Genomic DNA, 225,279 nt, shown 5'->3' on the forward strand with positions numbered 1-225,279 from the left:
CATCTGCTAACAATCTTTCTATGCTGTGATCCTGAGAACTACTAAACCCTTGCTTCTGACTGCAATGCGGGGCGCATGGCCCCTTTGGGGGCGTGTAGTTGCTCCCCAGGGTCCTGCCAAGAGGGACTCAGAGGGGGAGCTCAGGAGGAGCAGGGGTGCTGAATGCTCCAAGGCCAGATTCAGAAGGCGACTGCATTGGTGTGTGGAGACCCGGGACAGACTGCGAGCACTAGCGTCCTGACTGGCTTCTCCCGAGTGGTTCCAGAGCACTGTTCCTGTGGGACTCCATCACATGTGATAGCAGAGGATGGCTGGATGTACCCTGCAAAGGAGCAGTGGGACAAAGGGGAGTTAGAGGGAACAGTGGATGATTGAGTACCACTGTTGGCTTGAGACGGACATTGTAGAGCTGAGCAGAGAGAGAGGTTTGTGCACTGGAAAGCTCACCGAGGCACAGCTGATTGCACAGCTGAAGGAAAGTGACCAGTCTTGAGAGCCAGAATCTCACCCAAATGGGATTTCCAGGGCAACTGGGGGCAGCCGGAGCGACAAGCAGGCATCCTAAAAAATGCACATCCCCAGCCAGCAGGGAGTCTTCACAGCCAAGTCTACCCCTGGATGTGAGAGAGCTGGAGATGGAGCTGTGATGGAAAGACCTGGAGGATGCAATTGAACTGGTGGGTCTGGAACATCTGTATGATATCAGTCCCCCTGGCCTGAAGCTGTGGTTGGTGGACAAGAAGCCTAAGGATCTGCGGAGTGCCAGCAAGCTGGTTGATGAGTTTATGGATAGCTGGTTGGGACATGGAGTGGATCTAAACAGTGATGGGGCCAGATCAGGGAGTGGCAATGTTATTGCTGATGCTTGTCTGGAGAGGGGAGCCTGAACTTCCCCAGGAGAGATGTGACAAAGTGGAGATATTCCTAGGGTTTTCTCTGAGTGCTGTGTGTATGGCTCAGTTTCCCCCATATGATACTCATGTATTCTGGTGATGGGTCCCGGAGGGTATGGTCATTGCAGAGGCCACTAGAGGGCAGATGGGCCTTCCCTAGTCACATATAGGCAGACAAGAGCTAGGACCCTCTGCCTTGGGTCAACCAGCTGCAACAGGTTGGGCAGGCAGAGACAAGGAGGGGCAGACACCTTGCCTGGGAAGGAGACAAAGGACTGGGGAAGGGCAAGAGGAAGGCTCTGGGTGGTGGCTGGCTGGAAGGGCCAGTTCCCCATAAGAGGGTTCAGGGGAGCTGGGCCCAAGAATGTGGTCTCTGAGGCTCCTTAGCTGGTTGCTGTTGTAACTTTTGATTCATCTGGTAACAGAGTCTTTCTATGCTGTGATCCTGAGAACTAATAAACCCTTCTGATTTCTACACTGTCTGTGAATTGCTTCTGATTATATGGCCCCTTTGGGGGTGTGTAGGAGCTCCCCAGGGTCCCATCCAGGGGAATCCACAGGGGGAGTTCAGACGAAGCAGGGGTGCTGAACGCCCCGAGGCCAGATTCAGGAGGCGGCTGCACTGGTGTGTGAAGACCCGGGGGAGGGGGGCAGACTCCGAGCACTAGAGTCCTGACTGGCTTTATCCTGAGTGGTTCCAGAGCTCTGTTGCTGTGGGACTCTGTCACACCCACACAGGGGACTGAGGCAATCAAAATGTCCCTTACTCCCCTGAGTGTGTTACCTGAAATGCAGGTTATAGCTCTGCCAACAGAAACCACTGAGTTTCATCCATTTGTAATGAGCTGCCAACCAGTTGTGTAAGGGAGCTCAGGACAGATGAAGGCCAGATACAGACTGAGCAAATGGAAAGCGTGTGCACTAATTAGTGCAAAAATAACAATGGCAAGTGAAATTCTGCATTTAAAAAACAAACCAACGCTTCAGCTGTGTTTCTGCAATTATCAAAAGAAAGCCATTTTAATATGTTTTGTTCTGAAGTGGGTTGTACATTTTTTGCATGTCTGAGTCTGAACAATGGAAATGAACTAGTCAGTTCCCTTTTGTTTATAACCAATTTCACTTTTATGCTCTCACACCCTAGCTCAAGGCTACAATGTTTGGGTTGCAAAGAGGACAACAGGAGGTTTGTTTACCATAATTGAACATCCACTTCCACTGAATTATTTCCCCCGCCCCCCAAAATATTTCTGTTGGTCTCAGGGTTTCAGAAAGCTGTTAACTTGGGACCAGACCTGAGCTGGTATGGTCCTCCCTTTAAATACATATTTCATGTTATATAGGAAGTTGTGTGCTTATTTTTTGCACAGCTAGATTTAGGACTGATAATTTACATATGAATAGCTTTCACATGAATCTACTGTATAGTTGTATACGTGTGTTACATATGGGGGGAGGGACATCAGTTATCATGGCCACATATACCAAGATCAGATGGGTAAATGGTGGAGGGGAGTTTTGGAAGGTGGTTGAACAAACATACCATTGAATGTGGACCATATCTTCTTTTGTCAGTCACAAAGCACCAACTTGGATTGCCCTAGCAGGACTAACTGTTAGGTAGCACAAAAGATGTAAAGAAGCAAGAGAGAAAAAGCAAAATCAGCAATCCTCCCAGCAACTCAAGATCAGTTCCATCTTCAGCCTAACCCAGATTTTAATTAGACTCAATTAGAGAGCATGAGCAAACCATCAGTTGTGAGAATGTTTTACTCTTAGATGGTTCTTAGGTTCTTCTAGCTAATAAAACAGAAGACTCATGGAAATTCTACTGTTGGTTATACCCTGTAAATCTAAAGTAACTCCATTAAAATTGGCCTCTTGGGCTTCAGTTTAACCTATGTGCACTTGTTCCAGTAGTAATTAACGCAACAGCTGATGGACTAAATATTGTGTACAACGTATATACATAACATTAAAACCAAAGCTGAGAACATAATTCAGAAAGAATAATGTATCCAGCAAAATAAGCTTTATGTTCTTCTTCTATTTGTGAATTGACCCTTACCTTTAGCAGTTCATAATTTTCTTGAATTTGTTATTAGAATTGTTTTCTTTATAATTTCTATGAATAATTCTTCATCTGTAGTTTGATGCCTGAATATTCAATGTCCAAAATATGAGCAATGCAGGTTAGATTTGATAGGATAGGAGTCCTATGTAACTAGGGGTAGTTTGGGGTAGGGGGAGGGTGACGAGGGCAGTTGTCCTGGGTGCCAACTTCCAGGGGGTGTCATACAACGTAGCATTTTTTTTTTTTTGGCAAAATGCCTATGGCCACTTGTTAGTGATAGTGCTATAATATTCAGGCTTCTTTGTTTGACTGAGTTAGAATTTTGGATTTGTTTGCCTGCTTGAGAACTAAGGTCTTTGAGATGCAGTTGTCTGTGTATTACAGCCTTATTGACATAAGTAAACAAAGACACTGTGTGTGGCTTCTACCTACCTACAGCCAGAAGGGTTTTTTTTTTTTTATTACTATGAGAAAAGATAAGGGGTACAATTAAAGTGTTGCTAGGTATAGTGAGAGTATGATATATGGACATATAATTGAAGGACATTTCTGCCCCAACTCCTCTCCCAAGACAGATGCCAGAACAAGGTCAAGCAACCAATTGGGAGGAGCAAGGAGAATGGGGAGAGGGGTGTAAGAAAGAAACACTAAAGCCAAAGAAATGGTGACATGGCTGGAACATAACCTCACTCCCTACCTCTCCTATGGGGTACAAAAAAGGTGGTACCTAAGCCCTCAGACCCAAGACTCTTCAGAATGGAACAGAACCATAAATTGTAAGAGGCATGCACTACAGGTATAATTAAGCTTACCAAAAAGGAGGAAAGGAAGCCTTATTGAAGTGGAGAAGAGAGGGTTACTCACCTTGTGCAGTAACTGAGATTCTTCGAGATGTGTGTCCCTGTGAGTGCTCCACTTTAGGTGTCGGCATGTCCTTGTGTTGTCGAGTGGAGATTTTTGCTAGCACTGCTCGTCTGGGTCGCTCATGCACCGTCGCTGTCTCATGGCACCATTGGTGCTCTTTTCAGTGCGTGCGCAGCCCAACCTCCTCTGTTCCTTCTCTACCAGGAAGTCCAAGGATTTGACTCCAAAGTAGCGGGGAGGAGGGAAGGTAGTGGAGCATCCACAGAGACACACATCTCGAAGAACCTCAGTTACTGCATGCTTCTTCTTCGAGTAGCGTCCCTGTGGGTGCTCCACTTTTGGTGACTCTCAAGCAGTTCCCTTAGGTGGTTGGAGGGACTTCAGAGTTGATAGACTGTATGGAGGAGAGTACTGAGAGACCAACCACCGCATCTGCCCACAATGCTTGGTCAATGGCATAATGTTTGATAAAAGTGTGAGCTGAGGTCCAGATAGCTGCCTTGCAGATTTCCATAATCGGTACATTCTTCAGAAAGGCTGTGGATGTAGATACCGCTCTTGTGGAATGTGTTCTGATCTTCTGTGGTGGTGGAATGCCTGATTGTTTGTAACATGCATGGACGCAGCCTGAGATCCACTTTGAGAGCCTCTGTGTGGATATGGCTGTTCCTTTGCATCTATCTGCAGTGGATACAAACAGTTTAGGAGATGATCTAAATCTGTGTTTCTCAACCTTTTAAGTAGCAAGTACCCCCTAACTTCTGAACATTTGAATAAGTACCCCAACACTCAATTTTCCGTTCTGAGAAATACAATCTTTTCCCCCTTTACTACTGGACGACTGTATTTCTCCTAAAGCAGGAGAGTTCTGAGCTCTGCAGTGCTGTGTGGCTGTGGCAGATCACAAAACTCCCTGCTGTTTCTCCCCTCCTTCCTCCTCCCCTTCCTCCATATAGGAGCAAAGGACAATGCCAGCCAATCACTATGGCCTGATGGCAGGGTCACATGGTGTTCTCCTCACACAGGTGGGAACTTATGAGGTATGAGCAGGCACTAGTGGCCCACCTGAGTGGATAGCAGTGGCGCTCCCTATGGCCATCCCTAGGGGGTGTGGGCCTGGGGCAAATCACACTGTGTGGACCCCCCTTAACATTTTTATACTGGTAAAATCTGGGGCTGTCATAGTTGTCAATTTCACTGCTTAGCTAAAGCAGTGAAATTGATAAGTAAGTCTGCGAGTAGAACCGGCTCCAGGACTGGGCAAGCTGCTGGGCTCTCTGCCTGGCTTTCTGGGAACTGGGCTTTGAGCCAGGAAGGGGAGCTGCCACCTGGGCAAGTTACAGGCGGCTGATGCTTAGCTGCCAGACCAGGAGGTGGGCGACTGCCACCCAATCCGAGCTGGGGCAGAGGAGGCTTCCATCTTCAAGCCAGGACGCAGGAGACTGTCTCTTGGCTCAGAGCCGGGGCATGGGTGGCAGCCACCCAGCTGTGAGCCCAGCTCGCAGGGTGCAGGAGGCTGCTGCCGGGCTCCCACCTGGGAGCTGGGACTGGCTGGGACGCGGGCGGCTGCCACCTGACTTCCCAAAAAGATGGCAGCTGCCATCTGGTGTCCCAAGAAACCGGCGGCTGCCGCCCAACTTCCCAGGACTGGGGCGGCTGCCGTCTACCTTCCAGCTAGGAGGTGGGACCGGGCGGGAAGCCGATGCCTGCCTCTCGCTTCCCCCAGAAGCCAGCAGCTGCTGCCTGCCTCCCTTCAATGGGTTTTTTGCTGTGTACCCCCTACCTGTGTCTTGCATACCCCCAGAGGTACGCACACCACAGGTTGAGAAACTATGATCTAAATGATTTAGTTCTATTGAGGTAAAAAGCTAAAACACATCTCACATCCAGAGTATGGAAGAGTGCGTCCTGTGCATTAATGTGTGGTTTTGAACAAAAGGTAGGTAAATGGATAGATTGATTCAAGTGAAAGGATGATGTGACCTTGGGGATAAATTTGGGCTGAGGTCTCAAAGTCACTTTATGCTTATGAAATATTCTGTAGGGTGGATGTGCTATAAGAGCTCTGAGTTCACCCACACATCTTGCTGATATTATAGCAACCAAGAATGATACTTTCATAGACGTGTGCAAAAGAGCAAGTCACTAGTTCTTCAAATGGTGGTTTGGTGATGGTTTTTAGAATAAGGTTCACGTCCCATGATGGTGTAGGGGCATGACTCTCCGGATATAAGTTTTGTATAAACTGTCATAAAACGTTTCACAATTGGGTGTGTAAAAAGATATTGTCAGCTATGTGGTTATGGAAGGTTGCAATAGAAGCTAAGTGCACTTTTATAGAACTAATTGACAACCCTGTTTCTTTTAGGTTAAGAAGGATTCAAATATGGCTGGGATTGGTGCGGATAGTGGAGAGAGAAGCTTCTGTTGGCACCAGGAAATAAATCTGCGCCACTTTTGAAGGTAAGTCTTTCTCATGCAAGGTTTTCTGCTGTTTAATAGTACCTGTTTTACTGGTTCTGAACATTGTAGTTCCGCCTGTTGGAACCAATTAGGAACCAAGCTGGTAGGTGTAATTTGCTTGCGTCTGAGTGAATGATCCGTCCCCTGTACTGCGATAGGAGAGTGGGAGGGGAATTGGTGTTCAGGCTGACATAGAATCATAAAATATTAGAGTTGGAAGGGACCTCAGGAGGTTATCTAGTCCAACCCCCTGCTCAAAGCAGGACTAACCTCACCTAAATCTTCCAGTCATCTGCATCAGGTAAGTGAACCATAGTTGTCTGGGCCACGTTGGGGCTATCATTATCACAGTTGCTTTGTCCTGTTATATTCTGAGTAAGGCTTTGTTTATTACAGGGATTGGTGAGAATGCATAGAGGAGGTTTGAGCTCCAAGTGTGGAGAAATGCGTCCCCTTTTGAGCCCTTGCCTATACCCACTCTTGAGCAAAAGAGGGGGCATTTGTGATTGTAGGTTGTGGCAAAGAGATCTAAAGTGGGATAATTCCATTGCTGGAGAATGTTTTCCAGAAGACCAGAGTGTAGCTCCCATTTGTGGTCATTGGTGAATGTCCTGCTGAGGATGTCTGCCATTGTGTTTTGGATCCCAGGTAAGTATGCCGCTGAGATGTTGATATTGTGGCTTATACACCAGTTCCATTATTTTATGGCTTCTGTGCAAAGGGAGTTGGATTTCGCTCCCCATGGCGGTTGATGTAAAACATGCATGCAATATTGTCTGTCGTGATCTTTAAATGTTTGTTCACTATGAGAGGTCGAAAGTAAAAACAGGCGTTGCGGACTGCACATAGCCTAATACATTTATGTTCAGGGTTGTTTCATGTACTGACCATGTCCCTTGGATCATATGTTCCTGTAGGTGAGCTCCCCAACCTATAAGGGATGCACTGGTAGTCATCATGACTGAGAGTGTTTCTTGTGCAAATGGGATACCCAGCATTAGATTCTGGGGCTGTGTCCACCAATTCAATTATTGTTTGGCATTGATACTATTTTGTGTAGTGAGTGTCTGTGAGGCCTGTATACTGTCAAGAGCCATAGTTGTAGGGTCCGCATGTATAGTCATGCATGTCGCACTACAAAGGTGGTTGCTGCCATATGTCCTAGTATCTGGAGGCTGTTGGAGGCCCAGTACAATTTGAGCTGCTTGACCACTGTCCTACAGGCCTAGCATAGCTTCAGTTGCTTGCTTGGCTATTCTGACCCCTGTAGCATGACATCTACCAGTTGGCGGAGATGAATAGGACTACTCTGTAACCTTATAGATGTCTCAGTTTCTGCATACCATGGCACATAATAAGACAAAATACAGATACTGTATGTTTGCAGCTGCACATAGATAACAGAGATGGGAACAACAAGTTATCCTTGAACGTCTGGGGTACATTGTTTCATTGCCATGGGGCATACTTTTACTCCGCCCCTCCTATCACCAGATATTGTTTTGACGACCCCAATTATTATGGTGAGAATGAAATGTAGTTAAGGGTGGAAACCCAATGTAGGTAATTAGCATATATGATAATGAGAGAGAGATAATTAGGTGAAGGTTGTTTATGGAAGGGTATAAGAAGTCACCACTTAGACAAACGGGGGTCTCCATCAACACCTGACTCCGTGGGAGCTGCTGCTGGTTGGACCAGAGGCCACTGACTTCCTGGCGGGGCCCCTGAAGAAAGCGGTTCCTGTATACAGCCAGAAGAAGTGACTGCTTAGCTCTCTAGGCTTAGTGAGTATGATATATTGTACTTAACTTTAGGCTTTGTATTTAACTAGTATGTTTATAGAAAACCTTGCACATTAAACCTTATTGATCTGCAAATCGGGCGTATTGTGTCTCACTGGTATCCACACTGATCACAAAGTGTCCAGTATCAACAGAGGCATGTACGGACAGTTGTGGTTGAGCTGTTCTGTGCTGTGGATAGCAGTTTGACTATGGTCTCGAACCTGTCTCGGTAGGAATGCTTTGGCTGAGTGGGAGTCTAGGTGTGCCCCTATAAACTCTATTTCCTGAACTGGTTCTAGGTTAGATTTTTTTATGTTTATCATGAGCCCTAGGTTTCCAAATAATGTGGTTGTGAATCTCACTGCTTGACTGGCCTCTGATTGGCTGCGTGCCTTTATTAAGCAGTCATCCAGGTACAGGAATATAGTGATTTCCTTTCTGCGTAGGTGTGCCACAATGACGGCAACAACCTTGGAGAAAACCCTTGGGGTGGTGGAAAGGCTAAAGGGTAACATCGTGTACTGATAGTGACAGGTTCCCAGGGTAAATCTGAGGAACCTCTTGTGGGCAGGGTGAATGGAAACATGGAAATATGCATCCTGGAAGTCAAGGGCTGTAAACGAATTGCCCTGTTCCAGAGCTGGAATTATAGTAGGCAAAGTGACCATTCTGAATTTTTGAGCTCTTACGAATTTGTTCAGCTTTCTGAGGTCTAGGATTGGTCTCCAACCACTTGTTTTCTTCTGGTTTTCTTCTGGGGAATAAAATTCTCTGCCTTTGTGTTGAGTGGGAATGTGTTTTGTAGCCTCTATTTGTAGCAGATGTTCAACTTCTTGTAGCAAATTATATTTGTGAGATGGGTCCCTGAAGAGGGACGGGGAAGGGGTTTGGGAGGTAGGTGTGGATATGAAGGGGATGGTGTATCCCGATTTGATAATTTCTAAGACCCACTTGTCTGTTGTAATGTTCGCCCAGAAATGGTAGAAAGGGCATAGCTGATGTTTGTAGATGGTGGCGTTTGTCTGTGGCTCTGGAAGTTGGGGGAGGTCAGGCAGGCCCTCGACCAAACCCTCAAAATTGAAGCTTAGAGGAAGCTGCCTGAGATGTTGAAGACATTGAAGATTAGATTGTCTGTGGTGTTGTGGTCATTGTCTACTGTGTGGTGGGTCCTGTCTTCTGTGTTGTGGACAGTACTGATACCTGGAGTTGTAAGGCTGGTATCTGAATGGTACAAGAAGAAAATGTGGCAGGTGTATAAATGCCAAGTGTGCAGACGGAGGCACAGGAGTCCTTCATTGTGTGCATAATTTCATCGGTTTTCTCAGCAAAAAAACAAGGTTACTTAGCAGTAACTGTTGTTCTTTGAGATGTGTTGCTCATGTTCATTCCACTATAGGTGTGTGCATGCCTCTGTGCATGGTTCCCGGAACTTTTTTCCCCTTAGCAGACCCCATAGGGCCGGCTCCATCGCCTCTGGAGCCCTGCGCACATGCTGTGGTATATGAGGCACTGCCGACCCTACACCCCCCAGTCCCTTCTTTCTGCCAACTCCGGCAGCGGGGACGGGGGTGGGTTGTGGAATGGACATGAGCAATACATCTCGAAGAACAGCAGTTACTGGTAAGTAACCTTGTTTTCTTCTTCCAGTGCTTGCTCATGTCCATTCCACTATAGGTGAGTAACAAGCAATACCTTGGAGGTGGGTAGGAGTTACTGGTGAGCTGCCCTCAGCACTGCTCTGCCATATCCCGCATACTCTCTCGCCTGCTGGACGATGGCATAGTGGGACGTGAAGGTATGCACTGACAACCAAGTGGCGGCTTTGCAGATGTCCTGCACGGGCACTCTCTCCAGGAAGGCCGTAGATGAGGCTTGAGCACTGGTTGAGTGCGCTGTGATGGTTCCCGGAAGCGGCACCCTCTCCTGCTTGTAGCAGAACTTGATGCATGATGTAATCCACGAGGTGATGCGTTGGGTGGAGACAGGTGAGTCTTTCATCCGGTCAGCCACTATGACAAAGAACCGCATTGATTTCTAGAACGCTTTGCATGCTTGATGTAGAAGGCCAGGTCTCGTCTCATGTCCAGCGAGTGCCATCTCCTCTCCTCCTCCAAACCATGAGGTTTGGGAAAAAACACAGGGAGAAAAATATCCTGATTACAATGAAATTGGGAAACCACCTTGGGCAGGAAGGCCAGATGTGGCCTCAACTGAATCTTGTCCTTACAGACCTATAAGGGGGCATGTAAGGGGGTCAGGCCCTAATCTCGGAGACCCTCCTAGCTGAGGTAATGGCCACCAGGAAGGCTACCTTCCATGAAAGCAGGAGCAGAGGGCACAAAGCCATGGGTTCAAAGGGGGGCCCCGTGAGTCTCGAGAGGACCAGGTTGAGATCCCAGGGAGGCATCAGGTCACAGATCTGTGGATAAAGCCTCTCCATCCACTTGAGGAACCTGACCGACATGGGGTGGGAGAACAGGGATCTCCTCTCTAGTGGCTGATGGAAGGCCGAAATGGCCACCAGGTGAACCTTCAACGAGGCCAGTGCCAGACCCTGGAGCTTTAGTTGGAGCAGGTAGTCCAGGATCGCCTGTATAGGCGAGAGGCTAGGTGGGATACCCCGGGACTCCACCCAACAGGTAAACCTTCGCCACTTAGCCCAATACACAATCTCTGTAGAAGGTTTCCTGCTGCTAATCAGGACTTGCTGGACCTGCACCGAGCAGACTCTCTCTCCCTCCGTCAGCCACAGAGCCTCCAGGCCATGAGGTGCAGGGAGTCCAGGTCTGGGTGCAACAGGCGACCATGATCCTGGGATAGAAGGTCGTGCTGCCTCAGGAGCTCCAGTGGTGGGGCGATCGAAAGGTCCAGCAGCATGCTGAACCAATGCTATCTCGGCCAGGCTGGAACAACGACTATAACGTTCACCCTGTCCCGTTTTATTTTCAGCAGGACCTTGCGCAGGAGCGGAACACATACATGAGGTTCCATGTACAGTCCATGAGGAACGTGTCAGAAATCGACCCGATATCGCAACCCTGGGGAGAGCAGAACCATGGACGCTTCTTGTTCCAGGCCGATGCGAACAGGTCCACTTGGGGAATGCCCCACTTCCGGAAGATCATAGATGCCACATCTAGGTGTAGCGACCAGTCATGGCGGGGTAGAAACGTCCTGCTGAGGCAATCCGCCTCGTCGTTCCTCAATCCTGGGTGGTGAGAGGCAGTCAAGTGGAAATTGTGCCTCATGGCAAAGGTCCCACAGACGGGTAGCTTCCTTGCAGAGGGCTCCCCCATGCCTGTTTATGTAAAACATGGCTGCGGTGTTGTCCGTCAGCACCTGCACCACCCTGCCTGTCAGGAATCGGAGGAACACCTTGCATGCTAGGCGAATGGCTCTCAGCTCCTTCACACTGATGTGCAGGTGCCTCTCCTCCCTCGACCAGACCCCCTGAGTGCCTAGGTTGGCACTGATGTGGGCCCCCCAATCTACATCCGAAGCGTCAGAAATTAGGGTGACCGACGGGACCAGTTCCTCGAATGGAACATCCTTCAGCACTGCCCGCAGAGTCCACCACCAGTCTAGGGAGGCTAGGATGGAAGGGGGAACTGTGACCAGCCGGTGGGTGTCTGCTCGGGACATATATCGAGGCTAACCATGCCTGAAGTGGTCTGAGTCTCAGGCGAGAGAGTCTCACTACGTACGTTCAGGCCACCATGTGACCTAACAGCTGCAGGCAGTGCCTGGCTGTTGTTGTGGAGTATCGGTGCAGCTGGGAGGTGATAGAAACCCATCACCTCGAAGTGTGGCTGAGGCAGGAAGGCTCTGGCCTGGGAAGTGTCCAGGGTAGCCCCAATGAACTCTATTCGTTGTACTGGGGTTAATGTAGACTTCTGTTTGTTTATGAGTAGCCCCAGCCTGCGGCACATGGAGCAAGTGAGGGTCATGCTGTCCTGCACTTGGGACCTGGACCTGCCTCTGATCAACCAATCGTCCAGGTAAGGAAAAATTTGCACACCTTTTCGTCTCAGGTGGGTAGCCACTAACGCCATGCACTTGGTGAACACCCTCGGAGATGGTAGTGGGAGCCAGCCACCATGAAGCGAAGAAAGTGAAGAAAGCACCTGGGGATGGAGAGGATAGATATATGAAAGTATGCGTCCTTGAGGGCGAGGGCGGCACACACCAGTCTCCTGGATCCAGGGAAGGGATTATGGAAGCTAGGGAGACCATGTGAAATTTGAATCTTTTGACATATTTGTTTAGACAGCGCAGGTCTAATATGGGTCTCAGGGTCCCCCTTCGCCGTGGTGATGAGGAAGTACCTTGAAGAGAACCCTTTCCCCCTTCTGCCTTGAGGGACCGTTTCCACCACTCCCAGGTTGAGGAGGGTGTCCACCACCTGTAAGAGGAGTTGCTCATAAGAGAGGTCCCTGAAGAGGGATGGAGGGGGAGGGTTGTTGAGGGGGTAGACGTAAACTGCAGGGCACAGCCCCCGAGACTATCCCAAGGACCCAACAGTCTGAAGTGATTTTGGCCCATTCGGGGTAGAAGGGCCTTAGACTGTAGAAAGGGGCAGGATGGATCCAGGAGAGCAGTCGAGGTGCCACCCTCAGTTGCACCATAAAAATTGCCTCCTTTGGTTGCTCGACCTCCTGGGCGGCCCTTGCTGGGGAGCTGAGGACAAGCTAGGGGGATGATTTCTTCTTCTAAACCCCCTATTTCTGTCCCATTGTCTATAGGGTTGGAAAGGTCTGGGCTGAGACCTTGACTGGTGCTGCGCCTGGGGGTGTGACTGATGCCTAGAAAACTGGGGTGTGTAAAGGCCCAGGGAGCGAAGTGTGGCCCTGTAGTCCTTCAGACCGTGCAACTTTGCATCAGTCCGGTCTGAAAATAAGGCCGACCAATCAAAGGGGAGGTCCTGGATGGACTGCTGCACCTCCTGGGACAGCCCCGAGGATTGCAACCATGAGCACCTTTGCATAGAAATGGGGGAATCTATAGCCCTGCCCGCTGAGTCAGCAGCGTTTGAGGATGTCTGGAGCGCTGCTCTAGCTACCGCGGTACCCTCCTCCATGATAGTATTAAAGTCTGCGGCCTGGTCCTGGGGCAGGGCCTCAGCGAACCATCTGAGAAAATCCCACAGGTTGAAATTATACCTGCCCAGGAGAGCCTGCTGGTTGGCAGTCCTAAACTGAAGGCTTGCCGTTGAATAAATCTTTTTCCAAATAGGTCTATCTTCTTATTGTCCTTGTTCTTGGGAGTCGACCCTGATTGACCCTACCTATCCCGCTGGTTCGCAGCATCTACTACCAGGGTTCTGTCGTGGGGTGGGTGAACAAATATTCAAATCCCTTGGCTGGGACATAATATTTCTTCTTGGCCATCTTTGATGTTGGGATGACCGAGAAAGGGGTTTGCCACAGGGCCTTCACAATCTTAAGGACCCCTTCGTGGACTGGGAGGGCCACTCGAGCTGGGGCAGCCGCCGCCAGCACATTAAAGAGGCTATCTGAGGCCTCTTTTAGTTCCTCCATCTCCAGCCCCAAGTTGGAAGCAACCCTCTTGAGCAGGTCCTGGTGTGCTCTGAAATCATCCAGTGGTGCAGAGTGGTCCTGGGAGACTGCCTTGTCAGGTGAGGAGGAGGAGGATTGCAGTGGTGCAGTCTGCGGGTGTGGCCCCTCATGGCGAAAAGCTATACCCGCCGAGGTTCCCTCCTGGGGCTCTGACTCCTCATCCGAGGAGTGGTGCTGATGGGCCCTTCTCAGCACTGGAGGCATGGACTGCACCCCCAAAGATTTAATGGATTGGGGCCCAGGTCCCACCTGGAGACCCCATGGGGCCCAATAAGGCCATTGGGGTGGCCACTGTCCTTGGGGCCAGCCAGGGGCTAACTGCGCCATGGGCTCTGGCACCTTATGGGGGGCGTTGACTCGCCCAATGACTGCCCCCCTGGGAGACCACGAAGCAGCATTGTGCCTGTGGTACCATGTCTATCCTGGGTCACAGGCACCCCTCTGTGCTGGGGAATGCCCCCTTGACGCCTCCGACCTGGAGGACGATGGGGACTGCCTCCGAAACCACAAGCAGTGCCGACGAGCGGGGTTGAGCTGCAAAGAGTTCGAAGTACCGGAGTGTTGCCTCAGTACTGATGATTTCCAGCACCGCTTGCCTTGTGGCTCTGTAGCAGCCTTTGGTGACCGAGGTCGGCACTGTCCCAAACTCCTCGGTACTGAGACAGACTCCAGCGACAGGATTCTGTGCCGTATCCATGCGCGAAGTCTTCAGTGCCAGGTCTTCCTCCGATGACCAGGTTCTGCGCCACCTCGGTGTGAGCGAACTCATCAGTGCCAGGTCCTCCTCCGACAACTACCGGGTTCTGTGTCGCCTGGGTGTGGGCGAACCCTTCGGTACTGGACAGTGGGAACGGGAGCTGTCTGAGTGCCACCTGGCAGACCTCGATCGGTGGCGCCTCCTGCAGTGCACTGCCTCCAGTGCCGGGGATCGATGTTGGTGCCAAGAGAGAGACACCACGGCCCATGTCAGAGCAGGTTGGCTCGATGACACTGACCTGGAGCGACTACTAGGGGAACAGCTCTGCTCTACCCTAGGTGACTGTCCGGCAGGAGGTCTTCCTCCCCGTACCGGGGATCTCCACCACCATTCAGGGGGACCCAGCGCAGGTTTATCTTATGACATTGGCCCCTTCTCCCTCGGTGGAGGGCAGGGTGTAGGCAAGGCCAACAAGGCTCTTGCTGCCTGAAAAGCCTCAGGCCTCAATGGCATTGGCAGGGGCACTCTTCCACTCCCAAGAGTCAGGGGAGGCTCCCTAACCGGAGATGCAGGCACCGGAGAAAGGGTCTTGACGGGCCAAGTTCGATGCATCTCAGTACTCAACTCTGCCCGTATCGACGGCGCAGGGGAGTGTCCGTGCTCTGCGCGCTGCTTCCTCTTCTTCTTTGGTACTGGTGAAGTTGTGCGGTGCCGAGTCGCAGACAGTGCTGACAGCACGCTCTGTACCGATGCCACACTCGGTACCGAAGTGGAGCGGGTCGGCTTGGACGCCAGGTGAAGCATTGTCTCCATCAGCAGGGGTTTCAACTGAATTTCTTGATCCTTTTGAGTTCTTGGTTTGAAAGCCTTGCAGATTCTACACTTATTCTTCCTGTGGACTTCCCCCAAGCACTTAAGACAGCTGTCGTGGAGATTGCTAAGCGGAAAGGCCTTCCTGCAGGAGGCACATGGCTTGAAGCCCAGAGACGAGGGCATGCCCCGGCCACGCAAAGTCCCAGCTGGGACTGCCTTATCTCTAACTACACTTAACAACTACTTAACTAACTAAAACTAAACACAGATTACAAACAAGTCCAAACAAGGGGAATAGTACTTGCTGTGAGCAAGGCAAGTTCCAGCAACCATCACGGGCAGAAAGAAGGAACTGAGGGGGTGTAGGGCCGGCAGCGTCTGATATACCGTGGCATGTGTGCGGGGCTCCAGGGGGCACCAGAGCCAGCCCTACAAGATCTGCTAAGGGGAAAAAAGTTCCGGGTAACCATGAATGGAGGCGTGCACACAACTATAGTAGAATGGACATGAGAAAGCACTCAAAGAACAAGCTTCTTTTTGTCAAAGGGAAGGTCCTTGATTGTGACCTGCAGCTGTTTAGGAAGATCAGCTGAGTGTAGCCATGAAGATCTCTGCATGATCACAGCAGTTGCGATGCTTCAGGCCACGTTGTTGGCCATATCAAGGGAGGCTTGGAGTGTCGTCCTAGCAAACAACTGTCCTTCCTTTATGATTGATTGAAATTGTTCTTTTTTATTTTTTGGTATGTGTTCAATAAACTCAGATAATTTGATGTAATTATTGTGGTCATAGTTTGCTAATAGCGCAGCATAGTTCGCCACTCTTAATTGTAAGGTCACCGAAGTATATACCTTTCTGCCCAACAAATCCAGTCTTTTAATCTCCTAATCATGAGGTGTGGACCTATGATATTGTTATTTGCTCCTCTTGTTAGCTGCTTCCACAACCAGGGAATTGGGTGGTGGGTGGGTAAAAAGGTATTCTGAGTCCTTGGAAGGAACATAATATTTTTGTCAGTCCCCTTACAGGTGGGAGGGATGGTGGCGGGTGTTTGCCAGATGTTATTGGCAGGTTCTAATAAGGCATCATCCATATGGAGGGCAATTCTTGAGGAAGATGACATTTGCAGAATCTTCAAGAGTTTATGTTGTGATTCTGTTACTTCCTGCAGTGGTATCTCCAGGTTATCCGCTACTCTTTTAAAAAATTCCTGGAATTGTTTAAAATCATTCACCGTGGTAGGGGGCTGGGGAATTATCGCCTTATCTAGAGATGAAGAAGAGTTATGAGGAGATGTATCCCGTTGCACACTCTCTTCCGTGCCATCAATTGGATCAGTCTCTACAGCTGTTGGGACTGATTAGGAGATGACCTGGATGTATGATCCTGGGAAGTGGATAGTCTGCTGAACTGGGTGGAGGAGGATCACGTATCCCATCTGGGCCAATGTATGTGATAAGACGCAGGAGGGCCAAACCATGGGGGTGCAAACCATGGGTGAAGTAGGATATTAGAGTGGTGATGTCTTTTGCGCTCCTGCACTTTGGGGAAGGCTGCTGGGGAGAAAATGTGGCCTCTTCGCACTCATAGTTGTCCTCGCTTAAAAGGATATAGGTGAGATAGGACCCTCTTGAGAGAACTGTATTGGAGATGTGTCAGTGCCATATAATGGGGAGGATGTTATACATTTCCCTTCTCTTTCTTGGTGCCTGCGCTTTTCAGTACGTTTTCTTGGGGCCAGTGTTGTTGGCACCATAATCGGTGCTGGTGCCGGGATCAGGTTGGTGCTGGTGGTTGATGCTGAGGCAGTCATCGGTGCTGACGGTGCTGCTGGCGCTGGAGTTTGAAGCTCGGCTCTTGTCAGTGCCGTGGTCATGGTTGGCGTTGAGACTTGTACCAGTGCTGGTGTGATGACTGTTTTTGTCGTTTTGTGGACCGTTACTTTGACAGTACCATACTCGAATGGGAGTGTCTTGGTTTTTCCTTTTGCGCTGTGCCAAAGCTAGAAGACATTTTAGACACTGTGCCAGACAATGTACCAGAGGGACCTGTAGCCTCTTTGGTACAAATTCATTTAGTTGTTGAGGTAGGTGATCTCTTTTTTTGAGTGATATCAGGCGGAGTCAAGTGTCTTTTTCTTGTGGTCTTGTCCTCAGAGACTGGTTTTTCTTGACTTGTATCAGAGGCAGGTCTAAGAGATCTTTCCATTAACGGTAATTTAAGGCATAGGTCTCTGTCATGTCTGGCTCTGGAGCTTAAGTTTTTGCAATGACAGCATTTTGGGGCTGTGTCCCCCTCTCCAAGGTACTTAATGCACACAGAGTGGCTGTTGGACACGGGCATTGCGTCTCTGCAGAAGGCACACCTTTGGAAACCAGGCGAACCCAGCATATCTGAGGAAAATACACTAACTATTCTAAGGTAAGTTTTATTTTTTAAATAATAGGAAAGAACAAGTTAAACTATGACAGAAACTGAGGAAAAACTGACTAACTAGCTACAAAGAACAAATTGTAAGAAAATTTCGACGAGCTGTGAGGAACCACTAGAGTCTTTGTCTCGGACCACAGACGGTTGAGAAGGAACTGAGGAGGTGGGTCATGCACGTGCCAAAAAGAGCGCATGCGTGACCCGGACAAGTACTGCTAGCAAAAATCTCCGATCGATGACGTGAGGCCGTGCCAACACCTAAAGTGGAGCACCCACAGGGACACTACTTGAAGAACCATGGTTTATACTTGTTTACTAACCCCAATAAACATCGCATTGCCTGCACTTTGAACTCTGGCTTTCTGCTTTTTGTCTGTTAACCAAGAACTGAGGGAAAGAGTGGAGCCCTAACACCACTCCTCATTGTAACCCCTGTGACCAGTAGTTTATCTGTCTGTTCCATAAAGGATGTGAGTCTGTTACAGCTATACAGCCTGGTCCCTTAGCTCAAGATATAGGGATTAGCATACTTTAGCTCTGAAGGCTGCTTATGCAGTCTTTGAAGTGCTGGACAAGGGTGTGGCTGCCAAAATATGGCATAATAAATAATAACACTTAGCAAGCACTCTACCAGTTCAAAGCACTTTACAATTAATAATTATGTCTCACAACACCTGTGTGAGACAGGTATATATTATTCCTATTTTAAAGATGGGGAAAGTGAGGCAACAAGGTTAAGTTATTTATTTAAAATCACTATTGCACTTAGTGGAAGAAGCAATTTTGGAACTCAGCACTTTGATGCTTAGACACTTTCCTCTGGACCACATTTCCACTCCATGCTAGGTCTTTTCCTTGACTGGATAAACATAAATCTTCAAATCAGACTTCCAGTGTAGTCCCCTCACTTCTGAGTTATAAATTTACTTTCCATTTATTTTCCCTAACAACTGAGTGAAATTTGGTGTTTCAGCCAATGCTCTGGGCCTTAAACGCAATGGCTATGCTTGAAGGTGTGAAGGCCAAAAGGCCTTAAATAAGGTGAACCAAATTACAATTTAGGGGGTATGTGTGTTTGTTTCCCCATCTCACATATAATCTTTCAGATTTGGTCTCATTGGAACTTCAATATCTTTTGTAATTATATTGCTAACATAACTTGTTCACCCAGGGTAGCTCATTTTAAAGGCAGCAGAAGGCTTTGTCCTTCTATGGAGTTTCTGCTTTGGATTCAATTTTCCAGGTGGCTTTCACTGAGGCACAAGGACAAATGACTTGTCCAAAGATCAGAAGCCCGGTTAGGATTAGAACCTTATCTTCTTGTCCTTGATCAGTGTAAAAAGCTGCCAAATAGCATTGCTGCTGAGAGTACAGAAGTATAAATTTTAGAGCCAGTCTAGAAATGCCATCAAAGGACTCTGAGTTACCAGCTCTGAGTTTATGGCAGGTGGAATCATAATACATATTAAGGGGGAAAACAAACATAAAAAAAACAAGTTAATCTGTATCCAGAATATTTTAATAAATTAATTAAACCTGTGGGGCAGAGTTAGATTTCACCAGTGCTTGCTTTTCTATGGACACTCAATGCAAGGCTTTTTGTGAGGGCAGTAAAGATAACGTTTTCAAAGTGCTGGATAGTTGCATGACTGCTCATATTGAGTTTCATGGGAGTCATGCTAACACCCCATACATTGCTCTAAAAATGTTGCTGATCAACAGGCTGATCTCACACACTGGGCCACAAAGCATGCTTCAGCTAAAGGGCTGTATGTTAGACAGACTTAGCCCCCCAGGCTGCTCTGCTTCTACAGCCTCAGGACTGCAATACACTTTGCAGCTGCTGTGCCTGCACTACATGGGTGGAGGGCTGAATGATGCAATGGCAGCATTGGTGCAATCCCTCAGCTATGCACCACACCTACATCCAATTTATCTGTGCCCCCAAGCCTCTTCACAAGAGGTTGAGGGAGCACCTATGTGGCACAGCTTTACGGTCACAGGGGATGCAGACCCTATCTTTATGCTCTCTGTTTCCTGCTCCCAAACATCTCATAGCAATTTCACTGCAATTAAAGCCTTTTACAAACCTGACCTGGCCCCTGGAATAGTACTCAGATCCACCCCCACAATAGCAGGGAAGTGAAGTGAATTTGAACAAAGAGCTTCTTCTAACACACATCTACATACCTACATAGAAATGCACATTATTCCTGGGGAAATTCTGCACCACTGCATGAATGAGGAATTCATGTCCCCTGCAGCTTTCTTTGCTTTCCCCCAGAAAAATTACTTTCTGACAGGGAAGCTGCAAGAGTGGTCATGTGCTCTTCCCCAGCAGCACTGGCTCATCGTTTCAGGTGCCCAGAGTAGCCGGTGGAGTGGTAAAGCATTGCAGGATGGGAGGGTTGAGGATGCCCTGCCTGGTGGCTCATACTCTGCACCAGGCTCAGCTGCTAGTCCCAGCTAGGCTGAGGACAGGGGAGGATGGGACTTTCCCTCTTCCCTAGCAAGGAGTGGTCAGTCCCAGGTGAGACCCATCTTGAGAAGCCTCTCCCGGCTGTAGGAAGCTCCTCATACCTCCCCGCTTTCTGCCCCCATCACTCCTCAGCCATGGGGGAAGGAGTCACTGTACAGGGAGCTGCTTCCCCATTCACCCAATCCCTTGAATCTGGACACCCCCACACACCCAGATTCCACACCGAGACTCACCCCCGCATCTAGAGGACCCCTGCACCCACATCACTCCACTGAAACCCCATCCCACACCCTGCCACGCTCCCCCACAGAACCTCACTCCCTGCATCTAGACCCCTGCTCAGCCCCCTGCCTCCAGACTCCCCACCTCTGCACCCAGATCACCCTGTGTGACCCGTCCCGTGCCCAGGGCAGCCAACTGAAAATGCCAAGGTCAGGGCAGGCTGTAAAAGGAGAGCAGATTCTCCCAGCACTGGTGGGTGACACTGAAGTCAGACTTCCCAACCAGCCTCAGACTGCACTTCTGAATCCCCACAGAAGCCAGTATACAAATACACACAGCCCCCTTCACAAATTTCCCCATTGCTTATTGGTAACACAGGAGACTTACATTTATACTGCCTCTGGGGCTGGGTGACATTAACCTGGTTATATATATTTACCACATCAGCATTAAACACATCAACATCGCTACGAACTGGAGAGATTTTTTCCCAATTGCTGTTAAGAGAAGATGGGCTTCCAGGAGGATACAGTTTCTGCTTTTCCAGAATCTGGAGTTGGATTTTGGCTGCTTCTATCTATTTCTGATACGCCTCCTCTTCAGCAGCGTATAGCTCCATCTTTCTTTGATGAGCTTTTCCTTCAGCCTCTCTTTTCCTCTCATCTTCTAGCTTCAGCTTGGCAATTCTTGCCTCAGCTTATTGTCTCATACTTCTGAGTTCCTCCTCATAATCTCTTTCTCTCTCATGCTGCAGACCCTGTCTTTCTCCCAAGGCTTGTAGCTTGATTGCTCTATCTGATTGTGAATCACTCATCCTGAGTAACTTTAACCCTTAACACTCTCAGTATCAAATTTTAAAATTTGGAATAGCGTGAGGTTCTGATCCAAAACCCAAATGTTCTGGTTCTGTGGATCCTGCCGACTACGCCACTGTGACCTGTCCCGTGCCCAGGGTAGCCACCTGAAAATGCCAAGGTCAGGGCAGGCTGCAAACGGAGAGCAGATTCTCCCAGTACTGGTGAGTGGCACTGAAGCCAGACTTCCCAACCAGCCACAAACTGCGCTTCTGAGTCCCCACAGAAGCCAGTATACAAATACACACAGCCCCCTTTACTGCATTTCAGCTTCTGGCTCCCAAATCAGCACTAGGTCCAGTAAAGAGACTAGTTGTTTAAACTCTATGCTCTTTACTACAAAGGTTCCCTCTGACCCCAAGGGGTCAGCCACAGTACCAGATCAATATAAGTTTGGATCTTACCTAAAATACCACGCTGTCAGCCAATCCTTTAGTAACTAAAACTAAAGGTTTATTGTAAAAAGAAAGAAATAAACCATAAGAGAAATGTTAAAGGGTCAAAGCAAATCAGATACATGCAAATGATTGAATGTCCATATACATTTCTATATATTTCTATATATATTCTATATATTTCTTGTATATACATATAGAAGTTTCTAGAAGAAATGTGGAGTTGCAAGCTTGTACAGTTCCCCTGGTATACATTCAACACCTGGATGGGTCTTAGTCCTTCGGTTTAGTTGCAAGTGAATTGATCCAGAGGCAGGTATATGCCAGTAACTGAACAGGAACAAAGGCAAAATGGTTCTTGTGGTTTGATCTTATATACCCTCTGTCCCTGGCCATGTGGCCTTGTGGAATGTTACAAGAACTAAAATGGAGTCCAGAGTCACATGGGCCAGTCCTGGTAACTCTTCAGGTATGCCTTTAGTTTCTTCCTTGGCCCCTTGCATCCGTGACTGTCTTAATGGGCCATTAAGCAGGCTATTGTCCTGCCGCCATTCTATCTGGTGTGTTGCCCAGGCAGGACAATTTGAAATACAGATATCTCAAATATATCTATAACTTCCATTTCACATATCACACATGAACATCATCTGACTTAGCATATTATAACCTTTCTAACAGCACCTGACATGGCATATCTCACATGAATTATTGTGATTTTGACACACTGACCCAATATGACAAATGCTCTCCCCCCATCTACCCAGCATGACACCCCCCACTGAGCCTTCCACACTTGAACCCGCACCCCACTGAGCTCCATCCAGCTGCACCCAGACTCCCACCCTACCAAGCCCCACTTCCCTAGCATCCGGACCCTCCCACTGAGCTCCCCACACCCAGACCCCCCTGCTGAGCCTCCCCCCCCCCCCCGGCTGAGCCCCAACCACCTTCATCTGGAGCCCCTGAAAAGTCCTATTCCCCCTGCATCTGGTGCAGGGGGTTGGACTAGATGACCTCCGGAGGTCCCTTCAAATCCTAATCTTCTATGGTTCTATGATTCTAACCTCCCCACCAAGCCCCTATGCATCCAGATCTCCCCTGCACTCAGACCCCGGCCACCAAGCCTCCCACATCCAGATTGTCCCATAGAACCCTCTCACCCCACACTTGGATCCCTCACACTAAGTCCCTCCAGACTTGGATCCTGCAATGATGAGTATGCCTGCCCCGTACCTGGATATGGAGCCAGGGCTGGGCGTGCGTGTGAGACTCTATTCCTCTCACTTGCTATCTTGGTATGTCTGGCGTGGAGGGGTAAGGCCCTGGGATCTTTCTGGGTCAGGGCCGGCCCTTGCACTGTATCAGGGTAGGGTGCAGCCTCATCACAGAGCCTGTGTCTTAGGGAAGGGGGAGTGTGGTCTGCAGAGAAATCTCCCATATCCATGCAGCCAGTGGCCTGTGTTCCCCACTGCCATGCTGGAGCCTCCACATTTATTTATTAGCAAACAAAATATGCAAAATTGTAATATATTGTGAGGCGATTTTTTATATTTTTATGCAGAATTTTTTATTTTTTCGTGCAGAATTGCCTCAGGAGTAGCACATGCACACATGCAAATGCACATACACTAACACACATATATACACATACACAAATGCATATGTACACATGTGCAGTGAGGTAGTGCTTTGATTTTCTGCTAAGGTAAAGAATAGCATTTGTTGTCTAAAAAACTGGTTTTGGGCCATCAGCATAATGGCTGTTTTTTAACCCAAGGTGGGGAAATGATTTGCTAGATGCACAATAGTTTCTTCACATAGTTCCAGGCCAGAGTAAACTTGCTAAAGCAGAGAACTCCAGATTTAAAACCTCAAGTCAAGCTGTTAATCTACTGCTGAGAGAACACTGGAGTGTAGCAGCAGGAGTTCTTACCAAAAAGGCCAAGGTAGCATTTTGTCTGCTTATTTTGCAGGGAGCAGAAACAATGCAGCATCAAGGTATCACAGTGCAAACATGACACAGATGTGTTCAAGGTAAAACCCAAGCTTTTGGAAGCTGGTTTACCTCCTGAGTCATCCCATCACCATGAGTTGGTGTATTATTTCAGCTTGTCATCTGCAGCAGGAAAAGCAGTTACAATAATAACTGGCTCAGTGAAATCAGGTAACCAGCAATGTCACTGACATGTTTGTGAGATGGGTCTGGGTTTTCTTTTTTGTTCTTATGATCTTATGTTCATCTGTACCATGCAGAAGAAAGTCCCATCCCCATAGTCCTTAGGGTCTTGTGCTAACACCAGCTTTTGTATTAAGGAAATTGGAAAACTCAAATATGGCACAATTACCTTAAAATACAAAAATACTAGTTTGATGACTAGTGTGAAAATTTGAGTTATTCCAGGTTTGAAACATGAGAGACATGTAGTGAGATTAATGCGGAACACTCAATGATCATGGCATGCCCAGGCCACTCAGACAGGAGAAGTAAGTGTGATTACTCCCCTCACATCATCAAAAGGGTTTGTAGATTTAGCACACTCAAACATTTGGGGCCCCTGCAGTGTGATTTACTGGTGGGTGGGTGGTTCCATGTATGGATAGCAGAGAGTGATGCAAAATCCCCCTGTCATCTTGATTCTGGCCACATATGCCAGATGACAGCATTGTCTCTCTGCACAGTGTATAGCACGCAACATGTACACAGATGATATACAAATTATAACGTGCAATATAGCTTCATTCTAGCTACCTGCAGAAGACAAGCTCATTCACGTTAATGAAAAAGTGCAAGGATTACCTGGCATTTTCTGCTCGTCCCCAAGGTGACCATTTTTGTCTCCCTTAGCATCTCCTTCCCCCACCCATCAGCCTCCCCATCACCCATGAGGTCAACTAGACACTTGTCTCGCTGGGTCAAAATCTCCACTTTCCCTCCAAGCCTGTTCCACCAGGGTTTCCATCTTTGCAGTAAAACAATAAATACTGTACACACCATATTGCAGTAGGGCCAGCCCCAGGAACCTCAGCCAAGGCCCAGTATTATTGAAAGACATTTAGGGATTGGTTGTTTGTGGTTCTTACTCATTGAATCTATAACCCCAACAGGCCATTAAGTGCAGGTCTCACAGCCAACATCCCTTCTTCAACCTGGAGCTCCCCGGCCTCACCCGTTTTTCTCCTGTTCCTGCCTCACAATGAACAAGGGCCCCAGTGATTTTGCTGTTGAGTTCCCAACAGCCTCTGCTGTGTGCCATGGCTGCTTCTGATGAAGCTGGTTTTGCTCTTTTGATGCCACGAGCGGTCAGGACATCACCATATCCCAGCGCTGACTCATGACTGTGCTCTCACAAGGGTTGATGACGAGCTCTCTGGTGCTCTCATTTGTGTCGCCCATCATTTCAGTGTCCAGGCAGAAGCGCGAGGCCATGTGCTCAATATGAGAACCAACTTTACCCCATCGCTGTGTGGGAAGACACAGGAAGAGGGATGTGAGTGAGGTTCAAGGGATGGTGCTAGCAATATCAATAGCTGTATAACAGTGATAATGTTTAGATATTCTACTGGCTCAACTCATGCTGCAGCAAGTACCAGGAGATGGCAGAAGGTATTTAAACAAGGAAATCATAATCAATTCTGTATGCCCTGATCCTAGGAGGTGCTGAGCACCACAGCTCCCATTGAAGTCACTGAGGACTGTGGACAACCAGGTCATTAACTTCTGAGACACACTAGCTTCTGATGGATCAGCCAGTGTTAAATGAACTGCGGGTTTCAGTTGGGTTTCTAGTGGACAATGTCCTCAAGGCCAGCGGCAGTAACAGCCATGCTTACTGACACACTCAGCTGAGAAGCCAAGGATTGACTGGGCCATAGAGACTCTGCTACCACTAGCATATTTATCTCCAGGACATAGTTAGAACACAGTGATGGGATGATGCACGGGAAGCTTACACTTCCATCACTTGTGCTGTACCTGCTCTGTGGATAAACTACACCCTCCTGGGCTGTGGAAGAAAGAAACAGATCAACAAAAGGCTCACCTGTTTGCCGTCACCTTCTTTGCAGGGGGACAGCAGCACCTGAGAGCCTGGGAAAAGGGTGTGCACAGACAAGCACAGCTGCTGCTGACGGACCTGATGGTTGTATGTGTATGCCCATTCCTGGAAGGACAGAGAGGAGAAACCAGGACAAAATCCAACTCACTTTTTAGCGTCCTTTCACTGTGAAAGGTGGAAATTAAGCAATTTGGCTCAAAGCCTGATCCTTTTTAAATCAATGGCAAAAGTCTCATTGGCATTAGTAGCAGTAGTGTACTCAAGGGTAAATGTAATTTACCCACTTCTCATTTAGGGAATATGGAGTTTAGTTTCAGTTAGTTTACCCACTACTTTTTTACCACTATACCAATGATCAGTAGTGCAGGGTCAGTCCATTTGGGTTCATGGGGGCACCATAGCTGCAGATTCTTGGGAGTATGCATCATGATTTGGGAATACACGTCTGCGTAAACCACAGGGAGAATCTCAAATCCTATGGAGAGCTGCTGTGAAAAGGCCCTGTGAGGGGAGGGGCTCAAAGAGAACAAGAGAAAGAGGGACAATAGTAGTAGAAAAGATGGTCCCTTCTCTCCAGTAGAAGAAGACAGACAGAAATGATGCCCTCTCCTTTAAAAGGGATAGGATGCTTCCCCTGCTGTGTGGCTGGGGGGAGGAGGAGGATCATAAAAATATAGAATATTAGGGTTGGAAGGGACCTCAGGAGGTTGTCTAGACCAATCCCCTGCTCAAAGCAGGACCAACACCAACCAATGTGTAACTTGGTCTTTAAACCATGATTTGAGGACTTCAGTAACTCAACCAGAGCTTAGGGGTGTATTATAGGAGTGGATGAGTGAGATTCTGTGGCCTGTAATGTGCAGGAGGTCAGAATAGATGATCACGATGGTCCCATCTGACCTTTAAGTCTGAGTCTGAAATTGTCCAGCCAGAGATGCCTCCCCTCCACATGAGTGTGCGTTGATGGGGTTGACAGCAGGCTGTGCCTGGTGAGAAGTAATCCACCCTTCCGCACTATAACTGGGTGGAGTAACTCAACGGGTATGTTTTTTGCTTGTAACTTTACACTAGGCTTAATCCCCACAAAAGCATTCAGAGACAAGTTGGGTGCAGAGAGGGAAAATCAGCAGCAACGGGAAGTGGGCTGCTGAGAGGGCTGGGCAGTGCGGGAAGGGACTGGTTCCTTAGCAGCCACAGAAAGGGAAAACAGGGAGCTGGAGAACGCGAAGTGCAAGAGCACAGGACAAACAGCTCTAGTGGGAGCTGGAGGGTGCGGTAGCCATAGTAGCGGGACAGAGTCAGCAGTGGCAGGGGAGGGGCTGACAACAGAATTAGGAGGCAGCTGTAAACCGGAAGCCATGGGAGAGGCATGGAAACCTCTAAGGAGGCAGGTAACAAGACAAGAGCTGATTCTGACTTAGAAAGAAGTGGGGGAAAAGCTGCAGCTGTTTACAGGTCACCCAGAATATGTGAGCAGCTAGACTGGGGTGGCTCAGTGGAGCACTGTTATTTTGCATTATTAGAGAGCGAGAACACTTTTTACCCTCAATATTGCAACACAGGATGGTTGATTTCAAGATAGACAGCAACAGACTTTTAGCTCCTGGGCTTATACATTCTGTTTGCTCTTGGTGTTTAGCCACCTACAAGGGAAATGTACATTGTACAAAAGACCCAAACCTACAAAGACTTGACACTTTGTCTCATTCTTCTGTGCTTCTTAGGACCAGCCTCCACTATCTTCTAAGAGAAATCAAAGCTGGCGGCTTAAACAGACTGCCCGCAGGCTTGTCAGAGAGAATTGCTCAGGATTGCAACAGAAGCAATAAGCAGGCGTTTTGGAGACGTACACTGCACCCAAAGGGCCTTTTGACAGCTCTTTTTTCTTTTTCAGAGTTCGCTTGATCCTACAGCTACTGAATTCCAAACATCGCACTGTGCATGCTGTCAGCTGCTGTATAAGCTACCAGCCTGGGAAATCGTGTGTCAAATTAGTCCTGCACCTGTCAAGAATCAAGCCTAAAGGGGCCAAATCCAACACCTGTTCTTGATGTCTGTACCTCCAACAAATAGCCTCTTAACCAACCCTTCTTTTAAATAAAGGTGGGCCCAGGCCAAAACCATGGCTCTGAACATGCCTAACTTTGTGGAAGTTAACTTTGCATCCAAAGCTCCTCACTCTGGTCCCCCCTTGATTCACAGAGTACTTCCTTACTACACAAGCAACCCCATTGACTTCATCTGGACTACTCATAGAAAAATATACTATTCCAGTGAGTCTCAGCTTTTCCCACATCAGGAGCTCCTTTCTATACTGCAACCCCCTATACGTACTTCCCTTCTAACTGGGACCATCCTCCCATTTAGAAATGTGGAAAGGGTAGGGTAGGGTGACGGTACTGGCAACCCCCTGATGCCTGCTAATGTAAAAATGACCACTGCACTGAGATTCTCATCTACTACTCATTATAAGGCCATAGAAACTAAACCTTTTTAAGCAGGTTTACACGGTTAGCAGCACAATACGGAATCATCAACCGTTTCAAAAGTGTGATGGGGAAGGAGAGGGGCAATAAGAACCAGTTTCAAAGTCATAATAACCCAAGCCCCTTTCTTAAGGATTGGATTGGTAATGGGAGCATAAAACTATAAGAATGGCCATGCTGGATCAGCTCAATGATCCATCTAGCCCAGTATCTTGTCTTCTGATGGGATGTGACAGTAGACATGAGGTCATGCAGAGACTACAGTAACAGCTTTTCAAAGACAAGCCAGCCGCTTGTTACAAGGCAGTGGAACTGTGTGTGTTAGTGTGGCGGGGGGAGGGGAATGGGGCCAGATGGAGCAGAGAGAGTCACCTGTTGGTCACAATAAATGGTGATCGACCCATGTGCTAAATGTTTTCCTCTGAAATCCCAGCTATGCTAACTCCAGCTGAGGCGTGGGACTATTTTTCAAAGCTTTAGCATCATTCAAGGAGGCATCTGTCACTGCTACTCAGCATCGTTATGAATTAAAGACATTATTTTAAATCATCACCTCTGGCTTAGTTTAGGCTGGCTGACATCTAAAAGGAACTCCTCTCAGCCAATCAGAGAGTAGACAGCTGGCAGCCCTAGATAATGAAGGAAGCCTAGAGAGGTTCTAGCAATGAGACACAAGAGCACAGCTGTGCCCTAAGGCTGGAGAAGGAACCAGGTAAGGAAGGGCTAAAGTAAAACGTTCCTGGAGAAGTGAGGGATGACCTCAGTTTATTAATGAATAATAATACATAATAACTCGATGTAACATTATAATTAGTGTTCTACAGCCCCTTTCATCTAAGGCTCTCAAAGTGCCTCACTGTTACTAGTTGATCAGCTTTCCTAATGCCCCGGTGAGATAGGTATTATCATCTCCATCTTACAAAGAGGGAAGCTGAGGTACAGAGAGGTGACGTGTCTCGGCTAATATCACGTAGGGCATAAGTGCTGGAGCAGGGGTGAAAACTCCCCAGTGTTGGCTGACTTTCAGTCACCTGCTCTAAATATGACATTACACTGTCTCCGAGTGCAGTGAGCAGCTTGCATTTCTATGTTTTAAAACGCCCACGTGGCCAGATCAGGGGCAGTGCAATAGCGCACTGAACTCTTTGTGTGCTACCCTCTACCAGACACACCTACGGACACCTCTTTAAAGTACTAGCCTTTCTTTGCAATTGCCCAGGAAGGCTGATATTAAATGCCAAGAACCTCACTGGGGCCACTTTAGAAGATGTTCTGAACGTGCCAATGCAGTCAAGTGAGAGCAGCTTCTTACACTTCTATTAGTTCTCCACTCCCTATTTTGCCATATAAACCACAGCATGTATTTTGAGAAGGTGGATGTTGCCTTAACACTCCTCACCTACTGGCCCTCATTCTGGATTAGGCTACCACCTCTCTCTGTGACTGATCCACCAGAAAGTGGCCGTGAAGTTGTATTCACTGGGAACAGTTAGAGCACCTGGTGCAGAGCACTTCCCTGGGAAGTAACTCAGTAACACTGCACTGCCCCTGCCACAGTATCCAGTATAGGAGAATGACAGGGAAGCAGCAGGAGTGGGAGGGGGCACGCTGGGAAGAGAGGAGCTATCACCAGAGTGTTCTGCTCTCAGCTATTCATTCAAAATTGCAATAAGTTAGAGCACTCTTGGGGTAAACACTGAGGTCCTAAAGTCACCTTTGCTCCCCCTGCTTGCTGGCTTAGCACCCTGAGAGGCACAGCTCAGAGTTGGGGACACTGCATTTAGCAGGATTACAGTAAAACCTGGATTCAGTGGTCAGAGAAGGTCCAAAGTATGAGGGAGTCTATCCAGGAGGGGGAAAGGGGAAGATTAAAGAGTCTGATCATGGGGTTGGATTGAGCAAAGAGGCAAAGTTCATTGGGGTTTGGAGTAGGAAGATCAAGGAGCTCATTAAGGAGAGGAAGAGAGTCAGAGGTAGAGCAAGGATTTAGGAGGGAGACTCTGTGAGGGGGGATGGTTCTGATGTTTCTCAGACCCTGAGATTTTGATGGACCCACAGTTTTTGTAGTCCTAGTCCACCCCTAAGATTGCTAGCAGTGAATCGCGAATGTTGGGACAAAGCTGCCATGTCAGGACGGCATCATGCTGTAGTTCCCTTGCAGTAGGATACAATCAGGCAGCATCACAGTGTTCTGTAGGAGAGTGGCACAGTCATCTTGCTGCTGCTACAGACGTGCTCAAGTGTATCCAGGCCTAACAGGCTTCTCATTTTTTTTCTCAAGCATGTCAGGCTTCCTGGAACTGCTAATGATTAATGAGTTTATTAAATGAATCCCAGAGTCAAAAATCTATTCCAAAACAGTTCCTGCACAGCCTAATATCAACTGACTTAAGGGCTGGCATCGGTGGACTCACCAGGGAGCTATACTACACCTTCCTCACCAGAGAGGAGAATGCTACAATGCAGGCAGACCCTGTCAGTGAAGAAGGGATGGGCCCAGGAGGAGGCAACCTGGACTTTCCTGGCTCTGCCACTGACTCACTGTGGCAAATAAACACATGGTCATGGTTTTCAAAGGGGCTTAATTATCAGGTGACAATCTGCCTGTGCCTCAGTTTCTCCACCTCTAAAATAGAGATAATACTAAACTACATCAGAAGGGTGTTGTGAGAATAAAGGCCAGATCCTCAGCTGGCGTAAATCACTCCTAGATCACTGACATCAATGGAGCTTCACCAGTTTACACCTGTTGAGGATCTGGCTCTTAATTCATTAATGTTTATAAAGGGCTTTGTGATCATTGCATGGAAGTGCAAATAAGCAACCAATATACTACTATTACTAATGAAAAAGATCTTGGATAATATTTGATGCACATCAAGAAACACACCTTTGTTTTGGATAAACCCATTTCCCAGATTATCAATCTTTGATTAAACAAGATTTGACTTAAATACGATACAGTATAATTGAAAGGGCCTGCATCCAAGCAGGATTTTGGATTACTGCCCATTCTATATTGTATGCTCTGTTAATTGAAGTCCTAAATGCAATGCAGACATTTAAGGGACAGAGTAATTTCTAACATTTTTGTGGTTAATATCTAAAGTTTAAAACAGTGGTCCACAGGTGCCGAGGGAATTGGCTGACGTAATTGCAGAGCCATTGGCCATTATCTTTGAAAACTCGTGGCAACTGGGAGAGGTCCTAGATGATTGGAAAAAAGCAAATATAATGCCCATCTTCAAAAAAAGGAAGAAGGATGATCTGGGGAACTACAATCCAGTCAGCTTCCCCCAGTCCCCAGAAAAATCATGCAGCAGGTCCACAAGAAATCCATTTTGAAGCACTTGGAAGAGAGGAAGGTGATCTGGAACAGCCAACATGGATTCACCAAGGGGAAGTCATGCCTGACCAACAAGATTGCCTTCTATGATGAGATGACTGGCTCTGTGGATGTGGGGAAAGCGGTGGAGATGATATATATATCTTGACTTTAGCAAAGCTTTAAATACAATCTCCCACAGTATTCTTAACAGCAAGTTAAAAAAATATGGGCTAGATGAATGGACTGTAAGGTGGATAGAAAGCTGGCTAGATCATTGGGCTCAATGGGTAGTGATCAATGGCTCAAGGCCTAATTGGTAGCCTATAATAAGCGGACTGCCCCAGGGGTCGGTTCTGGATCTGGTTTTGCTCAACATCTTCATTAATGATCTGGAGGAGGGAGTGGATTGCACCCTCACCAAGTTTGCAGATGACACTAAGATGGGGAGAATGGTAAATACGCGGCAGGGTAACGATAGGATACAGAGTAACCTAGACAAATTAGAGGATTGGGCCAAAAGAAATCTGATGAGGTTTAACAAAGACAAGTGCACAGTCCTGCACTTAGGACAGAAGAATCTCATGCACTGCTACAGACAGGGGACCAACTGGCTAGGCAGCAGTTCTGCAGAAAAGACCTGCGTGTTAAAGTGGATAAGAAGCTGGATATGAGTCAACAGTGTGCCCTTATTGCCAAGAAGGCTAACGACATACTGGGCTGCATTAGTAGGAGCATTGCCAGAAGATCATGGGAAGTGATTATTACCATCTATTCGGCCCTGGTGAGGCCACATTTGGAATACTGTGTCCAGTTTTGGGCCCCCGCTATAGGAAGGATTTGGAAAAATTGGAGAGTCCAGAGGAGGGCAACAAAAATGATTAGGGGACTGGAGCACATGATTTATGAGGAGAGGCTGAGGGAACTATGCTTGTTTAATCTGCAGAAGAGAAGAATGAGGGGGGATTTGATAGCAGCCTTCAACTACTTGAAAGGGGGTTCCAGGAAGGATGGAGCTAGGCTGTTCTCAGTGGTAGTATATGACAGTACTAGGAGCAATGGTCTCAAGTTGCAGAGGGGGAGGTCTAGGTTGGATATTAGGAAAATCTTTTTCACTAGGAGGGTGGTGAAACACTAGAATGAGTTACCTAGGGAGGTAGTGGAATCTCCATCTTTAGAGATTTTTAAGGTGCGGCTTGACAAAGCCCTAAATGGGTAGATTTAGTTGGGAGTTTATCCCGCTTTGAGCTGGGGGTTGGACTAGATGGGGTCCCATCCCCTCCTGGGGTCCCTTCCAACCCTATTATTCTGTGATTCTATGATTCACAGACCTCTGGGGGTCCACAGACTATGTCTAAGAGGTCTGTGAAAAATTGTTATTACCATAGAACAGTGGTTTTCAATCTGTGGGCGCGGCACAGACTATGTCTAAGATGTCCAAAGGGGTCAGCACCTCCATTCGACATTTTTAGAGGTCTGCAAATGAAAAAAGGTTGAAAACCACTGCTTTAAAGGAACACTGTCAACTTAACAAATCATATCTGTCTCTACCTACTTTAGTTACAAGTAACACCTAAGATCACTTTAACTGCAAGAAATTGGAGATAATTTTTTCTATTTTTGTTTGTTTACTTTGTGTTTGTATCAGTATTTTGTGCATAGTCAGTTGCACTGTTTCTCTGCACAGTTAGTCCTAGAGCTAGAAAAAAAATGGAATTTTTGCCTCAGAGGAAATTTTGGCATTTTGAAACTAGTTTTCACCTTGAATCAGAGCATTTATAAATTTAAAAAAAAATTGTAGAACAAAAAATTCTGAATATTCTAATCAGAAATGTCACAACAAAAATGTTTCATTTTGATCAAAAATGTTAATTCGACATGTTGAAACATCAATTTTCATTCAAAAACATAATTTTTCATTCAAAATATCATGACATTTCAAATGGTGTTTCATTTTGAAATGTTGACTTGAAGCAACATTTTTCATTCTGATTTTCCCAACTGGAAAAGTTTCATAATGTCATCAAAATGCATTGAAAATTCCAAGTTTGATTAAACCACAATTTCTGAGATAATTTTTTACGCAACATGTTTCAGCCAGCTCTAGTTATGCCTCTCCCTGTTGTTTGTGTGGATCTTCTACACAGCAGCAGATCAAAGAAAAAAGATCTTTCACACCAGGAGAATGTGATTGTTATACTATAAAAACTGTCACAGAAATTTCGGGGTAACACCTGACACTACTTTCAACTTATTTTTTGAATTGACTAGAATCCAACTAGCCCTTTTCCATTTAACAATACAGAAAAGTAGGCTTTTTGCAAAAATGTAGATAAAATGCACTGTGATAAAGTCAGGCCAGAGGGCCTCAAAAGGGCATACCAGGGCCAATATGTAAGCCCAAGAATGCCAAAAGCCGTTTTTCCTGCAAGCAGAGGAGAGATGATTGCAGGGCAATTAGAGACACCTGGACCCAATGAAGGGCTAGTCCAGGTGTACTTAAACCCTGCCTTCCCTAGCAGGAGTGGGGGAAGCACAGGAGAAGGAAGCTGCCAGAAGGCTTGTGGAGGAGAAGCTTCCCCCGGGCTAGGAGATGGTGCTTCTCTGCAGCTTGAGGGAGCAGAGAGGGGGAAACTCTTGGCCCCAGCTCGCAGGAGGAGCCCCAGCAAGGTACCTCCCTGGGGAGATGGGGTGACCAGTGACTCCCTGGCCCACTACAAGGGGCAGAAGCATAGGACCCACTAGGGGGTAGCTGGCTGTTTGCCACAGCACATACAATGGCAGGCCTCATTTGCACTTTTTGTCACTTATGTGTATAATTACCCACTTTGCAAGTATAACCCACACTCACTTGAGCTATGTCTACACTACAAACTAGAGGTGTGACTCCCCTGCTCATGTACACATACTCACACTAGCTAGAATAAATAGCAGTGCAGCCATTGTAGCATGGTAGCTGTGCCTTTGCTGCTGCTACCTGTGCTACTGCAGCTACACTTCTATTTATGTTCGTGCTAGCCTGATGAAAACTAGTGCGAGTATGTGTACACAAGCAGGGAAATCATGCCATGTGGGCTGGTGCATCGATGCAACATCGCCCCCTTTGGCCAGGTGGAGCATTGCACCAGAGTTTGCTCAGTCTGGCAGGGTGGCCGGTCAGTTCCTCTTGCTGAAAACTTGCAGATATATATGGTTTTCTCTTTATTCTTGGTGGAATTAGTTGGTCCTGGTGTCCAGGGGGACTGGAAACTCCCTCAGTTCTTAAGTCTCTCAGGTGTTTGATAGGGGAACCCAGGTCTTCCTACTCCACTGGGTTGCAGCTCAGCACCCTTGAGCCAGACAAGCGGAATCAGGCCTCTACAACTCCTCCTGCTGTACCCTGAGCTCCTTCCTACTTTCCCCAGTTTCTGTAGGCCTTTCAGCCTGCTGGTCTTGTCTCAGGATGTCAACTCTGCAAGGCTTCTCAGCAGCTTGCTGGCGGGAATTCCCTTCTCTAGTCTGCTCACTCCTGTGGCAGCTGCCCTGTCCCTCGGCATCCCAGCTCTTTTATTTTCACAGCTGCAGTGAGGCTGCGTTGGCCAGCAGTACTTACCTTAATCCCTTGGTTGCTGGGCCAGCATGGGATATATACACCCCATGACATACCCCTAGCTCACAGTGTAGACATGGCCTTAGTGAGTGTTATACATATACAGTTATCACATTTGTGTGCACAAAGTAGGCATACAGTTGCAGACTATCTATTTTTACAGCTCCCATCTGAGCATCTCACAGACATGAATGAATTTATTTTCACAATACCTCTGTGAAGCAGGGAAGTGTTATTATTCCTGTTTAACAGATGGGGAAACTGAGGCTCAATGAGATTAACTGACTTGCCCAAAGTCACACAGGAAGCCTATGGCACAGACAGGATTTAAACCCAGCTCTTCTGAGTCCAGTCCAGAGTCCTCATCAGAAGACCACCCATCTTGTTCTAACATGTCTGAGAATTTGGAAGAGAGAACACATGCTGACTGATGTTGCATATTTCTTCTCTCAGTGAGATTTTAAAAATAAATGAGGTCATGCTCATTAAGCTCTTGCTAGTTTAATGGGCAATTTAATATTGAATGAATGCAGTCTATGAATTTATAAACACCACTGCAATTCAGTACATTTTGAAATAGAAAGAGGAGTAAATAGGTCAGAAAGATGAGAGGAAATTATAGTTCTCATTTTCTTCCTCTGATCTCTGCATCTGAATTGTGTGTGAAAAGCAGACAGGTCTGGGTCCTGAGTTGCCAATGATGAGTGCTCTGTTCAGTTCAGGAAAGGTGGTTCAGGCCACCTTTGCACTCACTCAATTCTGGGGCTGTCTGGTTGCTGGGCTAGGTCCCTGGTGGCTGAGGTAACTGACTGGGGCTGCCAACGGTCCCAAGTTATTTTGATTTATTTATCGGCAACTGGGGATAATCAGGGTTGAAGGGATCCCTGGTCACATCTCCACCCCCTTTTCCCAGCCACTGGGAAGGGAAGTGGTAGCAGCTCAGTGCCACTCAAAGATTGCCCTGCAGTTGGTGATCTTCCAATGGTCAACTATGCAGATAAAGCTGCCCCATGCACTGGATGCTCTGGGCCCCCAAGTGAACTCCTATGTGTGTTTCAGCTTTCTTTTCGGCCACATCACAGGGGCAGGCAGTATGGCCTAAAACAGTTACCTGTGCCACTGCTGCCACACCTTTGCTGCTGATGCAGGGATTTAAGCTCAGGACTGGGAACTCCTGGCCTTCAGACTTCTGGGACTCCAGACATCTCTGTCTCTGCCGGATCATTCCAGACTGGTACAATGATTCCTCAGGAATCCTGGGGGAATAACCCCAAGATGATGTTACAGTACCTGCTATAGACATGCGGGGCATTCAGAGAGAAGTGGGGCTGTTAACCAAGTTGAATGGATTACTTTCTGAAACAAAGGACTGCAAATCCATCACAGCAATGAATTGCTATGAGTTTTAGAGAGGATGGACATTTACATTGCAGAAAGGTATCTCACAATGGACTGAGAACCTTCCCATGTGGCATCACTACTAGAGGAAGAGATGGATTAAGAGCATTGCATAAGGCAAATGCAGCAGACAGAAATAAGATGGGAGCCTGTTAAAGGTCTGTCTTTGACTCACAAGAGTGAGGAAACCTCAAATGTAACTGCCCCTCAGTCTTTCATTCTCAGTGCAGTGCCTCTGTGTATGAAGAAAGCTCTATGCAGCAAGGGCTCATCTACACTTGATATGCTACAGCGGCACAGCTGCACCACTTTAGCACTGCAGTGTAGACACTACCTACACCGATGGGAGGGGTTCTCTCATTGGTGTAGGTAATCCACCTCCCCAAAAAGTGGTAGCTAGGTTGACAGAAGAATTCTTCCATCAACCTAGCGCTGTCTTTGCCAGGCATTAGGTTGGCTTAACTACATCACTTAGGAGTGTAGATTTTTCACATCCCTGAGCAACGAAGCTGGGTCGACCTGTTTAGTGTAGACCAGGCCTAACGCTCAGTCCTTTTCTCTCTATGACTCCACATGCAATCTCTCCCAACTGGTCCTTGGATGAATCTCCAGAATCCTTTGCACAATTTCCCAAGATGGCTAATGGCAGCCACTGAGGGAATTGCAGCAATAGCTTCCTGGGCATTTCTAGTGCCTGTGGAGGATTTAGCTGAAAGTGGCTGAGAAAATATACTTTAGCAGAAAACCTGAGATACAGAGTGAGACGGGCTCTGGCTCAGCAGCCCTCAGGCATCTGCTGTTGCCTACAGGCAGAAAACAACTTCCTGAAAAAGGTCCTCAATGATGACTTCTGAATTCTCCCCTCTCACAGAACCCGAAAGCACTGATGGAAATGGAAGTCCATGATGGGCTGGTCAAATACCAATCAGCTTGCACTAAATCTTTATGAAGAAAAACATAACAATTGGCCATTACCTAAGTTCTGGATAAACATTTTCCAGGTACCACTTGAAGGACAGGCATTTCAAGCTCTTCCTCAATTCCAGTCTGCTCTGGATGCTGTGGGAGGAAAACATTACACAGCTATAACAATTGCAGTGAACACACAGATGTTATATATGTAGGCAGATCTGAGTAATGACAATCAGATCCAAGCCACAAGGGAAGAAGAAGAGGTCTGTATATGTACCAAACCAATAACATGCAGGACTGGAAGTCAGAAGACCTGCTTTCTATTCCCTACTCTGCCACTAGTGTGGCATATGACCTTGCAAGTCATGTCACTTCTCTATACCTTGGTTTCCCTGTCTGCAAAATGGGACTAATAATACCTCTCCAACTCTGGACAGTGCTTTGAGATCGATGGAAGAACAGGCTGATATAAGAGTGAAATATTTTAAACATTATATATTAAATGTATGCTATTTAATATACTAAATAAATATTAATCTAAATAGGAATTTTACATTAAATAAAAATATACTATATGCTAGTAATAATAATAATAAATAATAATAGTAAGGCCCTAATTCATCAAAGCACTTAAATATGTGCTTAAGTCCCTTTGAAGTCAGTGGGGTTTAAACACATGGTTAAGCATCTGCTAAAGTACTTTGATAACTCAAGGCCAAATTTACCAGCTGGAGAAGCATATTGTAAAGAATGGCTGTTTCCTGGTTCCAGCTCACTATCTGGGCAGGTCATGCCCCCTTTTAACCATCAAGCTGAGCAAGTGTCAAGCTAGCACATGTGGGCTGTTAATAACTATGAAGCAGTAGGAAACATCCCACACAGTTTGCTGTTCTCTTCCCAGAACCCCCGGTCCTCTCTGCAGTCCTGTTTGCCTAATGTGACACAGCTTTTCCTTCCCTCCACGCTGGTAGTAGAGGGGAGGATATATTCGAATGTAAACAGGTTAGGCTGCACAGTATTGTAATAATCTAGATTCTCTGAAAATTGAAAAGCAGGAGAGATTATGCTCCAGCAATTTACCTCTGGACTGAGACCCTGCATGCTCATTCTCAGTTTGAAAGGAGAATCTCTGAGAAAGCAAGGAGCATGTGAAACTAGGGGATTAGAATGCAAGACTGGCTGTTATCTGAAAGCAAGAGTTTGCTGCCTATGAATCTAGATTTTTTTTTAATAAGGAGGATTTCTGACTAGCCTTGATTATAAAGTCATATCTGCCAAGATGGGGTCCAAAACATGCTGATTTTTTTCTTGCCTGCTGGTTTTACTTCTAAATTGCAATGTTAAAGCCTACCTCTAGGACTAGAACTACTTGTGTCATAATGTGAAGAGCAGGAAGCTGGCTCGAGAGAGAGGAGCGGGTGGTTCCCCAGCAAGAATTCAATCCTCTCCCTGGCATAACCTAACAGCTTCTAAACAAACTGGTTAGAGCTTGGGAGCCAGGACTTGATTACCTTACATGTAGCATCTGCCTGCTATTAGCTCTTAATTCACTGTTTCACAGAAACGACATGGAGAGCTTTTCACTGCTGCATACAACGCCCCTGTCACATCATCTTGAACTTTCACTGCATCAGGCACACTAGGCAGACCTCTTTGTATTTCCACAAGCACCAGAACTACCACTTACTCTCCATATGGCCTCCCTTGTGCTGCAGGCCGGGCAGCGTAGTAGTATTGTTTGAATTCATCCATCCACACTTCAGCTATGCGCTTGGTATTTCTAGAATGGCAACAAATGGATGAGGTGAAAACCAATGAAGCGTATAAAAAAAACTTTCAACATTCTTTCCAGGGACTCCTAATGCTGTGACTATACCTCTCCCTCCACCCCACCACCAACATATTTGGGGTGCTACTTTGGCTTTACACGGATCACTCTTGCCTTAATCCATTCCTGGTTACCACAGAGGCTCCACTTCTTCTCTGTCTCTGCAATTGCTATACACAATTTAGGTGACTGCTTAGAGGAGGAGTTCCTCATTTTGGCTTGTGTAATAAAATAATTGGATACTTGACACCTGTTCTGCTCAGAAGCACAGCTAGTTTTCCTCACAGTAACATTCCAGACAGGCCTGCCTGAGGCTTGGTCTCACAGTTGGTGAGAGTCTCTGAAGAACTGTGTACAATTTGGCTGTTTTGGTTCTCAGGGTTTCAGTCAAATATTTCCTCTATTTCAGACCATGTACATTTGCCCTCTTTGCCTCCTTGAGTTTCAGTTGAATAAACTTTAAGTGAAACTCAATAGAAATCATAAACACCCCCTGGTTTCAACGTAAGACCAGAAAATGGCTCATTGTCAGCCTGGAGGTGTGCAGAAGGCTTTCAAACTTTTGGGAATTTTGTGATGACTCTGAGTGAAGTTTAGAATTAATAACAAGCCCTCAAACCAGGTGAGTTTGATGCAGCTTCAGCTCGCAAATGTTTCTTGCTGCACTGTGTCTATTCTGTCGCTTCCCTGTGTCTCAGAAAACTCTTTGCAAGCAATGGCCTCTGTATTTAATGGTCCAGACTATCATTATAAAACCCACTGGATTGTAAATGCCTCAGAGCAGGGACTGTCTTTAGATTTATGTCCTCGTTAGCACCAAACTCACTCCTAGCAATTAGCAAGCAATAATCATCATGAGAATTGTGCATGGTTCTGGAACCTGAGCAGTCTTTCACTGAGACTGGTGCAGAAAGGAGTGGCAAAGAGGCTGCATGGAAGAAATCAATCCCTAGAAGAAACCTAGAAACATCAACTTTTTTTGTAATATCTTTGTACTGGGCTTCTTTTGGGAGCCTGGAAGGGAGACAGGAGTATTGGGTTGCCTGAGTCCACACTCCAACCAAGTTCGTATCTTGGAATACTAGAGGTTAAGGCTAGAAGGCATCACAGGTCTAATCAGGTCTCAGTCCTCAATGCCTTGCTATCGCCTACATACATGATTTCCCAGAATGTGTTTTCCAATCCCCTTTTGATTGGTTCTATTGACAATACCTCAGCTACCTCTGATAGCGGCTGTTCCATTTGCTTATTTACTCTTCTTGTTAGAAAAGGACTTAATCACAGTGTTCCACCCCAGATCTAAATTTCCCCTACGTTCAAGGGCATTCTGATTGGGGAGTTTGGTTTGGCCTGTAATAGAGATGGGGGCCAATGGCAAAGCTGGAATCTGGATTTAGAGCCAAAGCTTCCCAAAGTTCAAGAGTGTCTGTACATGAGCTATCAGGCTGGGCTCCTCTCTTATTAAATTCATTTACATTCATTAAAGTTTCTCATCTTTGTTATGGGCATTAGAGCCAGAACCTGTTTAACTTCACCCTGTTCACCCCCAACAGAGACCAGTGCAGGTTTGCTCCCTACAGCACCTTCTCAAATATTTTGTCTATTCCAGATTTAAATGACTCCAATGATGGGGCTTTCACCACTTCCTGTCCTTTAGTTTAAGGTCCATACTTCTTGCCATTATTGAAGGCAAGGCCATTCCATCCATCATCAGCCTCAAACTTGTCTCCTTCCTCATTTATATTTACTAAACACCTGTATATACCTCTCCTTCTCTGCTCTCTTCTTGAAGCTAGGTGATGTATTCATTTCTGGTCACCTATTTGTAAAGGCCCTTTGTTCTCCCACTTTGCTGCATGACTGAAAATCATATATAACATGTTATAACTGAGAATGCAAATGAAAACATAACTGACTTGTAGGTCCCGCCCTTTTCCAATGCCATTAATCCATGATAAGCCTGAGTGAGACGTATAGTGAATAGGTAAGAGGTGACCATGCTGTAGGCAACTGGGTATTCACATTTGTTAGTTATTCTTATAACACCAGGAAATATACACAAAAAGGAACCCACAAACACACAGCGTATCTGGGAAACAATCTGGTGACAAACATAACTGTTCCCATCTGTGGGCAATGCTTTCCTTATTGACATAGAATCATAGAAGATTAGAGTTGGAAGGGACGTCAGGAGGTCACCTAGTCCAACCCCCTGCTCAAAGCAGGATCAACTCCAACTAAATCATCCCAAACTGGGCTTTGTCAAGCTGCACCTTAAAAACCTCTAAGGATGGAGATTCCATCACCTCCCTAGGTAACCCATTCCAGTGCTTCACCATCTTCCTAGTGAAAAAGTTTTTCCTAATATCCAACCTAGACCTCCCCCACTGCAACTTGAGACCATTGCTCCTTGTTCTGTCATCTGCCACCACTGAGAACAGCCTAGCTCCAGCTTCCCTGGAACCTCCTTTCAGGTAGTTGAAGGCTGCTATCAAATCCCCCCTCATTCTTCTCTTCTGCAGACTAAACAAGCCTAGTTCCCTCAGCCTCTCTTCATAAATCATGTGTTCCAGCCCCCTAATCATTTTTGTTGCCCTCTGCTGCACTCTCTCCAATTTGTTCACAGCCTTTCTGTATTGGGTGGCCCAAAACTGGAAACAATACTCATATCAATGGACTTTCCTAATTGACATATCAATGAACTCAGCTTAGAAACTTGAAAGGGAAAAAGCCCTTTTTGACTCCATTGGCTGTTCAGAGAGATCCTTTGATTTTTTTTCCTCTTCTGAACTTTCTCACTCCTTGGCTAACTATTCCCAGCACCTTCCCAGATGAGTGAATGGGTGCCTTCACAAGGTTATAGTTTGGCCATTTTATCTGTGCAATGGAGTGCTTAGCTTTGCACTCGTCAATGTGTGCTTGAAAGGCTGTACGTGTTGTATTCACAAGAACTGGGGTCTATTGGCCTCTAATCAGGGATCCCAAGTCTTGATCTGTCACCCAGCCTCCTGTGTCTTCAGTAGCCAACTACAGTCGAGCCAATCACTTCCAACTGTCAGAATTCCAAGCATTCCAGGAGTCTGCTTTGGAGGCAACCTCAGTTTGAGGGGGCATCAAACTGTTTGCACCACATCTCAATCTAACACATTACTCCATCTCTGTCTCCATTATTGCTAAGTTTTTGCATGCATTTGGCCCAGATTTTCTGGTCTGGCTGAGCTGTCCTCAGCCCCAGGCCAGGAACAGTGGGGATAAAGGAGTATTAAGGCACTTTTATGTTTCCCTGCTTTCAGAGCCATTAGGTGCCAGCCTGGTGGCAGCTGGGAATCAACTAGGGGAAGGGGCATTCCTGCCATACCTCTTCTGCTAGGGGACAGGGAAGGTGGCGTAGGAGCCACTACCACTATGGTGATCGATGGCATTGAAGGAATTCCCTGCTCTGGGGAAATCCTGAGGGACCCAAATGCACTGAGTTTATGTCTGCTTTGGGCTGGGAGACTGTTGAAATGTTGACACCTCTCATCTTTCAAGCCAAACTTCCTCCCTTCACCCATTATTGATGTGGCTTATGCTCACCCAGTAACACCCAATTCCTTTTCACATAGCAACACATGAAGAAGGCAAGGGCAAAATACCTACTTTATATAGGTGTTGGCATTTCCCTCTGGAAATACATAGGGATGTTTCTTCCGAAACACGTGTCCAACCCGGCTGCAGGGGATAATTTCCAGGCTCCCACCGCACATCCACACACGGAAGGAGATTTCTGCAAGAGAATTAGCTTCAACATTTTATTTCCTGAGTCCTGAAGCAGGGTGGATCCTGGTTTTCTCTTTCACTTCACCCTTTGCCACACCAAATCTAGATACATTCATTATTGGAGGGGTTTTCTTAGGCTCAGCTTTCAGAAAAGTTCATTTCAAAGCTTCTTACTCTGTCAGAAGCCAGATGAAGCTTCAATTTCAACATCTTGAACTCTGGTGTTGTCACTGACTTTCTATGTGGACTTTCTATTTCTGGCTTCTGTCAGACCATTTGGCAAGGCTTTCCCTCTTTCTCTCCACATGAAGGTTGAGTTCCCTAAGGGAGGGACTTGTCCTTTAGGGCCTCTCACTTGGCATTGGGGTGGTTACTTTGCAATTTTTATTCTAATTTATGGAAATACATATATATATATGGTGAGTATCCCTCTAAACAGGATTATAATATTATCAGGTAATGCAAAACAGACAATCAGAATATGACTTTGAAGGTCTGATTCTCCTCTCACTTACCCTGGTTTACACACCAGAGTAGCTCCATTGACTTCAGTGAGGTTCCTACACCGGGATGAGTGAGAGGAGAATCAGGCTCTCCATGTCCAGCGCCTCATGCTTATAGCACTGATGAGACAGCAATGAGCCACATTTGCAATGCTTTGGGGTTTATCCACACACAGCTATTCCCAGTTCACTCTCTGGGAAAGCACCGGAGAGATCAACCTAGGTGCAAAGCCCTCTTGATTTCGGGGCATTTGCCACTGGGATCCAAATTTCATGACTTGAGCCCATCTCGAATGACAAGGCCCCAGCAGGAGGCACTGCCATAGGCTGGGAGAGGAAACACAGTAGGTGGAACAGATGTGAGTGCTTCCTTTCAGAGGTCCCCTCCCTGCTGTCACTCCCTCCCTTTCCTTTTGCAGCATTTATAGAGGAGAAAACATCAGTGAGAAGTGGAGCCTCACAACTCACCCAAGGGAGTGTATTAATGGACCAATAAAATGTGCCCTTGTGTCATGTCTTAGTGCTATATTGGGAGCAACCTTAATCACAATAGGAAGGAAATGAGATTAGTGAAGGATATGGAGGCTCTATGCTATTATATTCAGCTTTCTTCACACATGGGTGTTCTTTATTTGTCCATGTGTAGCGTGCTGTAGGGTTCTCGAGTATTACTGCAATTAAAAGAAGGCACTGAAGAACCCACGGTTAGCTCAAGCAGTTGGGAACTGGCTTATGGTTGCTGCACCTATCATCTCTATTACCTCCCCTTTCTTTTCAGCTCCCCTGGACTATAGATCTCTGAAGGATTTAGAGAGAGAGTGCTGTAAATTTCAACCCCCTGCTTGCTTGCGTTTTAAGGCACAATGAAGAGGAAAGACAATGTAATTTCAATGCCCTGAAAATCAGTCTGCAAGTATAGTACTCAAGCTGCAGGAGATGCTTAGTAAGTGAAACATAAAATTCCAAACATCTAGCAACCTTGCAAACACTGGTTCTAATCCCAGCAAAGGCAATTCAAAGCCTTCATTTCTTCACAGTTTACTGGGTGTGGAAATAATACTTGGCCCAATCTGTAGCACCTTTCATCCAAAGATCTCAGAATACCACTAATAAGTAATCCTCACAACATGCCTGCGGGAGGTGGTTTTATGGTCATTTAAAAGGTGGGGAAACTGAGGCACAGCAAGGTTAAAGCATGTGTCCAAGTCACACAGAGCTAGGAATAGAAGCCAGATGTTCTAGTTCCTTGACCTGTCCCTTACCCACAAGCCCACAAAACCATTTCTGCAGTTTAACGCCTGTCCTTGGTGCACTGTTATTTTTGCTTGTGTCACTACTAAAATCCATCCATGTTTTGTTAAACATGTTACAGGAAGCTGATATGTAACAGAAAGCAGCAGTCTCTAAAGTACCTCTTTGCTTCAACTCAGCCACGCAGGGCTCAGTTCTGACAGAGGAAGAGTCTTCTGCTTGTACCACAATCCTCTCCTAGTCTTCCTGTCACTCTTTGACACCAACTTGATACTGCTACAACTCTGCACACCCGAGTGACATGGCACATAGAACCAAGGCCTGACAAGGGGAACTGTAACGTCTGCAGAGAAGGAAAGGCGGCAGACAAATGGAGACAACAAAGTAGGGGGGTCTGCTTGGTGGAAGGGATTGCTAATGGGCTAGCAAGCTATTCTTTGCTAGGCTCCAGCTTGAATCCATTCAGGGCTGGTACTCAAAGACATTACCACTATCCAAAGGGTGTTCAGTGGTCGACATGAAATAAATTAGTGGGTCTCACTCTAATACTACCAGCTAAGGGTCCACATTCCCATCAGTGTCTCTGCTGATGCTCGTGGCAAAGAAAGTGAATGGCCAGGGGGACTAACCACGCCTGCCACAGCCTCGGGGTGGTCCCTACAGGTCAGGTGTGAGGTGTGCTGAAGACCTGTCAATGCTATAATGGGATGAAACACCTTCAATCTGCAGGCTGACACTCGATAGCCTGACACCAGCAGTGGTAAATTCACTAAGAAGGAGCTAAAGAATGAAGTTTCAAACCAGCTGGGGCATTGACAACATCCAAAAAGCCCTCCCTCTATTCTGAATGCAGATTCCAACTTGCTTTTGTTTTTGATGGAGTCTGGTAGTCTCTTGTGGCTGGCAATCACGTTGCCATAATGCAGTGGAGCTCAATTGTTAATGTTAAATAAAAACGCTGCAGTGCTACATTGTATTCAGAGTGCTCCATCTAATTAGGAAGAGGAGTAAATCACCAGAGGGCTGACGTTTATTTCAGTGCAAATATAATGAAAGGAACGATCGGTCATTTCAGTTCTCCAAAAGGTACCCCCAGATCCTGATTTCTCAGTCACTTACTCTGAAGCTTATGGAGTTGCTCTGGCATAAGTGAGATCAGAATCTGGCCCCACGAGTGCTTGGAACAGGGGAGATTCTGTTCTGTCATAGTTGGAAGGTGAGCAGCTTTGTGGCTAGGACACTGAGGGGCATGTTCTGAGCCCCCTCAGTGGGGCCCTGCAGAGGTGAGAGGAGGCGCTAACCTCACGTATCTGGAGGCAAAAGTCCACTGCTTTGATGTCATCAAGTTAGCCTGTTTTGTCTATTTTGTATCTCATGTGCTTTCCCTTTTACATACAAGTTGTCGTTCTGCTTCTCAGTTACCTTATATCCATGTACACCCCGCTGAATGAGCATAGTCATTTCCTGTTACAAAGGGCCAGACACACAACAGTTGCTGCAGGGAGAAGCCAACTTTCCCTCTCTGTGCCAGGGAGACTCACTGTGGTTCAGGTGGTGTTTCCACAACTGCCTATCCTCAGGAACTCTGCTGGTGGAGGATACCAAAGGGATGGTTATTGCTGATGGTTATTAGTGTCCAGAGGCCCCAACAGAGATCAGGGCCCCTCTGTGTTAGGCCCTATATATATAGGGTTACCATATTTCCCTAAGCTGAACATGGGACACCAGTAAGAGATGGTCAGTGCTCAGGGGAGTTTACTTACGGGACGCAAAAACAATAAGGCAGTTTCATATATTTTATATATATCTTAATTTATTTCATAGTTTCATAAATTTTACTTAAAATTCAGTAGTTACTGTCATTGTTCCTTGTCTTGCTGTTCTTCAGGGTGTGAAGCTGCCTGATACCAGCTGTATTCCTCTGACGATGCTATTTTTCTGAGGGTTTGCTTGTCTTTCAGCAACTTCTTTAGAATACAGTACAGTCGAAAGAAAAATTAACTCGCACACTCAAGACAGCCTTCATAGTGGAGACATTCAAACGTGATTTTTCATTCATAATTGAAAAGACATGTTCAACAGGTGCTTTAATACCAGCCAGACACAGCACGAACTCCACAGCCGTGTTGTACTGCATTACGGTCCATCTCTTGAAAAATCTTCTGCCACCTTGATTTTGCACTAGACCACTCATCAAAGAGACGATTCTCATCCAACATATTTAAGGTGGGAATTCTGGTGTGGCATGCAGAGAGGTGGTCTTACATTTGCTCCCACTGCATCATATTCCTCAGCAGAGTCCACTCAAACTTTTCAATGCTCTCAAAGGCAAGTCTCCAGTGTTCTATGTAGGACAGGCATGTTGTGTAAAAATTGTTTGACATCATAAAACTCCTTTTCTTTCATTTGCCTGCTCTCAACAAGAGTGTGCCATAGGTTCTTCACTTCTGTTGTAAGAAATCTTTCTCCAAGCCTCTCCAATAAATTAACATGCAGGGAACATATTTGCAGCGCAACTTCTGTCACCAACAAATCATTTTTCTCTATCGTCTCCATTATGTTTTGGAACATGGCAGTTTGTTTGCTGGCAAAGAGAAGCCACAATTGACTGGCAGGATCATCAAAGAGTTTCTTTAGCAGTATTGGGCATTTATCTTGAGAAAGAAAATACACTCTAAGCCTATCAAAAATCAACAAAATCCTGAGTATTGCTGGTCCCAATGAGAGGAATCACACGCTGCAATGCTCTAATAATTTGGTATACTCAATTTAGACAAATGGACAGAAGTCTTTCAGCTCTTCAACACATACTGTGTAGATATGAAAATATTTGTAAACCTTTACAACGAAGCTCTGCATGTCTAAAGGAAGACAGTTGACTGTAGTTTGAAGGCGGTTACATACATACAATATGTGCAACATGCCCAATACCAAAGATCTTTTTTCCTAAATTGGCCAGGAGCTTTCACCACAAATTGTTTTTCCCACGTCTGGCACCCCCAAAGTTAGTATTGGCATTGTCTGCACAAATCCCAACAATCTTGTAACTAAGGCCTTGTCTGCACTCACGGCTATGCTGGCAAAACTTTGTTGCTCAGAGGTGTGAAAAAACACACCCCTGAGCGATGTAAGTTTTGCCAGCATATGCGTGAGTGAGAGCTCTCCCGCTGACATAATTAAACCACCTAAACAAGTGATGGCCGCTATGTTGAGGAGAGTGTCTCCCACCAACATAGAGATGGCCACACTTGTGCTTATGCCGGCAAAATTTATATCACTCTGGGGGGGTGTTTTTTTCATGCTCCCGAGCGACAAAGTTTTGCCAGCATAACCGTGAAAGTAGACAAGGCCTAAGAGAGTGCTTCTCAATCACTTGCTGGATGAATGCATATTGCAAATCTGAAGTTTCTCCAGGTAGAGATGAAAAGTCAATAATTTTTGTGCAAACTCAACTCGGTAGGAGAAAATACCATACAAGAACAGGAAATAGTTTTTGCTCCTTTTTGTTCAACGCATCCACACTAACTGTAATAAAGGAACACTTGTCAAACGCAAGCTGTGTTTATTCAATTGATAAAGGGATTAAGATGTTGCAAATGATTGCCTCAGATTTTGTGTGAGCAGATGAAAACTTAGGTTGGTACAGTTTCCTAATTAATTGTGATGTACAGTCATTAGACCAGAAACTGTGTCTGTGCCACACTGAATGGTAAGCAAACACTCTGTCACTGGCAAAAACTTTTTCAGCTTCTGTGTCTTGCCTCAGAAAAAATCCTGAAATACTTGGTGTTGAACACTTATTTTTATCAGCATCTCTGTGTTTCTTGCTTTGAAGATGCTGGGTATTGTCATTTCAGCCACCGTGGGCCATGGAGAAATGTGCTCCAGATATCTCTCATACAGTTTTGCCGTTGTCCAATGTTGAAGAGTCTTTTTTAAAAAACTTGAACTATTTTTGGAGGTCTTCATTAAAATTACACAGACACTTACGAGACATTTTGGAAGCAAAAAATGACCACACAAAAACTACTGATTCTTCTAAGGACAGAGGTATGCGCAAGCCCCACCCCCACAGAAGGAACAAAAGCATCATCTGGAAACATTATGTGATGATTGGCAGTGGTAGCACTGCTTTCACAGCTGGCTTGCTGGGGTGCCTAGCTTTGAAAACAGTGCCCCCACCAGGCATGAGCAGCAGCGCAGAAGTAAGGGTAGCATGGTGGTATTGCCACTCTGTAACAAGGCACTGTGGCTTTCCTTGGAGCCTGGACCCAAGGAAGGGTTGCAACGCCCCTACTGGACAGAACCAGGCCCTGCAAGCCAAGCCACCCAGAAGCAGAGGGGCGGAGCCAGGGCCAGGGAGGGAAGTATAAAAGGCAGGCCCAGCAGCTCACTTAGAGGGAAGCTGCTGCTGGAGGCAGACGTGTCTTCTCAGAGGCTACGGTCTAGGCCTGACCCAGGCCCTGCAGCTGTTTGGAGCAACCACTCTGCCGACCAGAGCCTCCAAAGCCTGCCTGGATTGCCAGGCCCTAGTGACGGGAGAGAGCCGCTGAGCCTGAGTGACTGGAGAGGGCCACCGGACCCTAGGAGCTGGGAGCAGCTACCTGAGCCCGCTGGATGGGAGAAATCCCCTGAGGCCGGCCCTCTACTTTGCCTGCCCCGCCTACTGGAAGGCCGGGGGCTATAGACTGCTTCGCCTGCCCCGCCTGCTTGGGGGCCGGGGGCAACAGACTGCATATCAGACCCACCCGGCTTGAGGGCCGGGGTCTGTCAACTGTGTACCTTACCCGCCCTGTTTGCGGGCCGGGGGCTATAGACTGTGTGTGCTTGCCAGCCCCGCTTGAGAGCCAGGGGCTAAAGACTTGCCTGCCCCGCCCTGCCTGAAGTCCGGGGGCAATAAACTACTCATGGGTGCCATACGAGTCCTGCCCTACGTGAAGGCCAGGGTGCTACCGACTGCAAGAATTGCACTTGGGGCTGGGGCTGAAAGACTCATAAGCCGAGAGTTATTTTCCCTAAGACAAAAGCGCTGTTTCCTTCCTCAGAGCCTGGGCCCGAGGAAGGGTTGCGACACCCCCAGCTGGACCGTGCCACCAGCCTACACACCCTTACTTCAAACACAACCAGCCCTTGACAAATGGGAACTTGTATGAATGGACTGTGCTCCTTGCAGGGATTTGGATACATGACATAAGTCTGCCTCTGGCTGGGACCCTGCTCTGACAGCCCCTGTTTTGCTGAAACAATTCCTTACTATGGGCCAAGTTAATCTCTAAATTTACACCAGAGATTTGTATGGCCTGATAAATCTCTGCCACTGAAACTCCAGGGTAGAATTCATTTGCAAATGTCCCTTCATAAGACATTCTCTGAACACTGGATCAGCTCACATTCTCTGAACACAACATTCTGCCTCTTAGCCACCATAAAATGTGCAATTAAAAACTCCTCTTTCTTCAAACTGTCGTGTCACTCATCAGGCTCCCAAGCTAGACAAACGTTAGAGCTGTGAGGAGACTACTATGCTGCTTTTAGCCTGCAGCTGCAACTCAGCTAACCAACAAAAATCAACGTTTACAAATCAGAGCACTGCCATGATCCCCATCGGATGACCTGCGTGCAGCATCCTTCCACCCTGCTGATGCTGACAATCCATTTAGCCCTGCCCATCACTAAATAGGGTTCCTACCTTCTCATTGCTGGCCTTGCACTGAGCTGATCGGAAAATTAATGTAGTGCTTCTATATAGCCTCCTGGTCAAGTTCCTTAAAGCCTTCTAAATTGAGCCTCACAGTAATGGAGGCTCAGACTCTGAGGCACTGCAGAAGTAAGGGTGGCATACCATGCTACCCTTACTTCTCCACTCTGCCTTGAAGCTGGAGAGCCAGGGCTGCTCCTCGGGGAGGACAGCTCTGAATGCAGCGCTGCCTGCCAGCAGCAAATTTCTCCACTGCTGTGGTGGGCAGCGCTGTCTGCACAAGTCAGGGACAAATGTCCAGTTTTAATGAGAAGGTAGGGATGGCCGGGACAGAGCTGAAAAGGGGACTGTCCTGGCCAAAACAGGACTTATCACCCTATGTATATACACACAGTCAGACACATTCCCTGCGTCAAAGAGCTTACAGGAAGCCCAGAGAGATGAAATGGTTTGTCCAAGGTCATGCTGCACGTTAGTGGTAGAACTGAGAATCAAACCCAGGTCTCCTGCCAGTCCAGGGACCACAGTGCCTTCCATAAAGAGTGCATCCTCCAGCCTCCAGAATCATGATTCAGGCTTGATCAATGCCGCTCATTTTTGCTCTTCATGGGATCCCTGCAGGGTCCCAGTGAAGGGGAGTCCATGACTGCTTTGGACTATTGCAACCCACCTCCCCCAGTGGACTTTCTGCTACCCAGGGCTAAATCTGGCCCAGAACTGTTTCTTTTTGCCCAGTGATGGGGAAACCATAACTCAACCCCTCCCCCAAAAATGCAAACAGACAAAATAATTGCAACTCTTGATTAGCTTAATCTAGCAATGGGACTAGCAAACCCTTTGGCTGGTAAAATTTTGGTCCGTTGCAGTTTGAACTTTGATTAAATGCTACCTGGGACTCAATGACCATGGCTGCCCTCTGGCATTGGGAAGATGAGAACACACTGTGGTCAGGTCAGCTTCAAAGGGAATCTTGCTGATAATGAAAACCTCCAGCAATATAACATAGGTTAGAACAATGTATAAGTGGTATAAACCTTCATGTTTCAGGGCATAAGCCAACTGCTAACTGACAGGGTCGGGAAAAAGCTTCTCCTATGGGCAGGATATTCCAAAATTGTCCATTTTGGTCCCTTCTTGGAATGAGGACACAGACTGGATGGACCATGTGTCTGATCCAGCATGGCATGTTCTACGTTTATGTTTAGTTTTCTTTGCAAAGACATGTTTTAGACCATTAATCCAAGAGGGGGAAAAGGCTCAGTGGGTTTTTGTGATGAATTTCTTCAGACAGCAGTGGTAGCAAAAGCAGATGCTGCAGATCAGACTACTGGCAAGAAATCCTCTCTCTCTCACACACACACACACACACTTTACATGGTAAGAAAGAAAGAAAATACTTTAGAGAAATGGTGTATGGAAGAAAACAATAGCATTAGACAATGTATGGGATTATTCTAAAACACGAGCATCTGTTCCTATTGATCACTGATATATCTACACTGCTACATCTGTTAAGATACAGGAGTTTTTTCTTTGCCATCCACACACCCCAGAGATGTGAAGTATTAAAACCAGCTTAAGATCTGTCTCCATAAAATCAAGTGCCTCTTTCTTCTTTCACAGCTCTAAGCCTACTGGATCCAATCTGCAGCATCATTACATCTGCAAACAGAAACCAACCCAGCCTGATCTAGCTCCATCTGACGTGGTGTACAGGGACAGTATATCACCTATTTGACCTCCTCAGCAAGGTTCTTAGCCAGGAGCTCCCCAAAGGACAGGTGTAAACACAGAGGGCTGAGGTGCATTTAGATGACTAAAAGCACAGGGCCCCAAATACACTTGCCATCAAATTATATAGGGCAGGTGTTCTCAACCTTTTCCCTTCTGGAACCCCTCTTCCAACTAGCCAAGGTCTAGCTGGAAACCTCTCTCCCACTTAGCAGGAACCAGGATGGTGACAGTGACTGCAAAACGCTCAGAGATATTAGAGAGGCTATACAAATACAAAACTCAATAATAATGGGGAAATTTCAGCTATCCCTATATTGACTGGGTACATGTCACCTTAGGATGGCATGCAGAAAGAAAGTTTCTTGACATCTTAAATGACTGTTTCTTGGAGCAGCTAGTCCTGGAACCCACAAAACGAGAGGCAATTTTTTATTTCATCCTAAATGGAGCATAGGATTTGGTCCAAGAGGTGAATATAGTTGAACAGCTTGGTAATAGTGACCATAATATAATAACATTTAACATCCCTCTGGGGTGGGAACACCAAAGCAGTCCACCACAGTAGCATTTAATTTCAGAAGGGGAACTACACAAAAACGAGAGAGTTAGTTGAACAGAAATTAAAAGATACAGTGTCAAAAGTGAAATCCCTGCAAGATGCATGGAAACTTTAAAGACACCATAATAGGAGCTCAATTTAAGTGTATATCTCAAATTAAAAAACATAGTAAGAGGATCAAAAAAGTGCCACCGTGACGAAACAACAAAGTAAAATAAGCAGTTGGAGGCAAAAAGGCATCCTTTAAAAAGTGGAAGTTAAATCCTATTGAGGAAAATAAAAAGGAGAATAAACCCTGGCAAGTGAAGTGTAAAAATATAAATTAGGACTGCCAAAAAAGAATTTGAAGAACAGCTAGCCAAAGACTCAAAAAGTAACAGCAAAAAAATGTTTAAGGACATCAGAAGCAGGAAACCTGCTAAACAAACAACCAGTGGAGCCACTGAACGATCAAGATGCTAAAGGAGCACTCAAGAAAGATAAGGCTCTTGGGGAGAAACTTAATGAATTCTTTGCATTGGTCTTCACTGCTGAAGATGTGAGGAAGATTCCAAACCAGAGTCATTCTTTTTAGGTGACAAATCTGAGGAACTGTCCCAGATTGAGGTATCGTTAAAGGAGGTTAGGGAACAAAGTGATAAATTAAACAGTAATAAGCCACCAGGACCAGATGGTTTCAACCCAAGAGTTCTGAAGGAACTCAAATGTGAAACTGCAGAACTACTAACTGTAGATATGTAACCTATCATTTAAATCAGGTTCTGTACCAGATGATTGGAGGATAACTAATGTGACACCAATTTTTGAAAAAGGCTCCAGAGGCAATCAATTATAGGCTGGTAAGCCTAACCTCACTACCAGGAAAATTAGTTGAAACTATAGTAAAGAACACAGATGAATACAATTTGTTGGGGAAGAGTCAACATGGTTTTTGTAAAGGGAAATCACGCCTCACCAATATACTAGAATTCTTTGAGGGGGTCAATAAGCATGTGGACAAGGGTGATCCAGTGGATAAAGTGTACCTAGATTTTCAGAAAGCGTTTGACAAGGTCCCTCACCAAAGGCTCTTAAGCAAAGTAAGCAGTCATGGGATAAAAGGAAAGGTCCTCTCCTGGATCAGTAACTGGCTAAAAGATAGGAAACAAAGGGTAGGAATAAATGGTCAGTTTTCAGAATGGAGAGAGGGAAATGGTAGTGTCCTCCAGAGGTTATGCTGTGGCCAGTACTGTTCTACATATTTATAAATGATTTTGAAAAAAGGATCATCAGTGAGGTGGCAAAATCAGCAGATGATACAAAACTACTGAAGGTAGTTAAGTCCAAAGCAGACTGAGAGGAATTGCAAAGGGATCTCACAAAACTGGGTGACAAAATGACAGATGAAATTCAATGTTGACAAATACAAAGTAATGCATACTGGAAAAAATAATCCAAATTATACATCTAAAATGATGGGGTCTAAATTAGCTGTGTGGCGCGGGCGGCTAGTTTAGCCCTCTCATGGGTACGGTGCCCTCTTCGGCCACGACCACGGCGCACCGGGGGGAGGGGAGCAGGGGGGGGCCCGGTCCCGCCCTCTGCCCCAGGCCCCGACCCAGGGACCCTGTGAGGAGTAGTCTTCAAACGTCCGTGACTTACTCCTTCCCTGGGTCGCCTCTCCTTGGCCCCACTACTCGCCGTCTGCTTCCTGGAACTGGGTGGGGAGGGGTTCTCCCTCAGGCCTGTGTCTTGGGTCCCCGGCCGCAGCCAGACAGGTACCCCCCCGATCGTCTCTGGTACCTTTGGGGCCGTACTATGTGGCAGTGGTTGCTCCAAGTCCTGTAGCCGCTCCGCTCCGCTCCGCTCCCTCTCCTAACTCCCTTCCAGCTGCCCCTGTCTGCCTGACAGGGAGGCTTTTAACTACTGGGGGCAAGCTCCTTGATTGGCCTCAGCTGGCTTAATTGGCCTAATTGCCCCAGAGTAGCCCCAGCTGGATCACCCAGGGAATAGGGATTTGCTCATTCTGGGGCTAATATAGACCCCTTCTACTACCCTCCTGTAGCCATCAGGTCTAACCCTGTCACACATCCTCCCCCCTGCTCAATCCCACCGGGTTGGGCAACATGGGACGACATGCAGTGAACCCGGGACAAGCCATCCGCATTTCCATGGCGACTACCAGCCCTGTGTTGTATCATGAACCGGAAGGGCTGGAGGGACAGGAACCACCGGGTCACGCGGGCATTCTTCTCTCTGTTCCGCTGCATCCACTGCAGGGGTGCGTGGTCGGTCACGAGGGTAAAGTGGCACCCCAACAGGTAATAACGGAGGGCTTCCATAGCCCACTTGACGGCGAGGCATTCCCTTTCTACGACCGCATATTTCTGTTCTCTCGGGAGCAGTTTTCGGCTGAGGTACATTATCGGGTGCTCCTCATCCCCCACCATCTGTGACAAGACTGCCCCCAGGCCGACTTCGGAGGCATCTGTTTGCAAAATAAATTCCTTTGTAAAGTCTGGGGCGAGAAGGATGGGGTCAATGCAGAGGGCAGTCCGCAAATCCCTGAAGGCTTCCTCTGCCTCGGGGGTTCATCGCACCATGTCTGGGCCTCGGGCCTTTATCAGGTCAGTCAGTGGACTGGCTCAGGAGGCGAAGTGGGGGATAAACCGCCGGTAGTACCCCACCACCCCTAAGAAGGCCCGGACCTGTTTCTTTCGATTAGGCCGGGGCCAGCTCTGGATTGCTTCCAGCTTGCTTAGTTGAGGCCGTACCACACCCCGCCCTACGACGTATCCGAGATATCTAGCCTCGGCAAGTCCTATGGCACACTTGGCAGGATTTGCAGTAAGACCAGCCTGTCTCAGGGTGTTCAAGACTCCTTCCACCTTCCTTAGGTGGGTTTCCCAGTCTGGGGTGTGGATGACCACATCGTCCAGGTATGCCGCGGCGTACTCAGCATGGGGCCGTAGCAACTTGTCCATTAGGCGCTGGAAGGTGGCGGGGGCTCCATGTAGTCCGAAGGGGAGGACAGTGTATTGGAACAGCCCGTCTGGTGTGGAGAAAGCGGTTTTTGCCTTTGCCTCCTCGGCTAGAGGGATTTGCCAATACCCCTTGGTCAGATCGAGGGTGGTCAGGAACCGGGCCTTGCCCAATCGGTCCACGAGTTCATCTATGCGGGGCATGGGGTATGCATCGAACTGTGAAACCTCGTTCAGTCGGCGAAAGTCATTGCAGAACCGCGTAGTGCCATCAGGCTTAGGCACTAACATGATAGGGCTAGCCCACTGGCTATGAGATTCCTCTATGACCCCCAGCTCCAACATTTTTTCTACCTCTGCCTTAATTTCCTTCCTTTTAGCCTCTGGAACTCTGTAGGGCCTCATCGTGACCCTGACCCCGGGGGCTGTGATGATCTGGTGGAAAACCGCTGTTGTCCGACCCGGCTTAGTTGAAAAGACATCTTGGTTCCGTTCTACCATCCCTGACGCCTCGGCCTTTTGATTCGGCGTTAGGTCAGGGGATATCCTCACTTGCTCGGGTAGTTCTACTGCCTGGGGTAGGGTCATATATGCTTCTCTGGCCTTCCAGGGTTTCAATAAGTTAACATGGTAGGTTTGCTCCTCCTTGCAGCGCCCTGGTTGTCGTATCTTGTAGTTGGTTTCCCTCACGGGCTCGATCACTTCATAGGGCCCCTGCCATTGGGCCAGGAGCTTACTTTCCGCAGTGGGTACCGGTATCATCACCTGGTCTCCTGGCTGAAATCGCCGAACCACGGCGTGGCGGTTATAGTGGACCCGCTGGGCCCCCTGGGCTTTCTCCAAATGTTCCCGTACAATGGGGGTGACTTGGGCTATTCGGTCCCTCATCTGGAGCACGTGGTCAATGATATTCCGCCCCGGGGTGGTCTCCCCTTTCCAAATTTCCCTGGCGATGTCCAGGATACCCCGGGGGTGGCGTCCATACAGGAGTTCAAAGGGGGAGAACCCTGTGGAGGCCTGGGGAACCTCCCGGATGGCAAACATGAGATATGGTAGCAAGGCATCCCAGTCTTTGCCATCTCGACTCACCACCTTCCTTATCATGGCCTTGAGAGTCCTATTGAATCTTTCCACAAGGCCGTCAGTCTGTGGGTGGTAAACGGAAGTTCGCAGGGTCTGTACCTGAAGCAGAGTGCATAAGTCCTTCATCAGTCTGGACATAAATGGGGTCCCCTGGTCCGTCAATATTTCTTTGGGTAGCCCCACCCGGGCAAAAATCCTCACCAACTCTGTTGCGATCACCTTAGAGGTAGTATTCCGCAGGGGAACGGCTTCCGGATATCTGGTGGCATAGTCGAGGACAACGAGGATGTATTGGTGCCCCCGGGTCGTCTTTTCCAAGGGACCCACCAGATCCATGGCGATCCGCTCGAACGGGACTTCGATGATGGGGAGGGGCACCAAAGGGGCCCTGAAGTGGGGTTGGGGGCTATGTAGCTGGCACTCGGGGCAGCTTGCACAATAGCGCCGAACCTCTTCGTGTACCCCGGGCCAAAAGAACCGCCTCAGGATCCGAGACAGGGTTTTCTCCACGCCTAAATGTCCCCCAAAGAGGTGGCTGTGGGCCAAGTTCAGCACGGCCCGTTGGTGCTTCTGGGGCACCAGGAGCTGTGGTATCTTCTCTCCATTCACCTCGGTGACCTGATACAGCAAGTCCCCTCTCATCATGAAGTACGGCCCTGGCCCCCGTGTTTTTCCCTCTACGGGCACCCCCTCTATCTATGCCACTTCCGCTCGGGCATTGCTATATCTGGGGTCCTCGGCCTGGTCACGGCCGAAATTCCCTCGTACTGGGTTGAGGTGTCCCAGCTCTGGTAGGCCCGACTCCGCCTTTTCCTCCGGGGCGGGGAGATCTAGCCCAGGGCCTGCTTCGGGCCCTTCCTCTCTTGGGGCAGCTTCTCTAACTGCGGCCCGTGTCCACCTACCTACCAAGGCAGGTTTTATGCCCTGGGACAAGATCCTGGTACCCAGGGCCTTAGTGGCCCTCCTCTCCGCCCTGGTCTTTCGGCCCCTCCCAGGGGCCAGAAATAAATCCTGGGCGAATTTGGAGAATATCAGGGGTTTGCTATCAGGAGGAGCTAGTCCAGTAGGCCCAGGACCCTCCTGTTCTTCCGAGCCCTCCGGGGGAAGTAAAGTTCCAAACCCTGGAAAGTCTCTTCCTATGAGGATGGGATTCGGGAGCCGGGGAAACTACCCCCACCATCACCCTTGTGACCCCTTTCTGAGCCTCAATATTCACTGGGACAGTTGGGTAATAGCTAACCGCCCCATGGACGCACGTTACTGCCATGCGCTTGGCCTTCAATAGTTGACTACGCTTCACAAATTTCCCTGAAATGAGGGTGATGGCGCTCCCGGAGTCCACCAATGCCAGAGTCTCGACTCCGTTTACTTTTACAGACCTTGTATACCTATGTGGGGTTAAGGCCACCCCCACAAGGTGAATCAGGCTGCAGGAGTCTGCCCAGTGCCCCAGGTTACACTGCATGGGCTCCTCTGCATTGGGACACTGGGCTGCTATGTGCCCCCACTCCCCACAGGCATAGCACCGGTAGGGGGCTCGGGGTACCACTTTGTCCTTAGGGCTAGGGGGTTGTCCGCCATTTCCCCTGCCCAGGTGGTTCCCTTCCTTAGTAGCCCCCAGTGGGCCCTCCGTCTCCCTCGTCCTCCACCTGGTCTTCCCCAGGCTCTTGGGAGTCTGGGCTCCAGGAACTGGGATTGGTCGTTTGCCCCCGGGCAAGTCCTCTCTGGCTGCCAGAGAAAAGCCTCTGGCCGTTGCCCATCGCTCCACTAGGGCAACTAACTCATCGTAGGATGAGGGGTCATTCTGCCCTACCCAAGCACGGAGGTCTGATGGCAGCGCCCTCGTGTATCGGTCGATCACGAGAATTTCTAGGATTTTCTCTGGTTGGTGAACCTCTGGCTGCAGCCACTTCTGGGCAAGGTGGGCGAGATCAAACAGCTGCGAGCGCGGGGCCTTGCCTTCCTGATACCTCCAGCTGTGGTACCTCTGGGCCCGCACCGCTGCAGTCACTCCTGATCGAGCCAGGATCTCCATTTTCAGTTGGTGATAGTCAGCTGCCGCTGCTGCAGGTAGGTCATAGTAGGCCTTTTGGGCTTCTCCACATAGAAAGGGGGCAAGAATACCAGCCCACTGGGCCAGGGGCCAAGCCTCACGCGCAGCTATCCTTTCAAAGGTAAGGAGGTAGGCCTCAATATCATCCTCAGCTGTCATCTTCTGTAAATACCTGGTGGCCCGTAGTGTGCATGTTCCCTCAGGTACTGGGGCCTGGGGGTTCAGGGTCTTCAGGTGGGCCACCACCTCTCACAAGAGAGCCCGATCCTGGTTGGCCTGGTTGATCAACAGCTGGTTGGTCTCCTGCTGAAGCCGCGCCGATTCCTGTAGGGTGGCCATCTGGGCCCCGATGGCCTCTTGCTGGGCTGCTGGGGCCTGTACGAGGGCCTTTACGACGTCTTCCATTGTGGTAAAGAGAGGAAAAGAAATTTCCCCTCCCCCCTCGTGTCTTTTGGCTTGGGTTTTTTTTTTTTTTTTTTTTTTGGTGTGTGTCTCTCTCTCAGCCGCTGGGCACCCAAAATCCCACTTCTGACACCACTGTGGCACGGGCGGCTAGTTTAGCCCTCTCATGGGTACGGTGCCCTCTTCGGCCACGACCACGGCGCACCCAGGGTGGGGGGGAGCAGGGGGGGACCCGGTCCCGCCCTCTGCCCCAGGCCCCGACCCAGGGACCCTGTGAGGAGTAGTCTTCAAACGTCCGTGACGTACTCCTTCCCTGGGTCGCCTCTCCTTGGCCCCACTACTCGCCGTCTGCTTCCTGGAACTGGGTGGGGAGGGGTTCTCCCTCAGGCCTGTGTCTTGGGTCCCCGGCCGCAGCCAGACAGGTACCCCCCCGATCGTCTCTGGTACCTTTGGGGCCGTACTATGTGGCAGTGGTTGCTCCAAGTCCTGTAGCCGCTCCGCTCCGCTCCGCTCCGCTCCCTCTCCTAACTCCCTTCCAGCTGCCCCTGTCTGCCTGACAGGGAGGCTTTTAACTACTGGGGGCAAGCTCCTTGATTGGCCTCAGCTGGCTTAATTGGCCTAATTGCCCCAGAGTAGCCCCAGCTGGATCACCCAGGGAATAGGGATTTGCTCATTCTGGGGCTAATATAGACCCCTTCTACTACCCTCCTGTAGCCATCAGGTCTAACCCTGTCACAGCTGTTATCACTCAAGAAAGAGATCTTGGAGTCATTGTGGATAGTTCTCTGAAAACATACCCTCAATTTGCAGCAGCAGTCAAAAAATGTTGGGAATCATTAGGAAATCATTAGGATACATAATAAGACAGAAAATATCACAGTGCCACTTGATAAATCCATGGTACACCCACATCTTGAAGACTGTGTGCAGATCTGGTCACCCTCTCTCAAAAAAGATATGTTGGAATTGGAAAAAGGACAGAAAAGGGCACCAAAAATGATTAGGGGTAGAGAAAAGCTTCCATACAAGGAGAGATTACTAAGACTTGGACTTTTCAGCTTGGAAAAGATATGACTAAGCAGGATAAGATACAGGTCTATAAAATCATGACTGGTCTGAAGAAAGTAAATAAGGAAGTGTTATTTACTCCTTCTCATAACACAAAAACTAGGGGTCACCAAAGTAAATTTATAGGCAGCAGGTTTAAAATGAACAAAAGGAAGTATTTCTTCACACAATGCATAGTCAACCTGTGGAACTCCTTGCCAGAGGATGTAGTGAATCATAGAATATTAGGGTTAGAAGAGACCTCAGGAGGTCATCTAGTCCAATCCCTGGCTCAAACCAGGACGAACCCCATCTAAATCATCCCAGATAGGGCTTTGTCAAGCCACACATTAAAAACCTCTAAGGATGGAGGTTCCACCATCTGCCTAGGTAACTCATTCCAGTGCTTCACCACCACCTAGGGGAAAAAGTTTTCCTAATATCTAACCTAGATTGTACTTGAAACCCACTAAACTTGAAACCATTGCTCCTAGTTCTGTCATCTACTACCATGGAAAACAGTCTAGCTCCATCCTCCCTAGAAGCCCAATTCAGGTAATTGAAGGCTGCTATCAAATTCTCTTCATTCTTTTCTTCTGCAGATTAAACAAGCCTAGTTCCCTCAGTCTCTCTTCATAAGTCATGTGATTCAGCCCCTAATCATTTTTGTTGCCCTCCTCTGGACTCTCTCCAATTTGTTCACATCCCTTCTGCCCAAAACTGGACACAATACTCCAAAAGTGGCCTCACTAGTGCCGAAGAGAGGGGAATAATCACTTCCCTCGATCTTCTGGCAATGCTCCTACTAATGCAGTCCAATATGCCGTTAGCATTATTGGCAATAAGGGCACACTGCTGTCTCATATCCAGCTTCTTGTCCACTGTAACCCCCAGGTCCTTTTCTGCAGAACTGCTGCCTCGCCAGTCGGTCCCTAGTCTGTAGCAGTGCATGGGATTCTTCCATCCTAAGTGCAGGACTCTGCACTTGTCCTTGTTTAACCTCATCAGATTTCTTTTGGTCCAATCCTCCAATTTGTCTAGGTCACTCTGTTTGCTATCTCTACCCTCCAGGGTATCTACCACTCCCTCCAGCTTAGTATTATCTGCAAACTTGCTGAGGGTAAAGGCCAGGACTATAACAGGTTTAAAAAAAGAACTAGACAAGTTAATGGAGGATAGGTCCATCAATAGCTATTAGCCAGGATAGGTAGGGGCTGCTGTTTGCCAGAGGCTGGGAATGGCTGATGGGATGGATCACTCCCTCTTAAGCACCTGGCATTGGCCACTGTCAGAAGACAGGACACTGGCTAGATGAACCATTGGTCCGGCCCAGTATGGCTATTCTTATGTTACGTAAGATAGCCATGGAAGGGGTTGTCACACAGCCTTCTGGGGCCTGTTTTTTTAATAGATTCATAAATTTCCAGGCCAGAAGGAACCATTATTCTCATCTAGTCTGATCTCCTGTATAACATAGCCTACAGAACTTGTCCAAAATATTTCCTAGACAGCATAGCTTTTAGAAAAACATCCAATCTTGATTTCAAAACTGGCAGTGATGGCAAATCCACCATGACTTTCAGTAAATTGTTCCACTGGTTAATTATTCTCACTGTTAAAAAATTACAACTTATTTCCAGTTTGAATTTGTCTAGCTTCAGCTTCCATCCATTGGCTCATATTTTACCTTTCTCTGCTAGACTGAAGAGGCCATTATTAAATATTTATGTAGACACAGATGAACTGTAATAAAGCTACCCCTTACGTTTTCTTTTTTAAGGTAAATAGACTGAACTTCTTGAATCTATCAGTAGAAAGCATGTTTTCTAATCCATTCATTATTCTTGTGGCTCTTCTCTGAACCCTCTAAAATTTATCAACATCCTTTTTGAATTGTGGACCCCAGAACTGGATACAGTATTCCAGCAGTGGTTACACCAACGCCAAATACAGAGGTAAAATAACCTCTCTTTTCCTACTCAAGGTTCCCATTTATGCATCCCAGGATCGTTTTGGCTTTTTTGGCCACAGCATCAGTTGGAGTTTATGTTCAGCTGATTACCCACCATGACCTCCAAATCTTTTTCAGAGTCACTGCTTTCCAGGATAAAGTCCCCAATCCTGTAAATATGGCCTACATTTTTTGCTCCTAGATATATACGTTTACTTTTAGCTGTATTAAAAACACATATTGTTTGCTGCACCTAGTTTCCTAAGTGATCCAGATCACTCTGAAACCTGTCCTCTTCGATATTTACCACTATCTCAATTTTTGTGTCATCAGCAAACTTTATCAGTCATGATTTAATGTCTTCATCCAAGTTACTGATAAAAATGTTAAATAGTACAGGGTCAAAAACCAATCCCCAAGGGACCCCATTAGAATGATGATTCCCCATTTACAGTTACACTGAGATCTGTCAGTTAGCCAGTTTTTAATCCATTTAATGTGTGCCATATTAATTTTCTATTATTCTAGATTTTTAAATAAACCGTTGCGCAGTATCAAGTCAATTACATCAACAGTATTACCACCATTATCAACCAAACTTGTAATCTCATAAAAAAGATACCGATTTAGTTTGACGGGATCCATTTTCCATAAGCCCATGATGATTTGCATTAATTACATTACCCTCCTTTAATTCTTTATTAATTTAATCCTGTATCAGATGCTCTATTATCTTGCCTGGGATGGCTAACAGGCTGATAATTACCCAGGTCATCCCATTTACCCTTTTTTAAAATTGGCACAACGTTAGCTTTGTTTCAGTTTTCTGAAACTTTCACAGTGTTCCAAGATGTATTAACAATCCAGCAAGCTTCTCCATCAGCTCTTTTAAAACTCTTGGATGCAAGTTATCTGGACCTGCTGATTTACAAATCTCTAATTTTAGTAGCTGCTGTTTAACATTCTCCAGAGACATGAGTGGAATGGAAAGCGTGTGATCATCATCATATGCTGAAGCTATATCATCTGTTTTGCCTCAAATATAGATCAGAAATATTTATTGAATGCTTCTGCCTTTTCTGTATTATTTCTGATAATTCAACCATTTCCATCTATTAATGGATCAATACCATTTTCAGGATTCTTTTTGTTCCCAACATATTTTTAAAAATCATCCTTATTGTCCTTAACTCTGAAGGCCATATGTCCTTGTGTCCCTTGGCTTCCCTTACCAATTTTCTACAATTCTGAAATTCTGATTTATATTCATTACTGTCAACTTCCCCTTTTTTAAATTTGTTATATATTATTCTTTTAATTTTTACAGATGCCCCCATTTCCATTCTAAATCAAGTTGGTCTTTTAACCAGTAAAACCTTCTTCCTTGATTATGGATTTTGGGGCATATGGTAAGGTGTTCTTAAGTGGTTCCCAATTATCATTCATGTCTTTCTGATAAATTCTTCATCCCAGCCATTTTGGCTCATAATTGTTTTCAACTTTGTGAAACTGGCCTCATTGAAGCATCACATATATATATTACTGATCTGCACTTTATGCTGCTTGCACATTATAAATGTTATCAAGTGATGATCACTTGTACCTAAGCTGTTTGCAATCCCCCCAGTTGAGAACTCCTGAGTTACTATGTCAGGCACTCTGCAAATTCAGGCAAGTATCACTGCATCCATTCACATTTTCAAGGTTATGTTTGTGAACATAACAGCTAGAAACATAGTTGGATGTTTTTAAGAAAAAAGTAAGAAAGGGAGGGAATGGGAGATTGCCATTAGTTCCCAAGTAACATGTTCACAATCACCAGGTTGAGAATCTTTGGTTAGAGTATTTAGCAACATTGTATCTATTACCATGGAAGGGAGGGAGTATTATAAACAAATAATGGCATCCCCTTTCAGTGTTGGGACATCTTGAAATATTCAAAGGTTCCCATATTTTCATCAGAATCATGGGCAAGTAACTAGGGGAAACCATTCAGAACATTGGGAGTGGACCCAGTACTAGTTTGACACTACTTGAGAGGAAGAGAGGATGAAGACCCACATGTCACAACAACAGAGACTTACCAAAGTTCTCCCCACCCCAGATGTCCATGGCCGTGTCATACTTCCCCAGGTGGTTGAACCAGGCTTTGTCGATCACAAAGAGCCCCCCTGCAATGATCGGAGTCCTGCAGAGATATAAAGGGAAGAGGGAGACAAGCTCTTACTCAAACACCGGAGCAGAACCCAAGACACACAAAAAGCCACTTCCCTTCGCTTTCTATTCTGCTCTCAGAGTGATAGATCTATGAATCTTCCTATTACCCAAAACAAGGACACACATCTCAAAGTGGCAGAGCCATTTAACTGGCTGTCTTGGTATTTTTCTGTCAATCATAAACTGCCTGGCACTTAAAGGCAGCCTAATGCACTCATTACACAACTCCTACGAGCCCAGAGTTTACAGCCCTGATTGTAGTCTTCAGAACTAAGAATGCATTAAGCACTTGGGGGTTAGTTACTTGACATTACTCAAAGGGCCTTTGTGCCAGGAGATATCCTATTAAAAGCACCATTGCAACAGGGAGGGGAAGTCCATGCCTATTCAGTGGGGGATTTTTAAAAGCCATCATTGTGAGTTTGATCTTTATTTCAAAACAGGGCTACTTTCTGCCTTCTGGATTATCTGAGGAGAATATCAAAGAGAAGTCGTGTGGAGGGGTTGGATCATTTTAGGAGTACGACCCCTTTGATGGGGCAGGCCCCATTCCTATGGGCCTGTGTCACATCCTGCAAACATGTAGAATTAAAATGCATTGGATTTGTCTTAGGTCTCATGGTCTCTCTGAACTATGAGGGGGCTCCAATTGTTTTTGCATGGCAGGATGATCAGGACCAGATCCACAGCCAGTGAAGTCAACGGAAAGTCTTCCATTGATGTCAATGGGCTTTGAGTCTAGTCCTTAATGTGCAAAATTCCCTGCAAGTGAAAAGGGCAAAATCAGACAAGGCCCTGCACCATTGTCTACAGGAGCAAGCCCTCCATTCAACCCAGTTTCCCCAGAACACATCTTCCCTGCCTTGCTACTTACTTAATGGGTTCTGTAGGATCAATTCGTTTGGCTTTTTGCTCTGGGGAAAGCTGCTCCCATTTAAAATGTAGACTCCAATCAAACCCTAAAAACAACATAAAGATGTACCATAGTGAAATTGGAGATGGACACAAACTAGGAGACCACCAAACCCAACCCCTGGCCAGCACAGAATTGTTTCTTATTCTTCAGTTTCAAATGACCCAAATAATGAGGTTGCAGCCAGTTCTCTTAGGAGATGATTCCAGTATCTAACATATTTAAATATTACAAACAAAAAATGACATTAAAGGAGAGTTGCAGTTGCAATGTCCAGCACTCAAAAGTCAGGAAGTGCCAGAATAAAGGTTTCCTGTACAGCCTTAATTCACCGCCCTTGTGCATATGCATTAGGATACAGTCTTTAATTACATGAGCACATACCATTATTTTCACAGGAGCCCTGCCTCATTCAATGAACAGAATGGACAGTGCTCAATTGATGATCAGCAATTTAATATTTCATTTTACTACCATCATTCAATCTGTGGGCCCAGGCCTTATTTATTTATTATTAATTTCCTCATGGGCTTTTCTATGGTGCTCATCACTGTGATACCTGTGGGCTTCACAAGCATTAATGAATTTACCTTCACAACACCCTTTCAGGATGATGGGATGGTACTGTTCTCATTTTACAGATGGGAAACTGAGGCATGGAGGCATTAAGGTATACATTAACTCTGGGTGCCCATTTGAGACACGCAGGGCCTGATTTTTCAGAGTACTTCGCATTACGTAGCACTCAGTTATGTTCAAACACAGCTCCTGTCAACTTCAGTTGCAAGTGCTCAATAGATCTGTAAATCAGACACTAGGCCCTCAAGCCAGGCCTCAGAAATTGAGAAGCACACAAGGAGTGACCGTCTCTGAAAAGTCTAGTTTAAGTGCCTCATCAAGCATCACACAGGAACTCTGTGTCAGGCATAGAACCCAATTCTCCTAGCAACATTCAACTGCCTAAAGCCGGAGACTCTTCCTTCTCTTTCTGCAGTTCCCTGCCTCATTCACTACACACCTTTCAACTCTGCAACAAATAAACAGGGCCCCTCAAACAACAGCCTCCTTCACTGCACAATCCTGGTTCATTCTCGAAGCAAGTAAGAAATGTCATGTGTTCTGGGGCAGGGAGATGCAGAGCACAAAGGGGCACAGAGACAGGAATCTTAGAGAACCAGCAAGTTTGCAGGGAGTGGCATGCCAGGTACAAACTAGAGGCTGCCTGACCTGCTGGGCCCCCATCTTGAGAAAGAGGATCAAAGATTGTTGCAAAGAAGCACTGAGCCAAACCTGTCTGAACTTGAAGAATGACTTTGGTTCTGTTTATAGAAATGTATAAATTGCCATACCAGAATACAGTCGTGGTTCATATAGCCCTACATGATTCTGCAGAGACCATAGAGATTGGACTTCAGTATGGGCTATGTCTTCTCTGGCACAAATCTGTCATTAGTCTCATCATAACTTCCATTTGTCTCTGTGTTAAAACTACTAGATGACCAAGCATGGCTGATGGTCCCTACACGGGGCATTAGCTGGCACTTTCTAGAGAAATCCCAGGATATAAGTAAAAAACTCAAGGGGTGCAACACAAAAACAAGGAAAGGTGCCATTTTTTCTCAGAATAATCAGAGAACAGCATTCTCCAAGAAGGGAATTGGCATTTAGCAAGGGGAAGTCATATTTCAGGACCTGATTATTCACTGTGTCATGTTGGTTTTACACTGGCATACACCTGGAGTGACACAGTGGGGACTCAGGCAACCAGAAACGTGCAAAGCTCAGAAGGGGACTTCAGTTAACAAATCAAACTATAGCTGTGGAGATACTGCATGGCAATCCAATTCTAATTCCTCTGTACCCCTCCCCTTCAATGACACCTTCTTTTCACTGCTCTGAGGGGTTAGCTTAGACATGATACATCCCTACTGCACCCTAGTAATGAACTCCATTCCCTCAAATCAGTGCTATGAAGGGCTGCCTTGCACAAAATAGCTGTGTATACAGTGTTATAAATAATCCTTGAAGTAGTGAACTCCAACTCAGTGCCTCCTTTCACAGTGAGTCAGTCGCTTCCCTCTGCCAGTGTCTGCTGAGCACAGTACCTGACTGATCAGCATCATCCGAGAGGGAGTGAGCTCTACTCAGACTCACCTCCTCTCAGGTCCGAGGAAGCTGCCACGTATGCAAAAGTGTCCAAGTTGATGATGTCGATAACTGGACTCACCACACGGGTTGGATCCTGAGAACAAGAAACAAAACAACCTGTGACTATTGACCTGGTATAGCTTCTCCTTAGAAGCCACTTCAGAAGCAGGTTGGTGGGAAAACTTGTATTATGGGCAAAGATTTGAGGAAGCTAATTTGCCACTGAGGTCTGGAGTCCTTTATTGATCCACAGGACAGACAAATCAAGGGCAAAGCCAAATTCTTAGCTGTGTTCACTGGCTGGAACTCCTGGTTTCAATCCACTTTCTGGTGGACAGGTGTCCATATCATAAAAGCAATTCTTATCCTTGTTGGCGGTCTTATCAGAAAGGTTAACGGCTGAATGGAAGCATCCGCTCAGACACTCTCCTACCTAGAGGACAGGTTGAGGGTACACTGCCAGGGTGATGTGTGGGGAAGCTTATGCTTCCCCTATTATGAACAGAGGACTTAGTCTCCAAGGCTGTCAATCCAGCATCTTTCACTAGCTCTAAATTCCCTCAGAAAGAAACCCAGACTGTATCGGCTGGAGGGGTGGGGGCTTATACTGAATTTGGATCAGGAATCTTTATCTCAGTACAAAACTCCATCCTTATTTTACAAATCATCAATTTATCCCCCCCATCTCCTTTCAATTCTTTTTATTGAATTTCAAAAGTTAAGCCACAAGCAAACAGTTTAAAATATACAGACAAAACAAAGCCAGCCAGCTAGTTAAATATATATAAAAAATACTACATAATTACACAATACAACACTGCTTTTGCCAAAGGAGGAGAAGGGGGTTAAAAAGGAATGAAATGATGTTAAATATTTGGTACTGGTGATTTAATTACCATCTTGTTATGAGTGAAGAGATTATACAAACAGCTAGGGACAAAAATATCTACAGGAAGATGAGATTTTGACAGCTTTGACTGGTCTCTTATCTTCATTTTTCTTTTAAAAAATCCCAAACTCCAATTATAGCTCAAATTTCAAGCTTTTCCCCTCACCAGATCAAATTGCTTTTCACAGACATTCAGACAAATGCATCTTAGCACATATAGGCTTGATCCCTCACTCTGAGAAAAGATTTTGTTTTAGAAATCAGTCCTAACAAAGAGGAGCTATGTTCTGGTGCAGTCACAGAACAAGGGAGCTGAGCACTGAAAGCTGCGCTGTTCGGCCATATTGGGGACTCAGGTTTTATAAATCGGAATAATTCTTGGCATTTCTATGACACTGTCTATCCGAGAATCTCAAAGCACTTCAACAGATATTGATGAATGAAGCATCACAACACTCTTGTCATGTCAGTAAGTATTGTTATTCCCATATGGTAGATGGAGAAACTGAGGCACAAGAGGTTAAAGACCCAATCTTACTCCTGATGAAGTCAATGGCAAAACTCTCAATCACTCCAATGGGAGCAAGACTGATTCCTAAGTGGTTTGACCAAAGTCAGTGCCAGAGACTAGAGAACCCTGACACCCCGCCTTGGGCCTGAACCTTTGCCTCAAACACCACACCATTCTGCTTGAAGCTATTCTATCTCCTGTCTTCCCAGCATGATGAGCTTTTAAAATTGTTTAAAAACCCTTAATACAAGAGTCCAATCAATACAGAACAGAAAGCCAAATAAGTGGTCCCTGAGGTTAGTGCTCTGCACTAGAGATGGGCAGGAATTTTTTTTTCTATCCCAAGAATATTTTTTGAAGAATTCAACATTTTTCTTATCACAAATCAGGACAAAACATCAAAATCTGACAAACACAACCCAAAATATCATTTTTTCATTTGGGGTCAATGAAATCATGTTGTAATATTTCATTTAGATTTCAACCTTTTTTTCTTTTTAAATTTTTTTTTCAGTTTTCAGAGCTTAAATTTCTAAATGAAAATTTGTTTCTAACCAGAAAACTCAATGTTTTCATTTTGAAAATGTCAAAATGAACATTTTGATTATTTTAAAACTTTTTGTCTAAACATTTTTTCAAGTCAGGAGATTTGCTGAGCCTGATGATGTTTCACAAACAGTTACAGTTGAGATGAATCAGCATTTTCAAGTAAAAAAAATTAATGGAAAATGCCCTGACCAGCTCTACTCTGCAGTATGAAATCAAAGATCTCTGTCCATTTCTCAGTTCTGATCTCTGGATGACTGAATCAGCAAGAGGCTGAGGAGAGAAAAGGTACAGAAAAGGGCAGTAAACTGATTAGGGGTATGGAAAAGTTTCCATATGAGGAGAGATTAATAAGACTAGGATTTTTCATCTTGGAAAAGAGACTAAGGGGGTCTATGACAAAGGTCTATAAAATCATGACTGGTGTGGAGAAAGTTAACAAGGAAGTTTTATTTATTTCTTCTCATAACACAAGAGCTAAGGGTCACCAAGCTAAATTAATAGGAAGCAGGTTTAAAATGAACAAAAGGAAGTATGTCTTCTCACAATGCACAGTGAACCTGTGGAACTTCTTGCCATAGGATGTTGTGAAGGCCAAGACTCTAACAGGGTTAAAAAAAAGAACTAGATAAATTCATGGAGAATAGATCTATCAATGACTATTAGCCAGGATGGGCAGGGATTGCTGTTTGCCAGAAGCTGGGACTAGACGATGGGCTGGATAACTCGATGATTACCTGTTCTGTTACCTTCTGAAGCCCCTAGATGGGCTAGATGGACCATTGGTCTGACCCAGTATGGCCGTTCTTATGTTCTTAGAGGGTGTCTCAAGGTTGCTTTCTGTTTGACCCAAAGAATGGCACCGATGAACTCAAACTACAGTCACAACTACTGGCTGAAGGAAGGTCCCCACGAGACGGAGTAAAATGATTTAAACCCAGGGTTGAGAGGAAATCAGAGGATATTGTGTATGAAACTCATGTTGAAGGTGAATGACAATGTCTGGTCATTATATTAATCATTTTACCATGAGCAACTTGCTCATGAACACATTTAGAGAGCTAAAATTCATGCCCAGATTGGATTCCACTCATCCTCATTACAAAGCAAAGGTTCTTACAAGAAAATCCACATGAACATCTCTGCATTTCTCATCTGAGTGAAACACTGCAGAGATTAGCTTTCAGTGTCATACTTAGCCTCTCTGTGCCTCAGTGTCCACATCTATACAATGGGGATAGTGATACTTACCGAGGCTTCACAAAGGGCTTTGAGATTCTGAAAAGAAAGGCACTTATTATAAGCATATTTGTTATTATTTGATTTATAATCAATTTTTTCTTTAGTCAGTTTCACCTTCTGGTTCTCCTATGCTAGCACAATGTTGCCCTATTGGGGTTGCAAACATTTCAAGAGCATGTTTACATCTATACCCCTCCCCCAAAATCCTCAAACTCTTAATTAGAATAAAAACCCATGAACACATCTTGCAACACAAACTGAATTATATCCCTAAATCAACCAAGCATTGTCCCTTTAGAATGTTCTTAAAAATCAAATAATATATTTCAATAGAAAAGGAAAAGTATTCCAGCTATTCGGGGCTACAGACACCAATGTTGACCTCCCATTAGTTCTAATGGTTAGCCGGAAGGCAGTGGACATCCTTCTTCCTTTGGGTGGATTAATGCAAAGTTATAACTTAACATTCCACCTCAGATCTCTCTCCTAAGACTAGGAGAAAATGCAAAACTTTGTAAGGGGCTTCGGCTGGAAGTGGAACGTTACCATCCGCTGGTTCATTATAGTGGCATTAGCAAAAGCCAATTTTCAGGTGAGCTGAAGATTGATTCTTACTGTAAAAATGCCTTGGGCTTGATAATTACATTTTAAGAAAAGTTATTTAGTTTAAATAAATGGGTAATGGTTTTAGATATAGCTCTATAAATAAAAACGAGAGACCGTGTGCCTACGCATTTTCAGTTAAACACAAACACTCTTGGAACATGCGCATGCTCTCTCTCTCTCTCTCTCTCTCTCTCACTCACACACACACACTCACACATGCTTTTACACTCCCTTACACACACACACGCACACCTTCGGGTACACACACAAACATTCAGATATACACTCCCACTCAGACAATCTCAGGCACAGATTCACGCCTCAGACAGACAGACACAGGCACCCACTCAGACAAAATAATGAGCTATATAAGTGTTGTTCAAGCATAAGAGAGACTGACACCATGTATCCATCAGAGGTAGAAGCAATCTGCGTAGAGAAAAGCTTCACAGTGTGTTTGGGAATCTGTGTCCATTTGTCATTGATGCATGTATGCATGCACACACACACAGAACTCCTTTTATTTCGGCATTTGCCGAACACCCAGAAACCTGCCTGAACAGCTGCTTTGCCCAACGAAAAATGAGAAGTGACATGAACAGTGGAGTGGTGCTGGGAGTGGAATCAGATTCATTTTGGGCCAGTCACTCCTAATTTTCTTGAGACTTACATTTTATTACAAGAAAACAGACAATTCCTGCCAGTAACAAAGTAAGAAAAGCCTTTTTATATAACATTAATCCCCGTTGTAAAAGAACATGGCAGGGAATTGGCTGATTGTCTTTCCAGCACCTGCCTGAAGGTGGCAGCAGTAACATTTCATACAGTCCAGTGATCAGTGTCTTAACCCCGTGTAAAGAATGGATGCAATGAGCCTGGTAACAGAGACACTATTGAATGGGCACCTAAATCCTAATTGAAGCACTGCTCCATTTCTAAGAACCTCAGACATCTTTCCTCTAATGCATCCCTATCTTGACTCACAGCACCGCCTGTTGTCCCAGCCCTTGGTCTCCACACGCAGCTCTGTCAACACCCTTCACTACTGACCTGCCACAATCCCTGCTATTCCAGACTCATAGACCACTGAGTGCATCAACCATGCCTATGTGGCGGCTTAGCAAGCTAGGGAAAATGCCTACGAGGATTTAGGATCAACCCACCTGGCTATCTTTGTCCAAACCAGGATTAAAATCAAGGTTCCCATAAGAGGGGACCTCTCAGTGGATTAAGCCACCAAGCCTTCTTCTATCCCTTTAAGTCCTACTTCACAATGACCTCACTTGGCCCAAAAGGTCATCAGCATTCTTCAACAAAGGCCCATCTAGGGAGTGACATACCAGGCAGGGTAACTAAAGTTAACTGAACTTCTACTTCAAGCCATGCATGACTTTTAAAAAGGATTACAAATAAGAAATTAGCAGAGGTGACGTTTGGCTTTAATGTTACATTCAAACCATGCTCCTGCCGCTCTCTGGTAATGAAATTCCTATGGCACAGCTGCATTTGGTATCCACATTAATCTATCACATCGACTCAGAACATGAGCTACGGTCCCCAGCACTGCAAGGGAAATGCAGTTCTGACTGCCTTCCTGCTCAGTTTCACTCTGCCATAACATATCAAATGCCTCCTATGAGAAAGATACTGCTGCTCTTGAGGTTTAGAATTGAAATGCAGGGAGGGTTTGGCTGGGGTAGGGAAATGTGTGTGTGTGGGGGGGGGGGGGAGTGTTAAAAGGCCATTCCCAGGGTGAAAAATGATCAGTGAAATAAACTTTAGTGGAAGACCCTGTACATGGGCAGGTCAGAGCTGAGTTCAAGTGAAATTTAACAATATATTATAATAATTTCATAAGAATTATAATCCATAATGTGCCATTTTTATTACATCAGCATTTATTAGATGTATTGTAATATCACCTTCAGTCAGAAATCAGAGACCTCATTGGGCGAGGCATTGTACAAACATAGTAAAAAGGCAGTCTGTCCCTGGGAGCTCACAGGTGAAGAACTTAATCTGGATCTGTGCCCCCATAAAATCAATGGGGCTCCACACGGATGATGGGATTTGCCCACATGGAACAGCATAGGTTTATGACAAGGGGCAAGGTAGGTGTGTGATAAGATACAGCAGAGTGACGAAAGAGACAAGGGGCAGGGTAACAGCAAAACGAGCACATTTTGACATAATATTATGACCCTAGACAAGGTATTTCACCCCTATATGCACCAGTTCCCCAAATATATGTTCATATATTTCTTAATAAAACATACCAATAACTGTTTTAATAATGAATAATAGTATTTACTTGGGTACACACATTTCTGATAATAGTAACAATAATGATTCTTCTAAGGATCCATAACCACTTATCTTCCAAGCACAGTTAACCACCCAGCTAAGTAAAATCGGCATGCTATGTCCCTGTGATGTGCATCAGTAATATTCCCATTTTACAGAGGGGGAAATTCAGGCATAGTGGTGAAGACTTGTCCAAGGTCACAGGAGTCAGTGGCAGAGCTGAGGAGTTCCTTATTTCCAGTCGCTATGCTGAACCCACAAGATCATACAACCTTTTATTTGAATGACAAGATGCTGTGGAGGTCAGGGTGAGGTGTTTCTAGTGGAAGGAGAATGTCATTGTCTGCTGTGAAATCAGCAGAATTTAAACCCATTAAATCAATTTATTAAAGCTTAATTAGCATGAAATTAAATTCAGCCCTATTCAAAGAGCCATCTCTCCCCTAAATCATCAGTATTGGGCATTTTTACATAAGCCTAATTGAAAAGTCTGGTGGAGCAATGCCCACCTATTTCCCTTGCACCACTCAGCATTTGCCTCTCAGCTACTGCAACAGGGACCCTGGGTTCAGCTAGTTTGATTTGCACACACACACATTGTAGCCAAATCACAATTGGAGTTACAGCTAGGAGGGGACGTGAGGATAACAGGAAGGGTTTCTACAGGTAAGTTAGTAACAAGAAGAAGGTCAGGGAAAGTGTGGGCCCCTTACAGAATGGGGGAGACAACCTAGTGACAGAGGATGTGGATAAAGCTGAAGTACTCAATGCTTTTTTTGCCTCTGTCTTCACAGACAAGGTCAGCTCCCAGACTACTGCACTGGGCAGCACAGACTGGGGAGGAGGTGAGGAGCCCTGAGTGGTGAAAGAACAGGTTCAGGACCATTTGGAAAGGCTGGGCACGTACAAGTCCATGGGGTCAGATGCAGTGCATCTGAGGGTGCAGAGGCAGTTGGCTGATATGACTGCAGAGCCATTGGCCATTATCTTTGAAAACTTGTAGGGGAGGTCCCAGATGACTGGAAAAAGGCAAATATTGTGCCCATCTTCAAAAAATGGAAGAAAGAAGAACTGGGGAACTACAAACTGGTCAGCCTCACCTCAGTCCCTGGAAAAATCATGGAGCAGTTACTCAAGAAATCCATTTTGAGGCACTTGGAAGAGAGGAAGGTGATCAGAAACAGTCAACATGGATTCACCAAGGGCAAGTCATGTCTGACCAATCTGATTGCCTTCTGTGATGAGATGACTGGCTCTGTGGATGTGGGGAAAGCGGTGAACGTGATATACCTTGACTTTAACAAAGCTTTTGATACTGTGTCCCATAGTATTCTTACCAGCAAGTTAAAAAAAATATGGGTTAGATGAATGGACTATAAGGTGGATAGAAAGCTGGCTAGATCACTGGGCTCAATGGGTAGTGATCGATGGCTCGATGTCTTGTTGGCAGCCGGTATCAAGCACAGTGCCCCAGAGGTTGGTGCTGGGGCCGGTTTTGTTCAACATCTTCATTAATGATCTGGAGGATGAAGTGTATTGCACCCTCACCAAGTTTGCAGATGACATTAGGCTGGGGGTTGTGATAGATACGCTGGAGGACAGGGATAGGATACAGAGTGACCTCGACAAATTAGAGGATTGGGCCAAAAGAAATCTGATGAGGTTCAACAAGGACAAGTGCACAGTCCTGCACTTAGGATGGAAGAATCCCATGCACAGCTACAGATTGGGGACCGATAGGCTAGGCAGCAGTTCTGCAGAAAAGGACTTGGGGGTTACAGTGGATAAGAAGCTGGATATGAGTCAACAGTGTGCTCTTGTTGCCAAGAAGGCTAATGGCATACTGGGCTCCTTTAGTAGGAGCAAATTGCCAGCAGATTGAGGGAAATGATTATTCCTCTCTATTCAGCACTGATGAGGCCTCATTTGGAGTACTGTGTCCAGTTTTGGGCCCTCCACTACAGGAAGGATGTGGACAAGTTGGAGAGAATCCAGCGGAGCGCAACAAAAATGAGTAGGGGGCTGGAGCACAGGACTTATGACAAGAGGCTGAGGGAACTAGGTTTGTTTAACCTGCAGAAAAGAAGAATGAGGGGGGATTTGATAGCAGCCTTTAACTACTTGAAAGGGGGTTCCAGGGAGGATGGAACTAGGCTGTTCTCAATGGTGGCAGATGACAGAATAAAGACCAATGGTCTCAAGTTGCAGTGGGGGAGGTCTAGGTTGGATATTAGGAAAAACGTTTTCACTAGGAAGGTGGTGAAGCACTGGAATGGGTTACCTAGGGAGGTGGTGGAATCTCCATCCTTAGAGGTTTTTAAGGTGCGGTTTGACAAAGCCCTGGCTGGGATGATTTAGTTGGGGTTGGTCCTGCTTTGAGTAGGGGGTTGAACTAGATGACCTCCTGAGGTCCCTTCCAGCCCTAATCTTCTATGATTCTATGATTGTCCAGTTTCTTGCCTACTCTTTCTGTAGTATACCCATCTTCTGCTGGAATTGACTTACTATTGCACACATGGGGAAATCCTTATGACTTCAGTAGCGTTACATCAGGGATGAACTGAGCCGACTGGGACCACCAATGGAATAGGAAAGAGAGAGAAAACTCTAGGTGCATGCTAAAGAAAGGTTAGACAGAAGACAGAACACCTTGGCAGGCATCCCAATGAAGGTCAGCCCCCTGCATATTCAGAGACATGTCTGTCACTGGCCATATGAGGAGCCGCTCATGGTTAAACAAGGAGGGACAGTGGATTTTGCCAAGACTTGTGCTAATTGAGTGGCAATCTGTTTTCCTGGGACACTTACCTCTTTGATCCTCTGCAGGAGAGGCAGCAGCCAGTCTTTATTCACCTCACAGTGACTGTCTAGGAAGGTCAGGACTCCTGCCTTTGCCACATGTGCCCCTCGGATTCGGGACCGGATCAAACCTGTTCACAGAATCATAGAAGATTAGGGTTGGAAGGGACCTCAGTAGGTCATTTAGTCCAACCCACTACTCAAAGCAGGACCAACCCCAACTAAATCAGTTCAGATACATGCAAACTCAGGTGCAACACAGATTGCATGTGTGTCTCTATGAAGGGGGTTAGTGGGCTCCCCAGAAGCACACTCCTACACACAGAAAGGCCGCTTGTGTCCTAACCCATCCTCCGTCCCACATATACATACCTGGGTTCGGTGTGTGTGAGCCACCTCCCCCATTTTCAAGGTCATCAAGAAACCTTGATTTCCAATGTAATCTAAAAGGGCCCTTTAAGATGAATGATTTATGGTATTTACACCAATTCTTAATTCATGCAGTTATTTCTGCTGCCACTTTCCTGGGGGAAAAAATAAGACTTAAAATGCTTCAGAAACCCCTGCAGGTACAATAATCTAATGTGAACTTAATTCAGTTTGCAATGTGTGTGTAACAGTGACAAAGGAGAGAGGAATTTGAACAAATATTTTATCACACCACCACCATCCATCTACATGCCTCCCCCACATGGAGTGAGTGGATCTCCTTATTAAGCCTGTGGTTTTGGTTTGTGTCTTCAGTGAATCCACCAGTGAAGAACCCACTGATGTCCATGGGCGCTGGGTGTGGGGATGTAGAACAGTCCGTAACTGTAGTGTCAGTCCATGTATATGTCTCTCTCTCTAATCCCTAAAATTCATCTTGACTTCCCACTGCTGGATCCATCTACTGACCCGCTGATGTCTTGCCCCACGTGGCACTGATGGTCAGCATCTAGGAATGCTCAGCAGGAACACATCTTTTATCAAGGACAGGAAATCTCAAGTGCTGGTCCTAAAGGGCAACAAGCCTACAGTGTCCATTGTAATGCAATTAACCCACCTAGGTGTTAGCAGATGTAGGACATGGATATTTGTGTGTGTGAGAGAGAGAGAGTGAGCTAGATGCAGTGAGTATATCTAGCCATGATTCTACAGTCCATAAGGAACTACTCAGACACACAGATTTAGGGCTCAATTGTTTGGTTAATTTTTTATCTCTAAAGATGAACACAAAGCCCTCCTTCCATTAGTTACATCGCTCCATTGTCTCTGTGTGTATGATATCTACCATATATGCAACAGTGAAATGGCTCCTCCATGCTCATTTCTCCAGCATACTGCCCATTCTCAAATTAGCAGTATGGATTAACTAACTAGATGGAACCTCACAAACAGAAGGACTTGCACCTTGACCAGGTATAGCTGAAAGTGCTAAATGGGGACACAAGAATGGAGTTAGTGCTGGAAAAGAGTAGTCTGTGGTAGTGGTGGGGTGAGGGGAGACAACGAGGAACTGATGGACACTAGGAAACAGAAGAGTTACAAAGGCAAGAAGCATCATCTCAGGGACAAGCAGAAGGAGCCCATTGATTCTTATGTTACAAAAACCTGAAGGAAAGGGACTGAGACAAACCTGGAGAGCGAGAGCGACAGACAGACAGACAGACAGATAGAGGGCCAAACCCTGGAACCTGGGCAACCTGAGTGACTATGGGATTTTCTGGGGATATCCTTATGAACTGGAGAATGGAGGCTCCACTCAGATGGCACTCTACAACTTCTATGTCAGCTTCAGGCTTCCTCCTCTAGCCAGGGACCTATCATCTCCACCACACCCATGTCCCAACTGCCTACAGACAGGGTGCAAAGAGCTTTGATGGAGTATAACTCTGTGGTGTACAAGCGGATGTGGCCCCTCCAGGCTGGGTTCCCAATTCCTGACTCCCTACATATCAACATCTGCAGCAGAGCCGCCAGGTTTCCACTGGGTCAGGGCCCTCTGATGCCATGAAGGAGCATGTACGTATAGGGGGGCGATGTGGTGGGCTGTCACGGTTTGGCTGGGAGAAAGAAAGACAGAAATCCAAATACAGATATAGAGAGATGACCAGATTTTGATCTCACTTACACCAGTGTCAATGCAGAGAACTCCTCTGACATCAGTAGGGCTACTCCAGATTGACACCAGTCTAACAGAGCAAATCCAGCCTAAACAGAGAATAATCAGATAAACCCTCTCTACTCGTCAGTGTCCCTATTCCCCCCCATCCACAAAATTACTATAACTCATGTCTTTGGTTCGCCACTAACAACTTTCTTTGTTATTTGTTTTTTTTAATACTCCAAAGCGGCATTAGAAAATATCCATTTAGATTCTGGGGCTGGGTGGAAAAGTGTATCCAGCAAGAGGTCTCCAGCAATAGCCCCCCAGGGTATACGTTCATCCTCCTTATGGATCTTCTTAATCTTTAAAATATAATTAATTTACATTTTTTTTAAATTCCCATGGAGGCAGCAGGAGTTGATCTCGTCTGTTTCATTAGAACAAACAGCTTTAAAAAGAAGTCCCCGGGCTTTGTTTTGCCTGTTCTAATTTTCTGGCTAATAAGCTGCAGCTGAGCCTCATTGAATATCTTAATAGGTCCAATCTCTTTGAGTGGGGGTGAATCCATTTCGATTCCTGGCCCCTTTGAACATCTCTTTTTATTAGTGCTCTTACCCCTCAGAGCCAAGAGTCACTGATTTTTGCAGAAGTCCGGTAGACCTTTCCTGTGACCACATCACCCCAACACAGTCACTCCTGTCAACTCAACTGGGCATTCATCCCTCTCCCACCTCCATGAACTTCCCTCTTTCTTGCCACCCACCTGCAGCTTGACCAACAGGATCTTACCTTCTCGTTGCCTGTTGCGCAAGCATTTCACCTTGGGTAACTTGCCTAGTAAACGGCAGTCATCAGCTTTGGAAACACAAACAGAGGCACAGAACTCATCAGCATTGAGGCTATAACTTTCACAAAAGACGTGGACCTCACAGGGTAATTAAGAGGGGAGGAAGGGTTATTTTTTGATGGATGGCACCTCAAATAGAAACTTGGTTTGATTTTGATCACACACCAGTGATGCTGCTGAAGTAACGGAGTGACGCTGCTGACGTCAATGAGCCAGATATCTCGTTGGTGTAAATCAGTGGAGGTCCATTTATTTCAATGGACTTACATGGATTTATGATGGCTGAGTATATGGCCCAATGGAATTACAATGTACAATCAGTGGGCGAGGAGAATCGATGCTTATGTTGGATTCTGACCTCATTTACACTAGCATAGATTTAGATAACTCTAGAGCTGCAAAACAACTTTAAAAGCAACCTAAGCAGCCACATGAATAGACCTGAAGAATAGCTGCGTGTGGGTCAAAAGCCTGTCTCTCTTGCCAACAGAAGTTGGTCCAATAAAAGATATTACTTCACCCACCTTGTCTCTCTATTCCCTCACGAGGCAGGAAAACCCTCGGGTAGCCTAAAGGGCATGGCCAAGGTGAAAGGAAGGGATAAATGGAGCACTACTGCACTCTGGCAATCCCAGCAGTAGAACGTAGGGGGCTGTTGCAGCTAAGTTCAATGTAGAGCAGCCGTGAGGTTGCTGTAAGTTATACAGGCATCACACTGACCTCTGATACACCAGGGACAAAGAGGAGCACAAAGGTGGCTTAAAGCTACTTTTCCTCCCTCTCCCCATCTTGTCCCATGTGGAGTTCTGATGTAGATGAAGATCTAACCCAACTATTGTCCTTCTTTAGGAAAGCAAGTGCCTTGTATTTTTTAGTCAAATAACTATCATTTACTTATTCTAGCCCTTAAACATCACACCTATCCTCATCTATTCCAGCAGATTTAAAAGCTCTGGACCTGCTTCTTATCTCAGTCACAATAGTTTCACATCAGTGTAATTCCTCTCATTTCAGTGTAGTTGTTCTTGATATAGAATCTGATCCAAAACTCTCTGAATTCAACAGGAGTATTTTCAATTACTTCAGTGGCTTCTGAATTAGGTTCTTATGTCAGTATGAGATCAGAATCAGACCCTTTGTGCTTAATATGCACTTCAACCATCCCATTTATAGCCTTCGAGTGTTGGCAGGTAGAGAGTACATTTGTTGGAAAATGGGTATGTGTATTTTACACCCTCCTTTTAGTTGCTTTCCTGCTACACTTTGCAGATCCTTGGTGTGTGAGTTAAAGTAATGTAATGAGCATTCAGTGTATCAATTAAACCTGTTTTCTTATTCTTTTACACTCTACAGCCCACCCCATTATCCACTCAGTCAAACCAGAGTAACATCATTGGGCCTCATCCTCAGCTGGGATCAACTGGCATAATTCTACTGAAGTCAATGGAGCTATGCCTATTTACACCAGCTGAGGATCTGGCACACTGCCTTCAATGGAGTTACACAGTGTAAAACTGGTGTAATGGAATTGAATGTGTAATTTTCAGCACCATTTATGATACAGCTGTAGTTGGCTCACTGTGCTATAAATGGTCAACAAACGGATCTGATTCCACTGTCCCTTACACCAGAGAAAATCAGAAGCTACTTCTTTGAAGTGAGATTCTTCTCTCCGGTACAATGGTGCAAATCTAGAATAGCTCCACTAAAGTCGAAAGGTGTTCTAGATTTACAGCTGTGTAACTGAGAATCAGATCTAGCACAACAGAACAACACTAGTGTAAAACTGGTGTGGGATCAGAATCAGGCCTACTGTGAACAGAAATGTTTTTTTAATTTCAATTAAAACAGGTTCTCTCTTTTGGAATTTGAAATTGTCATGCAGCATTTGCAACCCAACCCTTTGTATAAAGGGAAATTTAAACTATCAGGTTCAAAATCTTAAAAAAAAACCTTCCTAACAGCACCTGAGATTAAGAAAACTGATAGCCTCTCACAAATCTATATTGATTTTCTACCTTATAAGCTACTTACATACTTTTTGCGCATGGAAAATGAAAACAGTCAGTTTTACATCTGATTTTAGACAAAGTGACTTTCAGAGTCTCATGCACCAGCACAGTGCTGCAACACTATGGGCTGCAAACTAAAACTGAATAGGAATTTTACGATGAAATGTTTTTTGGTAGGAAAATGCTGATTCTTCAGAACTGAAAAGTTTCAGGAGAAAGGGTCAATTATGATGAATTTCCTATTTAAAAAAAAAAGTTTTTTAAATGTTTTGAAATTGTCAAAACATCCCTTTTGGAACTGGTTTCTTTTTTTTGGAAATCTCAAAATTTTTCACCAGATGGAAAACCCTTTCCCCACTCAGTTCTACTGCAAGCTCTGCATGGAAATGTGTTTGTTTGTTTTAAAGAAACAATTATTTCCTTTAGAGCTTTTTTTAAGACAAAGACAACTTTTGGACGTGGTTCTGCTGGTCCTTGGGTTTTCTCAGAGCTTCCTAGTACACAGCCTTAATTTGTAGCCAGATTTTCACCCAGACAATGTCCCTTTAGTGACTGGAAACCAGAAAGTGAAACTGACTATAAACAGAAAATGAAGCTGACCAACCTCACTGTACTGTCTGTCCTGAGTTAAAGCAAAAAATTAAACAAAGAGCATAAACAGGAAAATGCAATTTACGAAGTTCTTCCAGCTTAAGGAATCTGTCTCTGACTCCATGCCCAGTCCCACACCCTCCATTCCCTGGCCCATTGGAAAAGGGGGCTATATGGGAAAGGTAATACAGCTCCCAAGTACTGCCACCACCCACATAGGGCTGTCTTTCCCCATCCCTACAGGGCTTTGCTTATTCTGTCACCCCAACCCAGCACAGACCTGTGATGTGCAGTCTAGCTACTGGTGGCTAAGATATGGAGAGTCACTTACGATCATCGCTGAAGTCATCCACTAATATGATTTCATGGACCAGGTGCACAGGTGTGCGGTTTAAAACACTGAGGAATTAAGAGAGAAAATCCATGATGGTATCTGAGCAGCTAAACAAGTCAGGAGATGGGAAAAGAGGGCAACTGATCTTTGACAAGAACCAAAAAAATCAGGCTTAGGTTTCCAGGACAGAAGTAGAAAATGGAAGACCCAGTGAAGCAATGTACAGGAAATCAGCCCCCACACATCAAATACATGAAGTCAGATCTAATCATTCTATTACACAAAAAGAGCAGAGTCTCTATTCCCCACTCTGGCCCAGCCCTGCAAAGCCTAGAAGAGATTTGCCATTAACATCAACGGTCCAACACGTGGGAAGGGGGAAAATGTATGTTTAACAACATGCACATTACAAGCTAAATTTTACATGGGCTGCACAATCTTTTCACATCCCTTCCCCTCCCCCTGAGCTAATGTTAAATTACTCACAACAGGACCAACACAAAGCAAAATTACCTGTCAAAAACCCATTTTTACAAACCTGGGTGGAAAAGTCCTGTTTTTATTGTGAGCTGATTGTGTTTCAAAGGCTGCAGAGAGGATAACAGCAGGTTTGTATCCTGTCTGTTTAATAAAAGAATGAAGCTGGAGGTGATGGTTTAAAGTCTCCTCCAGGAGTATAGTTATTGTAAAATGGGGATAAAAGCTACAATCTATTCATAATTACACCATCTACAATTTCTGTCATTAGAAATGCAAGGCCTAATTCTCTTCTCGCTTACACTAGTATAAATCAGTGAAGTCAATGGACTTATGCTAGTGTAAAACCTGCCTATATGAAAGGAATCAGGCCTGACTTTTTGAAGGGGAATTGGCAACTTCTGGGCTTTTTCTTATATAGATGACTATTGCCCCCCACCCCCTGTCCCAATTATTCACACATGCTATCTTATCTGGTCACCCTAATTGTTGGTATAAAAAATTTAGAGCTGGGGGGAAGAAGGACTTTGGTGTAACACACTGACTAAGTCGGTGTGATCATGCTTCCCTCTAGTGACTGGCTCGCAAAAAGGATAAAAGCCTTCTACAACCACATGATAATGGTGTCACACTCCCTTAGCTTGAGATTTCTGAGGCTTGAGATTTTTGTGTTGAAAGTTTTGGGTTCTATCCTTGCTGATGACACATGCTGGGTCTGCTACAGTGGAGTAGGTTGTAAGGACGGCAATGTGTTGGGACAGGTGGTGGGTTAGGATACTATTGGCACAGGGGACGAGGGAAGAATGTGAATCTAACGAGGAATAGGCAATCTCTGTGGAGCCCATGGATTGTGAACCAGTTTAATTATTTTTGGAATTTACATAACTAGTTTGACTCTGCGATTTATCCTGAGATATATCCTGGAATTTAAACCTATTTCTTCTGCCCTGAGCATTAAAAAAGCCCCCCAAAACCCCAAACCCTATGAATGAATAGCTATGGGTAGGCTTGGCAGAATTCAATCTTTTATTTTAATGGGATAAAATGGATGTTTATTTGTAAGCTTTTCTTAGATGTTTATCAATTTAAATTTTCAGAGTTGTAGGAAATTATTGGGGGGCTTAGACAATAATTATTTAACAGCAGTAGATATTAAGATTCAAAATGTTCAGGCTTTATAACCATTAAAACATAAATTGTCAACATCACATGTCAACATGTACAAAGTAAACATTCTTAAATCAAACTCTACTAAGTTCTCAGGTAGCAGTTTTCTTCCTTTGTCTATCTGTAGATTTCAATTATCGATGGAAATATTTTTCTGTCAGTTTGTTTTTGTATGGTGAAATTGATGTTTATAGACATTTACTGATAGAAATCTAATCCTTCCATGCCTAGCTATGGGGCAGCCTGTTCTCTGAGTTTGGGGTCGAAAATCCCCCGCAGGTAGGAATCCTCTAAGCAGGTACCCTGTAGATCTATTGTGTTTGAACCTGAACTTAGTTCCAGCGTTGCAAATCAGGAGTAACTCCACAGAAGCCATTAAGTTACACCAGCCTAGTTGGGACAAAGATCAGGCTCACTGTATGCAGCTTTCATTAGAATGTCTCTCTCACACACCACTCCTTGCTCTCACACTCTCTATCATTTGTTTACTCTGTCCTTTTCTGCTGTACTCCCATCCTGTCTGTTCATTACACTTCACCTTTCTTTCTCTGCACCCTTTGCTGTAGTCTCTCCTGCCTGATAACCATTCAAACCCACAACGTTCACGTGGGTTCAGAATAAGTTGACCCACTCCTAAGTGGCACAATGTTGTATGTGGAAGTGATGCTTTTCTGCAGCTTGTCCTTTATGGAGGGTCTGATACTGCAAGGTGCTGCATATCTTCAACGCTCACTGAAATCAATGGGAGCTGGGGGTATTCAACCCTGCACAGGACACAGTGAACTAAATTCTGCCATCAGAATTAATCTGGTATAAATCTGGACTAACTCCACTGAAAGCAACACTGGTATAAAACCAGAGTAACTCCATTGGTTTCAAGGGAGCTAGTCTGGATTTACATCAGCTAATGTGAGAGCACAATTGGTCTCAATCCTTGTAGGGCCCGGTCTTTGCCTGGTGTAAATCAATGTAGCTGCACTGCCGTCAACCAAAGGATGCCAGTTTGCACAAACTAAGGACTGAGCCTGTAAATGCAATATTTGAGTGACACTAAAGCCTTGATCCAGCCCTTGCGCACAGTAAGGTTATTATCTGGGAAATATGCCCACCCACTCTGTTGCATTAGCACAAGTGTAGATCCTCCAGTGATAGTAAATGTGGGAGCTGCACGAATGCGGACAAGGCTCCCATGGCGGCTGGGCTGTTTAACACCACTTGTTCAGAGTAGAGTTAGAAAACACAGCGCTCCAAACGCCAACGGCCAACACAGCCATCGAGTGTTAGCACAAGTGGCTGGCCGCCCCTCCTCCCCTCAAAGCTCGCACGCAGCAATTTCCATGTGCTGTTCCCACCTGTCAAGTATATCATTTTAATTATTATTAATAATAGGTTTGTCATAAAAAAGCCCCAACGCAGGAGCTGAGTTCAGCACATTTCTGCAGCCAAGCGCCAGTACAGAGAGAGAGAGAAGAGCAATATCACGCTCGGCAGAATAGTTAACAAGCGCTGATCACCTGGAATCCCAACTTGGGGGAACCTTCAGGAAAAGAAGAATTGTAAAAGAGCCAGCAAAATAAAGAAATAGACCGTTGAGCACGTGGGGAGGAGGGGGAATAGTGCAGCTTAGGGCTACATAACCTGGTAGGAGGGAAGCATCAGTGGGGCTAGTTCTGCTCTTACTTTTACCAGCTATACATGGGAGTACTTTGACTGAAGTCAATGGATGGGGTTGTATTCTCAGATCTGCCCCATACCGCCACTCTAATGGAAAACTGGCTGCAACCCACCAGCAGAAAATTCCTCTCTGTCACTAGAGGGAGGATGGTCGAATGGTTAACGCTCTAGCCAGAGCCCTGGGTTCAAGTCCCTTCTCTGACACAGACTCCTGGTGTGATATTGGGCAAATCACTTGACCTCTCTGTTCCTCAGATCCCCCTCTGTTAAAATGGGGGATATAGCACTGCCCTACCTCATGGGGATATTGTGAGGAAAAATATATTAAAGATTGTGAAGTGCTTAGATACTATGGTAATGGGGACCACAGAAGTTACATAGCTAGGTAGCCTTAAGCCTGCTGCGCCTTCCCCTCTGTAAGTAAGGAGCATGTTGGGGGTGGCAGGGGCTGGGAAGGGGGTGTGGCAAAGTGCCACACCAGTCTGCCTAGCTTTCATTGGAGTAGGATCCTTTAAGGATCCTGCATTGGTGCTAAGCAGCCTGGAAGCTGCTCTGAGTGTTGGCTGCATCTGGTGCTCGGAGTTAGGGAGACAGAACAGGGGCGAATCAGGCCCAATGGAGTTACAGTGAAGTAAAACTGGAGGACATCAGAAGAAGGTTAGGTCTGAATCCCCTCTCACTGAGACCAGCTTTCCACTGGTGTAACTCTGTTGATGTCAAAAGAATTACATTGAGGGAATTACACTGAGGGAAGCGAGACCAGATTCCAAGATACCAAACAAGGGGAAATAAAGAGAGACGAAGGGTCAGACTGTGTCCTGCTCTGGTGCTGATGTGTGGGGAGGTAAGAGCCACAGGCAAAATGACCCACAGCCGCAGGCTGGTCCATGCAAGAGCAATTTGGGGTAGCATCTCATTTGAGAAGGGACAGCTTAGCCCTTGCTCATCTGTGAAACAAATGACTCAGAAAGGGGAGAGAAGAAGTGGGGTCATGAAGCCATCCCATGCCTTCCACACCAACACATAGAGAGAGACCAGGACCTTGGGGAACATAATCAGTCTATGCAATATTAATGGGTGATGATGACCAATGTAACCTCTGTCTCTCAACCTCTACCTATGTGTGAACCAATGAGCCCTGTAAGAGACTGTGGCACTGTCTCTCCAAGCACTGCCTGCTATACAGCATTGTGCATAAATCACACCAGCTAACCCTAAGAAAAGACAAACAGCAAGCCAATCAAATCAAGTGGATTATTAGACTGAATATATATGGCATAACCAAAAGCCAGGGGATGCTTTCGGGACTGGTAATGTTTTTTATGACCAGTTGTTTTGAGAGGAGATTGTAATAGATCATGGAACTCCACAGGATTATTATGCAACACACGCCGTACAGTTATGGCCACCTCAGATGGAATCATTAACATTAAAGGGAATTTTTCAACAAAAACTTTTTTTTTTAAATCAGAAAATACCAGTTTGTCAAAGCCAAAGCTTGTTGCTGGGAAAGGTGAGTTTAGATAAATTTCCCAACTCAAACAAAAAAATGTACAAGAAAGTTTGAAATGGTCAAAATATTTCCTTGACATTTTTTAAATGAAAAATTCCAGTTTTTCAACTTTTCATTTAAAAATTTAAGCTAATTACAGTAAGAAAAAAATTAAATAAAAATAGTCAAAGTCAAAACAAAACGTTTCAAAATTATTGAAAACAAAACATTCTGATTGACTGGCACTGAATTTCTTCTCTCACATTTCCACAAACATTTATGAGACTATGACATTTTGCCCTGATTTGGGATGGGACATTTTTTCAAAATCTCTAAAAATGTCCACAGGACAGGAAATCCTTTTCCCATCCTGCTTTAGCTTGACTGTCCAGAATGCAATCTGAAGAACTCTGAGGGTCAGGCTTCCAAAAAGGTACCCCACCCTTACGGCCTGCATTAAAATTATCAGGATTTTACCACCTATTTGGCAGTGATTTGCTCTGTATTTTTTGAATGGGTGGAGGAAGTTGCATTGAGTCATGCATGAACATGTTACGTGCCCAGATGACATTGCTTGCTACACTCAGAACAGATCACATTAAACTATGAAGATTTTATATATATATTTTCAGTCATCATTGAAATGCAGCAGCAGTTCTGCAACCGCATCACTATGCATCTGTCCAGGACAGTGCGTGAAGAAAACACTATCCCACTGAAAGTACATAGGGAACTTTAGAGAGGCACAATGCAATCTGGCCAGAACAAACCTATTCTTACCAAAAGTCCCCTAATGTCACTATATTTTTCTCTCTCTTTTTCATGAAAGACAGCACTTTCCAGCAGCAGAGCATCCCCTAGCACCAATCCACCACACTACTTCACTAGTAACTCACAGAACACCTCCTGAATTATCCACACCACTTCCTACAACACCTGGCACTAACACTGAACATTTCCCATCCAAGACCCAAACTACTTAGCTAATGACCTACATCACAGGTAAGGTGTTACAGGCCTGATTCTCCATTCACCTACATTTGTGTAAATCAGGAGAAATTCCTGAAAGTCAGTGGAGTTACACTGGTTTAAACCCTCTGTGAATGATGAAGCAGGATCATATGCCTTCAGGCCCTAAAAGTTACTGCTCTGGAGCTCTTGGCTGAACTGCTAAAGACCTGCCCAATAACAACCATATGCCACTGATATAAAGAGTTGTGCAACAAAGGCTGAATGCAATATACGTCACTATCCAAAGAGGCTGAGAAAAAACGCATTCACTTGTTGGCAAGGCCAAATTTACTATTCCTGCCAGACATTTGCAACCTGAGTTTTACTAATCAGACAATAAGTTACCGAGACCACTGAAACACAGCAGATTATACACTCTCCTACTGTGACAGTTTGGAGGAATGATTGGAAACAGAAATACTGAACACTTTAGCGTCTCGGTGTTACAGAGATTTCCTCAAATATTCTCAATAAGGCATTCTTAAAAATTGAAAGCCAGCTTTTCTATTACTCAAATTTCATTGTTTTATTTTATTTGTTCTTTTTCCTTTTGCTTTTTGGAAAAACACTTGGTATATTGCAGCTTTTTGAAGTACCTGTTATTTCTAGACACTTTTCTTTCTGAAATCAAATATATGGCAATAAAAAAATCAAGACAAATCAAAATCTTTAAGGCCAAATCCCAAGATCTTTACTCATTCCTACCATACAAAAACATCTATTGTTATCAAAGGGAAAGATCTCAGGATTTAGCTCACTGAATTTACCTAAAGTCAGTTATCAAATAAGGGCGAGGTTCTGTTCTGAGTTACTTTGAATTGACACAGATGTAGTTTCTTTGATGTCACTGGACATAATCAAGATTATGCTAGAGTAACCAAGCAGAGTTTGACCCTAACTTTTCATCGTTAAGTGTAGGTTCCATCTTTCTTTGTCACTTCCATTTTCTGCGGATTCTCTTCATTATGCCCAGGAGTAAGTGTTTGTAGAGTCAGGTCCATAAATGCCACCTGTAAATAATTATCAGTGTAAAATTAACACTGATGTAGGCAAAATGTGGGTGCAAACTAGAGAGTGTTTGCAGATCTGAGCCTACATCTTTTGTTAGCGTGCATTTTTGTTATCCCTTAATATTTGCTGGTTTATAAAAATGACTCTGGACCTCGATCTGTCTGTATTTACAAACCCTTAATTCTCTCCATGGCAACATAATGGGGCCTGTGAAAGAAAACCCAACAGCATACTAAAGTACCAAAGGGATTGGAGGACATGGTTATTGAAATCAGACAGAGCAAGAGAGGAGAGACGATGCCCGTTGAAATGAACTGCTCCAACAATCCAAAATGACTAATTATGTCGGAGATGGAGAGAGACATTAGACCAAGAATAACCATAAAGAGCCTTGATTACATTGAAACTTCCGCATTTTATTCTCTCAAATACCCACCAGCTTTTTGAAATTCAAGAGTTCTCTTATGTTAACACCAAAAGGTAAAAGTGCATGTAGAGCTGTATATTTAGTCACTGTGAGAGATGATTAGCCAATTTTAAAAAATGGCCAGGGTTTTTTAAAAAAAAAAACAAAAAGAGGAAAAAAAAAGAGTCAGCACAAAGTGCTAATTATACAGTTTCAGAGTAAAACCTGGCTTCTTTTGCTCTTTTAATTGGAATCATTTGAGCTATGGCACAGCGTCTATAAAGTACTAACATCCTGCCTAGCGATTAGATGCATGGCTTCACCACTCTGTTTTCTCAGCAACTGTAAATTACACACCAGATTACATGGAATGGAGAGGTTGCAGAGTATTAACTGCCCAGGACAGTGCCTGCTTCTACTTCTTGGTATTGCAAAATGAAAGACATGATTAGCTAATTAATTACCAAATACGTGATCTGGGATGTGCAGTGCTCATTTCAAGATTTTTGCTGAAGGGTGATTTTGCAGTTGCCAGTGCGAGGTAAATAATTAAGACTCCTGATCCCAACTCTAAAGACCCAGATTGCAGATTTAAAGAATAAATAAATGACCACACAGCAGAGTAAACTGCATGTCTCCCAACATGAGGGGGCCTGTGTTTGGAAATCATTCTTGAAAGCATACCACAGCTGAAGTTGAAAGGCTAAGCTGGGACGGTTGTGAAATCATTGGAAATCTGGCTCTGGAAAATAAAGAGCAAGATGGAAACTAAACATTTAAATAAAAGAGAAAGAGCAGTGCTGTGCAATGAGGAGAGGCAGAGTCTAAACCAGTTGTTAGCAGTAGAAGGGATTAGATCCTTGGAAAAGGTAAGGTCGCACCTACCACGACTGGGACCTAGGTTACAGAATCATTAAAACTCTGTTCAGACTGATACTATACATGGGACTGAGCCCTGTCCTGACTGGGCTACATCCTTGGGTGTTAACAGAGCTATAGCAGTTCAGGGACAAGGTTAAAATATAGGGCTATATCCTCAGCGTGTGTAGCGTATCTCTGTTGAATTCAGTGGAGCTGAATCAGTTAACACCATCTGAGGATCTGTCCCATAGTTCAGTTGCATTTGCACTTCAAAATGAAAGCATAATTTAAGCATGTACAACTGTATTGTAACCAAGTTCATCAGCAAGGAGCTAGGACCTTGCAGATGAGAAAAAAAGAAAAGTGGAATTAGTACAGGTGCATGTGAGTGGCAAGGTAAGAGAAAGAATTGAGTCTCCTCTCTACTGAATGCAACACATGGAAAACCCAACCTTGGGCTGCCCTTTGCAGTGGGGCCAGTACAGGAGGGCAAGACTCAGCCTTTCCCAGGCCTGGAGCCCTGAGAGAAAAGACCCTGCCAGAAGGGGAAGATAGAACTGGACATTTGGTTTGGCACTACCACGTCCAGTGGGGCTGTCAGAGGTCAAGAGCCTCCCCTGGCAAGGAGGCCAGGAAGGACCTCTGTCTGAATAGGGTCCAGACATTAAGTCAAGGGGCACAGGGAAGTAACCAGAGAAGCTAGCAGCTTTCTTGAAGCCACAACACGAGGCTGCTACTTGTAGGGTGTCTGGGTTGGGGCCCGGAGTCGAGGGTGGGAAAATCTACTTATTTTGCATTTCTAATCCAACCATAATTATAATATGCCTACTGTATCTGGCTACGTGTATATGTACCCATCATCACAGTAACTAGACACAATATGAAGAGTATATTACGGCCCTAACACTTTCACGTGCCATCATCACTCTAGAAGTTGTCTCCCAGAAGTAACACTTATGCATCATTCTGCTACTCCATTACTGGGGAAAGCCACTTTGAAGTGATGAGATCACCACTGGACCATAATAAAAGTGGTAAGAGGTGGGCTCATCTTGACCTTATGTCAAGGAGGTGGTCTCTGAGAGAACTAATCCCTTGTCCATTGTTGGCTTTAAAGATAAGAGGCTGGATCTTGAAACAATCCAAAAATCAGGTTGGGAATGTTGTGATAATTGGGCCTACAAATTTACTCTAATTGTCTATATCAGCTGTAAAACGTATGATGTCACAATAATCTATAGTAACAAATGTTGATGGGAAAAGGTACGAAAAAGAGACAGATTAAATTAGTCTAAATGAAAGGGCTTACTGATATAGTTCAAGGAATATGTTAAAATCATGCTTGGTAAAAACAGAACATGGGGAATCAGAAATTTATGAACCAAAATTGGTGTGTTGGATATTAGGCCTAATAGATGAACAAAATTATGAGGGGATGTTCTATTCCACCCATCAATTCCTTTGTGAGTCCTTAGAGAAAGAGACTGGTGGAAAAGCAAGGAAAGAACAAACAAAAGCTAATGAAGTGAGCTTCGCCATCATGTCTGCCACCCCCACTATCTCCTGAGACTCTAGACATTGTTCATCCTAATCTTAAGGGACTGCAGCAAGGAGGCTTGGCCTTCCTCAGAGATTGACAGGGAGGGAACACAACCCACCCCACTGGGGTGGAGCCAAGAGGGCCCTGCCCACCCCACCAGAAGCTGAAGGGAGGGACTGGAACAGGAATTATAAAAGGCAGGCTCTGTGGCTCAGTACAGCCAGAGCTGCCAAGGGAGACAGATTCATCCCACCTGCTGCTGGAGACAGAGGAGCTGCTGGGGCTGCAGCCTGAGGACTGGCCAAAGCTACTAGGACTGCTGCTTGCAGTGTACCCTGGGGAGATGGAGGACAACCCAAGCACCAGGTACACTACAGAGGGGGTGTAGGACGAAGCCTAGGGGTAGCTGACTACACTCAAGACCAACTGTACTGAGTCGAACAGGACTTTTGGACCCAAAAGCCCCAGTCCCAACTACTGGTTCCTCACTGCCATCAGTGGGCCATGTTATGGCTGGCCCATGATGTCCCCACTGCCAGCCATCTGAGCCTGGAAAAAACCCAAGTCTGGGTACTATTCCAGTTTTTCTGCCCAGGCATCCAGTGGGACATTAAAGACTCCTGCACCTAGTGCCCAGAGTGCCAGTTGTCAGCACCGGTAGGGGGTACCGAAAACTTCTCTGGCCCCCCTCCCACTGTTGGGCACACCCTCTGAAAGCGTAGCCATGGATTTGGTGAAGCCCCTTGTGAAGAGTGCCACAGGCTTCTGGTACATTCTCATGGTGGTGGACTATGCCACTCATTTCCCCGAAGCCATGCCCCTGAGCAGTGCCACCGCCTGGACCATAGTGGCGGAACTTTTAAAGATTTTCGCCCAGGTGGGCCTGTCCCGAGAGACCCTTGCAGACCAGGGGACAAATTTCAAGTCCTGACTTCTCCAAGAGGTTTGTGGACTCCTGGGGATCAAAAGGCTCCAGACATCTGTATACCATCCCCAGACAGATGGATTGGTTGAGTGCTTCAACTGGATACTAAAGAACACGCTCCAGAAGTTCCTTTCAGAAGCCAAGAACCTATGCTCTATAGCCCTGACTTTACCCATAGTTTTCTTGTCCACACTGATGCTTCAGTGGTGGGGCTCAGCACTCGGGGCTGTCTTTTCACAGGATATTGACAGTGAAGAGAACCTGGTACTATACATCAGCCAAAAGCTTTTTCCACAGGAGCGTAACTATTCCGTGATTGAAAAAGAAGCCCTAACTGTCAAATGAGTATTGGAAGCCCTGCACCACTACCTCCTTAGAAGCCCCTTTGTGGTGGTAATAGACCATGCGCTCCCGAAATGTCTCTAGCAGATGAAAGACACTAACGCCCAGCTGATGAGTTGGTACCTAACTCTCCAACCCTTCAGTTTCACAGTACAACATCGGGCCAAAGGAGCATGCTAATGAGGATGCACTGTTGAGGTTGGGAGAAGGGGACCAGACCAGCCCCGGAGATTGGGAGATGGACTTGAAGGGGGAGTGTGTAGTGAGGAGGTGTGGTCTCCTTCAGAGATTGACAGGGAGGGAACACAACCCGCCCCCTCTAGGGCGGAGCCAGGAGGGCCACTCCTGCCCCCCTGGAAACTATGGGGCAGGACCAGAAGAGGAAGTATAATAGATGGGTCCTATGGCTCAGTATGGCCAGAGCCGACAAGGGAAACAGATGCATCCCGCCTGCTGCTGGAGACAGAGGAGCTGCTGGGGCTGCCACCTAAGGACTGTAGAGCTGTTGGCTGACCAAGAGCCAGAGGAGCTACTGGGACTGTTGCTTGCAGTGTACCATGGGAAGACAGAGCATGACCCCAAGCTGCTGGTACACTACAGATGGGGGATGTAGGAAGAAGCCCAGGGGTAGCCAATTACAATCCAGCTGTGCTCCTGCCTGAGCACCGGTCAGTGTGTTGCGACTGGAGCCCTGCTGATCCAGTGGCAGAACACTCCGCCACTGTTAGGACCCTGGGCTGGGATGCAGTAGAGTTATGTCCCTGTCCCCCTCTCCCCTCTCTCACCCCACCACTGGGGTGACAGTCTCCCCACCAAAGGCCAAGAGGCCTGTGTTGGTCTGCCATCTGCGTGAGCCCCTAGACTGTGTTGGTGATCACTCCGTCTGAGCCCCTAGATTGTGTTGGTGATCATCCATGATTATTTGCCACCCCGCCCTGCTTGAGGGCCTGGGCCCACAGACTGCTACAACTTAGCCCTGTCTTCAGGCCAGAGCCCCATTAATTGTTTGGTGCCCTGCCCTGCACGAGAGTCTGGGCTCCAAATTATTTGTCGTTTTGCCCAGCCTGAGGGCCAGAACCTTAGACTTGTTTGTGCTCCACCCTGCTTGAAGGCCTGAGTCCCTAGACTCTTTATTGCCCTGCCCAGCCTGGATGGCCAGGACCTTGGAAACTGCTAATTTCCCCCTTTTCTTTTTGTTTGAACTTGCCTATTGAGATCACCCTTACAGGTGCATGACAGCGAGGAGACGTTGCCTCCCTCTGCGATTAACAAGGAGAGATGGCCACGCACACATACAGGGATGTCCTGACGAGACCCAGGCCAGAGAGAGAGGGACCCAGATAACATTGTCATCCCTACCAACTCCAGCTGAATCCCAAACACCATCTGAGATGAAACAGGATTGGACGTTAACAGCTCAAGTCCATCTCAACTAATTTTTCTCTTTTCTCCCAATGGACAGTTATTACCATCTTTGATACCCTCTAAGAGAGTTCAAACATGGGTTTATTTCCCTCTAAATCTCTCTCCAACTAAAAGGAAAGGTAACAAGAAATGTGAAAATGAGTTTTTCCTTCCTTTCTATATATTTAATAAAAGGTTAAAAGGCTTTTCAATGGTGTGTTTGCCATGATACTTATAAGAGACCAGGGGTTCACATTCTGGCCTAGCAGTCACAGCTGGGCTGGTGTCACCAAGTCAAAGGTGGTCATGAGGCAGTAGTCAGCACGAAAGGAACAGAGTAATTGCTAGAGCCGGGATCAATACGCAAGAGCCAGGGTCAGAGTCAGGCCGGGGACGGAGACAAGATCAGCAAACAAGGTGAGGTATAGAGCAGAGGTGGCCAAACTTACTGACCTCCGAGCTCCCTACCCCAGTCTGGTAGGCAGAGAATGGGGCGGCATAGGGGTCCATGTGCTGCACGTTTACTGCAAAAGAGCCACATGTGGCTCGTGGGCCACATTTTGGCCAACTTGGAGAGTCACAGCAAGCCAGAAGTCTGCATAGTTGCCAAGACAACTCCCTGGGGCACCCTCCAGAGTTTAATAGTGAGCATGGGCCAATCAGATGGTCACAGGGTACTGTTGCTATGGTTCCTTTGGGTGGTTCTTCCTAAAGCACTTCATCTCCACAGTGCTCCTTGCATATGGTTCTGTGCAGCCTCCTGGTGGTGAGGTGGGAACATCAGTTGCTCCAGACTCCACAGACCCCGGCTCTGTTCCAGCAGCTACTAAGGAGGCTGAAGTCTCTGTATACCAAACCCTGAACCTTGTTTAACACTGTTTAATGTTGGACAGTGACTGGGTTATGCTAACATCTTTGGCATATATTCCATCTAACCGAATACAAGAAGAGTCAGTGCAGAGTGCTATGTGTCTATGAGATCCACACATACTCAGGCAGATGGTGACACGGTACAAGGTGAGAAGTGAAGGAGCTGGAATTGGGAGTGACACCATAAAGGAAAGCAGAAATTCATCTGCAGAACTGTCCCTAGAATTGGCCATGTCTTACCAAGAATGGGTTCTGTTCTCAGACAAATGAGGCCATCAGGGGCTCAAAGGGGTGAAGGAGATGTCTAGAAAGCAAAGACGAACCTGCCCTCGGTCAGCAACCTATTGTCTGATGGCAAAGGGCTCTTTAATTTGCATGGCTCTCACCAGTGCAGGCATGGGGCCAGGTCTTTAGCTGGTGTAAACTGACATAGCTGTATAGACTTTACTGGAACTATGCTGATTTACAGCAGCTGAGAATGTGATCTGAGTTGAAGTGGCCACAAATGAAATTCTGCAGGTATATGCCATGTTCTATGGACATTTGTCCATGTCACCAACACAGTACTATTGGTCATGTTTGGCAGACCTTTCTCCCCAGAACTGTGATAGCAGGAACAGATTCAAGTCACAACTGAGGCACAGACTTTTGAGGAGTAACTTTATGCAGTATCTGCCTGAACTGCAGGCTCTATTGCCTCTCAACAGATTAACAGGAGTTGCATATGTGCATGTACTAGAGCCTATTGCCTGGTTCCAGGCAGTGATATCACTAAATTAATTCCCTGCCATTCCAGGGGCCTCAGGCATTGATGCATTGCATTCTCTCTTGTTCTCTGCCTGAGGCACACAATAGTTTAGTCTCCTGAGGGCCATAATACTTTGGTCTAATTCCAGTTATTGGCTTGGGGTGGAGATGGCTGGATGGTGTTAACCTGTGATATACAGGAGGTCAAACTAGAAGCTCTGGTGATCCTTCTGGCCTTAAACTTGATGACTCTCTACCCTTCCCTCACTTACATGATCTTGAAATCCACCTGTCCAACGTTTATTATAGAAACAGGACTGAATTGCTGACAGAAGGTGTGGATAGGTTACAAGAAATCTTTCCATTCCACAGCAAAGGGTTTTGTAGACTCAAGACACACATTGGAATGAAATGCTTCTTTTAGAAAACCGGCAATGAAAATGAAGCATATACTATATTCCCCTACAGTAAACCACATCCAAGAACAAACCAACTAATGAAAGAATGGCCATGTGCCCAGACCTCTCCACAGCTCATTTACAAGAGCTCAGAAACTTGAATATGCAGTCTTTTGGTGAACCATCAGAGCTTCTTTTAACTCTCCTTGCTGGCATCACATGTGGGCTACAGGTGTCACTGGAGAAGCTCAAAAATGATACTAAAGCTGACATCTTCAAGCCACAAATATCCCTTGCCTACTATGCCAAAACACAGCTCAGCGTTGATAGTCAAATGATTATAAAAACTGCCATCCCAAGATCCAGCTAAACTGGTGTTCTGCTCCCGACAGCGACCACTGTCAGATACTCCAAAGGAAGCCACAGCTGTCTACTGCATAATGCACCTCCTTGTGCAAAACTACTTACAAGGGGTCAGATCTCATGCTGTCCTCAGCTAGCAATCGTCTTAAGACCTAGATTGGTAGCCTTTGTAATTTTACCCTGGTATGTGTAACTGAAAATGCTATTATTGTTCATGCAAACGTCTAACTCTTTTTTGAAATGTGAAGAAATATCTGTTATACTGCGAGGAAAGCGGCACACACTTTTTTGGAGGAGGATCGTAAAAACCATACTGCCCTCACATATTCCTTTGCATGAGTCTGGCTTACCTTCTGATAGTTCTTAATAGGGTGGACCTGGCTTCATTGTGGAAGGTGATGATGATACTTGTTGATGGAAGATCTGGCCGATAGTGCAAAGTAGTACATCTGAGTAGGTGGAAAAGATACAGATATCACTAAAGTTGATGGAATGTAAAATGATAGCTTGTTTAATAGACACACACATTAAAGGCACAGTGTAAAGGTAGATGGCACTCATTCAGGGTTCTCCTTGCACTACTAAAATAATGGGTTTCTGAGCTATTCATTTCTGTTTGACCCAGAACCTATAACACCCTATTGCATGGGACAAAATGACTGGGAATTCTACCATTCCCCTTCCAGCTTTGTTTCTGAGTGGAGGTAATCCTACTGTGACTAGCAATGGACATCCCCAAAGAGGTTCAGCTTATAGCCACAGTACTTATGGAACCCAAACAGACTTTTGATGAACCCATCCTGGCAAAAATATTGTTACACCACAACTCAAACAGAATTATGCAGTGGGGCCAGCCCAGAAGAGCTCTCTGCTTTGGTGAGAATTCATCCTTTATGAATGGACGATGGAAGAGTGCCAGATACATGATAAAGTGACTAGCCCTATCCTTTTCCTACACTTGGAGATTAGGACACAGGGCACAGGATTCTTCCTCTCTAGCTGGCCCCTTCCAGAAGGCTTGGGATGGGCTCCCAGATCTTGGGGATCTTTTGGCTGAGAAATGATCACACCACACTGAAAACATCTGCTCATCCAGCCCTGAATGGTGTGTGAGCAAATGCATAAAGAATATTTCTCAGATGTAGCTAAAGTCACACTTTATGGAAGGATCTCAAAGCACTTTATACACATTCATTACTTATGTTCACAATACTGCATAGCTGGTACTATTTCTCTTACTTTACAGAAAAGTCAATTGAGGCACAAAGAGGTTAAGTGAGTTGCCCAAGGCTACATGTTGATGTAATGGAAGAACCACAATTAGAACCTAGATATAGAATCATAGAATATTAGAGTTGGAAGGGACCTCCGGAGGTCATCTAGTCCAACCCCCCCGGCTCAAAGCAGGACTAGCCTCAGCTAAATCATCCCATCCAGGGCTTTATCAAACTGCAGCTTAAAAACCTCTAAAGATGGAGATTCCACCACCTCCCTAGGTAACCCATTCCAGTGCTTCACCTCCCTCCCAGTGAAAAACCTTTTCCTAATATCAAACCTAGACCTCCCCCACTGCAACTTGAGACCATTGCTCCTTGTTCTGTCATCTACTGCTACTGAGAACAGCCTACCTCCATTCTCCCTGGAACTGCCCCTTAAGGTAGTTAAGATCCCTCCTCATTCTTCTCTTCTGCAGACTAAACAAGACTAATTCCCTCAGTGTCTCCTTATAAGTCTTGTGCTCCAGCCCCCAATAATTTTTGTTGCCCTCCGCTGGACTCTCTCCAATTTGTCCACATCCTTTTTGTAGTGGGGGCCCCAAAACTGGACACAATACTCCAAATGCGGCCTCACCAATGCCAAATAAAGGGGAAGAATCACTTCCCTCGATCTGCTGGCAATGCTCCTACTAATGCAGCCCAATATGCTATTAGCCTTCTTGGCAACCAGAACACACTGCTGACTCATATCCAGCTTCTTATCCACTGTGTCCCCCAGGTCCTTTTCTGCAGAACTGCTGCCTGGCTCATTGGTCCCCAGTCTGTAGCTGAGCATGGGATTCTTCCATCCTAAGTGGAGGACTCTGCACTTGTCCTTGTTGAACCTCATCAGATTTCTTTTGGCCCAATATTCCAATATGTCTAGGACACTCTGTATCCTAACCCTACCTTCCAGGGTATCTACCATTCCCTCTAGCTTAGTGTCATCTGCAAACTTGCTGAGGGTGCAATCCACCCCATCCTCCAGATCATTAATGAAGATGTTGAACAAAACTGGTTCCAGGACCAACCCCTGGGGCACTCCGCTTGTGACCGGCTGCCAGATAGACATCAAGCCATTGATCACTACCTGTTGAGCCTGATGATCTAGCCAGCTCTCTATCCATTTTATAGTCCATTCATCCAACCTACACTTCTTTAACTTGCTGATAAGAATACCGTGGGAGACTGTATCAAAAGCTTTGTTAAAGTCAAGGTATATCATGTCCACTGCTTTCCCCACATCCACAGAGCCAGTCACCTCTTCATAAAAGGTAATCAGGTTGGTCAGGCATGACTTGCCCTTGGTGAATCCATGTTGACTGTTCCTGATCACCCTCCTCTCTTCTAAGTGCCTTAAAATGATTCCTTGAGGACCTACTCCATGATTTTTCCAGGGATTGAGGTGAGGCTGACCAGTCTGTAGTTCCCTGGATCCTCTTTCTTCCCTTTCTTGAAGATGGGCACTATATTTGCCTTTTTCAATCATCAGACACCTCTCCCAATTGCCACAAGCTTTCAAAGATAAAAGCCAATGGCGCTGAAATCACATCAGGCAACTCCCTCAGCATCCTCGGATGCACTGCATCTGGCCCCATGGATTGTGTATGTCCAATCTTTCTAAATAGTCCTGAACCTGTTCCTTCAGCACTGCGGGATGTTCACCTCCTCCCCATTCTGTGCCGCCCAGTGCAGTAGTCTGGGAGCTGACCTTGTCTGTGAAGACAGAGGCAAAAAAGGCATTGAGTACCTCAGCTTTCTCCACATCCTCTGTCACTAGGTTGCCTCGCTCCCAGTCCTTTGCTCTAACCACCAGACAAGACTCCTTTCCATTTCTGATGCCTCTCAGAGCTACCAGTACTACAACCCCAGAACAGAAAGGCTCTTCCTTTTCAGAGTCACTCACCAGTGCAAACATGTGCTTGGTTCTGTTTCTAACACAAACGAGCTGAACCTACAAACAAGTGCACAGTGTGTAGCATTTCAAGAACCAAAGAGAGTTAAAGAAATTGAGATTTCAGTGCTGATTGGGGAGAAAACTGCAGTCAGCTGTTATTTTGGGTTATTAGAACACATTTCCGTAAGAGGAGAAGCAAAGAGGTCTGGTTATAACACCAGCAGTTTTGCTGCCTCTCTACAGCATTTGTTTTCTCAAGGAAGCTAGAACACATCTTCATATGATCTAATGGCTATAGCTCTGAACTGAAAATCAGGAGACCTGGGGTTCTGTTTCTACATCTGTCAATGATCTTGGACAAATCAGTTCACTTCCCTATACCTCAGTTTCTCCTCCCACCCTTCTATCTTGTGTGTTTAGCTTGTAGACTCTTTGGAGCAAGGACAGCCTCTAGTTAATGTTTGCTTAGTGCTCATCACAATGGGACCTCGATTTCAAACAGCTAGGGACTCTGGTATTGCCATAATGTAACTAACAATTCATGCCCCCTTATTGTTCCCAGATGTGAGTATTCCTTCGCTTCTCGGCCTTTTGTGGTAAAAATAACCTAGTGTAAAATGGCACATGAAGAAGTTTTACGTCAATCTATACAAGTGATTGGACGAATGAAGAACAATCGCCCAAAGCTCATTGTGTGTAGAGGCCCTTCCATCTAGCCACCTTCACCCCACTGTGTTCACGCCTCTAGTGTTTCATGGAGGCTGCAGGAGCTCTGTAGTTGGATCCCCAAGTCTTTGCCTTTCACCACTATCAATGGGTTTCTCTGTCGAACTGGAAAACAAATCTGTCTCTTACAAGAAGAACAGTTTTAAAAAGTCTCTTCTGATATATTTTATTGGTTCTTCTGCCACAGAAACTCTGGGACCTGATGCTAATCTGACTCACGGCAGGTTGGCACAATCGCCTTTCATGGAGTTATTCCTCATTGACACCAGCAAGAATGAGATCAAGAAGCAGGTCTTCAGCACAAGGTTCTGGCACGAGGTTAGCCATGACATTTTTATTCCACGTCCCACTTTAGCAGCTTTGTGACCATCATGTAGAATTCTCATTGTTTGTCTCAGAAGGCTTGGAGTGTCACACTGTGATCTATTTTTAACTGAGCCTGCCCATTCTGTCACTATTTACTCCAGCAGAGTAGACGGAATCCCTGATAGTTTATTCTGTTTGATTTATATTCTATGTGGGTGGTTTAAAACAGCAGAAAAAGGGAGAAATCTCCCTTTATAGGACTGAACTCCAATGCAGTTTTGTCTATTGACCTTCTAGTCCTGTAAGTGCACAGACTATCAGGATGGTAAGTGAGAGTTAGAGAACAGAGTACAGAAGGGTCAAATCTACAAAGTGGAAATCTTAGTTGAACTTGCTGAAAGTCTCAACACACACCTGTAGCTTTTGTTCAGGCCCATCCCTAGAAAAGGGAAACATATTATAAACCATATTCTGCCACCGGTGCTCATTTATGATCCTGACTACGGTTACTGCTAAAAAGGACACACCAGATCTCCCTATTGGCCTATCCTTTTCAGTATCATGTATCCACCAGGAGCCAACACCTGATCCTTCAGAGAGAAATGAACACCCACAAGGCACCTAACAATGCTGTACATACTACTGGAGAAAAAATCCTTCCAGACCTCTCTACAGACGAACAGCTCATGCCCTGAAATGAAGCATAAGATTCAATTACCTTTGTGATATTTGTCTGCATTCCTTCAACAGTCAGGAAAATTATAAAACTAGCCAGCCCCAGTTTTAAATCCAGCCATGGAATTTGTTTTACTGACTTCTTGAGGCAATGAATTCCATAGGTTTGCTATAAGGCAAATAAAGAACTGGCTCTAACTGTTTCTAAATTCACTTTCTTTAATTACACAATGTGGCCACTGGGACAGGATAGAAAGAAGAAACAGTTTTCATTACAGTCTTCAGAATGTTGAGTCCAGTATCTAGAACCACAGCCCCTCTACCAGTCTCCTTCTCAAACTAAAACATCTTAGATCTCGGAATCATTGTGATCCTCAGCTGGCTTCACTGATTTCAATACAGCTATACTGATTTACACCAGATGAGTATCTGACTCCAAAAATCCAGATAAACCTCTAACATCTTTGCTGCTGTTTTGGGGTCCTTGTATCCTTCACTGTATCCTTCAAGTGAAACAGCTGAACCGGAATGCAGTACGGCAGCCAATGTCCAACATCATTTTACCTGTATCACATTTTCCAAGAGGTTTTCTATCCCACCTAAGCAGCTTGTATGCTCTTTTATAACTGCCACTGCACAGTGGCCAGACATCTTCACTGTGTTATCCAAAATGAATCATATTTCCCTTCTCAGAAGATCCTGAGAGTTCAGAGCCCTTCAAGATATAGAAGCACTGATGGAATTGGGCCATGTGCAAAACCTTTCATTTATCTAAGTTACATTTCAGGGATGCTGAGAGTTACGCAGCTACCAAACAGCAACTCACCATGCTCTGCCCTAAGTTAAAATACCATGTCACTTTGGTCTGCAGAAGAGAAGAGTGAGGGGAGATTTGATAGCAGCCTTCAATTACCTGAAGGGGCATTCCAAAGAGGATTGAGCTAGGCTGTTCTAGCTAGCAATGGTCTCAAATTACAGTGGGGGAGGTCTAGGTTGCATATTTAGGAAAAGCTTTTTCACTAGGAGGGTGGTGAAGCACTGGAATGGGTTACCTAGGGAGGTGGTGGAATTTCCATCCTTAGAGGTTTTTAAGGCCTGGCTTGACAAAGCCCTGTCTGGGATGATTTAGCTGAGGTTAGTCCTGCTTTGAGCAGGGGGTTGGACTAGATGACCTCCTGAAGTCCCTTCCAACCCTAATCTTTTATGATTCCTGTGTGCAATACTGGCACACACAGTAGAGTTTTTCCTATAAGCCTATATGAGAACTAAAACTAAAACACCTCTCTGAACTGAATGCTGCTTGCTTTGCATAGGCTCAGCTACAGACTGTCTGATTTCTATCTCCATGTTACTTATAAACTATTACTGTCTCTCCTAACTGCTCCCAGATGTTCATCCTTCCGCCCATTTTGAACATGGCACAAAGAAGGAGTTCTGTGTATGATATTTTTGGCAACGTAATGAAAGGGTGTGGAAAGCACTTGCAAAACACGTCACCCAGCCGGGGGGGACAGTTTAGGAGAGGTGCAGATTTACTGATTCCACAGAGACATGATGCAGACTCCCTGTCTTTGGGTATAAGACACCTTTAAAACTCAGTACAATCACTTATGTACAGTACCAATCTGATTAGTGAGCGGCCAAGGTTTTCTTCAGGTAGGAAGTTGGTGGTAAGGCCAAAACTCCAAATCCAAACACTTCCAAGCTTGGATCCAAACTCTGCATGAGCAGAATCAAAACCCCAAGAGCCTGAGTGTCTACTGTCCTGCGCCTTATTGGCCTGGCCTTGCACTTATCAAATGGGCGTAAAGCACCACTGGTAAGGTTTTACACCCACGTTGCCCAGGTATAAATGACTGCACAAGGTGCAGGGCAGTGCAGACTTGGGATCTGAGGTCCAAGTGCACCATCATGCTGGAAAGCTCCTTTCTGACTCTGAACTCTGGCTGTAGTTGGGAATGGGAGGGTTCCTGAATCATGCTTTGCATATCTGACAGCAAGCACAATGGTGTCAAATCTTCTCCCACACCAGTTTTGTACTTGAGTAGCTCCAGTGGTGTTATTCATGATTAACACCAGTCTGAGCAAGAGGAGAAGCGGGCCCAATGAATGTGGAAATTTGTCAGTAGAATAGGAAGAAGAATGTAATGGCAGCTAAACACTTTGGCTCGTGAAGAGGCAGAGTTCCATTTAAGCTGTTGACTACAAGTGTTTTTTTGGCACTTGCTTGGGTGATAAAAACCACAGCTTGGAAAAGCATTAAATTCAGCATGTTCAGGATTATTGTGTGTGACAATTACATCTGGGGTAATTTCAATTTAATACCTCCCTGCAAGTGAAAATTGCAGCATGCCGCCCTAAAATTGCTGTAATAACGAAAATAAACCCGCTAAGAGCTGCCTGTGCTACCTCAGGCTGTCACTGGATAAATGCTTTCTGCGGCTTATAGTATCTCATAGGTCATCCAATTGCCAATAAGAAAAAAAAAACCCCCACAACATTTTTAGGAAACCAATAATTTTTTTTTTAAGATTGTTCCTTTAAAAAAATACTGCACTGCTAGTGTTTGCACTACAGTGTAGCTCACAGAACTCCGTGCATGCTCTGAAATCCTGCAACAATGCAGGGAAGAAGGACTAGCAGAACCAGTACTTATGCCAACCCCAGGTCAAGCTTGGCTGACCATAACATGGGATCTGTTCAGCCTCTGAGGTGCATGAAAGCCCAGAGCAGCATGACATGCCTGTCAATAGACAGAATTAACAGTAAGTTCTAACGACTTGCCAGAGAGAATTCTCCAAGGGATTCCAGGCTACACTGACTCCACTGCATTCATAAAAGTAAATAGAATGATAGGAACCATTAGGAAAGGGATAGATAATAAGGCAGTAAATATCATAATGACACTATATAAAACCATGGTAAGCCCACACCTGGAATACTGTGTGCAGTTCTGGTCACCCTATCTGAAAAAAGATATATTAGAACTGGAAAAGGTATAGAGAAGGGCAACAAAAATGATTAAGGGTATGAAACAGCTTCCATTTGAGGAGAGATTAAAAAGACTGGGATTTTTCAGTTTGGAAAAGAGATCATTAACAGGATATATGATAGAGGTCTATAAAATGAATGGGGTGGAAAAAGTGAATATGGAAGTGTTATTTACTCCTTCACATAACACAAGAACCAGGGGTTACCCAATGAAATTAATAGGTAGCCCAATGAAATTAATAGGCAACAGGTTTAAAACAAACATAAGGAAGTATTTCTTCACACAACGTACAGTCAACCAGTGGAACTCATTGCCAGGGGATGTTGTGACGGCCAAAACTACAACAGGGTTCAGAAAAGAATAAGATAAGTTCATGGCTATTAGCCGAGATGGTCAGGGATGCAATCCCATTCTCTGGGTTTCCCTAAACGTCTGACTGCCAGAAGCTGGGAGTGGATGACAGGGGATGTATCACTCTATGCTTGCCTGTTCTGTTCATTCCCTCTGAAGAACCTGGCATTAGTTTACTGTCAGAAGACAGGATACTGGGCTAGATGTACCATTGGTCTGACCCAGTATGGACATTCGTATGTTCTTATTAATTAATTAAGTCTTCCTTCCCCGTGAGGTAAGCTAACCCCATTTTTTTTGCCTGGGAAACTGAGATAGGGAGAAGTGAAAGGCTTGACTCTGCCAGCCTTATTCACACTGAGTAGTTCATTGCTTTACATCAATTTACATCAATGAGTCAGCTGGCAGAATCAGCCTCCACATGTCAACCACGGTGGCTCAGAATGTCTGTTTCAGAGACTGGAATAGACCAAGTCTGCTGACTCCCAGATCTTCAATCATTCTACTCTGCATCCCCTCTTTTGTAAATCCTCATTACAGAAATAAAGATTACATGCAAGCAGAACTGGCAGAAACATTTTTGATGGAAATTTTCCATTGAAAATGCCCTTTCTTCAGAATCAAAATATTTTGCGGGAACATGATGATTTTCTGATAAAAATTCATTTAAAAAATAATCAAAATGAAGTGTTTTGATGATGTTGAAACTTTTTTCCAAAATTTTCATTACATGGAAACGTTTGGAATTTGTTGTTCCTGGAAAACAGAAATTCTGGTTCCCAACCAGATCTACTTCCATATAAAACTAAGGGTTTTGCCAGTCTGTGAAAATAACCATTCTTCCATACAGTATCTCAGCCTACGGAGAAAGAGACAGAGCTGAACACATCCCCCAGTGCTCCACTCACCACTGAAGAACAGATCAAATGCCAGGTTCTGGTTCTACTCCTCAAAGCTCTCCATGAATTGGGCCCTGATGGTCCACTTTGGTATTCATGAGCAGGCCCTATTGCACACCACGGGTCTGTTAGCTACGCGGGTGAAACTTGAGTGAGCAGAAGACAGTAGTTTCTCTGTGGCTGGCCCACAGCTTGGGACCTCCCTTCCAGAAAAGATAATGCTGCACTTTTCAAAGGATCCTCAGGGCGTTCAGAACCCAGCTCCCATTTAATTTCACTGGGAGCTGGGTGCACTTCCATGCCGTTAAAAAACCCAGCCTGAAGTGACAGCAAATCTCACTGCCTTCAGGGCAAAATGCATGACCCATCTCATCAATATGGCTCTCCCGCATTGCCCACAACATGAATAACTAATGATAAATGATTATGTACCCTTCCCTCCCACATGAGAGGAGAGGGAGCTGAGACCAGAGATCAGACTACATAGTGGACCCACATAATTCCATAAAATGCTCAGATATCACAGTGATGATCATGGTGAAAACTGCATGAGGAAGGGAGAGGGAGATTTTACATGTTAATGGAAGCTCTTCCAATGCCACAAAGCTTTACTAGCCTTCTATCTCTTCAGTGTTGTTGGTTTTTTCTCCTCTCCAATGTAGTGTATAGGAATAAGGTAGCATCCATTTAAATGGTTTGTGAACCCTCTAGTGGTGCTCATCATGCTCTGTGTTTTGAAAGCCAGAAACCAGTCAAAACAGCAGTGTGTGTATATAGTTAAGCCTTCATTTTCCTATATAGTTAGTTAACAAGGTTACTTGGGAACCAACTGTGCCTGTGTTGTTGCTTCATACTGTTGATTGTTGTGCAAAGAGGAAAAGACATGACTTCCCCATATGTCCACATCAACATTCCTGGAAATCCTTATAAAGAGGTTGGAGGCAGTTTCCATGGGTTCCCAATCAATTACCATAGGTTTTATCTTAAAAAAAGAGAGAGTTAATGCAATGCTGGTGAAGGGTTAGTACTAGACTGATAGCTCAAGGGACTGAAGACCCCTGTTTATCCACAGAAGTATGACACAGGCAGCAGCACTGGTATCTTCCCATTGGCTCCACCTGACAGTGTGTCTCAACCCTGAGCTGGTGGGACCATGTCTTGGCATGGAGCATACTAGATCAGACTCAATGCATATTTGATCCTCACCCTCTCGATGGAGAATGATTCCACCAAGTCCAAGTGCTCAGATCAGGATTCCTTTCAGACTAGGTAGTTTTAACAGTGCTATTTAGAGTAAAACCCTTTGCTGCATGTTTATCAACTCAAAGAGAGATCATTTGGGTGCTCCCCTCTATCGCCGTCTGCTGCTTCTAACCCAGGTGTGGATCTGCTATCGACATTGTCCTGCCCTGGGAGTGCAAACCATTGCAGTTCTGTATTTGGTTCAGGGACTTGATAGAGAATTTGGAATACTAAAAGACACAGCACAGACCATGGTAGGACAGAAGAGGAAATAGAGGAGCTGACAATTAAAACTGCCTCCCCTTTGAGCTACTGCATAAACTAGAGATATGACTGAACCAAAATTCTAGGTTGCTCAGAATACAAGCTCACTTACAAATTTTGCATCAGAACTCCTCCTAAACCCTTGTGGTGTTTGAAATCCATAGCCTGACTTACTGACTTGGGCCCATCTATATAACAAAGTTCGTCTCCCCCCTACCACCTCCTTAAAAGACAAGGGCTTATACTAAAAACACCAACGAGACACATGATCATGGTGGTGCTACTGGTCACCAATGAAAACAAATTACAAAGGCGTAACATTTGTACCTAGTTCATCGGCTGGTAGATTAGTATCCCAGTTGGCCAGGTTTCCAAATAGGGTTTCCAAATTGTTTCTTTTTCCTCCTTTTCTGTGTGAATGCTCTGCAATTGCAGCACCATGTTCCCCATGCTTGTGCATAATCATAGAGCAACAATGATGCCTGCTTCTCTCTCTCACATTCTCCCTCTCTGCCTTGTTAACTTTCTTTAGGAGAGGATTATCCTTCTCCCCTCCATCCCCCAGCCACCACTCGCTAAGTTTCTGCTCATTATTCCTTTCTGCTTCAATACCATTCACTAGCCAGCAGCTCTGCTTTGAATTTTTAACATTCTCCATGTGGTCTTAACTTTCCCTCACCCAGCCAGCATCTTACAAAGCATTCTCTGCATATTCATTCTTAACAGCTGGCCCTGTCTGCAGAGTTACATCGTATTTCAGCTCCCTACAAATTCCCCTCCTCTCCCTTGAACTCAGAAATATAGGGAAAAGAGATTCAGACACAGTTTGGCTAAAATCATTCAGCTGTGCCCTCATTCTCCAAATCAGAGTTGTCCATATACTGCCAAAGTGAAGTACAAATGGAGGTTCACATCTTTCTTACATTTATCTCTCAGGTTCTCAGCTACAGATGGGCAAACCTAAAAACATTTCAGGGTTGGAGTTCAGATGAACACTCCAAAGTCTGCATTATTATCCAAAATAGATAAACCTCCTGAGCACAGATGTTGAGAGTTCCACAGTGATTTGATGAGCGTGAACTGTGAGTCATGACTCCACTACTGAATCAGAGGCAGAAAAAGACTCATGAGAAACAATATTAGAAAATATACTTCTTTTAATTTTATGTCATATTATAAGGTAATATTTCAGCAGTTGCATTGTGAGTTTCTGTGACTGTATATGTCACTAGACAGGAGAGAAACATGAATGAGCGTGAAGGGCTGGTCTTCAACATGAGGTTTATGCCATTGATGGGAAGGACCATTGATATCAGATGGACTGTTCATTTCTCTATGTAACATTAACAAGAGGACAAAAGACTCTATTGTTCCTCCCTACTTCCCGTGAAGATGAGTCATGCAAGTGAATTCTTCCTATCAGCTGAGTTTGCAGCTCAGAGCACATGGCAGGAGGGAGATGAACCCCCTAAAAAGAAGGAACTGATTATCTCTATGCAGCTTGAACTCAAGGGGGTCAAGGGTTTTCTGGCTATAAGCAAGTGATTCCCCAGTTGCTTAGCCTTGCTGAATCCTAAAATACATATAAAACTTGCTTATCATAGAAGCTTGTGTTATCTTTTGAAATTTAAGATTGTAACTCATTTGTGAACATAAGAACAGCCATACTGGGTGAGACCAATGGTCCATCTAGCTCAGTAGCCTGTCTTCTGACAGTGGCCATTGCCAGGTGCTTCAGAGGGAATGAATAGAACAGGTAATCATCAAGTGACCCATGCCATTGGTCATTCTCAGCCTCTGGCAAACAGCAATCCCTGCCTATCATGGGTAGTAGCCATTGATGGGACCTATTCTCCATGAAATTATCTAGTTCTTTTTTGAACCCTGCTATATTCTTAGCCTTCACAACATCTTCTGGCAAGGAGTTCCACAGGTTGACTGCATGTTGTGTGAAGAAGTACTTCCTTTTCTTCATTTTAAACCTGTTGCCTATTAATTTCATTTGGTGACCCCTAGCCTTGGTCTACAGTGGCGACGGAGGTTGGCGTAAAGTCACTTACATCGATTTCTGAACACCTGCGTCTACACTCGCACTGCAGTTAAGTCGACTTAAGATGCGGCAAAAGTCGACTTAATAAAACCACCTCTGCAAGTGGCGTAGTGCCTAATTCGAAGTTATTGCTTCGCTTTAGCGTCAGTGTAGACAGAACTTCACTTAAATCAACGTTATTGGTCTCCGGGGGGTATCCCACAATGCCCCGTTGTGACCGCTCTGGACATTCGTGCTGTGCTGTACCGTGGTCACGCTACCCGGAAATGTCCCCTCCCCTCAAGTCCCAGGAAAATTTGAATTTTCATTTTCTGTGCAGCCAGCGTGGAGAGAGCTTTGTTGCTGGACTCCTCATGGCTACTGCAAAGCCCAAACGCGCTCCAGCATGGAGTCGACCAGAGGTCTTAGATCTCATTGGTCTGTGGAGCGAGGAGTCTGTTCTGGCTCAGCTCAGAGCCAGAAAAAGGAATCTGGACATTTACGGGAAGATATCCCAGGACATGCTGGAGAAGGGACACAAGAGGGATGCGCAGCAGTGCTGCATGAAGATCAAGAAGTTGCGTCAGTCATATCAGAAAGCCAGGGAAGCTAGCAGCCGTTCTGGTTCCTCGCCCAAAACACACCGCTTCTATGATGAGGTGCACGCAATTCTCGGTGGCGATCCCACCACAGTGCCGCCCCGCAGCATTGATACCTCTGCTAGGTCACAGCCCATGGACAACGATGAGGACTCCGTGGACGAGGAAGCTGAGGAGAGCAGGGTGCAGGAGAGCGAGGTGTCCATTCGTCCAGAAAGTCAGAACATATTCCTGACCCCAGAGCAGTCCAGCAGCACACAGGACAGCACTAATGATCCCGGGGAAGGCACATCTGGTGAGGTTTTTTTCATCTTAGCAGTTCTGTCCTTTTACATTGGGGGGGGGGGGCAGGAAGGGGATTTCAGGCGTTTATCAGACTTTACTGGGGAGTTAGCCACAGAACAGATTATTTTTGTGATGAGATACGCTCCAATAATCATCAGTTGATATCTCACGGAAACTTTCATGTAGATATTCTGTTATCCTTCTCAAAAGGTTTCTGGGAGGGCTGCCTTGTTCCTCCCTCAATGGTAGGATACTTTGCCTCACCACGCTGCAATCAAGGGAGCAGGCATCATGGCAGAACACAGCATAGCGGTGTAAGGGCCAGCTGGTACCCGGCTGCGTGCAGCAAATCTTCCCTTTCCTCGTGCGTTACCCTCAGGAGACTGATATCGCTCATGGTCATCTAGGGAAGACGGTGCATGTTTAAAATACCCAAGCTATACAGCAGATACCCTGTACCTTTGTATTCCCCGTTGCAGTGTCCTAGCAAGTCACTTTGATTACTTTTATCTGCTTTAAGCAGAGACTATATAACGCCCCCCACTGCCCGTGCTGTCCGCAGATCCCCTTGCTTCCCATCTCCATATGGGCACAGCGAGCCCACCCTTCTGGGATGTTAGGAATGGAATGAGGGTCTGTGTTTGCCCTGTGTACTGCATGGAGAGTATTGTCTACATTGTTGCAGTTGTATCATTTTCTTCAGTCTGCTAACAATGGCTACCTTGTTACTTTCTTTTCATTCCGTAGACACCTCTGCCTTGGCCCAGCCCACTCGAACTGCTGCGGAAAGACTATCGCAGATCAGAAAAAGGAAAAAAACCCAAGAGATGACATGTTTGTAGAGCTCATGAACGCCTCCCGCAGCTGCAGAGACAGAGCTCAGAGCGTGGCAGCTGACCTTGTCCCAGAATATGGACATGAACAGGGAGAGTCGCAGAGAAATGCAGGAGCATGATCGCAGTACCACGCAGGAGATGCTGCGAATCATGCGTGACCAGGCAGACATGCTCCGGCGGCTTGTGGAGCTTCAGGAGGAGCAGAGGCAGGACAGAGTCCCGCTGCAGCCCTCCATAATGCTCCTCCACCTAGGGCTATGTTGCCCTGCCCCTCTCCTTCCCCCAAGAGGTCTCAGAGGAGAATGGCCAGGCTGCAGTACATGCTCGCCCCGGTGGAGGCGAGCAGAAAACAGTGGTGAGCCCGCTGACAGCTGGCCAGCAAGCAACCACACTACCCCTTGAAACAGTGAATGAACACTTCCCCCCCCTTCACCCATGACTTGAATGTTCATAAATAAAAGTTTGCATCATTTCACACACGTTTCTTTATTAAATCATATCTTGTCCTGGAGGGTACACATATCGCTTGGGGGGGGGGGGGGGCGGGAGGAGGAGATGTTTAGCAAAGGCAAACAACATACAGGAACAGAAATCAGTCCTGCATCTATTTTCAGAACCTGGTTTTCAAAGCTTCCCTAATGCAAAGCACTCCACGGTTAGCTCTCAGCATAGTGCTGGCATCTGGCTGCTCATAATTGGTGGCCAGTCTTTCTGCCTCCACAGCCCAAACCTGGGGGAACCTCTCACCCTTCACTTCACACACATTATGAAGGACACAGCACGCAGATATCACCGAAGGGAGGTTTTTTTTCACTCATGTCCAGCCTAGTGAGGAGACTCCTCCATTGGCCCTTTAAACGCCCAAAGGCACATTTTACAACCATTCTGCAACTGCTTAAGCTCTTATTAAAACACTCCTTGTCACTGTCAAGGTGCCCGGTGTATGGCTTCATTAGCCAAGGGAGCAAGGGGTAAGCAGCATCCCCCAGGATCACTATGGGCATTTTCACACCCCTGATGTGAATTTTTTGGTTGGGGAAAGAAGTGTCCACCTGCATATTAGAGAACAGCCCAGAATTACAAAATACACTCTCATCTTGCACCTTCCCAGACCACCCCACATAGATGTCGGTGAAACGACCCTGGTGATCCACAAGGCCCTGCAGGACCATGGAAAAGTACCCTGGCGGTTTATGTACTCGGTTGCTAGGTGGGCAGGCGCTAAGATAGGGATGTGCGTCCCATCAATGACCCGCCCACAGTTTGGGAAGCCCATTGTGGCAAACCCCTCCACTATGTCCTGCACATTTCCCAGTCACTAGCCTTCGTAGCAGAAGTCTATTGATGGCCCTGCACATCTGAATCATGGCGGTGCCCACTGTAGATTTACCGACTCCTAATTGATTCCCAACCGAGCAGTAACAGTCGGGGGTTGCCAGCTTCCACAGAGCAATGGCCACTCGCTTCTCCACCATCATAGCTTGTCTCAAGCTAGTATTCACCTGCTTCAGGGATGGGTCCAGCTCCAAGCACAGTTCCAGGAAAGTTGCCTTTCGCATACGAAAGTTTTGCAGCTATTGATCATCATCACACAACTGCATAACGATGCGGTCCCACCAATCTGTGCTTGTTTCCCCGGTCACAGACTGCAGATGACTCATTACAGCCTGCAACAATCGGGAATTGTTCTGCTCAATGGCTTGTAGCAGGGCAGCATTGGTGGCATCACTGTTGCCTGTGCTTCGGCTTCTTGCTCTACTTCGAAAATACTCGATGATAAGCCACGATGTATTTGTGACGCTCACAATAATAATGCAGAGTTGAGCTGGCTCCATGTCTCCGCACCAATGGTGAGCGCACAGTGTAAAAAAACGGTGCGAAAATAGGTTTCCTGTTTGTTTGGGGCAAGAAGGGTGGGGAAAGCAGTGTTGCATCATGGAACGATGAAACTCGTCCCAAAAGCCACCGCAGCTAGTTGCACTGTAGGATAGCAACCCACAGTGCACTGCTTTGAAAGTCGAAATAAGCATGGTGAGTGTGGACTCACGAGACCTGCGCAAACAGCATGGTGTGTACACACTGCAGCGACTTCTAAAAATCAATGGGTGAAAGTCGACTTTAAGTAAGTCAACTTCACTCGGAAGTGTAGACATACCCCTAGTTGTCGTGTTTTGAGAAAGAGTAAATAAAGTTCCTTATTTACTTTCTCCACACCAGTCATGATTTTATAGACCATATCGCCCCTTAGTCATTTCTTTTCCAAGCTGAAAAGTCCCAATCTTATTAATCTCTGCTCATATGGAAGCTGTTCCATACCCCTAATCATTTTTGTTGCCCTTTTCTGTACCTTTTCCAATTCCAATATATCTTTTTTGAGATAGGGCGAGCAGACCTGCATGCGGTATTCAACATGTGGGCATACCATGGATTTAAATTGATGTTTTCTGTCTTAATATGTATCCTTTAATATGTATTCCACCTTTTCAGACTGCTGCTGCACTTTGAGGGTATGTTTTCAGAGAATTATCCACAATGACTCCAAGATCTCTTTTTTGAGTGGTAACAGCTAATTTAGACCCATCATTTTATATGTATAATTGGGATTATGTTTTCCAATGTGCATTACTCTGCATTTAACAACAATGAATTTCATCTGTCATTTTGTTGCCCAGTGTTGTGAGAACCCTTTGTAACTTCTCACAGTCTGCTTTGCACTTAACTATCTCGAGTAGTTTTGTATCATCTGCAAATATTGCCACCTCACCATTGACCCCTTTTTCCAGATCATTTATGAATATGTTGAACCGTACTGATCCCAGTACAGAACCCTGTAGGACGCCACTATTTACTTCTCTCCATTCTGAAAACACCATTTATTCCTACCCTTTGTTTCCTATCCTTAAAGTTTAGCCAGTTACTGATCCGGGAGAGGACCTTCTCTCTTAACCAGAGTAAGCAATCATGGGATAAGAGCCTTTGGTGAGGGACCTTGTCAAACGCTTTCTGAAAATCTAGGTACACTATATCCACTGGATCACCTTTGTACACATGCTTATTGACCCTCTCAAAGAATTCCAATAGATTGGTGAGGCATGAATTCCCTTTAAAAAAAAACATGTTGATTCTTCCCCAACAAATCCTATTCATCTATGTGTCTGATAAGTCTGTTCTTTACTATAGTTTCAATCAATTTGCCTCTACAGAAGTTAGTCTTACCAGCCTATAATTTATGACTTGTGCAGACTTTTTTAAAAATTGGCATCACATTAGCTATCCTCCAGTCGTCTGGTAGAGAATCTGATTGAAATGATAGGTTACATACCACAGTTAGTAGTTCTGCAATTTCACATTTGAGTTCCTTCATATCTCTTGGGTGAATACCATCTGATATTGGTGACATATTACTGTTTCATTTATTAATTTGTTCCAAAACCTCTTCCAATGACACCTCAGTCTGGGACAGTTCCTCAGATTTGTCACCTAAAAAGAATGGCTCAGGTTTGAGAATCTCTTTCCCATCCTCACCCATGAAAACTGATGCAACAAATTCATTTAGTTTCTCCACAATCTTTCTTGAGTGCTCCTTTAGCATCTCGATTGTCCAGTGTCCCCAGTGGTTGTGTAGCAGGCTTCCTGCTTCTGATGTCCTTAAACATTTTTTGCTCTTACTTTTTGACTCTTTGGCTAGCTGTTCTTCAGATTCCTTTTTGGCAGTCCTAATTATATTTTCACAGTTCACTTGCCAGAGTTTATGCTCCTTTCGATTTTCCTCAATAGGATTTAACTTCCACTTTTTAAAAGATGCCTTTTTCCCTTTAACTACTTTGTTGTTTAGCTACAGTGGCACTTTTTTGGTCTTCTTACTGTTTTTTAATTTTGGGGTATACATTTAAATTGAGCCTCTATTATGGTGTCTTTAAACAGTTTCCATGAAGCTTGCAGGGATTTTACTTTTGGTACTGTATATTTTAATTTATGTTTAACTAACTTCCTCATTTTTGTGTAGTTCCCCTTTCTGAAATTAAATGCTACCCTGGTGGGCTGCTTTGGTGCCCCCTCCCCCTCCAGGATGTTAAATTTTATTATGTTATGGTCACTATTACCAGGCGGTTCAGCTATTTTCACCTCTTGGACCAGATCCTGTTCTCCACTTAGGACCAAATCAAGAGTTGCTTCTCCTCTTGTGGGTTCCAGGATTAACTGCTCCAAGAAGTAGTCATTTAAGGTGTCAAGAAACTTCATCTCTGCATCCCGTCCTGAGGTGACATGTACCCAGTCAATATGGGGATAGCTGAAATTCCCCATTACCACTGAGGTTTTTATTTGTATAGCCTCTCTAATCTCCCTGAGCATTTTACAGTCACTATCACCATCCTGATTAGGTGGTCGGTAGTATATCCCTATTGCTATGTTCTTATTATATAAGCATTGAATTACTATCCATAGAGATTCTATGGCACAGTTTGGTTCATTTAAGATTTTTATTTCATTTGACTCTATTCTTTCTTTCACATATAGTGCCACTCCCCCACCAGTATGACCTATTCTGTCCTTCCCATATATTTTGTACCCTGGTATTACTGTGTTCCATTGATTAATCCTCATTCCACAAAGTTTCTGTGATGCCTATTATATCACTATCCTCATATAATACAAGGCACTCAAATTCACCCATCTTAGTATTTGGACTTTTAGCATTTGTTTGTAAGCACTTAAAAAATTGTCACTTTTTAGCTGCCTGCCATTTTGTGATGTAATTGAATGGGACTCTTTCATTTGACTGTTTCTCATCAGATCCTACCCATATTTTATCATCTTCCATCCTCTTCTCCTTAGTAGGATATAGAGAATCTCCATTAATAGATTCTCCCCTAAGGGATGTCTGCGCCTCCGCACCTGTCAGCTTTCCCCCAGTCCTTAGTTTAAAAACTGCTCTACGACCTTTTTACTTTACATGCCAGCAATCTGGTTTCATTTTGGTTTAAGTGGAGCCCATCCTTCCTGTATAGGCTACCCCTTCCCCAAAATGTTCCCTAGTTATGCTGCCTGAGAAGTTTACACTTAATAATTGGTTGGTGAAATCTAAGGACAGAACTCACAACCAATTTGGAGGTTGTGTACTGATTCCTAACAGTCTACCCTGAGGTTGGTACTCATCCTCTTGAGTAACTGCAGGTAGCGTTACAGTCTCACTTAACTCAGAGGGTTACCTGGTTACTGGACTCTTTATGTACCTCAAAAGGGGCGGTCATCATACACATGACCTGGTCAGTTATGGAAGCAGCAGACCACAGTGTTTGTCAACAGGGGCACCAAAAAAGAGAGAAGCTGCCCGACCGCTGGGCGGTACTGGTGATCAGTGATGTCCTTCATAGTTCCATAGGAACTGAAATAACTTAAGTTACATTAGTTCCCATAGCAACTTCATAAAAATAGAACTCTCATCTAAAGCATAAGCCTCCCAACTCTTTGTCCAGCCTAAACAAAATCTTTTTGGACTGGCACAGATCTCTGAAAGGCTCCCAGGCTGAACTCAGTCTTTCGAGGCCAAAACAGGCCTCTGATCAACCCAAATTCTCAGGCTAGACTGGCTTTTTCAAAGCTGGGAGAAGCTTTATAACACCTGAACCCCACCCACACTAAACTCTAGCCAATGAGCAGTCAGGGGTGGACCTCTCTATCCCAGGGAGAACAGCAGCATTCATGTTATTTTGTTTCCTGAACCACCAGGCATGCAAAGGTGGGTGGATGGGTGGAACTTCAATGGACATTTCAGAACTTTATAAAGAAGGCTGACGCCAGTTCAGTCCTAGATGCAGGGAGTTTCTTTTATATTTTTGGTGAACCAGTTCATCACACTCTAATCTCAGTGGCTTAATCCCAGCTACTGTAGCAGTGTGTCCTCTATTATTTCATTGTAATTCTTCTCTTCATGGCCTTGACTACACTGGGAAAAAATGAGCACTGTTGACAGCAGGTGGTGTTGAAAATTACTGTTCCATAGTAATTGTAGAGGTCAGGTGAGTTCAACACCCATTGTAGCAAAACATGCTGCTAGACACCTGGTGTGTTGGGGAGGAGAAGATTGCTACAGATCCTTTGCTACAACAGGTGTTGATCTTGACTGACCTTTCCATTCCTGCAGGACAGCCATTTTCAACATCACTTGGAATGAGCCCATAGGATACCAATTGTCAAAAAGGAAGTCATTTCCCTAGTGATCGACACTGCCCAAATCTCTCAATGTTGTTTGGCAACTGACCCAGCTGGAGCACAAAGATATGTGATGTATGTTGTAATGCTGTAGATACTGGACTTCAGTGAGATCATCTAGCAACTCATTTGCCAACTAGTTCAACAGTTCATTGATTTTAAGATCAGGAGAGAACAATTTGGTCATCTACTCTGACCCCTTGTGTGCTACAGACCACAGAATTTTACCCAATTATCCCTGTACTGAACCCAATAGCTTGTGTCTCAGTAGAGTATATCTTCCAGAAAGGTCTTGATTATAAAACTTCAAGAGATGGAGAGTCAAGTGGCACTTTTTTATTACACTCCACATGCACATGTAACACAATACAAATGACATGAGGCTTCCCACATGAGGGTATCTAGGCTGTCTTCTTCACACCACTCACCCCATGTTACCAGACTCTGACCTCAAGGATCTCTAGGTTATGTCCTCTTTCCTGCATATCCTCTCAGATTCCTCTGTCATCGAGCTCTGACAGACCTGCAAAATCCAGCATCAACCAGTATTTTTTCCCCATCTTAAATGGCTAGTCTTCAAATCTCACTGTTCAGGAAGATTTAGAGTGAACCTGCTAAGGAGAGGGTCATGCCCTGCCTGACACATCACTTAAATACTGGAAAGTAATCCATACAACAATCCCCTAGCCAATATGAAAAAGTACAGTGCCCACCCCATGGAGAAGACTCATACTTGGTGTCCAAATTCAAATTAATTCAGAGCAGCTGTGAATAACAAAAACAAACGATCAATAAGTTAGATCACGGGCTCTCAACCTAAGGGTCAACAACAAGGCCAGGTGATTGCCACAATGCAACCTTCTTTTATAAAAGTAGTGTGGGATCCAAACCCTCTGTTTGTTGTAACACGGGGTCACAATATGGAAAAGGTTGAGGGGAGAGAGAGAAGACCAGGTGTGGTTAACATGGAATTCCAAATTATGCAAAACACCAGAAGTCATCAGGGCATAAGACTGAAAAAGAGGGAAGGAAATTAGCACATAATATTGACTACTTTGCAGTGTGCTCATCTGGTGTTTTTGTAAGGCCGTACATTGTATTGCTGTAAATCTATTGTCTCAGCACCTGGCAGCTGCACAGCATTGACTGGCAGGTAGTGCTGTGCAGCACATTGGCTATTTGTCTAGCTGTTAGCAAGTCCTGTGTTCAAGGTCAGGCACAGTTGCTGACCTGCCTTAACAGCCTTGTCAGAGCAGGTCTTTCTAACCGAAAGGATTTGCAGCATGTAGGGTTATACTGCTTTGGTTGGTAACAATCATTTGCTTCTTTTGTGGCTGCTGGGTGAGGCTACCAGGTACAGCTCAGAAATCTCCAGAGATTTCAGCATAAGACAGAGAGCTATAACTTTGTACCAAACAGTAATGTAACCAGAAGTAGACAGCGAAGTTCAATGACCATGGCATGTATGATAGCCTATACAGAACAAAGCTCAGTGGGTCCAGGTGAACTGAATGATTCAGGAGATTATTAGGATGCAGAACCTCTCATTTTTAGATTGCTTGTTCTGATCCACCTCAGGTTAGTAATGACTGAAAGATGTTCCTGTCTGATATGAAACATGCTGGTAATATACAGGATTAATACTAAATTGGGAGGAGTTGCAAATTCTAGTAAGGACAGAGAAATAGAGAACCTAGAAAGATCAGAGACAGAAAAGTCATTGAAACAAATTCTTAATGTCACTGAGGAAACCTGGAAAGCTGCAGTGCTGAAAGAGATTGATAATGGATAGCTAATCAGACATCAGATTGCAATATAACATGATAGTAGACAAAGCTACTCAGTTTTGGCCTGCATATCCAAAGGCAAAATGTTGTGGAGCAGGGAGGTATTATCCCCTTCTCTGCATAGTTACAGTGCAACCACAACTATAATTCTACATACAGTCCTGGATATCACCTTATTAGAAGAATAATGACAAATCAGAGGGAGTTCAAACAGGAGCAACAGAAACACTCAGGGGCTGGAAGGTGTTGGAGGCCCAGTACAATTTGAGTTGCTTGACCACTGTCCTAAAGGCCTAGCATAGCTTCAGTTACTTGCTTGGATATTCTGACCTTTGTAGCACGACATCTTCTAGTTGGCAAAAATAAACAGGACTACTAAGTAAACTAAGTAAGTCTCAGTTTCTGCATACCAGGGCACATAATAAGACAAAATACAGATACTGCATGCTTGCAGCTGCACATAGGTAATGGTGATAGGAACAACAAGTTATCCTTGAACGTCTGGGGTTACACTGTTTCATTGTCAAGGGACATATTTTTATTCCGCTCCTCCTATCATCAGATGTTGTTTTAAAAATCCCAATTATCATAATAAAAATAAAATATAGTTAAAAAGAAAAACCCAACATAAATAATTAGCATATATAATAATAATTACAAAAATTAAATAAAAACTATTTATAAAAAAATATAAAAAGTCACCACTTAAACAAAAAAGCGCACTCCATCAACACCTAACTCCGCAAAAGATGCTGCTGGTTGGACCAAAGGATCCACTGACTCTCTGGTGGGGACCCTAAAGAAAGCCGTTCCTGTATACAGCCTTCTAAGCAACTGCTTAGCTCTCCAAGGGGGAAATAAATATAATATATTATAGTTAATTTTAAACTTTGTATTTAACTAGTATATTTATAAAAAACTTTGCACATTAAAACCTTACTGATCTGCAAATCAGGGGTACCGTGTCTCACTAGCATCCACACTGACCACAAAGTGTCCAGAAGCAACAATTGGCATCCCTGACGTGGGCTCAATCAGCTGTGAGTGAGACAATCTTTGAGGCATACGGTGCAAGGGTTTCTTTCACTGCTTGTGTCAGCAGAGTAGCAACCTGTCTGGCACGGTTCTCTGCAAAGCTGTATTTGTATTTGGCTTCAGGAGGAGTGCATTATGTCCTCTACAGGAATGTGTTGTGAGTCAGACGGTCGAGGGAAAATTAAAACAGCTAAATATGCATAGCTAGGCTAACAGATGACTGTTGGGGTGGGAAGAGGCTTGAGTGTGGATGAGAAGACACATGATAACAGTCTACAAATATTTGAAGGCTGTTAACACCAGGGATGGAGAGGAATTATTTAGCAGCATTTAACTAAAATTAATTGGATGAAACTGAGAAAGGGGAAATAAAAGAATATCAGGAAGAATGCCCAGAGTGTAAGATCTACTTGGCTGTAGAACAGACTCCCAAGGGAACTAGTAGAAGCTCCATTGCATAAGATGGGACAAAATACTAGAAAATGAGATGTAGTGAATAATCCCACACTGGCAGAGAGATGGAGCAGATGATCTAATAAGTCTTTGTCATTTCTGAGATTCTATATAGCACATGCAGTGCTGAGTGCAGCCAATATGACACAAGAAGATGCTTCAAGTTCAAACAGCCCCAAAGTATACAGTACTGTAAGGGGATTAGGATCCCATAGTTGAATCACATACATTTTTCTCCCTCCTTTTTTCATAGTGGGAGAAAAATGCATTGTCTGTTTTCAATACAATCTATAGCATTGGCCAGATTCTGATTTCAGTTTCACTATCATAGATCTGAAGAAACAACACTGACTTGTGGATTTCATTTTCATTTAAGAAAAGAATCTAGCCACATGCCTCCACCTGTTGACCTTTCTGGAAAGCTACTGACCCTTTTGTCAGGATTTCAGATGCTAGGAACCCCTTGAAATTCCATTTGGGGTGTTTTAAAACCTCCCATGTAAAGATTCAGTAATAGTTTTTACCAAAGCTTTGTAATTCCATGTGTTAGGTTGAATCAGAGGCAATACAGCATCCCCTTTGTTGCAAATCAATTAAAAACAAACCCAGAAGCCCTCACCCCCCAGCCACCCTTGACAATTCAACTCCCTAAGCTAAAAGGGTTGCCCATTGTACCACAAAAGGCTAAAATTTGACAGAGTGGCCCAAACATATTGTCAATGGCCACCCTATCACTGCAACAGCAGGGTAGATTACAATGGTTTCTAGATACATAGACAGACAGATGGACATATGAATGAAAGGTGATGGTAATAACTATAGCTCAGACAACCTGGAGAAAATACCAGTTGACAGTATAAGGGAAGAAAGTGCCTGATTGAGCTTCACTGCTATTGCCAGTTGAATCTAAGTATTAAGAATTAGTTTCACTATTTAATTTATTATTTCACTATTACTACTTAGGTTTGATTTCAGTCTAGGCAAATACTGTCAGCCAACAAAGACATTGAGACAAACAAAGCTTCAGTAAACAATTTTATCCCATCAAACTTATTTGAGGCGAGTTATCAAAGAAATCAAAGACTCACAATAACTATGACAAATGATCAATACATTAAAGTGGATGAAGTCATAGAATAATTCTAAAAAAGAGTGATCAATGACACTAAAAGAACTCAGCACACATAGTGGTGAAGCAATATACCTTCTGTGAAATAACCAAAAGGCATCAATACAGGTTAGTTAACACAGTGATCCTGTTCTTTTGCTCTTGGTGAAGGGCATCAAGACAAACAATGATTTGTCTTATCTAAAAAGAGAATCCTCTCTTTCCACTAGAGGGAAAAATGGAAGCAGAATTAGATTGGCCTTGTACACTTCAGCTCAAAGAGAAGGCCTATTTGCTATTTGTATCACCCGTCTCTGGGACAGTCCAAATAATGAAGGTGCTATAAAATTCAGTATAACCTTGATGGGTAATGCAAGGTGAAGGCTGCTTGCCTGCTTTATAAGGATGATCCAGAATGGGTAGATTTTATGAATGGTATTAAGGAAGTTATCTGGATTGTCAGTTGCTAATACACTGGTATATATCCTTAACTTGACTGGGTTTCTCCTAGGAATCTGGTTGTGTTACCCGCACAATTGTTTCCAACTGAACTAACTACTGAACAGTATTAGCTCACTCTCTCTGTGTGTTTCTATTATGGTAGCCACTTGTTCTTCCTTAGATCAGTCTTCTTCCTATGATCAAAGCGTTAATTTAAATTAGCCTTTTGACAAGGATTATCCCATTCAGTCTCAACCCCAGACAGTCTGGAGACTTGGCTGGAATGTCATCAGAGCACTTTTTCCCTTGGAGCTGGTTTCCAGCCTGCTGCAGCACCTTTTGAGAAAGAGCACTGTCCTTCAAGAGATGAGGAACTCTTCCTTCCTCGGGGATAGCTAGAAGCTGTCTTTTCAATGGTTGGCTGTTTCTTGGGAAGGATGCTCTCTCTTACTCAGTGATGGCCTTAGGCTTCACTCACACCTTGTGCCTGTCAGCTCTTTCTGCAAGCGATTATCACTGGCTATGAGTGATGACCATTTCTTAGACCCACATTTCCCTGAGCTGAGGCCTGGAACATTGATTTCAGGTAGAAGAGCTAAAATACTACGAGAGGGCCAACCTACAAAGCTGGGAAGTGGGAAGGGACAACCAACAGGTGTTTGAGGGTTTCAGACCATTTCTGGGATCCCCCCCAACATTGTCCTTTTGAAACTTTCTGGAATTTCCTGTTATTTTGTACCCTTATTTTTTTTTTTTAAATCCAATTTTTCCAAGGGAAATTTACAAACATGATGGCACACCACTTTGCCCCACAAATGGAACAAACCCATTGTCAAATCGCCACCCTCAGCTGGGCAGTTTACGGCCTGGCAGCTGTCACCTGGCTAATCGGCTTTCTTTTCCCCCAAGTTTCAATCTCCCTTAATGAAGGTGGCAGTGACCATGCTGAATGTCATTCACCTTGCAATGAAGCAGTTCATCTTTAGGTCACAGAAAGTGAGAGGTCACCGTCTTATATCTTCCCCTCTTGACAGAGCCGTGAACAAAGATCACTGCAATTCCAACAGATTTCCAGAGATTAACTTTATCTCCAGGTGAATGTGTCACAGAAGTGGAGCTAATTAACTAGAGTTTGGTTTAAAAAAAAAAAGGTTAATATTTTATCTCCTGCCTTCTGTCTTGGGGAATAATTAGCTTTGGCAGCACTAGCTCTGTCAGTTTCCAAGAGCCCGAATGAGAGATTAGAATGTGGAGAGGCACACGTGGTAATTGACGGAAAGTTGATCAGTGCTTGATCCTTGGGGTTAGCCATATATCCAGCCAGTGGTTACTTTTTAATACAAACTAATTTGCAGAAGGAAATGACCAGAAACAAAATTCTGTTCTCAGGTCTTGCCAGCTCAGCTCAGATATTCTGTTCTGCCTATGTCAGAATCGTCAGTTACAAGAGGTGCCAAAAATCAAGGCACTGAGACTCAACAGTGAGGCACCTATCCATGAGCTTCATTGTCCTCAGGTACTGATTAAACTCCCCAAATCCTGCCCCAGCACGCAAGTGAGCTGAGTATAAAACCTGGGGTGGCTTCTCTGGACACTGTCTCTTCCCCAGTTGTTCCAAAGCCTGGGTCTAGATCAGTAATCCCCAAACTTTTGAGGTCACGCCCCATGGTGGTGGGGCTATGAATGGGACTGGAAGCAGGGGCCTGGGGCCAGAAATGGGGCTGGGTCTGACCAGTAGCCGAGGCTGGGGCTGCAGCCAGGTGGTGGGGTTGGAGCAGAGATGGGGCAGAGTGTGGCTAGGCAGTGCTTCATCTCCATCCCCATGAGGGCTGGCCCAGGTCTCTCAAGCAGGGCGCGCCGCACAGTTTGGGGACCTCTGCCCAAGTACTCATCCCATACACCCATCGATACACATAGGAAATCTGCACTGGTCAGGAGATCACACTATTAAAGGAAAGGTATACCATGTGGATTGGAGAGAACAATGTTACCCTAAGTTATTATGTGGTGGTTTTTGAAAGAGCAGATGTAGGATCCCCATCCAAAAGAGCATTAAGAGGTGACTGGTCAGAAAATACTGTCCTGTCCCTCAGAGAATCAAACAAAACTCTTCAGAATAAAGTTCTGCAGAGAGGGACCTTTCATACCCATAGATTGAATGTAGTGCTTGGGGTGGGAGGAGGCAGCATGTGTGAAAAATACTATGGTCCCACAGTTACCTTTAACCAGCTGCAGAATTATCCTAATAGGCAGTGAGTTATCCTTCCATGTACCCCTCACCTCCCAATCATTCCAGTGTTTGGCTTCCTTGTGACCCATGGAAAAGTTGCCAGGGAGCTGGCTTTATATATGAGATGAGCACATCATTGCACAGGGCCCTATCTTGTTCACAGCATCAATGGCTTGTTAAAGGCAAAAAAATCCACTACATCACAGTTCTTTAAGGACAAAACTCCATTTGGAGACCACTCCATTTCTCACCCATCCTGCACCACACCCCTTTCCTAGCCTCCACCTGCCCACTACTCCTGGAGCACTCTGGCACAGTGGCATGAACTTCTCTCTCTGCATTTCTGGCCCTTTAAAATTCATTCTATCCCGCAGGAAGAGGAATGTCTGGTTATGTTTCTGTTTTACAGGCTGTGTGTGTATTCCCATAGAATTCAGCCATCAGCCAGGAAATTCACTGGAGACCCAGAATGATTTTGAAAGGCTGGGACCTCATTTTAAATAGCCAGAATTCCTATGGAACATATAAGTTACTCACCCCAACTTTCCATGGTGAGCCCCTTTCTGCTACACACACCTTTTAAGCTAGCTTGACCACTATATCATATCAAGAATGGAGCCCAGGACTCTGTGTGTGTGTGTGTGTGCGCTGTGCGTGCTAGCAGGTGCCATCACAGAAAAGCACTTTCTTGTACTTTCAAATGTACTAGCTTTACCCTCCAGAAAGATGAATGACTCAACCATTTAACTAATATGTTTTCATGCAGTCAAAACAATGGCCTATATATTTCCCTCAGATTCACATATATTCTGGCTCACTCCTCAAAATCCTCCCAGAAGTCGTCACTCTCCCTGGATTATGTTTTCTCTTCTACTTGGGGAGGGGGTGGAGGGAAGACGGAGAATTTTTGTAATTATTATTTTTGGAAGTCAGTTCCACCCCTGCAGACTCAGCACTTCCATCACCATCCCCCTATGGCACTCAGAGACGAGAGGATCTGGGAGCAGCTGATCCTGCCTATAACACCATCCCTCTGCAGAAGAGAGGCTTAGCCCTGATGCCCTGTGATAACTGTACAAACAACCTCATCTCCAGAGAATCCCGTCAATTCACTTTCTCCCGCTCTAACCCCTCCTGACTCTGCCTCTCTCTCCCTTCTGCCCCCTCCTATCTTCTCTTTATCCCTCCCCTCCTCCACCCTCATAGGACAACATTGTCCCAAGTTACTTTTCAGTTGTGTTCTCTCCTATATGGCACTATAACCCCCTCACCGCCTTCCAAACCAATCTTTTCCTTACACTGAGCTCTCAGAGATAAATCTGCAGCAGGAGTTAGGGAAGGGCCAGATTCTGTTCTCATTTCCAACACAGTAAAGTCTGATGTGCCCTCCCCACTGACTTCAATGCACAATTTACAAGATGGGTGAGTTCCATCTAAATAGATAAGTTGGACCTAATTCACCATTCATAAAAAATGGGTGCAGCACTGTCAACATCAACAGAGCCGCAGCCATTTTGCTGCAGTGAATTTAGCCCACTAATAAATTTTGATCCTTATCTGTTTCTTGATAGGTGACTAGAAATTGCTCATTGGCTGAATTCACCAGTAATAAAACACTCTGGCCCTGTAGTTATAGGGAGAAGGCAGACACAGGCTGAGTTTTAGGAGGCTGCGGACAAGACTGGAAACCCAGGCTGAACACAGGCATTAGGTTCTAAACAGCACAGGGCCTGATTCTCCTCTCCATGGGGTTTTGTTGATGATTGAGTGGGGGACCTTGCTGCAGCGGGAGACCCAGGACAACCAACCAGGGACAGCTCCACAAAGCCTGTAAGTGGCACTGCATCTGCCAAAGATGAGCTATGCTTCTTTGACCCTCTGCCTTCCCTTGCATCCATGTATGCAAGCCCCGAAGAGCCCATAATGGTTGCTGGGTGCACTGGAACGGGTTACCTAGGGAGGTGATAGAATCTCCATCTTTAGAGTTTTTTAAGGTCAAACTGGAGAAAGCCCTGGCTGGGATGATTTAGTTGGGGTTGGTCCTTCTTTGAGAAGGGGTTTGGACTAGATGACCTCTTGAGGTCCCTTCCAACCCTAATCTTCTATGATTCTATGGTGCATTCTCCATCACTGACAATTTTTAAATCAAGATTGGATATTTTTCTAAAAGATGTGCTTTAGGAATTATATTGGGAAAGCTGTGCAGCCTGTATTATACAGGAGATCAGACTCAATGATCACAGTGGTCCCTTTTGGCTTTGGAATCTATTAATCCCATTTACCCTTAGCCTTTCTGCTAAGGCGCCAGTTGTGGGGAGGGTTTTTTTAGGCGGATACCTGTTCCACCAAGAAGTAGACTAAAACCACCACATATTTTTACATCAGCCATCCAGAAGCAGGTAACAAGGATAAGGATACAAATACAGAAGAGATATATTATGAGTCAGGCAGCCTAGAGGCCACACCAATCTCTGGCCTTGATTCTCTTCTCACCTGCACCACTGCAAGCCAGGATTAATCACAATGAAATCATCTAGAGTCACACTGAGATTAAATGGCTGTAGGTGAGAACAGAATCAGACCCTCTGTGTATGCTGGGGCTGAAGAAGGATGATCTTGTGGTTAACAAACTGGACTGGGATTCAGGAGATTAATTCCAGACTTGGCCACTGTGATGCCCTGCACCCCCATGTCCACCCTATGTATTATTTAATGCAAGGTATATCATGTTAGATGTCTTTGGAATGATCATGATGTACTGATCATTATTGTTACAGTAGTATGTTGGTTGCAATTTCATGTGTAAAGTTATGAGGCTGCACTATGTGATATTCCCAAAGATGTGTCCACATGGCCTAAAACATGTCCAGGCAACACCCTCCAGGAACAGAGGGGCACTTCACACCTCCTCAAGGCGTATATAGGACAAACCCAGCTCAGCCTTTCAGGAACAAAGGACTGGCCTGGGCATCAAAGGAGGATCAATTGGACTCTTGAGTAAGTTACCTCCCCTCCTTTGGTCAGTTTGGAACCACGATGAAATAATGTTCAATGACTCAGGACATGAATGAGTCCATATAAGGACATTGTTTGTCATCTGACCCTGAGGGGCGGGGCAAAGCCCCGGAGGGGAGAAAGGAATATTATAAAAAAGGGACACAGACATATGTCAGGCTCGCTCTCTTACACCTCCATCTACAAACTTCACCAAGCAACTGAAGTATTGACCAAAGGGGAGAGCCTGGCTCAAGGGAAACAAGCCAGCCTGTGGTGGGAATCACCTAAGTTTGTACAGTTGCTGAAAGTGTTAAACTTAGCTTAGAATGCCTTTTGCTTCAATTTCTTTTGACCAAATCTGACTCGTTATGCTTTGACTTATAATCACTTAAAACCCTTCATAGTTAATAAATGTGTTTGTCTGTTCTACCTAAAGCAGTCCATTTGGTTTGAAGTGTGTTGGAGGCTCCGCTTGGAGTAACAAGGCTGGTGCATATCAATTTCTTTGTTAAACTGATGAATTTATATGAGTTTACGTTGTTCAGTGGGCATAACTGAACATTGTAAGACAGAAGTTCCTAGCGTTAAATCTGGGACTGAGGGTATTACGTAGTGTCGTTCTGTTGTATAATCCAAGGAGTGGATGGCTAGAAGCATTCACTCACTCAGTTGGGAGCTGCTTACATGCTGGAAGTTGTGTGTGAACAGCCCAGGAGTGGGGGTTCTCATAGCAGAGCAGAATAAGACAGGCTCCAGCAGTGGAGGACTGGGGTTGACACAGTAATACAACAGTCCAGATTGTATCATGGGAACGTCACAGCCACAAACTTACTTTGTGACCTTGGTCAAGTCACTTCATCTCTGGGAGTCTGGAACACATCAGTAAAATGGGAATAATAATAATCCCTTTCTCCCACTCTTTGTCTGCCCCATCTATTTAGAGTGTAAGCTCTTTGGGCAGGGACTGTCACTTATTCTCTGGTATGTACAGTGCCTGGTACAATGGGGTCCTGATCTTGGCTACGGTAGAACAAATAAATGCTAATAATGAGAGGGACACATGCTATGCAGGGATGGTCATAGGCTTCCCAAAGGCATTTTACCCTGATGTAGACCTATTTCTCTTCTCCTTGACTTCGCTTTTACAGTTCAGTGGAGTTTGATTTAATTGGCATTATTCTTGATTTACACCAGTGTAAGTGAGAGAATAATCAGCCTATAGTGCCTGGAAAGCAGGAAGGAGATGGGTATTTCAAGGACATCTATACCAAGCCTGGTCACATTAATGTAAACTGCTCAGAGAGAAGTACTAAAAGCAAGGTTTGTAAATTATGTTGACTGTAAATTAAAATTCTGCCTCCAAAATAGCTTTGGACCAAGAATGACACATAGAAGGTCTTGAGGCCACAACAGCCTCTGCAACAAGACCTACTGTTTATCTACGTATCTCAGATTGGTTCAGATTTAGCCACCTATAAACCCAAACCCTAGACTCCTGGATAGAGATGTGTGAGCTCAATGGTTCCTGTTCCCAGGGGTTCATGCAAACAAGTTCTCCAGGACTGACCCATGTGTGTGCACCTACCTGAATTTCACTTCAAGTTTCATGTTCAAATTAACCCAAACCTCAACATGAAATTTAGCTGAAAAGTGATGCTGAAGCTAACTCACACATTGAACTATGTTTGTTCAGAACTAAAGGTAAAGCGAAGATATAGAGACTAGAGTTCAGCTTCCCCAAGGTTTTGGATGTTCAGCTCTAGGAATTTGGGTTTAGGCCCATCACAGGCAGGCCAGGGTCACCCAAAAGGTCCATGAACCTTCATGGAGCTTTCTGCAAACTCGGTCTGAGTTTCAAATCTGTAACAAGACCTGGAACCAGGTGGGTTTCCCATGGTGTCAGGCTTTGTTGGGAACGTTTGTGTAGCTCTGCTGCTGGCTTATTTCCTGGGCAGTTTTGACAACCAACAAGCAGCACCCCTTGGGTCACACAAGGAGTGTCACTTCTGCTCTTTAGAAAGCAAGGAATATTCACAATTGGAAAGACAAAAAAGGGGAGAAGTCATGCAAGACATGAGAGCAGGACTTGTCCTTTCCCATCTAACAACACCACACACTGATCTAGCACCCTTTTTGCGAGATGTATACCCAAGGGCTTTAGAAAGAACAGAAGAGACGGAGTTATTCACTGCTCCCTCCACTGAAATATCACACGTCTGGGATGACATATCACAATGTTGTGACTAACTTTAACCTTTAACACTCTCAGTACCAAATTTTAAATTTGGAACAGCGTGGGGTTCTGATCCAAACCCCAAAAGATCTGGTTCTGTGGATCCTGCCAAGACTGTGCCACTGTGGCGTTCCCCTAGTGCAATCTGGACTGGCCAATGGCTGTGTCACCCCAACCCCCACTCCTGGAGCCCACTTTACCTTGATCTGCCATGAAAACCCCTACTCCTGAGCTGTTCACACATAGCCTCAAGCAAGCAAGCTACACTTAACTGAGTGAGTACTTCTACTAGCCAGCCACTACCCCCAGTCCCAGATGCCACCCTAGGAACTTCCATCTTACAATGTTCAATAAAGCCCATTGAGCCATGTAAGCTCATGTAAGTTCGTCAGTTTAACAAAGAAATTAATATGCACCAGCCTTGTTATTCCAAGTGAAGTCTCCAACACACTTCGAACCAGATGCACTGCATTAGGTAAAACAAAAAAAATTATTAACTATAGAAGGACTTTAAGTGATTATAAGTCAAAGGATAACAAGTCAGGTTTGGTTAAGAGAAAACAAAAGCAAAACACATTCTAAACTAAGTGTAACACTTTCAGTAACCTTACAGATTTAGGTGATTCTCACCACAGGCTGGCTGGTTTCCCTTCAGCCAAGCTCTCCCTTTTGGTCAGCACTTCAGTTGCTTGGTGGTATTTGTAGATGGAGGTGTAGGAAAGAGAGCATGGCCAATGTCTTCCTTTTTTATAATATTTCTTCTCCCCTTTGGAGCTTTGACCCCCTGTTCCCCAGGGTCAGGAGACAAACAATGTCCTTGTATAGTTTCATCCATATCCTAAGTCAATGAGCATTACCTCATCGTGGTTCCAGCTGACCAAGGGAAGGGAGGTGACTCACTCAAGAGTCCAATTGATTATCTGTTGATGCCCAGGCCAGTCCTTTGTTCCTGGAAAGCTGAGCTAGGTTTGCCCTATTCATGCCTGGATGAGGTGTGAACTGCCCCCTGCTACTGGAGAGTTTTGCCTGGACATGTTTCAAGGCATGAGGATACATCTTTGGGAATATTACATAGTGAAATGTCATTACCATACTCCTGACACTGCAACAGACATATTACTGTAACAATAATGCTCAGTATGTCATGAGCATTCCAAAAACACCTTGTATGACATACTTTGCATTAAACAATACACAATTATATTATAAGGGTAAACATGGGGTGTATCTGAACACAGCAATGCTACACAACACTCCTTTGCAGCAGGGAACAAATGTTGAGTTCCTGTTTTCAGGCAACTGAAGGGTTTTCCAGACTAGACCCGTAGCTCATTGTTGGGAGAGGAAGCAAACTCTGTGTCAAACTCTGACCCGAGTTGTATGAACTTCTGAAGCCTTTGAGGTAAGAGTCACGTCAGGATCTGACCCTCTCAATCAGCTGATCCTAGAATCTAGGATTGGGAGTGACAACAAGTATAAACTACGGCATATTGTTTGTAATTTCCTGTTACAGCTGGGAACCTTCCTGGAGAGAAGATGAGTTCTTCATCTGGACTTTTTGTAGCATTTGGCTAGATCTCCCTGGTTAGTTAGTGAACTGGCTGTGTTAATCATCATATTATATAACAAAAGGTTTGGATTCCTGGAGGATTGAAAGGGTCTGTAATAAAATCACTACAAGGAGCATGATGATGATGACAGTTCCCTAAAATCCCAAGATGAGGTGGTGACATGGCTGTAATCAGATGTCAATGTTTCAGATCCATGGGTCTCAAACTATTGAGAGCTTGTAGGTGGATTGCAGAAAGCTGGCTGGCCACATTGTGCTGCCTCTCCATCTTGTTTTCAGCTTCTAAGGTGCATTAAAAGAAGATATATATATATATATATATTAGATCCTTTTCTAATGTTAATGTTCCATGCAAGCAATTGCAGTGGTTAACAAAGGGTTGCTGGGCATGGGAGAGGAGGTGCCAATGGGAAATCTCTCTGTGAAGACGTTGTCCACCCTATTAATAAAGTTTAAAAACCACTGGTTTAGTTTTAAACAGTCAAGTGTTGACAGGAGAAATAGAGGCACATCCATTTTATCTGTTCACAATTTATCATCTAAGCACAAGCCAATTCCCATCACTACAGAGTCCATGTAACCAGAGTCCCTACTCCGCACTATCCAGCAGGTTCTGGAAGAAGCAGAAAGTTGTCAAGAAAAGTCATGCTATTATTGCCATTTGGTGTAACTGATCTTTCACACATTCGAATCTCCAGAGATCCCAGTCTGAGAAGTCACAGGAAAAACTAAGTGTCATGAGCTACATTCACAAGTCACCAGCAATTGTGAAAAATAATTGACTAAGCTATTTCCTGCAGGAGACATTTTCATCTTGAATGTATTCCCAGCTTCCTTTTCACAACTGTCCCTTACAAACCATGTTTTGCTACCTCCCCATAGGTCAGCCACAAGCTGTGAGAGGCTGAGTTTGAGAGGAGGAGATGTCTAGCTCATGTTCTATCTGGCTAATCCAGCCTCAGATCTTCCTGCCAGTGAACATCCCTGTTATCTACAGATCCAGAGTGACAGTCCTCACACACGCAGGATTTGGATCAGACACTTGCCCCAAACGTAATAAATCTTATTTGGGAACGAAATCAATCTCCTGGATTCGCCAAACAGCTGGAATCACAGATCAAGGGACAGAACAAATCTCCTAAGTATTATTGGCTATGATGTGCAGGGAATGGTGACGGATAATGAAAATATGAAAACAAGGAGACAGCCAAAATACATGACATTCAGTAGCCTAAGCATCAGGTGGCTTGCTGACCATTAGCCCAGGTATGCAGATCTTATTCACACTAAATTACATTTACTCAGATGTAATCCCTGTGAAGTCAATGGGAGTCTGCCTGCAGGAGGACCTCAGGATGTGGCCCCTGAATAATAGCTTGTACATAGATGTAGCACTCAGTAAAGCAAGCAATTCACTGCCTTGAGTCAGTCTTAGTGTGGGCAGGCGTTGTGCAAGCTTCCCACACACAGCTATGCCAGCATACCTCATCCCAGTCCTGTCACCAAGCTTTGCCAAGGCTCCTGAGTCCTGACATGCAACATCTGCTCCTATTCCAGCACTGCCTCCTCCCCACCCCACCCCCAAGCACACCCACCCAGCCACCCGCCCGCCCCTCAGTCCTGATTTGCAGCTCTCCTACCATTCCTGGCCCCACGGCATAGCTATGCCTATGCATCTGACAGCATCCTTTCATAAAACCCACTAATCATCATGCTATTGCTATTGAGGAAATGTTTGGGACCATCCTTGTAGCATACTATAGCACCAGCACCAGCTCCCTGCTCCACTCTCCTTCTCCCACCCTCCTCCCCCCAGCTCAGCCGATGTTCCTGTCCTGACTTACTGTACAGCACTGCTCACACAGCGCTGAGCCTCCTCACAACTATGACACTGCACGTCAAGGGGCTTTTAGTGCCCCTTGCTTTTCTAGAGGTCCTCTTCCACCTCCACCCCCCAACCACAGTGGATGAAGTCAGCCCTGATGCTGACCTGGAGCATGCCCTGCTATGACAGTGCAGGGGCCCAGTACACCTTTGACAAAGCACTTTAGTCCCAGCATAGAGAAAGCACTATTATTCCCACCCTGGGAGTTAACACATCTCTGCCAATGCCCCTCAGCCCTGATCTATAACACTCCCTGTTATTCCCAATGCTAGGCTTCTCTTGAGCAAACACGACACCAGTAATGTCAGATAGGATAGGTGCGCATGGGCATTTACACGGGTCCATGCTTGGCACTGATCAAAGTCAATAGGATTTTGCCTGAGTAAGAACAGAGTAAAAACTGAATAAGGACTCCAAGACTTGGTCCATACTGCACAGGACATTGAACTAGCCCAGCTACACTGCAGCTGCCAACCAAAAGAGAAAAAACCCTTAGGGTCAGCAACAGGAAAGGCAGCAATTAAATCATGACAGCCTTAAAGTACAGTTCTCCTCTGAAATGTACAGGGATTTATCTATCTGTTAGCCCTGCAAACCTCACCTGAGATCACCAAGGGCTCCTATTGGCTCATGCATCACCAACAGTAATAAAGAAGCTGCAGGCTAAATTCTGCCCTCAAAAATACATGCAATCCCTCGTACTGTCTTCAAATTTTGCCCTCAGTTTCACCCATGCCACCTCAGTAACCAAGGGTAGATGGAGCTTAGCTCTGCAGCTGGGCATTACCAATTGACATAAAGATGTGAGAGCCAGGAGAGGCTCCAACTCTTTCCCCCAAAGCCAGGGGTTGGCTCTGAAATGAGCAATAAAAGCATTTTTCTGTCACGAACGTAAGCAAGATATGAGACTCTGAATACAGACAGGGATCAGTGGAGTGAGAAGGGGTCATTTCTGCACAGCTCACTGCAGACACTAATGACTCCAGGGGATCCTCTTGAGAGACAGCAGATAACATTAGAAAGAGCTCTGAGGAAGCTGAGCAAGGAAACGACATGAAGCCAAAATTTCCTTTGGTGGTACAAAATATTGCAATGTTGAAATTGTTTCTAAATTGTCAGGAGAGACTGTTCATTTTGATACGTTTCTAAAAAAGTTTCGTGTAGCAGGCTCCAGGAAGGTAACTAGATTTGGAGAAAGACAAGGCAATAGGAGAAATCAAATGGGGAGTGGGGAGGTCACAGACAACTTTCAGGCAGGGGATGTTGTCAAAATCTAATTGCTCCCACTTATTACTTTTGATACTGTGGGGATAGTATATAATTCGTAATAGAGCTTGAATGCAATTCAGTGCCCAATCCAAGTCTAGAATGCAATAATTCACTTAATAGGAAAATGTAACTCCATAGCGCACGCGCACACAAACACACACACTATATGATTGCCCCACTCATGCCCTGCAGCACATATTTGCACTGTACACTCACCATTCATATGCCACTCAAACAAACATTTGAACTACACACACACACACACAGATGCACACAGTGCACACCAAGCACATACAATACACACATCCACAACATGCCCCCCTCCATGTGTACTACCGCAAAAAAGGCGCAGAGAGGAGTTTCACACAGAACCAAAGTATAATCTTTCTGAACACTGCCCCAGGACCATGTGCGTGGAGGAATTCACTGCCCCTGCCAGCCTTTGTACTAGCCCCACCAAAGCTGGTTCAGAAAGTAAAGCTGAACCTTCAGCCACAGCAGGTCCCCAGAATGTATGGGCCCACCGCACAAAGGACAGATCAAAGTACTAGGATGATGTGCTCGTGCTCATCTGTGTGAGAGGTTTCGTGCTGACAGAGCACTGTGCTCGTAACAGCTTGAGCCCCTGAGGACTCCAGATGCCACCCTCTTTATTGCAACCCTGGGTCGGGAACACCAGTTTTAACCTCCAACAGGAAGCCCCCTAACTGACTCCACAAGCACAAGCTCCCATTCTGGAGAGATTACCTGCCCACAGTGAGACAACCTCTCACCAACTACCAGAAACTGGTCTATGTAGGGCTTGGGGTAGGAGATGAGGAGAAGGTGACATACTGATTCTTGGGCCTTGCAGCAAAGGGAATGGGGGAGGAACCGCAGCTGAATGGCGTAGCAGAGGCACACAGGTTTATTTGAGATGGCCTGGATCTGCTAAAGTACTCCTAGCTTAGCAGTTTACCCTCCAATCCCATCAGTCTCCTTACCACCTTCTTGCTTCCCACTTCAATTCCAGCTTAGTTTTAGCAGCTGCTGTCTCCCAAGCAGCAGTAGAATTAGAGGTTAATGCGGATGGGCATGAGCATAAAACACTTCGAGGCCTTCAGATGAAAGGTGCTGCAGAAAAGCAGAGTATGACTGCACAACCCTAGGATTTCAGAGGGCATCAGGCGTTGCCTCCTAGCTCTGGCAGCTCTTGAAGTAGTAGCTGCTAAATTTACATTAGAATTGAGGTGGAAAAAGCAAAGCAAACATAGCAAATTAGGCACAAGTGGAAGCCCTGTCTTGGGCCACATCATAAAGCATATTATTAGCATATGGAAAAGTCATACCATGAATACTGGGATGTCTGAACCCATTGGAAGGTGTCTGCTACAGATGGAAGAAACTCAGAAGCCATCACTGAAAATTCTTATGGCTTTGGCTACTATATCCTACTCTCTGACAGTTTCCCAACTCACCAAGCAATAGCACAAAGCTCTATGCTGCACCACACATAGATGCACAAAAACTGATTCTCTGTAACCTTGGTTCCCATTTTATTATCTTGTTTGTCAGGGATGTGACAGGGTTGCAATCCAACGATGCACATGTGGATCAGAACCTTCAGTGGACTAGTTAACTGGCAGAAAGAAGCTGTGCATTGGGGGCACTCATACAGTGCTACAGATTCAACCTGCTGGCAAAGGCCAGTCAGCCATTGCAGCATATTACAAATAATTAATTACTAACTCTGGGGCAGAGCAAGTGGAAATGCTTTTGTTCTGCGGGTATGTGAAATATTTAATGTTCAAAGGTTGGGTAAACGAGGATGAAAGGGTGAGGATGCCATATGCCATCAACAAGTACTTAAGCAGGGAGAGGCATTATTTAGAGCAGTGGTTTTCACAACCTTTTTCATTTGCGAACCCATAAAAACACAGGAACATAAGAAAGGCTATACTGGGTCAGATCAATGATCCATCTAGACAGGTATCCTGTTTTTTGACAGTGACCAATGCCAAGTGCTTCAGAGAGAATGAACAGAACAGGTAATCATCAAGTCATACATTCCACCTTCTGGTAAACAGAGGTCAGGGACACTTCAGAGCATGGTTTTGCATCCCTGCCCATCCTGGTTAATAGCCACTGATGGACCGATCGTCCATGAATTTATCTAGTTTTTTTTTGAACCCTGTTGTAATCTTGGGCCTTCACAACATCCTCTGGCAAACAGCTCCACAGGTTGACTGTGCAGTGTGTGAAGAAATACTTCCTTTTGTTCATTTCAAACATGCTGCCTATTAATTCCATTTGGTGACCCCTCGTTCTTGTGTTATGAGGAGTAAATAACACTTCCTTATTTACTTTCTCCACACCAGTCATGATTTTATAGACCATATCGCCCCTTAGTCATCTCTTTTCCAAGATGAAAAGTCCCAATCTTATTAATCTCTCCTCATATGGAAGCTTTTCCATACCCCTAATCATTTTTGTTGCCCTTTTCTGTACCTTTTCCAATTCCAAAATTTTTTTTTTGAGCTGGGGTGACCAGATCTGCATGTAATATTCAAGATGTGGGCGTATCATGGATTTATAAAGAGACAATATGCTATTTTCTGTCTTATTATCTAACCCTTTCTTAATGATTCCCAACATTCTGTTAGCTCTTTTGACTGCTGCTGCATAGTGAGTGGATGTTTTCAGAGAACTATCCACAATAACTCCAAGATCTCGTTCTTGAGTGGTAACAGCTAATTTAGATTCTATCATTTTATATGTATAGTTTGGATTATGTTTTCCAATGTGCATTACTTTGCATTTATCAACATTGAATTTCATCTGCCATTTTATTACCCACTTTTGGGAGATCCCTTTGTAACTCCTCGCTATGTGCTTTGGACTTAATTATCTTGAGTAGTTTTGTATCATCTGCAAATTCTGCCACCTCACTTTTGACCATTTTTTCCAGATCATTTCTGAATATGTTGAACAGTACTGATCCCAGCACAAGCCCCTGGAGGACACCACTATTTACCTATCTCCATTCTGAAAACTGACCATTTATTCCTACCCTTTGTTTCCTATCTTTTAGCCAGTTATTGATCCAGGAAAGGACCTTCCCTCTAATCCCAGGACTGCTTACTTTGCTTAAGAGCCTTTGGTGAGGGACCTTGTCAACAGCTTTCTGAAAATCTAAGTACACTATATCCATTAGATCATCCTTGTCCACATCCTTGTTGATCCCCTCAAAGAATTATAGTAGATTGGTGAGGTGTGATTTCCCTTTACAACATCATATTGACTTCCCCAACAAATAATATTCATCTATGTGTCTGATCATTCTGTTCTTTACTATAGTTTCAACCATTCTGCTTAGTACTGAAGTTAAGGTTACCGGCCTGTGATTGCTGGGATTGCCTCTGGAGCCCTTTTTAAAAATTGGCATCACATTAGCTATCCTCCAGCGATCTGGAACAGAAGATGATTTAAATTATAAGTTTATATATCACAATTATTAGTTCTATAATTTCATATTTGAGTTCCGTCAGAACTCTTGAGTGAATAGCATCTGGTCCTGTTGACTTATTACTGTTTAATTTATCAATTTGTTCCCAAACCTCCTCTAATGACATCTCAATCTGGGACAGATCCTCAGATTTGTCACTGAGAAAGACTGACTCAGGTTTGGGAATCTCCCTCACATCTTCAGCTTCGAGGACCTATGAAAAGAATTAATTTAGTTTCTCCGCACTGGCCTTATCCTCCTAGAATGCTCCTTTAGCATCTTGACCATCTAGTGGCCCTAATGCTTGTTTAGCAGGCTTCATGTTTCTGATGTACTTTACAATTTTTTGCTCTTACTTTTTGAGTTTTTGGCTAGCTGTTCTTCAAATTCTTTATTTGAAAAATCTGAAATTTTGGAAATCTTAGGTATAGTCTGCAGATCCACAGGGGTCCTTGGACCATAGGTTGAAAATCACTGGTTTACAGTGATCCAAGGGGGTATAAAATGTTTAACCAGGAATGCAAATAAGCACAGAAAAGGTTAAGTTGGTTACCCAGAAAAATTACCAAGTGTGAAATCCTTTAGACTATGGCCTCCCTGGCAAAGTGGTGTAAGTCCCAATGCCCAAGTAATTGAAAAACAACCCACAGGGAACATTTGGAACTATCTGGATTATGGATTTACAATATAAAGGAGCATTCTAATTTATGGATTGAGGGTCTTCCAATCTCTTGGAAGTTACCAGAGACTTTACAAGCCCACAGTTTCTTCTTTCACTGCTACAAACCTGATATAAGAACTTTGCAATGATTGTAAATATATGATCTATTAACCATTTTAACTCTGTTGTTTTCCCTTATAAACCTTTAGTTTTTAGATGCTAAAAGATTGGCAGAAGCATGATTATCGGGTAACATCCAAGTTATAATTGACTTGGCTACGTGGCTGATAAGGCTTTCTTCAGTCAACAAGGGAAAGTTTCCAGTTCACAGAATCTGGTTCTCATGGGGGACTTCAATCACCCTAACATCTGCTGGAAGAACAATACAGAAAAGCACAAACAATCCAAGAAGTTTTTGGAGAGTGTTGCAGACAACTTCCTGGTGCAACTGCTGGAGCAACAAACTAGGCGCCATGCTCCTCTTGACCTGCTGCTCACAAACAGGGAAGATTTCGTACAGAAAGTAGAAGTGTGTGGCAACGTAGGCAGCAGTGACCATGAGATGGTAGAGTTCAGGATCCTGACAAAGGGAAGAAAGGAGATCAGGAGGATACAGACCATGGACTTCAGAAAAGCAGACTTTGACTCCCTCAGGGAGCTGATGGGCAGGAGGCTAATATGAGGGGGGAAGGAATCCAAGAAAGCTGGCTGTATTTTGAAGACACCTTATTGAGGGCGGAGGAACAAACCATCCCGATGTGCAGAAAGTATAGCAAATATGGTAGGTGCTCAGCTTGGCTTAACAAATAACTCTTTGGTGAGCTTAAACACAAAAAAGAAGCTTACAAGAAGTGGAAGCTTTGTCAGATGACTAAGGAGGATTATAAAAATACTGCTCGACCATGCAGGAATGAAATCAGGAAGGCCAAAGCGCAATTGGAGTTGCAGCTAGCAAGGGATGTGAAAGAGAACAAGAAGGGTTTCTACAGGTATGTTAGCAACAAGAGGAAGATTAGGGAAAGTGTGGGCCCCTTACAGAATGAGGGAGGCAACCTAGTGACAGAGGATGTGGAGAAAGCTGAGGTACTCAATGCCTTTTTTGCCTCTGTCTTCACAGACAAGATCAGCTCCCAGACTACTGCACTGGGCGGCACAGAATGGTGAGGAGGTGAACATCCCGCAGTGCTGAAGGAACAGGTTCAGGACTATTTAGAAAGATTGGATCTACACAAGTCCATGGGGCCAGATGCAATGCATCCGAGGATGCTGAGGGAGTTGCCTGATGTGATTTCAGCGCCATTGGCTATTATCTTTGAAAGCTCGTCGCAATTGGGAGACGTGTCTGATGACTGAAAAAGGCAAATATGGTGTTCATCTTCAAGAAAGGGAAGAAAGAGGATCCAGGGAACTACAGACTAGTCAGCCTCACCTCAATCCCTGGAAAAATCATGGAGTAGGTCCTCAAGGAATCCATTTTAAGGCACTTAGAAGAGAGGAGGGTGATCAGGAACAGTCAGCATGGATTCACCAAGGGCAAGTCATGCCTGACCAACCTGATTGCCTTTTATGAAGAGGTGGCTCTGTGGCTGTGGGGAAAGCAGTGGACATGATATACCTTGACTTTAGCAAAGCTTTTGATACAGTCTCCCACGGTATTCTAATCAGCAAGTTAAAGAAGTGTAGGTTGGATGAATGGACTATAAAATGGATAGAGAGTTGGCTAGATCATCGGGCTCAATGGGTAGTGATCAATTGCTCCATGTCTATCTGGCAGCCGGTCACAAGCGGAATGCCCCAGGGGTCGGTCTTGGGGCTGGTTTTGTTCAACATCTTCATTAATGATCTGGAGGATGGGGTGGATTGCACCCTCAGCAAGTTTGCAGATGACACTAAGCTAGGGGGAGTCGTAGATACCCTGGAAGGTAGGGATAGGATACAGAGTGCCCTAGAAAAATTGGAGGATTGGGCCAAAAGAAATCTCATGGGATTCAACAAGGACAAGTGCAGAGTCTTCCACTTAGGACGGAAGAATCCCATGCACAACTACAGACTAGGGATCAATGGGCTAGGCAGCAGTTATGCAGAAAAGGACCTGGGGGTTACAGTGGTAAGAAGCTGGATGAGAGTCAGCAGTGTGCCCTGGTTGCCAAGAAGGCTAATAGCATATTGGGCTGCATTAGTAGGAGCATTGCCAGCAGATCGAGGGAAGTGATTATTCCCCTCTATTCGGCATTGGTGAGGCTGCATTTGGAGTATTGTGCCCAGTTTTGTGCCCCCCGCTACAAAAAGGATGTGGACAAGCTGGAGAGAGTCCAGTGGAAGGCAACAAAAATGATTAGGGGACTGGAGAACAAGACTTATGAGGAGAGACTGAGGGAACTAGGCTTGTTTAGTCTGCAAAAGAGAAGAATGAGGGGGGATTTGATAGCAGCCTTTAACTACCTGAAAGGGATTCCAGGGAGGATGGAGCTAGGCTGTTCTCAATGGTAGTAGATGACAGAACAAGGAGCAATGGTCTCAAGTTGCAGTGGGAGAGGTCTAGGTTGGATATTAGGAAAAAGTTTTTCACTAGGAGGGTGGTGAAGCACTGGAAGGGGTTACCTAGGGAGGTGGTGCAATCTCCATCTTTAGAGGTTTTTAAGGTGCGGCTTGACAAAGCCCTGGCTGGGATGATTTAGCTGAGGTTAGTCCTGCTTTAAGCAGGGGGTTGAACTAGATGACCTCCTGAGGTCCCTTCCAACTCTAATCTTCTATGATTCTATCTTTTGAGATCAGAACAGCCCTTTGTTTGATGAAAGTGGTTTTCAATAACCACTCATCAGAAAGTCTAGTAGTATCTGGTTGGTGAAACAAGGGATGGGATGTCTAAGACGACTGCATTTTTGCCTTCTTGTTAACCAGTGTGGTGAGACAGAAGTTTACTTTTGTTACTGGCTTGGTATAATCGAAGGACAGAATAGCCACCAGCAGGTTGTTCTGAATTTGGCATCCTCAGCTGTGACCCACTGAGGCATGGTGACAGATGAATAAAAGGACTTAATAGAGCTTTTCCCACTCTAATTCCACTAACTTCACAGTTCCTCATTGTCTGAAATAGGACACCACCTGTGAGTCAACAATGGAAAAAAACAGCAGCAGCAGCAAATATTGCAAAGCAACTGGAGGTTGGTGCCAGATTTTTCCCTCTAAACATTTGCCCCCTCTCTAATCCTTTAACTAGAATTTGCTGCTCTGAGCCTTCCAGGTTTATATATTAAACTGTTGCTGGCAATTCCAGCTACTTAGCTGCGCTGGGGCAAAAGCAAGGAGATTTTCTAGAACCTTCCTGGAGAAAGAATCACATTTAGAGTGGAAAAGCTGCAAGCACAAGAGCTGGGACATTCTCCCATTTCCTTTGGCAGGTGACACTGGCTGGGCATCACTGTGCTTTGGAGGTTTGTGAGTCCTGCCGCAGTCACACATGCACTGCAGTCAGGTGTGGGAGAAAAAAGTTGGAGAGGAAGCAACTCAAAACTCAGATCAAACAGTACCTTGTCCTAGAGATGGGCCCACACCACCCCCACTTTGACTCTGAAGCCTGGATTCACCCCCACATCCCTCAAATTTTGGGGAAGTTCAGATTCAGGAATGAACTGAACAGCTGCTCCTTATCTCTTCAATGGACTGATCCAGAGCACCAGATCCAAACATGCACCTGTTAGTTTTGGAAGGGGAAGGAGCCAGCTGGTAGTAAAGAGACTGAGCCCTGGTCTACACTTACCTGGAGATTCGGCGGCAGTCGACGGGAGTTACGCAAACTACGCAGAGTACCTTGCCTAACTCACGTCGACTGCTCTGCTTCCCTTCTGCGCGCTGTGTACACTGCGCTGTGCTAAACTACTTGAGGGGGTGGTTTACCAGCGTTGACTTCCTGATCGAGTGAGCGGGTCTACACTGACTGCTCAATCGATCCAAAAAGATCGATCTGGCGGCGGCGAATTTGCCGCCGTCAGTATAGACATGGCCTGAGGAGCATAGTTGCTATTTCCACTCTTCCTGCCACAGGCTCAGCTGGCCACCATTTGTGGGCCACTGGTTGATAATATTGCTCTGAGAAACTACCTTTGGTTCATCACAGCCACCAATGCAGCTGGAGTTACAGAGCTGCAAAGTGGATGGGCAGAAGCAGGGGCACAGCTGTACAGAGCAAAGTACTTTGTGGCAGGCAGCAATCTACAGCTGAATTACTGGCTGAGGAGTCGCACTCCTAGGGACAAGGGTTTACTGCGGGGAACATGTGGAAAGGCCTACGGCAAGGGGCACAAGGGAACCTCTCAGCCAGACTTCTGGGGGTAGTTCGATCTGTCACTTAAGATGACCGTGACTCCACCTGAATCAGCACGTCGCCCTAGTGGGGAAGCAAAAAGGCAACCTTGACTCCGCCTGGAGTTCGTAGTGTGGACACATTCAGTTGTGCTTCAGCCACTGCATTATAAATGAAGCAAATATGTTGCTCACTCTGTGAGCCACTAGCATAAAGAGGCCCGTGTCTTGCATGGAACCTCTCAGTGCTACTGTAATGGTAATAATGACAGTACTGTGATTGAATGCTCTCGTGTAGATTCACGGGTGTTCGCTCTCAATTTACACCAGCATGGGTGAGAGGAGTATCAGGTCCTGTAGCTTTGGCCTGGCAGGAGTGGAAATTTCCTGAGAAAGCCTGTTCCCAACGTATTTCCAGACTGATTTCTACACCAAAGTTGTCTTTTGGATGAATGTCCAAACTGAGCCTTTTGCGGTTCACCTGTCGTTAGCGAGTGCTGTTGTCAGTCTCCCATGCTTGTCTTGCAGGAGGCAGCTCTTTGCAGGCTCAGCCCTCACTGCTTCCGAGAAGGTACAATGCCAGTTTCCAACGTGTTAAACCTCAGCCTGCCTCTCCTCTATCCTTCCCTCATGCAGTCCATCAGATGAAAAATCTCCCTGCTGTGAGAGTCTGTGATGACAGTTTCCATTTACCCACCGGGCTGTGCTAAGAAATCAAACAAACCCTCCGGTGTGCCTCTATCCAATGAGACGTAGCAGTGAGGTCTGGTTGCAAAGCACACTGTAGTGCCAGAGTGTATTGCTGCATCTCCCCGAACAGCTGCACAGTGAACAAAAACCTTCTTCCATGGAGGACTGTTAGATTGTGTTCCTTCCCATCCTGCAGCCCCCTCCTCCCAGCTGTCTGTGTTCTCGAATCTCAAGGCAGCCCCAGTTCCTTAGTGGCTGCTCTAATGCTTGAACAATGCTGAGGATGATACACCATTAGCTAGACATATTCAATAAATCAGAATCCAATTACCGGGTTAAGGAAATTGGAAGCAAATGTAATTAACCCAGGCCCCTCCCACACGCTGTGCCCTTGCTTCCACCCTTAATGAGAACTTTTCTTTTTGAAAGCAATTGACAGTATGTCACATACCCAGATAAAAGCTGATACTGGGTCGCAGCAGCCAAACCACAACAGAGGATGGAGGAAGGGTCAGTCTAGCTGATTTTCCTTTTTAACAGGGCAGATGGTTAATATCCCATGCATTAGTTCTCTCCAGGAATACCACACTCCCTTCAGCTATAACATGTGTCCATCAGGGCTGTCAGCTCCTCTTCAGAGGGAAGAGTCTCTGGCCTCACTAGGCAAGGTAGTGAAAGTCACAACAGAAATTGTGGTAAAGAACTGGTGCAATTTTATCATTAGAGATGGGCTCAAGACTTAGCATTAGGATCTGAATTTGGGAAGTTAACGTTTTGTTCTCCCCTTTCACACAGAGGCAATTAAGGAATTTCAAATCCAGACCCAGGATCGGATTCTGACCTGGATTCAGACTGAGGCTCTGGTGCAGGTCCATCTCTCCTTATTAGAGTATTATATGCACAAAATAGTTGAATGGGACCTGCGCTAGGAGCTGATGGCTGTGCCATATCCTTGGAAAGTAAGCAGAGCCCCACTAGAATTCAAACCAAATGAATTGTGGAGAGAGAAGCAGGACTGGGGAAGAGAAGGGAAAGGAGTTCTTATTTAGCTCTTGGAAGACAGGGTTCAGACTGCCCAAGGCTCTCCAGGCAGGTCAGATCCCTTCCCCGATACATCAAATCAGCCCCTCCGAGAAAATGTCCAGGAGAAAATGCAGATCCTTCACTGTGCTGCCAAACCAACAAGCATCTGCTGTTTCATCTAGTGCAAAACCTTTAAATAATTCTTTGCACCACTTGTCACCACCCTGCATGAAGCAGCACAAAGCTGGGGGCTAAGAAGTCCTGATTTCTAATCCTGGCTCTTCCCTTACCATCTTTGCAGCCCTGGGGAAGTCACTCAGTCTTTCTGTGCTTGTATTTCCCCATCTGTGAGTAACATACTTCATAGGGAGGTGAAGAATCAATTAGTGAATGTTTGTTCATTGCTCTGAAAGAAAAGGAATATTGCTGATAAGCATAGTCATTGGTCCTGATTGTATCCCTTAGATGCCCACGCACAGAGATTTCAGCTCTGCCCTGTGAAAGATGGGAGGGGGCAGGACAGGACCATAAGAAGGTTCTCTGCAGGCCTGGGAATCTATGCATGGGGAGTGGGTGGTTGGGTGTGCATCATCCTCCATCAGCAGTATCCTCCATCCGGGTTAAGAGAAATGTATTAGAACAAAAGACACAGCAGGTGGTGTCACAGGGGCTGCTGCTGGCTACGAGAGTCCTTTGAGTGTGCCCCCATTGGAACTGCACTGGCAAGAAGCTGACTTGGATCACAGAGCCTTTCATATGGCCCCAGCCTTCCAATGAGCCCTTGAAATCCATGATGATCCCAGGGGAGCCAAGGGACTGCAGATGGGCACCATAGCAAATGCTGCCCCTTCCCCCCATCAGAATGGTCAGGGTGAAAACTTTGCCAGAAGAACCTCAGGGAGATTCCCTACCGCAAGTCTGCCCTTGTGTGTGGGGGGGGGGGGGGGGGCGGCGGCGCGAAAGAAGCTGCTATTGCTACATGCAGCTGATTGAAGAAGTGACAACATAGGCCATATCCTTCCTGGTCTGTACATGGCAGCATTTCCCCTTAAGATCCTTGGGGGGAAATGGGGCTTAAAACTGGGTGACCTCTTGTAAGGGAAAGTGGCAGAATCCTTTGCCTAGATATAGAGAAATCATGCCACTCCAGACCCTCCCCACCGCTTAGTGCTGACAGCACTCAGCTGCTGCCTGTCAATTTTCCACCACTGTCATTAGGAGAGTCCATCATCAATATGTCAAGCAGCACTGTAATTAGGAAAGAAGATTCCCCCAGAAGGCACAGATCGGCGCTCCAAAACAGAAAGCAAGTTTCTTTGACTCTGCCGCTCAGGAGCCCTTTAGCCTGATAAATTCTGACATTTCTCTCCCGCCACCCCTCCACTTTCACTCTGTAATAATCCCTTAGTCCCTTTATTTACCCCTGGCCCTGCTGAAGAAAATAGCGAGCAGCTGTGCTGCACTTGTTGCTGACCAGAGCGGATCAGTTCTGGTGGTGAGCGCCCGCACCCGCAAACACACCCAGTTCTGTTGACTCAAAATTCTGCCTGCCTTGGAGGAAGGTAAAGTCCATCTTCCCTCTAGAATCTCAATGGACTCCAATGGAGTTCATCCTGCAGGGCAGGTGAAGTTTTCAGTGGATAGGATGTTAGTATCATACATGAGAATAGACAAACACAAGGGGGAAGTTTCATCCTAAGAAAATACAGACCAAATCAGACCTCTTCATTTGTGAGTGGATCAGTGAATCTGACCTGTTTACTCAACACAAGCACCCAAAAGTTAATGAAAGGGGCACTTAAGTTTAGGTCTAACACTTAGGTTTGGTTTATATTGAATAAATGGGAAAGGTCACAAGCATCATAGAGATAGAATAAAATCACACACTTGCTAACTCTCAGGATTTTATTGAGAGTCTCAAGAGTCTCATTGTGGTGTTCCTCTTAAAGCTCCAGCTTCAGGAGGCATGTGATTAAGAGAAACTCTCTGCTTTCACTTTTTAAAAGTAAGTTTCTAGTCCTCATGGTTGTAGAGAAAAGCTTAAAATCATGATTTGAATGCACCCTAAAGGAGCACAAGCCAGAAGGGAAATAAAAAACATTCAAAATTTATTATTTTAAGCCTATCTTATGATTTTGTGGGCCCAATTCATGATATTTAGAAACCAGCATTTTTTTTTTTTTATTATTTATTTTAAATTTCAGTACAGTCAGTAGGGATTTTTGAGGATTTAAACATTTCCCTCCAGTGTGGAAATAGCATCATTGTGTTTGAATAAAAGAACTGGGAAGATAAACTGACTACAAACAAGAAGTGAAAATGACCAGTCTAGCTTCCATAGTGAAATGCAAACAATGCAAAAAAGTTGTTTCAATTAATTGTCTAAGGTGGTTTTAGTAATACATGTAACAAAATTATTTTTAAACCAACATGTCTTTTATCGCATCAGGGTCTCTTGGAAGACAAAGATATCCCCTAGGTATATTCTCAATCCAAGCACAGTCTGCCACGTCTTTGGCCCATTAATTTCCCGAGTTTGGGGTGTTTTTTGGTCTCCAGTGGACACCCTTAAGGAAGGGCCAATCATGTCCCTTTTTGGTTAGTGCTGCCTGTGAAGTGCTGTATAACCAAGGAAGGATATGGGAAGGATGCAAGAACCTGTAATGTCTGGTGTCACGGATGGCACGGTCACTGGGAATCCTCTCACTCTCCCTCTGGTTAAAGGCATAGAGTCGGTATGGATCCTCTCCGCCCTTCCATTTCCGGACACTCAGGTACCTTCTTTCTTCAAACTCATTCAAGAGGTCATCCCAGTCGACATCTGAGCCCTGCACACACAAACAAACATTTCACCCCATCAGAACATGGAGGCCTGGATGTCACCAATATCTCTCTTTGGAGAGCAGTGACACCCAGCCAATGCTTAGCAGCTCCTCACCACGTGCACATGGTCACTCCCTCTCATGAATAGTAGTTGAAGTCAATGGAGTTCCACTGATTTACATCGGCTGAGGATCCTGACCTGCTACAGATTAAACTACAGGACCACAGGGGACCCTTAGCTCTGCCCCTTGGCAGCCAACTCCTCAGAGGAACCTGTACAGATGACTTTAACACCGTTCCAAGGCAACAAGCATCTTAGGTGAACCTCTGCACCATCCCACAGCTGTGATTCGCTTGGTTAAATTATATTGAGTGTTTTATGTCATCTCACACCTGTCAAATATTCAGCCACCTGACCAGGGCACTTGGGATTGATTTACACTTCATTTCATATGGCTTGGTGCAACATCTATTCTGAAACACTGCGTGATGACCTGGACATAACTCCTCTGCCCCCACATTATTCCACACAGTAGGGGTTCCTGCAAAGCAACGTGTTTGGGGATGTATCCGCCTGACTATTTGCTCAGATACAGAGGAGCCACAGGCCACTTTACAGGGCCACTGTGTTGCTCACACAGCTGTACAAGAGTCAGTTTCCTTTTGTTAGTACACATTGGCTCTGTCTGCGCTCCAAGACGGCAAATGCAAGATGCACTTGATAATATCACATCATGGCAGCAGCACAACCTCTTTGATCTCAGCCTATGTGTAATACAAAGAGATTCAAATGTGTACAGTAATTTCAGCACCAAAGAAAATTGTGATCTTATCGAATAATTGATCTTTTTATTGTTACTCCATCTCACAGCCACTTTTGCCTGCTAATGGCACAAAATGAAGCTTTTGAAGCAGGCGATTTTTATCCCATAATTGATTTTAGTCACATCTGACAGAACGTTCTCTATGTTAATGGGGGGGAGGGGGGCGGAAGCAGAGGAGTGATGGCTCCTGCAAATGAACAGCCAGTATCCTACACATCACTTTAAGCAAAAAGGACTGGATCAAGATTCCCCTGGAACGTCCCCTCTCATGCTGCAAAGTGAAATTTAAGAGAACCCAGACCATCTCCAAATGCCTGCCCAAACTCCCACTGAAGTCACTGGGAGACTGTCCATTGCTTTCAGGACCAGGTGGGTCAGGACTGGGACCCAAACAAACATGGCAAATTATGCATGCAAGATGGCAAATGATATGCCATTTAAGGTGGCAAAATGCATGCAGGATGGAGTTCAGAAGAGGCCTGGCATTGCTTCATGGTCAGAAGAGACTCCCAGATCCCTCAAGACCTTTGTGGTTATAACCAAAAGCTGGCTTTACTGTCATTCTCATCCTCCCTACCAAGCACTCCCAGTGTTTCTTACTGTCACTTATGCTGCTGGGCCAAATTCTGATTTCAGTACACCAGTGTAAATCAGGACTAATTCCATGGTCCTTGTTGGAATTATTACTGGTCAGTGACAAGCAGATCAGAGTCTGGCCTGTTGAATGAAAACTCTTCATAGCAGGGACATCAAGGCTCATTCTGATCTTATACTGGTGAAACTCCATTATTCACTCTGGAGAATACTCTCTCTCTGTTCCCTGGGAGCCAGATTAATCCCTGTTGTAACTCTCGCTGAGTCCACCTCCACGAGTGGAGTTATACCAGAAAGACATTTGGCCTTTGGGTTCCATCTGGTCAATTTACTACAAAGAAGTAGCGATTCCCCTCTTACACCTACTAAGCGCATGCAACAACGGAGGAGCAAGGGGAATTTTATCCCAACCCTGACCTCACTAACCACATTATCAGCCCTGCTTTGATTGCAGAAACTTCACTACCAACGATGCAGAAAGAGGCAAGAAGACCACAACTTTATTTTCATATCCCAGGGTGAGCAGACAGTTGCTGAGAGTTATAAAAATCATCTTTTGACTTGCAGACACTGCACATTCAACAGAGGGAATAGATATGGTGCACTACTATGTCATTTTTTACAATTGCTTTTCTGCTTATAGCCACTCTATCTGGGCTGGGCTGCCTCTGATGATAATCTCAGAACAGTTCACCTTTTTGAACATCAGTCAAGCATCCCAGGACACCAAGAATGAAGGAAAGTTATTAAAATGTTAAAGCTACTCCAGTCCATCAAGAGGTTTATGAGCAGAAGGCTATCCATAAAAGTTTGTAGGCTCTTCATAGGAGTGCAGTGTATAGTACAATAAATATAGTTTATGTTTTTTTAAGGCATCTTGTAAAACGTGATTTACCAGCACAGTGAAAGATCAGGGAAGATACAGCTGATTGCATCTCAGAACCACTGAAGTTCTGAAATTTACAAGGGCTGGAGAAGACCCTGAGATTCCAGCTCTGTTGAAGAAACTGTCAGAGTTTTAGATCCCAAGCTGAATTTCTGCTTTTGAAAAAAAAAAAAAAAAAAAGTTTTATAAAATTCAATATGAATAGAAATATTTCCATTTTAAAATGGCTATAAAAACAGGTCATTTTAAAAAAATGTAAACTAAACACAATGTTATTGAGCAAAACAGGAGACCCAGAAAAGGGAATGGAATATAAACAGGAAGTGAAACTGACTCACTGAAAGTGAGGGAAGAGCAAAAATTAAACCATCAACAAAATATAACAAAGTTCTTTCAGATTTATAAAGTGGAGGTAAAGAAATCGATCCCTCTACAGTGTGGGCCTAATTCACCATTGCCCTGTGTATGCATTTACACAAGTGCTCAAGTGGGTGTAGGGCAGAACAATGGAGAATCAGGCCCTACACTGAGAGATTTATTGGGACAGCATCCCTTTAAAACTTTGGCATAACGGCAACCAATCCCTGTCCAGTATGGCTAAGCAGCTTGGCACTTTGATCTTTGAATAACTATGCTGCAAAGGACTGTGGGTAATAAGCAAGTCTCTGCCAGCTTGCGCTTGATGCTTGCCAAGTTCACATGGCATAATGGACAGATGTAGTTCCAAGACACTGCAATTAGCCAACTGCTGTGACATCAACCATATGTTCTAGGCACCTCTGTTCACGTTGCAGAGTTATAAGGACACCAGCCATTTACACATAGAAGTGAGCTGCAACATGAAACTATGAAGTTCTGAATAGCCTAGCCTGTGAGAAGGCAGAGTGGTTGAGTGTGCTCCAGCTAAGATTGTGTCAGCAGACAAGGCAAGGAAACAAGCTACTGTTGATGACCGAATAGGACTTTTCCATTTGTAGATTCTGATCATTGGATAGAAGGCCTCCAATGTCTAAAAGCAGAGCTGGTTAATCAGACTGTGACGCTGGCCTCCAGGGGAGCCATGCTGAGATAGCTTAAACAGGGCAAACCGTGAAGAATGGGGCAGGCAAAGCCCTATATACTGGTGGTTTTTCTTCCATGAGATATACCAAGCCAGCAACAAACAGGTTCTGATGACCTCACTGGTCATTCAGTAGACAAAATACAGTTCCCTTAAACTACCCAGCCCTTTGGCTAGCACCCAGACAGCCAAGTCAAATATGATGGGGATTACTGAAAATCTTTATCCATCATACATAAAAAAGTTCTATCAATCCCAAAGGATTGGACACATTACCAAACAAGTCAACGAATAGTTCAGATCTTACCCAAATACCAATGTTTAAAGTCAATGCTTATTAGCTAAACTAACATTTATTTTAAAAAAAGGAAAGAGTAATGGTTAAAAGGTCAGTATACATACACAGATGAAAATAAAGCTCTTAGGTCAATTTCAAAGTAGAGATAACTGATTTGCAAAGTTTTTAAATTGCAAAGTCTCTGAAACTACCCAAACAGCTTGAGGGTCATCAGTCCTTGTTTAGAGCTTCTTTGTTAAAAATCCAGTCCAGAGAAATTAAGACTAAACAGTCCAATTGTTCAAATTCTCCCATGAGAATTAGCAGGGTGATTCCAGGCTGGTGCTGGGATCTCAGTCTTGCGATCCAAACTTTCCCTGACAAGCTTGGACAGATTTGAGATAAAAACCATCAGTTCACTAGAGCCTTCTATAGATCCATGCAGGCTGACCAATATTTTCTTGACAGCAGGTGCCTCTTTGAACAATTGATTACTTGGGACTCTGAAGTATCATCTCCTACATTCTGTGCACACCAGTAACTAGTTACATTAGCACAAGGTAATTGGCCATTTACAACCATTTACAGGTATTTACTACTTAAACTTCAAAGAGAAATACAAACAAGGGTATTGTTACATTCAAAGTTCCATCTAAATGTTCATATGTTCCTTTTGAACTCTTAATGAATAGAACAGTGATAGATAGGAAAACAGTTTATCTACACTGCTAGCCTCCAACAAGAGATATGTAAACAACATCAAATAACTACCAAGGATACACTTGCAAATCAAAGCTCTAGTCTACTTATGAGGAATGACCTTCACTACAATTGTACTTTCCTATAATAAGGTCAGATTTGGGCCATGCAATTTGTAAAGTTGCTTGGCTTTTTTGGGCCTAATATCACACAGGCAGTGAATGCTTCCTGTAACTAAAATTGAAGTTTGGGGCACTGTGCTGCTGGGAGGTGCAACTAGGGTGACCATCTGCATTTTAAGGAAATAAAGGACAACAGGATGAAAATATGGTAAAAAGTTTATATTTTAAGTGACACCATCCCATGATGTGCTATTTATGCTACAGACTCATATGTCATACAGTGTGTGAGCTACTGTATGGGAATTTCTTGACAAGATAGTTTTGATCAGATCAAAGTCATCTCTATCCTTATTGAATCCAAGTCACAGGACATTAGACACGTAATGAAGGTGGTGTCAGGATTCTAGTCCATCTGCCTCACCCCTTTGGGGTGTGATGGAGTTATACACTCATTCAGGTTCTGGTCATCCAGAATGGGGTGCCAGCAACACTGGGCCAGGGATGGGGTCTCAGCCCTCCAGCTGTGCTCCTCTGGACTTAACCACATTCAGGGTTCCAAAGTAACAAGCAAAAGAACAAAGGAGGAAAAGAAAATAGACCACAAATCCCAGCCTCTCTTCCTTCAAAGGGGCCCTGCTCAAACCATAATCCAGCTCAGTGTCTGGCTGGTTAACCACCAGAAAGAGCATAGGCCAGCCCACCTTCACGTCCAGGAGCTCACCTCAAGCTGCCTGCCTCTAAGCTGGCTTTCTCCTTTTTTTAACTTCTCTTCCATTCCTGACATACCTTGAAGGTGCAGGTCAGGGTGGGGCCTCCTATGAGCCCAGAGTAAGTCATTAACCCCTTCCTGTGTGGTGTGGGGCTTACACACTCTGACACATGCCCCATCTGTGTTGGATGGCCACATCAGATCCAGAGCTTCAGCACTTGATTATATGTCCACAGAGTTTACCCCCATGTGCTGGCCAAATTCCTACCTGACAATTTCACTCTCTTTATTACAGCTAAGTACCCCCTGAAGTTTCATTGGGATGCAGTGTTTTTCAGCCTCCTCTCCTAGACTTCCATTGAGGCTGCATGTGATTGGATGAGGATGGTTAGGCATAAGCATGCCCCCACTCACTACAGACAGCAGTCTGCAGTAGGTACCAGGAAGGATGCGTTGTACAGGAAGCTTTCAAGCTCTCCAAGTGGTTTAATGACAGAAAACTTCTCTGCCTTGCTGGTAGGAGTCATTTACCTGTTCCTGGGCAACTGACAAGAAAAAGGAAAAGCAGGTACAATTTGGACAGGAAAACTCCTCTCTCTCATGCAGGGACAGCAAATCAGCTCTGGATTATTGGATAAGATCTTCATTATATTTCCAACATGTATTATCACCTTTTCCTCACACTAGAATTCTGTCTTGGGAGTTATTTAACTGATGTGCAGAAATCTAAAATTTAATTTATTATGATCTAACTCACTTTAGAAGCCAAATTACCCTGCACTAGAGAAGGATCAAGACAATATTCCACTTGCCTTTCTATTTATCTTCTGCAGGGTTTCCTTCTCTGTATCTCATTCATTTTTTCGCATGTACTGATAATAAATTTTCATTTTTTTCTCAGAATTAGGCAATTTCTCTTTCAATTCTGCAGTTTAACGTTTGGAATTAATTATAGGACACAGTCATTTCTTTTGGCAGCAGAGTTTGAGAGACTGAATAAATCTACAGCAGAGGGAGAAAAAAAATATCCTTTTCCTGGTTTTGAAAAAAAAAAAAAAAAATGGGGCAGACCACCACTTTAATTAAATAGATACTTCTCTCTTGCTCTCTCAATAGCACCAGACAAACCACTCTAGTAGGAAACTTGCAGTAGTTAATCAGATGCACCAGCTGTGAAAAGAAAGATCTATTTTAGAGATAGATGAATGCTCAGAATTTGAGATCAGTTTAGAGGAGCTGCATCTAAAACTTTACAGGACTATACAAATTGGCATCAATATTAGTCTGGATATACCATGGAATAGACACTGACACGAGTTCTAGTACTTCCAGCCATCATAGGGCTGGAAACAAGCTCACTGAGCAAACACTTGTCCCTGGTAAATGCCATGTTGTGCTCCAGAACACGCATTTTATTAATGAAGCCTCCAGCCTCTATGATTGTTGAGAAAGCTATTGAAATGGGAACAGGGTGTGAATGGATGCAGCATTGTCTTTGTGAGTCTGCAACAAGCCTGAAATAATAACTCTAAGAGCATATAATTCTGAAACTTAATTATGACCATTTAGATTTCAATACCGGTAACAATTTCACTGCTGGTCAAAGAAAGAAGAAAAATCATGATGACCATGTCAGGCTTGAGCCAAAGACTACTGAAGACAGAGTCTTCCAATTGACTTCAGTAGACTTTGGACTAGCTTCATCATGAAGATCTGAACTATCGACCATGAATGCCAACACGTTGACAGCAAAAGTGGGTGGGTTGTGGGTGGAGCTTCCGAGAACACTGTAATCCACACTGGCTGACTGTGCATCTTTGTCCCTCTTTAGTAGCTGAGCCACATAAGATAATAAGAACCTACAACAAGAGCTAGCTGCCAAACCTTTGCTCAAATCACTTGAGCAAAACTGTCTCTCAAAAGTGCCTTAGAATCCTTCAGGATTCTCAATTATTATTTACAATTTAAAATACCCAGTGAGTTCTAATGCTTCACTATACATGGACTGAACCGAAGTAGATGTGGACAATTTTTAAAGAGACTTTTTCAAGGTTTTTGGACCATAATATTCACCTACAAGAAGTTTTTCCTGTTCAGCTGTGAGGGCAAGGTTCTCTCCTGGCATTGCTTCAGAGAAGGGTGCAGAAAGGATACATTGGTAGAGATGAACAAATGTGATATCTAGTGCTTCCCACACAAACAAAAAACTATTTCAAGAGACATTGTACCAGTCCTCATACAGAAGCATCAGAGTTGCGATCAACTGACAAACAGAACCAGAATGTGTCAGGAATTCCACACCTGGATAAGCTCTTGGGAATCAATTATAGTGTCAAGGGATTGGGAAGGGGGAAGGAGAGAGTGTGCTCTAAAGAGAGTTGGCAGAGTTCATCCCTGGTAGAGGTCAACAGAGTTACACAAGAGATGAACTGGGTCTCATGAGCACAGTCTCCCACTCTTCAACCCCCTCCTGATTTCTCCAATTAAAATCCTGAGCTATTGTCCCCATGAGCATGTTTACAAGAAGAACAGAAAATGCCTGGCCTTATTTTATCTTCTGCGGGCAGGTTAGAGACAAAACTGAATTCAAAGAGGATCTACCTCATTACACCAGATATTTGACACTTTTTCAGCCGAGAACACACTCTGAACAGTCTCTTCCTTTTTTACCAGCTTGTTAAGTGGGTTCCTCCAAACTACCTGGAGCCTTATTAAAGAGAGAGAGGGAGAGCAGCTTCTTGCTGTGACAGTATGTTCAAAATTGAGAGTCTAAGCACAGAGATGTACTTCTTGGTCTGCCTCCTAAATCAAGGCTCAGAAAAGAAAGGGGGGGGGGGTGCAAAGAGAGCAGGTCATTAGCAGTAAAGACTACAATTTTCCAGAGATTGTTAATGCTTTGTTTATGTGGATTTCTATGAATATGACATTTTAATGGCATAATAGTTGTGTGATTACAGTGCAGCAGGGATTGCTGGAGCGGGAACCGAGAGTGAGTGGCTCAGACCGATGCAGCTGTGGGCTCTTCAGTTTCCCCTGGAAAGCTCAGGCCGCAGTCACCTATCCACAGTATTTTCATCCAGGGCTCACGAGTGAGCCAGCCACCATGCCCTTGCCTCCACATACTCACACCATGAGGGTGGAAACTGCTTCAGTAACAAGTGCTGTAAGTGGCAAGTCAAGGCCCTCTCTGATTTGTTTAAAAACCACGGAAGGGACAAGGATGCAGTTACAAGAGCGTGTTACCCAGCATGATGTAACGAATAGAGCTGGTTCAAGATGCCTCACCTGCTGCCGGGCTATACTCAGGCTGGTGCTGCATGCAATGATCAACAGTGCTGCAAGAGGAGCTGGTTCACTTCACCCAACCTGCCCCTGTGCATTGCCCACTGTGTTGCTGCACCCAGTAAGAAACAACTCTGTGGGCTGAGTTCATGCACACTCTCCAGCCTGCTCCTGCCAGCCCCTAACCCAGAAAGGTTCTGTATGTAATAATGAGCAGTGCTGGGCCATTCACCTTCTATTATTGGCCCCAGGGCTGAGGGGCTAGTATCCTGGAGATCAGTTCTATTCAACAAGCAACCCCATTGTGTTTGCAAATGTGGCCATGCCAACCCTAGGTTGAGAAAAGCTTAAACAGCTCAGGGGCTGAACCACCAGCACTCCCTGCAGCTCCCTACGTTTTCCTTGGAGCTCTGCCATCCAACCTTGCTTAGCTGAAATCAAAAAAGAGACAGAGAGGTGGTATCAGCAAATTGCAACTCCTTTAGAGCAACACATTTGTCAGAGGAGAGAAGGGGCATAAATTTCACCCTGGGAGTACAGACCGACCCTTGTTTTACATATGTCTTAGGGGATAGCCAAGCTCTTTGTAAAAGCAGGCCAAAAGCATACAGAGTTTTGCATGAGCAGATCAGACTAGATGAGATGGCAATACTAAAGCATACTGAGAGAGCTGACGGAGTACAGTCTGGGGTGTTTTTCAATCACAGGCCTAGAGACACCATTTGAGGAGGCCTAGTGCAGGAGAACCACCCAAAATTTTGTTTACAGAGGGCAGTCCCAACACCTAAGGCCAATAGGCTGCACCCAGCCTGGCTAGAACAAACAAAGGCAAATGTGCCCTTATCCCAGGGTAAGTCTGACCCAAGGATCTGTCCAAACTCAGAGAGAAAGTGACTCTCAGACACGCTCCTTTTTATAGTTCCTAAAGGAGCCATAGACCCTGGCTCAGCCAAACTTCATACCCTCTTGGCTAGGTTTCTCTGCAATGTCTGTAGTGAGGGCAGCCACCTGCTATAGACTGAGGATTTTTAATTCTCTCGCTGCCAGCCACAAGGTAGGGCCTCCATTCCCCATCACACAGCCTTAGACCTCCCTTCAGTCCCAGGACTGTCCTGCTTTGAACCCCAACCCTCTTGTCCTGGTCAAACAGCAGTTAGGCCCAAGCTCCCAAATTAAGTGGTGTTGCAACCTGGTGCATGGGATCACAGCTTCACTCAGGTTTGGCCCATCTGGCCCTTATCTCAGTTTACAGAGAGAAAGATGGTCCAAACCTGAATGGTGCTGCATCCCGCTTTAGCCACTTGTAATGTTGGAAGGTACGCACCCTGGTTGCTTTCCTTCCACTGCCCATAGGGAGACATTCACCCTCACACTGTGCTGGGTTTCTCGCTACAGTTGTTTTCTATACACTATCCCTAGGATGTTATATACCATCCACACAATCCACCCACTATGCATTTGCCAATCATACCACAACACACAGTTTCCACAACCAGCTAAAATCAGAGGCTACAGGGAACAAGAATGAGTTGTATAAGAAAGGCACTGAAGAGTATGGCTGGAGAGGTAGACCTAAATTGGGCAAGAACCAGAGGTTCTCTGTGCATGTAAAGCATTGCCCTCTTCAGGATGGAATGGGACCTGCATCAAGTGCATGCGATAAAGTGGTGGGATGTAGCAGGTCTGCAAGGAGTAGACAAAGCATTAATGCTAATGGAGATTCTTCTGGAGCTCGTGCGACAATAGCCTATGTTCTGGGGAAAAAGGGTCCCAAGTTCATGATCCCTACATGTAGGCAACCCAGAGATTTATACAGAATGCACAATATGTGCTGCAACAATTATAATACCTAGTCTTGGGAACATGTTCTGAAACCGAAAATTAAAGTTTCCAGGAAGGTGTGAAAGAAATTAAGAAATAAAAAGGAACCCCTCAGTTTGGCACAGCCCATTCTATTCACTAGTCTTAGCCAAGTGTCAACACATAGCCTGCTGTAGCATGACTGCCAGCTGTCTGCAAAATATGCTGCCTGTCTCCTGTAAAGAGTATTAAAATTCAGGCTCTGCTAGGAGTATCCAGGAAAGCAAACTCCTTGTCTTTCTTTAGAAAAACTAATTATCGGGTATAAGGAATGCATCAGATTGTATAAATGTCTGAGCAACTCTAAAACAGGTTCTCACTCCTTATCCTTCTCTCCCATGCTTCATTTGTAAAGGAAAAGAGACAGCCCATCCCCCATCACCTCCTGCTTTGCCTTTATCATGCTGTCTTTTCCAAGGGCTCATCTGAAAATTAAGATCATATTTTTACACCCCAATGGTTGTTAGTGCAAGTGAAAGGTGCTGGATCAACATCCTCTATTTATCAAGAGAACATACACAGCAGGAATGGTGGGCCAAGCACTCCCTCTAACATGCTTAAACCCTAGCCACAGACACCCTCTAGAAGTGAAAGGAGAGATCAGTTTCCAATGGCTCACACAATGCTGGCACTGAGAAACCATTGCAGAGTCAGTGAGTCTCACTTTTGATGGCAGTTTCCACAATGCAGATATCTGATCACTAAAAGCTGAGCTGAGAACACTAACTCATTTCATGTAAGACACTAGGCAGCTGTTATATAGGAGCCAGTTTTAGTCATCAAACGACAGAGCACTTGGCTAGTTCTCATTGCTAGCAAGACTTTTTCATCCATGGTAGCAGAGACAGTTGACAAGTTGTCCATTACGGGGCAGTCGTTGGTGGCAAATCAGTGCCATCCACATGGCAGCATGCCATTCTCTTATGACCCCATTTCTCTTGGTGCAGGCAGAAGAGGAGGTGTCTGTATGAGTTTAACAGGCAAAACCCCACAGGGAGAAGTCTGATGCCCCACCACTCTTGTATCGGGGTATTAGAAATGATAGACTGTGTGGGAGAGACAGAGAAGGACAAGTGGGCTTGCAGGGGGATGGGATGGGGGAAGGACAAGACTGGAGGAACTTTGAGGTAGCAGGAATCTGGCCCAGGCTTTCCCAGCTCTATGACTCCTGCCCCTCATGTGTCTCCAGAACAAAGACGTGGGTCAAGAACCCAACTTCCTCTCTGCCAGTCTCTCCTGCCATTCACAGAAGAAACCGCTGCAGCATCACACTATATTGTTTGTGACACTGGGTCAAGGCCCAGGGCTCCACACAACAGGGGCTTAGGACTTACACTGGAGATAGAGTATCTGTGACAGCACACCATAGCCTGGTACACACAGCAAGATGGTAATAGAACCAGATGTCTTTTGACAACTGGTCCCAAGATGAAGGGGAAGCAACATGATGAAGAGCTACAAGCAGATCCATGATCAGGAAGCTTTGCCTACCCTTACTGTTTCACACCCCTGGGTTAGAGACGGAACTGCAGCTTTCTCAGGCACTCTGAGGATGAGTGAGCTTTGGAAAAGGTCCAAGACAGTGCCAGCATGTCCCTGGAAAGGCAGTGTCATGTGTGTTATCCCTCCCTAGGAATGGAGCTCACACGGCACAAAGAGGTCTCCAGGCTCTCAGCTCTTTCCCTTCTCTCAGTGATATGCTGCATCACATCAGAGGCACTGACAAAAACCTGGCCACCAGCATCACCTGACGGCCTGAATGCCCAACAAGAATTAAATTACTACAACCCAGTTTCAGGGCCACTGTGATACACAAAATTCCTGCTGAAACCCAGTGGGAACCTAAATTTGCTCAGCTCCTAAGTTTGTGCAATAAAAGTTCCCTCAAAGCCTATGCTTCTGCCTCTGGCATGCTTACTGCTGCCTCCCTATACTGGTGTACAGGTACCTATCTCCCACATAAGCCCTAGAGCAATTCACAAACAAAGAAAGGCAATCAGCCGCCTAACTCACCCAAGTGGCCTGATCTAGTAGGTGTCCTCAAAGACCACCTGCCAGAGTGGACCCCTCAGGCAAATTGACAGAATCCCCCCTTGCCCCTGGTGGTTAAGAGAACTTCCCCTCATAATTTTTAGCCCAGTGGTTAGGGTACTCACATGGGATGTAGGAGACCACTTGCTCAAGTCCCCTCTGTCTGATGGGGAGAAGAGATTTCAATGGGGTCTCCCACCTCTCAGGAGGGTGCTCTAATGTCTGAGCTATGGGATATTCTGCTGTGGAGCTCCCTCAATCACTCCTATTGAAGCTGCTCCACTGTGGCTAAATAATGAATCATTGAAGTGGGAGATTGGACCCTCAGCCTCCCAGTGAATGCTCTAATGACTGGACCACAATCACACGCTCTCTCACCCAATGACTCTTTAAGAGTGTCTTAAACATCCTGCAGAGAGCCATGAAACTCAGTTAACCAATTGGAACAGAGAACTTTGTCTCATGGGTGCAAAAAAAAAAAAAAAAAAAAAAAAAAAGGTCAAAAGGAACTAAAACAATAGGCTGGAAAGAATGAACCAGTATAACTGGCAGACACATTACAGGCACCTGATTGTGCCAGGCCTTGAACAGGTGTGCGAGGGAGTGGGGAGAAGCTCCTGTGCAGAGTCAGCCTGATTCAGACAGGGTGCTTCTATAGCATCCCCATGGGGAACCATGTATCTCTCTAATGGCCCCTGGAAGATACAGTATCATGTGCTTCTAATCCCCCATAGGGTAGTGTGTGCCTTTTAATGCCCCACGGGGTATTCTACACTGTGTCTCTAACATCTTGTCTATTTGCCGTGACTGAGGCATTAAAAATGAATATAATAATACTTTAACAGAGCAACGACATCAGCAAACACCCAAGAACTCCTGGCCATCTGGCACAGCTCGCCTCTGGGGACTCCAATGTCCTGAGGTGTATGTGCTCATTAGGAAGGCAGTAACTCTCGTCCCTGCTTTTGGATGGCTTGAAGTTGTTTGTTTCCATTCAAGGGTACTGGAGGCGGACAGTAATCCCTCAGCAGGAATTGTAACCAGGCATTATACAAACAAGATTTTAAATATCTGCTGCAGCACCGGGGGAGGCTCAATTATAGAGCTGTTACCGTCCAAGGCACTAATGCCATCTGAAAGGATTATATTACTTCAAACAGAGAAAAGCTGATCCCACCTTCTCCTCTGGTGCCAGCGTGTGCACTTCAGAAGGAACACAACCCCAGCAGAGGCAGGCAGCTGGTGGCAAGCAGCAATCTTGACACGACAGGTACCTCCCCAACACAGCAGTTAACTGAAAGGGGTCTGATAGGGCCATCTATTTGGGGGAAATTCTATGCAACTGCCGGTGAAACGGGCCAGCATCAGAGCCCCAGAGACTGACATTCCCCGTCTAGCTCAGAACAGCTATTATATGTATTGCATTAGTATCTATAGGCCCCCCATCGATGCTGTACATACACCTAGTAGAGACAGTCTTTTCCCAAGGAGTTTATAATCTAAATAGACAAGAGAGAATGGGAGAAAGCATGCGTTATCCAATTTAACAGATGGGGAGCTGAGGCACAGAGAGACTATGCCAATTGCCTGAAGTCACACAGGGTGACTGGAATGGAACATAGGTCTCCTGAGACCCTGTCTGGTGCCTTCACCACAATGCCAGCCTTCTTCTCTGGAGTTATAGCATGGTGGCAGGACAAGCCTTTCATTGCCACCCTCAGCAGTCTCTCTCCATCCTAACCTGCATGGAGTGAGAGGGTAGTTCTGACTCCACAGACCATTTAGGCCCTGAACCAACAAAGCACTTAAGCACTTGAAGGGTCCAACTGAAGTCACTATTCACATGCTTAAGGTTAGGAACAAGTTTAAATGCTTTGCTGGATCAGAGCCTTGGTTACTAGCCCGCTGTGGTGGTAGTTTTGTGGCTACATCAACAGTGCACCAGGAACTGGACAGAGTCAAGCCATTCACAGAACAAAGGTCAGAGGCTGCTAATTCTTATTTCATTTCTTCTTGTGGCGAAGTTGCCATCCCAGCTCACCCCCTCCAGACTAAATGCAGAGCTGCAGCTACTCTTGCCTCAGTTTCCCCCACTGTCCTTTGGCCTGCTGTGGCCATAGGAGAATCCTGGTCCTTCCACCAGACCACATTATTGATTCTTGCCTTTTCCAGAGCTGCAGAGTCCTTTACCAAAAGTACACATACAAAACCCCACCCGTCAGCCCAGCTGGGCTCAGCTGGCAGCCACCTCATCACAGGCATACCTCTATTGCTCTGGATGGTCCTCCTGTCTAACCATAGGCTTCTATATCTCAATAAACCCCACAGCCCAGCAGATGACATGATCCAGGGTTCAGGCAGGCCACAGCTCCACAGAACCCCTAGCACCAGGCAAACTTTCATGCCTGGTATAGCCTGTCTTTTCTGCTCGGCTCACCTTCTTTCAGGTTGCTTCCCAGAGAAAGGGAACTCTCCATCTCTTCTCTCTAATGCGGCTCCTTATGGAAACAAGCCATGTTCTCCCCCAGCTGGGCTTTATTTCTAAATTTCTCCAGTTGCCAGCAGGATGGTTAACGGGCCTCTCAGGCCCATATTAACCCTTTCACAGTATGCATATGATAAACACCTCATCACACTTCTGGCTCTATGTTATCATTCTCCCTTAAATTAATCAGTCTTTTGACCCTTCTGGGACTTTGAACCTGTGCTCCCTGGTTTCTGAGACCACTGCTCTAACCCTGGAGTTACAAAGCCAGGTGCCAGGGCCCCTTGGCACAGGGAGGAGGTTAGTTAAGGTTGGAGTGACGAAAATGTCTGTTATTCTGGGGAAGCGGCAGCAGTAGGGTGACCAGATGTCCCGATTTTATAGGGACAGTCCCTGTATTCAAGGCTTTGTCTTATATAGGCGCCTATTACCCCTCCACCCCATCCCAATTTTTCTCACTTGCTAGCTGATCACCCGAGGCAGCACCCACCCTATTACCCATAACGTGGGTGCAGCATGTGCTCCCCTCTGCACCTGGCCAGCGCTGCTGAGTGGGGAAAATAGAAGCCCTCCCTCTAACCTGCCCCCTCTCCACAGCAAGTGCCCTCTGAGTGCTAGCAGAAAGCAGGATCCACGTACCCCAGCTAACATGTGTCTGGGTCCTGCTCCCCCAGTTTCCTCCTCCCACACCCAGCCTCATGCTGTTATCTCCACCTGGAATGACAGCCCCTTTCTGGATGCCTCATCCTCATGCTCCACAAAACCCACTTGTCTCACCCCACATTCTACAGTGACTTCCACTCCAGAGCTGTCTGCTCTTTCTTCCTCTCTTGTCCTCCTTCAGCAGGCACCTGCAGGAGCTACTTCAGTTCCCGTGGCCTGGTTGGTCTTTGGCCTCTGCTGAAACTGCCAGGAAAGATGCCAGTTCTGACAATGATCAAAGGCACCTTCTAACGTAAGGAAAGCAAGCTAATACTTGGGCAATGCTCTTCTGGGAACAGCAAGCCACGCTAGCCCTATCTCCAGCCACAGGATCAGAGGGCATGGAAAAACCTCATTGCCAGATCCCCCCCTTCACAACAAGACTGGAAGGGGAGAAAATGGCCCGATTTACATGAAAGTTGTGGCCACTGAAGACAACAGAAACATTGGCCCCAGTGGCCTGGCCAGGTTCCAGTCACATTCTACCTACTTGAAATCTCTTCTTCCCATATCCCCCACCCTCAGTTTCAGTTAGATATGATATTCTCCTTTGCTTCCTGCCCGAAACTGCAATTCTTGTTGTGCTGTATGATGACTGCCATCTTCCATCCTGAGGCAGTTGCATCTCAGAGGTAGAGCTGATCCCTATAAGTATATGGGTAGTATTAATGGAACATCCTTAAGGTTTGCAAGAGGCACTGTATAAACCAATGTAAATAATAGCTACTATAGGTATGTCTCCACTGCACTTGGTGTCCATGTAGACAAAATCAAAGCTAGAATGGGCAAGTTAGCTGCCACAATAATAGCAGTGAAGTCAGGGCAGCACAGGCTAGTCACCGGAGTACAGCCCCGAGGTCCCAGACAGGCTTCTATTTTGGTAGCTAGCCCATGCCACCAAACTCGTTTGGGTATGTGTGTACGTGCTGCAATCACACCACCTGATTGCAATGCAGACATACGCCTTGAGTCATCAGCAAGGAGAGAACCTAGGCACTCAGGCACCAACGTACAGGCCTCCACCACTTGTGCTGAATTAGTGGGAAGGGCACAGTGCATCCTTCACAGCTATTTCCATTTGGCTCAGTGTACCCCACCCTGCTTAGAGCTGGGAGCTCTGCTCTGCTCTGCTCAGCTCATCCCATCCCGTGCTTGCTCTGCCCAGGCTAAGGCAATGCAGACGGAGCACTTTTTGGTCCAGTTTCTCAGCAGCCTAAATAAGCATGGGAACTGCATGAGCAGCAGTTTCATACTGTGAGGCATGAGCTCCCAAGATCCAAATACCCCTAAATGTGTGTGAATGCATGCTTTAAATCCAAAACTATGGCCAGATACGAATTTCCATATCCCCACCTTCAACACCACAGAATATCTCTGATCTCAGGGGTGGGGTCTTTGAAATCCAGAATCATTCACAAGTGCCCAGCACCCGGCATCTAATTCCTTAAAACAATAAATTAGCCCATAGGATAGCCTGACAAAAGGAAACAAATCTTGTAGAATTAAAAAGAAAAGGAAGGTGATTACATCCTCCTGGAGATCACTTCTGCCTACTTCTGTTTTATTTATACATGATACTGTATAATGAGCTGAATATTTAGGAGATCAGCACAAAGCAGGCTGCTGACTGCAGAAAAGAATACCCAGCTCTGTATATATCAGCAGACAGGCAGTGGGTATTGGGAGGGTTTCTCAATTCATTGCTGGAAAAACCCTCTTAAATCAATCATCTCTTTCCCCCCTACTCCAATCACACAATGTGGGACTGTTCCCTGCTATACATTCTCCTATCTAGCTCTAAAAGACCCATCTGTTGGGAGACTATTCCACACTCTGCCCCATCAGAAATGCTTCCTAATACTCAACATACAGTTTCCTTTTGCTGAGTTTAATCTCTTGCTCCTCATTACCCTCACCTTCCACCTCAATCAACCCCTCACTCCTTAGTTTTACATGTTTCAAATACTTGTGGACAGGTCTGTGCCTGCTTCGTCATTTAATCAAGCTATCTAGATTTCACTCCTAATCTTTCTTTGTATGCCAATCCCCCCAGCCCTCTGATCATTTTTTGACTTTGCTGTTGTTCTGCATAGAGGTCACTCCAATTCGTTGATATCTTACTGGCACTGATGTCCCCAGAGCTGGATAAATTCTGGGCTATGTTACTACTGAGTGAGAAAGAATGGTTCAGTGGTGAGGCTGCTTGCCTGGGATTTGGGAGACCTGGGTTAAGTCTTTGCTTTGCTACAGGCTTCTTGGGTGACCTAGGGCAACTCACTTAGGTCCAGCTCCTCAAAGGTATTAAGATGCCTAACCCACAATGATTTAGGCCTGGTCTTCACTTAAGTGTTGCCAGCTATGTCTAGGTCAGTTAGAAGTGTGAACGCTATGTTTGAAAAAACCCTAGTGTAGACAGTTATACCAGCAAGAAGTCCTTTGAACGGCATAGCTTATTGTGTTTGGGGAACTGGTTTAAGCTACACTGGCAGAAGAACTCTCTTGCCAGTATATCTATACCTTTCTAGTGTAGACAAGACCCCAGTTTCTCTGTGTCTCAGTTCCCCATTTAAAAGGTGGGGAATGATTCCTGCCCCACAGGTATTGTGAAGATTACCATAGTGAGTACAATTTTTAATGTATTAATATATAATCAGTATCACAGATCACTCATATGCCTAGCAAATTGATAAGTAAGATCTACAAGACTGTAATCGGGCCTGCACTTTTACATGGCTCTGAATGCTGGGTACTGAGGAAGAGACAGGCACAGATCTTGAATATAATGGAAATGAAAATGTTAGGATGGATGCTTGGAGTTAGAAAGATAAGCCACGTTTGAACGAATATGGGAAAGTGTGAAGGTGGCACCAATTACAGAAAAGTTGAAAGAGTCCAGGCTTAGATGGTTTGGGCATGTGAAGAGAAAATCCAAAGAATATACAGGAAACAGGGTGTTAGCGTCCACCTATAAGTATAAGAGAAGAGTTGGAAGACCCAAAACTAGATGGATGGATATGGATATCATACAGGAGTATTTGATTAGTTGTGGAGTTTTGAAGTTTCTGCTTCAATACAGACTAGAATGGAGAAGGAGGACTTGAAGAGCCAGCCCCATATGAATGGGACTAAGGCTAGAAGAAGGCGGCTCACATTGATATCACAGCAACTGTGCATGTCACTGAAAGGTTGTTTCTGAGTGCACTAAGCTCTTCTCTCTACCTCAGCAAAAGGAATTAAATTCAGCACAGGATATCGGAACATTATCTTCCCATGTTTCTGCCGACAATGCCATCGTGGCTGATTCATGCCTGCTCTAAAGCAGACAAGGCTTCCCCAGTGACACGTCCAGAAGCAGAATGAAACTGAGTAGCATCTCACAACCTTCAAGAGTGTCTTGCTGCTGCTATCACTAAGGAAAGGCAATATGCAGCAATCCAGGTGTGACCAGAAGGTGTGTGTTTAGGAAGAGGAGTGGGATTAAAACTGAATGGCTATGAGAGGGGGCATTTCATTGAGATGCCAAAGCCAAACTCTAGGAGGAAATGGTTCTGGAGCAAGCTGAATTTTGGTTGCTTCTCCTGAAATCCATAGTCCAATCCAGGTACATATTCATTGCCTCTCTATGCTCCCTCTGCACTGAGTCCTGCCTGAGTCCCCATCTCCCCCAGCAGACAGAGAGCAGGCAAAGCCAGCCTCTATCTCCTCTCCAGCCAACATCCCCAGTGGCAGGAGCGTGTTGGGGTGGGGAGAATCCGGGAGAAAGCAGAGTTGGAGTGTGCATACCCCAGCCGGTACTGAGTTCCCTGGGGGTTGCTCTAACCTACGCCAGGACTGGGAAAAGAATCAGGGAGCTCCCTGACAGACCCCACCACCACACAGACTGATGCACCAAGGAGAACTTGGCTGCAGCAGATAAACAGCCCCCTCATTTTCATGAGTCTGAAACATGCATGCTCCAGGATTTGTATTAACAACTAAATACTATTATTATATAGCACCTCCATCCCATTAGGATTTTGGTATCAGTATGTAGATTGCTGTAAAATGCTCCCATGCTGGAAGTTTAGAGTAAAGCAACAAAAATGGATAGGGGGCTGAACAAACTGATGTCTGAGGAAAGACTGAAAGAGTTAAATTATATTGAACCTGGTTAAGTGGAGATGCATGAGTACAGCCTACAGATATTGCAAGGTAGGAGAGAGGAATCATGCTCATAGAGTAATATATAGCTATCACAGAGTAATCCAATGATATACAGGAGTGGCAGCATTTAAGCTATTGGAAGAACTAAATGGTTTTATAAAATGCGAGTTTTTTCCAGGGGTCTGTATCTCAGAAACCCCTTTCTCAAATGACCCCAAATTTATACCACTTCCACTACCTAGCACTGCCATAAGGCACCACCAATTTCAAGACAATCTGCGTAAGCAGCCAGAGTTTAGAAGAGTCAACATTTAAACAGAAAGCAACACAACCTTCACTAAAGCGGAGTGCAGAGTGTTTCCTAGAAGTATTAGGCTACGGACTAGCCTTCCTAGGGAAGCAGTGGAAACTACCTGGGGTTGCTAACACCGAACTGGACAAAGCACTGAAATAACAAATATACAGAACAATCCTGCATTGGTTGAAGGAGGGGCTGCATGACGCATTAGGCCTCTCCCTTCTCCAACTTCTAGGATTTACCTCTGCGGTCTAGGGCGAACTATCCAGCAGACAGTGCAGTGCAGAAGGGAGGGAAGGGAAGTGTTGGTCTAGGACATTATGCTTATGTGAGAAGTGCAAGGGGAACTTTAATTTCCCCTCAGAGCAGACAGAACCTTGGTTTCTATGATCCCATCAGTGCGATGAGCCTATATTGAACCCTGTTCTACTGGTCTGGGCTGCAATTTTACCCTTGCAGCCTGTCTACATTCGCTGATAGCCTCTCACAAGCAATGTCTCCCCTCCCCTAAGAAATGAGATCTCTCCTTGACACCCTCCTCTTTACTATCCTCCCTCCTCGTGAGCCAGCTCCTCGGAATAAAACTCATGCTGTGCCTGGGTGGGCACCCCGAAGTGTCAGGAGAAGGATGAGTGCATCTTAGCTGCTGTCGAGCGCCTCATTAACCAGAGCACCGCGGGCAGCTCCTCCACTGCCTAATGTGAGTGCTTAATGCCATCTTTAGATGGCTGCTGCATTCCTGCAAGGCAATCGAGCAGCAGGCAGGCAAGCCAGAGTCTCACTCCCCCAAAAGGTTGGCAGCAATTAAGAGGAACAGAAATTGGAAACAGGAAAGCAGCGCCAGCCATGCTCGGCTTTCCCCCTGTACCTTCAGAGGTCAAGCACGTTTGGAAACGGCCCAAGCCCCATGGACAGTGGAGAGAGCAAGGCACTGTGCAGAGAAACATGCTGTTATTTGTTTTTGTCATAAGCTTTCCCACAGACCGGGCCTTTTCAGGATACACTGGAGGCACTTCACAGCCATCAAGGTCAAACCAACCTCCCCAACAGCATGTCAGTAAGAATAGAAGACTTTTCTATTTAGGAGCCTAGCGCACTCAATCTCCAGCCAGGATTTACTCCTTCACTCTCTAAGCCTCGTGATAAAAAAGGTTCAGTAGCTCTGGGGTTGGAGCAGGTTAAGCCCGTCCCTGCAGGGACGCATGTTCCAGTCACAGAAGAACAACGGGAGATGGACAACCCTCTTGTTGCTCTTCGGGAGCCTGCCCATTTGGGAGAGGGGGGAGCAGAGGAAGAGACCGCATGGAAAATGTACTGCTCAGAGAGGAGTCCTTTAAAAAGAAGCAGATAATCACAGTTGCACTTGTGGAGCCCTCCAGCTGCAGCACAGGGAAAGGGATCTTGATGTTAATACACTTTGCATCCTCGACCTGATGTGGCCTTTTCACAGCAGCGCAGCCAGTGGTAATACATCCAGTAATTGTTTCTGTGGGGATATTGACCTGGCTTTAGAGGCTACTGCTACTATCATTCCCCTGGATGGCTGCCCTTCCAACCCAGCCGGGAATGAGAGGTGATTGACAACCGCAGTGTATTGACTTGAAACAGAACTGACTGAGCAGTCAGGTGCTTGCTACTCTGAGCCTTGTCTCTTCGACTGAGGGAGCTCTGGTTTTCTTTTTATTAGTCGTCATTTTCAATCTGCATGAATTTCCCCTCCAGAGTGGCTCATGACAAAGCTACTTGACAATGTCCAAAATTACAGGACAATTACCTTCAGCTCTAGACTTTTCTGAGAAAGGTCCTTTTCCTTAGGCTGTTACCAGTTAAGAAGGTTTAAGAACTAGACATTTACAAAGCTAATGCTAAAACAAGAAGAGCAGTGCAAAGGTCATGGATAAATAAGAAATACCAGAGAAGAGGACTCAGGACTCCTGGGCTCTATTTGCAGTTCTCCCACTGACCTTGAGCCAAGTCTCCAGACCCTCTATGCCTCAGTTTCACCATTATTATTTATTTACAAGCATGCTCACGAGGTGCTAGGCACTCTCCACCCACTGATACCAGTTCTGAGGAGTTCAGGATGATAACTTTGACCTGTCTCTTTCACAGAGCGTGGTGAGATAATCAGGTGAAAGATGCTGTTTGCAAACCGCCATTTTTACTAATCCATGCCAAATAGCTTTACACTACTGCTCAGGGGCACTGCATATACCACATGCATATTTTCCAACAGGCCCTGATTGGAATAAAGGCAGCACTGCTATTGTCCTAACAGGGAGAATCGCAGCCCTAATGAGACAGACAGACACACACACACACACACACACACACGCGATTTAAAGGAAATTGCACAGTGCACTATGTGGCTGTGTCCTTCATTGGCACAGGGAAGCCAACTGGATGGGCTAACTAGGGCTTTTGCATTTTTAGGGCTAGATTTGGAAAATCTGGTCTCTATTGTGAGAGCAATTTAGGTCACTTAGATATGGAACTGCCAATGCATCCACCAGTAACCCTGGGATCGAGTTAGGGACAAGCAGAAGGTTAGAATGGATGCTAAGGGCCTATCTTGTAATGCAAAAAACAGCTTCAGGACTCCAGCATACAGAACAATGCCGACTCGACCTGGCTTTGCAAAGGGACGGTTGTTTCCATAGCCCATGTGCTAGGCTAGAGGACCAGCCCTCACCGCAGGAAGCAATAGCCCACATTGAGGATGAGACTCAAGCCACTGCAATGGTGTTACAGAATGCAGATACAGAACGGCTGCCGGCCCATCCTCTGGGTAGCTCTTCTGGAGAAGGAATTAGATGTAAAATGTATGTGACAGCAGAAACTGATCTAAACCTTTGATCGTTTGGCACTTGCTGCTGCTGTGTTCACTAAATTCCAGGTCTGAAAGGGATGTGACTGACAGCACAGAAGATACGGAAGGCATAATTTAGGGAAGTGTGTCAGCCCACAGTTTCTCCTAGCTCAGCTCAGTAATAGAAAATAAACCAGGGCTGGTATGAGATGTACTGTAGCCAAAGTCCTGTGAGTTAGACCGTAACACAGCCTGTTCCAAAAGAGCAACACAGTTGACTGCTGGCCCCATGTAATTCAAAGGTAGCTCCTCAAAGAGGGCCCTACCCAGCAGGGAAAATGAGTGGCTCATGGAAAGGTGGCTGGGGAGCAGGGGCCAAGCACCTTAGGGAAAGGAGAAAGCCCAGGTAATTCACTCAGGCAGATTGGGAAGACGGGATCAGGCACAGGTACTTGGCGTAGTGTCTGCCCTCTCCAGGGCAGAGAGAACACAGGGGTCATCACAAGAGGAATTAGTTTTTAATCACTGGAAATGTTTGTCTTTTACCTGTGTAAATTCTGAGGCTTACACAATGGATGGAGGTAAGTTTCACTAGTGAGGTGCTCCAGGGGACTGTGGCTGTGGTGCCAGAGAAGGGATCCAGGGAGTAGCAGAGCTATGGCAGAGGAAACTCAGGAGAAAGGGGCTGAGGTGCCAGCTGGTGCAGCTGGGGCTGGTGGCAAAAGCTCGTACCACTGCAGTCCACATGCAAAACTTTAATAGCCTAGCAGAGAAAGCTAGCACAGCTGCTACCATCCCTAGTCACTTTCTTCTGAGGTCCTACCCATCTCCATAGGCTCAGCCATATTAGTAAATATTAAGGTCTCAATTCACAGAACACTTGGGTACATCTGCACCACAAATTACAGTGCAACTTCAGCACGGGTAGGCACACCCATGCCCCTGTTCATCTAGATCGTGCAGGTAACAAGAGCGGTGAAGATGTGGCGGCACTGACTCTGCCATGGGCTAGCAACCCAAGTACTACCCAGTACAATGCCTTGTGGGATTGCACTGGGCGGCTAGCCTGTGCCACCACATCCTCTCTACTATTGTTACTCAAGCCAGTGAGAGTGAAGTTAGCATGGGTACACTACCTGTGCTACTATTGCACTTTAATTTATCTTCACACACCTGAGTAGTCCCACTGAATTCGCATGCATGAATTTTTGTAGGATCCAGGCTTAGACCAATAAAAGAAGGAGACACCAGGAAAGGCCTTATTTACATTAACTCCTGTTGATTGGCCTCCTAGTCTTTATAATCTTTACTCACATTGACTGGATCCACTGCAGAAGTCACTGTTGATGTTAATTTGTTTAACCTACATTGCATCTGTTTTGGGGCTGCTTGCGCACTTGAATCCATGAGACTAGTTCTCCTTTCATTTGCTTTATTCAGTGTTGAGGAGAGGAGAAACACCACGTAACGTCCTATGGATTGTTTTGTATATGTGCTCCAAAGAATTTCTTTCTCCCCCTCCTAAAACTGCGTGAATTCAGTCAGAGAACACTTAACTGTTGATAGTGGGGGGACACAATTTAAAGGCTGTTGTGCTATGCAGCGGGATGCAGGGCAAGGCATATAAACCCTGGCAGAAATCTGGGGAAGCATGTGACCCCATGTGCCCACCCCATGTGTCACCTCTGAATTCAGTGCTGGTTTAACAGGCTGAAGCATTCCGTTTAGTCTTACAACAGATGTAGCATGGACAAAAGCAGTGCAAGCTTCCCTACCCTGACATTCCTGACCTGAAGAGTCTGCTCTTGATCCCTTATTCCATCCGTGGGCTCTCTGCAGAGACTAATAACAAGCCCACCTTCCTCCCTAGGCTTCAGAGCCCAAGCTGCAATGTCTACAGAGTTATTTTTAGTGCCATAGCACGAGACTGAGTCTGGCGACATGGGCTCAGAGGCTTTCTGCCATGGGCTCTGTAGACATTCCTATAAGTTTGAAGGTGTGGGGAGGTGTGGGTCTTTGGTCCTGCTTTTGGTCCTGGTCCTCCAAAATTTAACTGCCACCTTTGACATATTCAGCCTTATAAATCTCTGAAATGGACACGTGGCTGGTGTACATCAGAACAGTTTCACTGAAGTCAATGGAACTGTGCCCCTTTACATCAGCTCAGGATCTGGCCCCCCTGTGTTTGGAAACTAAGCCTGAATTCTTAATTCTTTAGACTGCTGCATCCCATGATCAACAAACATCTCAGGGTTCCCTTTAGAAGGGCTTCTACCCCTCCAAAGGAAGCTCTCATCCCCTGCGCCTCTGCCTCTCCAGAGGACAGCTCCTTGCTCACTGTAATCATGCAACTCACTGCAGCAATGGGAGGGAACTTGCCAAGTGAGAGAATATCACCGGGTGACCTAAAGACACTTGGCTGCCTTACAGAATTCTCTACAAGTGTAGAATCATCCCTGTGGGGAGCTAAGAAATCACGCCAGGAAAATCACAGCATCTGCGGTAGCAAAAACCCCCTCTGCCACGGCACGCAACACCTGCTTTCCTAGAGACCAGAATAACAGAGTTTTCTTCCTCAAAAGAACTAGACACCCCGCCCCCACCTCCACACTCACTTGAAGGAAGCAGCTAACACAGCTCCTTGCATTTCTAGGAAGCTCACTGAGATGTGAAAGGAAAACAAGAAAGGCTTTAATTGGCATTGTAGCAAATCACAATTACAATCCAGGCTGCTTCTCCGCGCATTAACAATTTTATCGGAAGAGGAGATTGGGATCTGGCAGGCCACCAGCTCTGCTCAGATGTCTCAGTTCATCAGCACTACCAATTAAACGATGAATCCAAAGGAAAAACAGGAGGCTATACGGATGTGCAAGGCCGCTTCAGTATTTGTCAGATCTGCCATACTTGCCCCCTTTTTCCTCTCCTACTTGTCTGGAGTCTAACAGGTTCATGACATGTGGATGATGGGCAGTATCACACTGGTCCTTACTGTGCAGTGAGGAGAACAACAGTTTGTTCTCTTTCATCCCAGTCACTCTGCTGCTCCTTTGTGGGAGGGTTTCCCCAGGCAATAGGAGCGACAAAATGCTGAGCCTGGTAGCAGCAAATAGAGGAGTGGGAGAATGGTACATATGGAATATGGATCGATTGTTGGCCACTGCTCCAGAACCGATACACAGGCAGCTCTGTTCCACAGCCACACCTCACTGGAAACGACTGGTTTTCAAAACCCTCCATTGCCCCAGCCTACCTCACAGACCTGCTCTCACTCTACTCCCCCACTCTGCCCATCCACTCCATTTGTCCACCTACCACCAGCATTCTATCTGTCCCTCCCTACAATCTCTCCTCTGCTGGCAAGAAATCCTTCCCTTCTGCCCATCAAACAGCCTTTCTACATCTCCCCATCCCACTGATCCCTCTGCCCTTCTAAAAATTGAATCTGAAAATCTCTCTCCCCATGACTGCGTCCCGCTCCCTCCACCATTTAAATCGACAAAGGGTTTCAAAAGATAATTTGCAAGAAATCTGCTATACAAATTCCCTTTGATTGGAAAGGGTCCTGGCAGCCCTGTGGTTTCCAAAGGGGCAATGACCAGAATATTTTTCATGCCAACACAGGAATCAACTCAGCTACATTTTCCAACACGAGATCATTATAACTTGGAATAAAGCTGTGTTACCACCAAAGGCAAAATACTGGAGCTGTTGAATCCTTTTACTTGGCTCAAATTCAAAAGACTGCAATTGCAAAGACTGAATCAGCAACATTCCACCCTGCAATACACACACACACTGGCATGGGAATTGACATCACTACACATGCCTATAAACTTGGAGTAAAACCAACCCAAGCATTTGATAGTCATGTGACCAAGCAACGGTGAAAGAGCCCCAGGAAGCATATAATTCTAGATAAAGACAAAAACCCATAAGTGGAGGGTTTTTTTGTTATTGTTATTAAGTATTTTAATTTTACACTGACAACCCACACGCGTCACTATTGATAAAGAAAAGAGAATTTTGCCGTTATCAGTAACAAGACTGCGGCCTAGAAATCTTGATGTGCAGTTACTGCTCAGGCATAAATAAGTCCCCTTTGCTGACACAGGAAGGCATTTTCATTATAGCCAAAATATAAGGCTACATCAAGAGATGCAGCTGATTTAATGACTCCCTGAACATTTCTGGGCCAGGTCCAGTGTTATTCTGGCCACTTAGATTGACATGGAGCTTTTGCTGCAAAGCCTCCTTGAACCATGAAGGCAAGTAGCTTATAGCTTGGAAACTCTGCCAGGTGTCTCAGTGCTTGTGCAAGTTACAGTGCTTGCCTTACAGGAAGCAGGCAAACAGGCACAGCTGGTCTGGTTTTGTTTTTTCCCTGTAGGTTTTAAACATTGCTTGAAGGTACATTTTTATCACTTGCATTTGGAGCTGGGAGATGCTGGAAACCCAAACGGGCCGTGCAGCAGTTTTATGAGGTGTTCAAATATGAATAAAAAAAGAGACTCAGCAAATCCATTTTCTCCTGATGCTTACCTCAGGCCTAATCTCAGAGGGAAACTGCTGGGATTAGTAATAGTCTGGGCTTTAGAGCATATCATTCATTTCTGGTAAACAGTGACTGAAAGTTGATGCATGTTCAGTGGGAAGTGAATTGGTGGGTCTTCATCTTGCTTGCTACTGAGAAGGTATCTACATCACCCCAGCTGGCACTAATCAGCACTCCTGTTGGTGGTCTCAGCAGAGGTTCCAAGGACTGGGGTGGGTGTGAAGATTCAGCTACCATCCCATACCTTGCACTGCTCTCTCCTGCTAGTTAGAGCCGAGGCTCATTGGCGGAGCACTGTGGCCTTCAGATCATCAGGGCTGCCAATCCAGAACCTTTTGCAAGCAGCAACTTCACATGAAGGGTTGATGACCTCTGAGCTCCAGAAGTGAAAGGCAAGTACATCTGTAAAATGCCCAAGAACCACTGCAGGCAACAGACAGGAGACAAAGGGTCACAACCAAACATATGCCCCTGAAGCTGTAGAAAAGAGATCCATGGAAAGTCAAGAGCAACTTGCAGCACAGCAAGCTAAGGGCATAGCAGGTCCTGAAGATCCAGGTAGGAATCAGAACTTCTGGGGACTCATCAGAACCTCAGGCCTTCCATGATGCTTTCCCAAACATATCCATATTTAATGTACATCTGAATCAAGAAACACTGCTCATCAGCTTCCAATGCATTTCTAGTTCCCAGGGCCTGACTGACATCTTCCCCTCCCCATTTGCACTCTGTCTTGCCATTGGGGCAAGAGACTCAAGTGTTTTCTTAGCTGATCATGACACACCTACTCCCCTCTTTTCCTGCATCTTTGAATGGCTAAAGAATCATAGCAGAGGTATGCTGGGACATCCCAGAGTCTATCCCAAAATGCTCACTACTATTTCTGGTCACCCAAGCTATTTACCCCCCCCTTCCCTTTGCCTTATTGCCTGCCAGTCTATAAACCTGTCACGTCTGGGGCTCTCAGGCTGTTTTGGCATTTGAAACTCTTGAAGTGGAAACCATTCAAGCTCTCAGCTCCTTCCAAAGCTGAAGAGTCAGCACCCTGACAGCTTGCTGTTTTCATTAACTAAGGGTTTTTTTCCTCTTTTCTTGCGGAATAATCATGTTGGTTCCATTAGAAGCTGTAAAATATTTACCAAGCACTATGCACTTTGCTTTCAAAAACCCTCTTAGGGGATGGGAGGAAGGCCCAAGGTGACAGAAGGAGCACAGAGCAAGGACTGAACTTTGGTTTTAGTCAGTCACTCTGTAAGGTTAATTCATGGCCCTCTGTACATGCTTGATTCACCTCGGTTCTCAGGGGGATGTATTCAAGTTGCTAGGAGTCTGTCGCATCCAGAAGCGGGGAGGATCAGAGCCAGAATACTGCAGATGAGATGAAAGAGATTGCTACTGACAGTGGCTGCAAAGGAAGCCATGAACTTGCCCTCCCAGCTAAAGATAAAGGTGCTATGTTAGCTAAGGAAGCACTGTAAGGGGGTTGGGGAAAAGAGACAGAGGAATATAGTGCATCTTCGTCTAATACAATCAATAGAGCATTATCTTAATCAGCATTCTCTGTACAAGCCATATTCCTAAACCACTTACAGAGCTAAGTAATGCAATTACAGAGCCAACTACTGAACAACAGCAGAGGGCACGGGCCAGTTCAAAGATGCAAGAGACAAGTTATATCTGCAGTTGAAATTTTAAAGGAGGTGAAAAGTAGCTGAGGTGAAGAGACAGAGGCTGTTCTGAACAGCTGGAGCTGCAGAGGAGAAAGCTCTCACACCAAGAGTTAGAAGATTGTGGGGAGGTGCAGGGAGGCCAGTGTGAAATGAATAGGGGGAGTAGGAAGGACACAGAGAGAGAGAGAATGAACATGTACAGCTGTGGAAGAGCTTCCCTGTCAGAGAGAGGTCAGCTGACAGAGGCATAGGAAGTAGTTTTATAGGGATCCCAGGATCAGGGCACCCCTGCCTACTAGGGGTCTGTGCACTAGAAGAACATTTTGAATACTACCAAGGGTTGGGCAGCCTTACCACCTCCTACCCAGATCACTAACCCAGAAAATACAGGTGCTAAAAACCAGGGATAAGCCAAATCCTGTATCCAAACACACATTTCAGACTTTGCAAGAATTCAGATCCAGATCCAAACTTTGCATTAGCCATATCATTGCCAGAATAATATTCTCCCATTATTTCTGCTTGTGTTGTGAAGAAAATCTCCCAAGTAAAAAGCTTTGGATAACACTGTCATTTTGCATAGGTCTAAATTACACCTTTGAACCTTCTGGAGTTTGCCTGTCACTAGTTATACAAGGCTATACTCTGCAGGCCCAATCCTGTAAGCCATCTGCAGTCAATGAGAATTCTGTGCGTAGATACTTTGGTTCCTCTGTGGGTTTTACAGCATATATTACTGCTCAGATGAACAGAGAGGTCCAGAGAGACATACAAACCTTTCGCCTTTGTCACCTACACAGAGCTAAAAATCCATATCAGCATGGTACAACTCAGCATTTTCATGCATTTCTCTATTCATAGTGAAAACAATGCTACATCAGCAGAAAAGAAAAATATATCAGAAAGTGTTCAGACAAGAACATCAGGAGGAGGCAATGTGGTCTAGTGATAGTTAGAACAAAGGACTGAGAGTACTGAGAGACTCCAGAGTACTTTTCCCAGCTCTGCAATTGACCCCTTTATGTCAGTTATAAAATGCAGCTAATAATGCTCACTTATTCTTTAGGGTCATGGTGAATTAATGCTTGTAAAGTGTGTTAAGATCCTCAGATGAAAGATGCAAAGTAAGTGCAAGGTACTATCATCATTAGAAAAAAATACCTGACAGACTAATGGTTCATACTACACTATATAATGCAGATTAATATATAATATCTAACACTAGCTGATGCCACATGCTTCAAAGGAAGGAGCAATCCAACCCTACCTCACCTAATTGCATTAGGTGAATTCCTTCCAGGCTGCAACTGGTGATAGGTCCATAGCCTGAAGACTGAGAATTGACTTGCAGAAGAAGAGGAACCTCAATGTCTCCTTTGCCCCATTAGCCTAACAGTTTTTGCTTCCTCTCCATGTCATCAAAACACATCACATCTGCTGAGCTCCTTGCGTTTTCATGCAGACCCTACTCCAGTCACACACACAGCCTCTGCTGTTTTCTCAGGGCAGCCAACGATCTCTTTAAAACCACTGAGTCAGGGAACTGAGTGTTCAGAGGAATGGGGAAAAAAATCTCTATTGATGCTAACGGAAACACATCCAGGTTATTTTAAAAGCTTCCCTCTTCTCTGCCAATGCCTGACACCCCCCTTGGCTTTCTGCTTTGTGGTGGAGTGGCATTCCAGGACTTCAGATCTGGCAGCGCCATCAGGAAAGGACACAGCAGCTGCTGTCCAGGGGATGGTATTACCGTTGAGAACCACAATGCAAAGACCCAGAGCAAAGGGCCTGAAAGTGTCCACACGTTGCAGAGTGGAACCAGATAACGGAAGAGTGAGATCAGACTAGAGGAGGGGGATGAAAGGCAAAGCTCAAAGGTTTCTTTCTGTTCCATAAGGTGGTTCTTCTGGGGGCTGTCCTCTCCCCACCAGACCCTCAATGAAAGAAGCCCTGCAGCCAGCATTCACACAGCACTGTCTCTGCTGCTAACTGTTCATTTCCAGAACATACCGTCTTCAGTGATTCATCACTCTGTTACACCCCCTCCCATAAGACTGCAGCCATAAGTCCCTGCAGCCAACTTATTTATCTGGTGTCTAATGTTTTCTTAAAGGGACATGGTCATTTTTTTTAAAAAGGAGTTTAATGGTTCTGGTTTTCACTCACTGCTAGCAATAACTAGCTTAGAAAGATGAAAATAGTTTTCACCCCCCGAAGGGATTTCTGCCACTCCCTCATATAGAGACAAACCCTTCCTCAGCTGAGCAGCTGGCTACTGGGGAGACCCGCCAGGTCTGTTATTATTTATAGTGCAGTAGAAGCTAGAGGCCTCACTGAAGATCAGGACCTGATTGTGCTCAGTGCTGTACAATCACATAGTAAAAGGCAGTCCCTGCTCCAAAGAGCTTCTAAATTCACATTAGACAAAGGATGAGAAGGGAAACAGAGGTAACATGACTTGCCCAAGGTCATACAGCAGAGCCAACATTAGAACGTTAGTCTCCTGACTTCCAGTCTCATAACCTATCTATTACGTTCACAGCTTCCACGCAGAGAAGTTAGATAAAACAAATACTTTTGCGGGAAGGTTGCAATGTAACCCTACTTTACTTTTTAGAATTCAGAGCAACATACAAGAACCAAAAACAGAAAGGGAGAAAACAGGCTGCTGCCCTCAGGCAGCAAGGTACAACTCCCCCCTCGGGCGGATCTTTGCAGAAAGACTGATTGCATGCTTGCTTACCTACAGAGATTCCCTTGTCTGCAAACAGGACCAGGAAACTTCTGTGCATTTAAAGGAATAGGTCTACAATTTGAATACAATTTTCCATACATCACACTATCTACTAGTCCACAGCCTCTTTTGAACAGTACCCCCACTCCAAGCCATAGAACAACCTCCTTGCTCCTCATGCTCCCTTCTACTATGCAGGGAGGGGAGCAGCCAGTGAACCTGTGAGGTCACTGATCCACTTGTCCTGCCCCTCCTAAATTCTTGCCATGTCATGGCACACAGGGAACCCCAAATGAGCTGTGCAGGGTGCACACCCCATGAGTGGGCTATGCAAAACTGCCCTAGCTCCACTCCAAGTGCACTCTGTAGGTGCAGCAAAGGGGGTAGGATCTGGCCCTTAATCCACATTGTATATGTCTGTTGATTCCTGCCTTGGCCTTCCGTCTCCAGCAAGCTGGGATAAAAGCATCTGCTTTTCTGTTTGCTTTCTTGCTAGTGTCACCATCGACAGCTCTGAGAACATTGCTGGTTACAGCCGGAATGGGGAAGCTCACAGCACTAGGTATTTTTGTTTTCAGCACTCCCAAAAAGCCAGTGGCAATTGGCTATTGTTTGTTAATTTCTTGGCCACCCAGTGGTGAACCATAAAAGAGGTGCAGAGATGTTTAGAATCCAGAGGATATTCCTCAGCAGCATGTTACATTTTCAGACATAAAACTTTCAACAGAGGCTCCTTAATGTGTCTATCATCTCTCTCACTAACTGACCGCAAAAGGCTGAGAAGGATTTTTCAGAGAAAGTCTCATTATTATGAAAAACAGGTTCAGGTCACTCAAATCTATCAGAGCTGCTGGAAATAGAGAATCGAAACTAGCTGTTTTGCTGAGCTGAGATCAGGAACAAGACTGCAATATGTTCAGCAGGGGATATATTATTCCAGCAGGACACCATTCTTGTATTCAAATAGGCTTGGTTTGGTTTATCCCGGCTCATGCTCAGCAACATACAGTGATACCACCTACTGATCTTGTCACTAGGAGTATGGTGATTTCATAGCACATTTGTTTTCTGGACTTTCTGTTTTAGTACTGGGGACAGTCAGAAAATTGACAGCACTGGCGATTGCTCTGTCTACCTGCTGCAAACAAAACTGTTTGTTCCCAGTTCAGATTGTTCAAGTGCAATCCCACCAACACAATCCTTACAAACCAAGGAAATCACAAGCATTTGTCACATGTTGTAACATCCAAACACAGTGTAAGACTCCTCCCCTGAATAGCCAATCCCTTTGTACTTCCATCATATAACCAACCTTTATACAAACTCCTCTACATCACCCTCAACTAAATGGCTAACTCTAACAGCTGCTTGATAGACCAGACACAAATGTAGTAGTAACATTTATAACGTCATTTCTACATGAAGAATGCAGATATAGGGAGTTAACATTGTGCACATAACCCTATTTCCCCCATGGCTCCCGCACATCCCCACTCAAGCCTCCTTGACTCCTTAATTCAAGCTTACTTTCTCAGAGCTCCTGCACCCCTGTGCCCCTCTAGAATCCTCCACCATGACCTCTGCTGCCCCTCCTATGTCCCAAAGGGCTCTGTGATGTGCTGAGCTGGTGCTCTAGGCTCCCCACATCAGAGGATGGCAGTAGCCCGTGGAAGACTGTTCCACTGTTTTTTCTCTGCAGTGATAAAGGAGGCTGATACATAATACAAAGAGAACAACACTTCTGTGCTTAAATTTAACATTTCCAAAATGGTCTCTGTCCAAGGTGGGAATGAACATGTGGGGAAGTCTGGAGCTGGCAGCAACTGTGGTTCATTAGCAGGAAGAGCCCAAAGAAATGTTACTGTTTTAGGTATCTCCCAAAGGGCTCATTTTTATATGTTCCCTCTGCCAATGTGGGTAAATATTTGAGCAAGAAGATACTGCAGGCTCATGAAGAGTGACTGTGTGAAATCTGAAGAGTAAATTTAATAATTAAGCGAGTGATTTTAGTCCTGCTTCAAGTTCAAACCTCACTGTAACCTTAACCACAGAGCTACCAGGGCTCCTTTATAGAGCCATGAACTCTGACCCAAACCCAATGGGACCTGACTACAAGCATCAGGTTCAGGTCAGGTCAAAAACAACCAGACCAGCTCAGGCTTTCCCCACATCCACAGAGTTACATATGAGGGTGACAGAGCAGAAATTGGCTCCAGATGTGGAACGTCCTGTAGAAATTACCCAACTCGAACATATCAATGGTCAGCCTAAATCCAGTATCCTGTCTCCAGCAGTAGCCAATGACAGATGCATCAGAGGAATGGGTTATGGAAGGAATGCCCCAATAATGCCTCTTATTGTACGCTGGCATTATATAATATGTAGGGATTTCTGTTCCTGACCTCAACTGATGGTAAATAATAAAAGCAGATACTCCCTGCAATTTTATCCTAGCTAACTCTCCAGGGGGAGCTCAGGCAAAGCAGGGGTGCTGAACGCACTGAGGCCAGATTCAGAAGGCAGCTGCACTGGTGTGTGGAGACCCGGGGTGGGGTGGGGTGGGGTAGGGACTCTGATCACGAGAGTTCTGACTGGCTTCATCCCGAGTGGTTCCAGAGCTGTGCTGCTGTGAGACTCCGTGGGACACTGTCCTGTGAGACACCACACCAATACTCCTGAACATTACTGAGAAGAGATTAAACTGCTACATTACATTAACTGACAGAAATCAGAAATAGTATAAATCTAAGCATAACACCCAATTCGTTTGGTCCCAATATCATTTTTAAGTGGCTGCAACATGGAGTTACATGCTTAAGGCTGACGTTCCCCAAAAGGTGCAGCAAAAGAGATGAGCATGAATTCAAGTAGCTGCTATTAACAATAGTAAATAACAGGATTGCAATTAATGGTTAACAAATGTTTTATGAACTGGCTACATTTTTCTCTATGGAGGCTAATTCAATTTATGCAGAATGAATTTGCTATCTGCAATTAAGGTCAGAATGATGTTATCTGTCCCCTCTTTTTAGTGATGTCACCTTAAAACTGAAATCTGTACTGTGGAAATGCCACATGTTGAAGACTGGTGGCACCAAGGTCCACTTTAAAAAGGAGCACTGTCCAGAAGCTTAGGCTTAAAAATTAATACCATATTTTAAAGTTAGGCACCTAAAAGTGACCCAATTTTCATAGGTGCAGAGCACCAACAGATGCCACAAGAGATACTAGGAGCTGCAAGTGCACTGTATAGCTGGAAATCACTCCCTTTGATTGATAGGGCATAACTTTAGATGCCTAGATTTACAGAGTTTGCCCTATAAAGCTTTCACAAAACCTAATGTTAACAGAGAAGTTTTCATGTTTCTTTCTTTCAGCGAGTAACACTTTTTAATTTGCAACCCAAACATGGTAACCTTACCTCTAGAAACAGAAAGTGACCATAAGCAGAGGTTGAAACAGACTGATTCAGTTTCACTGTCCAAGCTGAGTGAAATGCAAAAATCAATCAGCATAATAAATTAGATTTGTTACATACCTTCATTTTTAATAAACTAAGAGGTGACTGGTAGCAACACAAAGAGGTAGATGGCTCCTAGGTCCCTGCATATTAATGCAGAGCTATTTGTAAAGCCATCTGGATGTCAGCTGTTTGTACCCTGAATGAAGATATAGGGTAAATTGCAGCTGAATCATATTAGCAGGCAATCTTGTTAGCACCAACAAAGTTAGAGTATCTCTCTGGGTAGAGGGGATTAGGGTCTGAAACAGAGGTATACAGGGAAAAACCTAGGCACTGCCAAAGTTAGTGCGAAAACTTAAGCGGAGGTTTGTTTGTTGTTATTTTATAGCTATTTATTTATTTAGGAATTTCTAACAGATTTACAAATAATGGCCCTCTAAATGTCAAACAAAATGACAATCATTATAACAATGACCTTATTTTTTGTTTAGAGGAACATTATTCAATAACATAATCATCCAACCTTAACAGGATATTGACACAGAATCATAAAAATGCAAGGCTGGAAGGCACCTAGAGAAGTCATCAAATCCAGCTCCCAGCACTGTGGTAGGAACAAGTAAACCTAGACCATCACTCACAGGGTTTGTCCAATCTGTTTTTATATATGCCTGGGTTGTTTAGCCTTTCCTCATAGATCACGTTTGCTAAACCATTTATTATTTCTGTTGCTCTCCTCTGAACTCTCTCCAGTTTATCCACATCTTTCCTAAAGTGTGGCACCCAGAAGTACTCACCAGTGCTGAGAACAGCAGAACAGTTACTTCCTGTTTCTTACATACAATACTCCTATTAATACACCCCAGAACGATTAGCTTTTTCCACAGCTGCACCACACTGTTGTCTCAAAGTCATTTCGTGATCCACTATAAACCCCAAGTCATTTTCAGCAGTACTACCACCTAGCCAGTTATTCCCCATTTTGTAATTGTGCATTTGGATATTTCCTTCCTAAGTGAAGTACTTTGCACATGTCCTTTCTGGGTTTCATCTTGTTGAATTCAGACCAATTCTTCAATTTGTCAGGGTCATTTTGAATCCTAATCCTGTTCTCCAAAATGCTTGCAATGCCTCCCAGGCTGGTGTCATTGGCAAGTTTTAGAAGCACATCTCCACTCCATTATCCAAATCATTAATGAAAACCTTGACTAGTACTGGACACAGGTCGGACCCCTGAAAGACCTCACTAGATACAACCTCTAACTTATTACATATTACGGAGTGAGCCTCTTTACTCCATCCAGGACGTGTTGCCTCTGGTGAGTTTATTAGCCAAATCCCAGGAAGGGGATAAATTTAGACTATGGACCCTATATCTGTTTATTCTGTTTAGAAGAGGGTGGGAATTACATTTGTGTACAAATAGATAAAAAAAATTAATGGAAGATTCTTATCTTGACACTGTCCCTTTAAGAAAAGTTCTATAGAATGTAATATGTCTGAAACTAATAGGGTTCTATATACTCTATAAATCTACAGAATGTAATAGTTAATGATATCCTTCCAACTGAATTTAATAGTGTTCTCTTCTGTGAAATTCTATAATCTAGTTTAAAAATTTCAGAGGGAGCTCCCACAATTTTCTATTAAATTTAATAGGACTTTTCCTTTAACATCACTATTTCACATAGATTATTAGCAAAAAAGCTAAGTCATTAAAACAATGACACTTGTAGAATGAAAGAAGCCTTGTGGATCTCTTACCACTTCCTACTTTGCATGCAGAGGCCCAGGGACATAATCACACTTGTGCACTGACTCAAAAGTCTAGCTAGACTCTAGGTAAATCTGGGCTACCAGCTGCCCACAAATACAAGAGGTGTGAAACAAAAGTTATATAACATACTCCGGAGATAGTGCACAAGATTTACCTTCTTGTAAAAGGAATTTCAATTTTGAAGCACGTTGGTCTGGTCTCACAAAATGACACATGCATGCTTCAGGTTGTCAGCTGATTACCACAGAGGTCAGGAGACTATCTGAATACAATATGTAGCATTGACCAGTTACATCAGGTGGATTTATTTGTCTGTTTGCCTTCTCTAAGGGCTGAGGTATTGGTCACTGGTGAAGGCAGGACATTGTACTAGATTGACCAATGTTCTGACTGACAACAGCAAGACCTAGAGTGTTTTTTTCCACAAGGATTGAAATCGCTTTCTCTGAAGAGGATTTCTAGGGCTGAAAAGCGAATTGTATTAACTAACAGTGAACTCCTCCCATGCCAGATGCCTCTGCCTGTCTATGATCACCTCTGGTTCTGTCAACCGCCTCCCTCATGCTGGTCTCAATGCCCTTCTCAGGGCTGGCAAGCCAGGAAGTGGAGTTGAAGCACAGCTTTCCAAAAGGGAGAGCTCTTAAGAAACCCAGTTTGATGTGGTGCAGACAGATGGAAATGCAGTCAGAGAATCGGGGCTGGAGGAGAGTGGGCTTCAGAGGAAGGCACAGCTACAGAAAGAGGGTTTTCAGAGCCACCACTACCTACCTGGAATAGTTAGGAAATATCTCAATAGATCTGCCCACTGCCTGTTTTGAACATAGTGTAAGGCATTTATTAAAGGGACACTGAGTAATAAGCCATATGTTTTTAAGAAACAAAGGTCAGATCCTGAGCCAAGGAGCACCCAGCTCAGTTGGCTTTGAAACACCTCCACACTCTCCTAGTTCTTGGGTCTCTTTGCACCAGTGTAAATTAAAGAGACAAGGTGGGTGAAGTAATGTTTTTAGTGGGTCAACTTCTGTTGGTGAGAGAGACAAGCTTTTGAGCTTACATAGAGCTCTTCTTCAGATCTGGGAGAGGGACTCAGGTGCAAAGAGTAGAAATTAACACAGCCAAAGGCCATACTAGTGCCTGTGCTACCCCAGGACTCAGCCACACCTGCGGAATTTCCAGGTAGCTATTTATACGGACTTTCTTTCTTCTTTGCACTTCCAAAATAGTGCCAAGACCATGGAGCAAGGCCAAGAATCTAGTCCAGTTTTCCTTGCTGGCTTTGATGACTGAAAAATGGCCAGTTTCAGCGACTTTGATAATAGGCCTAATTATGATTTCATTTGCCCCAATCACCTGCAGTGACTCCACTGACTTCAATAAACTGAAATGGATTTACACTGGTACAATTGAGACACAGATCAGGTCCCATTGATCTACTCTTGACGTACACTGGTGTACCAGATATCAGAATCTGGCCTTCAGTATATACACAGGGATTACTTGCCCCTGGCTGCCATTCTGCATCACAGATTTTTGTTTTACTTTGTTTTCGGAGGAGATGTGAAGAGCAACTTCAGCAACTGACACCGTAAGGGAAACGTTTTAGGTAGGTGGAATATAATTACTCAGATTGGAGTTTAGTCACTATGCTAGGATTAACATTCTCTTTCTCCAACAACAACATAGTTGGATTTTTAATGATCTAGAGCGCTCAGGGCTGCATCTTTAAGTCCCACCCAAAAGTTTCCTGATCTCTTCCTCTCTTCCCCCTACAGTGGAAAAAGAAGACCCTGCACTTTATCCTTCAGACAGTTTTGATACCCAGACGAAGAGACATTTGTGTTGATCTATAGTTGGACTCCAACAAAGGCTATTTAATAATTTCAAGCTTCAGACCAATGGTCATTCTAGTCCAGTGTTCTGGCTCTGACAGTGGCCAGAATCAGATTCTTCAGAAGATGCAAAAAGACAGAATGAGAAGCTGTGTAATAACTAGTCCATAGGTGAAGTTTCTTCCTAACTCCAGTCAGTGACAGATTGATTTATATCCTGAAGCATGGGGCTCTATCCTCTCATATGTAACCATGTATGTGCTTAGTATACTAATGCCTAGTAAGAGTCCTTTTTAAATTCCTAGTAAGCTCCTGATCCCAACACTATCTTGTGGCAATGAGTTCCACAAGTTAATTATGTATTGTGTCCTCTTATCAGTTTTGAATTTGTTGCCTATCCAATTCATTGTCCATCCCCTTGTTCTTGTATTAAGTGAGAGGATGAACTGGAGCACCCAAATGACTTTCCCTATACATCTAGTATGTCCCCTCTAGTTACCCTATTTTTTCCAGTCTCTCCTGCTATAGACATCTTTCCATTCTCATATCCATCTTAATCCCTCATTTCTTGAGTCCCTTCCAGATGAGGAGCCCAGCCCTGAACACAGTATTCAAGATGAGCGCACACCATCAATTTCTATAATGGCTTCATAATATTACCAGCATTATTTCCTTTTGCCTCATCCTACCATATTGGTTGCTTTTTGACTGCCATTAATGTTTTCATTGATCTGACCACAATGACATCCCATCCCTGAGCAATTACAGCTAATTTAGGACATTAACAAACTGTGTGTTTCAATTTCTACATCTGTAAAATAGAGCTAATAATCATCAGTGGTTTGTATCCAGGATGACAGTGGCTGTAAATCATTGTCAGCTGACACCTATTTTGTGACTAATGAGGAGTGCTGGTTTCCATTCAGTTCTGAGTGGATAATTGTCCACACAGCAAAGAAACCAGTGACTGAACTTCAAACTCCTCTCTCACCCCGGGAGGGCAGTGTGAGGAAACTGATACTCTCATAGCCTCTTCTGTAAACAGAGGACTTCAGTCTTAAGGGCTGTCAGGCTTTCACCAGTATTGAATCCACTTTAAAAAGTCATTTAAAAACCCAGCTAAGCCAGACAGCAAATGGAGAGGTTGCAACCTTCAGAGTGGTAGAGGCATATGAACAACGGTATCTCAGCTCAAACCTCTCCAGCAGCCACAGACAGTGAAGTGTAAATTGGACTGTGATTTAGTTCCATTTAGTGGCCTTTCTTAAATCCCTCATTTCATCACACACTGTGGATACGGACTTGTATCCTTTATCTTTAACATCTGTTGCCTGGAAATGGAAAGAGAAGAACTTTGGGTGAGTGTGTGTATTCGTGTACTTTTCTGAGAATGTGACGGTATACGTGTGTGTGTGTGTGTGTGTGTGTGTGTGTGTGTGTGTGTGTGTGTGTGTGTCGGACGTCATACATCTGTGTCCTAGTGCACATATGTATGCGGGGGGGGGCGGGGTGTAAGCTGAAGCATGTCAGAGAGAGCATGTTTGTGAGAGAGAACTGTGTGTGACCAAGCATGTATGAGAGTGAATGTGTCTATGTGTATGCATGTTTCCTTCCAGTGGAGCTCCAATCATAACCTTCATTAGAAAATCCAGTGCTCTCCTACCCTGACCTTAATTCCTCCCCATTCCGCTAAGGCCCCTTGATCAAGATGAAGTTTTGTTGGGTATGATATTTCTTGGGTTTTTATCTGATCCCCCCTCAGTTCACATTACAGCTGCCATTTGTCTTTATGGTGCCCAAGTTGATTTACTGCCTCTATCAGCACAGCTCTAGCACAAGCTGTATGAAAAAGGAATGTGTCAAATCTGGCATGAAACAAGGGCCTAGGCACATCAGAGTGTAGGGAATGAGATGTGGGAGGGTGGAGAGGTAGAGAAAAGGAAATCATTTCATAAACAAATGGAAAGAGGGCAATTTTATTCTCTATCATATCCATAAACAAATATAAACTCAGTTTAAGGCCTCCAGGCTAAAAAGAAGAGACAAACCCATCAGAAGGCTCCAGTTCCATGTCCTATTGGCAAAAAGCAGCAGCGATTCAGAGAGGATTACTTGATTGCAAGGTATTTTCTCTCTCTCTTTTTTTGTTAGTACTTTGGATTAAGGCTCTTATAACGTGTGGCATCTAATTCATGGGGACATCCTGTCAGAAGGCAACATGACCTGAAGTGTTTTTTTTCTTGATTTTTTCCCCCTTCCTTTTTTAAAGCCAGAAACTAAAGGATGCAAGAAAAATAAATCAACTTAAGCTTTTGTGAAGGGAATGCACTGGAATAAAGAACCAGGCCTGCTTGAAGTGATAACGGAACTGACAGTAATAATGCCAGGGGGTCAGGAGGACAGACATCACGCCAGGCAGCCACTGCAGTATGAGTGGATTTCTTGTGGTATTTGATCACTTTGATTAAATCAGGACAATTAAAAAGGAGCACGTCAACTGCTGGGTTTTTAAATAGTTTGTGATAGTTATGTTTTCCCCCCTTACTCTCCACTATTTATGATGATAATACCAAGCACTTCTGAAAGTGTTTTCCATCCATAGGTCCCAAACCAACATACAAACTGTGTATATCCATTGTTATCCCCACATCTTGCCAAGGGGGAAACTGAGGCATAGAGAAGTGAGGTGACTTGCCAAAGTTACGTGGCTAGTCAATGGCACAGAATTCCATTCTTCATTGCCCTGCCAGATATCTATCCACAGAGGCTCCCTCTTATGGAAAACATTGTGATGGGCCAGAACTAAACCCTGGTAGCCAACTTCCTTAGGGACAAAGTAAGCTCTGGATCTGAACCAGCCTCTGGTTTTGGTTTTGCAAACCCAACTGTGGTTGGGCTGGTAGAGGCCAGGGGTACACAGAAACCCATGTGGTTAGAACAAAGGTAAGTGCTTTATTGATGATAAGCCACAAGTGACAACAGAGTCAGCAGCACTACTTCCCAGTTTAGCAAGATCTCTGCCAATGTTAGGTCCTTCATTGCCTACCAGTACACCAAAACCAGGCCCTGATTTTACGCTTTTCTCTTCAGTAAACACTGATTCCACCACCTGTCCCTTCCTATGTTTCTAACCAAGCAGAAACCAACCAGGAACTCTATTTAATTTCTTTCCTTTATGGAAAAAGTCCTATAGAATTTAATAGAAAATTTTAACTTCTCTACAGGATTTAAGAGAAAATTATATCTCAGCTATAGAATGCTATAGGATAGTTCAAGACAATTATACAAAGGATATCCTTTTACTAAATTCTGAAGGTTAAGCATGCCTAGCCCATCTAGTCTCCACCACCAGTATAGGATTGTTTCTTCCAATGCTTTGTCCAGTTTAATTTCTAGTGACTCAAATGATGATCTTCTGCTGCTTCTATTGGAACACTAGTTCACCATCCAATAAATCTCAATGGGATAAATGGTACCTTTAAGCACAGCTCTGAATAAGGGGCGGTGCATAAGCTACACAATTGCAGCAGTAGCCCCAAGAGGCATTGTGACTCAGACACACTTCTGAATTACAATTACTCTCCTGCTTCCCTCTCACTCCATGGGATAGTCTATAGCAGCAGTAAGTTACTACCCATTTTCTGCTGGCTCAGTTGTGCTGACCTATGAAGGGGTAGCAGTGGAACTAAGACTTCACCTCTTCCCCATTTACTCCACCCATACCTGCTCTAGAGAACGAGTAAATAGGCACATAACCCTGTTTCCTCCTGTGTGCCAAGATACTTGTAGAAGTATGTGGGTGGGGAGCTGCTTACTCCTTTGCATAGATACATAATCCAAGTGACCATCTACCCCACTGAGCTGTTTTCTGATATTCATCCCATAGTTTCTTTGCTCAATTTTATCCCATTATTCAAGGAGTGTAGACTCTCTCTCCTTGAGGTTTGCAGCTTTCTAGTGGCTGTAGATGGTTATCACATCCCCTTCCTTAGTCTTTGCTGGATAGCTCCCACCTAATGAATGAGAGCTGAGATCCCCCAAGAAGGAGGCTGAGCAGGTGACAAAATTGTTGTGTGGAATGTTTGGGTTTTTGACTTGTCAACAGAGAAATCCCTAGTATGCTGATGAACGTGGAGCACTTCTACTACCAAAGAGATTCAGCAGCCTCCATATACCAGTTGAACAGTGTGACAGGATGACGCGCAGAAGAGCAATTGGAATTCACTGAACCTTGAGAAGGGCCTTCTGCTGTAGCCTAACACTGTGATTCTCCCACTACTCCTACCTCGGTGTTCTTTCTAACCAAAACTGACAGGGCAATGATTAACTGACACCTTCATTAATATTCACCTCATTGGAATTCTCTCCCTGAGATCCCTTAAAAGAAAATAAACAGCATTTTTAAAAAATGGTTTAAGAAGGCTTAAACCTCCTGGCCTGAGAGAGGCAGCTCAGAAAAAGTGGAGAGAGGCACTGCAGAGTGATACAATGGCTGTCCCCAGCCCACCTCACATGATATCTCAGGTCATCGTCATCCCTATGACATTCACTCAAATCTAGGAATTAAGGTTGTTAGGTGTGGGGTTCCCCCCTCCATGAACCTCATGGAATTAGGTGTCCAAGTCTCATTGAAATTCAACAGGATTTAGGTGCCTAACTCACTTAGCTGCCTGGTAGAATCATAGAAGATTAGGGTTGGAAGAGACCTCGGGAGGTCATCTAGCCCAACCCCCTGCTCAAAGCAGGACCAACCCCAACTAAATGATCCCAGCCAGGGCTTTGTCAAGCTGGGCCTTAAAAACCTCTAAGGATGGAGATTCCACCACCTCCCTACGTAACTCATTCCATCTGACAAAGTTGGTTACAGCCCACAAAAGCTTATGCCTGCAGAAATTAAATTTGTTAGTCTTTAAAGTGCTACAGAACTCTCGTTGTTTTTGAAGGATACTATAGACTCTCATTCAGCTTCTTGTCCACTGTAACCCCCAAGTCTTTTTCTGCAGAACTGCTGCTTAGCCAGTCGGTCCCCAGTCTGTAGCAGTGCATGAGATTCATCCATTGTAAGTGCAGGACTCTGCACTTGACCTTGTTGAACCTCATCAGATTTATTTGAAAATCCCAGACTAAATTGCTATATTCTCGGCCAGCAGAGCTAAACCAAAGCTTGTAGCCAGAAGAGGTAGTGCGCATCCCAGTTGAGATTCACCTTTTTGATAAAGCTACAGAAACATCAACCCAACTCCTCCGCAGCAAGCCATTTCTGCTGGCCAGAAGGAAGTGATGGGAACCTCAAATCTTGAGTCAATCAGATGTAGACTGGACAGAACACTAGAGTTTATGCTGTAGGAACAGTCTTACATTGGCTAGGACAGATGGCTTGGGTGACCAGATCAATCTTTCCTAACTCTCGTATTTATGACTCTAAGAAGCCTGTACACCATGCAAAGTGGCAACACTTGGGATCATTTCCCTCCTTAGTACCCAGGGAGCCTGGTGAAGATCTACATATCAGGGTTGTAGCCACAGTAAATAGATACCAGGCCCAGTATTCCAGGCATGGCCATGAACATCTCTAGCGTCAAGGCAGCTTCTCTTGGCAACTTGTTTTGTTGCCATGTCCTTTGGAGTCCGCCTGAATTTTCCCTACTGCAGCTTAAGCCCATGATTCTTTGTCCTGTCCTTGCTGACTAATGAAAATAATTGGACATCGTTCTCTAGATACAGTAACATCGCTTTACATATTTGTAGACTGTTACCCTAGCTCCCCTCAGGGTTCTTGCCTTTACACTGAATATGTCCACTTCTCTTAACCTCTCCTCAAAGACCTTTTTTTTTTCCAATATCCCTTGTTGTTTTTATTGCTCTCCTCTGAACTCTTTCCAATTTGTCTTTTGAAAACCCTTACCCTCACTTAGGTGGCCAGAGTCCCAGACAAAATGTGGTGGGCATCAGGCAAAGTTTTAATGTTACCTCTCAGTCTCCCAGCTAATGGGGCTTTGCATGTTATTTCAGTGTAGTATTTATGACTTAATAATCAATTTAATGCTATTGCAGACAGCAGCAGACCTTGCAGGAGTAAATAGTCTCTCTAACAGCATGAATATTAAGGGCTCTTAATAGCCCTTGTAATCATACTGTGGCTCCTAAGTAGGAATCTTGCCAGGCAAAGCTGCTGCTGGCACTAAACTGATATGCCCCAGCTTTTAAACTTTGCGGGACCTGCTAATATGGCATCAGAAATCAGCCCCATTTACAGAAGAATTAAGTGACCTGACAACTGAGACAAATACCATTCTTACTAGTTTCTTATAGACACCATACTAGACCCTGATTCAGCAAAGTACTTAAGCAAGTGCTCAACTTTGAGTGCATGCATAAATCTGTTCTCTTCGGAAAAGCACTTAAGCATAGGTTTAAGTCCCATTGAAGATCCATACTGCCCACTTTAAGTCAAAGGGGCTTAACCACTTTGCTGAATTCAGTGCTAAAGCACAGTGCTTTAGTTTCTGGTTCAGTCAACACTGAACCTGTCTAGAATCAGAGAATGTTAACACTTACGAAGTACTGTAAATACTAACTCGTTCATCTTCCCATCTCAGCTCCAGGTGTGAAAAATCCAGAGGATCATTCAATGGGAAAAAAATTTCCCCCCCCCCCCAAAATCAAGATTTTTATGGTTTATTTCAAACATTACTAAAATATACAACTGATTTAGCAAAAAAAAAAAAAACCCTGATATTTCATGCAGTTTAGCTCTAACATTGTTTTCAAGTTAAGAAAACCATGAAAATTCAAAATTTCTACTAGACAAAAATCAACCTGCAAAATTTCACATTTTGATGCAAAAAATGGCCATTCCTCTGTTTCAATGAAGCTATTGTTTCAAGCAGAAAGGATGCAAAAAGTAAAATTACTGACTCACAAAATGGCCCAGATTCAGAACTTTCATACAGTTCTACCTTTGTGATAAAGTAAATGTTACTTTCCCCATTTAAAGATGGGGAAAAACAGACTCAGTCCTAATCCCACATTCACTGCCGTCAACAGAAGTTTTACTGTCAGAGTGGTTTTGACTTGCCTAAAGCTATAAACACAATCTTAGGGCAAAACAGGCATAAAAACTCAGGAGATCTAAACCTCCGGACATGAATTTTTCCCTGTGTGTGTGCGCGCGTGTGCGTGCGCACTATGTATAGACTTATTTTAGTTAGTTTAAGGGTACCTCTACAGCTGTAGCACTGTATTGTAGGCACTTACACAGCAATGGAAGAGGGTTTCCATCACTGTAGTTAATCTACTTCGCCAAGAAGCAGTCCTTAGGTTGACAGAAGAATCTTTCTGACATCCTAGCTGTATCTAGAGTGGAAGTTAGGTCAACCTAATTGCATTGCATAGGGCATGACATTTTTCATAGCCCTGGGCAAATATAGCTAAATTGACCGAAGGCTTTACATCAAGATTATGCCTAAATCAGTGAAAAATCAGTTTACAATTTGTCTACACATGAACTGGTACCGAGTTAACTATATGGGTTTTAATTCATATCTGTAGTTATTGCAGAGCAAAAGCCATGTGTAGATATTTTTTTCCCCAATTAAGAATGTCCTAATTTGATTTAACTTAAATCAATATTCAGTTAGATGGACTTAGGACACTCAATATGAAATAAGAATGTCCCCATACAGATTTGGAGGGAAATAACAATCAGGTTTAATTAAGACCTTCTGTTGTTATTTTTACTCCAGTTTACATGAAGGCTAAATCCACATATACCACTCAAAATGAAATAAAAATGTCTATACAGGTTTTGGCACCAGTTTAACTAAATAAGTTTGAGAACACACCTTAGTTAAACTGGTACAAGATTGTGTGTAAACAAGGCCTAGATTTACAACAAATAGTAAATAAATTTTACTTCAAGCAGCATATAACCAACCTGTGGAATTCACTGCTGCAGGAGGAGGTCATGAAGCAGAGTCAAAGAGCCTGATTTACCACTATGTTACTCCTTTTTATGCCAATGCAGTTCCAGTGGTGAATTGGGCCCAGTGATCTAGCCTGATTTTTATCTCAACGGGAATTTTTCGATTAAGTTCAACATTTCATTGCAGAACTAGGATTTGGCCATGGCAGCAGGCAGGATAACAACCCTGATGGAATGAGGGTCTGATCAAGTATGGAACATGGAGAAATCCTTCTTTTACAGAACACCAATTGTGCTTATTCAGATATATGGACCAACTTTTATCTGTCAAAAACCAATGTTCTTGAGTGCTAATAACGTTTACCCTTAGCTTACAGATCACCATGGCATCTGGTTGGAAAGGCCAAACTGAAAGCTTCTTGTTTCTTGGATCCACTGGAAGTGTCAGGAAGATCCTTATTATGGAATTCCTTAATGTGTAGATGCATTATGATAGGCATGGCTTGTATCACTGCCTACTAAGGTTACCCAATACTTCCCATTATAGGATCTTGTTTTCAGATGCTTATAGTTTTGCCAAACTTTAAAATTTTGGGCTAAAATTTCACATGCTGGGTGTCTGCCTCAGGCTGAATTTTTGGGAAATTTTCAGCCAATACAGTTCAGCAGTTTCTAAGAACAAGGCTAAGGACGAATAACCTTGTTTTGCCCATGTTCTGATGATCTTTTGTTTGAGATACTCTAGCATCTCCATGCTTTTGTGCAGGGGCTTGAAATTTGGCAGGACGGTGATGTGTGTGTCCGGGATGTACCTTTTGATGTTTTTTGTGAAAATCTGCATGAATTTGGCCAAGTTACAAGCCTTTGAAAAAGCTCAGTTCTCATATGCTCAGTAGAAACTTCTTATAGTTTAGCACCATAGAAAAGCCTATGAGGAAATTAGTAATTCTGTCTTCAGAGCAGGAGGTTTGAACAGTGTGCACTAAATAAGCCCTGGAACCACACATAGAACAACCGGGACAAAAGAAAACATTAAATAGCTGCGCATTCTGTAACCACCATCCATCTTGTGCATTGAATGAAACAGGGGTCTAGCTGAAAAGTAGTATGTGGTCATGTAATTAAAGACTGTATTGTAATGCATACATACAAAGGGGTTGAATTAGGTTGCACGGGGAAACTTAATTCTGGCATTTCCTATTTATGGGTGCTTGACTTTGCAACTTTAATAATGTTCTTTTAATATAATTTTATGTGCGTGTAATAAAATATATCAGTTTCTACAAAAAATTACATGGTTAATTCAGTCACTCTCTGACTTTTGGCAGATTTCTGTTCAGCTTAACTATGAAATGGCTATCAATGCCTCTGTAATAGAGACCTAGATCATACCTTCATTCCCTGCAGAAAACCCACAGGAGGAGTTAGATATGACATCTTTGTGAGATTCCCCCCACAGACATCACCCCATGAATGAGGGGGGTGGAACAAAACCATTTCAAGAAGCAGTAAGCTGCATCAGTACAAGTCACAATTCATAACAGTTTACACTGTCTACACTAGGGGTTTGCTCCAGCACAGCTACAATGGTGGCTCGCTACCAAGAGCTGAAATTGGGATAAATCCCCAGTGTAGACAAGGCCTAATACTTTAAACAAATCTAAACCAGATGATCCTTCTGCAGAGTATGGCAGTGTTTTACGAACCATTTCATGCTACTGATGCTAGGAATGTGCCATATGCCATCTACATGCTGTATGCATTTTAACTTTTATTGTTACTTGGAAATTCATTCATTTTTATTTTAGCCACAAGAAATCAGATGGCTGGTTAATTTGTGTTTCAGGCTGTTTTCCCCTTATCCTCCCTACAGGCTGCATTGCATTAAAACTCTAGGAGTTTGCTGAGGGCATTAAAATACCATTACTGCCACTCTACCCCCAACTAAATGCATGATCCTGCAAAATGACCAATTCCTCTCTATTTCTTTTGGTTGTCTAACTTCAGTGCCAAAACACCCATTCAGGCAGTTCTCTTGGGTCTCAGCATTGTCCACTCAGCTAAAAATATACTCTGCTTTCCTTAGCTAGGAGTAATCATGAAAAATCTCAATGCATGCAGAGCTTAAACTTAGCCACCGACCTAACTTGAACTCTGGGTTTCAAACTGCAGCTAGGGAAGGCCAAAGCGTAAAAGGCTATAGTGCCTTAGCACCATGTCACAGGGTCCACTCACTGCTAGGAGCACCTCGTCCTGGCTACTCTATAAAATTAACTTCTTCAAGGTGCTGCACACTCGTCTAGCGGTCTCTCCAACCATCATCCTCTCTCTCCCAGCAGCTGCCCTCACTCCGGGAGCCTGTAGCTTCCTCTTGGTGACTTGGCCTTCAGCCAGGTTACGATAGTCCTCCCCTTCTGGGGTATCAAAGTCTTTTGGGGCAAAGTCTACTCTCCACTGCCTGGTCTGTGTCACTTCCTCAGTGGCTGGTAGGGGAACCCGGGTCTGTCCTCTATTTCAGGTTCCAGCTCAGGTGCCGGCAACCAAGATCTGCACTATCCTATCCCTGGCTGCCTTTCCCCTGAGCCTTTCCAGCTCTTGCCACCCGCCCACCCAAGTTTACCAGCCCAAATTCCATCCTCCTAGGGAGTAAATGTAGACTATACTTTCTAGTCCCAAGCATGCCTCCCTTCACCCAGAGAGTGACTGCAGACAACTTCCCTGAAGACCACAGCAGCCCTCAGCTAATATACAGACCCCTCTTGTTCCTGTCCAGCTGAGCTCCCACTCTGATTAATCCCAGCTCACTAGCTCCTCCTCCAAGCGCAGGCTGGGCAGTTAATTGGTCAACGTAGCCACCTCATCCCATTCGGGTCTTGTGTGGGGTTGACACCCCATCAGATACCATTACACCCACCATAAATATCACCTTTGGGAATGTAAGTGGCAGATCCAAACATAAATTCTTCAAAAGACTAAGTAACATACAAATGAAGTGTGAACAGTAAATTTTTCCAAGTGTTAGAAGCTGGAAGTACTGGGAACTATATTTCTGCAAACATACTCAGCAAGGAGTGGGCCTAGTTTTCCATCTGGAGTTGTAATGTCTATTTTCTTGAAAGGAAAGAAGAAGGACATTTTGCTTTTTCATTGCTCAGTGGAAACTTAGAATTGAATGGCTGTAACTCCAGAAAGACTAAATTCATTGGAAAAATCTTCCAATCTTTTCCCTGGGAAAAGAAAGACCCCATTTGACAGCTTGCATTTAATAAGATATAATAATTTAAAATGATTTTTCAGTTTATACAGCATCTTCCATCCTAAAAGATCCCAAAGCAATTTACAAGCTATAGGCTATGTTCTGACTCCACAGGAAAATATTCCAAGGTGGCTTAATTCATATGGTAGTAAAAAAGATGGAAGTCATCAAAGATTTATTTGCTCTGTGGTTTCCAACCAGTGATAGCAGTAGTAGGGATTTTCCAAAAACAACCAGTCATTCCTGGTATATAGACAGCTTAAAAGAGAATGGGATGAAAAAATAATCAGGCTACAAAAAGGGGGCCAAATTCTTTTCTCAGTGACACCAGTGTAAATTTGGAAGAACTCCATTAAAGTCAGCAGAATCTCTCCAGATTTACTTGAGAGAGGAATCTGGCCCAAGGAGTTCAAATGAGCCGGATGTAAACTAAATTTCTATTCTCACCTTGATTTTGCTCAATTGTGCCTAATTATAATTAAGCAAAAATGAGATGCGCACACACAAAAATGACAGCTCTACAGAACCCTGCAGTGTGAAGAGGCTGTAACTGACACCATGCATTACGGCCATTAAACATCTTTTTGTCTTATCTGCGAGCCGTGTGTCTCAATAATGTGTTATGAGGTGTGTTTGTAATTGTCTGATGCTGGCACTGGTCCTTGAAAAGGAAATGGTGTATGTCTAAATGCAGACAAAGCAGCATTTCCTCTCTTGCTTGGCCCAGATTAGAGCCTTTGGATTTACTCCTTCCATGGCTTTAAAGAAAAAAAAGAATCTATCTCCATTGTCTTGGCTCCGGAAATAATATTTAGAGAATAGAAGGTGATTTCAGAGCTCATTTGTTTTTGCAGTACACAAGCCCCTTGCTCTTCACCTCATTTTCTAATAATTTTATTGTCAGCATCTCGGACTGTAAAACTGAAGAGTAAAAACCTCAATTCTACTTGAAATAGTAAATAATAATAATACAATATATTCCTTTTCTCTTAGCCTGATCTTAAAATGAACACATTTTGTTTCTGAATCAGTCCTCTGACACTGTATTTCCTGCTGTTGTTGAGTTATTTTTAAAACAAGATGCAATGATTAGCTCATTTGCTCTCTCAAATAATATTAGGTTTGGGGCTCAAATTCGTTTATGGTTTATTATTACCATCTTCAACCTATATACTGAAAGAAGGGGAAGAGGTGGAGCCTAACGGTCAAAATGTAAGGGTGGGCACAAAGTCAGGAGTGCTAGGTTCTAGTCCAGACTCTGCTGTTAACTCATTAAGTAAGGTGGGACAAGTAATTGAACGTTTCTGTACCTCAGTTTACCCAGCTGTAAAAAGGGATGACATCATGACAATATTGTTGTGTACTGATGAATCACAAACAGCAGCTTGGATTTCCTCAGCAAAATGTTTCACTGTGATAAAACAAAGGAAAGAAAGTCCAAAGAGTGATCGAAACAACCAGATTCCAGATAGCCCTCTGTCCACTTTGAAACATCCTCCAAGCTATTGTCTATACAACTGCCTCTGTCTACCTAGAGACAGGTGCAGACTAATATATGGTAACAGCTAATGTGTCACCACTTTTTGCTGTTCTAAAAATTATTTTAGCTTACAACACAGTAACTCAGACTTCAGGGGCCCAATTCTCTCAACACTGGGCTCATGTCTAGCACATGTATATCCCCAACTTAGATCATATTCATGCACTGTGAGACAAGTCAATCCATTAATTCCTGAACTAAAAGTTAACACAGTTAAAAGCCCAGACCAATGTAATCACCTTCCTCTTGGGCATCCTGGTAGGGTTAATTAAGGTTTATAAGGAGCTTTGATATATTTGGATGAAAGGCAAACTATTAGTATTACAAATACTGCCTTGATAAATAAACCAGTGAATGCCTGATGAAACGGTCATCACCGCTCATTTTCTGAATGCAAATGTTAATGATGATAGATTCCTGCCCTCAGTGCACACACTCAGCATACACCATATGAAAACAAAGAACAGAGCTGAATGTATCCACTGTGGAGCCTGGACACACAGACAAATGGAGCTCCAGCAGCCACGCTTACATAATAGGCCATTAGTGGCACCGTCTTTTATTGTCTTCCACTGAATCAGCCGCCTAAGGAAGCAGCAGCCCCACTTTAATAGTCTGATATCCACAGCTGACCGACCGACATGAAAGTCTATCTCCTGTTGTCTAATGTGTCCAGATATGGACCCAGTGCAGTGCTATCTTCATTAGTTTGGAGACGGACAGTCCTAAGGTATGTGTGCACTACAATCAGGAGGTGTGATCGCAGCATGTGCAGACAGACCCAAACCAGCCTTGATCAAGCCAGCTCAATTACAATAGCAGTGCAGCCACTGGCTAGCTGTACATACCCAGGGGCCCAGGCCGCTTGTACTCAGGTGGCTAGCTATTGTTATTGTTAATCAAGCTAGCGAGATCAAAGCTACCTCAGGTCTGTCTGCATGTGCTGTAATCATACCGCCCCATTACTGTATAGACATGCCCAAAACATTCCGCAAAGAGCAAACAGTCCCACTCATCTCAGTGGCATATTGACTCTGAAACCTGATGACGCCAGTTGGCATTTAAACTTTTTAAGCAGCCTCATGGACGACAGATCACAAAAATAGCACATGAGTAAGAGAACTGGTGAGAGAAATGCCACCCAGATTACAGCTCAGTCTAAGAAGTAGAAAAGCTACTGTGAGTTGTTAATGTTGCTTCTTGTGATGCCACCTCACCTTAGATTATTTGACCTGAAAGAAGTTGCTCTGCACCATTTACTCTCTGTTTACATTCTGCCCTTCCACTCCTCTAGATTGGTCAGCTTCACTTATTGTTTCAAAATAATATGCTACAGCTGCAAGTGCACTACAGGCAGAGTGTGCATCACATCCCCCTCTAGTGGCAGGCCTGTTAGTGGGTAACAGCCCACAATTACTACTAGCTAACGGAGTAATTCCTTTCACTTAACTGATAGAGATCTATGCTTTGGTGTTGAAGGTCCTACTTTCAAGTCCTGCTGATGATCCACGTAGGAACTCATTAGGCAAGCCATGAAAAAGGTCAAACTAAGTAGCCTGATTTGGAAAGGCCAGAAAAAAGGGAGAAATAAAACATTACAAAGAGCTGGGAGATGAAGTCTTCTTCAATAGCTAACAATAATGGTGGTAGAATCTGTTCTATGTCCCCCATTGAAGGGACTTGCCGTCCTTTTGCTACTTACATTCACAGCTTGAGATCACGCCTGATCCTTGGTTGCTTCTGGATATTCAGATCACAGCAGTGGCCAAAAGTAATTCACCACCACCACCACCACCTTCTAATGGCAAAGAGAATGGAACCCATTTTCTCAGATGGGAGACCTGAGAAGCAGAATGTTTTATGCATTTATCTCCTCTAGACTGACCGGGACTGCAACTTCAGGCCACTTGGAAACAACAACGTAGAATAAGACTGCCTGGCTACTTGGCCATGCTTCTGCAAGGAGCATATTATACCTGAGCTGAAGAGACGCCACTGGCTTCGTTAATTACTGGGTCCAATTTAAGGTAGCATGTGTGATTGAGGAAGCCCTATATCATAGCTTGCGACATGCATGTCTTAGAGACCTGTTTTTTCCCTTCTGTTTTAACCCAGCAGACATTATGAGCCTGGATGCTCAAGCAGGGCAGGACACTCATAATGGAGAGCTTTCAACTGCTACCTAATCAAATAGTACTTGAGATGGCTTTCAGAGCCTGTTGTAAGATCTGTTTAGCCAGCCTTAAGGAACTCTCCCCTGCAAGCCTTGCTCATCTGAGTAGTCTTTACACACATGCACAGTCCTATAGAAGTCAATAGGGGTGCTCCCGTGAATAAGAACTACTCACATGAGCAAGGCTGACAGGATCAGGCCCAGCCCAAGAGAATGGACTGAATAGGCAAGAGGGCCCTTACTGCAGTAAGCTCACTGACTCAGCTTTGGATTGTTCTAGGAGATGTTTTTAAAATACAGATGTGTGTGTGCTTCATGTTTAATGATAAATGCATGGAATACAGCAAAATACATGTAAACAGACAGGCAATCAGCAATCACACGAATCCCATTGGGAGGGAGATGGCGGCCTTCTCCATCCTTAACCAATGGAAGCGGACATAAGTCAGATGTAAAACATTCTGAAATACATCCCATTCATGTCCACTAGCAAAGGCGGTTTAGTGACATCACCACACATGCCCTTTGACTATGCTGTTCAGAAGAGACCTTATAAATCCCTTTACCTTTATATACTAATAAGGGCCCAGATTCACAACTGATGTAATTCAGCACAGTTCCACTGAAGGTAATGGAACAAGACCAATTTATATCAGCTGAGGATCTGGCCCAAGGTCTCTTTCCCAGCTGATCTTCCTGTTACATTGACTCATGCAGCAGCTTGGGAACCAAGAAGGGGAAGAGGGAGAGAAAAATCAATGTAATTGCAGCTTAGTAAGCAAATGTGCTAAGTGTTGCTGGCAAAATGTGAGCACTTTATTGTGAGAGAGAGGGGGAAATGGTTCTTTTCATTGCATAGGAAAGTGGATTGATAACAAATCTACCAGACTGCCATCTAGTTTTCATATTTCCCCTTCTTAAACAGGAGGAAGCCTACAAGAGGCACACAGTTAATAGCAGATATTTTGTGTTTGTACTACTCCATTTAATAGTCAATCCACTACACCCTTTGTTGTTATCCTACGTGTAGTTATCATTTCATGAAAAGTGTCTCTCTCAAGCAGATCCCATTTTGCTTTCTGCGCAGATACATTCCAGTGATTGGTTTTATGGCACCAAATGCTGGGCTGTCCTAGTGGAAGGGAAATGGCTCTAACTTCATGTTGCTTCTGTATTTTTATTATTTGTCTCGTGTTTTCTTTTCCATCAGCACAAAGACTCAAACTAACCACATTGGCATCGAGGGCCATGTGCACTGCCAATCCTAATACCATCTGCAGACCTTGCATATAAAGCAACGTGTGCTCACAGGAATTATGTTTTTAAAAATACTTGTTCAGTCACGCACCAGTGACTGGAATTATGAGAGTGAGCTGAGAGGTAGCACCACTTCTAAGGGCTAAAAGACTCCCATTGACTTCAGTGGGCCAGGCTCAGCCCCTGAATTACTAAGGGACTGACTGTAAAGGGGCTGCTCAAGGGCCTTGGTACTAGATGAAAGCAGGGCTCTTAGCTCCAGAGGTGAAATCCATCACTCATTAAAGCCAGTGCCTTCTGCCAATCTTTGTGGTTCTTTGGTCATGAAAGCTGCCCATGCAGCAACTTCCAGATAGCTGCCCTATATCTGGAAAATTGTCATTCCCTTATTTATATACTGAGTAAACAACGTGTGTCCTTACCAAAGAACAACACTGCACCAAGTACACCTTTATATAAAACCTCTAGTCAGCTACTCGGACTTATCAGGGTACAACAATAATGCAACAATTCTGTTGTATTATTTCCCTGTATGGTGATGTTATGCAGAACAACGCTGCTCCAAGTATCCAAAATCTGTATACTGACCTTTGCCTTATATATGTATATTACCTGGGTACATGCCTGTAAATATCACTATAAAGCAGAATATTTTAAATGGTTCAATAGACTGTACCTTATATTCTCTGCAAGAGAGTTTATTCCTATGACAAATTACTGTGGTAGGGGAGGAAAACAGGGACTTCATTTGATGGTGATCCCTTCACTACCTTGGATATGGAGACACGTATAAAGATCTTCCCCCCACATAGATGATGCTTATGAAAGGCACTAAGCCAGTTCACTGAATTACAGAGTATACATTATATGTGTAATTTACTATATATGATGTAGCACCCAAAGTGTGCTACACACCCTCCAGACATGCAGATAGATACAGTCACTGCCCCTAAGAGTTTATAATCTGAAAGCAATTTGGGGGCAGATTTTCAAAAGAACTCAGCTCCCTCTGAGACACCAAGTGGCTAGATTTTCAGAAGAGCTCATTCAACACGCTGGGGTCTTCTGAGCAATTAGGGCAATCTGGTTATAAGGGTCACAGTGGGAGCTGCTGAGTGTCAAGAACTTTAGATAGATTTGGAGCCTAAGTGAGAGCTAAACCTCAGTTGCACATGCTGAGCACTTGAAAATCTGGCTCTAAAGTCTTTGCTAAAACAGTCACATCTCCTGCCACTTCCAAGATGGACTAGAGCAGCTGTTTAGCTGCACACCACATCACCATGCAAAAGTTTAGGCCAAGAAATGGAGCGTACTGTTTCTACCTGGAACTTTAGGGGGAAGTTTAGGTAAGCGGGATGCAATTCTCAGTTGGAATTTTGCCAGGACACCAGGGTTACAAAGGTGCCATGAGATCTTGCAGTACAGCACCCCCAAATACGTGGGTGAGGCACAAGGCCCAGCACTGAATCAAAGAGGACAATGCTGTCTACTAAACTACCATCAGCACTTCCTGTGGCCCCTATGTCAGTGACAATGAGAGTCCTGTAGCACTTTAAAGACTAACAAATTTAATTTCTGCAGGCATAAACTTTTGTGGACTGTAACCCACTTCGTCAGATGTAAGGAACAGAAATCAGATAGCAGGTATATATATATATATACATATCCAAGTGTCGTCCAAGAGATGTGCAGCCTACGGCCCCATTGAGACTCTACATCAGGGATGTCCAGAGCCAACTGTGTTAAGAAGAAAATCTGTATTTGATTATGAACTGAATATGTGTTCCCTGAGCTTCACCCTGTGATTTTTTGGCTCAAGTGTCTGAATCCCTCTGAGGAGAAAGTAGAAGGTCCTGCCTCCCTAGCTACCTCCCACAGCTTCCTCTACTGCTCTAGTGCCAGCCAGGAGTGCTTCCAGCAGCAGCTGTCCAGTCCCAGCTGCCGCTGCTCTATAGCCCCCCTGCTGGCCACCTACTGCATTGCAGGGGAAGAAGCAGAGTAGCTCTGGCTGCGCCATCAGCTGCTGGAATGTGGAAGCCCCAGGAAAATGAGAATAAGAGCTCTCTTGGCTCTGCTGGACTGCCTGACAAAGGTCCTCTCCCCAACACAGCTATTCAGGATACCCTAGAAGAGAAGCTGAGAACCAACACCAAGCACATGAAAGGTAGCAGAAACCACCTGCAACTCCACTGCTGGGGTTCCCCTGGCATTGTGGAGTCCTTAGCAGGCCCAGAGCCAGCACCTACACCTCTCTCTCCACAGCCCATCATACAGGGGTGGAGAGGCAGGAGCATGTTACATTAGGACTATCCCCAGCTGGCATATGACACCTAAGGGACTGTTGCCAGCTGGCACAGGTTACCTCAACCCCTAGAATATTAGAGAGTTCTGGCTGAGTGGCTCAAAGAAAGCAGGCTAGAGACTCTGCCCCACAGTAGTGATGTCTGGTGGTCACTTTCTGAAAGAATATTTGGCCCTCAGACTGAACGCTGCCAATATAGGTGTTCCATGAAGGTCTCCCATCCACATACTGCTCTAGTTTAGAGTCACTTAGTTTAGGAATCCTGACAGGATTAACCCACAAGGTCAGACAGCTGCAAGCAATTTTATTCTACTCTCAGCCAACCCCAAAGAAATAAAGATAAGCAACACAGGAAAAAAAATGGCATAAATCTAACCACTGAATATATAGAGGTTCTTTTAAATCGTTCCGCTGCCTTCTTCCTAATGATCAAAACCATATCTTCATATTATCTCTACCAGGATTCTGACAAGGACAGTCAGGACTAAGAGTCAGAGCTGACTCTGGCTGAGAGTAGCAAAGGAGCTTGTAGTCAAGTCAGAAGTCAGGGTCTATAGCAAGAATCAGAGTCTGAGTCAGGTATTAGGATCCAGGGCAGGAGGCAAGGTCCAAACTGAAGTGAGGTCAAAGCCACAAGTTCAGGATCAGGAATGATCATGGTAGTTACAGGAGAGCCACACTGTTGCCTGGACACTTTCTGGAATGCCCCTTGGGTGGGGTGGGGTGCCAATCATGAGCCATGAGGCTGCTGCTTGTCAAACCCCTTGAGATTGGACTTCCCATGGTCTGTGTCCACAGAAGCTCATGGGTAGTGGAACACAAACTAGTTACAGCTACTGCTGTGTGGCAGCATGGAGGTGTTTGCTGGCAGCTCTGTCTGAGACTCACTGGGCCTTTCAATCTTAGTCCAAGAGTGAATGGCTTTGAATTTGTTTGGCAGTGTTGGGGACTTCTCAAAAACTTTGCACCTTCTCTCAGAGAAAGGAGAAAACTTCTTCCTCCTTCCTCTAAAATGTCAAACAAGAGGTTGTAACTGCATCCAAAATGAATTAGGCTTCTTCTGAGTAAACAGCCAGCATTTTTTTTTTTCCCTTTTTAACTTTTTTTTTTTTTAAATAAACACAAAACTGAGAAAGGTTCCTGGATGCCCTGATGCGCATCATTTTGTAAAGCAAACAGGCCTTGTTCAATCAATATGTAGGCCCCTATCATGCACAGCTGCACCGTGAAGCTGTAATGGAATGGTATGGGGATAAATTCATCCATTGTATAAATTACCAGTGAAAAATTAACAAGGTTTTCATTTACTGCCTATTGTTTTTCAGATATCTGAGAGAGACGGTTGATGCACAGTCAATAGATTAATTAAACAACACGGATCAAATAAGCTGCACACCATTTGTCCATGACAGTTTTATTATTATAGCCAGCTGGGTTTTGCATGACCAGTCAGATTGCTAAATTCTGATGGAACTTTGTGTCCCACTCATGGTCAACAAAGACATGATTGTTGTTTCCACTGCTGAGGAGAACTATTTTCAAATCCTAGCTACAATTAGGAAAGTAACTGAGAAAACACCAACTTCTTATTCAAACGGTCTGCTCCTTGGCTCTGCCTGAGTCATACAAATATAAAAATGATTGTTTCTTTTTAAACGCTGTTAGACATGCAGCTGAAATACAGGTCTGGGAGAGCAAACTGGATTCTATTCTATAATCAGTTTGTTAGTGTTCTAGACATGCTGCAAAGCTGCCTTTACTCCTGGACATTTCAAGGAGGGAATTTATTGACGAGTGTCTTTATAGGTCCCATCCTGTGACCATCAAAGTCAGTGCCAAATCCCTCGTTGGCTTCAATGAGCACAGGATCAGTCCCTATATTATGTTAAATTGGCAGGCTTGTGTTCATGTTGGAATAGGCAGTTCAATTAATTAATGTATTAAGGTTTTAATTTCAGCACTGTACATTGTTGTTTTAATCTACGGTAAACACCTCTGATAGACTAGTGCTAAAAACCTGGAGAAATTTTAAAAAGATTTATCAGCTGGGCTCTGGATGCAGAATCTTTCTAGCTGGTGATGATACAGAAAGAATACAGTATGATATTCAGATCCCAAGTGCTGAACTGGCAATTGCCTTTCTGACTATGGACCCAATCTTGCAGGGTACAGTGCAAGGGGCGCTAGAATCCGAGCACCCCCCCAATTGCTTCCAGCAGGAACGGTGGGCCCTCAGCAGCTTGCAGGAAGCTTTGATCGCTTCAGAGGATCAGCTCCCATCACTGAATTTTAACATTAACCATTCCCTTGTGTTGAACATACTATATCTTAAATAATAGTTACCAGACATGTCATGGCATATATTTTGTAATCTAAACTTTTTTTTTATATATACCCTCCAGTGTTTGTAGCTCCTCCTTGGAAGCTTGAAAATAGCATTTGTTTCTCCAGGAGGCTTTTACTGCCATGTTTCGTGCCATGGAATTAACAAGGCCTTGTTATTTTTGATAGCTGGGGAGACTTCTGGGATGCCCAGATGACTCCTTCCTCCACAATTAAGCACCACTCAGAAAGGTCCTGCTCTCTTCGGGAATCTATCAGCTATGCTTCATCCATCCACCAGCAAGAGCAATAGGGGGCTCCTTGCCCTTTTAAAGCCTGCCCAAGCCCTGCCTGCCCCAGGAAATGAGAGGCCAACCAAGCTGGAAACCTGACCACTGCCAGCATCAGCACAAGCCTTGGGAATTGGGTTTGCCATCTAAGCACCACTGCAGAACCGACTGCACGTATTCCTCACAAACCCATTTGGGAATTCACTTGTAATTAATCCAGAATATCAATGTTGCTCATTATTTCTTAATCTAATTAAATTGTTAATTTCTATATATTTGTTTTTAAATGAGAAAAGGCAACACTCTGGTGTAAAACACAGGAAGGCAGTGCTGTCTAGCGGTTAGAACAGAGCCATGGAGTCAGAATTCCTGGAGTCTGCTTTAAGCTCTGACATTGACACACTAGGTGCCTTTAGGCAGGTCATTGATGATCTGATTTTCAAAGGTGCTGAGCAATTCTGTCTCCCTTGAGTCAATGGGAGCTGGACAGGCTTAGCACCTTTGAAAATCCTTACCCTTTGAAGGCCTCAGTTTGCCCCCCTGGAAAACAGAAGTGGGAAGGGGATTGGGTGCCATTAATTAATACTTATGAAGTTCTTGGAGATCCTGAAATGAAAGGCTCTGTGAGTTCCAAATATAATCACTGAACCTCAGCTGATCAGAAACACAGAACTGCTGTACAGTTGCTCCTTCATGAACCATCCAGCAGACAGAATTAATTTTACTAATCCCTTGCCTGCTAACTGGTTCACATGATTAGATGCCTGCTAGACAGCAGACACTAGAAGACAGTCACACCATTCCAGCCTCCCTTCTTAACAGATTGATAAGACTCCAAAAAGAACAGAAAAGAAGTACAAGAAAGTTCTCACAACCATGCAAATAGGATTCAAACTGTCCTTTCAAAATGCAAGTGGCAGCAGTAATAACAGTCTGGATGGCAGCATCAGTTGAACTGGGGACTTCATCCATAAATATCTAGTTGAGACACATCTTATGAGTTTGAGTAGCATACATTTTAAATTCAATGCCCTACTGTTACTGTGAGGTTATTGCTTAAAATAAATTCCTCAGCAAGAAGTTCCCTGCTTGAGTGAAGTGGTGCCAGCTTTCCTTGGACAGAGGAAAGTTACGTGGTAGCTCCTGGGTGTGATAAACAGTAGGCTTGATGCAGTCACTAGCCAGTGATGCTCTGAATTAGGAAAAAAGAAAGAAAATGGCTAGAAGAAAAGAGGACCAGGTTAGGAAAGATGCAGAGAAGATCAATAAGGTAATAGCTACGTCTACACTGCATCTAGGAGCATGCTTCCCAGAGTGAGTAGACAGACACACTAGCTCTCTAGTGCTCTAAAAATAGCAGCGTAGCCAGGGGTAGCAAAGGCAATGGCTCAGGCTAGCTTCTCGAATAAGGGACAGGTTTGTACTCAGGCAGCTAACCTGAGCTGCAGCTCATGCTTCACCAGCTACTCCACTATTTTTAGCACACTAGCTCAATCAGAACTAGTGCATGTCTGTTTCCCCTTGCTGGGAAGTAGTGTCCCAGCTGCAGCCTCAGAGAAAGGGGCGCAGGGAGATTAAGGTAAGAAGAAAGTGGAGGTGAAACCAGGTGAAATAAAATAAACATGCTCCTATCCATTTTGCTAGTAGAATATCAGCATAGGGAAGACATAGCCATTATGATAAGAGGAGACTCGGGTTAGATTCCTTAGGCCTGGTTCTCTTCTTACTTGTACCAGTGTAGATCAGGACTACCTCCATTGAAGTCAGTGAAGCTATACTGGTGCAAGTGAGAGCAGATTCATAGAATCATAGAAGACTAGGGTTGGAAGGGATCTCAGGAGCTCATCCAGTCCAACCCCCTGCTCAAAGCAAGACTAGCCTCAGCTAAATCATCCCAGCCAGGGCTTTCTCAAGCTGCAGCTTAAAAACCTTTAAAGATGGGGATTCCACCACCTCCCTAGGTGTCCCTTGTCTCTCCCTCCAACAGCCAGCAAGAATTTGCAATGCCATGGAGGCAGACTGCTCATGGGAACAGAGATGGCCTTGCATTTCCTGGGTGACTTTTTTTTAACCTGTATTACACAGGAGGTCAAACTAGTTATCATAGTGGTCCCTTCTGACCTTAAAAATCTATGAATCTATTGTTTACTAGAGACCCCCGTTGACTAATGAATAGCACAGATTGGCTCCAAAGAAAGGCCAATCTAGACTTCTTTTGGAAAGATGGGCAATGGATGTACCATGTGGTTCTGAGGGGCAAAATGGCAGGGTAAAGAAGCTGCTGCCACCAAAAAAAAAAAAAATTGCTGAATTGTGTCAATTGTCTGATGCATGCTATTACAGAAGCACAAGAGAAAATACACTTCTTCCATGTGATCCTTCAACAATAACTTGCCACATACAGAACAGATACTCATTTGCACAATACCTACACCTCAGTGTGGACCTTCGATGTGTACATCACATACATCTGTGGTTGAATTAGAGTAGAAAATAATCTGAGCAGGGACCACATCTCTTCTGTCTCTCCAGTGCCAAACACGGTATTTGTGCTCAGCAAAATAAAAATAATATCAATGACTGGTTAGTGTGCATGTGCACCACTGCCCTCTGCTGAATAGAATCAGAATGGCTTATATGTATGACAAGCCCTGTACTGCAATGCCTAACGGAGAGTCTCCTTCAGTTTAAGTGCTAGGAGACTCTGTTTTCAGAGTTTTAGCTTGACTCTCATTGTGAAATTCCAATTCCATGAAGTCTCCTTGGCCCATATGACAACATTCCCCAGAAAATAAAGTAGGCCTGACAGAGAGAAGCATTAGAGATGAGAAGAAAATAGGAATGCTTTGCAATGAAGGTTGATAAATGGAGGCACCTCATTTCTCCATTAGGAGTGGCACAACCAGTTTGTCCCATTACTCTACATATGTTTCTGCCATTACAATATAAGCTCCCTCTAAGAAGTTGGAGAGTGTGAGGAGGAACCTATCTGCATACTGCATGAATATTGTTTGCTACTGGATTAGCATGTAGCCAGTATCCAAAGTACCTAACCTCATGGCCAGAGGATTATACTGTTTTATGTGCAACCCCCTCTTCTCTCCTCATTGCTGCTTCACTGGCTTTGATGCATGTATATGAAATCAGATTTGGATATCTTAAGAGAGGTTAAATGAAGTGACATCATGTCCCTTTTCTTACAACTAGCTCATATTTCATATTACTTAAAAGTAGTTTCCAAAGCCAGAAATGTAATGCACTAAAACATGAATCTATACTCTATGAATCTCAGGGGCATGCAACTGTTTTGATGAAAAATTCAGAGGAAATAAAGCAGAGGCAATTTCAGCTATCTGATTGCTGGAGTTATGGCAACTTGGCAGGTATAACTTAGAAATTTAGGGCCTGATCCTATATCCATGAGGAAATTCCCCTTGACTTCAATAGGACCAGGATTCATGCCAGCAACAAGGTTAGCAGTCCAAAGAGCAGGGGAGAACTAAATCTGTATGTGTTCAGTGGATATTCAACAGAGGCTGTAAAATGAAGAATAAATTCTACTACAACTGTTGTTAAGTAAAAATGTTCATTTGAAGAAGAATACGGTCTATCATGTCTGACAAGTGAGTTTCTATTTTGCAGTTTTGAAGAGTGCATTTTCAATACAAGCCTATTTACCCAAAGGGATAGTTATGGTTAAAAGGGCACTTTCATTCTAAATCTCTGTTTCCAGTGATTTATTACCTTCCCCCACAAAAATGATATCTGGGCCTGAAATTGCACAAGATCGTTCTCCCATCCTAGATAAGAGAGATTATGAAAAGCCTGAAAAATCCATTCAGCCATTTTTGTTTGAAAAAAGCATGAAAAAAACCCAGTAACTTTTGCCATATGAAAACTAATATGTTATTACCAATTTAAGAATTTTCAAACAGTGATTTGGATTTAAAAGTTCCAGACTTGACATATACATAGTCATTTGTGAGGAACAGGTTAAACAGACATAGCTTATGTAAAAATCATGGGCCAGATGCCCATCACAGTTACACTGGTGTAAATCTAAAGTGAAGGCCTGATCCAAAGCCCTTAAAGACTCCCATTAACTTCACTGGTTTTGGATCAGATCCTTCTGACTTCGAACAAGTCACTCGATTTACAGTGGTATAATTAAAATTCCATGTGTTTCAAACAGTTAGTTCTTTACCAATGTCAGTACCACCATAGGTTACTAAAATGGAAAGAATTTTGAAAAAGTTCCTGGTTTATGTTGCTTGTGTACTTTTTGCATTTCATGCAGTTTGAACTGTGCAACTAAACTGGTCAGTTTCAGTTTCTGTTTATAGTAAATTGAAGGTTGCAGTCTCATGCACTGATACAATGCTGTTCTTCACCTCAAAACACTGCAGGGGAATGTTCAAGTCCAACCAGAAACTGCTTTCACTGGGACAAGAAACAATTTCATGAAAATATTTATATTCATATTAGGACTCTGACTTTTTTAAACTATATAATTGTTGTGATTTGAACCAGTTGAGGGGATCAGCAGCTCTGCCACTGATTCATCGTAATGGACAAGTCCATTAAATTCTCTCTGCCTGCTTCTCTATCTTTAAAATGGGTATCATCATGCCTATCTCAGAGGAGTGTTGTGAGGATCAATCGCTTATTGTTTATAAAGTGCTTAGAAATCCACAGATGAAAACTGAAAGTGTCAACTGCTTTCCTTGTGTGCTACACATCCCCCTTTGTGCTTGATCTACAGAGGATATAGGCGTGCAATAATACCCAGCTCGGAGACTTAGCCCTGATTCAGCAGTCCAGCTGGATTCCACACAGCACTTAAGCACATACTTAACTTCAGGCACGTGCTTAAGTCCCAATGACTTTGCTGACTGGGGTGGATTTAAGCATGTTTAAATGCTTTGCTGGATTGGGTCTTTAGTTTTCCATTTCACACTATAGAGACTCATGCTTTTAGCACCCTGTCCTTGGTGATGACCATTACAAGAGTGCAAAGCTCTATTCATTACTATGCCCAGTGCATCATTTTCGTACCATACACCAAGCACCAAGCTATCCAGAGCATTCACTTCAATTACTAATTTAAATTTGGAATATAAGGTAGTATGCACACAGCAAGCCAAAAAAACAAGAAACATTTCTATTCCTCTTAACAGGCAAATATTAAACTTGAGACTGATCTAGGGAAAAGAGAGTGGCTAGAAACATTAAAACTTTTGGCACAGAACTTATAAGAAGAGAACTAGAGCATGATAAAACTATCTAACCATGGTAAGGCCTGGTGAGGTCATATTTGGAACACTAAGTGCAGTTACAGTCAGCGAATAAAAACAAGTAATATAGGAATGAAGATGACACAGCAGACAGAAAAAAACTTGACTTGAGAATCATGGACTTGAGAATCTTGGTTAATTAAAAAGGTCAGCGCAACACAGGTTGGCATTCTTAGCAGAAGCATCCATGAGGGAAGGGGGGGGAAGAGGGAGAGACTACTTGAATTCCAAAAGCCAACAGAACAGGTAAGTGCTACAAGACTGAGTGCAATGGTATCAGACACCTGCACAAGGGGGCATGAACTTCAGAGAAGACATCCCATCAATAACAGGAATTTAAGCAAGAATGTCTTTACATAGGGCTTGATTCTGATCTCATTTACACTGGTGTAAATCAGGAGTAATTCCATTAAGACCAATGAAGTTACACTGATGTAAAGCTGTGGTAAGCAAGAGGAGAATTGGGTCCATCGTGAGCAGACAATAACGCAGATTAAACTAACAAAGACAGCAAAATGTGCCATTAATCTAAATCGGGGAAAGGAATTGAAAGCAATCAGCAAAGGGAAGAAAATACTTGCTATATGTACTTTATACAATCTCAAAACCTCAGGAGATGGAGCAAGCTGAGAGGGGCTTTCTGGCTTCCACCCATCCCAAACATTTCTTACCGGGTCCTTATCTCAGCTATCACAAATGACTGAATCTTCAGGTCGGGCCATATCCTTCAGGTCTTACTCAGGCAAAACCCTCGTTGATTCCAAGAAAATCAGCGAGCTAACTCCCAGCTAGTTCCATCACAGTAAATGCTGCTTGCCTTTGGGCTATGGTGCTGGGTGGCTACAAGAAACCGCTTAGGCTAATGGGCAAGCCTGTTCGCTCCCCCAGCCCTACATAAAAATCCTCGGGGGTCAGCGGGCGGTGAAAAAGATGGTGGCATGGGTTAAATGGAAGCAACTGAGGATGAGGCGATCGTGTTACCGGTGCATCAGGCCGTTTTGGTTCCCTTCTTTCAGAGAAGCAGAGCCTAAAGGACTTAACTGGGAAATTTGTTGCAGAGAAGTTGGCAGCCAGGTGCCCAAGCCGGCCGCCCAACCTGAGCACACGGGGAGGGAGGATCCGAACCAAGAGGCTCTCGCACCTGTGACTCTTCTCAGAGCTGCACGGGTGCTTGCTTGGGGTGTTGCCCCGCAGCATCCCGGCTACTTGCTCGAGGCGTGCGGGGCTCTAGCCTCCGGGACAGCTGGAAACTGCTGCCTGGGCACACGCCGCTCTTGCAGGTTGCAAGGGCAAAACCTCCCGTCCCGCGCAGAGCCGGGCTGGCCCCCAGTCACCTGGCCCCGAAGAGAAGAGGAAGCGCGTTACCTTTGACGTCCGCTCTTCGGGTCCTGCCACCTCCAGTCTCCTCTTAGCCCCGAAGAAGAACAGAAGAGCAGCGAGCCACAGGATCCCCAAGAGAGACAGAGCCAGCCTGCGAGTCGGCCGCTTCATCGCTCAAAAGTCCTGCCTGGCGGAAAGGCACGGGGCAGCGGGGGCTGCCCGCCGCGCTGGGGCCGGGGAGCGCTCGCAGCGGGGCTGCTTCCCAGGCAGCCCCTGCGAGGGGCAGGGCACGGTTCGTCAGGGGGCTGCTCCGAGCCTGGGCGGAGAGAGCGGCAGGGGGGCGGGGGAGGAGGAGGTACCAGGGGGTGGAGAGGGCTGGGGAGCGGGGAGGGAGGGACTCCAGCAGAGGCTGGCTGGCTGACGAAGCTGTTGGTTGCACGGGGAGCTGCAGGGCCAGCCGATCCTCTGCCGCCGGGCCGGTGTCAGCCCCTGGGGCTGAGAGGCAGGAAGGGGTCGGTCGGTCGGTCTGTCTGGCTCTGTCACACTGGCAGCCCCGCGGGAGGCGCTGCCGGCTGCACTGTTTCCCTGCCACAGCCCCCGCGGGTGCACGCCGGTCCCGCTCCCAGCTGCAGCGCCCTGGCTTCTGCGGCTGCCGGCCCGGCCCGGAACGTGCTGCTGGGCGGGCGTGAGGCTCCGGACTCGGGGCAAGCACTCGGCTCTGGTGGGGGGGGGGGAAGGCTCCGCTGCGGGGCGGGACCGGGGAGATCGGGGCTGGGCAAGGCTCCGAGCCCGCCCCGGGGAGCTCCTGGCGAACCGGGCCAGGCTGCGGCAGAGCTCGCCTGGGGGCTGGTGCTCTGCAACTTTCGAGCACTTCGGAGCCGAGCGGAAGCAGCCCGCTTCGGCTCAGCTCATCTCCCGGGGAAAGCGGAGCAGGGGGGGCCTCCCCGCCGCCAGGCACCTTCTCCCTGCAAGTGTGAGCGGGCTGGCTCTTGTATTTGCCAGGCAGCCTGTCCAGCGCCGCGCTGTGCGGTGCCGCTCGGAGCCTGTTGCCACGGGCAGGGGATTTACACTTCCGCGGGGTCACTGACCCCCCGCGACCCGTGTGTGCCCATGACCGTCAGTGCCCCCGCTGCTCCGCGCCCAACACCCGGGAACCCGGGCTAAGCGCCCGGAAGGCAGCGAAGCTACACGGGCGAGCAGCTGCTGTGAATAAGAGGAGAAGCAGCGTGTGCCGAGGCGTGCGTGCACTTCCCTCCCGCCAGCTGCTGCCTTCCAGTGCGCGGGGATTAGGCTCTGGTCACCCTCAGTGCTAGGGCGAGTTAGGATTTTTAAACCAGATCGGTGCTTGATTTTAGTGCCGCTGGGGGGAGGAGGGGAGGGCTCCCAAGGAGAAGTTGTTTCATTTGACATTACAGCAGTAAGGTCAACCGCTTCTGAGAATGAGATTGTTTCGTAGAAGGGGCTGGCTGGAAACAGGTTCTTTTACGGAGCTCTCATTACCAAAGCGTAGTGCATACCTACAGGCGGTGGGCTGGGTGAGAGGGCAGAGTAGCTCTCCTGTTGTCCCATGTTAAACCAGCACACTGGAACGTGGTGCCTGCCCCTGAGGGTTGTAGGACACCAGCACGGTAGGCTGGGGAAGCTTTCCCTGGTGGTCAGTTTGGTTAGGTCACTTTACCCCGAGAGAGCATGGTTCAGGCAGAACAAGCCCAAGGACCGTTACCGAAATGTAACATGCGTCTGCATCTGGCATCTCCATGGTGAAAGGAGGCACCTTCTTAATATTACATATAAGAGCCTAAGATAGGACATGTAGATGAATTTATCCAACTGAAACAGCAGGGGGAATTCAGGGAGGTGGAATTTAATTACTGGAGTTAGAAGAGAAGATTAGAGGCTTTAGGGCTGTCAGGAGCTCTTAAAAAGAAAATCATAATCATCAGCCCAGCGTAGATCTGCTTGAGGTAGAGTGATGATAGCTCTTAGCAAAGGATAAGAGAGTGTTTTGTTACTAGTGCTATAGCAATGGGTGACCTAGCAGTAGCTAAGGTCCTTCGCCTGCAAGTTGTTCCTTGTTATGGGATTTCTGCAATCACACAGAGCCCCATTGATTTCGGAAGGGCTCTGTGTAGATATAGGGGTTTTCCTGCAGCAAACAACTTGCAGAGTAAGGATTTATGGTAGAGAGACTATTGTAATTGGAGCTCTTGTGCAATCACACATTACTAGAAAAAGATCATAAACATTAAAGTCATATTTCAGGACCCGGCTCAGTTCCTTGCCTCAGCCTACTACTTTTCCATTCATAACATTGGCTAGAGTAAGCCAAGACTTCCCTTGCAGAAGAAGACAGTACAGATTAGGTATTAAGTAGGTATCTAATTAGGTATTGGAGCAACTGTGAATCATTTATGTTGGAACAAAACTTCATAAAAACAAGAAACCATGCATAAAGTAACACATGGAGGGAATCAGAGATAAGATGTCAGAAAGCTGGGAAGTCCAATGTACATGATGTAGACTCTCTCCTATGCATTTTTCCACTGCTCCTCTGTTTATTATTTCCTCCAGTTGTCACCTATTAATTTACTGTTTGCATTCTCCATCCTTTGTCCTCTTGATTTATTCCAAGGCTCACTGACTCCTCTCTTAATGGAATCCATGCCTTTTAGGCCTGACATGCTTAGAAAGATGCCCAGATAAAAAATTCATTAAACAACAAAGAGACAATTAATCTTTTCTTTGTTTTAAGGTTGGGTGACTTTTCTATCCATTGGGCTTTGTGGAAGGATAAAGTGATGAAATCCATGTCCACATGCAGAATCTTTTAACAATGACAGAAGCAGTCAGTGCTCATGTAGAGACAGCAGTCTTTGCAGTTAAGTAGGGTTGAGCTAGCTCGGCATGGGGCTAAGGAAAACACAGGTGCTGCAAAAAGTAGGGTTAGCACATGTGATTCTACTACTCTTCCTACTGAGTCATTCTCCTAGAGGGCTGCATGCAGTTGAAGAGAGCCTTTTTTTTTTTCCCAGGAGACAATAGAGATCCTTCCCCCTTTTGAAAAATAAATTAATACTGTCCTGCCAATTAACAAGGTTAAAGAGTCCATTAGCAAGATTTCAGTCAGACAGTTCTGCTTACTTATAAACTCCCCTGTAATTTCAAACGCATACAGTATTCTCCAGTTCCCATCTTACACAGTTGTCTTTACTGCTTTTCCTTAAGATTCACCTAAGCTGTAATGCCTGAAAGACACGTAAGAGTGGCAAGACAGCTGGTGTACCGGGACAGTTGCTTATTACACTATTCATTACTATTAATATAAGGTGGGCGCACAATTGATTGAAAATTTGTCCTAAAATAGTTAAAGGGTTGCTGTCAAACCAGGAAGGAGTACAATATAATTGGGTCCAACGGGTCAGTCCTGGGTCTGGTACTATTTAATATTTTCATTAATGAGCTGGATAAGAGTGGAGAACATGGTTATAAAATTTGCCAATAACAGCAAGGGGAGAGGGGCTGCAAGCACTTTGAAGGACTGGATTAGAATTCAAAACAGCCTTGACAAATTGGAGAATTGGTCTGAAATCAACAAAATGAAATTCAGTAAAGTGCAAAATACTATACGTAGGAAGGAAAAAATATCAAACACACAAATACAAAATGGGGAACAACAGGATAGGTGGCTGTGGAAAGGGAGGTAGGGGCTATAGTGGATCTCAAAATTGAGTATAGTAGAACCTCAGAGTTATGAACATCAGAGTTACGAACTGACTGGTCAACCCCACACTTCATTTGGAACAGGAAGTATGCAATCAGGCAGTAGCAGAGACAAAAAAAAACCAAATACCGTACAGTACGGTGTTAAACTACTAAAAAATAAAGGGACGTTTCAAAGATTTGACAAGGTAAGGAAACTCTTTCTGTGCTTGTTTCATTTACATTAAGATTGTTAAAGTGGCATTTTTCTTCTGCGTAGTAAAGTTTCAAAGTTGTATTAAATCAATGTTCAGTTATACATTTTTGAAAGAACCACCATAGCATTTTGTTCGGAGTTACGAACATTTCAGAGTTATGAACAACCTCCATTCCCGAGGTGTTCATAACTGAGGTTCAACTGTATGAGTCATTGTGATGCATCTGCAAAAAAGGCTAATATCATTTTGAGGTGTATTAATAGGAGCGTAGGATGTAAGACACAGGGAAGTAATTGTCCTGTTCTGCTCAGTGGTGGTGCCTCAGCTGGAGTACTGTGCCCAGTTCTGGGTACCACACTTTAGAGAAGATGTGGACAAATTGGAGAGAGTCCACAGGAAATCAACAAAAATGATGAAAGGTTTAGAAAACCTGGCCTCTGAAGAGAGGTTAAGAAAAACTGGGCCTATTTGGTTGAGAGCGTCATGCTGGCTGGATTAGGGGGGCCCTTGAGGTGAATTCAGGAGCTCTGATTACTCCCTTCTATGCCACTCTCGCGTTGGGGGTGTCATGCTGGCTTTATTGGGGGGGGGGGGGAAGGGGCATTTATTATATTATTTAACATCAGTATGTCAACATCACAATAATTCATACGAGATATGCTGTGTCAGGTACTGTTGGAAAGGCTATAATATGCTAAGTAAGATGTTTATGTTCACGTGTTATATATGTAATGGAAGTTGTGGATATGTTTGGTATATCTGTATTTCAAATTGTGCTGTGTCTGGGCATCACCCCAGACAGAATGGCTGCAGCACTAGCCTGCTTAATGGCCCATTAAGAAATTCACAGATACAATGGGCCTAGGGGGAGAAGCCAGGGACATTCTTGATGAGCCAGCAGGACTTACTCATGTGACTCTAGACTCCATCTTATTCCTGTAAAATTCCACAAGCAGCATGGCAAAGACCAAAGGACATAAAAAGCAGCTGCCCGACATCCATTTTGTCCTTCAGTCGGTCTTCAGTCTTCACCTACCTCTGGATCAACTCATCTACAACTGAACTGAACTGAACCTGTGAAACGAAGGACTGAGACCCATCCAGGTACTGGATGTATACGAGAGGGACTATACAAGCCTACAAACTCCACAGTTCTTCTAGAAACCTGATATATATGGACTTTCAAATCATTTGTATGTATGTGATTGATTTAATCCTTTAACATTTCCCTTATAGGTTCCCCCCCGATAAACCTTTAGTTTTAGTTACTAAAGGATTGGCTGGCAGCCTGGTATTTTGGGTAAGATCCAAACTTATATTGATCTGGTACTGCAGCTGACCCTGTGGGGTCAGGAGAACCTTTTTGGTAAATAGCAGAGTTTTAAATAACTGGTCTCTTTACTGGACGTAGTGGCTGATTGGAAGCCAGAGACTGAAATTCAGTAAAGGGGGCTGTGTGTATTTTTATTTTGGCTTCTTGATAATCAGTGTGGGGAATCAGAAGCACTGTTTATGGCTGGTTGGGAAGTCTGACTTCAGTGTCACCCACCAGTGTTGGGAGAATCTGCTCTCCTTTTACAGCTTGCCCTGTCCTTGGCATTTTCAGGTGGCTACCCTAGGCACGGATGGGTCACAGTGAGAACCAAAGAGGGATGAAGGATTTGGTAAGTCTTCAAATATGTTAAAGGCTGTTATAAAGAGGCTGTGATCAATTGTTCTCCATAGCCACTGACGATAGGACAAGTAGTAAGGGGCTTAATCTACAGCAAGGTTTATTTAGGTTAGATATAAGGGAAAAGTTTAACTATAAGGGTAGTTAATAGAATCATAGAAGATTAGGGTTGGAAGGGACCTCAGGAGATCATCTAGTCCTGCTCAAAGAAAGACCAATCCCAACTAACTCATCCCAGACAGCAATTTGTCAAGCCACACCTTAAAAACCTCTAAGGATGGAGATTCTACCACCTCCTTAGGTAACCCTTCCAGTGCTTCACCACCCTCCTAGTGAAAGATTTTCCTAATATCCAACTTAGACCTCCCCCACTGCAAGTTCAGACCATTGCTCCTAGTTCTGTCATCTCCTACCACTGAGAACAACCTAGCTCCATCCTTCCAGGAACTCCCTTTCAGGTAGTTAATGGCGGCTATCAAATCCCCCCGCATTCTTCTGATCTGCAGACTAAACAAGCCTAGTTCCCTCAGCCTCTCCTCATAAGTCTTGTGCTCCAGCCCCCTAATGATTTTTGTTGCCCTCCTCTGGACTCTCTCCAACTTGTCCACATCCTTCCTGTAGTGGAGGGCCCAAAACTGGACACAGTACTCCATATGAGGCCTCACCAATGCCGAATAGAGGGGAATAATAACTTCCCTTGATCTGCTGGCAATGCTCCTACTAATGCAGCCCAATATGCCATTAGCCTTCTTGGCAACCAGGACACACTGCTGACTCATATTCAGCTTCTTATCCACTGTACCCCCCAGGTCCTTTTCTGCAGAACTGGTGCCTAGGCTGTCGGTCCCCAGTCTGTAGCTGTGCATGGGATTCTTCCATCCTAAGTGGAGGACTCTGCACTTGTTCTTGATGAACCTCATCAGATTTCTTTTGGCCCCCTCCTCCGATTTGTCTAGGTCACTCTGTATCCTATCCCTACCTTCCACCATATCTACCACACCGCCCAGCTTAGTGTCACCTACAGACTTGCTGAGGGTGCAATCCACCCCATCCTCCAGATCATTAATGAAGATGTTGAACAAAACTGGCCTCAGGACCGACCGCTGCGGCATTCCGCTTGTTACTGGCTGCTAACTAGACAGTAAGCCATTGATCACTACCCATTAAGCCCAATGATCTAGCCAGCTTTCTATCCATCTTATCCTCCATTCATCCAACCCATACTTCTTTAACTTGCTGATAAGAATACCGTGGGAGACTGTATCAAAAGCTTTGCTAAAGTCAAGGTATATCATGTCCACTGCTTTCCCCCATCCACAGAACCAGTCATCTCATCACAGAAGGCAAATCAGATTGGTTAGGCACAACTTGCCCTTGTAGTTAAACTTGGGAATAGGCTTCCAAGAGAGGTTGTGGAATCCCCATCACTGGAGCTTTTTAAGAACAAGTTAGACAAACACCTGTGAGGAATTGTCTAGGTTTACTTGATTCTGCCTCAGCAGAGGTGGTTGGACTTTGACTTCTTGAGGCTTACAGGTGTATTAATAATTCTTCTCACTTACAAGAAGCACCAGGGGAGCACAAAGTATCCAATGGTTGTCTCACACAGTTTATACACCTTTTGTGGGAGAGACCATCTCTCTATTAGATGAGGGTACAAGGTCTAACACAGTGACTCCAATTCACTACCACCATACGAACAATTTACTTTGGTATGGGCATACAGCCTTTGGTGGTGTCAATGCAAAATTGACAGTGGCCCAGCTCGTGCAATAAATAGCCAGCGATGTATACACGATAAGTAGCTAGGGGCCCATTCCCCAGTGCCTTGCACCTCATAGTTATTTATACCTATGTAAGATAGGGGTGGTGGTTTCACCTATGGAGACTGCAGAATTCCAATCTGATGTTGTATAGCTGCTTTGCACAGATGCCAGGGACTGTGCAAAGTATAAGGAGATCCCTAACAATGGACCTATGAGCCATACAAGGTTCTTGCATCTCTATACTGAGGCAAATGGTACACAGTAATATATTTAGCAAGCTCTCATGCAAACCACAGAAAAACAGTGTGAGGAGGAGAAAATACATTCATTAGTTGGGAAGTTATATTTAGAGCCAGGCCAATTAAACACAGATAGATATAAAGAACAAGTTCCCCTCAGTTACATTGCTGCAACCACATTGACACCAAATGAATTGTACCAGCAGCAGTGAGGAGAATTTGGTCCACAGTATCTATCTAGATACTAGCAATGGGGAAGAATGGGTCCCATGAAGCTTGGTGTGTTCCAATCAGAAGGTACCGGCCTACTGGGTATTTTAACCGTGGGGCTGTTTCCAACAGGTTGAATACTTTGGATTAACAGTCAAGATCAGCTCTTGGACATGTCCACCTGCTCTATGATGTTCCTCCATTTCCCCACTTACTGCACCAACAGAGGAGCAGCAGTGAGGCTGCAGCAAAGCCACATGCAGTTAGAAAGGTTTTACAAGAATAAGTTGGGTGGGTGACTGATTAGAGTCAGATAAAGCCAGAGCCAAAACAACTTAAAGGAAGCTGAAGACAACCATAAGGGCCCTGAAAGGAGGAATTTTAGGCAAATTTGGGGAGTGGGAATAAGTCAGAAATGGGTGTCACTGTTAGTTTCAACACTGCTAATTCCAGGGGTAGAGGCAAAAAAAAAAAAAAAAAATCAGGAGAGTATAGCCAGGACCTGATTTTCTGGATGGAAGGGGGGCTCTCATAGCTCCAACTCCAGGTTGCTACCTACGGTGCTATATGAACATCATGGAGTGGGTGGAGAGAAAAGTATAATTGCTTCCCAGCATTTTAATGTCTTACTGTGCAGAGCTGGTTGCAATATGTTTGATAAAATTAAATTTCAGCAAAATATGCTGTGCCACCAAAAGGCAAAATGTTTCAAAGAGAGATTGGTTTTGACAAAGTTTCCTCCAGAAGGTTTGTGAGGTCCAGGGCTCTCTGCTCACTTCTGACCAGAGAGAGACCCCCAAATCAAAAGCCTGAGCTTTTTGATTCTCTAGAGAGAGCTGTCAATAGCAGTTTTCCAGAACATTCAAAGGTTTTGCTCCAATGAGGAATGAAAACAAAATTTGAAACCCAAAAAGTTGTCATGAGAATTGTCATCCTCTCGACAACTCTAGGTGTGTGGGCCTGCTGGGGAGCTCTGGTTGAATATTGCCACTTGCTCTACATGTAGTACTTTGAGCAGGGCAACAATGGAGCACAATATTTAGGATTTGGGGGCCTACCTGTCTAAAAAGAACCTGACAACAGCGAGTCGGTGATAAAACAGGGGCCAGAGGTCACCACTGGCTTAAGGGGGTGCAGTTCTGCTGACTTCAGTGGGCATTTGCTCTGCTTATCCCAGGGGCCAGGCTGAGGTTTGTCAGAAGTGTTTCTCCTTCCACATGAACACAGAGCAAGCTAGCAAAGATAATATGAGAGGGGAGTACCCATCCCAAGGTCCTGCCTTCTGACAGCCAAGCAAGGGGATTAGATCATATTCTTCCATCCCCTCGCCTGTGATGAGAGTATAGCAGAATCATGATCTGAGCCAGGGGGAGAGGGGGGGCAGGGAAGATGGTAGATATTTTCCTCTTCATCCATTTCCCTCCTACCCCATGGGCAATAGCATACTGGTTCCACTGCATTCTCAACCTAGCCGAGAGGTGGTGGGAGGGGGCAGAGTGGGAGGACAGACAGCACCTCTCAAGTTGCCCTTAAGCATTCTGCTCTGGCACATGCTCAGAGGAACCCAGCCCTCCTTTGCCAGAGGGAGGATCAGTTATAGGCCTGGGAAAGGAGGAAATCCTGGAAGATCCCCAAAACAAGCCTACACATTAGAAAAGGTGCACTTTGTGCTCCCTCTCTACCCAAACATCCTTGCTTTATTGCTTTCCTAGAAGAGTCACGTGAAATAATCTGCAGAACATCATGCTCTAGACTAGCAAGCTTTCAAGACGGGTCCCTCTGTACAGCCCTGGAGAAGGAGGCCCAGTTTTTGCTAATTGAGTATACTTACAGGCTTGAAAGGGACTAAGTGGGGAAGAATCCAATTAGCCCATAAAACCTTTTAAAACAAAAGACAATTGAGACATTTTGAACTTGTAATGAATGTATCTCGCCATCAGTGAAGCCCCCCAGCAATCTATTTGATATACAGCCTTGCTGGACTGAGAATCTGTGCCCAGATTTCAATCATAGGGCCAGATTCTCAGCTAGTGTCGGATGACATAAGATCCAGTGGAGTCAGAGCAACACTAGTTTGCACCAGCTGAGGATCTGGCCCACTGTGTCCGAGGAGCTCAACAGGTGAGGCCAATAAGAATTAAACCAACATGTCTAAACTCAGACACTCCCACTCCATGATCTGGTATGGCAGTTGCAATCAAGTGGGCCACTTGAACTAACAGGCCCATATTGAAGCCCAAAAGCGACTAGTAACTAGTTTTGTTGGCTTGACTGATACATCAGTATCTCATGGTTTAGTTTAGGTCACTACCTCATGTATGATGGGGATTTAAAATGAATGTTGGTATCCTCTCCAAGTTTCTTATTTTACTTACCTAAATGTACCTTCCAACTGCAGCTGGATACTGGTGTCTATTTCCTGTCCTAAACTATTATGCAATAGTGCTGAACCATTGCTGTGTTCCACCACAGAAGTGACTGCCTATTATTTGTGGGTGAGTAATCCCTGTACACACACACACACACACACACACACACACACACACACACACACACACACACACACACACACACACACACACACACACACACACACACACACACACACACACACAAATGTTATAAAGGCTGCAAGAAGTTAGGAAATGCCAGAATTAAGGTTACCTGTACAACCCTAATTTGGCCCCTTGACCGTATGCCTTATGATACAGTCTTTACATACAGGATCACATACTACTCTTTCCACAGGAGCCCTGCCTCATCCAGTGCAGAAGCAAATGATTTGATTGGTCTAATGGCTACTTCAGAATGATGCAGAAGGCTCTGTGGTGTTTAGGATAGTGCAGTTGCAGTGTTCAGAAAATTTGGAGTAGCTAGTGTTTTTTTTTCCCCCAGAGCTTGCAACTTGACCAGATCTGGATTTTCAAGTAGCAACAGGTACCTCTATGAATCCATAACTGTATTCCCTGCCAAGGTTCCTACCGCAAACAATGTAGTTTTAAAGACCTGTTCAGAAAAAAAAGTCAATTTAAAAAAAAAATTGGAATAAACTAGCCTCCATCTTGAGGAGGCCTGAACCACTTGCACTCAATTTGTTTTTTAAATTCTCAACCTCATACAGACCATATATAGAAAATTTCAGACTGGGTGCTCAAGATTTGCCAGAGTTAAAAGCAATGGGAAAAAAAGATGATTGTAATGCAGCATGTTAGGCAACTTTAACACAGATGTTGCTGCCACAAAGGAGTGCTGAGACATCCATAAGGATATTCCCTATTTTAAAACAAAAGATACTATTTCATCAAGGCTTAACAGCCTTTAATTCTTTTGGGGAGGTTAGTCATTCTTCATGAAGAGTGCCCAGTTGTGGGAGTTTGACAAGAGATCAGAGTGAACTCAAGCTTTGCCTTCCTCCCAGTGCAATGAAAGATTACTACTTGTGTTAGTTTTTCCTTCGAGGGGATATGACACATGCAAAACCCATCCACAACCTATAGTGAAGCAGAGATCATGGTTGATATTGCCAAAGTCATCTAAGAGACTTAAACACA

General features: G+C 44.9%; 1 protein-coding gene and 1 long non-coding RNA gene across 6 annotated transcripts; one reads left to right on the forward strand and one right to left on the reverse strand.

Annotated features, from left to right (window-relative positions):
• Positions 1-22,513: 22,513 nt before the first annotated feature.
• Positions 22,514-215,669, reverse strand: GALNT14 (polypeptide N-acetylgalactosaminyltransferase 14). Of its 5 annotated transcripts, none has more exons than XM_067564816.1 (16): positions 213,970-215,669; positions 147,273-147,442; positions 97,227-97,325; positions 82,186-82,253; positions 79,194-79,259; positions 76,325-76,446; positions 70,616-70,642; positions 67,425-67,512; positions 65,232-65,316; positions 64,225-64,328; positions 42,780-42,906; positions 39,000-39,092; positions 37,376-37,459; positions 36,114-36,258; positions 25,588-25,707; positions 22,514-25,007 (listed from the first exon to the last, which is right to left on the reverse strand). In XM_067564816.1, exons 1-16 carry the CDS (start codon positions 214,093-214,095, stop codon positions 24,849-24,851), a joined length of 1,683 nt encoding a protein of 560 aa, XP_067420917.1. In that variant the 5' UTR covers positions 214,096-215,669; the 3' UTR covers positions 22,514-24,848. The 5 variants fall into 5 exon arrangements, with proteins under 5 accessions (XP_067420917.1, XP_067420916.1, XP_067420920.1 ...); XM_067564815.1 differs by having other exon boundaries at positions 42,780-42,921; XM_067564819.1 differs by lacking the exon at positions 213,970-215,669 and adding an exon at positions 182,716-183,010 and having other exon boundaries at positions 42,780-42,921.
• Positions 187,342-188,689, forward strand: LOC137164184 (uncharacterized). Its single transcript, XR_010922963.1, has 3 exons — positions 187,342-187,604; positions 188,261-188,369; positions 188,516-188,689. It is a non-coding gene; the product is annotated as an uncharacterized lncRNA (long non-coding RNA).
• Positions 215,670-225,279: the final 9,610 nt, after the last annotated feature.

Source organism: Emydura macquarii, unplaced genomic scaffold, assembly GCF_026122565.2.
Source record: "Emydura macquarii macquarii isolate MOO-44397 ecotype Brisbane River unplaced genomic scaffold, CSIRO-AGI_Emac_v2 contig_2676, whole genome shotgun sequence".
Lineage (NCBI taxonomy): Eukaryota > Metazoa > Chordata > Testudines > Chelidae > Emydura > Emydura macquarii.

Excerpts from the sequence above, each read along its gene's own strand:
- GALNT14 (XM_067564815.1), bottom strand. The coding sequence starts at position 214,095 with ATGAAGCGGCCGACTCGCAGGCTGGCTCTGTCTCTCTTGGGGATCCTG. Across the intron at positions 79,260-82,185 it reads GGATGACTTCAGCGATGATC|CTGATGACTGCCGTTTACTA; the intron begins GTAAGTGACTCT and ends GTGTTTCCAAAG. Across the intron at positions 70,643-76,324 it reads TCCTGCAGAGGATCAAAGAG|AATCTCAAAGCCCTTTGTGA; the intron begins GTAAGTGTCCCA and ends CTTTCTTTTCAG.